A 248,414-nucleotide genomic window follows, 5' to 3' on the forward strand; every position below is an offset into this window, starting at 1 on the left:
AGCGGCGTGGACCTATGAAAGGGCACAGATGAGTGGTAGTATGCATATTTTGTCATGCGATGAATTTTAAGCTTAGTCCTACTTAACATAAATTTCGTTTAAAAGGAAGCATGCCCCAAAACGCTCTGTAATGTTTGGAAATATTTCCATTAGACTTCTGGTGGCCTGATGTGACATTACAATCGTTAAAGCAACAATACTGGTCAAGTGGCGCTAGCGGTACCAGGGTTCGAGTACAGGTTAGTATTTCTACCTTTAAAATGGTTTTTCATGCAGTATCCGTTAAAATTTATTTAATTCAAAAACTGCCTTAATTGAATAAGTTAAAGGTAAAGACAACTTAATACAAAACTGCATATTGTCTAGAAGAGTACAAAGTGTGAGTAACACTTTTTCCCAACCTTATTTAGCATTAAAGCTTATAGGCTGCTTCCTTCAAGATGCTTTGTAGCAGTATGCACACACGTTCGCTAAGTAAAATACACGAAAACGCGCCATAGTCGCTGAACCAAAAGCATATAACGAGTACTCCAAAGAAAGAAGTCCTTCAGCTCTAACAACTCTAACCTGGGACCTCAGAATGACTAATTGACTGTAAACGCAACAATTGCACGAATAACGCGTCATTATTTAAACCAAATGCAAAATTGTAGTCCGTAATGGGGACTGCATTTTCGCGCACATCCACGGATTGAGTGATATGGACAACGGTTTCTCGATCAAACTTCCCTCCCGCTTCTTTTTTAACAGAAATTGGAATGTTTGCTTCCTTGATGTACAAATCTTAAAAGTTAAACAATTTCATAACCAACAAACGTTAGTCACTTTTGCCTCTAGGTAACGCGTCAGGAGATCCAAGCTCAGAAGCATAGGCCATATTATCATTTCCCCGAAACACTTTACTCCCTTCGCATACTTCTGTTGCAGTGCAGAACCCGCTGCAGTTTTCATCAATATTTCGACCTTTCAGTGTGCAAAGGAAATGAAGCAACCATCCACAGCAATTATAAACTGAGCAGAATAAAATGGATTTTGCCTGCTTCCGTAGCATGAAGGTCGTTATTTCAAGCTTTCATCGCTGTTTTATAGTGCAGGCAATTTTTCTTTCACAGTTCGTGGACCTATAAAAAGCCACATTGCGCTCAGGTCTGGAAGTTATTGGAAATGGCGGCCACCTATAATTGAGCGATGAACGCTGTAACATGGTTCAGTGTGCCTTGCCTTTCCAGAACCATCGAAGTCGCTCCATTTAGCTACGGTCCATCGCTGCGAGTGGTCCCAGCTCACGAGGTGGCCAATGCTGGGCGTTCCCCGTGGCACTGGGAATGACACCGCAGGGTAGAGCGGTGTAAGATCCAGCTGTACTCCCAGCGTGTGCAGCTTGCCCAGTGAGTTCAGGAAGAAGGAGAGATTGTCCTCGTCACGCTTCATCAGACCAAGACAGCAGGCACCTGGACCTAGGCCACGCCGAAGTATAGGCTGCGAGCGGTCCCAGGAATACTGTTGTGTTAGAGCTGGCACAGTGGACACTGAGCCGGAAACGGCAATAGGTGACGGCATTATCGCGTCTTTACTACAATTACGTTTTTAAAAATAACTTTCGGATCACCGTACAGCAAAGCAGGCAAAGCCGTCCTGGATGATTCCCTTGCGCTGCATTTAGGTGAACCGTATTATTCAAACAGGGTCTTAAGCCCGATCCTAGAAACAGTATCACAGAAGTGAGATAAGCAGAAATGTTAAAAATATATTTGCCAAGGTCGTGGGGCATGTGGCTACTTGAAGTGGTCAAAGCTATAATGCCGAGCTCGTGCGAAGTTTTGCACATGAATGTGGCGTGGTCAAGCAGGCCAGAAGCAGCCAGAACATGCAGACTGTAAGCTCAATGTGCAATACATGCTAGATGCAGCTAACTTTATGATATCGAGAGTGGTGTAGTCTGGTAGAATATAAGCGTAAGAATGTCAGTATATTTTCTGGAATGCCAAAAATGGCGCGAAGATTTTTCAGGTACATCTGTCGGGCAATTTGTGGCCAAGCTGCTGTGTTGGTATGTTCAAATGGCTGCAACGCACCGCGGAGATTGCAAGGGAAGCCCAGTTATGCGACGACGTGGAAATACGAATGTTATTTCTACAAAACGATTAATCTCAAGGTATTTCTCAAAACATCAATAGAACTTGCTGTAATTTAAGCGTAGAGGAATTCTTTTCAAGCATTCGGACTAGAACGAAATATTTCTTCAGAAGCAGGTGGCAGAGATCAGAACAAAAAAGTTGGGCATGGATGTACACGTCGGCTTTCCTCCGGTGCTTACAACCCCCTCACCCTCATTGGTAACTTCTAGAGTCGGCGAATGCAGGCATCATGTTTTTCCGAAAAGGGTCCCGAGCATCGTACTATACGCAGCACCTCCAGATTCCACAAGAGCCGTGCCGCCTCAAGGAGCATAATTTTAATAAGCCCGTTTTTGAAGAATATAAAGTGCCTTTCTTGATTATTTCAGAAAAACATTTTACACCCATCTCCTATGTATAGCCGACCACTTCATTCATTGTACAAAGAACTGCCCATCTTCTCAGTTTTTCTTCTTTTGTAATGAACGATTCAGTGTAGGCGCCTCTGCCTCTCCCCCGGTAATGACGTTTTTCAAATATCAGCCATAGAGAACCTACCGTACATAAAGGCCGACTGTAACTCACCTGCAAGAGGCAATGAGGCCCGACTTCTACGATGATGGCATCCTTGGGCACATGTAAAAGGGCCTCATGAAAAAGAACAGGCGCCACGAGGTTGTTGATCAGATAGTCTGCAGAGCATTCTTGCGATGTGGATTCTTGCCAGCGGCTTTCGGGAAGCGATGAGCTGACCCAGCGCTTGCTGCGTGTCTTCGGAGCGGTTATTATCTGTTGAACAGAAGGACGTGCTGGTGAGATAACCAACTAACCGTGTCTCATCTTTGAAGGACACCTGTAACTTCTTCAGTATTTAGCAAGCATTTAAAGAGCTCCCAAGGGCGCTCTTAAGTCTGCTTAGGTGCAGTAATGCGCAAGCCAAGTTCTCTCACGTCCCGTGGTGGATTCGGCCGATGTTACGCTAGCTGGCCTCGGCCGCATTTGGTCAGAGGGCACATATGTACGGCATATTTATCTAGGTTAAATGAAGGAGAGGCGCAGATGGACTTCATGAATAAGACGAGGTTCATTGAACAGAGCGAGAGTGTGTTGTAGTTGGACCTTGATGATTACTACAGTGTTTACTGCAATCAAGAGTTCGACGAAACATCGTCTGGTCAGGTGGTGACAAAGAAAATTATAGGGTCGATTGTATCTAGAGTCTTTGATGATTCAGACCACTCATGGCACTCTCAATCGGACGAAAGGGAATCTACCATCTGATTATGCAAGATCATTACGATGCATTTTGAAGAAGCTATAAACGCATGCTTTATGTCTGGTTTCCCCATTGTGAACAAGGAAGCCGTAGGGCTTCCGAAACGTCATTTCGTTTTTATTAAACTTTGACTTGGTCATTGATCCTATAATTTTCTTTAGTGTTTACTGCACAGCATGAAAGTGTGTTGCAGTTTTACATGCTCTTCGGTTTGTGCAATGCACCTGCGACATTTGAAAGATTCATGAATTCTATACTGCACGCACTGAAATGGGTTTGTATGTGCTATCTGGACGACGTAGTCATCATTGGCCGGACATTCAAAGAGCACAACGACCGCCTAGTGCTCGTGCTGAACTGCTTGCGCCAAGCTGGCCTCGTGCTGAATTCAAAGAAGTGCCGTTTTGGCGAGCGACAGGCGTTGGTGCTTGGTCACCTCGTCGATGGTGATGGCGTCCGGCCTGATCCTCAGAAGAACGCAGCTGTTGCCGCGTTTCAGCAACCTCGTAATGTGAAGGAACTCCGCAGTTTATTGGGGCTTTGCTCCTATTTCCGACGTTTCATTCCTCGTTTTGCAGATATCGCCTACCCGCTCACGTGCCTACTACATAAAGAAGCTCCATTCCAGTGGACATCTGAGTGTGACTCGTCTTTCCGGCAACTGAAGTTCCTCTTAACATCGCATCCTATTTAACGGCACTTCAACCCTTCTGCTCCAACGGAAGTGCATACTGATGCAAGTGGTATAGGTATTGGGACTGTCCTCGTTCAGCGCTATGACGACCGCGAACATGTCATTGATTATGCCAGTCGGATTCTAAGTAAGACAGAGCGCAACTACACCATCACCGAGCAGGAGTGTCTCGCGATTGTTTTCGCCGTGCAGCGGCTTCACTGCTGCCTGTACGGACGGCCTTTCGTATAGTGGTAACAGATCATCATTCCCTATGTTGGTTACTCAATCTCCGTTTTCCGTCTGTTCGGCTGGCCCGCTGAGCTCTTCGATTAGAAAAATACGACTATACTATTTCATACAAGAGTGGCCGACGGCATGCAAATGCGGACTGCCTCTCGCAGTCGCCACTTGCCACAACCGAATATGACGCGGAAACCTTTTATCATTACATCGCTGTTTTATCTACGAACTTTCCCGATAGTCGCCCCTTTCAGTCAGAGCAACACAACGACCAGCACCTGAAGCCGTTCTTGAATGCTGCTCAGGATCGTCAGCATTAATTTCGGCCACCTAAGAGGTTGTTTCCGCTGGGCGCAGCCTGCTAAACTAGCGATGAATACAATGCTGCTTGCCACACACTGAAGCACCAAATGCTGCTATAACTGTGAAACGCATGTGCTGAAGCATGAGTGCAAACCCTCAATTTCAATGCCATTTATTAAAATGACTATATGCATGGGAACGGCCGATATCAAGTATTTTCATCCAAGCGAAGAATTTCAAATCTAGCCATAAACTAGGGTGAACAGATATGTGCGCTTATCATTCACTGGCATTCCTCTCATCTCTACAAGTGATAGAAACAAGATTATGTAGTCCACTGTTCTTCCTGGTCATAGTGTTCACCTTTTCCAAGGCCTTCCGGAACTCAGGTGCGACGGCCTGCATGTCCCGGCTGTGGAAGGCTACGTTCATGCTGTCAACCTCCCGAGCGAACACGCCTTCACTCGTGAGCTTTCGAACCAACTCGCCCACTGCGTGAGCGGACCCGGACACAGTCACAGAGTCCAAGGCGTTGTGACACGCGGGGACCAAACCATTGCTGCAGCGCTGTGCCGCCTCTTCCCACGTTAACCCTGCGAAAATACCGTCGTCAAAGAATGAAAACTAACTTCGCTGTCTCGACTACGTGTTGCTTGTATATGACTACACAGAAGGCCATTCGCAGGCATCCTTCAATTGAAGTGAGGTTTGCTACAATAGAGCTTTGCCTTCGCTGGAATATTCGGAGCACGCTTAAGCTTAGCATTCAGAATAGAAGCTAAAGCTTCGATAACACCACCTTTTCGTTCCGTGAATATTCGGTATCTAAAGATTTAACAGGAAGCCAAAGTAACTGCCTCACTCCTCTGTGGTCACCTACACACACAACGGCACACAATTGGCGCTACATGTGCCCGCGGTAGGTCGCACAATGGTTAGAGCTGTCAGGTTAGGCTATAAAGTTTATTGTTCCAATTCTAACGCAAATGCGCCTAATATTTTCTGCTCAACTTTTTTTGCCTGAAGGTATCAGTGTTATGTTTCAACTCTGAACTTATTTCAGCCTGGGTCCACACTTTTAGGGGAAACCAGAGTTCCCAACACATACAGGGAGATCCTGTATGACAGCTCCAAACGGTTTTATACAGGTCCATCTTGCGCAACTTATCGGTACTGATTCCTGTACAACCTTTATAACAGACTTTTCAATACAGGCTACCGCTGAGTTTCGTTTGGCTCGCTGGTCTGTCGTGAGACGTGCAGAACATTGCCTCATTACAAGCTGAAAGCAAAAAACCTCCGCCAAGCCACACTTACCCACTGCAGCCATGGCTCCCTTCGGCAAGTTCCCCTTGTCAAGGCATCGCCCTCGCCAGTATGCGCAGACTACAGTCTCTTCGTTTGTCAGACAGCCGTCGGCGTAGCCGCATCCAAGCTCCCCCACCGAGTGGCCCAACACACCATCTGGTTGAATACCCACAGTGCGAAGCGTGTCTACGAGCGCCACCTGTGGCCAGAGTAGAGAGATATATACCACGTCTCCTGTTTTATTTTGAAGCACAGCCCGCTGTACACAACCGCCGTATCAGGTATTATCCACTCCGAGAGAAGAGAGCAAACAATGGCGAAAAATGAAGCCACAAAATTTAGGCTACAATAATTCACGGCAGTGGGGGAGGATGCAGCGTCCATTTATTAATTGCGAAACAATACGCAAAAACACTGCATTTCGTCCTATTCTGGCTGCTGCGCTCTATTTCCTGCACATACATTATTGGAGGTTTCTTAAAAGGTAAACTTACTATCACTAGCGAAAACATGACCAGTACTTCAGACACATTGTAGACTTTAATGCACGCAAAGTGCAACGCTCATTTCGGTCCGTGTAAAGAAGCAACTTGCTGACTCTCACGTTCGACTGTGGCGTATTTGTTTGATTAGTAATTCCCTTTTATACAATGGCATACTTTGGCGTCTTTCATACGGTATGAAACGTCTACCTCATTCAGAGAAATGTTGAAGCTGATCTAGATTGCTGGCAAGCGTATTTTAATCTTTAATTTGATGCTCTAGCACTGTTGCGCGGTGTTATATAGAAACAATTTTTGCATTCCGCTAAACCAAGTAAGATGTATGCTCATTTTCCTGCCTATATTGTGCGCGCCTTGGGCAAATTTGTGGTGCTGATAATACGAGCTGTCTGAACGCCCATCGTATAATTAGCCGTGTGCCTGATTAGCAGCTCGATCGCTCTCGCAGATCTTGCCTGTTGTCAGCCCAGTGACTGGTAGAATTTGTGATACTACCTTCTAGCTATTTGTTTTCGATACAAACAACTTGCCAATGTGCTATTTTAAGAGAAGAAAAAGAAGATAATAAAGAGTATACAGACAGGAACAGAAACCACTTCAAAAAAACAAGTGTGAGCCCTGAAAGATTCCTACACGTCAAGTATGCAGTCCCGACAAATTTTTCTCCGATACGATCAGACAAACCACTAGTGTCCTCGACCTCAGTTGCACTGCTGTATGAACATAGTTGCAATAACTACCTGTCATCCTCTTTTAGTGCAATGGATTCCAGCGGCATCTGTTTTGGTTATCGATAATTATGAATGTGATATACGTGCTTTTTTGTCTTGTGCACAAATACGACTGGTATTTCAGGATTCAATATCCAACACGAATGAATACAAGCAAAGTGAAACGGCTTTCTTTAGGAGGACAGATAAATTCATCTTTACCATTACGATTCGATCGCTGAATAAAGGTATTCGGTGTGCTTTGCAGAGCTTAGTGAGTGCGATGTCGGCAATACTGACTCTTTTATGTGGTACTCGCAACGGCTGTCCTTTCCAGAGTTTTTTGTTTTCTTTTTTGCAACTCTATAAATCAACGAGCCTTTTTGAAGACACAGTGAAAGCCCAAAACTATTACCATGTATGATTTAAGCGGTTTTGTTTTTGTCTTTTTTATGACATACACATCTAGAGGTGACACAAGACCTAGCAGCTGATCAAGGTAACGGCCCTGAAAAACTACGAAACAAAAAAGTACCTGTGAGCTATAGGTATCATTCAACGGACTACGAAGCACGATGCTTCGTCATTCTTACTTTTTTTCTTTTAAGCAGTGCCCAAGATCCCTTTCCACGCGCTTTAACGGCCGCTAAAGTTTTCTTTTTTTTCAGTCGCCAACCGCGCACTGCAGCCAGATAGCAAATAACAAAGAATGATGTGAAGGAACATTTTATCAAGGTATTGACATCTGTATAATACGAATATTGGAGCAGCGATTCTTGGTTTTGAGGCCCGTACTTACGACTGGCAGTTGCCTGGGAAACAGCAGATATGTTATATGTGATCCCTGGCGTTTCGTTAGATTGCTAAAATAATAAAACTATAAAAGAAATGTTGTATACCTTACATAGAGAGTATTGTTGCGCTTATAAAACGTTTCTTTCATTATGCTGACACGCCCCTCAAATTATCGCTGCTAAGAGATTGAGCTAAACATACCTGAACAGCTGCTATTGATGCTTGAACCGATGCCATGCAGTGGTCGCGTCTTTCGCCATTGGTCACCACGTCAATGAGATCGATGTTGAACTGCTTCAGAACTTCGTGCGACTTGCGGATAGACCGGGCGAATACATAGAACTGCATCATCTGTCGGGCCATGCCTCTCCACTGGGAACCCATACCGGTGAAGACGAACCACACAGCACGCTTCTCCAAGGGGACGCACTCGCCGACCGTGAAAACACCCCTGCCGGAGCCGTCAACGGGTACCACAGCGAAGCCGCGGTAAGGGAATAGTTTCTTGTCCGGCTGCCCAACCAGATTGAGGAGCGCGTACGCCGGATCTGGGTAAGGACCTTCCTCTTGCATCCGCTCGAGAGTGTGCTGAAGTAAGCAGAAATACTGTCTTTTTCGAGCATCTCATATTGTACAATACAATCAAAAAGTCTACTTATTTCTTGTACCCGCAAATTTATGGATGCAAAGTTCATACTCGCTACATCATAAAATGATATCAAGGCTAAATAGGAGCCTCTTCTCAGTATTGTTCGTGAGCAGGTGGCTGGAAGTAAAAGTTACGAGGCATTTGTTTGTCCGCATGTCCTGTTTCTTAGAGTGCGCCAGAACTTATCCTTATAGGTACTCAAAATATGGCCACAGCTATCCCACTGTTTTGGAATTTATGCAAAACGGGACATCATCATTCGCAATTACGGTGTTAATCTTTACCGGCCCTCTGCCTGCAAGAAAATTTTTGTGCAATGTGTCCTAACTTCAACCAATATGATTAATGCTGAACTAAGAGGACCTGATTTATACACGTTTTAACTTGGCGTGAAATACTCCATTTGCTATCATGCATTTTTTGCATGCCTACATCCACTTCGAGAACACAATTTTCCACTAACTTAGTGGAGAGGAAACAAAAAATCTGCGAAAACAAAGATAGCCGTAACTTCGGTCTCGTTTGTAAATTCAGTTCTTGCTTTCTAAATTCTCTCGTACATTCTACGTTTAAAAGAAAAACTAGGCACTTGCCGCTTGTGGTATTGACCGCAGTTTACATGTTCAGAGCTGATTACTGTGTTTTTATGCAAACGAAAGTATTTGCCGGAAGGTTTGGCCCACAAACTTTTCGCCGAACACTTTCTGTTCGGTGATGAAATCCTGTGTTCTCGATAGAAAAACTCAGGACTGCATCCATTTCAGCAAATTTTAGGTAATCTATACGTAACTAGTTACAGCAAATGTTCGTCACATAGTAACGGATAACATATGCTGCAGTGAGGAGAAATGAACTCACCCTCAGTGCCTCCACACTCCTTCCTGCCGTTAGAACCAGCCTGGGCAGCTCAGCCAGTAGACATGGCATACTGTCCACGTGCTGTGCAGGGCCCGGCTCTAGGATTGCATGAACACTGCTGCCTCCCAATCCAAACGAATTCACTCCGACTGGACCTTCAGGAAACGGCATCACCTTATCTACAACCTCGATTCTGCCATCATGCAAGGATGGAATGTCGGGGTTGGCTTCCACGAAGTGCAGGTTTCCAGCGAGGAGGCCAGTCTCCATAGATAGTATCACCTTGGCAATGGAACAAATGCCTGCCAGCAGATGGCAAGCAGCACTCAGTGCTGATCGGGTTATACGTATGTACAGCAATAAATATGTACAGCATTACTGAGTGGGATGCTCGAGATTAACTCCCTGAAAGTGGTCATAGGAGAATCACTGATGTACTCCTTTAATGTCTGGAAAATCTTAGCGACACAGGCAGGGATGAATGGATAATGGATGAAGCGAGGGACACACCTCTATCTACGACATCTGCAAAGCCGCCTACGAACAAGCACTTTGTGAAATGCGCATTGATTACTAAAACATTCATTCTTTTATTTATCCATTCATAAACTTAGTGATAAATCGCTTAGTCTGTTCGGTGAAAGATTGACTTATTGAAGCATTCATTAGCTGATAACATACTAATTAACACTCAAAATAATCTTCAGCTACCCTAACACATTTTCGCATGCTGTTCTTAAATATAGATAGCATAACGGGGATTGTGTTTTCAAAAGAAATGAGAAATGTGTGCAAAAGCAACATACAATTAATGAATTTTATCTGTTTCTGCTTACCCGATGCCGATTCACTGTGCCCCACGTTGCTCTTCACGGACCCAACCTTGAGTCCATTTTCCCGTTCCGACCGGCAAAAGACGTTGCTTATGGCGCTCAACTCATGGATGTCACCCGCCTTAGTCGCTGAACCATGTGCCTCTACGTAGCCCACTTTGTGCGGATCCACATCAGCCTCGGCGTAGGCTGCCTTTAGAAGCCGCTCTTGCGCTTGGCTTGACGGAAAGGTGACTCCTGCGCCATCGAACGACAATATTTTCTCCCACAACCGCTGCTTTCCAAGGCAGAATAAGACGTCGAAGCTGAGCATATATATTAGGAAAAGAAGCTGTTGCACCGTATTTTCTGATGCCAAAAAAGGTACCAAATTAAGACAATTAAGAATATACCAAAAATGGGAGAAATAATGGCTCTAGAAAGAGCACAACAGCATCACAAATCAACATTTCAGCAGAAGCACGCTGGCTTCTCCTGCGCCTTCATGGGAGTTAGTGAGGTGCCAGCGAGCCAAACGTGGAGGTTGGTGTTCTGATAAACAAACGCGCGCACTTGGTTGAGGCTCCTCATTCCAACCGTCACAAAGCACTGTTATTCTAGTAACTATTACAGTGTGGTTAATACCTTATTCTTGTGACTGGGACGAAACGAGGCGTAGGGCTATCTTGTCAGGTCATTGGTGTCAGTGTACTTGGGGCATGCAATAACGATGACCCAACAGCGCTTGTTTTTATGCCGCAAAAACATTTTTAATTAATATGCATTATCCCAGAAAAGAACAACATATCGCACTTTGTGCTATTGTATTTCATAGAAAGTTTTATAACATTGCTGAGCAAGAAGCACGGTGAAGAGCAATGTTTAATTTATTAATTCGTCAAAACATCGGCATAGCAATACACTCACCGTCACACTTGTAACCATCAGAACCAGCCTTGGTATGGGTGACCTTTGCGTATATTCGACGAGCTTCCGATGCTCGCTGAAGAAAAAGCGCTCCCACAGTCTCGCTCCGCGCGTAGCCATTGGCTGCAACAAAAAGAAGCAATCATGGCTACCTGCTCCTTCTTCACAGCAACGGAACATAAAACTGTCCAGGTTGTGCGGCTATTTCTCTAAGCCTAAAATTTAGTACTTTCATGCTTCTTCGCCTCCGGTAGAACTTCACCGATGAGCTGGTGACGGTACAAATAGATAAGGAGTGACAAAAAATTTCTTAATAAAACAGTCCTATGTACATGCTATTTAGCTCCATATCAATAGCAAAACACATGTTATCAATGCGGAGAACTTCCCTGTCATTAGAAAGGCCTGCGGGTTCTTGCAGATAGATGCACATAATAAAATCTCCGCTCGGGACTGCATGCTCGTAATCTGCGGATGAAGTTTTTTGGGACATAAGCTCCATGTCGGAGAATCGATTGCTCTGCAATGACTGTATTAAAGCGTGTGTCGTAAATGCTCAAAGAAAACAATCTCACCCCGGGAATCGAAGGACATGCATTTTCCATCAGGAGACAGCATCCCCAGACGCAGGAAGCTGGACGAAATGTTCGGCTTGAGGCAAAGTGCACTTCCTCCCACGATGGCCGCCTCGCACTGACCGGACCGAAGGGACATCATGGCCAGATTTAGGGCCGTCATGGTAGACGAGCACGCTGTGTCAATAGACATACTTGGCCCTGAAATTCCCAAGAAAGTCCGAACATAATGCTATATTAATGGTGGTCAGCCCCTACTGTATTTCATGGTTAATGGCTGGTGTTTAATTTTAGGTGTGTCACCGTTGTTTTCGAGGTGCGACGAAGGTCATCATTAGGAAGCAAAGACTCTCTATGACCGTGAGGAGACCGATAAAGGGCTTAAAGACAAGGTACGAATTATAAACATTTCCGACGCTCTGGGCAGGACAACTGAGACAGAAATTATACACGGATAGCGCAGCGCTACACCTGTCTCATGTACAGTTGCTACAATGCTCTTCGAAGGAGTGGAAGTTGATAGAGAGGAGGAAGAGTAAAGACTACGAAAATGAGAAGTGGCTTTACTCTAACAGTCAACGTAGGTGTCGCGTGAACGCTTCCTAATCTAGACTGTTCATCCTCATTTATGAAATTTTCGACCTAATTTTGAGTGTGAGCCCACCATATTTAAGGGGTTGGGCTTAAGTCAATTTGGAGGTGGGTCAAGTCAATATTGACCGTGGGTCAACTCAATTTTTTAATTGCACGAAGTCAACTTTTGAGTAGCCCCTCGAACTTTTCGGGGTTGGCCGGGTTCGTTAGTCAAATCTTCCCTCACATTTAATGCGCCTGAAAAGGGCAATGCGATATTGATCTCTTCAGATCCATTGCGCACTGATGAAAGTTGATAAAGATGAGGTCACGTAAGGTGCATCGCGAGCGTAGCAGTAAACAAGAGGGATGATCGGCGGCAGAGAGAACTACGAGCACGAGACATTCCTTAGTTTATTTTGAATGGGCACCTATGCAATATACTTTCTTTTCCTCAGTTTGACAGATCACCGGCGCATATTATTTGGAACCGATTAGACATCACGAAGTAGTTCGTCTGCGCTAGAGTGCACGTTCAAACCAGGGTCCGTATTTCAAGTTTGCGTCGTTTTCAGAAATGAAATTTTTTTCTCTCCCTGTGCTCAAGTCATCCGATTGGTGGAAACACCGGAACCGCATGTCAGTTAGGTTGTCATCACTTGCAGTTGCTGCGTGTCTACCAATTAGATGAGGGTTTACCCAGAGAAAACAACACTTTTGAAAACGACGCAGACTCGGAATCCGGACCCAGGTCATTGCTGGTGCAAATAGAGACGTCATTCCTGCGGAAGGCGCGCTCGCAGGTTTTTACGGATGAGGATGAAAAGACGGTGTTATTACGCCACCTGAGCTTTCAGAAACATAATATGAGGTGCCTAAAACGCATAGATTGTGACCTTCACAGCGCAGCCAAATCGGCATGACGATGACGCACAGCTACACAATCAGCTGAAGGCTTGCGCCTAAGGACATAGCTGTAGTGGAAGGTATAACTGAAGTATGTGAGGCACGAAATCAGCGGACACGCCTTGTAATTCTGTCTCCTTGTCCCTTGCATTCACATCGTTTTTTTTTCTCACCAGACAGCGAAGGAATAATAGGAGTTTTACGTAATTAAACGTAGTTGGACGTTGGAAAGCTTTTCCGCACGCATTGCGCGCAGGTTTTGCGCTTGTATGATATTCACTGATGAGCATTGCGTCATAACAACAAATTCTCACAAAAAGTTGCTCATTTAACAATAACAAATGGTAGGCTTTATCTCCCTATCCAATGACGAATAGATGACCGCATTTGATGTATACAGAATTACATCTTGTCTTCATCAAGAGCGTCCATGCGCCATGCGCCTTTACCACGCGAATACTAAAAGCAAATTTTTTTTAGAACTCATCTCTAAGCTATGTGGCCGAACAAAACTTTACGTGAACAACATTTATTTGGCTAGCAACTGTAGCTATCAATTCATGGTTACGACATATTCAACCTACCATGGCGAGCTGGAAGGTCCAGAAACTGTTACATATACATGATAACGGTGACATAGAACACTACTGGTTATTAAGCCTTTCGTATTGTAGCGCAACTTCATAATCTTTCTCCAATGTTGGCTTCTAAGTACACCAAACTAGCATTGGCTTTGATTCATTGCCCGCAGCAGCATCTGTTGAAGTCTTGCAGAGATCGCACTTATTCATTGCTTTTCGTAAACATTGATGAGAGCATGTTTTTTGTGGAAACAAATGAAGCTTGGCGCTCAGAGACGGCCTACCGTGAAAATCGAATGAGTAAGCGATGCGACTGGCGAACATCGCCCGCGAGCTGCCAATCAAGCCGTATCCTTCTGTCTTGTCCGCGTTGAAATTGGGAGTCTCGTGCGAGTCCGTGTTGCCACAACCGATGAAAACGCCCACTCTCCTTCCCCGCAATGTCTGTGGGTCATAGCCGGCGTCCACAATGGCCTCGTACGCTGTCTCCAGCAGAAGGCGTATCTGAGGATCCATCAAGTGCGCCTGCTTGGGATGCACGTTGAAGAATTGTGCGTCGAACAAGGACAGGTCGCGGATCTTTCCCATCCATTCTGGCAAACCCAGGTGACCTGAAAATAAGCACGAGGGTAGGCAAACAAGGATTGAATTGTATAAAACGTTATAGATGAGGTATTGGTCTCTCTCTCTCTCTCTCTCTCTCTCTCTCTCTCTACCTATCTATCTATCTATCTATCTATCTATCTATCTATCTATCTATCTATCTATCTATCTATCTATCTATCTATCTATCTATCTATCTATCTATCTATCTATCTATCTATCTATCTATCTATCTATCTATCTATCTATCTATCTATCTATCTATCTATCTATCTATCTATCTATCTATCTATCTATCTATCTATCTATCTATCTATCTATCTATCTATCTATCTATCTATCTATCTATCTATCTATCTATCTATCTATCTATCTATCTATCTATCTATCTATCTATCTCTCTCTCTCTCACTCACTGTCGGCTCAATGTAACACTTTTTTATGGGTCACGTCAGGCGATAAGAGAAAGGGAATGATTTATTGCTCTTTTTCGTTAACGGCGCATCTCGACAACCGCTATTACGATATATAATGCGAGTATGGTTATCAAGCATTTAGCAAAATGTTGTATCCTGTCAAAAGAAACAAACACAATGTCTTAAGGCAAAAGAGCATATAGATGTTTTTTTCGTGCAATATTAGCTTGGAAGATTCATAAGAGCGAAGCAAAGAGCAAGGTTATAACACGGCGTAATTTAACTAGGTTCACAAAATCAAATATGAAGTGAAATATAGTCTGTGGGAAATCATTCGCGACTGGATAAAAAGTGAACCTAAACGCATTGACTTCGTAACGTGAAATCGGCATTTAGTGCCACTGTGCCTATATATCTAAACGTAGTCGGCTCTTTCAAGCAAGAAAAATCACAAGGATGTTGCCGCGCCGAATAATTGGCTTCCGCACGTTATTTCCGTTTCGCAGAACTCTTACCTTGTCTCACCTTCTCTCTTCAACGTCCAAGAAATCTATCAATGAATGAAATCTATATGAAATTATCAAATCATATGCCGGAAAAACCAGTGAGTGCTAGAATTCTAGATGGCCCAGTTGGAAACGACGGTGGCGGCAATAATGAATTCACAGCATTACGTTTATGGATTTTCATGAAGACTGGTGTAGGCGTCTATACACTCACAAAAAAGCGACATAAAGGGCGTACGCAGTACCCTCGCTAACTGACAATGTAACTCTGCATGAGTTGTTGGTAGTCCTGAGGTCTCAAAGCTTTTTGCTCTGCAAAACGGTAAGCTGACCGCAAGTTAAATTTGTGATTTGAAATAATTTCATGCATCTGGGTTTTCTAAAATGACAGATAATAAACAGTGGTTTTTGTTTTCTTTCGTGACTGCTTATTGCACAAACATAGCACCATGGGCTCGATGGATCATTGTTGCTTAACTGCCATAGTTTTCTGTTGAAGCGGCAAGATTGCCTTGGGCCAAAAATTATGGCGTATGTCGATTCGTGGCCGCCTAGTAAAAGCCTCTGGAGCCTGCAGAGAGCAGGACGCGAGAACTGAGCTGCGGCGAGAAGCAAGAAATAAAATCGGCATCAGCAGTGGCGCCCCGCCGGGGTGGCACAGTGGTAAGACGCTCAACTACTGTGCCGGAGTTCCCGGGTTCGAACCCGACCACGGTGGCTGCGTTTCGATGGAGGCGAAACGAAGTGACGTCCATGTGCTGTGCGATGTCAGCGCACGTTAAAGATCCCCAGGTGGTCGAAATTACTCCGTAGCCCTCCACTACGGCTCCTCTTTCCCTCTTTCCACTTTCACTTCCACCTTCCTCCCTTCTCTTACTGCACGGTTCAGGTGTCCACAGAGCAAGTGTGAGAGATACTGCGCCTTTCCCTTCCTGTGAACCAATTATTGTTATTGTTATTATCAGCAGTGGCACAGAGGAGGACGCTGTAGAACTTCGAGTGGCGAGTGCGGACCACGTCCGCTGTTACGCCTACCTTCGTTGATGCTACGTTCCTAGCCAAGTGATGGTTTGGTTTGTGGGGTTTAACGTCCCAAAGCGACTCAGGCTATGAGAGACGCCGTAGTGGAGGCCTCCGGAAATTTCGACCACCTGGGGTTCTATAACGTACACTGACATCGCACAGCACACGGGCGCCTTGCTTTTCGCCTCCATCAAAAAGCAGCCGCCGAGGCCGGGGTGCGATCCCGCGTCCTTAGGAACAGTAGTCGAGCGCCGTAACAACTGCACCACCCCGGCGGGGCCTAAGGGCCAAAAAGTCAACAGGAAGAGCATGAAATTGTAACACATTATCGTAAAGGTACACTCCACTTGTGCAGTTATTCTCATCATACCTTCCGCAGGAAATGTCCAGTTGTTAGGCTGTACCCTACAGCAATGCATTTATAAAGAAACTGGCATAACCTATCGTTGTTAACAGTATCACATTGGGTTCCAACAAATGTTTGTAATACTGTGTTTTGTGGCTCCGATTCCAAGAGAAGGTATGTCAGGAAACACTTGGTGAAAGCCAGGCTCACGGGTATGATTTCTTAATTTCTATATATGAAACAACCACAGGTGCCTCGTGACAGGGTTACCTGGACAGCTTTAGCAGAGGCTGTTCACCTCAGGCGTTGCAGCTAGGTGGATGAATTTACTAGAGAGGGCACACAAAAAGACGACAGCGCAGTTATTTAAGACTTTCTTATTATAGGCGCCGTAAAAAATTTACCACTTCCTAGTAATGGTGCAAGCGGATGTCAAGTGCTACGTTGCACTAGGCGAGAGAAACGAATGCATAAATTATCCGCAAACATTAAGATCAGCAAGGCAGGGTTTGCTGAACATTCTTGAATACTACTATAGCCTACGATCTTCTAGACTATGTATAAGCATTATGAATGTCCCAAATTGACTATGTACAGTGTCACCTCCTAATTCTGCTCCTTAGCGGGAAACGACGGCGGCAGCATAGTTTGTAGTGCCGGAATGGTCTCTCTTGTATAAAGAGAAGATGACGCAAACAACAGCGTGAATTTTTCTTCTATTGTACCGTTTGAGCAAAAAAAAAAAAAGTAAACACTTTAGGTTACCTACTTTATTCGCATAAATTTCAACATACTTTGTTGGATACCCCGCCGAGGTGGTGCAGTGGTAAGGCGCCCGACTACTGTGCCGGAGTTCCCGGGTTCGAACCCGACCACGGCGGCTGCGCTTCGATGGAGGCGAAACGAAGCGGCGTCCGTGTGCTGTGCGATGTCAGCGCACGTTAAAGATCCCCAGGTGGTCGAAATTACTCCGCAGCCCTCCACTATGGCTCCCCTTTCTCTCTTTCCACTTTCACTCCCACCTTCCTCCCTTCCCTTATGGCGCGGTTCAGGTGTCCACAGAGCAAGTGTGACAGATACTGCGCCTTTCCCTTACTCTGAACCAATTGTTATTATTACTTTGTTGGATCGTTTCATATATCAAATGTCAAGGTACTTGGTTCCCTGTTTGCAATTTTTTAATGTTCGCCCATTCTTATTTTAGTACATCCCTGAAGTGAATGTCACTAGAACTTGTTCCTTTATTTGGAACCGACTTGACCTAATGATTTTTTTTTTGAACCCTCTGAAATTAAACTCCACTCTATATAATAGATTAGGATCGTTTTTAAGGTCACGTGGAGGCAAGGCGTAGAGTAGGACCTGTCCCTACACTACTACTTCGTCAAAGGTGCGTCGGTGTGACTCCAAAATTGACTGACAGCGGAGCCAGAAAAACGTTCACTTTTTTGTTCAGCTTCCTAGAGCTCTCATTTAGAGGCACGCCCACTATTTTGAGAATGAAAATAAACTCTGTCGATTGCTTACACGATTGGGACGTTGGAACGTTTTTAGGTTTGGTACGCTTACAGCCTCCAGTATATAGGTGAGAAATTTGGCTTCCTAATGGCCAAAGAGTTTTCAAAATAAAAATTCGCAAGTCTTTCGCCATATTCGAAGAGCCAAAGGAGGAGGAAAACTTAAATCATTAGTATAACAATGATGGCCTTCATACACGATGGATTAGGGTAAAAATAATAAGAGCATACTGCACACTGCCGAGAAGGCTGTTCTAGCGGCGTCCCATAGAGGGCGATCCACGGCACGCGAGTCGGGCACAGCAGTGACGTCATCCACTCAGCTATAGAGATGCAATATCTTCAAACTGCTGGCTATGTGCCATGTGATTCCGAGTTTTCGTCGTTATTGAAGGGGTCGCTATCTCCCTGTTCTCGAGTCATCCGATTGGTAGAAACGTCCGGAATCGGACATAGCCATTACGGAACAGGAAGAGGTGGCAACATCATGTTCCGGCGTTTCCACCAATCAGATGACTCGAGTTTACTGAGATAGCGACACTTTCGATACCGACACAAACTCTGAATACGGACCCGGGACTATCTCACGGAAATGACTAAGTGGGTGATGGGCTTCCGCTGTCGCAGGTTCAGCTACGAAGTGGCTCTATAGACCCTATTCACTATCAGGTTTAGCAGGCGGCGGTTGTGGCAACCCTGTATTGCGGAGACGCCATAACGTTGGGCGGTTCGAAACTAAAAAGCGTCTACCAGCGTCCTCCCTGCTACGCGTCTCTCATTTGTCGGATACTTGAGACGCCGTTTGGAACGCCATCCAACCAGAGCTCTGATTTCACCGACGCCCTGTCATGATGACGCCGTGCCGTAGGCCCTCTCTACCTCTTTCTTTCTCCCTCTCTCATGATGCGTTATGCGTTCCATGGTTGCCAGGAAGGCTGCAATGACGTCACGTGAATAATCTCTATAGGTGACTTCTCATCTATTCGCGTTATAAACGCACCAGAAAGCAAGGGCGTGTTTTGTGAGCGTCCGGTATATGCGCGTGGCTCCATTAGGCCAGTCGTTCGGGTAACGGGCAAGAGTGTATAACGCCTGCCTTGCGTAACTCACAATGACGCCTGTCAATGATGAAGTCGGTGCTATTGTTCATACGGCAATAACGGCTCAAATAATCAAACCACGGCTAAATTGAACGATATCGGAGCTTATTCTATTCATCCCGAAGTTTCGGTAGAATTTAGATCCTGGTTCCAATACTAGCATTCTAAACTCTACTCCGACCTACTTGGGCGCGGCTGGCCCACACGCCTTTCCTCAGTCGATGAATGGCAAGCATTTCAAAGTGGCTTTCCTCCGCTGGCGATCATGTATTCACTGAGCCTAAAGCATATCGTTATCTATTGCTCTCATGAACGACAGGGACTTTTGCTACGCACTTCCCAGTGACTCTACCTCGGCCATGGCATTTCAGTTTCAGGATACAGCCATACATTCTACCACAAGGGAAGCCCCTCATGATAACTGACTTTGACACCATACTGTAATTTCTGTGCCCGCTCGATCACAGAACGATCAACATTGCTCGTGCTGTTCACGCTCTAATGGCGGAGCCATGAGTGAGTGAACTTTATTATCGGCTCTGGGATCTTTTTCTTCGCCTCTTCAACCGAGGCTGACGAGTGGTTGGCGCCCCCAGTCCAGGGCACCACTGGCTTTCGCCAGTTTGCGAGCTCTTGTGACCAGGTAGAGCTGAGCCTCCGGGTCAGAGCTGGCCAGCAAAGCCTCCCACTGTCTTTCATTTGGGTTTTCAATTTTTTGTAGTTGATGTGAGCTGCATTCCCATGTTATGTGGTACAGGGTAGGGGTCTTCCCGCACCACGGGCACTCGTCTCTGAATGTCGTGGGATGCATCATGTGTAATATGTGTAAATTAATGAAGGTGCCAGTCTGTAGCCGCCTCAAATCTGTGGCCTCCTCGTTGCTGAGCTTTTTATGCGGCTCCGGATATACTTTCCGCAAGCCTCTGTAGTGTTGTAGTATTGTGGTGTAGTCAGGGTCAAGCGGAATCAGGTCCTCTGTCGCGAGACTGTTGGGCGCACGGTAGGTTGCATGTCCTCGTGCTACCCTGTCTGCGTACGAATTCCCCGTGATCCCTGCATGCCCCGGAATCCACACTAGTGTTTGAGTGTATTGTTTTGTTGGCTCGCTTGTGGAAAAAAGGATTTGGTGCGCTACCTTAGATAATTTACCCCGCTGAAAATTTCTGCACGCGGATTGAGAGTCTGACAGTATCGTCAGACTCTCTCCCGTTTCTCTTCCTTGCCTAATGGCCAGTGCAATAGCCACTTCCTCTGCCTCCGTGACTGTACAGTTTTGGATCGAGGCGCTAACTACCTCCCGGCCTTCGCAGTCTGTGACCGTGGCTATCGCCCTCTTTGCGTTGGTTTCGTATAAGGCTGCGTCGGTGAACCTTGACGTGTCTTGTTGACCGAAATTTTTTTCATAATACTCTGCCCTTGCCTGCCTCCTTCCCGGGTGTAGGCGGGGGTCCATGTTTCTTGGTATGGGCCGAACTCGGTACCAATTTCTGACTTCCCGCGATACCTCTCTTGTCTTGTTATAAGCCTGCAGGTGTGTGCTATATCCCAGTCTTTCCAACACCCGTCTTCCCGTCCTCGTTTGTAGAAGTCTGTTTAGCTGTGAAGCGCCCGTCGCACACCGCTCACATATACGCCCATTGACGAAGAAAAAGTGAGCGCTGGCTCACGTGGCGCGAGAATAAAAAATGAACGCTGCTGTTTTACGGTCAATACTTCCGGGGCTAGTTCTATACTGGCTGCACGTCCAACAGGCTATTGGAACTGCTTCCCGCAGTCGACGCTTACACCTCTTCTTGAGCACGACGCTATTCTGTAAGAGTTCTTGCGCGCGCATGAAACCGTCTTCGGTGAAAGGGCGATCCATGAGCTTCAACTGAGGGTCTCGCTCTCCCAGGCTCAAGCCTCATTGCCGAGACCACCCCCATGACCAAGCTACAACATTACGTACAGGCGAAAAAAATATCGGCGAAATTTACTCACGTATTTGAAATTCTGCCGTCACCGGAGGTTGGTTTTAGCTGAATATGTCGTCCAGGTATTTTAATCTAGTGGCAACAACAGCAGAGATATATAGTGTTTTAGGTAGTATCCGTTAATGTGGCCGCTTCAGTCACATCCGAACGCTGAGCTCGAGCCCTGTGTTTAAGGCTCATAACCGTTCGCTTGGTGCGGTAACGGCATACACGCCTTCAATCTTTTGTTCTCCCGTAGCGCCATCTGGGAGGCATGAAATTGTTTTTCCTGTGCTGAACGGCAAAACGTTCAAGAAGCCGCCTTCATCATACAGCTTTGCTTCGCGCTCTCCTTGCTCTCGTTTACAGTGGTCTATATTGTCTGTAGCCCCGAGCTATACAGTAGAACTGACCGCTTATAAAAGCGATATAAACACATTTTGCTCCACTGTCTTTTCCCCCTTATAGAGAAGCTTCAGCATCATGCTTGGAACTCATCTGATAGCTGTCCAGTTAACAACTGAGGTTTCTTGAGTATTTCTAAGCGTTTTCTGTTCAGTCCGAGTTCTTGCGCGAAAACTGATTTTTCAGTTATTATTCTTTGTCAATAAACTTCATACTTTACTATCTTTTAATCCGATTTTATCTTTATATGTTATATCGTTTATCGCATACCTCGAGGCCATCTCGTCTCGTCGTCAGTGACGAAATCTACCCCCGCATAGAGCTTTTCCTTGAATTCGGCCAGGCTGTCGGCTTGTGGGAATCGGCCCGAGAGACCGGTAATCACGATGTCCTCTTGACCTCCAACGTGATCCATTGCTTCTAGAATGTACAAACCAAACAAGTCACAGAGTTTCAGGACTAATCGGTCGTCCCAAGACTTTCAGGGTGTCTGAAAGCAGTCTGCTGAATGAAGGTTTGAAATGGCACATTTTTCGTACGCAGTGCCAGCTAGCTCACTGTGGCAAGAGGTAGTAAACTGCAATTCTTAAAATTGCTTCCTGGTGTACTACAAATGCCATACTTGTAGCTTGTCTCACTATCACCGAGTGATATACGTCCCTGCTTACTTTCTTGCTCTCATTTTATTGTCTGTTTCCTTTAATTACTTTCCGCATAGCGATGGTCCTAGGCTAATATAGTTTATCATAAGTATCTTTGTAAATAGAAACTTAGGGGTTGTGATTTTATGTCCGCCAATTTTCAGCTGCCCAGATTTTCAATGAAACAACATACCCAAACTTCTAGGTGCTTGCTCTGCCGAAGCATGCGCCTGACAGCATGTACATGCTGTTCCAAAACACTTTTCTTTATCTTACTGGAGCCAGAGTAGATTTCCTTTGTTTGCATGTGTGCTGAAGTAAGGTGCTAACGCTTTTCAAAAATGTCGAACATTACTCGACCAATACCGCTAACCCTACCGTCAAAACTACAGCTCTCAGCCAAATGACTGGTCAAACATAACTGAAAAAAGGCCGATGAAAAGATACGTGCTTAACTCCGACTCTATTCAGTCGATTTCGACTCACGTGTTCATCTCTCCCAATCGGGTAAAAGTCATTTGATTCAAGTCCCGCAGGACACCCGGAGCCCTCAGGCACTGCAGATTAAAAGGGGATAATTTTTTGCCCAATCTACAGCAGTATGCCACTCCAAGCACATGGATGCTGCTCTAAAGTGTAGGCCTTCATGGCCCAAATTCAATGGCTCTCGCACAAGGCTACGATCTGGCCAGCGAGCAAAACGGGGATATTCCGACTGCGCACATAAGCGTTCGGTCGACATATGGAATACGCCATCCAGAGGGAAACCTGGTGGCACTGTGCCAATGCGAGGACACAAACGGTCACGTCACCATACCGACGCTCAGCAAGCAGCACCAACGGACGTGGTAGAAGTCTCAAGTACTACACAAATTTAGTCACCTCGGTGAAAACGAAAACCACTCAACCTGCCTACTTCAAGTGAGACACCACATTGGCGACACACTTTGTGGCGCGGCATTCATTCCAATCTCATTTCAGGCACTCGCTCTCTGTCCAGCTTCGAACCAAATCATCCTTTTAATAGAACCCATGTAGCTCACTTCATGAGGCATGTTTTCTCATCAATACCTCACACATCTCATGGCATGATCAGTAATTAGTTTCTTTCTAATGACGCACCTTAACATTACTGATAGTCATAAAGTAATGCATATATTTTGTCCACATTGGTTCTGAAAGCAATGTGGTTCTGTGGCGGAGTGGTTGCGTGCTCGTCTCGTATTGATAAGGAACCGTGTTCGACTCCGCGGGTTTCCGCAATACATTTATTGTTTCTTTACTTTCTTCTAATTGTCGCGTTACAACCACAACGCCGACACTGGCTTTTCGGCAGCACGGGGCACTTAATGCTTTCGCGTTAAAACATCAGCCCATACGAAGTAGACCACGCGTCATCAAGCAACACCAGCAGAAAGAAGAACGAAAGATCCAACACCTACATCACAAGCAAGGAACAGATTACTTGCACCCAACGGTACACCATCAGTTGCGAGGCAGGTAGCCCGAGAAGGCGGTCATCCGCAGTACCACAACTTCAACAAGGAACCCAAGTTGAAGGAAATGCGGTGTCTGGAATGGCATTGCAGCTTCGCCATGTCCCATGTTCGATGAAGACATTTCAGACAAGGAAATGCTAGGCCTAAAGCAGAAGTAAAGACATGCCTACAACGTAACATTAGGGTGCACAATAACTGCTGACAACCGAAAGACCTAGTACCATCACCACGAACTTGTGCGTCACGTCAGAACCCCACGTGCCAGTCAAAGCGCCAACCCTCGCTCAGGTTGAGCAGACAGGACTCCAGCGCCAGTTCACTAGTCCAGCACAGTGCCCAATACATCTCGTGTTACAGATAGCAGGGACCATACCGCAAAACCAGATCCGCGAGTCGAAAACTACAGCGAAAGTTCGCAGTCCAAAGCAGGACCTCTGAAATCAGACCTGTAAGGTGCGTTGAAGCGAATATTTACGAAACGCCCAGTAACTACTTGCAGCCCTTTGCGCGAAAAGCACCACAACTTCTGAACCCATTACCATCACACTTGGCACCATCGACGTGAACTCTTACTTGAACCAAAACCTAAAGCAACCGAGAAGAACTCAATCGCAAGTTTTCGGAATGCAATATCGAAGCCACAGCCGAACATAACCCAAAACCATACGCCGTGCAAAATCTAAAGCAACCGAGAAGAACTCAATCGCAAGTTTTCGGAATGCAATATCGAAGCCACAGCCGAACATAACCCAAAACCATACGCCGTGTAGCAAAAAATCTAAGCAGTATACAACTTCTTAGCCCGACGTCACCCACCTCTACCCAAAATGGCAGTCACACAGACCCTCCCCCTTACAATGAAATCGCACGGCTGCGAAAAAAAAAACCATCATTACAGCAATGAATTGATATATCCAACCAACACCACGACGTTTAAGCCCTCCAAGTCGTTGGCACTGAGGTGAAACTTCCTGTGGAATAAACCAAACTCTTTTACATTTATTTATTTCGCAGAGACTGCAAAGTTCATGAAAGGTTTTGAACCCATAACGCGATAGAATGCACCTGTATTCAGCTACTACCATGCACGTGCGCCTAAACAGGTATAGTCAACCGCAAAATATAACGACGACCTTTCAGCAGGGCTTTCAGAAAGCCGCACATTTGGTGAAAACAGCTGTGCTCCTCATAGTCGTGTATTTCAATTCACATTGAAATGCCTCCGGGGCTACGCTACAGCGATATCAAAAGTCTTAAATTATTCTTTTCCACTGCTTATATTTCCCGCGGCGGCACAGCAGCTGAGAGCACCACGCATGCGGAGTGAGGCGCATAGTAAGCGATGACGTCACCCGTGGCGCTCCGCGGATACAGGTGATATGTAGCGGTACGAAATAATTTTGAAAGGTGTATGAAGAAGAAGCAGGTGTGCGATCTAGAAGAAGCGAAGCATCAGCAGAAAAATTTAGCGCCGCCCGCTCCATGCACCACACGTGCGAAGAAGAGCGTTCGGCAAACATCGCGCCGCGAGAAAAGTGTGGCTGCTCGGCGCATGCGCAGAACCGGTTCCGACTCTGCACGGTGACCTCGGCTTTATATGGCGCAGCGAAGCTTTCCTTCCAAATGAAAGCTGCGGGATATGAATTGAAGCCCTGATAGAAAGCAGGGAAAAAAGTCGGAAATGCACCAGAAAACCTTGAAAAACACACCTGTTATTGATGATCGCCTCCTGTACCTCTGGGATGCCAGAAAAAGCATCATATGGCGGTGAAAAAGCCACTACAATGCCCCGAGCGTAGACGCAAAATGGCACAGTTCACGCAAGAAGCGCAAGACTTTACTTGGGCGCTATCAAAAAACAACTAGCTCACCAAACGCGATGGATTTACTGGGAACCTCGGCAGTAAATCAACATGTAACCTCGTCCACTGCCTGATACAAAACCTTTCAGATTGTGAATAGAACAGCAACATAATTTTCTAAAAGCCCTCCGCGGATATCAAGGGAGAGACGAACAGTTAACAGACAGCCTTGCCGATACCTGCCGATACCTGAGCTATACTTGTTCGACACTCAAATTGCAAATTGTGAGGTTACGCCCACGCCTTACAGATCATGCTGTGCAAGTATGCTAAGCCTGCCCCTATGGAAGAAGTGCTGGCTTGTTCTCTTCTTGTGCAGTCTTCTAATTGCTAGGTTTGGATGGCAAGGGCACTCAAACAGCAGGATTCGAGCCTAACAGAATGACAAATGTTTGGCGAGCGTTGAATGACGCCATTCAAAAGGACGGCCCCGAAAATACGGAAGGATGCACCCAAAAATATGGCACTTTATAATTTGCACCAATGCTATACGTAGTCCTGACGTCATTCAACGTCACTCCCAATTTTTAGAGGGTGCTGGAGTGCCCATGAGCCGCCATCTTTGGAACGTATGGGCGTCTATGGAGCCTTCGCTACCAGTGTACGTGTACCTTGGAGGAGAGAAATTCCAGTTAGTCACTGCAATAAAGGATTTCTTTTGAAATTTCCTAGAAGTAAATTTTCGTGGCTGTTGTTTCGCCAGCTCCAGTTCTGCCGTATTGATAAGTCAATAGTCATCAAAACAGTTTTAGACGTTCTCATGTCATGTCTTTACGTTTATGCCTCCACGCGGATCTTGGCAACCCGGTTTGTATTTTCTTTCGAGCAGGAGTCTACACAAAGAATTGGTAGAGTTGCTCTTTCCAACTCTGTAGTGTCATTTATTATGCTGCAGTCTTAAAGGACATGATATGCTAATACGCATGCGCAAAATGCCAAATTTTACTGGCATGAAAATCTTTTTTTTTTATTAAGTTACACACCGGTGTTCTACCTTTTAACACATGACTGTACAGAGAAAATGCAATGCTTTTGTATGTTCTGCCAACAGCTGTCTGTGCGATGCGCCTCGAGTACTTTAACAATTGCATTATCTGCAAAGACTAAATCTTTTGAGATGTTCGGCAAGAAACTCTAAAGAAAGTTTTTGTTCTAAAATATTGCCGTTTACGACACCTTGCAGTTACAAAATTTGATTACGAAGCCTATATCATGATTTCCCTCATTCGACTCCATATCCTGTGAAAGACACGCGTCCTGGACCGCAACTTTCAACTTCGTTAGAAAACATTTTTCATTCTAGCCGAATGATGCTTCAATAAAAAAAAAAATCAATTATGAGGAAAATGACACAACGGTTTTGCTTATATTTTCCGAACTTTAGTCGTATTTTCCGTCAAGGTAATGCAGCTCTGCAAAGCCCTTTATATAGCGTTTTATATAGCGTTTTATATAGCGCTTTATATAGCCCTATATAGACCTTTCACCCCGAGTAATAAATGCTATGTATGAAACCAAATGGCCGAGGTAGCGTAGTAGTCTAACATGATTATCAGTGAAGATAACCTCAGCTTTAGCCACAGTTGAAAACCCACTGGTGGCAATGTTTTAGGCAGTTGCTCAACGAAGGCTTCAGAGCCGTGCCGGCAAAATCGAAGCATGCGGGTAGTAATTCGTCTGCCTATAAATAACCTAAATACTGCGGCTAACAACGCATTGAAGAATATTGATCACTCCATTTTTGGCGCAAGAAATAATTTGTTCCACCTAAAGCTTCTCAGAGTAATAGTTAATGCATGCTTAGCACTTTAGGGCCTAACGGAAAACAGCACTAGCAGACGAAGAACAAGAAAAAGGAGGACACACAACTTATATTACACTTTAAGACCGTAGCTCATGAGTGGTTAGTTTAAGCGGGAACACTCATGGCGGCGTTTTCATTGACTATCTAGATTCTTTCTAAGGGTAGGTATTCAAGTCCGCAATACATGGCATTGCCTATTCAAGTCATATAAAGAATTACTAGCCTTAATGACAAATTTTTGCAAACATTCTGAACTTGGTATGGAGAAAATATTCGAGCTCAGAATATTATCAAGATAACAAACATAGGAAACGTCTGCTATATAGCTTTCTCCTCATATTTTCATAGCATAAACAACCCTAAAATCTTTGTTTAGAAAACGAAGTACAAACATTACGCCTTGTAGCAAATTTATGCAATTGCAGTTTCTCCTTGTATTTCTTGTGCCTCTTTGCTTCCTTAATTGCTTAACTGGCAGGATGAAGTAAACAAGAGAAATTATACCTTGATTCTCGGCTTTGCAATCTGTCCGCCACTGAATTCCAAAATCAGCTCAAAGGGGCCATGGGTGGAGACTAAAACGTACTGCCACTCCTTTCAAGCAAGAGATGCCCGTCAATGCTTGTCTGCCTCTCCGAAAGGAAACTTCATTCGTTTTAAATACAGCTAGTCTGTATCGTCTGAGGCCTTCAATTTTGTTCCCTTGACTAGGCGCATTTAAAAAGAAAAGCTTGGCATCCACTCAGCAGCTGCGCAGGATAGGCTGCGCAATGTACGCAGCTGTTTCCGAATCCGCTGCAGCAAAGTCACTCTTTTTGCTTTGCACTCAAACAGGGAGCTATATTGCGTCAATCGAAAGACAACGAAAAACAGAGAAAATAGAGTGGGTAACCATGAGGTCATCATCTCTGGTGTCGTTAGCGTCAGAAACAAGGGCCTCACAACTTATGGTTTTGCAAACGGCGCATATATTAATGGCAATTCTTCAGTTGCCAAATGGAAAGGCAATGGCACGATAAAAGCTTTTTATTGGTCATGTGACGAGGACATTGGGCTAGATGACTAATATCCTCCACTTTACGACAGGACAGATGGCTGGGAACGTACATTTTAAAGCGATAACGTTTCGCAGTGCGGTTCCAGCCCTATAAGTAGAATTCATCGGTACGCAATTAATTTATTCTGTTTTTTTTTTAAAGAAATGTTGCAGGTAATACGCTTACTCCTCGAATTTTCATCACGGGACTCGCTTTTGTGTTCCTGTGTGGGACCGCATCCGGGCGCTAGCTGTGTGCCCGTGTGTGTGTGTGTGTGTGTGTGTGTGTGTGTGTGTGTGTGTGTGTGTGTGTGTGTGTGTGTGTGTGTGTGTGTGTGTGTGTGTGTGTGTGTGTGTGTGTGTGTGTGTGTGTGTGTGTGTGTGTGTGTGTGTGTGTGTGTGTGTGTGTGTGTGTGTGTGTGTGTGTGTGTGTGTGTGTGTGTGTGTGTGTGTGTGTGTGTGTGTGTGTGTGTGTGTGTGTGTGTGTGTGTGTGTGTGTGTGTGTGTGTGTGTGTGTGTGTGTGTGTGTGTGTGTGTGTGTGTGTGTGTGTGTGTGTGTGTGTGTGTGTGTGTGTGTGTGTGTGTGTGTGTGTGTGTGTGTGTGTGTGTGTGTGTGTGTGTGTGTGTGTGTGTGTGTGTGTGTGTGTGTGTGTGTGTGTGTGTGTGTGTGTGTGTGTGTGTGTGTGTGTGTGTGTGTGTGTGTGTGTGTGTGTGTGTGTGTGTGTGTGTGTGTGTGTGTGTGTGTGTGTGTGTGTGTGTGTGTGTGTGTGTGTGTGTGTGTGTGTGTGTGTGTGTGTGTGTGTGTGTGTGTGTGTGTGTGTGTGTGTGTGTGTGTGTGTGTGTGTGTGTGTGTGTGTGTGTGTGTGTGTGTGTGTGTGTGTGTGTGTGTGTGTGTGTGTGTGTGTGTGTGTGTGTGTGTGTGTGTGTGTGTGTGTGTGTGTGTGTGTGTGTGTGTGTGTGTGTGTGTGTGTGTGTGTGTGTGTGTGTGTGTGTGTGTGTGTGTGTGTGTGTGTGTGTGTGTGTGTGTGTGTGTGTGTGTGTGTGTGTGTGTGTGTGTGTGTGTGTGTGTGTGTGTGTGTGTGTGTGTGTGTGTGTGTGTGTGTGTGTGTGTGTGTGTGTGTGTGTGTTTGCGCGCGCTTCAGGCAGTAGCAAACACCGACACTCCTGGGTCAAAGGTCATATAAAATATCAAATGTCAAAGCCGTGTCTACCCGGGTGAGCCTGGGTGGGCAATGAATCATGTGAGATACATGACGGGGTTATCGCTACAATGAATATAGTAAGTTTCGCCAAGGGCACTCTCCAGGAGAAGCTTCACCTGATGATTACCCATAGCCGGTATTTTCTCGTCCCCTGCGTAATCGTGGCTTCTAACCGACATTGGCGCACTGCATATCTGTGTGAAAAGTCACGAGCGCTTTTCCCATTCAAGGCGCCAGATCTTCCCATCATTCGGCTACATCTCCACTCCACGTGTGCGTGCTTTCGCAATGAGAGCAGTGGCCTAGACTGTAGCGTTTCTCTCTTTTAAGGTTAAAAACTCTTTTACAGTTCAATACTAGTATGACATTTTATTTCTATATCAATTAACTATGACGCTATTTTTATATTCGGTTTATTTTACCATACGAAGCATCGTTAGGTCTAAAGTGCCGCTTGTTATATCAGACGTAATCTTTTAACCGATACTTTTATAAGAGTGCTTGGCTCTATTTCTATTTTTGCGAGCTTGCTGTAGATTTCCTGCTACATTGGCCAATGGTGCTGTCGGTTTGTTCCGGCCGGCAAAGCAATTAAATAAAATATTTCTTTTAGACAGCACCTAACCTGACTGTCCCAGATCTAAACAGTTACAGTACAAAATACGAAAGGAAAAAGCTCACCATAATTAAGCTGTCACGTAATTCCTGCAATCGTCCGTCCATCTGTTTCCTGTGGCGACGTCCAATCCTAACAGCGCGGAAACATGCATCTGCACAGCACGATTGTGAACTTTCAACCCATTAACGTATTATGTGATACGAAGTGGACAGCTCCATATTATAAGATCATCACCCTATTCCAGATTGGCTGAAAATGTAATTTTTAAATTGCTTTAACTGAAAAAGCATTGTGGACAGGTTCACTTTTTTTTTTTTAAATCGAACTTTTTTTTTTTTTTTCACGAATGATTTCAGACCCCTGCCCCTCTAGAAATATTGCAGGAAAGCATTTAACGGCTTCATTTCTCCTATTGTCCCCTTCACAGTTCCATCCACTAAGGTAATTCGACATCCCTATGTCAACCTGTTACTATTAGACGATTTTTAGGAACTCTCGTGTGTTATAGCAAGTGTTACTTCAAAGTACCGTCAAGTAAATGGGCACTAACTGATAATAGTCTCGTTAATTTACTACCTACAAAAATGACATTACGGCGGTACAAGATGGTTAGTCTGGGAAAAATTCTAGCCCGATGCCAACAATGGATTTGGGGAGGCATATGGAGCAGTTAACGTGCACCGGAATTTGTTAGAATCGCGTTATTGGCGCCAGATGGCTTCACCTGTCCAAAAGATAGCCATTTGCTCATGTATAAATGATTATTTTGTCTTTTTCATTAGCTTAGGGTGCCTCGTTAGTTCTGCGTCTTCGTACAAGGTGGTGAGGCTCTTTAGTCGGCGCCGCCATTTTGTCACACCTGGTGCATAGGCTGGCAGTCGCGGTCAATTGTGCGTGACTGGACAAGTTAGCGACTCGTTTAAAAGGCACCGCTTTCGGTCGTGTTTAAACGTTCGCGGCGTATGGCCATTCAGGGCCATACGCATGTCCCATTCTTTAACTGCAACTGCGTTGCTAAGCGCTATGAGCTCCCATAATGGCTTCGTCATCGGCGGTACTTTCCAGGAGTGTTGCTGCCGATTGCCGAGAAAGCCTTCAACGAGAAAGCGACCGCTTTCGGAAGCGACAGGCGAGAACTCTAACCACGGAAGAAGACTGACACTGCCTTCTTCATCGGCGGAGACTTTAATGCCAACGCTAAGAAATTGCAGTGCTTGCAAATCTTCGTGCACAAACTACTCCGGTTCACAATTGTTATAACCCACCCTATAGGTGAAAAAACCTGAGTCACAATAACCTCATATAGATTTCTCATACTAAACTCATAGAAAACTCGTACAAATCTCATATCTCATACAAATATCATTCAACTTATGCAAAATATATGAGATTGTGTGAGAGCTGTACGAGTTTAGAACGAGTTTCATATGAGAAAACTGCGGAGGTTATTCTGACTCATACGGTTTTTTCGCTAGGGCAGTTAATCCACTACCGGAAGTGCATCTTGTATTGATTATATTTTGCATGACAAGTCGATATAACCAGCATGAAATATGTCCGTTACTTCATTAATACAGATTCTTGGGCTACTTGGTGCATACTTGAATCGGTGAAAAAATTGCGCCGAACCCTACACACCACAAGAAAGAAGACGAGACGGAATGTCTCGTCTTCTTTCTTGTGGTGCGTAGGGTTCAGCGCAATATTTTCACCAGTTCATGCGTTCGCTCAGTTACATGCGCTGCTCGCCATCCTGCGCGATAGCATAGCAGTGCACGTCAGTATGTGATTCTACGACGGGAAGTAACTTTGCTGTGTCTCCCATTGTCCTGGTATCGCCTTCAAAAATCGATTCACATTTTATCGACATGGCTGATAACCTTGTCTGAAGTATCCACGGTACTCAGAAAACTGTTCAAAATATTATTTATGCATGTGACATACAGAGGCTAGGAATACCACCTCCACATAGAACACAGGAGAATCTCAACACACGCCTCCTGGCTGAGATAGAAATTCTCATACAATAGCCGCGGCGATCATTTACAAAAACAGCCTGCCAGGCACTCCTCCGTTTCCTAATGGAATCAAGCCTGCACAACAACCTGCAACTTTGCGGTGCTATATATTTTCGATTAGAGACATCTTAGCTTCTTTTACTCCCACATTTATAGCCCTTCTTCCATGGCCCCCAGCACGAGGTGGCAAACCGATTTTATGCAGCAGTTATACTCCCGCCATTTTTCTTCTCCTCCTCTTCTCCTCCTCTTCCCCGAATTCTTTTTATTTCTCCCAAATTGAGTCCTATGCTGACGACGGCTCAGTCCCTACTCTACGTAACTAACTCAGCCTGCCCTTTTGATGCACTGTGGTCTATCCACGGCGTCAGATTTATGAGTGTGTTCATGATGCTGTCCGTGTTACGATCCCTGGTTAATCTGACAAAGTTAGCTTTATTTCTGTAAACGTAAAGTGAGTTTTATCAGTTTTTTTTCAATGAAGTTCATATTCCCATTCAGTATGCAAAGCGATGAAATCCCCATCTATTGGTTTCAGTGCCCAAGCCCTGAATAATGAATATATTTTTTCTGACAAAAATAATTTAGTCTGTTTACGGGCCGAGCCTGCCGGACATGGCATCAGCGGCAATTAATTTATGCACATGAGTACTGCAGCTGCTTCCTGTTGAGTTTTTTCACTACTTGGTCAAGTAAACTGACATGGTCAACTAAACTGGCAGCCTTTCTATTTTAGAGAGGGCCCTCTCAAGCTTAGTTTTTCCCTACGTCGTAAAGCGTATCGCTTTCGAAAGCCGTTTCCTCCCTTTCCTTTTACCAAGCTCTACTGCTGGGCTTAAGCAGACTGTGATGATATTAAAATGCAGAAGGGTGGAGATGAGTACGCGACCACAGAGAAGCGCTGGCCTTAGAGGAAGGCAGGGAAAGCAGAGAATTTATATGCTCCCCGAACGTGTATAGAACCATCTTTTAAAGACAGAAAAGCTACGAGCGGATTCCGCTACACAGCGACGGGCTTATTCCAAGTATCCGAACGTCTTTTGGAGAGCCGCACATTAACCGCCGGCGTCGAGTGGTGTTTTACGCGCAGGTTTGTAAAGAACCGAGCACGTTGCGTCACCGCCCGGGCGGCGGCGAAATATACAGGATCTATAAAGTGGGTGGCACTGCGGCATCATCTTTGAGTAGGGAGTGGAAACCGTGAAAAGCGGAGAACTCGTTTCGTTATATCTCAGTCGGTGTCCGGGTGTTCCCGTTTAGGTACCCAGATGAAGGAGAATCAATGTCCGGATGTTCGCACTCGGCGTTGGCTCGACGTCAACTCAAGGTCATCAACAACGGGAAGGATTTTATGCTTATTTATATTCGGTTGTAACAGTAGAGCTCGACTCAAAACAATCTCAAGTAAATAGTCAATATACTCATTGAGGTGAATGATACATACTTGGCAAAAATAGTGCAACTTACCTGATGACAGAAGACGTAGAGTCTCGCCGCGGCTGGTCACTGGTCAGTGGTAACGGCTCTCGACTCCAGAACCCAGAAAGCGGGCCACATCCCGGGACGATAAAGCCCATAAAACCCAACCAAAAAAGACGAACCACAAAGGCATTAACTACACCAAGCCACAGCTGGTATTCTCATCCCTTCCTTATTGCCTCCCTGCTCCAGTGCTCTGTCCGTCGTTCAATACTGCGCATGCGCCGTGGACACATAACACTGCGTATTAGCGTGAGTATTCAATCATTTTCAATGTCTCTTTCTGATGGAGGCTCTCTCCAGATTACCCCTAATATTCTCCTAGTTGGCAAATCTCAATTTTTTCAACAAACACATAGTGCAAAGTACAGATCTCGCATGATAAAAGTCTTTATTATGACACGCAGTACCGAGTGCCCATCATGGCATTTGAAAAATGCAACAGCAAGACGCTCTAACATGCTACAATGTACAGCCTTTGACAACAGTTTAAAATCATGGGGTCTGCTTCTGAACCATACTATGTGGCTCGTAATGCATTCCCTCTCCAATGGCTGGGACTTTCACGATTGTTAAAGAAGGCATAATATACGGCTTAAAAGCAAACCCTCTGGGATCTAAGCTTTTGAAAAAAGCTGTACATGCGATTTGATGAAGGAATGAACAAAGATAACGAAGATAATAGAAATACTCTGAGACAATGGTGAATGTGTGCATTTCAGGGCATCGCATAAGCGTGCATGATTTGTTATATTTTCAATTCATTATCTACCAGTCACTACTATGAGCGTACATTAGCTGCACGTGTCTAGCGCCTCATTTCATGTTATCAATTTCATGGGCAGTTACACAAGTTTACGGTTCCTTTAAGCGGAAAAGCCTACGTCCTCACACAAGTAAATCTCCTGTAGCTATCTAGTGCAGTAGTGTAAACTTGGCGCAGTTGGTTGCGTAGTTAGTGCTGGTTACACTTATGTCGACATGCACAGCGTGCAATTTCAGCTGGTACCTTCACACCATCGCCAGATGTACACGGGTTTACGCATGTCGCTTGAAAGTTAAAATAACAGACACGGTTACATTTCCTCCAACCTCTGAGCTGTTCCGCTTCGGATTCACTTTCTCTTTCCGTATGTCTGCAAACTCTAATAGTTCGTTCTGATTACCAAGCGACTGCCCCATTCAATGGACAGTCAAAACCACTTCATAAAAATACTGTTCTCAGTAAATATTGGTTACATGGTGTATTTCGATTATGTCGATGTTTTCGCTACAGCGAAAGACTGATTTCGCACCGAGTATAATAAGCTGTAAACATTTTCTCGCAATTTGATTCAAAGTCATGTTTTGCTTGCCTAAATGAAATGGTCCTCACCGTCTCAAAGTGATTTGTGGTGTAGCACGTCCTCTAAGAAGTCGATGTGAACGCACGCTTATTACATAAGAAATCAACTTTGTTATTGTTATCCTATTTGAAGTTGCAAATACGTCACCTTGCATGAGAAATGTCTCGGTTTAGAAATCGCGGTAACATATCACTACAGGTCAAATTATATATGTCCTTAATGTCTTCTTGAGATTAGCACTAATCCAACTAGTCGATGGGCATAATGGTACTAAGGAGGCAAGTTGAATTTTTTTTTGTGTGTGTCTGAGAGCCTTGTTCTCTTCTTTGCCATTTGCTCTCTATCAGATGGCAGCTCCGTTATTTTTGAACCTGTCTACTGATAATGTCAGCACACTGTTTAGCTCCCTCGCCAAGGATGAAGTTTTCGTGAAGACCCTCGACTTCATGGACTTCCACCTTGCCCTCACAGTGCTGAAAAGTCGGCAGAAAGACAAAAGAAAAATAGGTCATGTAGTATCAGATTAGCCAGCCATAACATGAACCCCGCCCCCCCCCCCTCCCTTGCCCTTTAAAACCCATAGAAACCTGTTTTCGTTCAACAAGCTATTCACATCCATGAAACACTTGTCTAGACATCAGCACCTTAAAAAACAGTTCTCATTGCATTCTTTTCTTTCTTCAAGCTAAAATTCAATCGAGTGGCATAAGTCATTTAATGATGCCTCTCCTCTAGTGTTACAGATGTGCTTTGTTGACGACAAACTGCTGCTCCAAAATATCCCATTCATTTCATTTTAGGCATGTTCAATTCAGGTAGACCATAGCACTCAAAAAACACAGCTAGCTAGGGGGACATAAAGAGGTGAAAAAGCAGAGCGCTTTTCTTTGTAAGCCTGTATATTTCAAGTTCCCTCCTTTCCTTTTTAAACTTTTATAAGTCAAGACAGAATCAGAAAGGTATAGGAATGCGGAGAAATAATATTTCCGCTCTTTCTACCAGCTTGCTTTCCAGTTCCCACATGCAGCTTGCTGTTCCCGGACTTTCCTGAGTTAATCCATTTACCTAGATCCTTCATTTTATCAAGAGTCGATAAGTTTCACAGTTTTCGTGAAAAACAGCTCTTAAGGAGCGTTCCCATTTACTACTCGCTGAGGCTTTGTGACCGTTTTGATCGAAAAGCGACTATCGCAAACGGTCGCATTGGTCGAAAAGCGGGCAGGCCATTCAAGCGCTGCTCGATTTTTTAGTGTTAAGACTGCTGGTCACAAAACGGTAGCAAATTGGTGCAGCTAAAGTGAACGCGTCAGTAGTTTTATGTCCGCCTTCTCAATACTGGCGAATGGTCAATATCGATAAGCCAGTTTTGGATGAGACCGTTTCGGGAAAGCGAACAAAGGGTCGCCTTCGCAAAATCGATCGAGCTGAGCAACATGCGACAGCCGGTCGCACACCTGCGCAACTCGTAAGTGTGAATAGGGCTTTAAACGTTGCGATGTGTCATGCAATCATCTAAATGTTGAACTGTGGTTATGCGAAGTTGCTTGCCAACTATTCTGAAATATTGTTCAAAACCCTTGCTGGGCAATGCAAACTAAACCAGCTCAAACTAAGCATATCCTGGACAGAAACAACAAAATATTCAATTATAAATAAACAATGGTAGCTAAAGCAGCGCACCTCCGAAAGACCGTAGTCCACTGGCAGCTGTTGCGCCATCTTTCGGGGCCTGGAAGGCTTGACAAGAACGACGTCACCGCGAAATTTTGAGCGCGGGTGGTAGTTAGCGCCAGCTCTTAAGAAATCATAGAAGATTCTCGTGGCCGTGGCCACGTCCTGGCGGCTTGGTCGTACGTTGGGGTAAGCCTTCAGGAGGATGTCGGTAGCCGCTTCCTGCTTGGCATCCCAATTGGGGTACTGATTCATCTGGTCCCGAACCTGCACGGAAAATACTAAGGCATCAATTGCGGTCGGTTTCAAACCCAGGTACTAAGGTTCAGTAGCCAAGCGTCTTAACCACTGAGACACCGCGGCAGGTTCATCCCTGCCTTCATAAACCGAATCGAGACGCTGTTATGACGCCGTCGACACGAGACACCAAGGCGCCGTATCCTGTTTGGTTCATTCGGTGCGAATTCATAAATGTTCGCGTGGCAGTCTCTCAAAACAAAGGTCGTCCTTCTCAGCACCACTATCTCGATTTCGAGAAAAAGACCAAAGGTAACGCTCTTCATTTTCAACCCCTTTGTTAATTCATATTTAAAAACATCACAAAATACGCCTTCTTTCTTCATTAAATAAAAATAGGACGAGATTCGATTAGCGGTCGTCGCGACAGCATCCTATGGAGTCAAAGTGGATAAAGCACCAAGGAAATGAATAAGCCTCATATATCGCTAGGACACAGGGACCTCGTCTGGACTCTATAAAATCAGCCAACCTTTTTCCATTCATTTAAACATCTATTCATCCTTCATCTCATATCCTACTGATGCCCTGAGGCAATAAATATCGTTACAAAAAAATGAATAAGCAAAAAGTAACAGTGCGGTGGGATAAGCCATAGCCTCCTATATTATGCTTGCTCGATCATATGCCTCCGAGATCAAAGGTTGCCGCCCGTCGCGTTCAAAGGAACACTGCAAGAAGAAACATTTACCATGGTTTAAATCTGCTTAAACCAATCAACGCTTTCTAAAGCACAGGTTTACTATATAACGTGGTTTATCTTTGACAGACTGCTACTGAGTAGGCGAAGTGCGCCTTCCTCGGAATGAAAATTGGTTGGTTTTGAGGAAAGGAAAGGCGAATTGTTTGTCACCTTCTCGATAGACACCTTTTCTACAACTAAAGGCATACATTGGAGGCGAATATGTTATGGGATGGAATCTTTATTGCAAACTAGCACCCAATAATATTACTCTTTAAGTTGCCTATCGAAATCTATTACCATGGGAGGTCCCACCTGCGGTATTGTACCATGGAACCTCTCGCTGTGTATTCCTGTATGTTGTTTTTATATTTGAAAGTAAACTTCCAACTTCAACTTCTTCAACTTCAACTTGACCAGCGCATGGATTCTAAGAGAGTAGAAAATGGCATGACATCATCATAAAGGCTGCACAAAGAATGGTTGCGTCACAATTCTGATACGAAACAACATGGTATCTATATGTTGTCAATTCCTGCGGACGCATTCTAAGGACGCTACTCATGAGCCAAGTAAGGTTTTCGCATTAACAATGCTCCATCGCCAAAACCGCGCTGCGGGGAGATAGTGGCAGTAGAGTACGCCACAGGTGACAGAACGTTTTTTGGAGGTTGTGCTACTGAAAAACTTGTCTGGTGACTCTAGTGCAGAGCTGTTCAAAAACTGGAGAAGGAGATGAAGAGTATCATAACGTTTGTCACGATAGTTGGGTCGGAAAGCAGGTGGGTTTATTACCTTTTCCCATAAAGATACTTGGTCGCCCCTTAACCTCCGTAAGAATAGCAGCCTTAGAAACATGTATATGGACCTTTTCTTTATGCATAGCTGTTCCTTATGTCTGCTCAAAACGCATAAACACGGTTGAATTTGTATTCGGCTTTGGCTGATGTTGCGGTTCTTGCCCTGATAGTGAGTCTGTCCGGAACCACCTTTTGCAGTGATGAATGCAAACCTTATCATCATCACCAGCTTGACTACATCCACTTCAAGGCAAAGGCCACTCCCATATCCCTCCAATTTGCCTGGTATTGTGCCAACTGCATCCATTTCATCTCCGCAAACTTCCTAATCCCGTCCACCTACCTTACTTTCTGCCGGCCCGTGCTAAGCTTTTTTTCCTTGAAATACGATCTGCCACTATTGGAGACCACCTGTCATCTTACCTTCACATAGAATTACCTACCCATGCGCACTTCTTTCTGTTAGAATATTGCTACATTAGGCGGTGCATGCACTGGTATCTGCATAAGGACGGAAGAAGAAGAAGAAGCTCGTGAGTTTTGGGGAAGACGACGCGCGAGCAGTGTCGGTTGGTGCCCGGTTAACGATGCAGTGTTTCTGTATACTGTGTGCGGAGTCATCATGGACTAATCTCTTGGCCTTACCTTGCCACGTATCATCTTGGTGGAGGTGACTCAAGATCACCGTGCGCTTAGAACAGAATATAAGAGCAAAATAGCACAGGAAAGCTGGATTTGCGCAGTGGCCGCCACCTATCTGGGCTCACAACGACGTCAGCAACGACCACTATGACCTCCGAGGCAGCCCCTATCATCGCAGCAACATCGGCTCAGCCAGTAGTACTCACGAAGATCCGCCACCCTCCCATCTTGAATGGCGAAGACAAGCCGGACGTTGACGGCTGGCTAGATCAATATCAATATCATTACCCTGCGCTTGTTTGCTTACCATTGCACGCTTCCTGTCTCTTAATGTTAGAACTACCATACTCTGTTTCATAGCTTTGCTAGAGGTCCTCAAACTTCAAAATGGACAAATGTACGCACCTCGAGGTAATCGATGTCAAGGTACTGCATGAGGAAGGCGCAGAAAAGCGACGACTCCTCCTCGTCTTTGCTATCAGTGAATCTCCTTTGGTGACCAACCATATGCACCACCAGGTACTCTGGGGCTCCATCCAAGAGGGTCAGGCTGGCCACGGAAGCCCCAAATGCTTGCAGCTGTGCCGCAATCTCGTAGGCAACTGCAGCGCCGAACGAATAGCCCACCAAGTGGTACGGGCCCTGGGCCTGCGTCTCAGTCAGTTTCTGTGACGTCAATAGGGAATAAAGGAAAGGAGCAGATATACTAGCAAGCTTACACATATCTACCTTACAGCATGCATTGCATACAACGTTAGTGATTCGAAAGCATTTCTGAGCAAAAAACGGCGTTGCGTACAGTGTAGTACTTCGAGAATGAAGACTACGTTTACTTGCTGGCTACTTCAGGCGCTACGGTGGAATCTGTAAAGAAAGTTCACAACTCTGACCTTGGCACGTCATGCGCGTACCTCGATGTATATGGTAGCCATCTCCTCGATGGAGCGCACTGGGATGTCTGGCGTCCTTTGAACTCCGACTGCTCGAAGGGGCAAGTATGACGCCAGCTCTGACAGAGCGTTCACGTGACCCTCGATCGGGTGCACGATGAACACGGGAGAATCTCCGTTGTGGCCATTCATCTCGACAAGTACGTGGTCTGGCACGAGCTTCTCGATCAGCGTCAGCCGCGGGACATCAGCTACATTATCGGACTCTGCAGAAGAAGCGATTTGGGATATTAACCCTGCACTGGTCACAACAGGGATATATTATTACGTGTTTTATTTACACAAGATGGCACGCTGGATGTTAGCACACCCAGAGCGGACAGGGGCCCAACTTCCTCTTCTTCTTCTGCCTCTTCCGCCACGCCTCACCATCCTCCAATACAGAACACGGCCAGTGCGTGACAATATTATATTTTGGTCTCTTCTGATATTTTTCATATATCCGCTAGCAATCCATAAAAAGCAACCAAATTTGAGATTGTACACAGCTTCTAAGTTATGCTGATTCGATTTCTGATCATAACTAAATTTGGCGCTTTAATTTGTAAGCTAAAATGGTTCAGAATACTGCAGCACGTTGATCCTTTCTTTCTCAGCACAAGTGCACTGCAAGTAATACCTTAATCAAGTTGTGCAAATCTATATATCCTGATCACTCGCAAAACACCTTCCGCCTATGCTTCATTTATAATTTTTTCCCACCTTCGTGCGCTAAAGAAAAAGTGCCGCTTGCAAAACAACTTCCGCCTGTGTTTCTTTATTTATTTTTTTTTTCATCTTCGTGCATTCGAACAAGAGCGTCTCGTCGCCAGCTTACCCCTCTCCACGACTACCATCACAAGCTGACTGTCCTGTCCTTGCACACTGCCTCATTTTCTATGGCGTTTCTTCTTAAGACATCATGATATAAGAACAACTACCTCCTAAGCGGCATTTTCTCCCGCCTTAATGACAATAATCTTTGGTAAGCTGTAAAATTGAACAAATTGATCTGGCTATAGAACTTGCCAGAAGTCCTCAGATTGATCTCGCTAAGATGAAATTACTGCATTACCTGCAACTTGCTACATTAGTAATATATTGTATTAACCCACTACTTGCAATATTCTTTCGACCTTGAGGGTTTATATCAATAACTACTCCCAGTTGTGAGTACATCTTTTCAGTGCATTAATAAGCTTGTCCCTCCGGAAACTATATTCAGCATACCTGTGTTTTCGGTCCTCTATTTCCGTTTTTCTCGACTGCATGCAGTATATATTCGATGTAGCTAATCATCACACCATAATTCTTAAGGTAAAATGAGTTCTATAGTTTAAAAAGCACAAAATATGCCAAACTAATTTAAAAAGAAAACAGGCTTCAGTGCCTTGTACTCCATATGCGCATGATTGGTCACTTGAGAGAAATGTAAAAAATACCGGCGCTTGAAGTGAAATGATTAACTAAAAATATTCTACAAATTCGCTAGGATAGCATGGCGAGCTTAAAATAGCGATACATTGATGCCAGTGTCCTTTTGTAAAGAGGCAAGCATTAGCGGCACCAAAGGCAGCATTGCTTGTGTCATCCACTCCACTATTCTAGAAGAATAAAATAAAAGCGAGGTAATGAAGGCAAATAAATTCACATGCACATAAAGACCACATGTCATCTAAATCATTCCCATGTAGCCTGTGCTGGCTCTTCCAGTCCACACATACCGAGACTTTGTACCTCTGTTTGCACTAGTGATAGCACCAGTTTATTCCTCCGTGCTTGAAATTCTGACTCCAGCTGCGATAAACCGACGCGTGAGACACGGGAGCTGCAAATTCACTCCACCCAAAAAAACCGCGAATCCTTCATTTATGGCCTACCTTCTTAATTTTAACGTGGGCATGAGGCAGAGAAGCGTAGGACCAAGGCGCACACTTAAGTAACAGTTTGCTTCTTCAAGGTGAACCCACATGTCGCTTTCAGCAATTTGCAGTGTCATGTGTCATAGGCAAAAATAAAAGAAAAAGACTGATACTGTAAATGGAAAAAAAAATGAGAATAATAATGAGTGGTTCTGCCAAACAGTGACACAAACAACAATCCAGCATTTGGCAGCATCAAGTCTCTCTCTAGATAGCTTCGCTCCCTGCGCTGCTTGAACCTAGGGCATAACAACCCCACCCTTCTGAAATTCTGCAAATCCACTATACAAACTATACTCAAATGACCTTTAAGGCAGTATTCTCTAATATAAATTACCTAAAGCACATCTTAAGGTGCACGAGCAGATCGACAGGCAGAATGTACCTCGTAATGACAAACCAACTATTCCAGATGAGTATTTAAGCTTGCCTTCAGCCTCCTGTAGCGTGCTGGAAGGGGTGACGCTGTTGTCACCCGTCGTCGTGTAGGTGTCTCCGGCACTGATATCCCGTAGCCGGTCGATTGTAAGCTGCCGGATCTCTTGCATGGAGAGTGTCACATCGTAATCACGTTCGAGGGTCTGCTTCACCTCGACGCCCATCAAAGAGTCCATGCCCAGCTCTCCAAGGCTGATGTTAGGTTTCAGGCTGGATGGATCTTTGACACCTACGAAAAAAGGGGATGGGAAACGACGAAGTAAACGCAGTAAGACAGGATATGGTAAAGAACGAACACAGCCGTACTACAGGGATGGAAGTTTAAAAATTAGGCGTAGCTCCACTGGCATTTTATTATTGAGGCGTCAAGGCAATGGCGAAAGACTGATAAGTATAGTCTAATAAGCTTATGAACAAACCCACTTTTCTCATAAAAAGTTTCTTATGACGTGTTTACTTTGTACAAGTATAACTGACTTAATTTATCACTAATTATTCATCATCATCATCATCATCATCATCATCATCATCAGCCTGACTATACCCACTGCAGGGCGAAGGCCTCTCCCATATTTCTCCACTTAACCCGGTTCTGTGCTAGCTGCATCCACTTGACCCCTGCAAACTTCACCTCATCCATCTACCTAACTTTCTGCCGCCCCCTGCTACGCTTTCCTTCCCTTGGAATCCAGTTTGTTACCCTAAGCGACCATCGGTTATCCTCTCTTCGCACATGTCCTGCCCATGCCCATTTCTTCTTCTTAATTTCCACTAGAATGTCGGTAACTTGAGTTATTTCTCTGACCCACTCTGCACGCTTTCTATCTCCTAATGTTACCCCTACCATTTTTCGTTTCATATGCCTCTGAGTTGTCCTCAAATTATTATTAATTTACACTATTATTACTTTTCTGTTTAAAATTTCATAGCACATGAAATTTCATGGCACCTCAAGAATTGTTAAAAATGCTGGAAAGCGAAAAACTTGAGAAAGTGGTAAACTTGGTTTGAAGCTGTGGTTTCGGTGTCTGCTCGGAACGAAGAAAGCCACAAGGAGCACAAGGAGAGAGTGGCGAGGTTAAAGAAGTTCGCTCGTTCGGGAGAAAGAACCCGCTCACCGAGGATGTGAGCGACGGATTGGACGAGGTCCTGCTTGCCCTTAACGTCCGACTGGGAGGAGAGGTCGGCCTTTATCAGGCTCGAGACAACCGGGTGGCTTTGGCTGAGGAACTGGTCCATCACAGCCATGCAGGAGGGGATCCGCTGTGGCAAGGTGCCGCCCACCACGACGTCGGCGCCCTTGCTCTCACGCAGCACTCCCACGTCACCTATGGCGCCCCACTGGATTGCCATGCCTAGAAAGGACAAATTCTGGTTCTCTCTTTGGCACGTCAGTTTATTTATTTATTTATTTATTTATTTATTTATTTATTTATTTATTTATTTATTTATTTATTTATTTATTTATTTATTTATTTATTTATTTATTTATTTATTTATTTATTTATTTATTTATTTATTTATTTATTTATTTATTTATTTATTTGGTTACTATCAGGGTCGTTGAGGCGTTACAGATAGGAGTGGTATTAACTACTTATACAAAGATTAGAACTAAGAAGAATTTTCTTACGCCAAGGTTAATTCGATTTCTTAATGTTAACTACGAGTCAGTCAACTGGTGCTGACAGCTGCAATGAGAGCACTTACTTTATTGAAAATGTATTGCAAGTTGCCCGTGCGAGACATTATATTGGACGCTGAAAAGGCTGCGGGAAAAAATCGTAATATGCACCGTCTTTGTCAAAAGTAGAACTAAGAAGAATTTTTTAACATAGGTGATGAAGAAGCGCAGATTTAAAAGCTTCGGGTTCGGAAATGGAGACGATGAAGGCGGGCAGGTGGTTCCAGTCTGAGCTGGCCTTCGGGAGGAAAGAGTAGAAATACTGGTTAGTCCTGCAGTTTGGAACATTAACTTTAAAAGGATGGTCAATGCCGGATGATATGTAACTCGGAGCAGTGAAAAGACTCTGTTTCAAGGATTCATTTCTAATATATTTTGTGGAATGTGGAAAGTCGAGAAAAATGACGCCGCACTGAAAGATCTGGGAGATCAAGAGATCTCTTCATGAGCGTGACACTAGATGAACGGGAGTAGTTACTCAAAATAAAACGAGCTGAACGATTCTGGACAAATTCTAAGATATTAATAAGAGTCTTCGTCCTAAGCTGGGCATAAATAAGAAACTTTAGAAGGAGACATTCTATAAAAGTACCATAAGTTGTCAAAACTAGGAGCTCTTCTCTTATCCATAGTGAGGAGTTGCAGGTTCTAGTAGTGACGGCCTAATGGTCTGAAATATCATTCCTGTAAATGTAAGCTTCTATTTGTAGAATATGAGTAATTAAATGAGGTGACGTAGGTGACAGAATAAAAACTTTTTAAATCAATATCTCTTAGGCAGGCAGGCAAAAATAATTCGGAATAGACCAATACATAATTTAATTGCTGACTATTCAATCAGGTAAAGTAATTTTTCATCCACGTCTGCTTGCGTAACCTTCTATTCTATCGAAGTCACACTTTTTTAAGTTTATCCGCTGGTTCAGTGAATGCTATGCATCTAAAGCATTTTGATTCACACACGACGATTCGTTTCCAAAAAACGTATAAGTTCAGCTGAGACCGAACTATTCCAAGTATAGTATTACTCCATATCAGAAATAACCACATTGATCGGGTCAAAATCAGTTCTTTGTTTTTCCTTAAAGGGTCTCTCTATCTATCTATCTCTCTCTTTCTCTCTCTCAGGTTCTAGCCATTTTGAAGTAGAAAGCGAGGCCAGCTCTTCAGGAATTTTAATGTGATAGATTTAAATGCTCATGCACCAGAAAGCCGGCTTTGACGTCTTTGTCGGCGTCGCCGTTGTGAGCGAAATATACCGAGCATGGCGCTGGCAGGCGGTAGGTGGCAGCTGACAAGGCCGAGCACTAACATCCAACATCCGAACACTAACTAACAACATGTCGTAGGGATTCCTGACGTCGCGTTCGGCATGAGCTGCTAAGTCGGGCCTCTCCTTTCATATGAGAAAGAGACATCAGAATCAGCTAAGCAGGACCCTTGCATTCACGTTACCCCTACGCCACGGAAGCATGTTCATATATCTTGATAAAAGCGCAGCTTTATACGTGGAGCGGAAGCCTACGATATCGCGTCATAGCCTTAAAGGCGGAGTTTAAGTGTACCCCGTGATTTTTGTCCCGGGTTGTTGAAAAGAGTAAAGATGGTGAAAATCGGCGTGAACAGGCAGAATCTATAAGCAGCCGCTAATATTTAAGTGACAGCGCTTAAAAATAAGTATACTATGCCGTATATTCGCCGCCAGGGGTCTTTATAGGTGCGTTAAACAACCCATATAGAGTCCACATGCAATCTATAGAGCATCAATATATTGGTACTGTATGAGCAGATGGTAGGATATCTACGCACCGGGTAGTCCATCGGCAACCCGTTGTTCGCAGATGCGCTCCATGACAGAGTTGGCATATCCGTAATTGGTCTGTCCGAGATTTCCCCGCCCGCACGACAACGAGGAGAAGACAACGAAGTGGTCGAGTTCGGGGCAGAGCTGGCGGCATACTTCGTCCAACCGCTGGGTGCCCTCCACTTTGGGTTTGCACACAGCTTCGAAGGCCTCTGGCGTCTGGTTCTCGAGCAGGGCGTCACGAAGCACCTGCATTGAAGAAAACCCCCAGTGTTAATCCCTAACGTTGCACAGAAAATATTCTCACCATCGCAGTTTTCTCAGCGCAACGGGATGAACGTGATCCTTTGTTTTTATGCCAATGTATGACACTTTCTCACCGTTGTCTCCTCCCCACCCTTATGTAATGTCCCTGATAGGGATCTTTAAGGGAATAATAAATGATGATGATGATGATGTTTGTGATTATGATGATGATGATGATGATGATGATGATGATGATGATGAAAGTTATGCGCGAAGAAGCAAGGACTAGCCTGCTACTTGAGCAGGTAGCAACCAGCTCACGGACGGTAGTCGACATACCATGGCCTTCCGCAACTTTGCCTCGTACCGTGGCTTATCTCTGCTTTATAATCAAGTGTATTGCAGCGAGATATTGCAGAATTATTGTAATCGACCTTAAGATAAATTCTTTTTTTCATTTATTTGAAACGAGTTAAGATGTTAGCTACATTTCCATTAAAAGTATTTGCTTTCTAAGTTGTCGCCTAGCAATCCCTTAACTAACTTCATAATCAGATCAGAGGCGATTTCAGCAGTGCAGCCGAGCCTCCGTTGCTCATGTACCAAGCGTTAACGGCCGACGTATTATACGTGCATCGGCCATTTAGGACTCCTACATTTGGCTTTGTCTTATATTCAAATGGCCTTTCAGCCAAAATATATGTTCATTGCATATTTCTGCTGATTACGTGCGTTTCTCCGTCTATCATTCGTTCTACCTGATCTCGCTCCAGTATAGTACTGCTGCCAATTTAAAAATTTCATTCATAGCTCTTTGCACCAACGTCCCATGCTACAGCCCGCTTGCACAAATACCTCATTATTACCTAGAGCTACCCGTGCCCAACAAGCAGAGCTCAAGTCATTTTACCAAGAATTTTGACCAGAACCAAGACTTTTTACCCCAAGCTGTGTACTAAGAATGCACTAGTTAACACCTGCTTACCATGGCCAGGTTAAAGATGCCGCCTACGGGTCCAATGGCCGCGGCCTCCTGGATGATCTGGCGGGCGCCTTTCTCAGTAGAGGCGTCGGCCTTGCTCACTAGCACGTTGACACCGGCGTGCTGCCAGCGGTGCAAGCAGAGCTTTTGGTACCCTTGCCTCACACCCGACCGGGCGGTGAGCAGAAGCTTGCGGCACCCGCGGGCCACCATCCAGTCGGCGAGCTCGAGGCCGAAGCCACCCAAACCGCCGGCGATCACGTACGACTTGTGCTCGTAGAAGCAGGTGCGTGCCACGGCCTCAACTCTGAGTGGAAGAGCAGGAGTGGTCTTGCGTGGAGTCTCTTCAGGCCGGATCTGCGCATAAAACAGTGCGTCGAAAAACGAAGAGGGACTGAAAGAGGAACAGGAATGACAGGGGAGTTGACCAAAAGCGTGTTCCGGTAGTCCACCCAGGCCTGGGAAAAGGGATTACAGAACGATAGAACAGAGAAGGAGCGCAGTCGAAATCTGCCGCACTGGCATAGCGCCCTCAGGTATTGAAATGTAAGTTTTAGGCCTTTAGGGCTGTTGATTGCTGTGGCCATAGTGGGGATCTTATTATCTCTGATAAATGATTGGGGCTGTCGTAAGTACAGTAAATCTTATATCTTTATTTGCTAAAAACAGCGCACTCACACTATAGATGTTTCATTGTCACGTCATAGCCAAATTTACCTCAAGTCTGACTCTCGGCTAGTCCGTACAGTGATTATTGCTTCGTGGAAGCAAATACAAGCCATGATAGCTCAACAACGTTCCATCGAATTGTAATTGATGCTAGGTGGAACGAAGGCGAAGAATCGCATTACGAGACCACACAAAAGTCTTGTTTATTTCAAAAAAAAAAACGAGTACGGCACAGCCCTGCTAAACATTATTTACGGAACATGGTCACTATTGCTATACCAGACATGCGAAGATCACCCAAGAGCTTTCCAACAAGAGGAATGTCATCCGTCAAGCTTTGACAAACATAAACGCGAGGAATAGACCACGCAAATTATCAAATACAATAAATTCGTCGGCCCTCTATGAGCAATGTGAAGATCCGTCTCTGCCTTCACTCGCAAAATTAAATGCATTTTACAACACTAAAAACCAAGTTTAGCGTACGAGCTAGAGGACTTCTCGCGGAAATAAGAACGAATAACCAATCAAGCAACAGCAAAACAGAGAAAATAGCATGCAGAGGCTGACAGGGAGGACACGTAAGCGGAGGATTCTCACACTCCGACGACCTCTGGCGCTGCATGGTTATACACAAACACAATAAACACACAAGAGAATTAAACCAAGACGTTCACACAGATGATGCGCTCTGTGAAGCACTACTGAGATTCTCACACACCTCAAGCACCACTTTGCCCATGTGCTTTCCGGATGCCATGAAGCGAAAGGCCTCTTCTACCTGGTCCCTGGTGAATCGGATAGCATCAAGAGGCCTCACGGCTCCAGAAGCAATGCCCTCGCGCACTAGCTCTGCGACGCGGCGCTTGTCAGCAGCCACGCACGGGTTGTCGCCGAACAGCGCATCCAGCAGGATGCCATGGAAGGTGATGTTCTTGAGGAATACGGACATGCCCAGCGGGGAGTTCTTGGACAGGTCGAACTTGCCGATCTCCAGAAAGCGGCCGTGTGTGGCCAGGCAGCGAACGCTGGCCTGCAGCTTCTCCTCGGCCAGAGAGTTGAGCACCAGGTCTACGCCTGTTTGTGAGCACGTGCGAAGGAAAGTCAATAGTTGAAGCATAAGGAAACACTCGTTTTGACTAATTATATTATAATATACGTAATGTATTATAATATTATCGCTTAGTGTTAAGGACATTTCAACTACTAGGGGCCTAACAAGTGACAAAGCTGTTACAAAATGTAAGCCCGCTGCAGCCATGTTAAGGCCCCTACAGCACTGCCAAGGCTGGAAGAAGGAGCTCAGAATACTCAGCACTGTTCTGCTGACAGAAAGTGGTTAGTTCTTCCTTAGAAATGAGCCTTTTTAATTAAAAGCCAAATATTTCGTAACTCTTAGTTGTTTTGTATCGCATGTCCCAGCATATTTCGGATGCAGTGACATTTCGCGACATTTGGTTCTACGGGTAGTATTGTACACGTCTAAGGTGTGCTACTACTAGAAGCCTTTTATAACCCTTAGACGATGTCCCTGTCAGGCCTTCGGACGAAGAAGAGCATGCAACCAAGTCTTACTCTGGTATCGGCACAGTCGCAGAATCGCGGAATTTGGCGCAAGGACAACAATCAATGAAACTGAAATACCGGCAGTTCTATTATTTATTTGCGCAATTTTTATTTTTTTCAGCACATTTGACTTTCCAGTTCCAAATATTGAAGAGGCAAGCTCACCTCTGCCCTTGGTCTCCGTAAGGATGTGCTCTTCAAACGAGAGGTCACGGGAGTTCGCGAAGTGGCGCTCTTCCAGCTGCGGGAAACGTCGCTTGAGAAACTCCCTCTTCTCCTTCGACCCTGATAAGGCAAAGTATGAGGCAGCAAATGTGACGAGAGAGCGACACAATTGCTACCACACAGCAGAAAAAATACTTCAAATTCCAGCAATATATTAGTTGACCGTCAGATACTTAAAAACAACTAATTTAAATCCGGCCTCTGGTGAAGCAGTTATTACGTCAGAAATCATAGGCAGTGCGACGCACGTAATTCAAAGATCAGCGGAGTCCTCTCTAAAGTTCATTCATTGTTACTTTAACCGAGAGGCGGGAACTTCAATGTAAAGGAATACATATTCTGCTAATAATTAAGGAATACGGATTCTACATTCTGGAAGCGTAAAAACTACGGCCATGAAGAGCTCCAACTTATGAAAATTACTTATTGAAGCAACGAAAGGCTCAGCAGCTGCATCCTTTCTGCTAGACACATAAATAAGGCCACGAGGAAAGGGATGAAAGTTGCAGTGAAAAAAAAAAAAAAGAAAGAGGTGCCGTAATCAACAGCCCAACAGCTTCGAAGGAATTTCGACCACTTGGAGATATTTAACACACGGTGTCTTTTAGCGCTTTGTCTTTATCGAAACGTGGCCGCCGCGCCGGATTCGATCGCGAGTAATCAGGTTTAGTAGCCGAGCAAATGCCCTCCTCCACTACGGCGTGCGCCATGCCTCACGCAAAACGCTGCAGAAGAGCTCCAAAGCAGCGCAAATGCTTGCATCGACAAGCCTCGTAAATGTGCCCTATTTTCCCTGTTGGGGTAAACTTTCTCAGTACTAGAGAAATATGCAGCTAAGGCCATACATGCGATATAGGAGTGAAAGTATGCACGTACGTGTCAAAGTACGCAGTATATGCAATCAAGGTGTCTTGTCTATAGCATCCAATTTATCTCAATCGCTTTCAACTTGAACTCTATCATAAGCTAGCTGTGCAACGACCTGTCCATGTCTCTTACCAACGGTTGTGAAGACGGTGCATCCCATGGAGAGAGCGATGGAGATGGCCGCCTGTCCGACCCCTCCGCTTCCGGAGTGGACCAGAAGCGATTCTCCTGGCTTCATGTTGCCTCGCACCAGCAGTGCGTAGTAGGCAGTCGAGTAGGCCACGGGGACTGTGGAGGCTTCCTCCAGGCTCCAGGACAAGGGGACCTCCCACAGGAAACCGGGATCAGCGGCGACTATTGTCGCCATGCCCTGAGCGCCGACCGATCCCATGACGCGACGGCCCTCCGGGTCGCGGCCAGAGAACTCCAGGCCCAGAACACAGTCGGAATTACCCAGGTTGCCTTTGTGAAGAAGTCGGGTGATTGATTTTCTCTCTACTAGACTGAGTCCATTGATGCATAGCATTTAAAAGCATGACTATTAAGACACCTCCTGCAGCCCTCATACAATAAAGGACTTCCTCAGGGGCACCACATCACGGGAGCCCTTGAACTACCTGCATAAGGAATGCTGCATATCCGCTATATATCATTAGTGCGATGCAGATGTTTCAGCTCCGTCAGACATTTGCAATCAAGGATGCGTCCTACTTTTTATTAAATGAACGATCACTAAGGATTCAGGCAGTGATGCTCCTGAGAGACAAAAATACACCAGCAACCCAGCCCATATCACTAACATGCTCTCGGTGAATTTTATGCCTAGAGTATACTGCTAAAAAATCAATTTATTTTTCAAACAAATCCAGAATTTCCTGACAATAGACGGGTCGACCCGGCAGTTATGCATGATCATGGCTTATTGTCACTTTGTACGTCGCCGCACACTCTTTTGAAATTATTTGACTTAGATTCTACAGAGCATTCTACAGACAGATCCTACCGTGCAAGACGATGCTGCGGTTGCAAGAAAAATGAAAGTTATTACCTTGTCGAATTAAATGTGTATAGACACTAAGTTTCGGCTGCATGTTTTTTCTTGCTGCTGTTGTGTAAGACATGACATGGATTGCCCCGTCGTATTCGCCCTACGATCGCTAAAAAGTTAGCTATATTATTTTGTCTCACTTGTTTCGGTTGCGGTATCAACAGGCAAGTGATCTCGATGACGTCAGTATAAGGTGAGGGGTAAAAAACTGCGATATATTCGCTCTTTTGCTACAAGGCTGAAGCTAGCTTGCCTCACGAACCTGAATAACAACGGGCGAAAAAGCAGTAGTTATTACGCAGTTTTTTAGTCCGTCATATGACGCAAAACTTTGACGTCATAGCTATCGCTCGGCTGTTGAAACGGAAACAGGTAAGACAAGATTAAAAACTTATCTAGCGGTCGTAGGTGAACTCACATCGTTATCCATATGTCGCGATTCATTACGCATGATTGCAGAGAATAACGCACACAACCGAAAATTATATGTGAGTATAGTAATTTTAACCTACAGCCATTATCCTCTCATGTCGGGCCTGAGAACTCCCACGGTCCTTTAAACGGGGTCACGATGGTTGTGGCGTAATTTTGGTGCAATGGTGCACGGTCTCCAGCTATCTTATGGGCAACGGAAGTTATCCGCTCTCTCAGTTCAGGACATTCTCTTTCAACTCCCCCTGGATCTCTTGTGGCCGAAACAAGGCAGTCTCAGGTAGAGTGAATAGTCTATATAGTTCGAAGCAGAAAGTCGTGGCATCACTGAATGTTCAGCAGCAATCGAGGCTCCCTTGAACGGCCATATAAAGAAACCTCCCTGCAGTCGCCTTATTCTCATTGTCTATTGGTCTAGCCTTTTTGACTCCGTTTTGAAACTCGCCTACCTGTAAGCAAGGCTACAAAAGTCTTTTCTTGAACTATTCGATCCCACATCATCCGAAACATCTAGCATTGTTCATAACTAAAAAACTATTTAGAGCTACGATTGCCGGCTCATCACCTTTTTCAGCGAATTTTCTTTAGCATATTCGAAATAGTGGCCGAGAGGCCTGAAGTGGCAGCCTTGATTTCGAATTTCACAGGCGACTGCTGAGTGTTGTGTCTCAATGGCCCGCTTAACTGCGAACATACCCAGCCTTCTTTTAAAGTCATCAGTTTCCTCGTAAATTATATTCCCCTCCAAGAATAGGCCAAATCTGCAAGCATTGTACGATACCATTTTCTTACCTTCGCAGCGGGGCTAACCCTCCTGGCAAGGAGAAAAGTGGCCTTGTCTGGTGCGACAACCTGTCTTGCGGTGGCGCTACAATCCCGACCATAGTAGTCACGCCTGAGCTTCCGCTCGTCTATCGCCGATTTCCGCTCATGGCGACGTTCCGAGACGTCAGCTATGACGTCAGCATAAATAAATACCATATAAGCAAAAAAACCTGCATTAGCGACATGGAGTTGTGGTTTAGCTCCGATCTAACACAGGCTACTAGCAACTGCGAGCGGCTGCACCTCCGTCGCCGCCGCCGCAATCGATCACGTATTTCTTCGTTTTACGCAACATTTAATCTCTGGGCATCAAAGAACGCCTACTATTACTCGCGGCTAACTGGCCTACATCGGCATCACCACGGCTAAAGTTAGACACAATCCAACGTACTGCGCCGCACGATGGCCACCTGCGTTCCGACAGCAGCCAGCTATTGAGCGCGTGTGTCCGTCAACCTTTCAGTTTTTTAACTCTACCCTTTCTTTTTTTCCTACGCATGCTGCCTCGCAGTGTATCCTCTATTCTGCGGTCCACGCCTTATAGTTGGCCCTAACTTTGATCATACGCAAGACGTGCACTGCTATATTGACAATAATTATAGACCTGTAAGTCCGACTATACTTTCAAAACATGTTGAGTTGAGAGCCACCGGGATACTCAATCGCTATAGAACTGAATCAGCACCGAGAGATTCCATACGCTCACATCAAGCTGTTTTGGCGCTATCATTTCCGTCAAGAATTTTCAAGGCATGCAAGCAATCAGCCTATATCTTCAGCCAAGAAACGTTAAAAACAAAATGATTGATCAGTCTTCTAACGTTGCCCGCTCTTAAAATTAAATACGTTGTTTTGCAGAAGTGTTACAGCATTCGAGTAATTCTCAGCAAGCTGTTTCATGAATTTGTTGCTTTCGTCCGTCAGGCAACAATAGTATTGCGCTTGCTGCAGCGTTTTGAAACCCGACCCGCCATTTTTTTTTTCTTCTGGTAAACAAGTCGTATAATCTTCATCTCCGTGACATTTAGGCAATTATACTCAATGTTTTTTCCCTCTCCTGCGTGCTGCTGCGAGCGCTCCATGATCGCTACTGTACGCTGCCGCCCTTCAAAGGCTTTTGATGATGCCCCGTTATAGATCAGCGCTGATCCGATGACTCGACAGACTATTCGCTTGATGGCCATTGACATCGCCCGTGCAAGAGCACTAAAGGATCATAAAGACGAATGACTATCGGTTCTAGGTCCTTCAAATTCCCGCGTACCAAGGACATTAAAGGCAACAACACGAAAGCTAAATTGATATACTGCGCTTAACCGCTCAAGTTGTCTGTAACTCTGTCTTCGTCAATGTGAGGAGCGCATGTCTTGCATATGATTAACGAAGCTAACGAAGTTTTCGGGTTAAAGTGTGCAGCTTTAATTGTCCGAAACGCTGAGATACGTTAGCCAGACTGTCACGTCACTTTCTACCTTGAAACTCCTCAGTGAGGTTAAAGTCCCAAAACAGTGAAATAATAAATAACAAGGCTCCGTCGGTATTTCACAGCCCAGTTTGCAAGCGAAGCCACAATTTGATAACCTCAAGTAGTTAAACGTGGTGTTGTCTCCAATAATGAGGATGTAGGCCTTCAGTTTACATGTATTCCTCATGTACACATGAGAGCATATGGGGCTCCTTGTTTAGAGGGCACTCACCAGGCAGGGCGTCAGGCGAAAGCTTTCCGGTGGCAAGCATGATGTCGCGAAAGTTTAATGGAGCGTAGTAGACGCTGCAGAGGACTCCTTTAACACCGCTAGACGGAGAGGCATAGCGGAGTGGAGACTCATACCACTGTAAACTGGACAGGTCACCGCGAGTCTGCACGTTCAGGAAGGCATACTCTGTCTTCGTCTTAGGAGCTCCACCTAACGAGAACCAGGACAAACAAGGACGACGTCATGCAAAATAAGCTTTGGAATAATCTTAATCTCTTAATGTTTCTAACAATAACATCGTACACCGCACAGCGATAATGCATTTTGAATTATCAGATATCCGACTGCAACAGTTTGAATGCATTTATGTGACCTCGACTCAAGGCGCCGAAAGGTATAGGCTACTCGAAAGAAGCAAACACAGTATAGTAACTGCATCACTGCTAACATCGGTAAAGATAACGAAACTCTACGTGCCTAAACTTTCAATTTACGTAAGGAGCGCCTGCGCTACTTTTCTTACCTATATTTCTTTTTCTCATTCATTGCGGCTGAGGAAGTAAAATACATCGTTTCGTGTGCATCCATCAAAACGGGTTAACTTTAGCCTCAGCACCTAGGTTAAAAAAAAAAAATCTAGGGCACGAGCCACGCAAATTGAAAGTCACATGACCAGTGAACCTTACAATCCCATCATGTCATTACAAACGGCTTTTCAGTGCGCTTGATGCATATCAGCTGCAGAGCCCGTAAGAAGTAAAAACAGTTTCTATTCCAACGCTTCACTGCATTGCAGGGCCTTCGGAACCAATTCTTTCGCCTTCGCATTTCGAAGACCTACTTTGGAGTTCATAGTTCTTCGTCAACAGTTCCGCGCATACTTTGCGGTAGCATGCGCGGCACAGTTCAGTTATATAATGTTCGAGCTCCGAACTCAAGTGCCTAATACAAATGTCACCCATACCTTCAGTGTGCAGGCTTAAATCCTGAACTCACGTGAAACACCCGCCGCTCGTATAAGTATGTCTATTTAAATAAATACGATACCTTATCGATGCTATCCAGCTGATGTTCACCGAAAGCAAAAAGGGAAAAGCCGAAATAATGGAATATATTTAAACTGATATCAACCGCACAGTATCATCATGCCATCGTGGACATCTCTCTACAACGAGCATTAAATAGTGTGGTGTACTTACTGTTCTGCGTAGCCAGATGTCTGTAGGATCCCCATTGTCCATCTTTGTAGACATTCATTACAAGGTCTCTTTCCAGAATTTTTTTGTAGACAGGGTTGCTTGGGTGGAAGTTGGCAATTCCGCTCGTTCCCTTGATGCTAGCATCGAACACGCACCTTTTTTTATAAAAAAAAGCGAAATTTGAAAGATGATTCGTCCCCTCACGTTCACGAATGAATCAACATATATAGTGCGTATTGCAGAAATCTCTATTATACCGACACAGTAGCTCAATACGGGATTTTTTACAATTTAGATACCGGCTGTCACAATGAAACGAGCGTCCTTATTGGCGTTTTTGCGACAGTTATCTTATGACAACAGAACGTCTTAATACTAAAAAAAAAAAACTGCTTTCTCCGACTTTTTTTTTTCTGCTCACATAGTTTTTTCTTCCCTGAATCAGTTTAAGTATTGCTCCTTTGAGAACAGTTCTCAAAGGAAACAAATAAATAAGACGGTTACAGCTCTGTAACGATTCAGTGATAGCAGAAGTATTTTCATTTTCTGACATATTTTTATACAGAATTTGAGAGCGTTATGCTTGTGAGCGCATTAAAATTGAAAACGTTTTCATGTACCTACGCATATTAAGCTGCCACTTGTGTGCACCAAAAGTGTCATTCGAAAGTGAAAGGAGCCCGAGGCAACTATATTGTTGACTCAAAGGAAAATAAAGTTCTGGTTTATCCTCCCCTAAGCCGATAAATCCGTGTGGCCCAACCGGCCGCATGCAGCAGTAGCAGCGGCCGGTTGTCAGCTTGTACAGAACGTTCAGAATCATGACGCAGATTGTGTAGGTTATGGTACTCTAATAATCCCCAAATCCTCGGAACACGTAAGAAAAAGTAAAACACACTGAAATAAAACAACAAAACAAATTACAACGTATTCAAAAGAATTAAAATTTTATAAAAATGCCGCGGCAGCGCTGATGCAGTTTCTGCAGTGACATTTAATTGGTTTGTGTGGTTTAATGTCCCAAAGCGACTCGGGCTATGAAAAACGCTGTAGTGGAGGACACCGGAAATTTCGACCACCTGGGGTTCTTTGACGTGCACTGACATTGCACAGCATACGGGTGCTTTACCTTTGCCTCCACCGAAAAGCGGCCACCGCGGCCGGGATTCGATCCCGCATCCTTGGAAACAGTAGTTGAGCGCCGTAACCACTGAGCCATCCGACTGTTTTTAACACGGTACTTACTAGACTGAAACAATGTCCTATGTACATGGACTATGTACTATGATTTAGAAAAGAGCACCAAATAAACACGATAGGCAATAGGACACAGCAACTCTAAACCAGAGTGGCACGTCACTAAGAGTGAGTGCCACTCCGGTTCAAAGTAAGCCTGTGCATACAATTCCCTTAAAGGGACAATCATCCTACAGAAGTGGTCTTTTGTAGGAAGAACATATTCAGAATTTCAATCCGTCATGCGCGTTTTCCAGAGGCTGTGTAGCCCAGTTAGAAAGAACATGTTTAAAGGCTAACCAACAAGTGGCAATGCAGTGAGATAAAGTAAAGAATGTGGTGTGAAATCAAGTGTTCTTTTCAATATCCATTGCAAAATATTCTAAAAATATATTGCATCATTACGATTGATGAAACAGTGCTCAATAGTTTTCGATGAATCAAAAAGGTGGCAATTTACTGTAGATGCAAAAATGCCCTTTTTCCCTAACCATGTTTTAACAGGCAGGGTATCAATGTGTACTTTATAAAAGAAAGTCTACTCAAAAGAGTACGGAAATGCCTCGCTTGCGCCACCCCAGCGGGGTAATGACATCTAATTATTATGTCAAGCAGTAAAGTCATTGCTAATATTTATGTAAAATTACTAGGCGATCATGTAATATTTTAGTTTACGTCTATTCAGGCTAGCTTTTATTATTCACCTTTTAATTGCGCCCATCCGATTCGCGCCCATCCGATTCGCGCCCATAGAGATATTATATTGTTGCGCGTCTGCAACGAGCCACATGCACCTGACAAGATTAAAAAGCACGATGCTTGATCAGCTAAAAGTGCGAAGAACCTCTTTGGCAGCCAGGATCCCTAATAAGACTACTACCAGTGAAACTCATCCCGGTTCGATCTACAATTTTCTCGCATTCGTTTAGACACTCTGCTCCTTGCGCTCTCTGCAAATACCGGGCTAACAAATGCCGACGCTCAAATTCAGTGATTTGTTCATAGTACACTAGTAATTGCTATCGACATGATAATTAAACTCCGCTAAGTGTCCTGACCTGATGCGGCTGCCGCCAGTCTCCTGTCGTAAGCAGTTGGTTAAGCCCACAATGCCACTGACTCCAGCATCTTCTGCGAGGAGCCAGAGGTTCTCTCCGAGGGGCTTTTTCTCGTACTCCAGCGCTTTAGCCTTCAGTGGCTCAACCCAATCGAATCCGGAGTTCTTGACCGTGAGTACTTCCTGCTGTTCCAGGTTGATGCCCGCCCCAGATGTCTTCCTCAACAGCAGTAGTGTTGAGACGTTGTTTGACTTGAGGCTTACCAGGCGGAAGCCACGGGCGCACAGCGCTGCTTCGACTGCTTCCTTATCACACACCACGCACGAGACTTTCCCGATGGTCGACAGGAACATCTCGGCCGAGGTCAAGGTGATACGAAACGCAAGAAGCACGAATCCCTGTTCTATGCACTGCACCCACAGTTCTTCGGCCAGAGTCTCAAGGCTTTTTGAGGCCTGCCCACCGACATTAAACAAAACCATAAGGTCGGCCTCGGGCAGATCATTGTTAGAGGCTTTGGCTGGGTCCCAAGCCACAATCTTTGTGCCCTCTGGAAGCTGTTCATGCGCCAGCTTTTCTGGCGATGGGTGGGCCACTGTGTACCGTGTCTTCAGCAGCATGTTTGACTGGCGAAGCAACTTAGCCACCCATGGCACCAGTAGCGTGTCGCTCAATTCGCTCACCATCTCCAGGACCCGGACCTTCTTCCCGATTGTGTTCTCAACGACCACATCCAGGAGCTGTCGTAGCGGGTCCTCTTCGAAAAGAGCTGTGTTGAGCAAGTCTTTCTCGAGGTCATTCTTGTGAGCGGCCAGCGTCGACTGAACGGTGGACACCAGACAGGATGCTGAATCTATAACCTGCATCTGGATTGTGGCAAGTACTTTCAGTAGGCCGTGGTTGTCGGCTAGGTTCTCTAGGTATCGATTCACCACCTGATCGGGCGCCTCACTGAAGCCGTTCATAGTATCCGAGATCTGCTCCTTGTTCTTACCGCACGACTCAAGGATGCGACGTGCGACGCCGGAGCACACATCCACGTACTCACGCACGCACGCTTCGCGTTCGTTGCACGCCGCCTCGTCGTCTGAATAAGGGACGAACCGGTATTCTTCCAGTAATGGGATCTGCTGCACGGCACGTCGCGGGGCGATGATAGCTTTGAGGCCCCGTATGGTTACACCACCGGCCCGGCACGTGTTCAAATGTGGGTCGTATACAACGTCGATGCCTGGAATGTGGAATTGTCGGAGAGACAAAGGGTAGGTTATTAGAATCCGCAGCCTAACACATGAGCCAACACGAGCCTCCTATTCAGGAAGTTTATTTTCAATTCTAAAAATATTCCTCCAAAAACATAAATGGTTTTATTATTTGTATTACTAGCCAGTTATAAGTTTCTAGAGTAGAATTTACTTCAGCCATTGTTTGTGAGTAATTGATTGCATTTTTATCATATCATTTCAGGGTGGGGGGGGGGGGGAGAGTGAAAAAGGATTATATAAGTTTTAATGATTCAATCGAAATCTCTTCTTGGTTTTATTGGCATATTGCATTTTGCTCAAACATTTTACTAAATATTTGGCAACCAGTGTTGCAATGGTTTTTACTCAAATATTTCAGGTCACTAATTCAGTAATTATTGTGATATCAATATGATCAGCTTTTGCAAAAGACGTGGTAGTAAGGCGTGCCTCCAGTACCTCTAGCTCTCGGGCAAGAACTCCAGTGGGAGAATGCGACAGGAATGCGCCGATCAATGAGGAGCGAACCGAATTGTTTCCTTTTTTAATCATCCCATCAACGTTGCGCGAAAGCTCAGCGCCTGGCGGATGGCGCTGAGCTATGTAAAGTTCAGGCCTGTGTATGCGATGGATTTCGTAAGCCTCAGCTAATCCCGCAGTGTCTGCGGGGAGAGCAACGCGTCAGGGCCCAGTGTTGAGAGGGGCTGAAGCGGAAAATAGGCGGCCTGCAGCAGTACAAGTAGCGGAACACACATAAAACGCAAGGCGATGTGTAGAGAACGCGAATTTAAGGACAAGGTGAGACAATTGACACCTTGCCGGTGCCATTAAGCGCCCGTTTGCTTTTTGTTGCCGCTACTAGGATTAACATGGCAACATTCGAATGATATCAAAAAATACCTCTGCAGTTACAATGCTCCAGTTACTCTTGAAGTCGTGAATGACCAGTCAGTATCTTGTAAGGAAATAAACTGTGTACTTCAACTTGCGGCGTGCTGCGTCTCGCGACTTAACCCTTTGAGTGCGCTAAATTTCACTGAAATCAGTGCAGATGTGAGTTACATGCAGCTCTGTTTTTCCTGCGTATTACCAACTATGGAAGGACAGGCAAAGCTACGTAGAAAGCGTAATAAATGGTCTAAGTGGTGAGGAAACGAAAGAAAGAGCCATTCACCAGCGTCTTTGAGCTTATCGGCCACCTGTGCCTGGATCTGGGGGTCGATGCAGCACGACTGTATCCTCACCGGCAGATTGAAGGTTCGCAGCGGATTGCTCAAGATGCTGAACTGCAGCATGGTGTCGATGAACGTCACCCAGTTGTCTTCCCATTGAAGCTTGCCGTACGGCTCTGTCAGTAAAAGGTCTATGTCAATAATGCGTCTATGAATCATAAGAAGATCGTATGCACGCGAAATAATTGCGAGGCTTAAGGGAAACATTTTCAAACGAAAACAGCATGTTGGAAGTGCCATAAATGGCCTCGTACTAGCAATAGTACGTAGAAGGTCCGGCACAGTCGCTAGTGCATACCTCATCTGGCGCCAGCTTTAGAAAGTCGGTGTCTCGGTTGACTCGCCGTTAGTACTATATCGTGCGTGGATCGCCAGTATCACTACAAGAGTGTGGGATGGCAATAGGCAAAAGACATGTTTTGTTTCGCAAACTAATCGTTTGCAGCTGCATGGTTAGCGGTTAATCAAGACACCGGCCTGACCGGAGAAATTGTGAAAGCATCACTGGTAACACAGTCAGGTGATGAGTCTGTTAGCAAACCAATTGTGGCGTTATCAAACGAAGAGCTAGATTTCTTAGCCTAGGCGGTACGTGGCAATTTCGTTTTATCGCTTTCCTTCATGCAAAGCAGAAGTTTACATACTCCGGAACCGCAGTAAACCATTCTTGATAGTACCGCTTCTCCTAGCCTGTCGTCGTTTCTGTATAGTCACTGCACCCTATTTTCTGTGTGCATGTATTAACATTAGACGATGCTTTCCTCAGAACTAGCCCTAAAACGCAAGTTAGTGGCTCGGAATTCGTAATTGGACTTAAGCCGTTTGGCGTTGGTAGTAGTAAGTTGGTTACTTGGAGCATATACCAGTATTTACGGGCCCAGTACTACCTACCAGGACCTGTCACGTGCACATAGTACCTTAAGTTGTTTTAGAGGAGGAGTCTTCCGGTCTGAGAGGATGCTCAGAATGTACCCCCATCTACTGAGCTACCTAATATTGCTGAATGCCTCGCATACACTCATTACGGGCACAGAACATGGCTTTTTCTCTGAAAGTGATATGAAATAGGTAGGACGACAACTGAGCCTGGGGACCTTCTCACTACGTCGTTTCAAGAAGGGCACTCATAGCCTTTGTTCTTCATTCATTCACCCACATATCAACTTAACTAATCAGAATGAATTCGTTTCAACAATAATAAAACTGTGGGACTGATTTTAAGGCACATTAGGAGTTATAGCTATCAGACAGACAACCACTGTCATACCTTCTGCAAGCATTTAACAACCCACAGGGAATTCAGACGTTAAGTGCATACTAACACCCATAACGCCTGACACACGACCAGCAGCAGCCTAACCGGATAATTGAGCAAAAATATCAAAAGAACACTCACTCTGCAGATCAGCCTTGAGGATGCCCTGGAAACCACTGCAGTACTCGTAACCTCGCAACCTGAGTTCCTTGTATATGTCTTCGGTGTCAAGCTCGCATGTCACCATCTCAGAGGGCGTGCCCGGCGGTTCCTTGTCGAGAAGCGTCTCTCCAGGTTCGGCCATGTAAATTCGACCGCTGGCGGCTAATGTGCCGGCCTCGCAAACCTCGAACTCGCCCGAGGCTCGCATAACGTTCACCAGGAACTTTACGGGACCTGGAGAAAAAGTCAGCGACCATTCCCCGTACTTTTCTCAATATCCGTTTCTAAGCAGATAAACCGGTAAATGCTGTACCGACACGCGTTTGTTTCCAGACACTCTGTCCGCCGCATGCTGTGTAATGTATCTCTTTCAGAAAAGCATTCAATTCTACTGTAATAAACAGATTAAATGTTTGTCCTGTGCATAACGAAACTCGTTATTTGGCAAAATACGCAGTAAAAGAACAAGTAAGCTCTGCCTTTAAAGGTATGATGCGGTAGCCTTAATCCTTCGTAAGTCCTCATTCGCGTACATGAACTTTTCTACTAACTTGCCAATCTCCTAATCTGTGTCTCTATTATCTCGCACAAATCTTGTTCAATTGCTATACATATATCTTCTTATGTATAATCTCGTGTCATATTTTTTATGCACTTCGATTAATTATCATTGTTATTTTTGTGCCTCTGTACTTTTGAATGCCCTCCCTGTTACGATCCCTGATGGGATTGACAGTATCGAATAAATAAATAAATAAAAAATAGCATTGTGACCTATCACAATATGTGCAAAAACACTTGACCTGAACGTAAAGCCATGATTTAACCAATTTGTACGAGCAAACTGCGTGGTCGCAGGTTAACAATTCTGATCCTGCATCGAAGGGCCCCAGCAGGCTTGATTTAATCTAGTTCTCCCATCTCGAAAGAGCTACCTAATCTGGCATTTCGTCCTAAACCAGCCATGATATCTGGTCTCATGGAGTCATATACATACCGACGAACAGTCAGGTAAATGTTGACAAAAGAAACGGAAGAGGACCTTAATCAGTTATTGATTTACGGTTGGTCGTAATTTCGCTCCTTACGTTGTGGCCCCGTTCAGCAGCGTAATGGAAACTATGAGATAATCCCGTGAATAAAAGAAGGATCTCACGCTCCTTATCTTATTTCTGCCTCAATTGTTGTGGCGCTTCTGCGCGCGGATTCGTGGTCTACTTGCCCGACACAGACTCCAAAAGGAATCATGAATGCCCTCTCAACCATCCCCCCCCCCCCCCTTCCTCCTACAGCAAAATTCAGAGCACACAGCTCACCACTCTTCGGGAGGATGGTGGCCCGGTGAAGGACGACGTCCTCGAACACCACAGGCACCTGGAAATAGGGCTTTCCGCTACGTTTCGCAAGGGACTTCCAGGCCAGCACTATGTAACCGGCCGCGGGGAAGACCACACGACCATCGAGCTGGTGACCGGCCAGGTAGGCGTCGCTTTCATTGGCCTCCAGGTCCACTTTCACGATCTCTTCAGACACCTGCACCACAAGAGGCATCCGTTTGGCTGATAAGTTCGTATTTCTCGCCATGGGGTGTTAGCACAAAGGCGCCTAATTAGGCTACCATATGCTATATTATTTAAGACATCCAACACATCTTATCATTTTATCTTAGATGTCAGCATTAATTTTCCCTTCCTCGCTGCTGAGGCTGCCCTGGAAGTACGTTTTAAATTCTTTTTTTTTTCTTTACCAGCGAAGTTTTCCACCCTCTGAGGCTTTCCATTCCGTAGCATGCTACTCTCTAATTCTCGTAGCCATGCATATCCTTCATCCTATTATATATGAACAAGGCTCCTTTATTGTATTTTTTTTTCTGAACCTATTTTCTGACGGCACTCTGTTCTACACATCTGCGAGTGTCAATAAAATACCTATGTATGATTGATATTTAGTTGCACTAACATAAAATAGTCTAACGAATGGCAACGGGGCCACCAAGAATGAACACGACGGACGAGAAGCTAGAAAACAGGATGAGCAGTGCGAGTGAGTGGTCCTCCAAATACCCGGAATGACACTTTTGCTCCCAGTAATCAAACTTCTGGCATATAGCTAATGTTATTTCTTGTATAATCTCCTTAAATCCAATTTACAAATCTTCAAACTAACTTTTTGGGCGCGCAGCCTTAACTTGATAGCCGGGCGCAAAATGTAGAATCCCGGGTTTCAGTCACGCAAACTGCTTAATGATTGGCAGTGAAATGTCTATCCATATTAACCCTCAAAACTTCTTTATGAGCGCTTATGTCCTAATGTATAAAGCACATCAGAGGGAAAGCACTTTGTGCCGCCATTTTCTGCATTTCGCCGTTGAAAAGCTCCAAGCTTTGCTGTCCAAGAGGAGATCAGGAGCGTGTGACGCATTTTTTAAGTCATAAGCACGTCTCCCTGTATTGAAAGTGAAAGTAACAAAAACAAGGAAACGCGTCATGAATATTGTTAAACTTAGGTAATAAAAGCTGGTTACTTCATGTAATTGTGATTGGCCAAGGTGATACATGTGATCAAAGAGATTTGTTTTTACGTGTCACTCGAAGGAAGTTAGTTTTTCTTTGCTTACGACCATGTCTCATTTCTTGCACCATGCGAGGATGCTAGAAAAATATCAAGATCAGACTAGTTATTAGAGCATGTAATATCACGGTCATCACGCAAAAATCTGCAAACAAACGAATATCTACGCCAAGAGCAACTTTGTCAACGATGTCATTATTGTAGAAAAGAAATATTAAGGACACGTCTAATAAATTATTTGTCGTGTCGCCCATTAATTGTACATGGCGCTATAAAACTTCACACGCACCACCGTAACTCTTTTGCGGCTAACGCTAAAGTTCGTGTCACAATACGTGATGGGTTTCCTTTTTTATAGCTTTAGTTTAGATGAATCATTCTTTTATTGCCTTCTAAAGTGTAAGGCAGAAGCGAAAATCGGCACCGTTTTCGGTGTAAGTTATGCAGCGTTCTCTCTCGTAGTGCTCAGCCCTGTATAAATACCACACGGAAGCTTGCGCAAGTATTAACCGCCGCTGCACACCTGAGCCGACGTGGAGAAGTCTTTCCATCCGACCACCGTCCACTGCTGTGAGTGGTCCCAGCTGACAAGATGGCCGATGTTTGGCGTACCGCGAGGCACAGGAAACGGCACCGGAGGGTAAAGCAGAGTTAGGTCCAGTTGAATGCCCATAGTGTGCAGCTTGCCCAGCGATGTTAGGAAGAAGGTGGGGTTGTCGGCGTCGCGTTTCATCAGGCCCAGACAGCAGGCAGTGGAGCCTAAGGCACGCCGCAGAATGGCCTATGGGACAAGACGCAGAGATATAGAGGTACTTCGCACTGGACACAGAATGCACGTGAAGAAGGCGCCAGAAAGTTGCAGTTCTTCTTGGTGTGGTGACAAGTATTCCTTCATCGGCTGCATAGATATGGTTTGCTGGCAGGATTCACTCTACTCTATTTGCCCTAATACTATCAGATCTGTTTATTTTCATGCCGTTTCTGCCTGAGCCAATCTGGCCTGCACTTATGTGCAATAAATAAACCTCATATATGCACCAAAATTTTTTCTCAATTTAATTTTCTTCAAGAACTTTTCTATTCTAATACAATAAGGGCATCCATGTAGTAGCCCAAATCACACTCTTAAGGGTGAATTAATCCAACCCCAGCAGATACAATGGAACTGTTTGTTAATGCGAGAGCATTTAGTTCCTAGTCTTGAGAAAAATATGTGCTTCCCCTGTAATCAAATTTTCTGTTTTCCGCTAAGGAAAGTCTCTGATTGGTCAAGAGTGTTATGGTGTCATCAAGGTCACGAGATCCCGAAAGAATCAGTCAGAGGGTGACGTTAATTTGAAAACGCCGAGGCCCCCAAGCCTTTGCATGTATAGTCTAACAGTGTTATTTTAATAATACGTCCCTATAATACACAACAATCCCTCCATTATACCGCAATGATATGATTCTATGTATCATTTGTACAAATTAAAGCTTATTATGTGTAGATTAGGGAGGATTAAAAAGGTATAATCATATGCGGAGAACACCGAAATGTTAAATAGGGTGGGCTGACTGTCGAACGTAGCAAATGCACCCATTTATCCGCCATAATTTACTTACTGTACCACTTTCCTTCGAATCAATATATTATCCATATGATTTGGCGTGGATTATTGAGTGGGTTGGGTTATTAGTGGGTTGGATTATAGGCTAAGTACCCTCGACATTCTGCAGGGATGAGCCAATCACCAGCTGATGTTATTCCAACCTACTAGTCCGCCTAATTCTGATACCCACTAATCGAATTTCATTTACCCAAATTGTCACAAATAAATCAAAGGCACAAGAAAACGACAAAGGACGAGGTGAGGACATGACAAGCGCTCTTGCGTGTAGCATTTGTCCTCTTCTCATCTCATCTTTTGTCGTTGTTGTTGGTTTTTTTGCGCTCTGCTTTTTGTGTAACAATGAACTAACACGGCTAGACATTTTCCCGACCTAAATTGGCAGCGTATATGCTGCAGCCTTTATGAATGTAGCTACAAAAACGCCGAAGTCTTGTTTCATCTCCATCCACTGAACAATAAAGCATAATTGAAACAAACACTATTTGAAAAGAACATTGTGTAGTCGTCTTATCTGAGAAGCATATGTCCAAATTTCTTAATCGGTTTGCTGCAACCGAAGTATAGGAAAACGCAGGGAATTAGTACACAACGTGCCAGCTTAATCGCAAAGAAAGCTAAGTGGGTACGAGCTCTTGAAGGTCGTTGACTGAGAAAGGAGACAGTACACCTGTTAAGAGGCTCTGGTGGAATAAATGTGTCATTACCCGAAACTTATGTGAAGGCGAGTATAACTTTCATATTAACCACAGTTTGCGAAGACGTAACACGTAGTTACTTCATACGTCAGTGCGAATGTTCAAATATACTCCTCTGCACCATTTGGTAGGAAGTGGCATTGCCATATCACTACGTCAGGAAAGTACGCACTCTAAATTTCCATTGGTTAATAATGACAGACTAAAACAGTGCACAGTACAAAAGGACTTTCCAGAAAACAAGAACAAGGCTACGTGTTGCCAGAGAAGTCAACTCAGAAAACCGGCAATATATATTTCCCCTATTGTCTTGTCCTTACCTCGCCCTCTTGGTATCTGTTTTCCTTAATATCTGCACTCTTACAAAAGGAGGCATTCTATTTTCTTGATGCCATACCCTGTTTGCTTGTTTTCATTTTTATTACATCAATAAAACAAAAACGTAAATCCAACGTGCAATTACTCGCAATGCCCCTCCGCTTATCAACGTATCAACGTGCCTTCAGTGCAGGAGTAAGCGAAGTAAACGTTTTCTATTTTCTATTCCACTATACCTGCAGGAGGCAGTGGGGGGCTATCTCGACCAGGATTGCGTCTTTGGGCACGTGCTCCAGGGCCTCTCTGAAGAGGACGGGCGACACCATGTTGTTCACATGGTACTCGGCCGAGCAAAGCTGGGCAATGGGCTCCTTCCAGTGGCTCTCAGGCACCGACGAGCTCACCCAGCGTTCTGTGCGGGGTTTCGGCTGGGGAACCACCTAAGCGGTAACATTGGAGAGAGGAAGGGGGTCATTAAGCGCAATAAAATGCATTCACCCCCGGGCTTACTCTATCTCTATCGGCGCTCGAAATCGTCGGCAGTGCCTTTGAAATCGGCACAGAAAGATAAGAGCTACGACACAAAGGGATATACAGTGGCTCTGTTCTTTCATCATCATCGTCATCATCAGCCTGACTATACCCACTGCAGGGCGAAGGCCTCACCAGTATTTCTCCAAATGCGGCTAGCACCCGGTTCGGTGCTAGCTGCATTTGACCCCTGCGAACTTCTTAACCTCATCCGCCCACCTAACATTCTGCCTCCCCCTGCAACGGTTTCCTTCCCTTGGAATCCAGTTTGTTACCGTCAGCGATAATCGGTTATCCTCTCTTCGCCCTACATGTCCTACCCATGCCCATTTCTTCTTCTTGATTTTCACTAGAATGTCAGTAACTCTAGTTTTCTCTGACCCACTCTGCACGCTTCCTATCTCTTAATGTTACCCCTACTATTTTCGTTCCATTGCCCTCTGCGTTGTCCTCAGCTTAAGTAAAACCCTCTTGGTTAGCCTCCACGTTTCAGCCCCATAGGTGAGTACAGGTAAGATGCAACTGTTGTATACTTTCCTCTTGAGCGATACCTGTAAACTGCCAGTCATAATCTGAGAGTGCTTGCCAAATTCGCTCTATCCCAATCTTATTCTTCTTGTTATTTCCTTTTCATGGTCCGGATCTGCGGTTACTATCTGTCCTAAGTAGACATATTCGCCTACTACTTCCAGTGCTTCGCTATCTAACGTAAACTGCTGTTCCTTCCCGAGGCTGTTGAACATTATCTTAGTCTTCTGCATATTGATTTTCAAGCCTACCTTTCTACTTTTCCGGTCTAGGTCATCAATCGTTATTTGCAGTTGCTCTGTTCTTTAAGGGCACAAATATCGCATGTGTACAGAACAGCTTGAGGCGGGACAGGTGAAAAGAGATTACAATGGCCATACAAGGAAGAAAACTGACGGCCATCGCAACTCGCAGTCTATGCATCATACTCGAGTTCCTCCTTGGTAGTAATGCTGCTAATGCAAAGAAAGAGGTGTTGGTGCTCAGACCAGCCAATACTATACAGTTTTCTGACCTTTGGCAGCTTCCCTCGGGACGTGCGTTCTTTTCTGGCTTTTTTTGTGTGTATTTGCTTGGCATAAGCACAAAGTTGCTCACCCCTCTACCCAGTAATAGTGAGTTGCCGAAAGCGGCAATTCTGAAAAAGAGCAGTTGACCCTTTGTGGCAGTTAAATGTTGCGCTCTCTCTATACATGCCCTTCCTTTACTGAAAAATAGAAGCCAGGGAAAAGCAAGTTTTTTTCTCTTAAAATTTTGAAGGACGCTTAAGCTTTTTCTGAAGACTACGTACGATACAGCCCTTCTTCTCCATTTTCTTTTTACATATTCATTCTCATTTTTGTTATCAGAAACGTTGCTGTGATTGGCATATACGATGCTACACATGCACTATACCATCGCATTTTCATTTCCTTTTTTTTCATTTTTGTCGTATTACTCAATTTTTTATTTGCTATTATAGTAGGATCAGCGCACGTCCCATACACACGTTACAGAGTCACACGCACTTCAACACGTTTAATGGTTTGCCTCTCTAACCCTCTAGAATAAACTTTTTATTCTGAGGGCAACACACTTTGCTGCGGGAAGTGTATGCTACCCTAGAAGAGCCGCCTATATACTTGGTGGGGAATTACTGAGTTACAACACGTTTGTAGAATACAGCCCGTTTATTTGAAGCATGAGCTGCTTTAATTTCTCTTCCTGGGAACTTTTCCCATGCAATAAAAAAAGGAAACAAATACCCTAATTTGGCATGCGTTCCGTATCCGCTTGATGTGCACGAATCCCGAGTTCGAACCCCAAAGCCAAATAATTTATTTTATTGATTTACTTATAGTGTTTAAATACTCCCATTAGATAATCCTTAGCATCAATGACCCTTTGTCAATTGTTAGCCTCATTTGAAACTTGTTCAAATGTTATTAGAGAGATTTAGCTTACCGTGATCCGCGATCCGCCACCGTGACTCTCTACCGCGCGTGGACGGGGGCGCATAAGCTGATTGGTCCCGACGCGGCAGGTCTGTGTGCCGACATCCAGTATGTGGCGCCATCTATCCGCGTCAAGGTGGGTCTGGCCATGCGGAGTGGAACGCTCGGTGGCGGATCACGGTAGCGGATCGCGGATCACGGTAAGCTAAAACTCTCTATTTTATGACTGACGGAAAACGACGGATGACGACGACGACGGGTTTTTAGCAGCACGGCCACATTTTGTTATCGCATAGAACAGGTTTCTACTCTCTGCGGACTTGTTGCGCATCTTGTTTACCTGCTCTTTATTCTGAACTGCGATTACTCACCTTTTCCAGTGCCTGCTGGAACGTGGGTCCGATGCTTCGCACATGCTCGCTATGGAAGGCTACGTTGAGGCTGTTAACTTCGCGGGCGAACACATTGTCGGCCTTGAGCTGTTCGACCAACTCGGCCACAGCGGCGGCGGGGCCCGAGATCGTCACAGAGTCCTCGGCATTGTGGCACGCTGGCACAACGCCATGACGACAGCGCCTTCGAGCCTCTTCCCAAGTCAATCCTGCGGAAGACAAGGGGGCGCTCGATCACCCGATAAACCTTTAAAACTTGATCGCCCATTTCCTGAGCTTGCAATGTCATCGCGGCACTCATAAAAGTGGGTATTTATAAAAAAAGATTGAATATATGGATTCCCTAAAGTGAATGAAGAGAATTCTGTTTCCTTCACATATTACCGCAGACCCAAATGCTCTGTCGTAAAATTGTTTCCATCTACTTAGAAACAAATTACACGATTGAGCTTATGTCTACTTCATAGCGGAAATAATAAACTCACTTTACGGGACAGTTACCATATCGTCATTGTCATCACTTAGTCATCACTATTGCTGCTATCATCATCAATACCACCTAAATGCACCGTCATTGTCATTTCTATTATCTCAATTACAATTATCACTAACTGCACCGTCATTGTCATCGCTACTACGCTTGACAAAGCAGAATTAGGATCAGCTTCCTACGAGTCCAGCATGGAGTATCCTTTTCCTCCTTTCCACTACACTCCCACGGCATCCGGTATTTCAGCATAGGGGATGAGAGGGGTTCCATATTTGATGTAATTATGCTTCTGGGCCTCCATTATATATGACTCTCTAGCATGGCAGGCTATCACTGTGAGAGGGATGCAAAACCTGCCTAAATTTATTTTCGAGAGAGTATGCATTGGTTTGTAGTCATACAAAAAACGGCTGCAGAACCTCCCGATTGGCCCTCAAGGATCTTTGTTTTCGTTGCGGGAGTTTTAATGTCACGAAGCCAGGCTAACACTGGATGATCATGATGCCCTATATGTATTACATAGTCATACGCTCGTCATATTGTGATTGGGGTTTCCTTTTGTGAAATAATGTGTGACAAAGCTAGGCTAAAAAGAAAGAAAAGTCCGGCGTGGAGTAGTAATTTGCGCACTCGGCAGTGATCGGAGGGACAATGGTTCGATTCCCGATGGAGATAGATTTTTTTCTTGTGCAACTACAGTGGACACTTTCTGCGCACACATTCAGCGCACAGAATCTGATGACGTCACTCATGAGCCATAAAAGGCGCTCGCCTTAAAACGATTAGCAGCGTAATAAAAGCTTTGTGTGACGTTTTAAGGGGTTTTGTATGTTATTTTGCAGAAAGTCAAGTCGGAGGCATTATCTGAGAATGCATTCTTACGAATATGATGGAAACCTGACTCACGTGCTTAGCAGACAAAATGTGATAGTTTATGTTGAAATATTTACTTTTTCAGGCACCTTTACAAATGATGTTGATAAAACTAGAAAATTACCTATCTGTAGTTTCTCCTCGGAAAACTAAAGAATTCGCTTTCAAAACCTTTAACTATACTATATAAATCTAAATGTAATGGTATGTAATCAAAGCAACGTGAGCTGCCTGAAAGTATTAACGGTAGGTAAACTCAGTTTTGCAACCATCCGACGTCCATGAAAACTGGTGATGCGCTGCTCGCTACTGCAAAGCACCGGTAAGGCCGAAGGTCATTAAAACGAAGATGATCGTTAACCATAACTTACGGATAACGAGCTAAGCTTTTGTTAACATTGCCAAAGCAGACTAACGAAGTACTGACCAAGGCAAACTTGAAAGGCAGTCTTCGGTATACAAAACTATTACAGATAAAGAGACAGTGACAGTCCGACCTATTACAATAAAGTTCCTAGTCTCCACGGTACTGACCGACAGCCGCCATGGCTCCCTTCGGAGGGTTTCCTTGCTCCACGCATCGGCCTCGCCAGTAAGCACACAGCACAGCCTGTTCGGCGGTGAAACCCTCATCGGCATAGGCGCACCCTAATTCGCCCGCTGAGTGGCCCAGGATGCCGTCCGGCTGGACTCCCACGGCGCGAAGCATGTCTACGAGCGCCACCTATGAAACAAACAAGAACACGTTCAATAAACAAACAAGCACGCGTTCGTAACATCGTTAAACGCTAAAAATAAATTATTCTTCCTGAAACGCGCAATGCATCATTCTACACCCGCCACAAAACAACTGGCATTTGCCACTCTCATTCGTCCTGTTCTCGAATACTCTAATACAGTGTGGTTCCCGTAGGAGAAAAACGATGTAGCTATCTTAGAACGTGTTCAGTGCAAGTCTGTTCGATTTATATTTAACAATTACCTTCGCAGTGACTTTCCTACCGAATTACTACGTTGCGCGTGCCTCCCTATGCTGTCTGAAAGGGCAAAGTTTCACCGCCTAACGTTCTTATTCTTATTACTCCACAATACATTCAAGATAGGCCTTTGAGCCTCACCAAGGCAACCGTTCAAGAGAAACTCATCATAAGCCTGCACTCACATTGTAGGAATTCTCATGTACCAACAACACCTTTTTATTCTTTCCTTCCCCTCAGAGTGCATGAGTGGAACGAGTTTAACCCTGATATAACGTAACAGACATCACCTGAGCAGTTAACGCGGCTTCTAGAAAAATCGTTATTCTCATCAAATGTAAATATTTGTTCCCATAAGTATCTTTTTTTGCCGCCCTTTATTTTGCAGAATGGCTGATTGTACTGGCGTGTGCCCATCTTCTTATGCACCTATGTGGAAGCTTGAAACCATGCATTTCTTTTTCTTTGTATCTACAACTGGGCTCAAATTGTAGAAATCTGATGCATCGATCCTGCCGCTTGGAGTCAGCTGGAATATTTTTTACTTATAATTGTGGCATCCCTTTTTGTACTACCCCTGTTAAAATGCCGCTAAGAATTGACAGTATCTCGAAAATAAAATAAATAAATCAAACTTAAGCACTTTTCAAGTCGAGAAGCACGCAATCAGAAGTAATACGAAGGCAATCGCTTCGGGCTGCCCTGCTCAACATTTGCGGAACTTCGGAACAAACTATTTCAAAGTATCTGGACTTCCTGCTTTCCTGTCTTTCAGCGATTCTATTTGGCAGATCAAGCTGCCGACAAACCAGGGTGTTCATTTCAATTTTGCGTCGTTTTCAAAAGTAACGTTTTCACTTTCACCCCGAGTCATCTGGTTAGTGGAAACACCAGGATAGGGTGTCAGTGGCTGCCCCGACTTCCGGTTCCGGCGTTTCAACCAATCAGATGAGGCCGAAATTAACAAATTGGGCTCGATGAACGTTAGATGGCCACCTCAATTAGGGAGCCCGGCTTAATTAACATACCACTTGCCACAGAGGACCACAAGATGTGGTCCTCTAAAAAACACGTAATACGTTTAAATTGGTAGTAAGGCCAAATTTTCCTCCTGACTTAGCCTGGTTCAACATATACAAAGCGTGCCTCTCATAGGCTTAATCACAAGATAGCGGCCAACCATACTTGACGGCCGTGTTTGGCCTAGTTAGGCAACCTTGGTCCGAGATGTCACCACTCTTACTCAAGCTGGGCGGCGGCGAAACATGTAGGTTCCCTAAACTTGATATTCACTCTGACTGTGCGTGGTCAGGCAAGTAGTCCAATTTGCTGGCCTGTCACACATGCACAGGCTATAATGCAGTCAATTATTTAACAATTCGTAACATTTGTTGCAAGACGTTTCCCACACAGTGAAAAAATTTAACGTGTACACCGCTCATTAAGCGTCATTGGGAGTATTGGTGTATTGTTTCAGATGCAACATAAATGTGACATAGTAGTGTTCGAGCAAGCCCACACTCGGGCAGCGCGTGCTTTTCACTCTAACTGCAATCGTACCTGTTCTGTCTAACATATATTTCTTACTCTCCAGGCAAATGGAAACATCAGGTTTAATAACTGGTATTTGAGTGACATTTGCGCTTCACTGCGATGACTTATAGCAGAGAATGCGTGCACTTCATAGCCAACAAGCGCACCACTTGCATCTTCTCTCTTTATATTCCACATTGCAAAGAGGAACCTGAACAAATTCTATTTTCCTTATTCTACTCGCTGAATGCCAATTCTACCGTTCCTACAGATAAGGTAGTACCCACCCGCGTGGCGTAGTTATTAGGGCTCTCGACTGCTATGCTCAGGAATGCGGGATTTAATACCAGCCGCGACAGCCGCTTTATGATGGAGGCGAAAAGCAAGGCGCCCGTGTACTGCATGTCAGTGCACGTTAAAGAGCCCCAGGTGATCGAAATTTCCGGAGTTCTGCACTACGGCATCTGTCATAGCCTGAGTCGCTTTGGGACCTTAAAACCCCATAAACTTAACTAAACAAAACAAATAAAGTGGTTTGCTGAATAGTTTTCGCCAGTATAGGCCAATTATCTTCTTTGATAGGAAGTCTGCATTTTTGTCGTGGCGGTTTCCTGGGTTGAGTGTCGACACTGAGTAGAATTCAGAAAATGGTAACCATAGCAAGCACTCTTCAGAGGTGCTGAAAGAGAAAGCAGCAGTGACTTCACTTGTGACGTCACCTGCACGCATCATATTGTAGCGCATCACACTCAGTGCTGTCGTACATAGGAGCTTAGTTCCTCTCGCCCGTAACTCCTCCCACTACAGGGGATACCTCCCAAAACATATTTTTCTCCTGATCTGAACGCACTTCAGGTATTGGTCCGACACCTGGAACATTTTCCCTGCAGCTGTTAACGCTATGAACGTTTCTTTCGTGACTGCAAAAAATGTGCTGCTTGAAGAGCAAGCATGTCCGGAAAATAAGTATGCTACATGGCGGCAAACATATACATGTTACTGTAAAATTATTTTGCTGCGGCTATAATAAATTCTAAACACCTCCGCAACCACCGCTGAACATTTAATTGCATTAAAGGGACAACTATTAATTATTGGCATCAATCCAAAAGAAGCCTTACGGCAACAAAGGAACTACTTTTTACACTCATTTGCTGTGTGTAAAATGAAACTAGTACAATGTTTTTGAGAACCTCGGCATGGTTGGCGTTTTGAGCTTAAAAATTATGAGGAGCACTTAAGTTTCGCCTTATGTACCCCTCATAGTGATAGCGTAAGCTACCGGCCCACAAGTAGAGGTCCGTTCCTCTAATCAAGGAGTATAAATGTGATTGCAAGGTTCCTGGCAGATTGATTTTGATATTACCCTCCCATGTGAAAGGAAGGGCCCGAGTTGGCAGCTGCTGCCATATTTAAAGGCAAGCAATTTTACGTCCAGTTAGTGTTTAGCCAGCTACCAACGTTCATAACCCTAACGTCGAAAGACGGCCGGCCTCCGACGCTGAATTTCGGGTAAGTCGCGTTGAAATTGTTTGGTACTCTTAAGCCCCGCCTTTAAGGATACGACGCGAGAGGGTTAACGGTTCTTGTCTCGACCGCACTTGCAATTTCTAGTTCACGCTCGGGGTAACCTTTTCTCACCAAATTACAAAGACCTTAATTTGTCTCTGATATCAAACACATTTTTATTAGCATGCGGTAGTAAGGTGCCACGTTATCCAACGTGCCCACCTGAGGCGAGTATAAAGCCCCGCTCTGTCGAAGCCGTACAAACGTGCCCGCATTGCCTAGGAGTAGCATGCATGAGTCAGCCTCCGAGAACCCTAGAAAATTGATTCCCTTCCCATTTTCCCACCCCATATAAGTGACCCGAGTTGCCTTTTCCTCCGTTCACCTTCGTGATAGCATATGATCTTGTTACGTCACAAAACACATCGCAAAATCAGAGCTCTATACTGTCATATGCCAGCTATACCACCTGCCAGAGCCATGCCAGAGATTCATTGTTCGCAACTCCGAACTTTGCGAAGAAGGGGACCTTTACCGTGTTAAAATCATGAGCACAGCGCTGGCAGGTTGCAGCTGGCAAGTTGCATGACGGAGCCCTGATTAGCCAATGTGTTGTGACGCAGCCAGACCGAATGATATCAGGAAGTTGCAAAAAACTGCGAACTCTTATTGATCATTTAAGATGATTTGAGGTGAGAAGGTGGTACAGGAAAACCTAGCCCACGCAGGGACGTTCATACTGCTTGGTTAATGAGCGGAAAGCAAAATCTACATCCGGTGTTCGCTAAGGACTGGTAGCACGGATAACATTGCAGCGTAGAAATGTACGCTAATAAGAACATCCGCGATAATAGAGGCCCAATTGCAGGGATTGGTAATTAAGCGAACAGAGACTACATGAACGTGAGCCAGGAACAGCAAGTGGAGCCGCAGACAGCAGCCTCTAGTGTCATTGCATTATGATATTTCTTTTTGCGTTCGCAGATTTATTATACTCGTATTGTATCAAGTGGTAGACGGATTTTCACACTCCTTATGGTCCTTTTTGTCATAAATATATACATTTATGAACGCCATCTTGCTTAGCCAGGTGTGCGCAGTGAAGTCTAAATAAAAAGAAATTAGTTGGAATTGCTTTCGCAACTCAATCCTAGTTGAATGGCGAAAGCAACGGTGGAAGCTTCTTTTGCTGCTACATTATTCCCCTATCATGCCCTATCAGTGTAAGGTGCTACCCTATTGGGGACACTTAAGCTCATCCTTTAAGGGTGTGACGCGAGAGCGTAAGCTACCAGTCCACATACAAAGTCACTCTTCAACCAATCCGTATGAACGAGCCCGCGTGTCGTAGGGGTAACGAGAATGCAAACGGTACTGACAGGCTTATTCTGATATCAACCCTCCCATATGAAAGGAGCGACCCGAGTTAGCAGCTCCTGCTCACGTGGCATAGGGGTAATATGAATTCAAATCTCATGGCAGGCTGATATTTTTTTTTTTTTTTTATGAGGAGACCACTTAACGGCGTAGCTGCCTCTTGCGGCCACCCGAGGTCTCGCTTTGGCTGTCGCAACATTGCTTTCGCAATAATAAAAATATACAAATAGCAGAAATTGTAATTCCAAGCTCATTACATGTAGATATAATTAGGTGGACCTCAGCCACCACCATGCACATGCGTATCTCTTCACTTCGCTTCTTACCAGTCTTGTGTCTCTTTTGCCTTCAAATTACCGAAATATTTAATGACTTACCTACTCAACACTTCTTTTCTACTTGCAAGTCCACTAAGCTTTCCCTCTTTGAAAATACTGCTCGCTTCTTTTGTAAATACCATTTATCTCAGTGCGAAACATATAGAGAAAGCGCACGGGCCGTCTCGTTAAAAAAATGCTCTCGGAAAATATTTGTGATGTAGACCCCTTGAATAATCTGCCGCTGACACCTTTGGTCGTAATCCGACAGTACTGACGCACTGTGAGACCTTGCTAAGCCTGCTCCCACATTGCACATTCACCAACTGATGGGGTCGCAGGCCTTTCATCGGACAGAAAGGAAAAGTTGGAAGTTCGTGCTCTACATCAGCTGACGTATCCAAGCTGTTCCTCAGTGGAATGTAAGTCCACATTTTGCCGCACGTCATAAATGCATGAATTTCTGCAAGTTTCCACTTTTGCGAATTAGTCGTTTCGCTAACATTTCCTCGTGGCGGACTCGCATAAGTTGAATGTATAGGGTTTGCATAGATGGTCGTTATATCCTCCTTAAGAAGGTAATTAAGATAAAATATTTCAATTAACGGCCAAGTGCCCTCGATAAATGTTTAACAGGGCTCCGGATAGCATCTCCAAATATGTCTGTATCAAGGTACTCACTGCGTATTGTAGCAATCCAAATCCTATGTCCGCCCGTGCATACACAATCGCCGACAGTCTTACCCCACCTAGTCCTCATCCCGTGTGCTGTGCGATGTCAGTGCACGTTAAAGAACCCCAGGTGGTCAAAATTTCCGGAGTCCTCCACTACGGCGTCTCTCATAGCCTGAGTCGCTTTGGGACGTTAAACCCCAAAACCAAACCAAACCAAATCTTTACCTTGCGCAGCACCTGTCTTTTCTGTGCCACTGGGTTTAAAGGCGTATATGGGTACAGAAAACGCAGGATACCATGCAGGATAACATCAATAGCGAGGGTGAGAAAACTACTTCCCGCAATAAAACAGTGATTCTTAATTCTGCAGTAAAATAAACTTCATATGTTAAAAAAAAATTTAAAATTTGTTTTGAACTACTGTTGGTTGGACATGCTGAGCCCAAATCAGAACCAGGTAGATGGTTTGCTGGTTCATCTAATAGCTGACCACCAGTAAATGGTTGTGCAAGATTTCTGATATATGGAAAGCCCATCGAGCAGGATAGTGAAATATGCATCATGATATAATTTTAAAAACAACGAGAAACTATATTGACAGGGACTGTATTTTCGTCACAGCCTGTGCATCTTTACAACGCAGCCTTACCTGAATGGCGGTAATCGAGACAAAGGCTGACACCATGGTCTGGTTGTCGGTAATCTCGCTGGTCACCAGGTCTATCAGGTCAATGCCAAACGGCTTGAGGAGCTCGTGTGACATGTGGATGGATTGAGCGAACGGATCGAACTCCATCATCTGTCGGGCCATGCCGTTCCACTGGCAGCCCATGCCCGTGAAGACGAACCAGAGGGGCCTCTTTTCGGACGGGGCCTGTTCTACGACCTTGACGGCTTCTTTGTCGGAACCATCGACGGGAACCACGGCGAATCCCCGGTACGGGAACTGCTGCAAGCTTGGTTGGCCGACTTTATTGAGAAGGGCATAAGCAGAATCTGGATATGGTCCTTCGGCTTCAACCCGGTCCAGGTTACGCTGCATAGGTACCGAGGGAAGTGTGAACTACCTTAGGAGTACAATGTGGTTATGCGGCGCGAAAAGCCCTTGTTTTCATAAAATAACTAGCGCAGTATTAATAGAAACTGCAAAGTAACAGCGAAGTAACAGGGACCGCTTACAATTTTTTATGAGTATACTGCTGATTATGTGAGAACAGAAAACATTGCTAACAACTGCCAACAGAATCTAATCACCTGACCCCATTTCATCCATCATCGCCTCTCACTTCTGATGCAAGTCACAATAATCGTATCACAGTGAGTTTCTCATACTTCTATGTAAAGTTGCCGTAATGCGGTGCTACCTGGATGGAGAAGTTGTAGCAGCATAGAGAGAGTTGCCTGAGCGGTTGGGAAATGTTTCCCTATAAATCGCTCTTGGCTAATATACATTCGTATATCGCTAGTTAGGAAGCATTCAGCATCCTGCAAAACAGGTTAGGCCACGAAGACTGACTAAGCTAGAATTGTAGAAAAATGATCGACGAAGGTTGGATACACCAGTGCCACTTGCTATGGAACAAGGTTTTGACACATAACAGCCGCTCGTACTCACAGCCAGCGAGTCATTGTTCCTTCCAGCCATGAGAACGAGTCTGGGCAGCCCGGGCTTCTCGCGTGGAATGCTGTCCACGTGCGGAGCGGGGTTAGCCTCCAGAATGGTGTGCACGTTGGCGCCGCCGAAGCCGAAGGAGTTGATGCCGACCAGGCCACCAGGAAAAGGTGTTGCCTTGTGCACCACCTCGATGGTGCCATCGTGCAGAGACGGGATGTCGGGGTTGGCCTCCGTGAAGTGCAGGTTGCCGGCGATGGTGCCGGTTTCCATGGCTAGGATCACTTTGGCCATCGAGCAGACGCCTGGAGGGTTGAGAGAGGACTTGTGTCAAATACGGTTGGTGAATGTACTAGTCAGTGACATTCGGGATGTAAACTGAAGCAGGTGAAAAGACTCAAAGCTTCTTTGACAACGATAGCTTCCTATTAATACAGGGACTCGAGAATACGGCTCAAAAAGACGAAGAGGATGATACGTCTAGTACATTAGCCATTACAGCCGTATTAAGCACCAGTAGGGCGAAATTTACATGGTATGATAAAATACAAAACCTGAAAAATAAGTGAATGAATCACTGAGGCGTGCAAGAGCTTTCAACAGATTCTGGGGGTCTAGTTCTCAAAAACAACAAAGACTCCAAAGCTCGTTAAGGCTAGCAACGTCGCCTCACTGGCAAACTTGGTTCGTATTGCACACAAGAGACGCAAAATACAGTGACAGAGAAAGCGCGCGAAGCGTGCGAGCTCCGGAACTTAAGGCTATTTTAAAAGTCAACTTACGGCTCAATAAATATAATAAGACAGTAGTTACTCGTTACCATCTTCCTAAGTGCACCCACACAGCTACAAAGGAGTGCTACACGCTGCCTCAGAAACATCGCAGTTAAAGAAAAATTCGTCCTGGTCTGAGGATTGAACCTGGGACCACCGCCTTTTCGGGGCAGTCGCTCTACTTCCTATTTCGAGTTATTGATCATTTCGCTTTCGTCCCAACACCTGTTCTGCTGACCGTCCTGGTTAGCTCAGTTTGAATATCGACTGCCCGCAAAGACAGTGGTCCCGGATTCGATCGCTGGATTAGGACGAGCTTTTCCTTAACTGCGAAGTTTCTGAGAAAGCTGTATAGCTTTCCTCTGCAGCCGTATGGCTGCGCTTAGGTAGATGTCAGTGAGTAACTACTTCCTTACTATAAATATACTCCACCTTGGGGGATTCTCCTAAATATTCCACCTGCTCAAAAAATAGCCGAGCAGCAGAATACCTCGAACAATACAAAGCCTATTTAGTCAGAAAAAGGGAAAAGTGCGAATAGTAAAATTCCCGCAAGTCTATTTACCTGAGGCGCCTTCGGAGTGTCCCATGTTGCTTTTGACGGATCCAATCTTGAGCGGCTTGTCGCGGCCGGGTGGGCAGAAGACGCTGCTGATGGCACTCAGCTCCTGTGGATCACCAACCTTAGTGCCAGTGCCGTGAGCCTCAATGTAGCCGACCATGCGAGGGTCAATCTTGGCCTCAGAGTACACCTCGCGAAGGAGCTGCTCATGAGATTTGCCTGATGGGAACGTGATGCCTGAAACACGTACCAAGAAAAGACGCGGTTGTATTCGTGTGAACTCTCGTTTTCAAAAATCACCTTCCATTCGAAAGAAAAAACAAAACTAAGTGTATCAAAAGAATAAGAAATGTGATTTCTTTCATAACGGTTTGGTGATAAACGACTAAGTTTGACGCAGTCATAAGGGAATCACACATAAGATAAGATATTCCTTTCAAAACATATAACTGCATGCATACCATTCATTCACACGTTTCCAATTCTTGCGCTATACTTTACTGTAAATAAAAAAAAAACTAGGTCTTTGCTTTTTCGTTATGTTATCCGACATCAAAGAGGCAACTTACCTTCCGGTTTATAGCCATCGGTGTTCGCTTTCACGTGGATCAATTTGGCGTAGATTCGGCGGGCTGCGGAAACTCGCTGAATGAAGAAGACACCCACAGTTTCACTTCGGACGTAGCCACTGCCTATGGTCAGGAAACAAGTCATTCGGGTGCGGAATCAGGCTATGAGTGAATTTCGTGTAGTAATGTGGCTTCATGGGGGTTGCCTTCATAACACCCAAAACAAGTCCATGAAAAGCTATTTACTAAAAATTGAAAGCGCACATGAGTGATAGGCATCCGATCAATCCTCTCCTCAAATTTGTTTAAGCTATCATCAGTAACATTGAATACATCGGCGATCAAAATTAACCCTCCTCCTCTCCCCCCTCAACTCAACGCACGCCAGCGCGGAAGATTGCAAGCCGCGAAGGCGTCCATACTCCACCCCCCTCTCAACACACACTTTCCGTTTACCTGGGGTCGCTTCGGGGCGTCAAATGACCTGGCGCCCCCAGCAAGTCCTGATGTGATAACGTCATATGGGAGGAGGTCTGCGCGTGGTAAGCGTGTTGCCCTAATCGGTGTTGCCCCCAGGAGTACTTATTAAAAATATTTGCAAATTATCGGCTCCGCGCCAATCTTTTAACTTTGCCTCGAATACTCATAAAGACCACGTCTATGGATTCCTTCCTCTGGTATATTGGAGAATGTACCACTTCAGGGGACCTCAAATGCTTTTGTATTACAACGTATAGAATTTTTACTAGCTCACCGTCCGCGTCGAAGCTCTTGCACTTTCCAGCAGGCGACAGCATGCCCAGGCGCAAGAAGTTCAGGGATGCATTGGGCTTGAGGACGAGGCTGCTTCCGCCCACTATAGCCGCCTCACACTGTCCGGAACGAAGTGCCAGCACGGCCTGGTTCAGGGCCGTCATTGTCGAAGAGCATGCCGAGTCGACCGAGAAACTTGGGCCTGGCGAGAAGTACGCATTGGATGAACACAGTAAAATAAGAAATACTGCGAACTGTCATAGGTGTTCATGCTCATTCCAAGTAAAATTATGTCTTCTCCGACAATGCGCTTCAATAAGACAATGCTACGACAATGGCACTATGTCATGGATAAGCAGTCATAAAAACGTTCCACTGCCTCTTTCAAGCTCAATTTCTTTCCTGAGTAAGGAGGGTAAGAATGTTAAAAAATGGGAATCGAGGTATTAATTCTCCTTTAAACCATTGATTCATGATAACAGCTATTTAGACGGTTTAATTTTCAATTGGACATCTCAAGTCGTTCATTGTAAGGTTTTTGGCAGTAGTAAAATTGGTTTTGTACTGAAAAAAGATAATTTAAAGTTAAGGAAAAGGATGGGTGCCTACAGCAGGAATTTCCACATTTTCCTTTAGCATTTGATCTGCAGGCGGTAGAAAAAAGGATAGGGCGCGCCTAAAAATTAAAAGCTGAACAGAGAAACGATAGCGAGAGGGTAGCGGATAGAGTTCTTTTTCCGCATGAGTACAATAGTCTCATGCGCATCTTACACACACAAAAAAAAAGTGGAAAAGAGAGATTGCTGTAACGGGCAGATTTTCAGTTGCTGTTTGAAGTTATCAGCTATAAAGGCTGCTGTCTTTCTTTTTTTTTTTTTTTCAGGGAACATCTAATTATAACTCCGACCAGTTCATTAGGCTTTCTTCCCAATATCATAGCGCGGTGTAATGTTTCGGGACAATTATTCCAGAATCTAGATGGCACGAGGTAAAGTCACAGTGCACGCCTTTCACAATTCAAACAGAGGGCACAAAATTGTCCAAAGTTGAGCGCAAAAAGCACCAAACAAGTAATATAGCTGAGGAGAATGTTGAAGCTTGAGTAATTGGACGGTTAGGATCCGTATCCTGAGGAAGCGTACAGCAAAGAACTGCAGTGTCAAAAAAGGCTTTTTGAAGAAGCTAAGAGTAATGAACATCGGAAGGAATCGCATTGCTTGAGGAATAGGATTTGCTAGGAACACCTTGGAGGCTGCATACTGAGAAGAACCTCACTGCGAAGATCTACGCCGTGAAGAGCCACTTCATGAGAAACCTCCATGAGAAACCTCCCGAGGAGGTTTCTCATGGAGGTTTCTCATGAAGTGGCTCTCCATGAAGTGGCTCTTCATGAAGTGGCATCTTCATGAGAAACCTCCCGAGGAGGTTTCTCATGAAGATGCGGTTTTCTGCTAGAGTTGTTTTAAGTAAACCAGTAAGTTTGGAACGAACCTCATCGTAAGGAAGCACTTTGTGAGGAATCGCATCATCTGTAACCGTTTCTAGAGGAACTGCATCGGAGGAATGTTTATCATGAGGAAAGGTAGCATGAGGAATTGCAATGTGAAGAAGCGCTTCCGAGAAACGTCACCGTAAGGAATCACGTCGTATGTTACCACACCATGACGAATTGGTTTGTGCGGAACTTGGAATGGAATAATACGACGATCCCATGCTATCAAAGAACGATTCTATGTCATTGCCTTCTCTGTCATTGGTCGGTAAAAATTTTAATATTAGCATAATTAATTTGCGTTGCGGGATGTGAACATCATGCGAGGTGAGAAAGTAAAGAAGTGGGGCTTAAAAATAATATTAACTTACTAATTATGATAATGAGATGCGGTTTTCTGCTGGAACTGTTTCAAGTAGTCCAGTATGTGTGGAATAAAAAAATGATAGCGCCGTTCTTTGCGGCAGTTCCTGCGAGGCGCAACGACCTCGAACTCAATAGTGCGGAGACGCGTTCGACATGCTGGAAGAACCGTTCAGACCACACTGTTGACTGAGAAAAGAAACCTTGCAGTGCCTGTGCGGATAATAAGCTGATCCGACTATGAAAACTAACTGATAATCTCTATTGCCGGCACGGGGCATCCCTTACGGTGAAGCGGAAGGTGTTGTGCGCGCTATGTTTTTTTTCCGACGCGAAGCACCCTATGGTCAGTTGGCATCCGGGGAGCAAATTGACTGAAGCAACTTTCCTTGAGTTCGTGCGGTGTCATGGAACGGATTTTGGCATCGTTATACTATTCCACTCCTGATTAGTAGAACCAGAATCATTCCACAAACCTTTGAAATCGAGAGAGTATGAAATGCGATTGGAGAACATTGACCGGCAGCAACCGACAACGGCATATCCGTCAATCTTCTCCGCGTCCATGTTTAAAACCTCCGCCGTATCGGACTCGGGGGAGCCAACGAAGACCCCGATTCTGCGACCTCGCAGTGTCGCCGGGTCGTAGCCGGAGTCCACGATGGCCTCGTACGACGTCTCTAGGAACAGCCTTAGTTGGGGATCCATCGCGTGCGCCTGCTTGGGGTGCACACCGAAGAACTGCGCGTCGAATTGGGACAAGTCTCGTATCTTGCCCATGCGGTGAGGCAAGCCCAGCAGACCTGAAAGCAAGAAGAGCGAAAAAGGGAACATGCCGAGCTTCTGGATTTTGCGGCACTCCGTGAATCAACTTTTTGTTTTATGAAATAAAACCAATTCTTTTGCAATCACCGGAAACGTTTTTATAGATTCATCATACAAGTTCTCGGTGTCATGCGCAGGTGTTGTTTAATTGAAATTTGTGAACTGTAATGCTATGTATCCAGAAAAAAAAAATCTATTTTGCACAACGTTAAACTACCGGGATCTTCTTCGGTTCTGTTGCTCCTCTGCGTAATCTGTGCTCTTCTACAGCCCCCGCGTTCGTCACTGCCATGAAAGTTAGTTAGTTAGTTAGTTAGTTAGTTAGTTAGTTAGTTAGTTAGTTAGTTAGTTAGTTAGTTAGTTAGTTAGTTAGTTAGTTAGTTAGTTAGTTAGTTAGTTAGTTAGTTAGTTAGTTAGTTAGTTAGTTAGTTAGTTAGTTAGTTAGTTGGTTAGTTGGTTAGTTAGTTAGTTAGTTGGTTAGTTGGTTAGTTAATTAGTTAGTTAGTTAGTTAGTTAGTTAGTTAGTTAGTTAGTTAGTTAGTTAGTTAGTTAGTTAGTTAGTTAGTTAGTTAGTTAGTTAGTTAGTTAGTTAGTTAGTTAGTTAGTTAGTTAGTTAGTTAGTTAGTTAGTTAGTTAGTTAGTTAGTTAGTTAGTTAGTTAGTTAGTTAGTTAGTTAGTTAGTTAGTTAGTTAGTTAGTTAGTTAGTTAGTTAGTTAGTTAGTTAGTTAGTTAGTTAGTTAGTTAGTTAGTTATATGAGGTTTTATGGCGCAAGAGCAACTATGGCTATATTGCGCCAAACACAAGGTTAGATGACTTGTCATGTGAAGTGTTTAAGAGTTATGGTTCTATATTCGATTTAAAACATTGGCCTCCTTAAGAAATGTGCAAACTAGATGTTGTTGTCATTGTGTTGGGTTTTTTGGCGCATAAGCAACTAAGGCTATCATGCGCCACGAGCAAGGCGAAAATTTTGTTTTGCGAAAAAAGGGGAAAACGAGTGTGTTAAAAACTAATTTGTTTAAATTTTTTTTTTTATTGGATAGCGGTAGTACTGCATAACTGAGTCTTGGTACCACTGCCATGAAAGGTCACAAGACTCAGTTATGTATTATTACCGCTATCCATTAACCCGCTTACATCAAAAAAAAAATTCGTACAGTTCTCTCATCTTATTTGTAAGAATGGCCGTATTGGAGGCTGAATTAAAAAAAAAGTCAAGCAAACCTATGGGCGTTTAGGCGCCACAATGATCTATAACATTTGTGCTACTGAGTCTGAGACATACTGAGACAATATTACAGTGTGGTGCCGGTTATTCTTATTAGTGGGCAGAACTACGCAAGGGGATGAAAGGAAGAAACATGGAGTAGGAACCACAGTGCATTTAAATAATAACAATAATAACACTCAGATGTTCCAAAATTGTCAGTTTTGCTGTGGGCGGTTGTTTACGAATGCATCTTTTTTTTTACATTTAATTCGATTTCCCGAAAGCAATCAATATTCCTGATTATCCTCCTTCGAGACTATACTTGTTTTTTAGCTTTGTCCAGCGCGCACTTTGCTTTTTATAGCAGTCTTAAATAAGTATGTCATAGACACTAAATTTAGCTTTTAGAGCTTTTCCTGTAGTCGCACCGAGTTGTTAATGATTGGGAAAAGCTGTAAAAGATAGTATTTGACGAATGGGAATATAAACAATTCCCATCGATATGTTCATAACCGTACCTTACAACACTAACAACCAATTCAAAATTAAAACTATGAGCTGGGAGCTTTATGTGTACAGGAACACTATGGACAATGACGAATTGTGCACTGGATGACTTTGGAATAATTATTTAACCTGACACAAAAAGTCAACGCATTAGGTTTCTGTACTTCATTCCTGTCGAAGTGCAGCAGCCACTATCACAAATCCAACCACTGACATTAGGCTGCACAGATGTGCCGCAAAGCCACTGAGGACCACTAATATCGAAAATGGGCAGCTCACGAAACTCCGCGTCGACTAATGGCTGCCCCATAAAGTCTTCACGTATTCGAGACGGACACTGATACCTCGAGGCCAGCGTGCCTCGTCGTCTGTGACCATGTCGACGCCCGCGTAGAGCTTTTCCTTGAATTCGACCAGGTGGTCGGCTTGCGGGAAGTAGGCTGAGAAGCCTGTAATTACAAGGTCCTCTTCTGCCATCATTACCTGTGAAAGAACGAGATGGCCCAACATGAAATTATGAAGCTAAGTCGACATCGACAAAAAGAAAGAACGAGTCGCGTAGCAATGTCCATTTGGGGAATGAAATATGCTCGCCTGCCATGTCGCCCGTTACCATGCATAGCAGACGGAGCGCAAAACCAAAGAAACAAACAATTCTGAAGCTGGAAAAAAACTTCCTTTGCCACATTTGTATCTCAGTAAAAATGCAGCATTCAATTCTAGTTAGCCATCAATATCAGGGGCTGAAACAGGTATTCCGAACTGCAACAAAACACCACACTAAGTTTTCGTAAACTTTTTTTCTTAACCCCAGGAATATATTTACTGTCGATATAGAATCAACGAATCTTCAACTGCAGTTTCGGACCTTATTCGCCCGGTACAGGCATCATTAAATGGCTCAAACATTTGCAATTTGATATTTTTACAACTGAAAATTCAGCTTGTATTTTCAGATAGTTCGCAATACATGTATTGCAGAAGCGAGATATATATTATCGCATAATATTTTAATTATATCTCAATGGCAATAGAATGCTGTGCTCAGAGCATCATATTGGCAGCAATTCATGCAGGTTTCAATATAGGTGCGCTTGTAAGTTATTCTTGCCATGGCTGTGATGAAGCTAGCACCTGCGTATAGTTTCTCTTTGCACTCGGCTAAACATTCCACTCGATGAACGTATACGTTGACAACCCATTTAGCAGAGTTCTACTCTGCCATTAGTCAAAGTAATTAACAGTGTTGCATACTTTAACACTACCTTGCTATAAAAATTGGGCTTTTTATAGCACATATATAAATTTTACCTTTACGTGAGCTAACCGAAAAATACGAAGGTTTCAAAAACTCCTCGCAGGTCGGTCTCGTGCTTCCACTGCATAATAGCTGTTTTGGTTGTTCGTACGTCCCGCAGACAGGATAGACAAGAGACAGTCATTCCTAATTACCAGTCTGTATCATTAACGACTTAAAGCTTCATAAGAGCATTCAGTCTTCTTAAAATTTTTACTGCATGACCTTAGTTTTAGTAGACATTGTGGTCGATCAATACGGTTGGTGTCGTGTGCTATGGACACATTGCAGCTGATATCGTGAAAAACTACAGCGGAATATTCAAATGTGAGCAAGAATTTGCAACCAGGATTATACCAACACTTACGTCTGAGCAGAACCCTGCAGTGGTGCGAAATGTGCAGCAAAACCTTGAAGTGTATGTCCAAAGAGCCAAACTGCTATTTGTCCAAAAACAGGAAATTGAAGTATATGCCAAGCTGTTACATCCGGCCACCTGCAGGCTAAGCGGCGCTCGGACTCGGGAGACAAGAACGCGCCCACGCCGTTACCAGCTGGCACGCATCAGTGGTCCGGGCCTGAACAGAACACATATCGAACTCTACCAACGATGTCATCCACAAATCACACCCAATATGAGGATGAAGTTCTCCCTCAGCTGCAGGTGCTCGAGACTTGGTCGCAATTACTGAGCTGTCAAACTTCAGCTTGTGGCGCACGTCATGCTACACGATGGACTTGTCGTTCAATGCGTTGTTTTTGTACAGCTACAAATGTTCGAGATATCACAGCAAAATGGACGTTTACTCCTCTCATGCCCTCTGCAGAATACTCTCACGTCGACTGCGTCTACTGCGCATATACTTTAATTATAATCTACACCTTTAACCACGCACTTCCAGTCGTTAGCACACTTAGTTCGCGTAAGCCAGGAACGCTAGTGTTTATTGGCCCGGCAGCTTAACTGCGTCACTAAAGGCTGCATTATGAGATGCTGAGAGGCACACAATACTCGTAATCCCTCGTTGGAACAAAACATGCAACCAAGCAGATTAGTTCTCCCTTTAAGTGCAAAGGACATATTGCCGAACCCTTCTTCGTTCTTGTTGCGTCGCCTTTTTTAAGCTCTGTTTTTATCCAATGTGCTCCTATTTAGCGTGGTGGAGAGGTAGGTGACCCTTCAGTGCAAAGAGCAGCGCAAATAAAGGGTTGCGCTGAATCTCTCTTGAATGGCTCACTCTTAAGGGCTTTAATATACCAAAACATTGATGCAAAAACAGATCTAGACAACTAGCTTCGTTCTGCGGATAAAGCGACGAAGATATTTAAAATAATATCATCCGTCATATGATGTCAATTATTAGTTCATTTACACCCCAAAACAGGGAAAAGCTTTTTATTTAAAGTACACCCACACATTTCATCTCAGAAATTGGGCCATTTTTGTTCAGAAGGCAAGTGTAGCGCGTTTCATATTTGATCGCAATGTGGACGATGACGAACTGAGCTCATATGTGAAGCATACTTGCCACCACTTCGGCATATGCCAAGTCTTGTGCCTGCATAGATGCAGGCACAAGTGCTCGACATGTGCTACTCATATAATTAAACCTTGCATAGAGGTAGACGCAGTAAAGCAGGAATCAAAGGCGTTTCAAACAAATACTTTCGCCTCATCGCCCTTCTGTCCATCATCTGTACATAGACCAAATAAATAGGGCATTGCTTCATTTTAATACATACCATTCTGAAAAAAAAAAATCCCGGGAGTGGTGTAATTGGTCAAAGTACTCGGCTTGGGATCCGAGGGATGATGTTTCAATTCCCCGATGAAGGCCGGATTTTTTTTCCCGATGACATTAGTTTCGATTTCGAGTGACGACATCATTTGATTGATAGCTACAGTGTGACTGTACGTGCGAACACTGACAGTATGATTGATTGATTGATTGATTGATCAAAACTTTAATTTCCACCGATTTAGGAGGCCCCCTACTCCCCTCTCCTGGCACGCAGGCCTGAGGAACGGAGGCTGGAACCTCCGCGACTAAGGACTGGCGAATATACATTGGTTATTCGCGGCCTCAGCCGCCAGGCGGACGGCTTTTTGCTGGTCAGCGGGGACGTCGCTTCGCAGCAGGGTTACCCAGGCTTCTCTACTTTTAATGTCCCTAGCACCCGGAGACTTAGGGCATTCCCAAAGTATATGGTCGAGGGTCCCCCTCGCTTCGCAGGCTTTACATTTATCATTTTTTCTCATTGGTCAGGGGTGGCAGTCGCTGCGGTAGTCGATGGTAGCGGCGCACCAGTCGTCCGACAGTATGAGCCATTAAGATGACATCATTTCATTGACAGCTGCAGTTTGACTGTACGAACGAACGCCGACAGTATGAGCCATTAAAGGATACTATAATTGAGGCAAAGAACTCGAGCAAGACGTATGTACAATAACAGACAACTTTTTTGCTTTCAAATATGTCCCTTCTTCAAGAAACACTCCACTAACAATTCTTGATCTAAACGCATATGTTGCCTGCGCTACAACAAGAAAGGCGGCGATGGCACTAGGCGGAGTAACTGCAGTGAGCACGCCGCTGCAGACGAAGGGCTTCCACCGGTTGCCTCGCTCAGTGCTGAGAAAGGACTGACAGAGAATAAACTATTTATATAGGCTGGTGGTTCGCATTGGCGAACGGCGGCGGTTATGCGTTTCGGCTCTGACGGTGCGGGCCAGCAAGCTTTGCATCGAATACAGCCAGCGTTCCGTTGAACGCATCAAGGTTCACCGGCGTTCTAGACAGAATCCACTTTTATGCTGGGAGCATGCGATGCCGGCAGACGCTTTCCTACTCCACTCGGTAAGCCATCCACGGCGGCGTGCGCAGTGCAGGACCTGGTTAAGGTTCAACGCCGACGGCGACGCCGCGAAACGGAGGAACGGGCGCCCATGAGCTGACGGTTTTTGCATCGTGGGCGCCGCTCGAGCAAAGAGAGAGAGACAGAGAAAACTTTATTTCAAAAAGAAAAAGAAAAGAGAAAGGAAAAACGAAAAAAAAGGGGGGGGGGGGGGGGGGCAGTGAGTGGAGTCTTCATTTCAAGACCCCAGTGGCCTGGGCTGCCGCTCTTGCCTGAGTTACCAGCCTACGCTGGGTCTCTAGATCATAGCATTGCAGAGTGGCCTCCCACTGCGCCTCCGAATGGTGTATGTTTATATGTGGAGGTTTGGGGCCTGTGCACCCCCCATGTGACGTGGTAGGCGGTGGGCTGGTCATTGCACCAAGGGCATATGTCTGTGTACTGTTCTGGGAACATTATGTTGTCTTGATGTAGGTTGGGGTAAGTGTTGGTTTGGAGCTGTCTCCATTCCCACATTTCTTGTGCATTTAGACCCTTGTGGGGAGGGGGATATATCCTACGTTGTTACCGTAGGTACTTAAGTCGCGCGCCGTAAGTCGCTGGGATAGGAATGTTGGTTGTGAGATTGGGATTGGTGGCCGCTCGGTTTGTGTGACCTCGAGCTAGCCTATCCGCGACCTCATTACCTTCCAATCCAGAGTGCCCCGGAACCCAAGTGATCTGATGCTTGAGCTGTGAGGTTGTAGCCAATGGGTTAGTTGTGAAGCGAGCTAATTTTTTAGGTATTCTGCCTGCAAGAAGGAGCCGACACGCCGCTTGTGAGTCGGTGGTTACGTGAAGCTCTCGATTGGTCGCGTCTCCGTAGGTAATGGCCAGCACGATCGCCGCCACTTCCGCTTCTGTGATAGTACAGTGCGGGATGGACATGCTGGAGTCTTCTGTGTATGAAGAGCCCACCACCACGGCTGCTGCTGCGTCCCGTGACCCCCTGTGAGCGGCGGCATCAAGGGTTTGTCGAAAAGTTTGAGGAAGTGCGAAGACCATGTTGGCGTGCAGGGTCGCTTCCGAACTGGCTGTGGCAGACAAGCGCAGGCACGGAAACGGTTCTTTTGTTTAACATTTGGCTTACAGCCAGCTTGCAAGGCTCAGGTGCCATCCTGTGTGTCGTAGGTGAAGGCAGCGGCTGTGTGCGTTTTAAGGCGAAAGCCTTAAAGCCGATGGTGTCGTGGACAAAATGTGTCCCGCTTTTGCGGCGGCTCTGATTGGCCGAGGCGGGATGACGTCTTAGAGATCTCGACCAATCACAGAGCACCGCCACAGTATGCGCGAATACGTGCCTTATATGGCCACATGCCACTCAAGGATCAATTACTATATAAATGACTAATTAATTGAAAGTAAATACTAATTAATGACTAAATAGGTAAATCGTAAATAACTGTTCAATGACTAATAAATTGATTATTTAATCAACGACTCTAATAATAAATAATTATTTATTTAGTAATTACTAATTAGTAATCAAGTAATCACTAATTAGTACTAGTTGCGTAGCAGAGTGCGGCACTCAGGCTTTCGCCTTTCACTACTTTATTCGCTAAAGCCCCTCGTAATTTTTGCTATTTGCTTTTCTTCGCTTTTGTTTTTGAATGTTTTAGTTTCATAGTTACGAAGTTTCCGGAAAGTACGTGCATGTGACGTTGTGATTATTAGGCACGCGATGCTTGCGTGGCAACCTCCTCGCAGGTGCCGACGTGTCATTAGCTAGTTAAATTCAAAGTAATGTTTCTTATTGGTTTCGTGAACTTCCTTTTCTGACTGGTTTCTAACTTGTTGGAAAGTAACTTAAACGGGTGTTTTGGCGCGAAAGGGGACTGGTTGCCTGACTGGCGAACTGGGGGCCTGGACGAGGAGAGCTCCGATGAGGAGAAATGTTGAGCGAGCCCAGGGTCAAAATCCGGGCACCCCCGGGAAATGAGACAAGAGGGGCATCAGTACTACTCTGGCCGAATGTGTCCACCAGTTTTACCAGTTCATCTGAGTAATAAAGTGTCCCTAGTGCTCGAAGAGTTGTGCAGTCCGCGTTTTGCAACGTGTCGCCGAATCAACGAACCATCGTGAATCACTGCAAAATTTAACTTTGAGCCTGCACGTAGAGCCTCCCGCTGTTTGGCGCGCGCCTGAAGGCCAGTGGCCCAGTGTGGATAGACATGCGTACAGTATTCGTACAGCGCTCTCTCTAGCTTCGGAGGCCCTCGACTCCTCACCCGTCGGTGCCGCAGTTAAGCATGTTTGGCGTCACTCAAATTGGTGCCTAACCTTTTGGGAAAGGAAAATAAATCAGTTTTACTTCATGCCAGGTGTGATCGACAGCCGTAAAGCCTCCCTGCCAGCCAGCAGGCAGACTTGCACAGCTTCGCCCGTTTTTAGTAAAGGTCTCCCCACGTTGCCCACCCTTCAATGTCCGATTATGTAACGCTTCTTTAAGGATAAAATCTTAAATCTATATGCTTCAAGGTCGCTCTTCGAGGTACGGAAAAAAATATGAGGAACACTTAAGATCTTCATTAAAGCGAAACTGCACCGGTTTTAGATCTCGATGAAATTCGAGGGGTTGAATTTTTATAACTTGCAGGTTAAGCTTGCGAAATATCTCAGCACTAGGGTTGGAATCAGTGGTGCAATTGGCGATTAAAACCGTGACTGTTATCATGCAGGCTTCTCTGCCCCGACAAGTGGGTGGTGCATGATGACGTCATTGACGGCACCAGTACATTTTCCGCATATAAACGCTCGGTTTGAAGAAGTAAAAACAGCGCTAACGAAAGAAAGCCGTAGAAACGTTATTTTGTGGCATGCGGAATGGCACTGCAAGAAGTGGGCGAAGGCAAGGAAAATAAGAATTAATACCGTCTGTGATGTCATCTCCGAGCTTCTCTGCAGACCTTCAGTGCAGTGAGGAGAAGTTGAAGTTTTAATCGTCGTTTACGTCATCATTTTGAATGCTACCGCAAAAACACTTTGCATGCATTACCTACAGCCTATATAGACTTCAATCCTTGAATATCACGGATTTCTTGGAAAGTGATGCAGCTGCCCTTTTTAAGGGTGCGATGCAATAGTATAGGTTCCCATCCAGTATATAAAGCCATAATTTAACCCTACCTGCACGCCCTAGAACTATAGTGCGCCTGATTGGCATCCAAGACCACTGGAAGGTTGATCCCTTATTCCAATTCCCACCTCAAAAGAGCAACCCGAGTTGCAACCCCTCTCAACTTTCAGATGTTATATGGTCTCGTTAAGTCGCACAATTAAACCACCTAGGAATGAGTGCTCGGTCATGTCAGCTGCCAGCTACCGCCTGAAAGTGATATGCCCGTAATATCCCACTCCCAACGCTGACACCGAAGCGGGATGTTTTGTGTAACGTCCATTTTATCGCTATTGCCTTAGTCATTGTTTGCATGCTCTTTCGTTACTGGTACAAACTCCAATTCCTATACTACTGGCGCGGCCTTTATCGTCTCGATTACTTCCACCGATGCACAGATATTTGTATAACTGACTTCATGCCTTCCTTATCACGTAGCGCACAGATCTCATTTTCGCCTCTATTTTTACTACTCTTCAGCCACGTCCATTCTTTTCAGCATGCGCAATTCTACCCAAATTATGCTTCCGTATACCGCTTGTCTCGCACTATTGATTAGATTTGATAGACTTGCCAATTCTCCTCTGCTGAGAGGCTTTCACAAATCGGCGTTAGGTTTCTTTGTCTCCCGAGGGAGCTACCTATATCTCCTCGAATTCTTCTGCCGCTTGCTTCCGCTGCACACTCCGCAATGAAAGCTGTGAGATCATTAAATGCATGGACGTTAAGGTTATCGCCCTTGGTTAAAGCCAAATACGCGTTCTGAATTGGTAATTTAAATTCCTCTGTTCTCCCTCCTACCTTAAGCTCATTGATGAGTTTCTTCCTTAAAAGTTTCTTCCATTCCCTCTTCAAGTCAAAGCTTCACCTTAGTATCTATATGCTTTCGTTACATTGCACATTTCCGAGGGCCTCGGCATCCTGCACGATCAGGCCAGTGGAAGTCCACAGTACAAAAAACAGCCGCCGCTGGATCCGTTCCACATCCGCTTCTGTTATCCCTTCTTCGGAGTAGATCGCCTTCTAGAGGCATGCTCATCATTTTTCGAGTCTTCTAGGCTTTAGTTAGGGTCGACAACGCCGCCGCCACCACTGAGCAATCATTTAAACACATACAGATCTTCTGAAATCGCTTTTTGCTCTGCAATTTTTATGTTGGCGTTCAAAAGTTTCTGGCGCATTGTTTCTTATGCAAAGCCAGCGGGGGGGAAAAAAAAAACACTTGTATTTCTTATTTTTTCATTGAACTGGCGCACCTGTCGGCGGCGTCTGACCCTACTGCTCTTCGAAAGTATGACGTCATTGTCTCCCTGCCTCCGCGCCGTGCCATCCAGCTCGCCCGTCCGTTATTGGGGCGCACCTGTTGCAGTTGCGTGCGCGGCATACGATACCTACGAGTCACGGTCACAGTGTAATTCTCACACACGGTCACAGTGGAGTTTCTGTTGCCGTACCCGGAGCACTTTGGACTCGAATCCGATGCACGCAGTTGCCTGATCGACGAAGAAAAGGAGAGGGCAAATATAGTTTTACACAAGGTTTAACATTAGCGTGTTGTGCAAGAAAGGTACATTTCTTGTTACGCATTTTCGAAAGATGCTCCCGGCCAGCGAAAAATAAAAGTCTTCCGGCTCCAATATTTTATCGGGGCTATTTCGTCGTCATCAACTACGAAGCAGAATGCTCTGCTGCTAATCCTCAGCATATGTGACTGATAGCGGCTCAAACCTGACGCTCGTTCGCGCTTATCCCCTGAAAGCGCAAGAAGCTGACCGCCCCATCAGTGTACGATAAGGGGGGAGGGGGTTATATTACGTAAAGAAGTATAAAACTGCGTGAAGGAGAGTACACAGGAGAGACGACGGTACAGAACTCGTTTTGTGTACTTTGGCACTGGATCGATCTACTTTGCGTAGTTTTATGGATCATTAATCACCTCATTGCACAGAGCTAGGGAACCTCAATGCAAAACTTTTGCATAAATGAGACAGGGTTAGTATAGGTTGAAAAAGAAATGGCACTCTAGCACTGTTACGCTTGCGCGCCTTCATCGTGTGACATTGCCGACACGGCGGCAGCGGATTCAAGTTCATCGGCCAGAGCGGCGGGACATTTCAAGCCATTTCAGCGTGGCGCAGACCATTGTCATGTGTGTGTGCGTGCGTGCCAAAGCTTGTGAAGCGCTGCGCTCGAGGGAGAGAGTTGTGGCCCTCGGTCTAGTTTGAGGTCGGTGACCTCTCAGCTATGCAAGTTTGGATAAGAACGCGCGGGCCAACGCGTATATGCTTATTCGGGCCCGTACCCCCCTTCCGTCTGGACTCCCGAGTGTAAAATGCAGAAATGCAGCGGTTGCTCCCGCTGAAGGGTCGCCTTTGGGACACCTGCTGTGTGAACGAGTCTCCTATATCTTTGTGGGGCCTGCTTCTCTGCCCGTTATTGCGAGACGCAAAACTAAAAGTTGGTCGTGTTAGACGACGCCTCGTCTTGGCCGGAACTTGCTGATGTTTTCCGCGGTAACTCGAGCTGCCAGGCCAACGCTACCCTTGGGACTTGCGAGCCAATGCAGTCCAGCAGTTGTTGGCGCCACTTCGATATCAAAGCCCTTGCAGCAGCACGTATATATTTTGATTGCGTGTGATTTCAGAGAACATATATAAAAAATAAGGACGCGGAAACGCTTGTATTACCTGCACTTTTCTTGTGAAGTGATACTCCGGGAGTATATTTTCGTATATTTTGAGTATTTTAAAATTCAAATAACCTCTGACGGAAAGTCATCCGGGCTGCGCAGTGGAACGGAAGTTAATTGAAATAAACGCGCATGCAGCGTACAATCGCCAGCAAAAGTGGTATACAACACTAAGTCGGTGATGGAGCTCGGGAAAACTGAACTGAAACGCCATCTAGCAACAGCGACAAGGACAGCCACAGTGACACATGCATTAAGATATAATGGAGCACTGCCACAATTGTCTCGATCCCAGATAGCTGTCTCGAACTGAAGTTGGAATGCAGTTTACCCGGGCTCCGTCACCGGCTGTCTGTTGTGTACCCCTTTTGCTCACGACTCTACATTAACGAAACTGCCCGCGGACAGCAAACGTATATGCCTGCTTGAATTACGTGCATAGTTAAACTAGTAGAAAAATACGACACTTCACGGAGTTTTCATGCCTTATTGCGCCTACATAACGAAAACTGAGCGAACTTCTCTCAGGGCCTATATGATCAAAATGTGACACTGGCGCAGCTAGTCAACGATGGCAATTTGTCTCAGGGAAAGTGTTCACAAATCCCGTTCGTGGGAGTAACGCACATAAGTGACACGGTACGTATAGCAGAATGCTCCAGAAACAAAAACTGCTGCATATTTTCGGCTAATGCTATTGAGCTTCTTGCTTTTAGATTTCAAGCGTCATGTAAAGATTTTTATTTCAATTCTTTTCGAGGCAGCGGCAGCTTTTCGGTGGATGAAGCGATGATCAGGGTAGCGCTCTGAGAAAGAACGTTTTAATGCTTGATCAGAAAAACTTGCTCTGAACACACCAGCTTATATTGCGTACTATATGCAACCATTACATTTTTCTGGGCGCACGCCTGGCCACAATGTCTGCCGGCTTATTTTACTCCACAAAAATATAAAGCGAATCCCTTATAATATTGGTAGTAATAGGGTAGCACTGTTTCAGTGGACAGCCAAACGCTAAGGGAAGCTATCACAAATCTACATTTGAATTGTAAAATGTGCCAAGAAAGAATTAATCACCTTTCACGAGATAACCTTCCAATTCCTTCTCATCAGCTCATTAGCCTTTGCACAGAGGCGTCATTGTCAGTCAATGATCGCGCACGCAGTATTGCCATTAAAGTATTCTAGTTCACTATAATTGCCAGGAATGGGAAGCAAAAGCAGAAACAAGGTGGCGAGCTACTGTAGAGAATGGCGGTTGTAACCAGAAATAGCCAGAAAGTTAAGACAGTGGCGCTATCTTTATCTTCGCTATATCTTTACAATTCCGTAATCGGCCGATGTGCAGCTTGAAAGGCCCGCCGGTCGGTGATCTCTCGCTCCTGGGCTGCAAAGCCGATCGAATCCGACTGACTTGAACCACGGCCGGTCTCGAGGTGCTCGAGGGTCGAGGGAAAGCGCCCGCCTTTTTTTCTTCCTCCATGGCGCGCGCTCTAGCGCGCTCTCTCTCTCGAGACCGGCCGTGCTTGAACACATGCTTGCACATGTCGACAACCATCGACCAATATGCGACGCCAGCGCCTCTACCCGGTCATTTCTGACAAAGCTCCATTGTGAAGCTTGCCAACTACTAATTTTGCAGTCTATCCCGTAACGGCTGGAGTAAGAGGTGTTTACGGCAGTGCCGACCCCAAAAGTGGGGAATTTTATCGAACATGCCACGCCGGCGCGCTTTAACAACATCAAGAACCCTTGCCCAGAGAAAGTGCTGAGGACGACGCGGAAACGGAGTCTACTGTGTGAACAAGCGGCGTGTGTGTGTCTCGGTGAAATGTGCGGGCGCGGAGCGTCGTCATCCGTGCGGCCGTGCGAACGGCGAGTGCTGTTGTCAACTGCGACGTTGCTGTGGGTGTTGTCAGCTACCTCGCTGGCACTCGGTGAGCAGTGTTCGTCTTGTTTAATAACTTTTGTTCGTTACTGACTTCTACAAGTGTTGTGTTTCGTGTGTCCGAGTCTGTGCGACTCGTATAAAAGTGGCAGGAGCAGTTCGCTGCCTTCCGTCAGCTCCGTTGTAGTACGTGTTGTCTCCTTTTGTTGACTTCGTTCTTGAGCTGCCTCGGTGTAGCGGCGCTCGGACAACCACGTGGTTCTCACTCCGTTGCTTTATGACGCTCGTGCCTTTGCGTAACGAACCACAAGCAGAGGAGGTGTTTCGCCAGGTGTTCCGCCGCACGATTGTGTTCCGGGGACGCTTACACAAGTGACGACCCTCTCGCGCGACGCTCTTCCCCATTTGTCTCTGCGCTCCACCTTGGTTATCGTATTCCATAATCAGGTGTTTTTTCGGGCATAGCCCTTGCGTCCAGACTGACCTACATAACAATGACCGTATTGTAGCGTTCCGCGTAGGCCGCACGGGTTGAGTGCTCACCTAGTCTTGAACGTCGAGAAATGGAGGTTTCATTCTAGTTAGCCCGGTGCATTGATCTGCCTTGTCGCGTGCTTCCGTAGAAGTCATCGACTCTGCGCAGTCATAGTAGTCGTGGCATTGGATGGGCCTATCGTCTGATACGGTTATGTGGCTTTTGTGCTACGAGGTGTGCCTGTAACAATCTAACTGCCCGAGGTAGCGTTTGACGACGGCTTCCGACGTGTGAACGTGGGTGACGCAAACTGTCAATTGACGCGAGTATGCGAAACTCGTTGGCTGATAATCTACTACGCGGCTTTTGTAAACCTCGAGGAAATCTAGCTTACAATCTAAATTGATATGTGTGATAAAAATGTAAAGGGAATTGCTGTTAGGGCATGTCATCATTGCAGAGGCTCACTTACACAGATTCCTATGTCAGGGAACTAGAAAGTAGTAATTCTCTCTTATAATTTGTGTTCATGCAGTAGTGCAGGCTTGAAGCAGATACTGAATTGGTTAGTCTATTCTTTCATTTTATCTTACCGTTTCTTTGGATTACTATGATAACTGAAGTACTCAGGAGCTTATCTGATACTGATAGGTATAATAAATCTAGTTGATGAGCAAGGTAAACTGTGTTTTGTTTATGTTGCCAAGTCATTTCTTGGTCTTCGGAGGCAGTATGCACTGAGCCGCCTCAGTTCTGAAGTTTGTCTGTTTCAAATGTCAGTGTTGTGCTGCCTTATGCATCTTCAATGAGAGAACTTGGCTAAGGATCATGTCCTTGGCCTTGGAAGGGCAGTAATGGATTTGTCAAATCTGGAATGGGTTTTCAGCCAAAAGTGAAGGTGACCTGTTTGTTCTTGAAGATGAACATTGGCCTTACAAACTCTGGTGACTACTGTTTCGAAGTCAAGGCCTTACAAAGCTCTGCACAAATACTTGCAAGAAATCTGTGGCACTGTATGGTTGCCACTATCACCATTGTTCTCAGCCTTGTGGGCAGCTCTTATCTACCACTTGGTTGCTGATAATGTAGTGTGTGTGCACGCTTGCCTATTGGATGGTGCAATTTTCTGCCTCATCCGTAAGCACACAAATAAAACCTTCATACAATGTGGCTCTTCATCTCAACTTCTGATTGGACGTAGTATAGGATATCTGAACTTTGAGAGAATTGCAGCGTAAAGGGCAGCGAATCAGTGAATGTCAACTTGGTAAAGGTGGGCATCATATAAATATGGCAGTTATCTGAGTTAACTGATCTCTGATCCTCGAATGTGTTAACGCAATTTGGTTCGACATGTGGCAATTCATGCAAAAGGCCTTTGATTTCATTTAAACCCCTGAACTCTTGCATGTTTGCTGGCTGCACCTGAAACTGGAGAGAGGCGAGAGCGCCTTTAACTTGGCATTTTCATTCACTATTTTAAAAAATATTTTTATTGAAGTTGGGTTTGGGGTAAGCTCAGTGCCTGTCTCTCTCACTTCATTTGTAAATTGGTCTGTAGGTAAGAAAAGGTGCAGTATCACACTTTTTTGTGGATACCTGTATGCAGGCCAGGTTCCCAAAACTTTGACAAAACTAGCTCAAAATTGAGGTATGGTGGGTACCAACCTTTAATTTGTACAATTGTTTTGTTGGAAAGGAAAGCTGCAGTATCTTTCACAGTTCTTGACAAACAACTCAACCTTGCCCTAAGGAAGCGACACTGCCTCAGCTGTGGGCCTCTTATTTTCAATAGAAAAGAATTGCTTGGCTCATGAGTGGTGTGAAAATGATTTATGCACAAGGTTTAGAAAAGGATCTGTGCACAGAGAGTGTATGCAGGAACGTTCAGTAAAGAAAACATTGTCACCACTGTTTTTTTTTTTGACAGCTCAGGCTCGAGAGCGCTATACTATCACCGCAGTCAATCACATCTCATGTTAAGCTGCAACATACTCTCGCTTCGTGCAGTAGACACATCATCTTCAGCAAGTCTCATCGGTGCCACTCCTTTATTCAACCTAGGTAAATACGCCATACACATAAGCCGTCGCGCCAAGTGCAGCCAAGATTCGCTAGCGTAATGTTGGATGAATCCCCCAAGCCGCATGACAAAGCTCGCATGTTTACGCATTTTCCCACCATGTTCTGAACATATCTGACAAAATTCAAGTTAAAACAAGGGTACAATGATGACTTTTTGACTGAACGAGCTTTATGCTTTCGCATAAAATATCTTGAAATTGTTGCATCCTGAAGCTTCTTTGTGTATCCACGGCTTTAGTTGGATACAGAAGAAATATAGCTCTTGCTTGTCAGAAAAGACACCCCAGTAATCACTGAAAGTAGTTGTATCTGGTTTCTCCGTTCAGCCCTGCATTTTGTCATGGAGTTCACATCTCACAGGTGGCTACCGTGTCCCCATGGCAGCCACCTTCCAGCTTCCTCTCCCTTTTCCTTCTCTCCTTTTTTCACACCTGCTAATAATGGCAGGTGGTTTTTATCTAATTGCAGCTTTAATTGATGTTAATTGATCATAATTAAACTGCTAATTAATTTATAATTACCATCTTGTAGCTGACATGACCTGGAATACAGTGCAAGGTTACATGGCTACAGCAATTCTTTAATGCCTTTGCATATAAGAAGGCGCACCTTTGCACTTGGTCACCACACGTGTGTTTCGAGGCCTTCATGCTGTTGACAGCCACAAGGCACTTCTGCATACTTTCTATTGAAATTCTTTTGTACTTTAATGCAACCTACACAGCTGTGCATGCATTTCCAACGCAGGGACCGATAGAGTGTGTGTGCTTAGTGAAATAAGGCAGGCAGTGGTTAGGGCTGAGTAGTTTGCCTTTGCTTCGGCAGTCTGGACCTTCTGTTCGCTTTTGTGCGAGACGCGTGCACTCCTGTCTGGCGGCTGTAGTGAGCGCAGGGCTGAAAAATAGAAAAACCTGGCTTAAAAAAAATACAAAGATAGGCAAAAGCAACTGCGACACAAGTGCCAAGGGTTGAAGCTGCGAGCAAGAAAGAAGAACGAGGCATATTTTCTCCCATTGTCTCGAAACAAACAGCTCCTGACGGAATGGAGTGCTTTAAGAGCATGGTGACTAAGCCTTTGCATGGCACTCGTGTGTGTATCTCTTCTTTAATAACATGCTAATGACATCTGTGAGATGAGGTGGAATATATGGGAGAAAGGAAGCAAGCATATTTAGCTGTTGCATATTCGGTTGTTTAGTGCTTCTTCTTGTCCACTGAAAGTAGCGAGTGCACTTCATGAAGTCAGACATGTCAACTGCTTCGCAGGAGCGCTGAAGTGCCGTCAGAAGCAGCTGCGGTAATTTCTTGTGCCTCTTAGAGGCAACACTAAATGGATATCCCCGACGAATAGTGGCAGTGAGGAAAGGGGTGAGAGGAGTTTGAAAATACACTACAAGAATCGACAGACAGGTTGAAGAAATATACTGCAGTTCACTGTGTTTCTGTGTGCATCCAGTCGGACGGTAACCTTTGATATTTGAAGTAAGCCACTTCCACAGCTGTCGTTCTTTCTTGAATGAGGTAGGGTGCAGCTGGGAAGAAGCTACGCTCAGTGGCCATGAAGATATGTTTTCCGCTAAGGAAAAAAAATATCATTTGCACAAGTATTTTATAATAAATATGATGATTCTTTAGGGCATACTCTGCACTTCAGGATGGGGTGCACTTAAAAGGCGCCTGAAGCGGTACTTGCTCCAATATTCCAGCGGAAGAAGTTCGTATATCAGGTCTTTGTGAGTATTCGAGCGGAATTTGTAAACGTTGTGTGAAACTGATAATGTAGAAATAGTATTTAAAAAGTGTTCCTGGCAACTGCTTGCAACCAGTCAGGGCAACACGCTCCCCCTGCGCAAACCCTCCATGTAACATCATGAGGGCTTACTGGAGGCCCACTTATTGGACTCTCTCAAGTGACCTTGGCGGAATGGAGCCTGGTTTGGGTGTTGTCTTCTCCGGAACAGAGACCAAGAGTCTAAAATTGTCAACATTGTGTCATTTGGGGACATGACATGATGGGGACATGATTTGGCTACTGGAAGCAATTGAGATTGGCTTCATCATGATGGGCATCTGACCCTACATCCCCAATTCCCATCGGTGTTTTATTTGCCAGAAATTTGGCCATGGTTCTCAGAGCTGCCGTGGCCGGCAAACCTGTGCCAAATGTGCAGCCAATGATCATCCGTCTGAAGAATGCAGAACTGCGCCACGTTGTGCAAACTGTCATGGAAACCGTACCGCATACTCAAGGTCATGTCCAAACTGGAAAAAAGAAAAATAATAACAGCCAAGATGAAAGGGACAAAACCTACCAAAAAGCGCGAAAACGAGTCACACAAGCCACATTTTCTTTCACGCCAAAAATGGACTTTGTGCAGGCCTGCAACACAAATGCCAGCCATGCGCGAGGCGATGGACACATCTCCCAGCCCATGGCAACGGAGGCAGGCCTCTATGGGGGGGGGGGGGGTAAAATTCCAGGGACAGGCCCTCAAAAGGCAGGGCAGGGACCCAGCAGTTTTAATTCAATCCCCGAAAGTGTCATTAATGATGTTCCTCCTGCATTGGAACTATAGGGAACTACTCAAAAACTACAGTGATGTGAAAAAAATCATCCCTTCTGCCACACAGGCTATATTTCCCCTTAAATACTGCCGTTTAATGATACAAACATTTTAGCTGAAGGCAGTCCTCCCCCGGCACGATAAAGGAACAGCGCGCAGGAGCACAAGATCAAAATGCCTCGTCTCGTCCGCGCTCAGATAGAGCGTCGTCAGCGCCGCCTTCTGCGGCAGTGGGCCGTTCTCTTTCGCTCCCATCCAGCCCATGGCAACGGAGGCAGGCCTCTATGGGGGGGGGGGGGGGGGGGTAAAATTCCAGGGACAGGCCCTCAAAAGGCAGGGCAGGGACCCAGCAGTTTTAATTCAATCCCCGAAAGTGTCATTAATGATGTTCCTCCTGCATTGGAACTATAGGGAACTACTCAAAAACTACAGTGATGTGAAAAAAATCATCCCTGTACGCTCTCTTTATTCCAGCAAAGCCTAAAGCTATTTTTGACTTGGAAGAACTTAGAATGGTAGTTGGTGATTTTAATACTCTCTCCTCATTTTGGGAAAACAAACTAATTGCTACGAGAGGTCGCGTTTTAGATTTTATTTTAGGCAATAATATATGTCTGCTCAACACAGGCAAGCAGACATACTGCTGTCCAAGCTCTGGAAATTTGAGTTGCTTAGATTTGTCCTTCTGTTCACCATCAATTTTTAGTGATTTTAAATTGGACTATTTGGATAACCTACATACCGTCTGCGTGTTATCAGTTCTATTTTCTCCATCAATCATCCACAGTAAGCCACATGATTGGAAGCTCCACTTAGCAGACTGACCTCTGTTTTGTTTGGAAGCCGGTCTGGACGAAATATATTTTGAGGATCTCAGGTGGACCAACTGAAGAAAGAGTTTACGTGTATCTTTTCTGCCACATGTCTTGCCATCCCTCGCACCTCAGGAGTGGTGCGCAAAAATAATCATGGTATACGCACAATTCTGGGATGGCGAAAAAGCTAAAATCAAGCCTCCAGTCCAGTTCTGGCGTTCAGTCGTGTCCGACTCTTCGTGACCCTATGGACCATGTCACGCCACGCTTTCCGGTCTCTCACTATCTTCTTAACATCACATAGCTTCATCTGCAATGCCTCGAGAATGCCATCTAACCATCGCGTTCGCTGCCTGCCCCTTCTCCCGCGACCCTCAACCTTTCCCAACATCAAATCTTTCTCCAGCGACTCCTATCTTCTCATCAGATGACCAAAGTAGCTGAGCTTTAACTTTAGAATTTGACCCTCCAATGAGCAGTCAGGGTTTATGGTCGACAATATCGACTGATTTGATCTTCTGGCAGTCCAAGGAACTCTTAAGAGTCTTCGCCAGCACCACAATTCAAACGCGTCAATTCTTCGGCGGTCAGCCTTTTTCACAGTCCAACTCTCGCATCCATACATCACAACTGGAAAGACCATAGCACGGGTTATACGGATCTTGGTTGGCAGACTAATGTCTCTGCTCTTTACTAGGCGGTCAAGGCTAACCATTGCTCTCTTTCCCAGAAGCAGGCGTCTCCTAATTTCATGGCTGCAGTCTCCTTCCGAGGTAATCTTGGCGCCCAAGAACAGAAAATCTGTCACAGCTTCCACTTCTTGCCCATTGATGCTCCAGGACTTGGCAAGCCTGGGGTATCTTAATTTTGCAGATACCCAACATATAAGAACTTGTTAGTTTTTAAAAAAGTAAGAGCTGAAGCAAGATATGTCCGCAGGAACCAGAAAAAACTTCATGGAAAAGTTACGTTTCACCAATAGCGAGCTCTATCACATCCAAAAGATGTGGGAGTAGGCTCATTAAATAAATGGCGCATTTTCTCCCTTCACTATTCCCCTTCTGACAGCCCTATTCCCCTTCTGATGGATGAGGTAAGGAGGTTTGCTGGTATAGTATGGCCACAACTGAAACTGGAATGGGTTAGCTGGAGGTCCTATGCCCTGTACTTGGTGTTTGTTTTCAGAATGTGGATGATGATGATAAATATGCCATGTCATCTTTATCATGGAACACAGGTCACTGGTGACCTAAGGCATCATAATCACAATTTTATTTCAGCATCGCATGCACAATGCTGCGGGTGCAGGAAAAAAGCCTTCTGGAGGCTTCATAAGACCTACACCTTGCAGAGACAATTTGCTGAAGCAGAGCAGCGATGATCACTGTATTGCAGCCAAGAATATGAAGCATTCACAAAATTTGCAAGGAAGACAGAACAGGAAAAATTACGAGACACTTTGGCGACTGAAGTGGTAAAAGGCGAAAGCCTGAGTGCCGCATTCTGCTACGCATTTGTTGCGAATGTGGCGGTGAATGATGCTTTGAGTAAAGAGGATGACTACTGTTTCACATTCCTCTCTTCCTTTATGGCATGGTACATGAGTATGCATAGAATTGTGACAGACACTGCTCCTTTTCTATTCTGTAAATCAATTTCTGAAGCTGATGCCTGCTGTACTAACACCTCCTAGACATCTGGGTCTGCTTCTGTTTGCTGTGTGGTGCGGCGTTCGAGAAAGCAGCAAATGAATGTGTGCACGGACGTCTGGATAGGACGCCCGGTGGGGTCAGCTTTGTATATGCATGAATCTCCTTGTGACGTCATATGTCTTGACAGTACATCGTGCGCCCCCTTGTCGAACACAACCAGCATTTCATTGAACGCATTAAAGTTCACCGGCATTCTATAATTTGTCTACAGGAAAGGAAAGGCACGTTATCTGTCACTCGTGGAATCTCGCTATCATTCTCACTGTAGACAATAGGAATTATGAAGAGCATTTCATGTTCCGGGGCGTGGCGCAGTGGTAAAGCACTGGGCTGGGGATCCAAGGTATGGAGGTTCGATTCCCCGGTGGGAGACAAGGTTTATTAATCTATTTTTTAAGTATCAGAGCCGCCGCAACACAATAAGGAGGTACATTCTGAGTTAATGGGAAACAGTATTTTAACATTTGTCATTTTTAATTTGTTCGGGTGCGAGGTATTACCCAGTGATCAGAACTATGTGTGCTGTGTACTTTGGTTCGTAGTGTGAATGAGGCTAGGTCTATGAGATATCTATAGCTTTTCGATTTGCCGCTGCTGTAATGTGAAGTAAGGATGGAGTTGTGCGATGGTGGTAACAAATGGAATTTTTAGGTGATCAAAGATTGGTTTTGTGTGGGCACCAAATTTAGCATTGGGGAGGATTCATATTGCTTTTTCCTGTAACCTAAAAAGGTTAATGTCAGGTTATTGTCAGGTTATTGTCATCATGTCCTAAATCTGTGTGTTTTATTATAGTTATATAGACAGCAAGGTCAATTTTAATAAATAACTCGTTACTTCGTAATGCAGCGATTATGTTGGTGGGTGGAGATGCCCTGACATTCAGAATGCCTTCCAGACTACCTATGCATTGTAAGATTTATTTTCCTTCCTAGACAATTTTTTATTGCTAGAAGTAGCAGTGGGCCTCAGAATGATATCTGATAATCTAGTTGTAGTTTGGATAGAGAGGACTTCGTAACCAGCCTTAAATATTAACCGCTGTTCTTTAGGGAATGTTGTCATGCCTGCTACTAGTTTCTGTTTTGTGCTGCCTAAGATGTAATAGGTATATTTACTATATAGTGGCCATTATTTGCCATATGTTAACATTAAGTGGCCAAGATTTGGGCCCATCATCTTTAAAGACAACCATTTTTCCTGAACAACATTATCAGTGAAGCCTTACAAGTGACAAGAAGTGCTACTGAGGCGATAGCACTTAAATTGTCTTCACAAATTAGTTTGTCTGGGTTCTCACCCTGAGTCATTAACCCAGTGTCATATATATAGGGCATGAACATTTTGCTAGGATCCAAAAAACATCAATGAAAGTATATCCAGAAAAACACCAGTGAAGGTATATTGAATGTATTTTTTGCAATTTGCTTTTGACCAAAAAAGGACAGTATTTCTGGCATGAACATCACACTTAAGTGACTGTTTTGTAGCTAGTTACAAAAGTCAAAGGAACCAAAAAAAATGCTGGAGCGAGGAACATAGTGAGCCAGTGGTATTTTCGAAACTCAGTACTCTGCACTGGCCGCGCTCATTGGGCTCGAGGGCATGCGCGACAAGCAGCCATGACTGCTTACGCCCATACGCTAGCGTATCTTTGTTTTCAGCAGGCATTCCAGCTTTGATATTAGTTCATACATTGCTTATAAGATGAAAGCTTTGTGAGGTGATGAGCTTAGACACAAATTTGCACCGTGTGAGCTTCTCCTGCCTAGCAAAGCATTGTCAGCTAGCACATAGCTCCTGCTGTTGGGCATCGCTTTATGTATGAACATCCTTTTGCTCTACATAAGGACATGGGAAACGTTTTGGAATGTAATGGACAACTGCTGATACAAAATAATGCATAAATATTATGAAAGAGTTATGTTCTGGCTTTTGCAACGGTTAAGTGGCAGTTCTATTGCTGCTGTCAGCGCACAAATAACCGCTGTTGAACTATTGACTTATAACGATTGCTTCCTGATGTTTCGATTTGTCCCGATTTGTGCTCTTCTTTTTGCCTTTGTTGGGTTCACAGGTGTACTGCATTGTAAAAGGTGATAGTGATTGTTCGCATGGGGAAATTTTGTTATAAACAAGAGAAGAAACCCAAAACTAAGAGCCACAATATGTGCATAGTGTCTCGCACGTAGTTACACCTACACATATCGAGCCAGACAGCTGTCGTATCTCATCTCTGGCAGATGAGGGAGGACACTGCTGCCAAACACTGGAGCTGACTTCAGTGCTGATTATGCCAGATAATTTGTATACGGTGAGGCACAACTGTCCTTTAAACACGACAGCGTTAAGGCTCCCTTTCGGAGCAAAACCTGGCTTCTGTTTTGTTGTTGGTAATGTGTGACATCACGAGACCATACGACATGAGCGAATTGGCACGAGCTCTTTACTTGGGGTAAAATGATTCAGGGTCTTTGCATCCCATGCAGGCATGTTCGGATGACTTGGATGAAGCAGAGCTTTATATTTGTGCTGGTTGGTCCTTCACATGATGTGGGAGTTGAGTGCTGGATGCTAATGAGCATGTGTGACATAGAAAACTCGTAAATGTAAAGGTTAGTAGTTGAGCCCAAGTGCTTGTTTATAGATGAGGATCCAAGATGGGAGCATTAATGCTTTCGCGTTATACCCTTGAAGGCAAAACATAAAGGGGCGATGACAGGGTCGTTCGATGTATTGCCTTTTGATATTTCTGTGAATAATATACAAGTCTGTGATTGTACTCGCAAAGCTTCAGGGCTTAGCATGAGGCGGATATTACAAAAAAGGCGATAGAAATCAATCAGGAAACTCCTCCCAACAAGATAATCTCTAAATGCTCGTGTGATGTCACCAGAGGCGGTAGTGCGTTGTCTGCAATGTAGGCAGCAATATCAGAGCACATGTTTCTTGTTCTTTTTTAGACGATTGACACAGTGGTCGTCCATCATGCAAAAGTGCTTGATTAAGATCTTACCATACAAAAGCAATATAGAGCAATGCATGTTTTCTTCAGCATAAGGCATGGTCACAGTAAGTGGACTGTGCGATTAGGTTCCAATGCACTGATCTGTCGCATTACACCGGCGATGAAGCCAGCTCAACCAATGGTCGCCCTTCGCTATAGTGTAAGATTTTCGGCCCTGCGACGCCGACGGAACTGATCGGCGAATGGTCACCTGATCTGTTTTGGTCAGATCAGAGGCCAAGCGAGAATTTGATACCTGGTGAGTTAACGGCCCGAACAGCTGCGGCTGTCTGTAGCTTAACCGTATTAAAGAAAGCCAAACAAGCAGCTACACATTATATGTTCCCCCTTCTCGTCAGCAATGACCTTGGTCAGAAATGTCAGTCGGTACCGAGCTGCCGACCCATTCAACGACAAGTAGGCGTAGCGTCCCAAATTTTTTGTTCTCGTTTCAGGCTCTGGAACAACCTTCATAGGTTATTTATTGCTTTATTCTTCTTGAGACTTAGCTTGCCATTTTATCATACCTGAGACTCTTGTGAATGCCCCTTGCTTTCTTTTCTCCCAGAAGTGAATGTCACCAACGATGGACCTGCCATCTTGGACTCAACCATCACCTTCCAGGCAAAGCTACTCGGAGCCGACTATCCGACGCTCTACTATGTCTTCCAGCACAATGTGCCAACAGCAGTCCAGCCCGGGATGATCACCAACAGTACGGTGGCGGTGCTGCCAATGACTTTCCTCAGTAACCGGGACCAGCCCGGGGAGTATGTCATGAGAGTGTCGGTGCTGAAGGAGTACTTCTTCTCAAAGCGCAAGATTGCTGAGGGGTTTGGCAAGTTTCTGCTCACTCGTGAGTACTGCTTGGAAGCTACTCTCCGGTTCTTGGCTGTGTGAAGGGCTGTTGGTGACCTCTTTTGCGCTTGCCAGTCTATGTATTTATTCATTTACTCGTCTGAGGCTGTGCCGCTGCAGTGCCACTAAGTGTTTTGTAATTCTTGTGCAATATCTTTCAGAAAAGAAGTGCAGGTTGGTCCAATAGTAACGGAAAAAAATTAACAGTGATTACAGGCGTGTAGTAGTACGGATGACGAGCACCAACTATGGAGAGGCAGTCAAGTTTCAGGTGCATTTTGTCCGTAGTCTGTACCACTTATCAGTGGTGCCACTAGGGAGTTACAGCCACAGGCCATGGGGGAGGGAGAGAGTGAGGTGACTAGGGTTGTGGCAGTTCACTTCTCTTTCTCGAGAAACCATGTTTGAACGTTAGAGACAGTAAAGCAATTGCACTTGGCTTTCATTATTGTCCAATTTGTAACTCGTATCGCCAGACACACTTTAATGGGCTCAGACTTTTCTTTCTTGCGAAGGTATAGACAAATGCCATGTTTTTCAAACATAGACAGTTGTGTGGTCAGCAGTTGCGCAAAGTGTAAGTAGAGCGGCATGCCTATACTGCACTAACTTAACTGCATCGATAACCAACTCGCAGGCTCAAACATTTTAGGGTTAATGCATTGTGTGTGCTATGCCTGGAGAGTAGCCGTACAATTTTTCAATATGTGCCTGGCGGAAATAGTAGAATTTACCAAGCGGAGCAGGCGTTGCATCTGTTTTTTTGTGTGCACCAAATTGGCTGCCAGTAACTACATGACTTTGGCTGCTAGGGATGGCGATTGATTAAACGGAACGGAGAAAGTGAGGTGTGCAGAGTGGTTGTAGTATCTACAGTTCTCAACTTCCTGGCTATTCAGCATGCTTTATTGCTACTGCTTTAAGGAGGACGATGCAAAACCATCTTTGCCTGCACATCTACATGATGGATCCTGAGCCCTGTGATGTGCTTGGTGTTTTCTTGGAGCCACTTCACTAGGTAGAGAATGGAAAGTGGCTGGATGTTTGAGTCGTGAAGTTTTCAGGGGCTTTATTATGCTTCCCATATTCACGGGTGTTGTCTCTTGGGGCATGCATTCTTGTTGTGTGTAGCAGTATCGTGAATATCAAATATATTGGTACACTTTCATCAGCTTTGCAAACATTCTTTTGCACTTTTTAAGCTCTTCACATTCTGTGTGGAGGGAGAGGATGGCGAGAAGTTTGGGCTGTGAGGATGACAGGGGCTGGGAGATGCTTTTGGTATCTTTACTGGATTCAAGGGCGAGTTTTTGACAATGAAGGTGCTTACGGCACTTGCTCATCCTCTGCAACTGGATGGTGGGCGACAGGGGCTCGTAGTGTCTGAGATGCATATTTTGACTGTGGCACTGCTCTCGTTCGTGCTAAGCAGGCATTCATTGTAACTGTTTAGCTGCGGCCATTATAAATAGACGCACCGTCGAAGTCCATGCTTGAATGTGTGTGGTTGCCCTCTGCTTGGAGACTGGTGTACAAGCCCTCTTGGCGGTGATAGTGTCCATATTGTTGGCTTTGAAATAGTGTACCATTTTTGGTTGCTGTTAACGTATGGTGCCTGTGTCTTCCATTGTTGCTGTGCTGATTTTGTGCAGGGGACATTGTTGGAAAAATTGTTGTTTCCCAAGGCGGCCACGTCCTGGCGGATGACCACACCATCGTGTCCACAAACAAGACTACTAATTTCACGTTTGAACTTCACGACCCCAGTGGCTACTTTAACAACTCTGCCAACAGCTTGTCGTGGAAGGTAAGGGAATTTCTTCGATGCTGAGTAGGTTGTTTTGCAATTTGAGTTGTATGCTCTGGCTTCTCTAGCTGCTCGCTGGTTTGTGCCTGAATTTTATCCAAATAAGGGACTTTTTAGGGCATATTTAATGTTGCTAGATGTAGTCAGGATGGAAAGTTAGGCTAATTGGTTTGCTTGCATCATAGAAAAAGGCACAGTGTCTGTAGCACTTAATTTCTGTGATACTACATTTATTGCATTAATTTCTCCACACCTGTTTTGTTAAAACTGATATAAAATGTCATGTCACTCTTTCATGTGCTGTGGTATACACCTCTCCAATAAATGTTAGCTGGGCGCTGCCATAATCTCCGCTCCTCCTCTCTGGTGTGCTGCAAAACGGTTCGGCTGTGGCTTCCACCGTGCTAGCGCCAAGTGTGAAAAGCAGTCCAGCGAACAGTATGGTGACGCCCGATGACCACTTATCGTAAAGTTGTTTAGAGTACTGAATTTGGTAGGGTAGCAAGTAAGCATCATCTGTGGCCGCCACTGAGACAAATGGTTGGTGTCATGATTTTTTTGTTTTTTTTGGACCCACATTATACCACTTTAACAATTCACCCGGCATTTACGCTTTGCATATGCTCTTTCTAGTGTGATATGCTGCCCCATAATAATAGTAGTACATTAATGCCCAAAGCACGCTCTTCTTTCTTAACAAAAATAGATGTGCTTTACATGCATACATATCATGGTAACCGAAAAATATTAAAATGTATGAATAGAAAAAAATTAATGAAAACAAAATAAAACACTATGTAGCAACAAAATAAATAAAAGTAAAACAAAATGTTCAATTCGCGTGCTTGACTCTGCTTAGATGCCGGATGGGCACCAGTTGAAGATAGCTCGTAGAGGGCTACTAAAAGGTTACAACGCTTAACGAATACAACATGCACTCATCCTGAAAAGAAAATAGGAAGACCTGGAGCTGAGAGGGCAGGCTGTCTGGTGTCTTGCTCTTCACGGCAACTGAGGTCCGTCAGAAGTTAAACACGTACCATCAGAAGACAATGCCTTTTAGTTGATTTTAGTTGTAATGCAAGTGTGATGGTTGAAATTGTTTTTGCCCCTGCGAGCCACATTTGGGGCACCTGGAATAGGAAACCAATTTACGTCTAAGAGGCAGAACAGACCAGTAAAGACCACGTCGCTTGAAATCAATGTAGTGCTCACAGATTTTATTCTGTTCTTCCTGGCTGATTCAGCTGGACTACGGCCTGTCCCACTACGCACCCTACTTCACCGTGAATTTCACCGACACGCACGAGCACTCGGTGTACCTCATCGTGGTGGCACTGGTCAACAGGCCAAACACCAGCTCTCCGCAGATCAAAGTTGGCTCCTTCGCACGCAGCATAGCTCCAAAGGGTGAGGGGTCACATCATCATCATCATCAGCCTGACTATACCCACAGCAGGGCGAAGGCCTCTCCTATATTTCTCAAATTAACCCAGTTTTGTGCTAGCTGCATCCGCTTGGCCCCTGCAAACGTCTTAACCTCATCCGCCCACCTAACTTTCTGCCACCCCCTGCTACGTTTTTCTTCCCTTGGAATCCAGTTTGTTGCCCTAAGCGACCATAGGTTATCCTCTCTTCCCACTACATGTCCTGCTCATGCCCGTTTCTTCTTTTTGATTTCCACTATGATAGCGTAGCGAAAATAGTTCATGACTTCAACACTTGTGTTATTGGGGCTTGCTTCCAACAAGTACTGGCAAGCCGTGGGACCTGCAGTCTAGGATATTCGGTCGCCCGCCTTACAGTTTAGTCATTATCCACTTGTCACTCGCTTGCCAACTTGAGTTCTAAAATCCATGGAAAAATCGGGTTTTCCCTGATTTCTCTGGAACAAGTTCGGGATGCGAAAATCGATTGGAATCCAGTTTTGCCCCAAAACGAAGAATCTTGTATAAAAAAAAAAATTACGAGGGACTGTAGCAACTAAAGTAGTGAAAGGCAAAAAGCCTGAAGGCTGCATTCTGCTACGCAACTTACACTTATTAGCAATTAATTAATTAGTCATTAATAGATTATTTAGGCACGAGGTAAGTGATTATTTACTTAATTAGTTATCTAATCATTATATAACCGATTAATTACTTGATAATATATTAATTATAAAAATTAATTAGGCATTGATTAGTAATTAGTAATTGATCATTGATTTACATATGGCCATATAAGGCCCACATTCGCATATACTGTGGTTGTGCTCTGTGATTGGTCGAGACCTCTATGACGGCATCCCGCCTCGGCTAATCAGAGCCGCCGCAAAAGCTGGACACATTTTGTCCACAACAGCATGAGCCATTAAAGGCTTGCGCCTTAATATATGCCGTAAGTGAAACGAAGAAGGTAGGAGCTGAGATTACTGTCTTAAGTTAACTATAACATGAAGCCTGCCAAATTTGAGGCTTTCATTCGGTTAATAAGCAAGCAAATGTAAGGAAAGTGGTCTCATTTTTCTAACATTTGTTTGTTGTTTAGTGACACACAGAGCAGCATCTGAAACATGAAAAATGACTGATGCGCATGCCTTATCTCAGCTCGTGGGATGGCATAAAGTTAGGGAAAGCAAAACTGAAACCACGCGACTGAGCTGGGCACCAGTGTGCGTGAGCACCAGTGTTTATGGAATTCAGGTTTAGTAAAGTCTATTCCTGTGATTGTTGGCTGTGTGGGTTGTACCTCGATGTAAGCCCTACCCCATCTGAATTAACCAATCCAAACTTGCCCATCTCCAAACTAACGTGCTTCTGATGCAATACATTTGCATTACCAGCTGGGACTGCTGGCCTCGAATTATCCAAATTTCTAAATTAACGGGAGTCATGGTCTACCGGCACTTTGCGTGCCAAACCTAAAATGTGCAGTCTGGTTAGAAGATGTGTATTTTTCCAAATAAAGGGACTAGTCAGTGTTTTATAGGCCAATGGAGTATTTGCCATTTACAAGAGATGTTGTGGAAGGATTGATTGACTGCGAATACAACTGTGTTAACAAATGAAACAGCAGGAACTGATTCCCTGGGACGTGTGAAGCATTTGCTGCACTGTTACCTGATTTACTGCCTTGCCTGTTTCTTTTTCCTGGCAGATCCAATCACAGGGGTCAGTGTCCAAGGCAACGTTTGGCTTCGCCGTGGTGATGTCGTCGCACTCGACGTGACATGCAATGGCAGGTATGCAAGGTCGCAGGTTTCTTTGCTGAACACTTTGCAAGCAGGAGCACCAGCTCCGAGCATGGGTGGTCTTTTCAGGGACCCTGCATGGAACTCTAGTTCACCAGAGCAGAAAAGTGATGCAGTTAAACTTAGTTATAACTAATTTGAAAAAGACGATCTCATCCAGATTTTCGTTGTGTGCGATTTTGAAATTTCGTAATATTGAGAAACTTCGTAATATTGAGGGATTTTCATTATAATGCTTTGTTACATAAAGGTTTACCTTTACAGGTACAATGTTGCTACAGTAAAAGCTCGTTAATTCGAACTTCATGGGACCGGGTAAAAAGTTCGAATAATCCGATGTTCACATTATCGAATGGCCTCGAAAAAACTGACAAGAACCATCTGCATTACGGTAAATCTACTGTATTTACTCGCGTAAATAACCCACTCGCACAATGAAACCACCCACCCGCAATTTTCACCTTAGAATTCAGAAAAACAAAGAAGGCATCAGCCGTTTACGGGTCCCTCCGTTTCGCGCTGTCACGCTCCACAACACATTTCTTGACAGTGCGCCAAGATGCTGCGTAGCGATAACGCGAACTTGGTAGAGTGACAGCGCTTGTCTGGATGTACAAGCCTCATTTTCAGTATGTTCGCTTTATCATGCCAAAGGCGATTGGGGCGGGCGCTGTCTACTGCCACGCGCGATAGCAGCAAATGCCTTTTGAAGCGGACGATGCTAAAAGCCGGCGTCATGACCGCGGCCGACCGCCTGCTCTCGTTGACGGCCGATGGATAAAAGGGTGGACGACTCTCGCAAAAAAAAAAAAAAATCATCCGAAGTCTTAGCTTCTCGTGGGCGTTTGCTAGGACCGTGCCGACAGTGCATATGCGCATTTCCGAATTAACAGGGCTCGAATTAACGAGTATTTAATTGCGTTTTTCGAAGGTTGCGCGGAAGTGAGCAGGCAGTCGTGGCCGCCAACCCCTACCCTCTGGCGCCTCCGCTCCGATCATGGCGTCATTTAGGCTTTACCCACTCTTCCATGGTTCTACTGGTTTCATCTTCTGCAGCCGTTTTGGAAGCGCGCAGCCTCTAACTACGCCGCTCTTTCTATGAAGGATCTTTTTATTATTTTTTATGCCACTTGCTGTGCGTCAAACCGCCCATAGTGGCGGCGCATAGTTCGAATTATTCGTTGTGGAACCGACTTGCGTTTGAATTAGTGGGCTTTTTTGTCACAGATCTCTATGGAGCTTGGCCGAACCAAGTAGCATAGTTCGAATTATCTGAAAATTCTAATTATCGAGGTTCGAATTAATGAGCTTTCACTGTATCACATTTTTAATGTGTGGAAATTGGCAAAAGGGAGCTGTTATAACAGGATTGAATAATTTCAGAATCAAGTACAGTTGATTTCTGATATATTGGGTTGCAATATATCAAACTATCGTTGATATCAAACTTTCAGAATGTCTCTTTGAATATCCCACGCACAAATATAGGATTGGTGTTTGCATTTGTCAAGCTTCTGTTTGGTGGAACATTTGGTATATCGAACTTCGTGCCGTACTCCAGAAAGAGCCACTTCTCCTGATGTCAGCTCCACAATTGCTTATCGCACGCGGAGCTGGATTAGCTGCAGAGCCGTTTGAACCTGTTGGCCGAGTGATTGCCGTAGAACTGCTTAGTGAGGTGAATGGCAAACCTGATTGAGAATTCCCTTCGGTCTGGCACGCTTGTTTTCAACACGCCACCGCTGTCGTGCACGGTTGCTGGAGTTCCGTGCGCCGATTGTCGAGCGGCGATGCCAGCCTCGCCGACTGAAGGGTTGGAGTGGTTCCCTTGCTGCTTCCGGGCTCGTTCTTACTTGGTGTTGGCACGGGGGCACGTGTTCTCGGTGTTTCCAGCGCCCCCTACAACTACTGCTGGAAGTACCTGCCGGGCAACACGACGAGCAACTCGACGTCCAACCTGACGTGCGACGAGCCCATCTCCACCAACCAGTGTCAGTTCCCGGTGGTGCATTACTTCCCCCAGGATGGCTCGCACTTCATTGCCATCCTCGTGAGCAACATCGTGCAGACCAGGCCATACATCAAGAACATCGAGGTGCACATCTACGATGGTGAGTGCATAGAGGGGGGTAATTCCATTGGACGGGTTGGACAGAGGAAGGTAATGAGATGAGCGGCTCGTTAGGACAGAGATGCCGGCCAGCAGCCGTTAAAACCAGGGAGTACTGAGAAGGACGCACAATTTTTTTGTGTGTGTGTGAATGTTGTGGTATTATTATTTGAGGCAGAAAATTGGTTGCTTAGTGCTAGTGTGGACACCGATTGTCACAGGAACCGAAAAAAAGTCAAGCACTGGCCTCCGGTCAAATGCAAGCCCACGATTGTTGCGTTGCAGGGCTCGTGCCTGGTTGGAGGGGTTCTAGGATACGACTGTGCACTCCTGTCATAATTTGACTGGTGGGTCATAATTTGACCTGTGATGCAAGCCGGGTTAGAATTAGACTTCAGAACAGTGCTGTACCATTCCAAAGCAAACTGCAGCGACTTTCTGAATAGCAGCCATTTCGGGACTGTTTTGCCAGGATTGTTTTTAATTCGGCACTTTGATCTCTGTTGCTGGCTGCTTTTCTTTATCGAGTTTTGTGGCTTGCATAAAAGGTAAGTGTTAGGTATTGAAACGCCCACAAATATAAAAAGAGTGCTTGAAGAGTGGTTTTTGTTTCGGAACTGGAGCCACGGCGGTTACGAGTTCCACGCGTGATATAACGAGTGTGCTAGTATGAGTGCTTCCCCTCCCTCCTCTCCTTATGTATATAGGTGTGTTCACGTGTGGTGTGCAGGATTTGTTTCGGAGCTGCTTGGGATATGAGTGACACTGTAGTAGGGGGCACTGGATTAGTTTAGACAACCTGGGTATCTTTTGGGCCCTGACATCATACAGCACATGGGCACCTTTTGTTCCGGTAAAACGATTCTTTCATCACTGCTTGCTCTGCTGGTACATTAAGAGGTCATTAATTATGACTTCAAGGGCTAGGAAAAAATGACCAGGTCATTTGGAGGCTGAATTGCCATCCGAACCCAGTAAAACTACCAATAACTTTTTGCAGCATAGCAAATTTCTGCTGTAGAGAAAAACGGGTTATGACTGTTTGTTCCTGAGGCAAAACTCGCACGGCAACAGCAGCCTTTCGGAGCTCTGTCAAAGACTTCAGCGCGTGCCGAGTGTCGGGGATGTCAAAATCACTCTGAACAACTCAAAGCCCTCGTGACAGCAACACCGTTTTGTTAGAAAGCAGAATTTTTGCTGCTGCTACGCTTTCTGTGAGCGCCAGTGTGACGTCGACATTTCCTGTCGGATGCGCCTGTTTCTCATGTGGCGTGTGACAGAGGGAGCCTTGTCTCTCTGTCCCGTGTTGCTGTTGTTGCTTGCCATGTGTGTTCTTAAAGTATTAGACATCTTCACCAACAGAGTGCGCCACGGTTGATGCCGCAATGGGTAACTGCAATCTTTTCATTTCACATATGCTCTTTGTGTGCTACTCTGAGAATTCGTTTTAATCTCATTTATGATAATTACCGGATACAAATGCCAACAAGACATTGGAGTCGTGCGTGTGTCCTGATCTTGTCAGGGAAACACGTTTCTTTAACTTCTCTTGTGGTTAAGCTTAGTTTTTGTTAGTAAGCATTGAAAGAGACGCCTTTGGGATTGTACATTCTCAAACTATGACTACCTGAAGGCACATTTTCGTATAGATTTTAGATACAACCAGATATTCAGGGAGCTTGTTTGGAAGGCAAACGTTGGAATGCTGAAACAGGGCCATGGGTATTATATACTAAGTTGTTCTCCTTTAACACTTTCAGAAATACCTAAATATAGGAGGTCAAGACGGAAACAAAACGTTTCAGCTGTGACGGCTGTCAGTTAGTTATTCCCAGTCATGCAAATCATTGAACTGATTGACTTGCAGCCACAAAATTTTAGCCAGCACAGTCTTGTTTGGGGCCAGTGGTGAGTTTGAAGCAGTGGACAAGATGATGCGATGTCAGTATTTCTTTTTTTTTTTTTTTTTTAAACGAGTAGTCATCCTCTAAAGGCTTGCAGCATTGGGAAATTCACCTTTTTTTTTTCTCTCGCATACAATCTAAACTGATCCATGAGGCGTACAGAAAGTTTACTGTAAGTTCAGTGTCGGCTGGTGATTTATTGCAGTGTCTACGAAGGCCCGTGTCAACTCTCCTTGCTAATAGCAAAGCATAAGCTTTCTTACTTTGTCACTTGGTGCACAGAAAAAAGCAGCGACATTGCCAACTAGATGGCTGGTGGTGGATTTTAGAATAGCAAAGCAGAAGGAAGTAGAGCAGGCAGCTCAGATTTGCTGCTGTAGTCATGGCAACACATCATGAACAGTCGTTATGTTTGCACAGAGCTTCCTGCGCACTTCATGACTTCGGTTTCAGCTTTGCATAGATAAAAACATAGTATCAGATCCACAAAAAATTAATTTATTAGTAATGTTAATTATCCACTTAGAACGTTTTTGATAAAGTGTGTCGGCCTTAGCTCAGAGCACGGCCATGAAATGGTTACCTTTTAATTTTGGGTGTTGTATATTCAGGGTACTTATGGAAGGGCTCACTGAAAATTACGCTTACATGCTTTTACTGAAGCATTAAATGTTACACGTCCGAAGCCGATGTCAGTGCCAGGCCCGCACCCCTGCCTGTGGTATTGATGCCTTAGCTTCTTTGATTTACTGACTGCTCTGACACAAAAATACTGGTATGGTATGCTGAACTTGACTGTCCTGCTGTTGCAAGATATACTGCATCGTCCTGTTTGCAGTTGCGATCGTGTACGAATCTGTGCCACTTTTGTCTGCCCGACCACTGCTGAATGAGTGCGCTTCGATGTGAACAACCTGCAGAAGGTAGAAGTGATTTGTGCATCACCTACTGCACGCTCCTATGCACAGCACTGTCTGTCCTCACGTCTGCCCCTGTAACTGCTTGGTTCCTCGTTTTCTCTTTCGCTGCATCTCTTGTGAAGCTTCTGGAATCTGTGGGCTGCTTAATTAACTCTGCAATTGATCCATAATCTGTGTTAGCGCATTGAGCTGTACTAGCCAAAGGCTCCCTGGAAACTAGGCATGTTTGCTTGATGGTGGTTATTGCTCGTTCAGGGTTGCTTTCCCTGGCTTGGAAGGGGCGAGTCCTGCTTTCTTGGTCCGTTTACGAGTTTTATGCCTTTTCGGCGTAGCGGGTTTTACTTCAGTCCAACGTAGGTGAGCTTAGTGACCCTTGCTTCCAGCTCTGCATGGCCTTGATGTGTATTTCAGTTCTGATGAGTTGGGGAGGTAACCTTGGGCTTTCATGTAGCATGGCTAGGTGTTGCATCCTGATGGTGATAGCTAAGTGCTTTTGACATTTCGTTCCCTCCCCCCCCCCCCCCAACAGGGGCATGCGCTTGCCAGTTCGCATATCTCTGTGTTGCAATTTGGTTTGTTGCCTATATCGGTGAATAGGAGCTTTTTTCTGTTTGGAGCTTTGTTTCATGCAAACTTGGCTACCACGTTCTGAATGCAGTGTCTTTCTGACCTTGTTTCAATCTTGTGCTCCTAGATAGATTCATCATCAGTGGTTGCCGGCGGTCATGTGCAGAATCTAGTGCATATCTTACGCCTTGTGCCCTTTTTTCTTGCTTCCTACTGGCCTACCAGCATTTCGATGTTTGCTTCATCGCAAGTTGTGGCTTGGTCGTGTCTAGAGCAGCCGGTTCACTCGAATCCTCCTCCACAACGTCCTCCTCTCTCTCTTTCGCAGTGCCTCGCAGTGGCCTGCTGTCCACCATTATCCTGCCGATCGTGTGCTCGCTCCTGGCGTTTGTCATCCTGGTCACGGGCATAGCGTACCACATCCACACGCGAAACAGGCTGCAGGTCGAGGTGGCCGACTTTGACTTTCAGCGGCCCGACCTGGAGCTCACCGAGAAGACCTTCTGGGAGCATCTTCTCGGTGCCTGGAGGGATGCCTTCCCGTCGTGCACAAAGCCGCAGCCGCTGGCACCGAGTGACACTTATGCCGCCGACGGCGCCAGCAGCAGCAGAAGCAGCAGCTCAGCAGGGGAGGAAGATAATCTGACAAGGAGACGCGGCGACCGCGGCGGATATGGCAATGGCGCTGACACATGGTTGCCGCGGGGTTCCGGAGACGGGTCAGATGTACTCTCATCTGCGCCACCTGGAGAGAAGACGACGGACAGTGTTGGTGGTCAGATAGGCAAGGCGGAGAGATAATGAGTGCAGTGGAGTTTAGGTGCTGGAAATGACTTGTGGGAATCGTGGTCTCGGTTAGTTCAGTCTGTGAAAGTGCGGGTTTTCCATCCCAGATGGACAGACACCTTGTTGGATGGAGGATTTTGCCTATTCTGAAGTACTGGCTCGAGGAGAGAAGGTCAGCCCTGTCGTGCGGTGCACAGTTTGTGAGGGTGTAGCAGTGGTTTTTAGAGGTTTTTGGTGTTTGCGTGTGTGTGTGTGTGCCTCAAGGAATAGCACCTGAGGATGTGCATTGTTCACCGAGAGGAAGAGGGTTTTTCTGAATTCATCTCTTGCTCTGTTGCTGGGTTACTGAGCTTCAGCAAACATGACATTCATCCATGGTGGATGTCGTGTGGCGGTATATGAAGTGCTACAATAACATAGCTAGGGCGGACTGCCCGGGGTGTTTGCCAAGCACTCGGGATTCACCTGAGGAACACATCTATTCTCGTCACTGCTTTGGAATCGATGAAATTATACCAAAGTGACAGGCTTACATAGAGTGATCTCTGCAGTGGTAATGCTAGGTAAAAGGGCTAGAAAAATTAATGCTGTTACGTGTTATGCAATGGCATGTATTAAAGTAGACGTAAAGGCATTTTTAGGTGTGACCAGTGCAGACTTTAGACTGTTGAGTGAGGTCTCCAAAGTATGCCGCTGGTCTTCATTTCCTCATTGCCTGGACCAGTTTCTCTTGCATAAGTTTGCAGAGCTCTTCCGAGATTTTTCCTAGGGCCTGTGGCACTGTTGGTATTCAACAAAATGTCCTTAATCATGCCTAATGTTGGAACCCAGTTTCAAATAATCTATGTGAAGTGTTTAACTAGCAAAACAGCTGCTTACCCTTGAATGTTTTTCTGCACTGTTACTCGTTTCATCCGCCTTTCTTGGTTGCCACAATACTCATACCTTTTGCTACTGGGTCCTCTGTTGCCTTCACAAACTTGTAAGGATTCGCCAGCACATACTGAATGAAAACAAGTGATTTATGTTCCATGTTTGTGTGTAACCGACTGCACTGTACATATGGGAATCTGCTTCAGTCACGCCTCAAATGCCCTGCGTTATATTTATTTTGTTCTTTTAATAAGAGTTTGAACTGTTATTTATGCAGCATCTTACAGCCGTAGGCTTCAGTTTGAAAAATATGGTTGTCATTAATATGTGATTTAATTTGAAAGCATTGTTTGCAGTGAGTGCAAAGGTTTCTGTGCATGTTCTTGTGGCAAGCACAATTACTGTGCACCGACATGTTTTCTCATGAAGTCATTGCGTATATAGATGGCTATGGTCGCTGTTTTTTAGCGCGTTTAATTTGCCAAACTTGGAAATACATGAATTATGGCCTGCTCTGAGCAAGGCAGAAAGTCCTTGTCTTAGGGGTGCTTTCTTACTTTAGAATTGAGAGCCTCGCGGGAGCAGTTTTGTAACTTATCTGCGGACCTTGTAAGTTAACCTGCCAGTTTCGCATCATTTTTTTTTTTTTTTGGCTGACAAAATGCACACGGTGTGAGGATGACAGAACAGGGCAAAATATGCTTGAGTGTGCTTTTGAAAATAACCTTTAACAGCACTCTTTTTCACCTGGGGTTTCAGTCTTTCTATTTCTGTGTGCTGTTATGTACACAAGTCAAAGCGACTCGCAGAAATGTGCTACTATTAGCTCTCCGTCACCTGTCATGAATGTACTGAACTTATGGCAGTTCTTTAATGTACTTGTTTCTTTAATGCAGTACTTCTTGGAACACTTTCTGATAACTTACACATTTTAACGCTATCCATCTAAGGCTACCTCTGAACTGGATTGACATAATACTTGTTTCCTCACAGGGCGTTTCATAGCCCATTGGCTGATCAGTTAGGATAGCTAGCTCCTATACCAGCTTATTGAGGCAGGATTGCTGGAAGGCCAGGTGTGGGGCTAATTGTGGAGGGCCCACAAAAAAGTGCACGGGCAGGGGAGTTGAATTGTTAGCTTTAAATTGCTGCTTGGTGCAAAAGAACCGCGTTACAATCATTACTACTATTGTGAATGCCGATCATTGTAACAACTGTGAACAAGCAGCTGTAGTTCGATGTTTCACAAAGGCCTGCCTTTGTCACAACGCTTGAAATGCTGGGCAGGAATCAACCTCATGTGAAACAAGGCTGCACCTTAAAGGCATGATCGATCTGAGCAGCTCATTCTTGTATGACCGGTGTACATGCTTTTTGAGATTTCTGCGCAACAAATACTTCTTTGCTGTGTTGTGCGATGCATCACAATGGTGGACTAAGACGTTTGGTTTGAGCGGCTTTGGAACTAGTATGATTTGGTATTGCAAGGCACGTGATGCGTACACACCCTCTGTCGAAAGATCATGAAATGTATCCCAATATTTATATGAAATGCTGAAGTTGCGTGTACTTCTGATGGCAGGCATATAGCATGCTTATTTTGCAGAGGGAATTGCAAAAAATGTGGCGGTCTTCAGAGTGTGATTTTTATAGTGATTGTTGAGTCATTGGGATCTGAAATGTGGATAATTGTTTATCCAAACGATATTGGTACTTTCGTTTTTTGACACTTTTGGTTCCTATATGTGCTTTCATGCTGGGTATCGTATAGTGTGCTTCACAAATAACATGCGAAGCGTGGGATATGCATAATTGCCCAATTACCCAGTTATTTTTAGCCAAGAAATAGCTTTGCTTTTTATATGTATATGTATATATACACTATTTAGGTTGCAGTTATTTATCTCTGGGGTTTTATTCTTGACTAGGTTATGAACATTGTGAAGCTGGGCAGATCACCATAATCAAGATTGTCTCCCGGCGGCTTTTTTGGGAGGATTTTCCTCGACTCTTTACTAAGGGGTGTGCAGATTCAAGTGGACGGCTCACATCTCTTACAGAGGCCCTCTACTTCCTAGTTACACTGCATTGCTAGACTACAGGCTAGTCTCAACCTGTTCAAAGACGTACAGACATGATGGCATTAAGTGGTCATGGCAGTCAACTTACACTTCTGAAATGACTTGTAAAAACAGGACTATAACTTAGTGGGCTCTCTTCAAATCCAAGATGCTTAATGCAAACACTAAACTACAAAAAATTTTTAGTGTAAACTTTCATAGTTCTAACTAGTTTTTGTTCTCTTCATGTTGAGACTGTATAAGTCTGTTTTCAAGGTAATTGAAAACTAATGCTATAGAAATAGTTTTTTATTGCATAAATTAAATAATTGCTGCTTTTTTGAGTATAGACTGTCTTCAAATTGCTTAATGCTACTTCTAAGGTAGCTGAAAAGTAATGCTGCAGCAGTTGTTACTTTTTTTTATCGTGTAGATTTGGGAAAAACAAAATTGCTGCTTTTACTAGCATGGACTATCTTTAGTTTGTAGTGAAAAATTGTGACTCTGGAGAGGGCACTTGGCATCTGTAACATCTTAAAAGAGTGAATGTATACCTTGGAAGTGAATGAAGTGAGGAGCTAGCCTCTAGCGAGACTAGCCTGGTACTGAGTGAGTGTGAATAAGTGTTCTGTGTCGCATTATATGCCCACAAGAGGAGTTGCATTTGTGATACTGTATAGATAATGTCAAACTGTATATGCATGTCTTCATTTTGCAGTTGGTATTTTTCCCTCTTTGCTCTTCTTTTAGTTGTTTATGTTTAGTGTGCTTGTTGGCATCGAGGTACCTTCTCACACTGCTGCTCATGAGGCTTTGTATACTTCTTTGTTATTTAAGAGGCCTAGTCTTAAGGGAGAGTGGTTTCACGTTCTCTATCAATAAATGCATCAAGATGAAATGGAATGTTAAGCATTGTCTTGTCCTATATTTACATTTCACAAGACTCCTTCAGAATAGCACTGTCATAGCACATGGTGGTAGCGAGAGTAGGAAAAGAGGAGAAGGAAGAAGTGTGGAGTGAGAAGAGTGAGAAAAGAAAGTAAAGGAGCGTTGGAGCGTGTGTTTGCTAATCTGCATCGTTTTGGCTCGGGGGTTTTGGTTATCTGTGGCCATCCCCGGGACCCAAGCATCTGGAGCGGACCTCCACGCCACACCCACAGCCACGTCTTTGCTGACTCCACAATACTGGGTCCGGCGTCACCGCGGACTGACAGGCAAATGGAACCCTCGCATGCCTCTGAGCACGAGTAGGCCGATCCTGGGCCCTCAATACCATCACAATCTGGTGAACACATCGGGCTTAGAACTTTGCACCTGGATCGAGAATGAACAAACAGCGCTGCGAGCTGAATGCGCCATCGAACGAGGAGCAATTCGCAAAGCCACAGAAATGGAGAAGCAAGTCACTGAAGGGCTTAGAGAGAGAAAGAGGTATTGGAATTAAAATTCGGGCTACAGGACGGTGCCTGCACTAATGTGAATATTGATGCCGAGATCACGGGTGCACCTAGCTCTTCCAGTTCTCTCGATCCTCAAAAATTACTTCCTTTGTTCGACGAACGACGTGACGATCTTCATAAGCTTATCTGCAATGATTCGAGCGTGTGGTTACCGGACAGCAATGACCTCCAGGAAAATGGGCTGTAGCCGTTAGTATGTGCTTAACTGGGGAAGCACTTACAATCATCGGCCGTCACTGCACAAGGATATCAAGAGAGATTTCGACAAGCATGGGCAGAAGGTGGTGAAACAGGAAAGCAGCTGATTGCTCGTATTTCTAGTTACTTTGACCACTGGATAGATATGGCTGAGGTCAACCGGACGTCTGAAGGAATAAGAGAAATAATGATTGCTGAGCAATTTCACCGATGTTGCCACCCAAAGCTTGTAGTCTTCCTCAAAGAATGGGGCAGACTCTGACTGATCTAGCTGACCACTTCATTGAAGCCCATAACTTTGCCAACATCGGTAGAGTTTGGGATGAACTGAAGGACAGTGAGAGAAAGAAGCAACTACCATTGTGTATTCTGTGCCGCGAGTTGGGGCACATTGCCGCAGACTGTCGACTTGCTTCCAGTGATGTGCCCAAGTGCAATGCGTTTGGCCGATTTGGACATGATGACGGCTGCCGAATGCAGCAAAAGGAGAAATCTACTTCGTGTGCCTTGCGAAATATGCCAAAGCGAGCTTCAGGAGAGCTCCTCAGCGCGTCTAAGTCGAGTACTCAAACTGATCATGCAAGAGAAACCACAAGTGCCTCCTTTTTGCCAGTCAGAATGCCGGTTGTTAAAGGCCGTGTGTTCTCTCACGAAGTTGACGTCCTCAGAGATACAGGGAGCAATACCATGATTGTTCAACAAGATCTGCCGTCACAAAGTTCTTTCGAACCTTGTGACGGCAGCACATTAAATCCAAATGTCCGCAGAAAAATTTACTGCAACGCTCTCAGCTTTCGCTGTATCGCTAGGTTCAGGCCATGCTTAAACTCCCATAAATTTTTGCCTTTTTACCAGTGTGCTCCTGTCTCTGCAGGAGTGGCAGTTATATGTGTATCAGGCAAATTTAGTGTCTCTTCCAAAGATTGCATTTCACCTCTTAAAATATCTCTAATGACACAGAACTGTACCAAGCAGAAAATATACTTATCATTAAAATTCCAAGGAAGCACACGGCCCTTCCACATGAAAGTCAAATTTACCGGCGAAAGAGGGGAGCCATCTTTGAATGGTTCCAAAATTCGAGATGGCGATAACAAAAGAACACTCCACTGTCGCCGTCGCTTTCTCTCGGCTCTCCTCGTAAATATGTTAGCGATTGTCAGCACCAGCTCTTGCCTGGACACAGGCCATCTTGAGTTTGGAGTATGTATTGCTCATGATAGTCATCTGACACCTTCTGTCAGCCTTTGAGCATCTGTGCATTTGGCCAAGTAGATATCATTGGGGTGCCGTTTTCGTTTGTAATGTTTTTGAGAGTTTGATGCCACCATTGGTCAAGCCGGCCCAGCGCACACCTCTAACGAGGCTGCAAAGCAGGAGTTGAATAAATTCTTGTAGTGAATGGGGCGGGTCAGTGTTGCTTGGGCGAAATGCATAATAAGAGAGAGAAAGTGAGATTTGGGGTCTCTTTTCCAGAAAGACGTGAATATGTAAAAATAGTAATGAAGTTAAGGGGTGGAGCTCTTGCAGGGGTGGGGCGCTTGCTAGGAATTTCACAGTATTTGAGAGCAGTGTACTAAGCACGCACTTTCCCTTGTACTCCTGTTTTTGTAAAACGAAGCCACTGCACTTGCCTTCCATGACAGGTGCTCTACAGAGCATGACAAATTGCGAGTTAGTATACTGGATGCACATGTACCTGCATCTTAGGTTACGCAGATTCCCACCTCTCACCTTGTCAAGAAAGGAGGCACGGTCTGATCCAGGATCGTCTTTGAGTTGAGGATTAGGCAGATTAAATAGAGCTAATAGGGTGCTACTCCGGGTTCGTCATACGGTTTTTATCTACGCTGGATAGACTATGCCAATTGGGCTCCAAACTATTCCTCCAAAGTGTGACGATGGTGGCACAGTACAGTAGTTTTTGCCTCGCAGATAAAGGAAACTGTTTGTGTGTAGCAAGTCCTGTGGAATGAGTTTGTTTTGAGGCTAGTGTTTTTGCAGCCAGTGTCAGTGAAGTTAATTGTGTGAAGCTGCACCAGTGATCCTAAGGAAGTGTGAAGAAGGTCAACGATCTCTAAAGCCAACAAAAGCATAGAGGAGCTGTCTTTTTCTGTTTGCGATGTTGGTAAATTGAAAACATTAATTCAGTGATTTTTGAAAATGCCACTAAATAGGTTTTTGACAAGAGTATTGCATATCAAAATCTGGAAGCTTCTAAATTTAATTTATTAGTGCATTTATGTGCAAGCTACAAAATCAATCATTGCTGCGAAGGCGGTGCACAAAACTGTGCATGAGTGTGGTCATGCTTGGGCAGGCAGCTCTGAGGGAATAAGTTTCTTTATCCCTGCAATTATGGAGCAGGAACTTCAATCTGATGCAAAGCATATTTCTTGGATTATTAGCAAAATGGGTACTGTAAATAAGACCTTCCAAATTATTATACCAAATAGCAACGTTACTATGCTGACACCGATGCTCATTTATCTAGTTTGACCATGGCTGTGACATTTAAGTGCTGTACTAAGTGGGAATCTTCAAAAGTTTTCTAACTTCTGTATCCCTTACATCACGGTTCAGGTGTCCATAGAAGAAGTGACAGATACTGTGCCCTTCCTTTTCTGTGAACCAATTATTATTATTATTATTATTATTATTATTATTATTATTATTATTATTATTATTATTATTATTATTATTATTATTATTTAAAGCAAGATTTATTCACTGTCCCTGTGAAGGACAAACTGCCTTTCAAGTTTTAAGAGCAATTTTCAGTGGCCTATGGCAACATCAGGCATGAAGGGCGCAGTCTTAGAGGGCTCCGGTAATTTTTACCACCTCTAGGGTTCTTTACCTGTACTGACATCATACATCACACATGAGCCTCCATCGAAACATGGCTACGTGGCGTCAAACCCACGCAACTCGAACTCGGCAGTCAGATGCCCTAATCATTGTGCCGCCATGGAGGGGGTTTAACGGCAAGAAAAGAATATATAAACGTCCTGTATATACCTTATAAAAATGAATAACACAGTAGAAAATACTCAGGAACGACTTGATTCACCCATATAGAGGGCCCAAAATGGAGCATTAAACCTGCTTGCTGCTTGGGAGCAGTGTTGAATCAGACTTGTGCATCAGTACCTTAGATTCCATTGAATTCTGGCAGTAGCGGCTCCTTTTTGACGGAGGTGAAAAGCAAGGCATCCATGTGCTGTGCGATGTCAGTGCACATTAAAGAACCCCAGATGCTCAAAATTTCTGGAGCCCTCTATTGTGGTGTCTGTTTAGGCTCAGTAGCTTAGCGACATTAAGCCCCACAAACCAAACCAAACCGATCATGCAATTGTTTGGACAGTAGCAACCTGTTCTTTTTGCTTTGACAGGGCACGTAACAATATCATTGTTGTGTTTAAGACCCCACATGCCAAACAATCTCAAGTGCCGAGAACCAGGGGAGGATGTCATTATCCAGCGCGATGGCCAGTATGGACAATTATTGCCTTCTTTGTGACGTGAGATGATAGGAAGTTCACATTTCTTCATTAAGAGGCAGGCAGTAAAAGTTCACTGAAACACTGAAATGAATAACACTCGCCAGGCATATGCACTGTATGGGCTCGTACAGACACTACTGACTAGCGGGTGATGTGAGCACGTTTCTCCACTAAAGAGAGTTCAGGATAAACTTGACAAAGCTCGGGCACGCACTGAGAACAACTAGCCTTCGACGCAGCATTGTTTTGAGTAAAGACCCTCGGTGTACAAACTGGCTGATTAGCCTCAGTACAATGCATATAAAAATTTTGTTGTGCTGTGTAGACACCCCGTGAGTGCCACTGCGCTGGGTTACAGGGAATTCTGATTGACGTGAAAGATTGTCTTAACAAAAGGACACTCAAAAACTTGTCTTAAAGGGAAGCTGAAATGCTTTTCTGACAATTTCCCCAGATGCTCGCATTAGAATACTATATGAAAGTTGTAGATTAAGCTGATGAAATGGTTTCGCGCTACCGTATAAAGTTATGGTGTAATATGCTATTTGCGACAAATCTCAGGCCCCTCCACAGCATTGCAGCAGTGCAGTGAAACTAGACAATGAATGAGATTTAGAGTTTCAACATCTTTCGCCCAACTCTTTCTTCGATTCACCCAATGCCGCCAAATGATGCCTCGCGACCTTTACCTTCATTGCCATTGATCTTCCTCAAAGCAAACATTTCTGCGTTTGAAATGCATCGCCTCTAGAGAGGACGTCATCACTGGTGTCCCCACTTATCACCGTCTACTGCAGCGAAGCCTGAATGCCAAAATAGTTTTATTTAGCTATTACGTCGGCAATTTAAATGCTAGCGCGAAACGGCTCATTATGAATTAACCTTAGCCTTCACACATTCGACTCTTTTCATTTAGTTGAATTCCAAAATCTTTTCAGATTCCCTTTAAGCTTATTTTGTTTTTACACTCAGTCGTATGAGAAAACCAGTCAAGTGTTCTGAATCGTTCGTCTTATCTGAGAGTTTGTCATATCGAGCTTATCTTGATGGAAGTGTACTGTACACCTACTTAAGATGTTATTGTTAATGCAGATTGTCGGAAAATATCGTATTACAGCGCAAGTTGTTGCACATGTGTCGTCTTTACTGTGGCATTTGATAAGGCCATCTTGCAAAGCTTTACTTCGCGCCTGATGCAGTAAATGGCACCATATGTATGCAAGGTTTTCAATGTTTGCTTATATGCAGCGTACCATTTCGTGTTAGGGTAACATTTTCGAGAGAAAGTAGAAAGTGTGATGGTTTTTCTTGTGCGGTGCTTCTTGTTGCAAAACCTGTCCTAACCAGTACCGGTGCGTACAACATGCAGTGTCTCAGCAGCGGCAGCTCTCTACTATTGTGGTGCCGATCGTGTGCTCTGTGTTTGCCCTGGTCATCGTGGCGCTAGGAATTGCCTACCACATGCACACTCGGAACCAGCTACGCATAGAGGTGAGTGCGAAAAGTTTATTTTTTTTTGTCCTTTGTGAGGTGTTAGCACTGTACTTGGACTAACTTTCTCAACTTCCTTCCTCCAGGCCTCCATTACAGCGCACCAGGTAGCTGATGTTACTTTGGGACGTTAATCTATCTCAACCAAATTAAACTAAACAAGCAACCTCGAAATTCAGAATTCTTCAAGGTCTAGCTGATGTAAGCACCCGTAGCAAGATGATAATCTTCCTGAATGACTTGCTCTCGGGCCATTCATGTCACATACACCTAGGTTTAACCCTCTCAAAGAACTTTGTTCAGAAGAATAGGGCGCCTTGGCGGTGCATTTCAAGCATTACATTCTGGTTGAAAAAATGAGATATATGGCCAAAATAACCCCCCAAGTACTAAAGTACTATATATGTATTCAGTCTACATTGATGACGCTCAGACAGCATGCACATCCTCTAACGTACCAGTGTGTGACAGAAAGATGCAGTTGACAATAACCAAACTAGTAAAATGGCCAGACAGAAACGAGTTCCGATTCTCCCCACATAAATGAGTGGTGACTCTTCTGTTCTTTCCCAAATGAGGCTTAGCAACCATCCTCAACCTGCACCGGAGTGAAACTAGACCCTCCTTTATTTTGAGAATGTCAGCCGAATTGCCTGCTAGTGCATCGCGACTGGCATACTTGAGGCATTGTTTGAGGTGTTTTCGTCGCTTATTGCTGTACCTTATGAGATGAATAGAGTGCTGTAAGTTATGTTGTTTTGTTTTGTCCACAAAAGCATTTCGTTCGTGCAGTTCTTTGCATTCTGCGAGATGCTGTTACGCATTTGTCTGCATCTATATCATGGCGAAAAAATTGAGCCTTCGGCCCAAAATTGGTCTCTACAGTATCGCTGGTGCCACTTATAGTAAAAAAAGAATCTTTGGAATCCAGAGTCCAAAATATCAGTTGTGAAAATGTACGCATCCCTGCGAGGCGTGTGAAGCCTGAATGAAGTCTGGACTATCGCGCAAGTCCGAATTATTGGAGTCCAAAATATCAGTCTACTGCTGTAAGAGCATAAAAATTTGCATAATCTATACTGATTCACTGAGCTTACTCATAGCTTTTGTAGCCAGGAAATGCATTTGAACCATCAGTAGGGAGCATCGTACACAACACTGATCGCAACTCAAGGAAGTACTATAAGATTCTGTTAGGTCCAGAGCCATGCTTGGGTAGGTGTTAACGAGAGCTGAAGCGTGCTAGATGTGATTGGAGTTGTGAAAGATGCCACACAATGACTGCGTGAAGTTAGTAGTACACAGTAAACTTAAATATAAATGGCAGAAGAAGACATGGTATAATGAAATAAGCGACAGTCTTCACTTCGTAAAGGCCATCTTGGGAGAATAGAAGACATTTAAGCACATGGAGAGCTTTATGAAAGTATGGTAGCAGTTTTATAACGCATCCACCTTACGCATTACTTCTGGCCAACTGAGACAAATCTCTCCGTAAAAATTGGGAGGCAACCTTACAGTAAACCACATCTTAGTTTCATCTAGAAAACTTGAGAAACTAAGATTATGTTACCTTATTCTACAATGACCGCATAACGTTTCACCGAAATGTTGCTACTAGGAGCAAATGCACTTGTTGATTTCTTGCGTTGCATTTACAGAAAACAGATTTTTTAAGCAAATTGCATGTTTAATAAACTATGCTAATTTATGCCGAAAATATAAGTTTTCTTTACGTCAGCTTCAGCTTTGGTTCATGATACCGTTTAGCAGCTCATGTGCCATAACGCACAACTTAGCACATATTGGCACTCAAATCACGACAAAAGCTTGAAAAGAACTTCAAGCTGCACTGGTTGCAATAATTGAAAAGGTGTGTAGTAATAAGGTCTGAGACACAGAGGACTAATCGCAGCACCCACTAAGAAATGGTACAATGTTTCAGTCGACCCCTTTAATGACTCTTCTTTTGGAACTTGAAAATGCACATAATAAGGCGTGGTTTCTAAATGCTGTTTGATGCAGAGACAAAACCTTCGCCTTTTGACATTTATGACGGTATATACATTAAAGCTGGGACATTTTATTTTATTGGCTGTGCCCACATCGGGGTAAAGGAGGTGCATTTTGCACACCTCTTGAACGTCTCCAACCAATTTTTAGGTGCTTTAGATGTGAAGTCATTGTTATGGGAGTATGACACTGTTCACACTGCAGAAAAAAAAAAAAAAAACTTATCGGAGCCATCTGGAAGTACAGTTGGCTCCGAAACGAAAGAGAGCAGTCAGTATGCACAAAATGACCATTTCTATTATTTCTGCACAAAATTTGGCAAATGTTTTTGAGTAATTTCGTATCCAAAGGTAAAGTGCGAATAAAACAGGAAAAAGTATATTTGTAGCTCAGTAAGTATTTGTTGAATATTGGTAATGTGTTCCTTTTCTTAGTGAAGCTGCTTGTACTTGATGAATGAAGAGAGGAATTTCCAAGTTCTTTGTTTCATCTAACTAACAAAGGTGACCATCACCTCTTAATTTTGTTTAATCACACCTTGTTTCCTTTGAGCATTCCCATCGACTTTGATTTACCAACCTTTTTTTTGTTAACTGACACATAGATATGCGAGATATTTTAAGATGTCAAAGTACTAAGAAAGCAGGCACTCATATAGCACACATTCACACAGCGAGCATGATCTGTAAGGCGTTGAATGGAAGACAAACGATGGTGAAGTGTCTACATGGGCTAACAAACAGTGTAAGAAAAACGTCTTACAATATCAGCATTGTATATAGTGGCGCCATAACAAGTATCTTAGTTCTAAAGCAGTTGGGAAGGAAAAACCATTTCATGTGTTGCATTCACTGCTTGTTGTTTTTTTCTGTTTTGTTTCACGTCGCAAGGTGGCTGACTTTGATTTCAACGAACCTTCGGACGATCTGGTGGAGAAGACGTTCGCTGACCGCCTCCGCAGCGCCCTCTTGCAGGCACTCCTGGGCGTTAGCGCTGAGGATGCAGAAAACGGATCAAACCAGTCTGCAAGTCCAGCCTCCAGCATTCGCCATCCAGTCGCCAGTAGCCGGGAGGAGCTGCACCTGGTCAGGAGGTCTTACGGGACTATCGCATGACTCAGGTGTGGGCACGTGGGGTAGGCAGGTTCTTGGAGGAACAGGAGTGTTGCTCTCTTAAAGCATGAATATATTTTTCATGGTAGACGAGCATGGTGAAGATGAGGATGGCAGAGAAGACGACTGCACGACACAAGGGCTGTTGATTAAAATAGATAGTACCAACTAGTACAACTTCTCACGGTAATGCATTTCTCGTTGAGCTATGGGATGGTTTGCTTGCTTCTTTAGTTTGGCTGTATTAGGTACAAGCGGTAATGGTGGCCCGCAGCTTCAGGGCGGAAGTGTTTAACTGTACAATCAGGGTAAACTCCAGCAGTTTACCATTGCCGCTTGTACCTAATACAGCCAAACTAAAGAAGCATGTTCTCATGTTTTTTTTATTATGAGTGTGGGTGGTTAATGTAGAAATGTTGTAGAAAGGGTACCTTGTGAGTAGGTAGCATCTCAGATACCATTGTTGCATTCTTACAGCTGTTATTACAACCTGCTCACACCTTTGGGATTCACTTTATTGTATAAGGCACTTACGCTGCCGTTAAAATTGCAGTCTAGCTCAAAGATAAAAAAATCAGTTTTTTTTTTTTTTCATGTTTCCAATTACTATTTTTGTTATGCTAACACTTGTGGTACAAGTTCTGTAGACAGGTGAAAGGGCAGTCATGGCCTGTTTAAAAAAATAATATAAGTAATGTCGTGTTTCATTAAACTTTTGGTATGCTGCAACTGCTAGAAACTTATGCTCGAATTTCCACGTTGTTTATGCTGTCAATCTCTGTAGCTTTTTTTCGAGCATAGAAAGAAAATAGTGAATTGAAAATGGTAGCTTTATTGTATTATTTTTGTATATAGTAATAGCAGTAGGAATAATTTTCTTTGTTGGAGGACAGTATGCCACGCCTTCGTACAAAATGCGTTCTTTATTCCTTTTTATGAAATGCTAAAATGGCTGCTTTTAGAATGTTTCATGAAATTTACATGCTCTAGTACATATTCAATGATTGGCAACAACATCGAGGTGAAATGTAATAAAAAGAATACCATTATTTTAAACTTTACATAGTTTGAAAAAGTTCTTGGTACACTTTGAGTTCAGCTTATCAAATATTGACTGTTAACTTTCCTTCATAGTCCAAGCTACCTTAATTTCCATGGATACTTCGATAAATTTCTTGTGTGAGTTCTAGATCAGGTCACTGAATCTGCATCAGTCATGTTTAGTTGAGTGATTGAGAGAGGTGGTATTGCTAGCGAAATTCTTGTTGTTTTGCAGGTCTACCCAAATAAGCAAAGGCCACTTCCGAAGATCCTCTAGCCCTGGCCGGCCTTAGTGACATCAGGCAAGGGCGCTCACTGCATTGCCTGTTCCTTCATCAACGCTTCTTTCTGGTGACGTGCTGCTTCTCGCATTCTTCAAGACATACTCTTCTGTAGCTTGTTCTGTTCTATTCGGACAGCTAGCTCAACTTGATACTAGTCTGAATTTTTGCTTACGATCTGCTTCCATTTTCTGTAGTGCTTGTACTGTGACATGCTTCCAAAGTGCACTTTTTTGTATATATTGTGCATGGTACTGGCATTGTGCATCAATAGGCAATGGACTGAACTCATATTGAGTCAGTTAGTTTACTTGCAATTTTTGCCAACTCGGCGCGCGATTTTGGGAAAACTGACGGGACACAGGGCTAGAATCTGGTGATTTTTCATGGGCACGACGGTTATCATTTCCCTCCTGATAATTTGTCTTTTCTATTTTGTGAAATTTATCGCTTCGTACCGGTCAGAACACATGAAGGCTAGTAAAACTTTGAAGATCTCTTTGGCAGCTGTTTGGGAGGCTTTTTGAGAAACCGTCATTACTATGTGACATAGACACCATGATGGTTTTGTTTGGTTATGGAGCCTTTTGCGAGATAGATTTTGTAGACTTTACGTGCTGAAATACTGTAGAGCAAACTCATCTCACTGAACTTAGTTGAGACTGCTGAGGATATTTTAAAATAAGCTATTTAACTATTGCAGTTTTCAGCAAAGTGCTTCTTGAAAGATTGAGGAAAAGGAGCGTGAATTTAAAAAAAAAGTGATTGTGGCATTTTCACTGCTTGTTGGATTGAAGTTTGAAGCACTGTGTTGTCTTTTTTTTTATGAAGAGTAATAGCTCTTTATCAGCTAAAGATTTCATTGTGCCTTTTTAAAGGTAGTGAAAAATTTTGTTAAAAGCTCCTTTGTTAAAAATAATTTGCTGGTTTGTGATAATTGGCGATCCTGACAGGATGGCAAAGGAGTGCCTACCATAGGGACTGGACAGGCTTGGAAACAGGGATACCTAGGTCTGGTTGCCTGTTTGACAAAAAATATGTGTGCTTTGATTTTCTGCAGAAAAATGCTTATAGTATTATGCGTGGCACAAGCTTTGCTAAGCTAGCTCTCAACTTGTGGCCTGGTCATGTTTTAACAACTGCACTGTATCTAGATGTATCGTTTCTGATCTTGCACGGCCATGCTAAGTTCTAGGCACCGAGATATCTCATGCACTGTGTCGTCACAAAATCCATTCAGGGCAACTGATTTAGAGCTTAAAAGAACTGATAAATGCGTGGAAGATTTTAGCAGTGTCATATAATACATGGTCATTTGTCTACACTTGCCCCTTTTATATCATTGTACTGTAGATCTTTGCTGTCTTTGTGAAATTGTCTGTACAGCCCTGAATGCTGAAAAAGTTCTCATTTTGTGTACATGCTATATGATAATACGAAGTGCCTTCCTATGAAAAGCGATGTTTTTTTTTTAAAGTTAGTTCATGCAGAGAAAAACAACTTGAGATGGAACAAAACCTAGCAGCTTGAAGTAGGACGCTTGGTCATACGCTTGCTCATTTTTTGATATAGGAAATATTAGCCGAAATTGCGGTTCCGCTCCTTGAGTCCTATTCTTTCCTTTATAATTATGCCAAATACAAGGCACGTTCTCGTAGCCTTGCTTTATGAGACGGTGCCAGCAACGGTGAATACTTTTATTTACCTGAAACATCTGCAAAAGTGAAAATTTTGTGTGCCTCCATTTTTTTTCTCTTTCATTTTAGCTCCTGAGCATGTGGCGTCACTCATAAATTTATTTGGCACTTAACTATTACGCACTCATCCTAGCTTAGCATTTTTAACTGGCATATTGGTTTTTAAAACAAGCTTGTCAATTTGTGAGACCCCCCCGAGGCTCACCTACTATAGCATGGATGTATAGTCTATTTTATTCAGGCCTTGATCACTTCTTGCTCAAGTGCAATTTACAACACAAAAGTTTGTATTTACAATTACTGAAAATTTATAATCATGCATTTATTTACCACAACTGTTTCTGCATGTGTGAAACTGGTTTTAGTGAGTATGAGTATTTTAACGTGGTGTGAGATTTGTTGCCCTATCTCAGGTTTCACATTCTTGCTCTTATCAAATGGAGCATGTGAAACAGCTGGGCTATGCAAATGACTGCACAAAACGCGTATGTAATCGTGATAAAGGTGTATTGTTTGCTGTGTTTGTCTTACACTCATTTTGCAATGGAAATATCGGGTGCCGACAGTGGTGTCGCTCTACCTTTACCTTTAGCTTTACCTTTTAGTATTTGTGCTGTTTTATTGGGAGCACCATGTTATTCCAAGCTGTGTGCTTTCGCACACCTAGCACAACATACGTTGTGATGTACTGATACTGATGCCAAATTGTAAATCACATGTTCCTTCTTTAATCAAGTGTTGTTTAACCTATTTTGGGATTTTGTTTTCAGGTTAAATTGTGTTTGTGCTCATAAACTGTTTGACCCTGTCACTAGTTTTTGTGTAGTTTACTATCCTTCATTGATAGTCCAGTTATAGTTCCTGATTGTTGGCTGTGCTTGGTATCTTTTATTGCTACATAGGCTTTGTTATTTAAGAGCATTTTATTGTTAGTTTTGTAGTCTCATTTTATCTTCTTGGAATAAACCCTCATGTTTTACATTTCAAGTCATTGTATTTCAAGGCATTTACCTCACCACCTCAACCCACAAAATAGAGTGTGATTCTTGGCATTGGTCTGAGAGTATGGTGGCAGTATGCCATTTCCTCTTTTTTCTGCTAACATGATGGCCACTTGGAACATCTGAAATGAATAAAGGCACAATAGGAAGGCTAGTTTTTTGTAGCGAAAGCTACACTAAGCTAGTCAGCAGCGCATTTTGGGTTAGTGTCGCAAATCACTACTCCGCATTCACCGTAACCATGGCAAATAGTTGCTCCGATCCAAAGAAGAAGGGAAGAGAAGCGGGAGAAGAGGCCGGTCAAATGAAGCAAGAAGGTTCTGAAGACGCCAAGAAGAAGGGAAGAGAAGAGGGAGAAGGAGGAGCCGGTCAAATCGAGCAAGAAGGTTCGGAAGACGCCGAGAGAACACGCCAAATCATCCATCACACCATACGGTTTACAGCCAATGCATCGCTGGCAAGAGCTTTCAAGTCAGACTTTGTGAACAATCTGTTTGATAGCTTTCGCTACACATATCTAGGCTTAACCGAGTTGATCCGCAATCAATTTTTTTTAGACGATTTCTCCGACAAGTCAGTTACGAAGCCACTTGTGGTTGGCGCTAACGAAACGAGTTATAAGAATAGTTTCAACATAGAGAACCAAAAAAATCTCGCTGGGGAAATAATTTGGTGCATGTGGTAACCCACATGCACCAAATTATTTAATTAGAGCTAATTAGGTCAGTCAGATGTCGTAACAGCCAGGAAGGATAATGGCGACGTTCAAATGGGGTCACATGGTACTCTCCTTCCTGTGACGTAGGTGGAAAAATTAAAATGTTCGAACTTAAACAAACAGGAAAGGGTGTGATCTGCGTGCACAAATGATGGGAGAGGATAGAAAGTGTATAAAGGGAGGTAATCAACCAACTGCAGTGTGAAAAATTCCTAGAGCGCTGCAGAATCTGCTGTGAAGAAATGCGAATGCTTGAGCGTTGCTGCTGTTCACGGTACATCGCGTGCTGCACGTCGAACACAATCAACATTCCGTTGAACACATCAAAATTCACCGGCGTTCTATAATTGGTTTACAGGAAAAGAAAGCCGCTGTATCTCACTCGCGGTATCCTGCTGACACGTCTTGCGGACAACACAGCAACGGTGAGGCTTACGCATTTCTCCAGTGCAAATTCTGCACTGTTCTCCGAAAATTTTTCCTTATGAGTGTAGTGAGCAGTAAGTGTTTACAGGAAGGGACAATAAATTATTACGTAATTTCGTGTCAGATTGTGATGCAGCCGTTTTTGTGCAGCGTCCGGTTGGTATTATACCATTTCACTTTCTGTTTAAGCTTCCGTTTGATAGTTTGGATATCAGTTTGCGTTAGGGATTCGAACTAAGGTCATATCGACCTCCATTTATATGCCGTTACTGAATTGTATGTGTGGTGTCCACCAAGAAGTGACAGAGATATACAAAGTCTTTCCTATCCCAAACCTATACTAAAGATGTTTAACACTATCAGACACTATGGCAGTCTTCTAATGTTAAACCGCCAAGCAAAAGCCTGTCAAACCATGCCAAAAAGTCATTGTTTTAGGATTATCAAAAAATCACCATCATTCCTATCCACACAAAGAATGCGCTCGTATTTTAGAGTACCTGAAGAGTTGGCGACCTTTGCTAAACATTTAGCACGTAACTCTTAAGATAACACAATGTGCAAACAAGGCTCACCTGCACGTATCCCTTAAACTCTACAATTGTCGAATGACAAAAATAATAAAAGAATATGCATTCAGTCCACTTATCTCCGAAAAGGAGTGTCACTATGTATATAGTCTATTGAATGGGCTTGTGCACTGCACAAACAGTTCCACAAGGTGTGAATCAACACATCTACAATGCCATGAGCACTGGTTACTCCCTCCTTGAGTTCTTCTGATCCACTGGTAGAATTACGAGCGGCGTAAAGGTCACCTAAAGGGGTTGTATTGTGCAGGCGCTTCAAAAAGGATGGCCAACGATAACAATGCTCGGTAACGCGAAATACGAGCGCAACTCACCAGTTTTATTGGTTTTGCAATATCCTGAGACATGTGATGAGAAAGAGAGAGATGTGTACATAAAGTACCTAGGGTATTTAAGGCTACTTGCCGCGATGGCGAAAGTATTATCTTTCATCGTGAGTACTGTTTCAGTGATCATTTACATGGTGGCAAGCGGAAGGACAGGGCATGATGACTGAATGAGGAATTGTTTAATTGCCAGTGGACAATTAGCCCGATCGTTGCGCCTCGCGCCACTGCACGTTTTGCTTTCTTGTGTTTCGAAGCGATATAAGCCTCCACTTGTTCTCAAAACGCACAAGCGTGCTTTATGTTCCATAGTAGGTGGCGCTTCTGACATTCCCGCGTAACGCGGCCTGTGACGCCGCCGTCCGATTCCATCCGTCCGTCCATCCATCCATCCATCTATCCATCCATCCATCCCTCCGTCCCTCCGTCCCTCCGTCCCTCCGTCCGTCCGTCCGTCCATCGCGGTTTGTGGGTTCCAATTCCACTTCCAACAGAAAATTTTTATACGAAATCAATGATTTCATAAAACTAAATCATGTGAGCTTGTAGCAGCCATTCTTCCTCACTGAAAGCTGTTTATCGGCTTTTATTGCACGCGCGTGACGTCAGGTTTAAAGTGACCGTTGTGGTGTGTTCGAAATTCCCGCGCGAGATCATGTGACTGTGACATCACAACCCTTCTGGCCAGTCAGGACCATCATCTCGTAGAGTAGCAATGGTGACGCTAGCTTTTCTGCGTCACCATGATGACGCAGAAAAGCTAGCTTCAGAAAGCTGACGCAGAAGCTAGAAAAGCTTCTGCGTCACCTATGATGGGATTTCAACGTGGTTCGACCGAGTAGGACGTGCGAAAACTCTTGTGCACAAATGGAAGTTGATGGAGACAACATACAGCGCACAGCGCTAGCAGAAAGACTTCGTTTGCCGGAGGCGTACTATTGTTGACGTATACTAGTTTAGCGGACCACTCCTACGCAGACGCATTGGCCACAATTGCATCAACCCCTTTAAATGCGCGTGCGCAGGTGTGGTCTTGCATAGCGGCATACATCGATGCTAGTACGTACAGTCTTGATAAAAAGTCGTGAAGCCAAATTATTTGCCTCTCAGCCGCAAAATGTTGCTGTCATTAAAAGCCAAAAGACATATTTAAAATGCTAGAAAATGACTTTTTATCAAAACAGGTTACTACTGTCTCAGCATTTCTCCGCTTTTAGTCTTTAATAGTACCGTGACGGCTTTATTTTGCGGCTGAGACGAAAATTCTTAGGCTTCACAACTTTTGACCTAGACTGTTCGTATAAGGCAAGCTAAATCTCTCTAGTGATAGCGTTATAGTTAAACACGCTGGGCCATCTGCTGCAGTGATGACTGCGAGTTTCGAATTTTCTTGGTTCGAATCTTCTCCGACGTATTTGTAGCGTTAGCTACACTGGCCGAGGATGAGCAGTTTCGCGAGGCAGCGAGGCTCCTGGAGAGCTGTGTTGCGCAGGCGCAAGGAGCAGTGACGTCACACGGCATGCAGCTGGCGCTCCGGAGCCGCGCGCTTCGCAATAGCCGCGAGCGCGCATCGCCGGTCTGCGCTAGCACCTGTATGCGTTACTCTGCGCTAGAGTTTATTAACCCTCTCGGGGACACCTTTTCTTGGCAATGGGCGCAAAGGTAGGGAGGCGGGGCCTTTAAACGTGTCGCTCCGCCATGTAGTTCGACCGCGCGGCTTTCAGCCTGCATAGACGTTGCAGATCATTTCTTTCGTTTGCTTCGACTGCCAGCGTCTCTTGAACTTGACTCGAATCCTGTCTAGTGAAAACGCTTCAAGTCGTTGCGAAGTGAACGAACCAGAACCGGAACGACCCGAACAGGTGGCAGTCGCCATCTTGTCTGCAAAGTCGAGGCGGCTCTAAAACCTGCGACAGACATCGCAGAAGAAAACCTGGTGGAACTAAGACAAGTGTTTTAGGCATAACAGCTTCATTTCGAAAAATTAGTTCTGTTATAAAAAATACACCGTAAATAACTAGCGCTATGATTTCAATTTGTTTTTGCAGAAACTACTCATGTAACTATGGACTATATTCAGCTGCGTAGGAAGATGGTGCGTTTTGGCTCTGTAGCTTTGGCTTCATTGCCAAGAAAAGGTGTCCCCGAGTGTCTGCGCATTCCAGAGGAGTTGGAGAGGAGCTGGCGCCGGCGCGTGCCTAGCTGTGTGCCTCCGTTGCGTAGTAGCCAATTCTGACGCTGCGCTGGAGCCGCTTGATAGCGCCGCGCATGCGCAGAGGTATTTGCCAGAGTGGTATAGCCATGGAAAAGCTCAGCGGCGCACAAAAGCGCTTAACTCATCGGATCGCGAAGCAGTTGCCTGGCACTGGCAATTTGCAGTTGAGCGTACTAAGAACGAACATAAGAAAGCTAAACGTTCTGGGAAAGCTAAGAATAACCAGCTGAACACTAGTTAACGCTACGTATATCCTGGCATAGCCGAGCTAAGCCACTGCCAGCTTTTTTTTTTTTTCCGGACCTCGGCAAAGGCTTCACCAAGATTTGTGGTGGTTTGCCCGTGTTCCGTAGTACTTCACCACTATATGGAATGATACACCTGGCTGCTTTGGCGCTAGAGAAGTTCCGATGTTGTGTCAAGCTTACGCCTGATGTCTCGCTCTCAGCAAGGTACGTGTTGAATGTCTTTCAGGCACGCGCATGTGCCCTTCGCACAACAGCACTGAAAAGTGATGACCCATAGTCGGCTACTGGGAGCTGGAGAGCTGATGATTCCAAGAATACGGGAAGCGTCAACGGTTCAGACTTAGTTCAGCGATCATGCGGGATTGTAGACGTAATGTAGCATTCCGATATGAATAACGTATCCAGTGCGGACAAAAGTAAACGGAGCGCGCGATTTCTTTCTTACATTTTCACTCTTTAAAACTGGTAGCCTTGGTAATATACGTGCCGGCCAATAGTAGACGTCAGTGCGCTTTCACTTGGAAAAATAACGTTTTCTATGTCCAGTACAGAAGACGTGATTGATTGCCGAAAGCTGTGCTAGAACCCTCTTACGCTACCTATGGATTCAAGACTGCCAGAACCGAGACCCCCGTAAGCTACAAGCAGATCAATCAAGGGGAAATGAGGGTGCTCGTTATAACACATGAAGGAAAGAAGCCAACAGTCGGCGAAGCCAAGTAAGCCGTTGGGGATGGTACTTTATGTCTTTTTTTTTTAATTTTTTTAATGTTTACTTGGATAATCCCAGAGATAAGTAATTTAATCTGTTCGGGGGAAAGATAATTAAACACGAAGTAGAAGGAAAAACAACGTGCCGATGGTGGGAACCGAACCCACGACCTCCGAATAACGCGTCCGGTGCTCTACCAACTGAGCTACATCGGCCGCTGTCCCCTCTGCTACTTTCTTGGGCATTTATGTTGTTTGTATACGAACCTTGATAGTGTTCACCAGCGCCACCCTCAGCCAAGGCGGCGGACGTGGAACGTCCTTTTGTTACCGCCAGCGTCACGTAGAACGTGATCAAGAGCGAGGGCGAAAGCTGTGCTAGAACCCTCTTACGCTACCTATGGCTTCAAGACTGCCATAACCGAGACCCCCGTAAGCTACAAGCAGATCAATTAAGGGGAAATGAGGGTGCTCGTTATAATACATGAAGGAAAGAAGCCGACAGTCGGCGAGGCCGAGGAAAGCGTTGGGGATGGTACTTTTATGTCTTTTTTTTTTAATGTTCACTTGGATAATCACAGAAATTATTACTGTAATCTGATTAGGGGAAAGATAATTAAACACAAAGTAGAAGAAAAAACAACCTGCCGATGGTGGGATCCGAACCCACGACCTCCGAATAACGCGTCCGGTGCTCTTCCAACTGAGCTACATCGGCCGCTGTCCCCCCTGCTACTTTCTTGGGTATTTATGTTGTCTGTATACGAACCTTGAGAGTGTTTACCAGCGCCACCCTCAACCATAGCGGCGGACGTAAAACGTCCTTTGTTACTACCAGCGTCACGTAGAACGTGATCAAGAGCGAGGGTGAAAGTTGTGTATATATCATTTCTAACGGTGGGGAGCTGCGGTCTCAGATATAGTCAGACGCCCGCTTACCATGCTTAGTGTACTGCAGGGAAATTGAACAGAAAAGGGAAGTGGGCTTGCATCGATAGAATGCTAGTTCCTGATCACAAAGACACCACTCTAACTGAAAACAAAGTTCTAGCAAAGTAGAACCACGGCCGCTCAATGGAGGCGCACTTGGTGCGGCCCGTCGCGTCGCGCCTCAATGGCTGGGGAAGCGCGTATTGGGAGAAGTTACAGTTTCCGCCGTCATTCTCCGCGAGGGCGCCACCACTCCAGGACAAAGCGCCGCCGGCACGCCGGGCTCGGACGAGCAGACGACGCGGAAGGAGCGCGCTGGTTGGGTTGGCGCGTGTTATCGGTTCGACTACTCAGCATAACCGCGTGGTTCTGATAGTTCTGCATGCGTGTCATCGGTGCCTCAGCGTCCTAAGCGTATGCAGCACCATGCCAGGCAAACTGCTGTGTGCCGCTGTGCACCACGAAAGCAAGAAAAGATCGGTTACCATGAGTTCCTGTGCGATTCACAACGTCGAGCAGCATGGCTGAAAAACATATCTCGGGAGGGCTAGGATGGAAAAGGAAGCCGGTGGGAGCCGAGTGACAAGTCAGTGGTATACTCACTGCACTTCACAGATGACGATTACAGGAAGAACATAAAACTGAAGATCCTGCTTCCTTCAGCTATCCCCTCCGTGTTCCCGAACTGCCTACATTACAAGTTAAGTTACTCACGCGGGCTCATGTTGAGCCAAACAACCTTGAAAAAATTAATGTGCGCAGATCAATAGCTTTATTTTCCCCACTTGTTATAGCTACACTTCATTTCCTCCTGGACAACCCCCCGTGTCATCCTGAAGCATGTGTGTTTCAAGATAGCTCCGCCACGATCACTTTTATGACGATGATATCAAAATGGTATGCCTTGCCCAACATCGCATAGGTGAAGCCATGGAGACACCAAGAGGAGCCGCTCTATTTGTCAGATGACGAGCGACTCTCTTGGTTTAAGTTGGACTTTGCCATATCGAAGACATTCAGGTCCAAGGAGGCACGTCGAAGCAAAGGCTAACCAAACAAACGTACGAAGTGACAATCATGACAACCACATCCACAGTGGCGCAAATTAAGTACCTTCTTGATCACATCAAGTATCTTACAACAATGTCTTCTGTGTGCCTTACTAGTGCATTGCATTTACCCGAATCTTATTTTCAGCTTCCGATACGCCCTAAAGCAGGCTCCGAAAGCGGGTCTATATTATCACTTTTTAGCAGCCTAAGGCAATTCGAAGGCGGGAACGACAAAGTTGACGCAAGGGCTGCAGTTTTCACCTCGGAGAAAATACTGAAGGTACCACTAGCAAAAAAAAATATATCGACTGAGATTATACACATTTTGCCATGCTTTGTGCAGGTTGGCATCTTGCAAGCATCAGTCTGCAAATGCACCTATCAACAATAGGCAGCTATAAAACTTGGCATCCGTGATTATGAAAGTACCTTGCCAACTGCCATATCTCGTCTGCTGCGAGAGAGTTTTCGAGTCAGCTTGGATTCATTCATGTGTGGTGTGAACCAGCAGATGACATAGAGTTAGCACCGATTTTATTCTTGGCTGGTTACCTTGCACGTCCATTTGAAGAGAAAGTATACGAATAGTTTTACAGAATCTCATGAAACATTTTTATTTATTCTGTTTTCAGTGCCTGCCCGTGTTTTCATTATTTATATATTACCAAAGTTTAAATAACTTCTAGTGCTTACTTTAGAGTGTCAATAATTTTATTTTATTAGCCCCCATCCATTTATTAACTTTTTGCCTTGTGATTCCTGCAAAACCCTGGACGTATCAAAATTCTTGATGATGGACGCCTAAGGTATCTGAAAATCACCATGCACCTTTGTTAGCAAGGTGATGAAGTGCCCGCAGGTCATAAGAAGCAGCAAGCTATGCCACATGTTAGTTTCATCCCTTCTTCCCCATTTTGTGCAATTTCCGGAGTTGATTTGCGAAAGAGAAGACCGCAGTCACACTAAGGACCTAACCAAACTAATGCGACCACTGCTGGCCAACTGGGCAGACAACATCAATTAGACAGTGGAAAAAATCCCGCTTGCACGTAAACCTTTTTCGAGAAAAGTTCTTCGCTTGTAAAATAAGCTTGCGTGTCTTCTGTGCACCACGCGGCTTCATAATCAAACGAGAAAAAAATTGCCTGAGCCTGCGGGCGTGTCGTTGAACTGGCTGTCTTGTGTTGTTTCTTTTGCAACAGTTTGTGTTAGCTAGTATGTTTTGGTGATGGTACCCACTTGAATATTATTTCCAGTGAAAAGGGAGGGACAGGCTGAACACTAATAATGTTGAACGCTACGTCCTGAATTGTAAGTTTCCAGAAAAGTGCGCGCTGAATAAATGGCCCCAGACCATGTCCCGATTTCAAGATTGCAATATCTAATACGTTGTTACAGTGGTTGAAACGCAACTAAATGGGTGCGCACTCAGCGAAGCACACGACTGCCTCGTTCTCGTTGTAAACGGAAGACCACGAATGACTTGGAAAAGCCTATTGATGATGACTTGCCTCTATCACCTTATCAATAGCAAACTTGCACATAGCATCACATAATGTGTGAAACGCCGCTCATAATCCTAAATTGAGCAAGCGTCGACCTCGCGGACGCCGAAACGAAAGCACGGCCGCTGCGCGCAGCTCTCCGCCCGGACTCGTCCCGGAGCGGTGGCGCCGCAGCGGTGGCGACGAGAACTAGGTGCAATACGGCTCTTCTGGGCGACGCGACGGGCCGCACCCAAGCGCGCCTCCATTGAGCGGCCGTGGTAGAACAGAGGAAGAATAGAGATACAGGTATCGCTACCACAACCGAAATGGCCGAAACTCGCAACTGCGAGTCACGTGACGAGGAATGGATTTCGGAGGCTGACAAATTTTAATTACGCTGCATGTTTGAATCGTCCAGTAGGCTTTGTCTCCAACATAATAGCATGCTTTTATTATGTAGAGACGACGGCGAAAAGGCAGTTTAAATTTCACAAGGCAAGGAGAAACATATCTGGTGGCGCCACAGGCGGCCTTGTTTTTAGTTTCGGCATAGTTTCGGTGATATCCCGGTGCAGGCGTGCTCTCATAGTTATGTTTTCGACGTGCAGCTGAAACGGCTAAGAGCTCTTCGGAAAATCACGTTTCGCCGCGCACCTGCGAAGCATTTTCGTTCACTTTTACCGCATTCTACCTTACGCTAGGCCACTGTGCGCTGCTTTGTGCCTCAGTGCGCGCCGCTCACAGTATTGACGACAGCACGACGCAAAGGCCAGCGATAGCTTTCATGCTTTCATTTTGGCTACTGATAGACACCGCTCGACGCATGCCAGCAATCACAGAGTCTGTATTTCGTCATGGACGGCGTCATTTCACCCAACTACGCAGTTGGATTGAACTTTGAATTCAACCAGCGGGAAAAAGAATTAACTGCTCAACTTCTATCGCAATATTTAATCAATAAATGCATCTTTTGCTGCCGTGACAGTAATGTAACGAAATATCGTCCTATCGGGTTCTGCTAACATGAAAATCGTTGTCAGTGCTCTTTTAAGAAGCTTCTTCCTCGACAGCGTCCTGAAATGAGGACAACCCAGTTGTTCATCATGCTTAAATAACTCCTTCATTCGCTACGCTACTTGACCTGCGGAGTTCCGCAGGGTACATTCCGAATGGCTAATTGCAAATAAGCTGCCACCAATGCTTTAGCTTTTGTGCGCCATTGCACTAGTTGCAAATGGCCGATATGATTATAAGAATCAGTCCGCCGTCCTCAAGGCGAATGAACTGAAATATCTCCGTAATCTTCCGGTTATGCTGAGATTATAATAAATCGACCAGTACAATGTTTTCTTAAGGTCGTGTGGCAACCGGCCTTGGAACCTCTCGTTATACTGCTGAAGAGGCCACCAACACCCGAGTTAACACTAAAAAAATTTGACTTACAGTCTACTACTCGCACGAAGCCAGGGTAATCCTTTCCTGAGCCCCAAGGAGGATCTGTATAAACGTGGCTCCTAGGTAGATACCGGCCACCATTATCGAGAAAGAACATCCACGCCGTCTTACTTGATTCCTCGTTCGATTGCTTTGAGGCTCATTACAGATTATACCCTGCAGAAATCTCAGCGCGTCCCCCTCTTTTTTTATGTGCGTGAGATCAAATATTAGGCTAAAACGGTTTGAGCGCGCAACTCTTGCTATTTGTATTTATTAGCACTGCTTTCCTCCAGACTGGTTTCAGTCACGGACGTTTATTATCGACTCTCTGTTAAACATCTGTATACCATGTTCTACCTTAAATCTGTAAATATTGTAGTGAACTCTGCGAAGATATTATGAAGACGAGGATGAACTAGGCGAGGATATCACAAAGACGAGGAGAACGACGAAGTGCCGCTGCGCTGCTCGAGATCGCTTGTGGAAGGCCTAGACTGGATGTGCTCTTGTGTGGTTCTCTGTGCAACTTGGAGAGGGCTATTATCCCTGTTAAAGGACAGTAAACACCCACTTTCACTTAGTGGAGGTCAGGATTTCCTGCCGTCCTGGAGCTTCGAAGCCGCACACTCCCGACAACAGTCATGACCGACGCCAGCACCCCTAGTCCAACCGGGCCCTCGTCCGCCGTCTTCTGCGCTGGAGCTTTGCGCCAGAAGCATCTGGAACGCGTCATCATAAATCCCTTGCATAATGTGACCAATCTTTGCATGGTCTGGCATTGAAGCGTCCACGCGCTTGCAAAGGTCTACAACAATATGTTCATTTTTTTTCATAAAAACTTTATTTGGTAATCTTCAAGGCCTTCCGGATGATAGTTGCGACGAAAACGAAAACAACAAATACTCCAAAAGCGTTTATTTTTTGAAAACTGACACTCCTCATTACTTTATTACGAGGGAGCAAAAATTGAAAGATTCGTGTGCAACCTTCAAAGAGGCATAGTCACTTCAAATGCATATATATGATCCAAAACTGGTGTCGTACCCATTGCCATCCGCAACAAGCCGTGAGTAAGTTTTAGGCAACATCATGGTCACACAAACCGCACACTAGTTGAACCTATTCTGGGTTTCCGCACGGTCGATAAAAAAAAGTGTGTTTCGCGCTTCATGTTCAAAAGCCTCACGGTCCCAAACTATAAGCTTCTCGTTGGGCCTGGTCGATGATTCTTTGTCGAGGCTGGCGTCTTTGGGTGATAGGTGGACCGCTGACTCGTCTTACCTCTGCCGGAACAAAATAATAAATTGCGATTAGGTGCATCAAGCACCTCTGCACACACACTCGTATTGCCTCATCCATTAGACAAATGATGTAGGTGCAGAAGAAAAGCAAAGGAAAAGAACGAAGCGGTATAATTCACTAAGTGCTGCATGCATTCGCATCGAGTTTGTTTTTATGGAGTTGAATGCCCCAGAGTGGCTCAGGCTATGAGGGACAGCTTAATGGCGAACTTCGAATAACTGCGGCCACCTGGGGTTCCCTACACTTTTATTCTGGTTCCGCATAGGTTCCAGTTAAAAGTGGAACCTTTAAAATAAGTTCCGCTTATAAGTGAAACTGCTTTAAAAGTTCAGCTTTAGATCGGAACGTATGTGGAACCAGATTAAGAATGTGCCGTCCACTGACAGGGGCGCCGTGTGTTTCGCTTCATAGAAGCGCTGTAGTTCTCTTGGTATGAAACTGTTTACTTTTGTAGGCCAGTGCTTCATTGAAGAGAAAAACGGCATCGCTTAGCGATGCTCAACCGCCTCGATGTCATAACCTTCACTGTTGGGCTGTGAGGTAGAACACATTATGGAGGCTTGGTGGTTGTGGCACGGATCGAATGATTGCTCACCCACGGGAGTGACGATTCGTATATAGGACCCAAGTTTGACGAGTGGTGCTGTGGAGTTGGGCATGTCGACAAGTTCCACAACAGTAAGGTGAACAGAGTGGACTTCCGTGTCGGTGAAATTCAAGGTGTAGAAGGGTCCGTAATGAGCCAGGCCCTGATCGAGCTGAAATCAGAAGGCAAGGAGAAAAACTGACAGGCGTCGGGGCAGACATGCGAAGCAGTAGTTGTGGAGGGGCCAATGAAATGAATATGCTTTAATTGGACCAAACTTTTTACGGTACTTTTCTTTCATCAAAGTTTGTCAACAGCAGCACGCAAAGTACAAATACGAAGTGACATCTCTTTTCAGAATGTTCGCTAGGCTGCCACATAACTTTTTAGGCGCTGTCACCTGTAGCTTTCGTACCTTTCTGTCCGGTGTCGAAAAGATGAAAAATGAGTAGCTAAAGGGTGAAAGTTTTAGCACTGCTGCTGTTTCATCGCTTTTGAGCACATTCGCCATAATGATGAAAATGGTGAATATCGGTAATATGGAAGTGTGGTCGAGATCGACAGCAGTTAGAGAAAGAAATTGTTTAGCAGAGGTATTTAGTCATAATGGGTATACTTCATGTATTCGCGTAAACAATCGCTCAAACATTTTACCTTCCAAGACAAGGCCCTGAAGGAACCATTGAAGAAATGACTGGGGTCGTGCATGTCAAATGTAAAGTTTGTCGTTCTATTGGTCGACACGATGGTCTGGTCGTCGGGCAGTATGTGACCCTCCTGGGAGACCACTATTTTGCCGACAATATCTCCTGTAAAAGAACAGTAAACCAAAGGGTGAATATATCAGATCATTGATATATGCGTGGAAATTGCTGCAGTAGACCGAGCCATTAAAGCCGCAATAATTCTGGAGAAAGCTAACATTTTTAGTACATTCGACGTGTCAGTTTTTTCAGGGAACATCAAGGGTGGGGGGAACTGGAAGGTGAAGCTTTTTGTGACGGTGGTGTCGCTACTCTTTTAACAGTGATTTGGCTTGGGTTTCATGAGGTATATTTTATGTTAAGGTTTGAATGAATGCGGGCAGGTGACATATGAGCCATGTTCTGCATGACTAGCCATTTCAGAGAAGGCTTACTGAGCATTTACGAGCTAAACCGCTTCCAAGATATGTGTATGAGAGCCATATTCCCAGGAATCATGGGAAATACTGGCGAAAATAGCCCGCACTACCTTTGTCTTAAAATAAAATGCTCGGAGGGGGTTAAAAAATTTGCAGCTTCGCCGATTGTCGTCCTAACTGCGGTGTGCATACGAACATACGGAGGCAAACAAAAGGACCGATCAGTGCCGATTTCGTAGTAGTGTGCATAATATTCAACAGAAAGCTTAACTATCAGTGTAAGGGTATGGCCGATCCCCTGAAAAGTAGCTCGCTAACATAACTCATGCCATGCGAGCAAAGGACAAAAAGGAGGAATCATTATACTAAGTTGCAAACATTGCGACCTGTGGCGTGAAAACTCTTCTCAGAAGAAGACCAATGGGGAGCGTCCTGTACGCTCAGGATGAAAGGACATTACGACTGAACCGTCCAAAGCTTGGAGTGGGCCATGGCATCCGATCTGACGAGCGTCACTGCGCACCTTAGCGGCGCACCTGAAATGCGATTCAGGAGGAGCTCTCGTCTGACTCATCGGCGGCAACTCCAAAAAGCATCGATCTCAATATTCAACCTCACTGCAGCACAACCTCGCTCAAGCTCAAACTCATGCATGAGGTTGACATCCGATATGCTGACCTCGCTCACAAAATTTCGAGCAGTCGCCGGCCTCACCTCAAACTCAGCTCACTCCGTGAGGCTGAGGTCTACCTCAGGAGGTTGCCCAACACTAGTGCTAATTATTATTATTTAGTTCTTTGAGACGTACAGTTGTGGCAAAGGCAATATTTTGCCTGACAAGAGCCACAATACCGAAAGCATTTATACACTCTGAAGAAAACAACAGCCCAACAAGTATTACTTTCATTCTAAGAGTAAATACAGATTTACAGCTTCTGAGCATGAGTGAACAAACAAGAATTTAGAAACAAATAAAACGCAAGCCTTTGTCGAGCCTTTAAATCAAGTATAACATGAGTGTTGTTGTGTGGTGCTGGGCTTAATGGCGCATAAGCAGCTCAGGCTATCAACGACGAAGTACAAGGTTTTGACACATATCAGAATGTTATGTAGAAAGTTTTTGGAAAAAATAATTTTTCGGCTATGAATCTTGGTAGGGAATGCCTTGAGTACACTCTTCCATCTCTTCTAAATAGGTATATCCACATTAACCTCGATTTGTTTTCTTTTCCACGTCGTGAACTACATAATTTGTTTTTGAATAACATGGTTTAAGTTTCATTATGTATACATATTGTTGTTTCGTGTATTTTCTGGTGTTTCTTGATGAGCTTGTTTTTAAAACTGTGTAAACTCTTGTGTTGCCTCCCTGCCAATAATTAGGATTGTAGACTCGTCAAGCTGCCCAAGGGCAGCTTTGTTCTACGATTCCTCCATCTGTAGTTTTAGATGGGAAATAAACTTTGACTTTGACTTTGACCAAAAGCGAATACTGGAGACGTGAGTGTATTAAATAGTAATACAATTGCTTTTTACAGCACTCATGAGCCGTGAATCCACCGTTGTCTTCTCAGAAACTAAGCCTTTAGAGCAGTCGTCTTCAAAGTCGCATGGCGAAAACACGTAAAATACATGTTTCAACACAAAGTTTTAGCTACTTATCGTCAAGAACGTTCTTGTCCCTACAGCAAATTGGGTCGCCTAACTGATGATGAAGAATGATTTATCCAAGACCAAACCATGCTAGAAAGCAGGACCTTCAGCGCGGAATAGCAAAACGATCGAGGGACATTTAGAATCAGCTTTAAATATTTGGCGCTAGATTGTTAATAACCTCTTTCCGCGTCTTGCGGATCCCTGTTCGCGTACGTTCACTTTGCAGCTCGGTTAATTACTAATACTTAACTAATACTTAATATTAATACTTAACTTAATCTTACACATACTCATTAAATACAGTCGTAAGTTGCCAAATTAAGTGCAATACCACCCGCCTCTTTTTAACTAAACTATAAAGAGTGCGCGGCCTACGGGTAGAGTGTTTGGCTAGAGACACCAGGGTCCGGGGTTCGATTCCCATCTCTCTTTCTCATCTCAAAAAAGCAACCCGAGTTGACATCTCCTGCCAACTCCACGATTTCATGTGGTATCGTGATGTCCCTCAACCCGCCCATCAATCAGTGTCCTCTGATCTCACTTGCGAAGCGCCACTTGTCAGAGGCATGTCCTTGATTTTTCACTCACAGAGTCGACGCCAGATTCTTTACAAAACGGACCTTTTACGCTGTCTCGCTGAAGTCAGTTCAGTTAAGTCGTTCAGTCGTGTGCGACTCTTCGTGACCCAATGGACCATATCACGCCACGCTTTCCGGTCTCTCACTATCTTCCTAACATCACATAACTTCATCTGCAATGCCTCGAGGATGCCATCTAACCATCGCGTTCGCTGCCTACCCCTTCTCCGGTGACCCTCAACCTTTCCCAACATCAAATCTTTCTCCAGCGACTCCTCTCTACTCATCAGATGACCGAAGTAGCTTAGCTATAACTTTAGAATTTGACCCTCCAATGAGCAGTCAGGGTTCATGGTCGACAATATCGACTGATTTGATATCTCGTTAAAACTCCCCCACAAAAGAAACTTCCTGCAATGCTAGTACTCTGGACGTTATACTACAGCGAAGTGCACGACGTTGCAGACCGGATCAGTCGTAGACAGCGCGAAGATGGAGGCAAAACATACTCTGCGGCCAAGAAGGGCAACGTAAGGTCTCGGAGATACTCACGGGTAAGCGAAAATTTGGAGGACCCTTCGGCGATCCTACGATTTGTGTGATCATCCGCCAGTGCGGACACGACCATGAGATATTCGCCTGGTTGGTCCCTATTGCTGAGGAAGGTCACAGGCAGCACGGCCTGCGTTCCATTGGTGATAATCTCTGGCTGAGATGCTGATGGCACGTTGTGTCGGAATAGGTAACGGACAGTCCCAAATTTCTCTGAGTCTAGCAGCTTAGCTCGAAAGATGATAGTCGAATCCAAGATAGCCGGCCCATCGTTCGTGACGAGCAAGCCTATGAAAAAAAAAAGGCCGAAGATTTACAAAAACAATAAACATGGGCTACATGCTTAGGAAAGCAGCAAGAGGATCTAGGATAATCATTACGACATGAAACAGTATGTTGGGTATAATGTTCGAAATCGACACTTGTGCTTTCATGGGCGCCGTAATGGAGGTCAAAGTATCTGGTGAATGAATTAAACAACTTTATTGCCTAGGATATGGTTGGTTAGGGCAGGTGGGCTTGGTGTGGCCCCCAGACGGGAGCGACTTCCTGAGCCCACGTGGCTTTCTCTTTGCCATATAGGGCTGCTTGCAGTGTATGCCCAAGTTTTATTAACATTGACAGTGTATGCACATGTGAAATAAAACAGTAGCAGTTTTAAAAAAGAGTACGCCACCAAACGCGTTATTTATTACGAGACTTGAGCGCCGATTCACGAGCGGGTTTCGAAAGTGCCGTCAGCACGAGAAAAGAGGAACGGTCACGACTCACATGTGCCATCTGTGTCGTCTTGTAGCGCTACAAAAATTCTATTAAAAAAGAGAATGGGGAGTTACTTCCTGCTTTGGTTCTACTTGGGCCATGTATTTAGATTAAGTACCGTTATTTAAAGATGCGGAACCATCAGTAAGGTAAGTCATAATGGACCTTTTTGTATTTCATGGAGCATGTTTAGGAGGCACAGCGATCGTGAAGTGCTGGATGTACGTATAATTGAAATTAATCTTTCAAGGCTAATATTCTGTGGCCTGAGTCTCGTACGTCACCCATGCTCTACTTCGTGACCATGGCGAGCAGAGGTGGTAACTCACCTTTAGGGGTGACGTTGCGTGTAAAAGATCCGACTTTGATTTGGGGTGAGCTGGAGCTGGGCCTGTTTACCAACGCCACAACAATGAGGTACACTTGGTGGTCTTCGGTGTCAGTGAAGTTCACAGTGAAGTAGGGTGCGTATTGGCTCAGGCCATAGTCCAGCTGAAAAGAGGTAGAAAAAAAAGAAACTCCTGCATTGGGTTAAGATAGTTGCAGGGAAAATTGCTCCGTAACTAGGTTTTCAATTCTTGAAATATGTAAGCAAGAAACGCGGTACATTGCGCTTTTCTTAGTTCTCCGTTAGCACAGAGAGTTCCTGAGAGACAAGTTTTTAAATTTCGGTGGTACTATGGAGGCAGTAACCATCGGAGTAGCGGTTTAGTGCGCTGAGGTAAGAAGGTTCTCCTTCGAATTTGGATTTGTGGCTCCCCCTCTATAACGGGTGGTCCTTAAAAAACCAAACTCCTTCAAGATTTTGATAACAATAGCAATGGGCAAAGGGCAAAATTAAAAAAGAAAAAAAAAACTCCTAGGAGCACCTTTATTAATCCGCTATTGGAATGCTGTGCGCAAATTCGTTTTCTCGCTTTGGCCGCTAGACAAACATTTTTCACTAACTTCATAAAGTCAGAATACATTATATCCTGAATAAATATATCCTCTCAAAATACCTGGCGGAACGGAATGTGCATTGAAGCATTGCAAAAACGTAACGGGGCTGTTTTGTGAAGAGGGAATTGACTTTTGTGAAGACAGCCTTCCCAAGAGTGTGCTCAAAGCAAAACACTTGACGAAACCGAAGAAAAAAACAAAAACAAAGTTGTTCTCACTTCGTATTGCTCTCAAATGCAGACAATCATCGTGAAGGTGTCCATCACATAATATTACATTGGCGCAAATGGCTTGTGAATGTTTTTTCAGGTTCATTTGATAATTCGAGCTTTAGGTTAAATCGGTCATTTCTTTCCGGTCCCTTCAAGGTCGAATTGTCTGGAGTTTATTGCATTCAGCAGCGATATGACAGCTCCACCTGCAGTTTCATGCAGGTCCTTTCCAGTACAAAAATGGTATATACAATCCTATATAAAATTTATACCGGATTTATCAATCGGGTAGGCGCTTCTGTGCAATTCTAGTTCATTTATTTGCCAATACAATGTGAATTCTGAAATAAACAAGGCGAGCAATGTTTGCTATTTTTTTAAGTTTATATTTTTTCACGAATTACATATTCGATACAATATTTTAAAGCATTTTTTCTATATTCATATTCGATTCGTATTCGAAGATTTCAGTACTCTCACACCTCTACTTTTACATTAATCAGAGCAGTCGAAACGCCCCAATTGGAAATACGCAACAAAATCATCGAATTTTCTGAATTGATGCGGATACCAGATGCAGAGTTTAGAAGCAACAGCATCGTACCATTTTTGCTAGCGGCGCGAGATTTTACCCGAATAAACAATCTAGCGTGCCTTAAATAATATATGGTCAGTACTAGTCTTACCTTCCAAGATAAGCTGGTGGAAGAGTTACTGAAATAGCCGCTAGGGTCGCGAAACTCGAACGTGAAGTTTGTTGGTCGGTTGGTAGATACAGTTGTCTGGTTGACGGGCAGTATATGTCCGTCTTGAGAGACCACAATTCTTCCCACAATGTCGCCTGTAAAGAACTACAGCATTAATTAAGAACAAGAGAGTTACTCTCAAACTGACTGTGCGCGCCACTTTAAAGACAAAATACAACAGAAAAAGGACTTGCATGCCTGCTTTTTAAAGTACTCCTGGGAAAGACAGGATATAAGTGGTGAAAACTTTGCACGACACTTTAGGATACGTCATCCGACAACCAAGTTCTCGATAAGTTCAGGCTTGACAAGTCCCAGCTAAGGTAAGCACATAGCGTACGAAACAAATACATATAAACCGAATCTCAGAAAGAAGAAGCACCATTGCACAGAACTTATAATTTTACCGATGGTCTGCATTTACCTTAAAGTTACTTTATTAGGTCACTTCGTATAAACAATATCTGAAGGTACGTGGAAAAAACGATCGGTCGATTGAATGGCCTGACTTCAAGCGACCATACTATTTGTAAGTGGACACAAAATTGTAGCACTGAGTTACAGCAGGCAGTGAAAAACACACTGCAGAAATAAAATTTCTGCGCATATCTATGTTAATGGGTAATTAATATTGGCGCCAATACAGAGAAGTTGTTGCAAAAGTGATCAGAAGCTTTTGTTTAAAAACAGCAACCATAGCTGCACCCCTGTTCGGAGAATATGTACCACTTTTCTCAAGAACGAGTTTTGCTCGATTGATCAGTCGACTGGCTACAATTGCGAGTGAACGTAAGGTTCCCGTAATAATCTCTTATGATATATGGTTTCCATAGCGTTCACTAGTGCCACTTGATGCACACAACTTGCTGTGCCATAAATATTGCCCCCCATGCTGAATTTCCAGAAGCGTCAGAATGTACGATAAAAAATTCAGAAAACAAAGCCGGGGGTTTTGGTAAGGACTAGTACTACTGCGCCTATGTTGTAAATTCTGTAATGTTTTTACAGCTGGCCTTCGTTTTATTGCTACTTCACTATTTAACACAACAAAAACGAACTACGAATCATGCGTGAGGCCTGTACGAAGGGAGAAAGCCCAGTTAGAGCGGAACAGATTCGAACCCAGGAATTTTTTGTAGGTGGATCGACGTGGGGGAGGGGTCTTCGATGCACCACGTTATCAACTTCCATCTTTTTTCAAAAGGTTTCGCATGTCTTACTCTGTTTCACTTCGTTAAAAGTCTGCCATTTTTACATTGCAAAATGTGAATAAAAAGCGCTGCAGTTTTATTTATATTTTTATTATACGCAGAGATATAATGAATGCCCAGTTATTGTGTGCAATTTTCTTTTTCTACCTTCTTCGTGAATGAAACAAAGAATGTGAACAAACACGCAAAATAATGCAAAAGAAGGTTATGACTAGTATTAGGGGTCTGAAAATGAAGGAAAAGGGCAAGAATGCAGAGCCAAAAAGAGGGGCGAGACTATATATACAGGCTGCACTTACGAGTGATCAGAAATTTACAGGACCCCTCGGCTATCTTGCGCTTTGAGAACAAGTACGCCCTGAGTACGGTCACTCTCATGATAAACTCGCCGGGAACGTCTCTGTTGCTATAGAAAGTCATCGGAAGCACGGCCTGTGTTCCGTTGGTGATCATCCCGGGCTGGGCTGTTGTCGGCACATTGTGCTGGAAGATGTAGTAGAGCGTGGGATACTCGGCTCCGAGTAGCTTTGCCCGGAAGGTGATGGTCGAGTCCAAGATGGCAGGACCATCATTAGTGACGTTAACCTCTGCGAAGTATGAAAACAGCGTGAAATTCTCACGAAACCACAAGTATGTGAAAGTGATGAGGGAAGCTCGAAGAACAGCAATAATCTTCCTCCAGAAGTGATCACAAAAAGATATAAGTCTTGCGGCAAAAAATGAAAAACTATTTTGTGGACATTGCGTAAATTTAAAGACGTTTATCAAAAACAGGGGACGTTAATCACAGTAACAGCGAGTCATGATCAGAACACTGACAGCAGTCATATACTGGAGAGGTCTAGTAGGTATTTGCAGTTTACTTTCCGCAATCATAAATTTATTCCTGAAGCTCGGAGAATTTTGGCATCGTAAAAATAATTGTGAGCATACTCATTGAGGTCTGAAGAGGAAAATCAGTAAAAAAAAAACAAACAAGAGACTCACACGACGACGACCAGACTAGCAACTGTGTTTATTAAAAACAGCAAACACCCAGCAAGGCTGACAAGGCATGCGCCACACAAACAGGGCCACAATCCGGAAATATTATGGGAAAAAAAACCCTTGGATATATCGTCGGCGATCTAAGAAAGCGATTTGTTTTTGCAATAAGCGCACCGATATCGTACTGATACAGTTATCGTCATTCATACTGATGAAGTAGGCCTCGAGAATTTCGCGCTCTTCTTTACCCCTACCCCTGCCAAGAATAGTAAGATTGCCTAGCAGAGAGTAGCACCCACACTTCCTGCAATGGCGAAGCAAATTGCATCCATAGTCAGTAGAACCCAGTGCTTGTGGTGTTCACGCAGCCGATCATTAATACATTGGCCAGTTTGGCCTATATAAACCTTTTAGCAGATAAGCGGAAACTTGTAGACCTCGCACGTGGCACACTGCGCGAACAGGTTCTCATGCTTAGACAAAGAGGACTTCTTGACCCGCCCCTTAGGATGCGCAAGCACAGCCAAATAGCTTAGTAGGGGCAGAAAACACAACGTCTATGTCCTGCTGTATAGCTCCCTTCTTAATGTTGTGGGCTACCTTCTGAACTTAAGACATAACTTCAAATTTCTTTCGCTGAGTTGCAACATTATGATCAAGCTTCACATGCTCCCTCTTTAGCTTCTGAAGCAGCGATTCAAAAACAGCTTTTAAAAGTGCTCTAGGGAATTCTCTAGCGGCATTTGTTGCGTCTACCTAACCTAAGATGCTGCTCCGTTATTCAAAGAACCCATTGTTTATCCTCCCTTCTCAAAGAAGGACTTTCCCATGTCCGCAATCAAAAAAAGGACGAGAATGATTTAATTTAGATTTCCAGGACCTCGTTTTTTCTCCCCTGCCAAGCCTTTTCTCCTCCAGATGCTCAACTTTAATTCTGCAATATTTTTTAATAGCCCGCTTTGTTCTGACTCATCTTAAGGGTTTTCCTTAATCTACAGGATTCTTTCGATATACAAGTACTGCCAAGGTGCAACTACGGTACGTTTAGTTGTGTATGACTTTCTAAGGCGTTACTGGTCTAAGTCCAGTCTTAGTCACATGAATACTAGGCATTTAATGATTTTAGCTGCTATTTATGGCAATATGAAGCAAACATTGGCCAGAAACCATTTCGCCCCTGAATCCTAACCAAAGGGCTATATGTTATTTGATAAATTGTGAATGTTCTCATCAGAATAGCATCAAACGGAAAAAGATCTCTTTAATATTTGGCACGAGTAAAATTCTGGCTTTTGGCGGCATTAACAGAGATTCTTCGTTTCGCGATATATTAGATCCAGCGGCCATCGATGTAGCCTATCATGCCGTAAGTGTAACTGTATCTGTCAGCCTTTCGCGCAATCTGGAGGTTGTCGTATTTTGTTCACGGTTTATCCGCCTACTCTGCCTCGAGGAAGTTCGCTGTGGCCGGCGAAGAGCCCGTTCGAGCTTCAAAGGGTGAAAGTGGGAAAAGACGTCATCTGCGCATCTCAGTTCCTAAAAATACGCAACAGAATTCGGGAGCTCTTTACATAATAAAAGTAGTCCTAGAGTGCTGTCCAGGTGAGAAAAATAGTTTATGCCGGTGAGGGCCCGCAAGACGCGAAAGCTCCTAGCCTTGAGCGCTGCTGAGCTAGGAGAGTGCAAGAGGGCGAAGGAAGGGGTATGCTCAGGTACCGAAAGATCTAACCAGCTCCCAAGTGAGAATGCTGCAACGTATAGGGTGTTCTACCAAATGGCACACCTCTACTGCAGGGCGCTTGATGCGCACTTCTGCTTAACACCCCGATAATTGAACTGCCCCACAACCACCGAGAATCAGTTGTGTTGGCGCAGTGCTTGTCTGATATATGTCTAATTTATTATTTCCAAATTGCAGCGGCCTATAGTAACGTGCAGCCCTTTTAACAATGTTCTGATCATCATTTTGTTATGTTCATATTGATGAGCTACGCAGGTCGGTGATGTTATAAAAATTGAAAGTCATTAGAGTGTTGTCAATTAGTTTTAATCCCGAGCCATTCTCTATTCAACCTTCCGCTCATTTGAAAGATCAAGAATCGCTCTATTTTACAAGTTCTTCTGAATGATTGAGCTACCACTTTAATAGGACATGCTAGTTGTGAAGCCCTTGGTACTTCTAGAGGAGCTTCTTCCACACACTGGATATGCAATGCCTGCAAGGCTAAATTATACTTGGACTTAATTTAGCTATTTTCAATATGAGATGAGTGATGCGTGAACATCTCCGTCTAGTCTTTAATATCAGCTTTCTGGAGACACTCCTCTGCCGCACTATAGATGCTATATATGCAAATTTAGCGGCACAATAAACAGACTTAGTAATATCAAGATAAGACGAATCGGTTGACAACTGATAACTGAGAGCGTACATGCAAGGCTCGACTGAAGCAATTTGGCGATTTTGACCACAATTTCACCAGTTTTTTTTTTCCGAGTAAGAAGTAAATAAAAATGCTAATTTTAGCTAGGTTGGTGATTTTTGCAAGCCAAAAAGGAATTCGTTACTGTTCAGATGAGATTATTTAAAGGATTGTCTATCGCTATACTAAACTGAAAGGTGCGACGTAAAGATCGGAAATGAGTCCTTGATCGGTTACTGGAAATGGGTGGTGTGGCCTAGTCTGAGGAATTAGCGAGCTTTGGTGCTAGAACGGCTTGTGCCACGGTACTAACATTTTATTTTGGTATATTCCAACTCATAAGCATGCACTGTGGTTTGAGAAGGAAGCGGGGATGGTCTCGGGACATACTAACCTCATTCTGCGCCACTGTCAATATACACGGTGCAGTGAAAAATATAGAGACGTTGTAAGGTTATACCTTTATGTACCTAACTTCGCAAGAACCGCATCTTGGAGGACTTCATGGAGTAACAGATGGCTACCATTGCTCTCTGGGAAAGAGAGCAATGGTTAGCCTTGACCGCCTAGTAAAGAGCAGAGACATTAGTCTGCCAACCAAGATCCGTATAACTCGTGCTATGGTCTTCCCAGTTGTGATGTATGGATGCGAGAGTTGGACTGTGAAAAAGGCTGACCGCCGAAGAATTGACGCGTTTGAATTGTGGTGCTGGCGAAGACTCTTGAGAGTTCCTTGGACTGCCAGAAGATCAAATCAGTCGATATCGTCGACCATAAACCCTGACTGCTCGTTGGAGGGTCAAATTCTAAAGTTAAAGCTCAGCTACTTTGGTCATCTGATGAGATGAGAGGAGTCGCTGGAGAAAGATTTGATGTTGGGAAAGGTTGAGGGTCGCCGGAGAAGGGGTAGGCAGCGAACGCGATGGTTAGATGGCATCCTCGAGGCAATGCAGATGAAGTTATGTGATGTTAGGAAGATAGTGAGAGACCGGAAAGCGTGGCGTGACATGGTCCATAGGGTCACGAAGAGTCGGACACGACTGAACGACTGAACTGAACACCACCAAATAGAAAATTGTTGGAGGAAGCTCTCAGCATATGCGCGAAGAAAAATAAAATGAAATTGATGTCGAGAAACAATTGCATTACGGAAGACAGATTTGCAGAGAATGTCTGGCAGAAACGCGCGTTTGAAATGGGAACAGGTAGAGAACGAAGAATACCTTGGGCTGATTGACTATGTGGACTGCTAGACAAGTGTGCTTGCAATCATCCATCCAAATTAGCATCGTGTACTGTTTGTGTTGTAGAGAATTCTGTAACAAAGATAACCGAATAACGACTGAAGGGAAGTCCGAGTCCGCAACCCAACATTTCGGAAAGCGCTGCAACCAGCATGGATAAACATATCAAAACTAAAAACGAGAATCACTGAATTACGTTCTTTCTGCTCCATAATCAATCTAGAAGACAATCACATAGAGCCTGAATTGTAAACGTTTTCTGCAGTACTTTCTTCTTCTATAGCGTGACTTTCATGAGTTCATCCGGAGGTTTTTCTCTTCTACTCCTTTTTCCCGCTCCTCAACAATGCTCGTTTTTTCTTTTCTTCGTTTTCGTTTGATAACTTTCATGTTGGCATGTGCGGCGTACACTATACATTTATATAAGAATGATTTTCCATCCCTTTTTTCTTTTCTCTCCCCCCCCCCCCCCTGGTTTTTTACTGCCGCCCCTAAAGATATGACAGCAAAACAGCAAAACAGAGCTAAACAGGAAACTAAAACAGCAAAACAAAGCAGCAGAAAAAGGAGAAGGGTTAGTTCACAGCTGACGAATTCTGGAAGGTCATATACAGCCGGCTGCTTTTACGTGTGTTGTGGACAAAAACTTTCAAACTTTCGCGGCAGAACATAATCCGTAGTTTTGCTCCATAAGACATTGAATAGAAGTTTGCTTACCAAGTGCCAGCGAAGAATCGGATAACGTACAAAGTAGAGCCGCAGTTGCCAGTAGTAGTGACCATTCGCCAGCAGATAACGAGAATGAAGCTCTCTGGCTGAACATGTCGCGAAGAAGCACGCAACGTCTCGTGTTTCCCAATAACACTTTCGCCCCAAAAGATGTGCTCTTTGCTGGACTGTGCTGTGTACTGGACTTTTCTATTGAAGGAACGGCGCAAGTGTCAGTGCGAGGCACCGTTACTAAGTCTCTTTTCAAACACGACCTTTGTTGTCCGCCGAGAGGGTACTTATCGCAGTGTCGATAAAAGCACCCTCGTCGGACGCCGTGTTCAACAGAAACCTCACAGATATGGCGCTCAGGCCCAATGAAAGAGAAGGCGCGAGAGCAGCTGAAAAATATACGAATGTGACTTATGTCATCTATGCGCAAATAAAAAAAAATGAATATTCCATAGCCAGTGTCATTACACAATTTTTTTCTTTATTGCTGAGTTCAAAACTGACACCAGTTGGTTACAAAAAATACGACATGCTATCTACACTTTAGTCGAAACGGCTCTAAACTTTTTTAAGCAACAGCAATTCATCCAAATGAGCTGATACCTCCATAGTGGTTGATCAGGCAGAACTTCATAGTATCTGATTTGGCGCTGTAACCTACAAAAATGTTGCCATCATTTTGCTGCGGTGAATTACGCAGGGCTGAGCATCTCGGGAGCTGTAAGCTCAAATAAACCAGAGCGCGAGAAAGCAAGCATAATTTGTCCGGATATCTAAAAATATTTGTGTTCCTTTCCGGTTTCAGAAAACGCCACATTGTGTTATCGATCACCGTCCTTAATTTGTTCATGTTGTCATAGCGAAATGGCGAAGCGAAAGTCTTGACAGGCATCAAGCATGCGAAAAGAGGTCCAGACAAATTTTTGCAGCGCCATAAGAGTTCATAAATAGGAGGGCTTCGACAGTAGATTATGACCATCATTGCAGCTTGACCGGCAGTCATGTGCTCGAAGATATGACTGCCGCTGCTCCCGGCCTCGCAAGCCGGCCCAAGAGATCGGCAAAACAGCTTTGGAAGGCTGACCACGTTGTGCTATAGGCTTCGTGGTTCCGGAGCCGAAGGTATGGAGCGTCTGCCATAAAAGGAAGTTCTTTAGTTTGAGTCTATCGTTCCATTTGTTATGGACACTGCCCCGCTTGCTTGACGCCAGCCAGTCTTCGACGTCATAGTCTCCGGTTCCGGCGCAGAAGACGGGCTGTCGATGGGTGGGGGGGGTGGGGGGGGGGGAGGACTGGAAGCGTCGGCCATGGTTGCGATCGGGAGCGTACGGCTCCGATGTTCTAAGGCGTCAGTAATTCATACTTCTACCAAGTGGGCGAACTTTTTTCACTAATAAAAGGTGGTAAATTCTCTGTAAACTAAATGACGGGCAACGTACAGCACAGCGAGTCTAGCAAACATAGCGATCTAGAGCAGCAAGGTGGCGCTTTGTCAGTCTATCTCTCATCGTCAGGAGGTGGGAAGATCCTACATGCCCCATAAAACTTCTTGAAGATGTGATTTTTTGTTGTCGCAATTTTTCTTGAGGGCTAAGTCCAGAAAATGTCCGCAAATCGTTCTTGTTTACTGGAAGCTTTCAACATTGTCGCAACTGTTGCCCAGGAAAATATCCGACAGCTGCATATGTAGCAATTTATGGCATTACATCAAACCGGTTTTCGAATTACTACCGATGTCGATATCAGGGGCGACTAGATAGGCAAATTCCAAAACCATAAGAAAACAGCCCGTTTAGTCAAAAGCCGCAATAAAAAGAGAGCTCACATTCTTTTTGTGTATTTTTTCCGGCAAGGCTGCTGATCATGGGGAATTGCACTCAGGCCGCAGTTGCTGATGTGCCTATGCGTTTTACTGTCCCATCATGAAGCAAGCACTGTAAGTTAGACTCGAGTGACGTGTTTCAGTCCAGAGCAGGTCGGCTTTTTGTCGCTTATAGGATCACATGCTGGTTTTACTTCATTACTTTCACTATTGAAAAGAGGTATAGCCAAGAACAAATCAATTGCAACAATTACTACGGAAGCTGTCTTTGGTGGTTAGATGAACATGGCTTTTTGCCTCAAAGCAAATGTGGCTATGTGGGACACTATGGTGGAGTATTCGGGATACTTTCAGCCACATGGACTTTCTTAACGCGCACTGACAGCACATAGTGCACGCACGGCTTGCGTTTTTCACAGCTGATACGCAGCCGCCTTGTTCGAGGTTGAACTCAGATCACCCATAGTAGTGGTCGAAAGCCCTAATCACAAAGCCATCACAGGGGGTGGGGGAGGACCTGGTCTTCATATGTAGGGGAAATTACACAGATCTGAGCCGCGCTTTTATCCGCGAAGAGCCATAGTTTGGCCACTCCTGACCTTTAGAATGGACATATTGAGCGCTGAACCTAGTATCTGTTACCAAGCTTCAAGTGCTAGGACGGCTGGAACATAGCCGAGTGTTTGACGCGTTCCTGTTCAGACTGAACGCCACTGTACGAATGGGAGGTAGAGGTGTCCACAAAAAACAACTGAGACAGTTACCGTGCCTTTCCTTTTCTATAAATCAATCAATCAGTTTTTTTTTAATGTTGTTGTTGTGGTTGTATAGGAAGAAGGAAAAGAAAATGGTTGGTTGGTTGGTTGGTTGGTTGGTGGGGTTTAACGTCCCAAAGCAACTCAGGCTATGAGAGACGCTGTAGTGGAGGACTCCGGAAATTTTGACCACCTGGGGTTCTTTAACGTGCACTGACATCGCACAGCACACGGGCACCTTGCTTTTCGCCTCCATCGAAAAGCTGCCGCCGAGGCCGGGATTCGATCCCGCGTCCTTGGGAACAGTAGTCGAGCGCCCTAACCACTGCGCCACCCCGGCGGGGTGAAAAGAAAATGCACGGGCCTGCTACTGACTGGCTCTGTAGCTGAGCCACCTCCGCTGCCTCGTGCAGACAGAAGAGATTTTTTTAACTGATTTATTTATAGGAAGGGAAAGGCGCGGTAACTGCCTCACTTGTTTTCTGTGGACACCGCAACCGCGCCGTAAGGGAAGGGAGTAAGGTAGGAGTGAAAGTGGAAAGAGAAAAAGAGGAGCCGTAGTGGAGGGCTACAGAGTAATTTCGACCACCTGGGGATCTTTAGCGTGCGCTGACATCGCACAGCACACGGACGCCTCTTCGTTTCGCCTCCATCGAAACGCAGCCGCCGAGGTCGGGTTCGAACCCGGGTACTCCGGCACAGTAGTCGGGCGTCTTACCACTGCACCACCCCGGCGGGGCAGACAGAAGAGAAAATAAAGAAAGAAAAGGAAGAGGAAGAGAAAGACGCGCGCCGCAGCAACAGCCGTCGTCCACAACCGAAGAGGTGGCGGGTGCAATGACGGCCTACAACATGTAAAAATTCGAACAGGCTAGCCCCCGCCGCAAGCGGCAGTGACCTACCTGTCCCAGCCCCATCAGGGGAGTTGGGAGTGAAAGTGGAAAGAGAGAAAGAGGAGCCGTAGTGGAGGGCTACGGAGTAATTTCGACCACCTGGGGATCTTTAACGTGCGCTGACATCGCACAGCACACTGACGCCTCTTCGTTTTGCCTCCATCGAAACGCAGCCGCCGAGGTCGGGTTCGAACCCGGGTACTCCGGCACAGTAGTCGGGCGTCTTACCACTGCACCACCCCGGCGGGGCGTGCCGTAAGGGAAGAAAGGAAGGTTGGGAGTAAAAGCGGAAAGAGAGAATTAGGTGCCGTAGTGGAAGGCTGAGGAGTAATTTCGACCACCATTTTTAACGTGCACTGACATCGCACATCACATGGATGCCTCTCCATTTCGCCTCCATCGAAACACAGCCTCCGGCGGCCAAGTTCGGGCCCAGATTCTACGGTACAGCAGTCGGGCGTTTTAATAGCAGCGTCGCCACTTCAAAGCACTTACATGAAACAGCAGTTACACGTCGAGAGAAGGACGCTACAGTGGTGCGCTGTGCCGCATGGTCAGGCGGACTGCGGTGGAGTCGGCAAGATCACGCTGTCATAGAAGTAGAAGCCAAGCGGTGAAACTAGACCGCCGTGTCTAAAATCTTCTCGCTTAGTGATTTCGGCCATAGGATCACGATACACATGGTTAAAACACATTAAAGCTTTATTATTTGCTGTGTCAGAAAAGCATATTGAATATTAATAGCTACGCTATATTATTTGCAGGGCGCTACGAGAAGCACACAATTTATCTTCGTTGTACACATGTTTAGTGAAAACTGAAAGCAATTTTTGAAAGCAAGTTTGGCTAAAGATTTTACGCAGCATATATATTGTAATGAATTTTCTGGTGCTTGCCTACGATCTCCAAATAATGGGAGTAGGGATTATGACCGGACTGGGGTACGTGAATCAATGAACAGTTGCGGGTTATACCAAACCACATCATGGTACCTAAAGATTGTGTACGATTAGACTTTCGGTCAAAGCGTACTTTACTAAAGGGAGTAGAGCGTGTGCTGTCACGGGTTGACGTCATTCAGCTTTTCTTGCACAGTGTCATGAAACACTACGCGTTCCCTAAAACGCTGTATAGTCACCAGCGCCCACTCAATATTGTGGTTGTCGGGGCGATATGTGGTATCACACGAAAACGAAATATAGAGACGAGTGTGGTACATCTCAGGTCGAGAGTGGGCAGTTTTGTGACATAATACAACTGTAATTGCATGGTAATACGTTATTTTCCTTGCCAAGTAAGTCAGAATAACTTTCAAGAAGCACGAAGCTCGACAGGAAAAACAGAACAAAGGATCTAAAAATGAAGTGAAGAGTTTGAAGAAAACTCGTCTGGTCGCGAAGGAAGATGAGGAAGAATAAGGAACCCTGCCAAAAGAATGTTAAAAGGGCGTTTCGGCTCTCGCATGGAAGTCTTGTTCACAAAAAAGACGAAACGAAAAAAAACCGTGCCTTAACATGGCTGATGATCGATCCCAGGCACCTTGAGCATACTGTGTGTAATAAAGAAACAAAATACAAAGGTAGTGCTGCAGTTCGCGCGTTCGTGCGTGCGTGTATGTGCTCTTTCACACTGCAAGGACTGAGATCCGGCGCTTCTTGAGAAGTGATCTCGCGGTAAATACCACGAAGTTTGCGGTCATATAATAGAGAGATTTAGCTTACCGTGATCCGCGATCCGCTACCGGGATCCGCCACCGCGCGTTCCACTGCGCATGCCCAGATCCCCTTGACGCCGATAGATGGCGCCACATACTTGGTGTCGGCACATAGACCTGCCGCGTCGGAACCAATCAGCTTGTGCGCCCCGCCCACACGCGGTAGAGGTTCGCGGTGGCGGATCGCGGATCGCGGTAAGCTAAATCTCTCTATTTTCGTCATATGTTGCGGGTGTTTCTAACCAGCAGTGTCTCCCGCTTTATTTTCCCAGGGGAAAAACCTTTTTATTTCTCTGAGGCCATGGTAGCTGGTCCTCAGAACAGCCATGATATATCAGGTGATATGGATGACCCGTAACTCCCCTGATCGGGCTGGGACAGGTAGGTCACCGCCGCTTGCGGCGGGGGCTAGCCTGCCACATAAGTTTTATCTGTTGTAGACTGTCATTGCACCCGCCACCGTTTAGGTGGTGGACGACGGCTGTTTTTGTGGCGCGCGTCTTTCTCTCCCTCTTCCTTTTCTTTCTTCTATATTTCCTCTTCTGTCTGCACGAGGCAGTGGAGGCCCGTGCATTTCTTTTCCTTCTTCCTACAGCCACAGTCACTGCCAGCGGAGGTGGCTCAGCTACAGAGCCATTAGCAGACCCGTGTATTTTCTTTTCCTTCTTCCTACAGCCACAACAACAACAACAACAACAACAACGACAACAGTTGCGCCCCTCGATAAAACTCGGCAACGTGGTTTTTATGGTACCACACTATTCAATAAAATGACCGCTACTAGCACCTATTTTTTTATTACTTACCTAAATTTCCTGTTACAGGTTTCAGGCTGTGACACCAGGTGCTTGGTATGCTTTCGCCATATTTAGAATTGGACTCGCTCCTCTTGGTAGAAAGATGCTTTCCTAGTGAACTATGTTGGTGGTATAGGCGCGTCATTTTCGGAGATCTGCACACGATGTTTCATTTTCCCCGAGCGTAGAAAAAATACAATACTTTGGTGTTCAGTTGCGAATTGGCCCAAATATAAGTTGCCAGCACGTCAGCTTCAATAACCTGGTATTTAATTCAACATTGCTTTGTGGAAACGACGCTGCCTTGCTGAGGCTCGCCGCACACCGGCTCGGGCCGTATACCCAGCGCAGCCTGCGCCTCCTCACGTGGAAGTATATTTCTGATCAACTAGCTGCAGATGGGCAGGCGTAGTTTCTCTGGCGCTGGCGCATGCGTTATTTTGTTCTAAGGAACGGCAGGCTGGTGATACCAGTTTTGAAGTATTGGCTGACCCTCTGTATTTTGTGCACTGTTTTTCGGAATGAGAAAAATTGTTTAGTTTTCTTTCTCCGTGATGCCCTCCTGTAAGAGGGATAAGGTGATGAAGTGTTTGTTTTATATGAGAGGGCTCTGGACAGAGCTTCTAAGGTACGGCATGACCTAATTTGGGTTCTGATGTGCTTCGAAGAGCTTTGAAGTATATGGCTTTGTCGTAAATCTCGGACTGAAGGCTCCTTTTGAATGTACGTTCACCGATGTTTGGTATGGTTTGATTTGTAGGGCTTAACGTCCCAAAGCAACTAAGGCTATGAGAGACGGGCCCCGCCGGGGTGGCGCAGTGGTTACGGCGCTCGACTACTGTTCCCAAGGATGCGGGATCGAATCCCGGCCCCGGCGGCAGCTTTTCGATGGAGGCGAAAAGCAAGGCGCCCGTGTGCTGTGCGATGTCAGTGCACGTTAAAGAACCCCAGGTGGTCGAAATTTCCGGAGTCCTCCACTACGGCGTCTCTCATAGCCTGAGTCGCTTTGGGACGTTGAACCCCACAAACAAACCAACCAACCAACTGAGAGACGCCGTAGTGGAGGACTCCGGAAATTTTGACTACCAGGGGTTCTTTAACGTGCACTCACATCGCACAACACACGGGCGCCTTGCTTTTCGCCTCCATCGAAAAGCGGCCGCCGAGGTCGGGTTTCGATCCCGCATGCTTGGGAACAGTAACCACTGCGCCACCCCGGCGGGGCCGTTCACCGATATGTTGTTTCTAAGAGCGTTATTAAACTTTCTCTTTGTGTCTTGTTTTTTCTTTGGGTTCCACTTCGTGTAGGAGGAAAAAAAAGGTTGCGGGGCTTGTTTACTTCTCACAAAAATCTGAACGAAGCGAATCCATATCGTTTGCTTCATAGGAGTACATTATCTCGAAACACGAGAACAACGCCGAAAGCGCACAAAATGATGCGTAAAATCTTCCAGATGAAATTTATTTCGTTGTAAAAAAGGAGAGCAATTCAAATCGACGTTTACGCAGCTATTGCCAGGCACTTCTGAATGGCTTTTTGGGCTTCATCCTGTAAGGGAAGACAAAGCGCACTGTTGCATGAGCACGACTCCCTACTTCGTATAAGTCTTTATCGAGATTTATTGATTTATTGATTTATTTATAGGAAGGGAAAGACGCGGTAACTGTCTCACTTGTTTTTCTGGGGACACCGCAACCGCGCCGTAAGGGAAGGGAGGAAGATGGGAGTGAAAGTGGAAAGAGAGAAAGTTGAGCCGTAGTGGAGGGCTACGGAGTAATTTCGACCACCTGGGGATCTTTAACGTGCGCTGACATCGCACAGCACACGACGCCTCTTCGTTTCGCCTCCATCGAAACGCAGCCGCCGAGGTCGGGTTCGAGCCCGGGTACTCCGGCACAGTAGTCGGGCGTCTTACCACTGCACCACCCCGGCGGGGCGAGATTTTTCGGGCGGTCAATAATACGGTCAATAATACTAATTGATTCACGGGAAAGGAGATAGATTTATATGAAGGGAAAGGCGCGCTGTCTCACTTGTTTTCTGTGGACACCTCAACTGCACCGTAAGGGAAGGGAGGAAGGGGGAGTGAAAGTGGAAAGAGAGAAAGAGGAGCCACAGTGGAGGGCTACGGAGTAATTTCGACCACCTGGGGATCTTTAACGTGCGCTGACATCGCACAGCCCTCGGACGCCTCTTCGTTCCGCCTCCATAGAAACGTAGCCGCCTGCGGTAGGGATCGAACCGGGGTACTCGGGGAATAAGGTTTTCGTAAAAAGATGTAAAATGAGTGGAGGACGCTAGCGAAGAATAAAGTGCATGACCCTCGGGGTGTGGAAATAGCCTCTAAGAGAAATAACATTGCTTTACCGAAGTGAATACAATTAGCGTATTCAAGAACTGAATTGAATACGAACTAAATAGGGAATGGATAGTGAAAGAACTTAATATGGGAATTAAATATTTTTGTAGATATTCTAAATAAAGTAGATGCGAAACAGCGAATAAGTAACGGTTGTACTCGAAGCAAAAAGAACTGAAGCTGCAGCCGCCGAGTAACGCGGTTGTAATTTTAAATAGGAAGAACGTGACTAGAATTCAGAGCTTTAACTCTGCCACCATAGTGCAGTACAGATGGGAAAATAACATTCTGCTACTGAAGCCGGCAGCGAGCAAACGAGTTCTACATCTACCTTGCTGCGGTTGACGATAATGTTGACGCCGTACGGTGAGCTGGAGTCCAGTAATACGAGTTGAGTTGCACAATATTAAATGCCCTCTCTATGACTAATAAAATGCATCCCTAAGCAAGATCCGCGCCGCTGCTTCAGGCCTTTACGAACAGTCTGACCACAGTACCTTGCTGTGCGAGTTAGAAAAAAACAGTTTTTGAACTCCTCTATGAAAAAGAAGGAATAAAATCTGTGTCTGTACAGTTCAGAGCCCGCACCAGTTAATACAAATTATAAATAATTGCAGAAAGGTATTGGGATGGTGTCGAAATATTTTTAAAATATATACTATTTGACTCTTCCAGTAAATCGAATAGAAACATTTTAAATTCGCTGTGTGCAAATATTCGCAGTTTTATATAATATACAAAACTGCGAATATTCACACACCTACCTGCTGACATATGGCATGACTGTACGGTGCCTTCGTGTCTTAATACACGTTTGTTTTTGTATCTTGCGAATTTCCCTGAAGCGCTTTTTTCTCAAAGGGAGTCAACGTAAAGCCTAAGAGACAATTGCAGGGCTATGCTGAAAAGAGTATGCACTGAAACCAAAGTCAATATTAAAGACATAATCTTTCATAGACGAGAAAGAATATTCTTATTGGCAACATTATTTGAAGATGAGAATAGAGCTGAAGCATGTACGGTAATATTATCGTGAATACTTTGTCTATAACCTGATCATGAAATAATGGCGTCATTTATTCAGGCATAATGCAAACTAAGCAATTATAGGTGAGTAAGAAATAGTTTCTCTCTTATGAGGTCTGGTGAGCCATCAGTAGCCAGCACAGCAGGTGGGAACTATAATGAAAGACGTGGCACATGCGGCTATAAGTGGTATGTGCAACAGGTCGTTATACTGTGCACAAAAAAGCCAGGCGATTTAAAAAAAAAAGAGCGGGAGGTGGCTTGAAATTATTGATGCCTAGCGCTGAGATTAATGCCTTTTTTAAAATTCTGATTGTAGACTTGGCTCTAACAACTCGTTGGTAATATCTAGGATCCATCATATGCTTAGCCTTATAACGTAAAAAAGTTTAATATATTGGTTTATAATCTTGACAGCTGAATACGTTCTCGCGTTTGTAAGGCTAACAAACACTAGAGTACCATAGTCATTTTACCGAAAGAGGCAGCACTGACCACACGCAGGCTTCCTTGAAGCGGTGTGTGGTCAGTGCTGCTGAAGTAATTACAAAGAAGTAGCATCGTGTTTACTTGTTTATGCTGTTAGTGTCAATAATTGCAATATAATATACACATAACTATTTTACCGCCAGAAATAACGGAAATAAATATACCTCTTCCAACAATTCCTTAATGTATTCGGGAAGCTCCGGATTCTGGAAAAAAAAAAAAAAAGCAGGATACAAGTTAGAAGGTGTAACTCACTAGTTTGCGCATTTGGTTCGTCGCCTCACAGTATATGGGGAGAAGTAGGCATAGCGACAATAATGTAGGCATTACCACAGTGACATGTGCCCCGGGCGTTGACAGGTTAATAATGCAATAGAGTTCGTAACCTAGTTACGAAACCATCTTTTTGACTCTTCAAAATATGTGCGTAAATGGAAGTTAGCGAATAAAGACATTTGCTGGAATATGCTACCGTGCTGCATATATATATCGTGCCATGTTCACGCTATCTACGGCCTTGCCGGAATTTGTGGTTTGGGCTATAGAATAATCGTAAAAAATAATTGTAATTATTAAAGGACCCATAAAAAGCTATTTACGAAAACAACAATACGAGCAGGAGCATTAGGTATCGGACCATTCGTCCCCGTGACGCACACATATTTACGCTGAGTTTATAAGCACTGAAGGTAAGGGCGGCCGAAAATGATGCTCCTCCTCTTCCCCCTCAACTCAGCCCACGCCGGCATGCAAGGAAACCAGAAGTAAACAGCTCGTGATGGAGCCCGATCACTCCTCGTCCCGCCCGCGCAGCTTGGGAGCGACCAATCAGCGGGTGCGCTCAGCAAGCCCCAATGACGTCATAGGGGAGGTTTTCACACAGTGCGCGCGGGGATACGTCACCCCAATCGGCTGCGAGCTGTCGCCAGGAGCACTCTTTAAAAATTATTTGTAAATTGTACACTCCACGCAAAATTTTCAAATTTGACTCCAATACTCATAAGGATCACATCTATGGATTTCTTGTGTTACAATATTATCAAAAGTAGCCTTTCAGGGACCTTTTAATTGTTCCACTACTAACCCTATTGGAATGACTATAGAGCAGAGGCCGCGGTCAACTTTAACCTTAGACAGCGGCGCTGGATGAACATTTCCAAGGCCTTCTTTGATAGCCTGTGGTGGTCACCTATAGCTGTAACTTTAATCTATCATAGAAAGGGGCAGCACAAAATAATCGGGGATACAAGTGAATACACACAGACGACAGGACAATGTGTCTATGTGTCTTCTCTTGTGTCTCCGTTTCTTTAGTGCTACCCTTTTGTGTTATGAATAACCGACAAGCCCGCAACAGCTTATAATCTTTTATCTACTTATCTTTATAAAGCAGATGAGAAGCCATTATAAGGAGTTATAAGTGCAGTAGCGTAATTATTACGAGTACAGCTGGAACCGCGTAAGGTTTTAGTGCATAATACATTAGGAACGCTGTTATGTGATAGATTAAAATGGGGCTCAAATTTGAGATTTAATACCACCTGCAGAAAGCCTTTCCGCTAAATGTATGTGTTGATAGCCAGCACATCGGGACATAAATGTGCGCACTGATCTCGGGGTCTTAAGCTGAATTTTGCATTCTTTCACCCTTAACATGGGAAGGCGAAATAAGACGCAAGACAGATATTAAATGGACGTACGACAGATATTAAATGGAAAATGAGATTAATTCGTCTAAAATTTCTGTTATCAGGAAAAAAGCTGGACAGTTCACTAATACTCGTTGCGAATTCCAGCATTATTTGTGCCGAAATCAGTACGTCTCGAATGTTTGCGAAAATTGTCTTGTCTCGAAGACAAATTTATTGATTTTCGTAGCTCCTTACTTTTGCATTAAACAACTGTGGCCTTCATAGAGGTCGTTAACGTTTCACGTTCTGATGTCCCAGTCTTCTCTTTACATTGCTGTGCTTTCAATACCTTAATTATGTTAGCATGAGAAAGGTTTTCAGCAGATACAAAGCATTCAGTTAAAACCGTTCTATTAAAATCAGTATCGGCCATCGCATTTCCCGGCGTTTGACTTTGTTTCCGCTCAGATTAGGCCATGAAAAACGATAATTGCCTGCTTGAGTATACTCACCCCTTCCTTGCAGATTTGGGCCGCGACTGAGCTCACAGTTGTATTGAGCTTTTCAAATGTCTGTAAAAAGCATCGAATCAAAGATTTATTAGCGTCTCTTGCCTCAAGATGAAACACGGATGTGAATGATATAAAGGGTTGCAGAGCGAAGAAAAAAAGCTCGCGCCTTAAAAAGTACTTTCAGAAGCATGAACTTTTGCTTACATTAGGAGCTTCTGTCTTGAGGCATTCAAGGCGCGCCAGCATTTGGTCGTGAGGTAACGCTGTTTGAAAGAGAGAAAAAAATTAACTTCATTGCGTTAGCAGTGCCAGCATACGTAATCGATGCTAATAGGTGCTCTATATTTAAGAGGGGGCCTTAAGTCGATCTTTAAGGTGCACGGCTACGCTGCAGAGTGTGATAACATCACCTTAGTGAGATGCACTGCTGTAAGAAGTTATCCAAAGAAGCCTCTTCAATAAATCGTTTACTCCTTGTGTCATGACCTATTGCCTCCCTGACAAGATTCAGCAAGATACACCAGCTAATAATGACAGAAACCGTGGTTAGCGTTACATAAATTGCAGGTTGCAGCATTGCACCACAGGACAAGATAAAGCGGCCTGCATTGCGTTTGAAATTGATGAGGTCATCATCATCACCAGCCTGACTATACCCACTGCAGGGCGAAGGCCTCTCCCATATTTCTCCACTTAACCCGGTTCTGTGCTAGCTGCATCCACTTGACCCCTGCGAACTTCTTAATCTCATCCGCCCACCTAACTTTCTGCCGCCCCCTGCTACGCTTTCCTTCCCTTGGAATCCAGTTTGTTACCCCCAGCGACCATCGGTTATCCTCTCTTCGCACTACATGTCCTGCCCATGTCCATTTCTTCTTCTTAATTTCTACTAGAATGTCGGTAACTTGAGTTATTTCTCTGACCCACTCTGCACACTTCCTATCTCTTAATGTTACCCCTACCATTTTTCGTTCCATAGCCCTCTGGGTTGCCCTCAACCTAAGTAAAACTCTCTTGGTTAGCCTCCACGTTTCAGCGCCATAGGTGAGTACAGGTAAGATGCAATTGTTATATACTTTCCTCTTTAGCGATACCGGTAAGATGCTAGTCATAATCTGCGAGTGCTTGCCAAATGCGCTCCATCCCAATCTTATTCTTCTTGTTATTTCCTTTTCATGGTCTGGATCTGCGGTTACTACCTGTCCTAAGTAGACATATAGTAACAAATCAAACCAAATTGATGAGGTGAGCAGTGCCTAATGCACATTAGTGGCACCAATATAAAGGATAATCTTTGGTTATGAATGAAAGCAATAACAAGATGGCATTCTTTCACAAGCCTTTCTTTCTTGCGCAGCTTCGTGCTGTAACGTGGTAACGTGACTAAATATAATGCGAAAGATGCATTCATGCTATAACTTACCGCATAACTGCTCGTGATCAAGAGTTGGAGGTTGCGTGGCTTTTTCGGCGTGGGCGCCGTATGGTGCCCCGACGAAGAGCGAAAGGAGGCAGAAAACGAAGGAGTCCATTTATAGTTCTATTGCGTTCTGAAAATAGTGCGAGCTGCTACTAGTTCACCCCCGAGAGAAATGCGCTGGTTCTTATAACCTGCCGGGGTAAACGCGTTAATCACCATTTCTGGCTATATAACAAAAAAAAAAACAAAAAAAAAAAACGAGTCATTACTTACCTGTCGTCGTGAGGTTGTTCGTGAAGCGTTCGTGGATAAAATGATCGGAGAGTGCGCTTGGTCACTAGCTATTAGTAATAAAGATGTGTAGCATAGCAGAGACAGTTGTTGAAAAGGTCTTTCAACCCTTGTGACGCCGGTATGTTTGCTCTTCTCGGCGTGACGATAGATGACGATTATGCGTATTTTCTTTGCACAATTTTGCATTTCAGCCCATGGCTCATAGAGCTGTCTAAAAAATGAAAAAAGGATGAAGTAGTTATCCATTCTCAGCCCGCATGGTTTGGTTTGTTACTAGGCCCACATGGGCTGTTGAGCCTTATTATTATTATTAGTTTTTGGCGTAGGGGGAGAAAACTTGTCTGAAATTCATTATGATGCAGGGATAAAAGAGAAAATGACTAGGTTATTCACCTTACTGAAAAGTATGTTCTTTCATTTGTATTTTTATAACTATATTTGCGATTCTGATTTGAATGAAAAATATGCTTTTACAATAGCTTCATTCCTATAGTGCGGCACCATCGGGCTATTTTTAACTAAGTTTTAAACTAATATGTTTGAAACTTATTTTAAAAAAATATCTGGAACTTGTTCTTGATATACGTTTTAAAATTATACGATGTTAAATCTTTTTGACAAAGTTTCAGAAGTGTTAGTTTTGCTAATATTGGGGTCCATGAAGAAAAGCTAAAGGCAGAGATAGCAACTAAATCTATTATATTTAAATTGCTAATCATAATCTCCCCTTGCCTTTGAATATTGCTTATGGTTCATGGGGTTTAACGTTGCGAATGAGTAAGGCTATGGGGAACGCCGTAGTGGATAGTTGGTTAAATTTAAGCACTCGGGGGTCGTTTACGTGCACTTATATCGAACAGTAAGTTTTGTACTTGCATTCTGCCTCCACCAAAATTCGGCTGCTGCGGACGGTATTCTCTCTAGGTTCATAGGATCAGTTGTCGAGAGCATTAACTGTGAACTACTGGATACAAACATTCGATATTTGGATGCGTGTAATTGCCTCTTCGCTGCTCAGAGGCACTCATTACGGTTTGGCATTATCTGAATAACCTGCTCTGTAGTTTTGAATCTCGTTGCAACAAACCCGAAGAACACTGTGATGTTTTCGTCACAGGCATTGCTTCGTTACATTCATAGGTGACCTCTGCGGAAAATATCGCATGCAAGGAGACTTGCGTGGCACCGTGTCCACGAATGACGCCACAGTTAGGGTTTGTCATGCCACCTACATTATTTTAGGATGCCTTGAAATGCGCACCGAGCTCTTTCGACGCGATATGCATGTTCACTTCACCAAAGCGAGCAGGCTTTTTTTCTTTTCGGCCCGCATTGTCTTCAGCGCCGAGAAGACGGGTGCTGTAGGAATAATATTGCAGGTGACAGGGAGAAAGAGAGGTCTCATAGATTTTACTTGTCTGCAGGCGCTGGAGCCGATGCGACCGGGTTTCGAGGAAAGAGTTCACTAGCACTATTTGTCAAGGGTTTACGTATTTTTTTGCTTCCCGCCATGTGGATGTGCACGCTATAGCCACAAGGCTGCACGACAACTATATTATGAAGGTAATGACTATGTCTTACCAAAGTTTAAAGACAATATATTTTATAACGGCTTCTAAATGCTTGGAAGAAAAGAGGATATCGGTTTGTTGCAAGCTTTTGCGTGTGACTGGAATTTATGGCTAGTGATCGGATATTTTCTTCCTAGAGCTCTGGACAGTTCTGAATGCTATGTAGAAATCTTTCGGTACTTAGTTTCTAGCATATTCGTTGCATCTGTTTATCCCGGTCGATGTGTCGTGCTTTCTCTGAAAATAAAATTAAAGTAAATGTCACGAAGCACACGAAATGCATTACCATATCGCCAAACGATGCAGCACATACGCATAGAAATGAAAGCTACGCGCATGAGAAGTTTACCGTTGTCAGGTTGCTCTCGTGAGGAAGAGAAATTGGAGAACGGTAAGTATTTAATGAGTTCAGCAACTACTGATGCTAAGTGTAGCAAATCGATCCTGTATACAGCTTTCGAGAGCACGAAAACTGACAAAAGCTGTTCTGCGGAAGAGAAATACTTTCCAAGCCAAAGGTAATATAACACTAACACGATTATGCAGTCACGACGTACTGTGAGTGATTTGGTACGAAATTAATTTAATGCTAGGGATCAAAATGATCATGAGTACAATGCGAAGTAGCAGCCAGTCTTGTCATCGGAAGTTCATTGGCTAATTCGTCTTTTCGTAGAAAGAGTCGCTATTTTCATGTATGCCACCACTATCTTTATTTTAACGTCTTCTACTTGCTTCTAATAGTGGAATATGACTTTATGTTTATTTTATTTTGCTTAAAAATAATTGAGGTATTTAATTTTTCTTCGCTTATGATTGGGTTCAGGACGTCACCTCATTCAGGATGTCGCCTCTGGGTTTGAGGCTTTGCTTTAGGTAGAGTTTTTACAAAATGAAATATTCTGTTTAGACAGACAAACGCCGTGAAATTGGCTTGGATTTATTTTTACGACCAGTGACGGCGGCTTCCAGGTGGAAGGGCGATTCGCTGATTGATTTATTTGAAAATTGCGCGGATGAAAAAAGTGAGGAATAAGCGAATAATACGCAAGACGTCTGGAATGAGCTGCGTGCCATCGTGGATTCCTCAAAATACAAAACGGCTCTGAAGTGAAATTATAATGAGTTCATTCAAGGACTGCCCCACTAACAATGTCAATGAAAACGTTGCAAATGTCAAGAGACGCGATCGTCCCACCTACTCGCTCTGCCCCTAGGAAAATAGAGGCGAGAGAAAAAAACTTATTTTGTTTTATTTCTGGTCCACTGTATTGGAAGAAAGGCAATTCCTCACTGTACATTTTTTTCTTACCTATATCTAAAATTTAAAATTTTCAGCACTAAGTTTAGACTTCTGTGCTGGCCCAGATCTCCTGATCTGGGCCCGACGCTACCGTGTCATTTGAATATGTTGAAGGTATATGTTTGGTACTTAACGATATATGTCATTAACATCTTTTAATGTCTAAACAAAAAGATAAGAACTGGTTGATTATATTGAAAACGAAACGATCGATAAAAGAGCTTTAGAATTGTGATATTCTTTAGTAGTGTTTTAACATTTAGTAGCATCGGTACTAAAGAGCAATAAAAACATTCCTATGTCAACATGTGGGCAAAGACATAAGACATATAAATGTTTGTCTTTACGTATTCCCAGTACATGCAACAAAATGTCGGCGCCATTGCACGTAATCTTCAATTGTGCTATAATGAGACAAAGAGAGACTGGAAGTATTTTGAGTCAAAATCATTTATTTACCGAACTGGTCATTCGGCCTCTAACGAGCTGCTTTAGAACATTTAACGAGGGCTTCTTGAACTTTAGGCTGCAAGGAAAAAGAAAACAGCAGTTTTATAAATATAACGTTTTAGCTTTTTTCGAGTGGGCAATCAGTTATTATATTGAATCGAACGGGGTCCAGGACGTTCCGGAATACTAAAACGCCCGAATGCACATCGTTTTAAGGTGCAGTGTATGCGTCTCACACGTTTACGTGTGGCTTCAGATATTGCCAATATGTTTGATAAAAAACTCACACTGGAAAACCAAGCGTACCCTGTAATTAATTTGCGATACTGGAAAAAAGATTATATTGTTACGAAGCGGTAAGCGGATGAAGACAGGAGACAGAACATGACCGATGGCGATGGTAGATGACGTTTAATGAATTTTGCGGACCTAGCGCGAGCGCTCCTGCCCGCGCTACTGCCCACGTCTTCTTCCTTGTCGTCCGTAACATGACCCGGGGCCACCGAGCGATCGTCCCGATCGTGGACGAGGAAGTTTAGCCATGTTAATGATTTGATGGCATGATGATGGGCGTGTCTGGATGCTTGAAGAAGAAGAGGAAGAAGGAAGAATAGAACGGCTTGCCGGTACGATGTCTGATGCGTGGGTGATCCGTCTCCCTTGGAGCTGTCAACCATTCGTCACCAGAGTCCATGGACCGATGGCTCGAGGTCACGTCGGGCAGCTTGGGCGAGGGTTGCGTGTTCGTGTCCATCGGTTCCTTCGCGTCATTCGGGTCTTTCGGGTCCTTCGTCTCGGTTATGATTCTTATGTTTGTTCTCCTTGTCTTCAGGTCCGGGCTGGGGGCTGGGCGGTGGTAGTTGTTCAGGTCTGGGCTTGAAGGGCTGGGGCGAAGCTGCTCGGCGATGTCCCTGGGCCCTCGGTGATGGTCCCGGCTTGAAGATGGCCTCGATGCTCCAAGGCGAGGATGGGGATGTCCACCCCGCACCTCCACCAAATGTTACGAAGCGGTAAGCCGATGAAGACAGGAGACAGAACATGACCGATGGCGATGGTAGATGACGTTTAATGAGTTTTGCGGACCTAGCGCGAGCGCTCCTGCCCGCGCTACTGCCCACGTCTTCTTCCTTGTCGTCCGTAACAATATTGTGGAAGAAGGTTAGGTCGAGACGGCAAGGTCGAGACGGCAAGGCAGGGGATGCCGTGTCTATAGCGTTTATTCCGATGGACAAAACCCAAGCGCGTGCCGGAGCCGGCGCCGCGGGACGATGATGATGGTATGTACAAGAGGAAGAAGAAGATCATGGTATGTACAAATGAAAGAAGATCCGTGGAGGGCTCACAATATTTATTGGCCTTATGTGAGAAATAACATCGTAAAAAAGGGCTTATTCTGAAAAGCAGATACCTCTAAAGCTGTTAGAAATTTAGCCAGAACGGGGTCACAAAGTTTACTATTGCATTACCACAAACAATTACCAACTTTAATTAGAAAAATGGGTGTATCGGTTTCCTGGAAGATGAGCCTTTCGGTATATTTGATTCTCATGTAATGCAGCAGTGACGTAGAGGTAGACAATCCGCCTAGCATGCAAGAAGATCGCGGTTCGAATCCCGGTGCCGCGTAATTCTCCACCGGATTAAAAAAAAATCCATGTGTCGATGGAATTGTATAAACAGGTTTCGGGTGCGACCTGATGCCGGTGAACACCTCCGCAAACGCACTCCCTCACCATAACAGGAGTTGGTCACCCTGGTGCAGTAATTAGCCACAACTTCCTATGAATACTATAATAGACCCCCGGCCCTCAGTCCCCAGCGGCTTCGGAGCAACTGACCATGGCGGCGGTCAGACCTGCGATGCAGCGGCAGCGGTGGGTGCTAGAATTTATGGCTCCGGACAGGTCGCCATTGGAAACTGACCCTGGCCACGTTTAATGATTGCACCTCAACTAGTGAGGCTAGTCTAGCAATGCTGTTAGAGGAACTAGAGGGTATTAAATGGGATATCGTAGGGGCTTAGCGAATGAGGCATATACTGTGCTGAAGGGCGAGCATGTACTGTGTTATCGAGGTTTGCCGCAGATACGAAAACTAGGAGTAGGTTTCTTTGTAAATCAGGATATATCTTGTGGTATAGATGATTTCTATAGCACTAATGAGTGTGGATGGCATCGTAATTAAGCTTAATAAGCGGTATAAACTGAAGGTTCTTCAAGCATACGCGCTACATGTAGTCAGGACGACCAGGCAGCCAAAGCTTCTACAAAGATGTAGAATCTTTAATGGGGAAAGTAAAAACACAGTATACTATATTGGTGGGCGAATTCAATGCTAAGGTAGACAGAGAGCAAGCTGGACATCAGGCAGATGGTAATCATGGCACAAGGGTAAGGAATAGCAGGGGGGAGGTATTATTTGGAATTGCTAAAGCAATAATTTACGAACCATGAATGCCTTTTTAAATAAACGGAAGTACCGGATATGGACATGGAAAAGTCCTAATGGGGAGACTAAGAATGAAATTGACTTCATACTGTGTTCTAGCCCTTGAATTGTGCAGGATGTAGAGGTAAGCGGGAAGGTTCTATGCAGTGACCACATGATGGTAAAATCTCGATTTAATCTGGATTTGAAGATGGAACGGAAGAGATTAGGGAGGAGAAGTCCTTCAGCGAATTGGTGTTAAGGGGAAAAGTAGAATAATTCAGGCTCTCGCTACAGAGTAAATTTCAGTGCTAACCTAGGAAGCCAACCTTGGCCTAGAAGCAATGAACGATAATTTCAGAGATATCATTACTAATTGTTCGGTAGAAGTAGGTGGTGATAAGGTTAGAGAGGATACCGATAAACTGTCTAAGGAGAAAGATTTAATTAAGAAAGGCTGAAGTATGAAAGCCTTTAACCCGACAGAAAGGATAGAACTGGCAGAGATATCAAAGCTAATTAATAAGCTCGAGGGGACCGACATAAGAAAATATAACATGAGAAAATTTGAGCATGCTCTGAACAAGGGCTGTAGACTTCAAGCTGTGAAGAGGAAATTAGGCACAGAAAAAAATCAAATGTAAGCACTGAGGGACAAGGCGGGCAATGTCATTACTTATATGGACAGGATAACCAAGGTAGCTGAGGAGGTCTATACGGACCTCTGCAGCAGCCATAGTAGTCAGGACAAAAATGAGATTGGCTGTAGTGAAAAGCAATCGTATGTTCCACAAGCTATGAAGGACGAGGTTAAGAAAGCCTGAGAAGCTATGAAAAGAGGGAAGATTCCGCGAAAATTTGGCGCAGCACACCTATATGTTCGCTTCACACATGAAAATATTCTTTTCGACCGTTGCTACCGCTGGCCGATTTTCAAAAATTATGCATATGGAATACATATCTTACACGAAAGCGCTTAAAGCACGGTCAGATTCGCTTCTTGTCAGAATTCACATATTTTTAGAACCGCTAATAACTATACCACATAAGCATATGTGACATGGCGTCTCGTGACTGCGGCATTATAGCGAAATGCGTTGTGCACTCTTATATGATCAAATTCAAACCCAAGGGAAACTCTCCTATATTCGCCTGCGGATAGGCGGACGCTTTCTGCTGTCCTAGCGTGTCGGAAAGTGCAAAGTAAAAAAAAAAAAAAAAAGAAAATAGCACCATTGTGAGGAGGGCAGAATAGAAAAGCTCTGGGATTGCAAGGAAGTGAATGACATTGAGGATAAACACCTATTGAGGGGACAGGCCGAAAGCGGCCAAGTGAAAACATCAATATAGTTGTTCGTTCGCGCCGCGCCTCCCGTTGTTCAGTGCCAGGTGCGTGCTAACGCGAGGTTTTGTATTTTTCTTCATCGTTATCCTAGGTACTGTTCCGTAACAATGAAGTGACACGCTAGAAAAAATATACCGCTTGACAAATCCACCCCTTGAGGTACACGTCATGTTTTCTGCTTGCATACTATACATGTACCCGACCCAAATATTTCAAGAAGCGAAGTAAAAAGCGGGCGCGGAAGTCGATGCAGTTGTCGGCACGGTCAATATACCGCTGTGCGGACAACCGAAGGGGAGAAAACTGCCGATGACGTGGAGACAGCTATGCCAAGCACACTTAACTGAAACTTTTAACGGAAAAACAAGTTTCAGTTAAACCAAATAAATACAAGAAAGGACAACGCCTAGACAAAATAGATAGATGGTTTTAAACAGCCGAATTATATAAAAGGTTTCATCCAATCAAGACCTCTTCACAGTCCAAACAGACCTCCAGACTTCGGAGATAGATTATGTATATACGTCATCAACACGAGTGGTGCCGTAGATACGAAGCCGAATGTGAGCGCTGATACTCGCGTTATTGATAGCATAGGGACCATTTATCACTGCTACTACGTGTAATATTTTCGACTAGTAACCACGCAAGATGACTCGTTTGCTAGCCGACAAGCCGATTGCTAGGCTGTCAAAATTTAGCTAACAAAAAGTGAATTATTTATCGCTTGATATGAACAGTGAATGACAAACTCTTGTGCTATATCTCCTGAATCTTTCTTGTCTCTCCGTGCTGAAGAGACTATGTGCCGTCATTTCTTGGGCGTCCAGCACATGACATGTTCTTCACATTTCGCAGGTCACACTGTGATATGATCGGCTAAACAATTCTCACTAGTTTTCTAGCACCCGCCAGAAAGTGCTCATAAAAGTGAATTATATAAATATTTTATTTATGTCCGACCATGAACAGTGAAATATATTTGTTTATGGTTAGAGAGTACATTTAGCATTTGGATGAAGCGAAAAGGTGACCGAGCACTACATATCAGGTCATCGAATATTAAGGTCTTGCTACAATTTGCTTACTTGCTTAGAGCGCTCGTAACGATTATGAAGTAGGATTGGAAAAAAATATCCCCAAAAATTTCTGGCACGTTTGTTCGGCAAAAAAAAAGACAAAAAGAAGAATACCTCGTCCAAGAGTGCCATCAATTTTTCGGGAATCTTTGGCTTCTGCAAAATAATAGAAAAACAGCGGTTTAACGTGGTTACACCGTTATTTGTGCCAAAGCACGAGTCACTTAGTGCATTTCTGTAAGCTTATTTTAAGCTGACCCGGGGAAAATTTTGGTTTAAACTCTGAAATGAGCGTGGTACATTATACTTGGATATAAATTTTTGTCTAGTTTAGCCAAGATGACTTTTCCGGTTACCTGTGCCAAATTCATTGCACACGAAGACCCGGAAAGAGGCCAGGTGGTGACATCACCACTCCGGTGAGCAACGGAGGACTGTTTGTTTACCGGAGAACGCCCTTAAGAGCATTACGTTTTAATTAATATGATGCTTTCTGGCGGCCTGCAAATGTTCCGCAGGCATTCCTGCATTGTAGTCTTCATCTTCATCTTAATTGCCGACGATTACGTTACTGCCTAATGCGAAATTTGAGCGCAGCTCATCAGCTGTTTCACCTTTTCGATAGATTGAGGCGAAGATTTTGAGCAGGACACGTATGTACAATTACAGACAACTTTATTTTATTATTTTTTTTCACAGGTATTCCTTCAAGAAACACTCTACTAACAGTTCTTGGCTGTCATAAAAGAAGCTTTGTGGTCGGAGAAATGAAGAGAGCAATTAAGTTATCGGGAGGTCGCGGGAGGCAGCGCGTGAGCCCATAGGAACGTTGCGCGACGATCAGATAGCAGCGTCTGACTGATGCCGCTGACGCTGCTAGCGAGTGAAGATAACGTGACTCTGCTTTTTGGCTTGGGATGCCCGCACCGTGATCCGCTGATAGGGAGCCGTCGTTCCGGCAATCGGAGAGCACCCTCGCCGCCACGTAGGAAGAGGGGGGGGGGGGGGGGGGAAGGGGGTATAAGCAGCGGCGAACGGGGGAACGCGCGCAGCAATCAGATAACACGCGCGGCTGGCGCCACGCAGGAAGAGGGGGGCTGAAAGGGGGGCGGAGCTGGTTACGAGGCCGACGCCGACGCGAAACCCAGGAACGGGCGCCAAAGAGCTGCGCTCTAAAAGGCAGATACATCAGCGCTATGAAATTTAAGGATTCAATAGCTCGCACTAGGCCATATTAGTTACATTCGCTCGTAACGTTATGGTCAGCTATTCCGTACCGGTCATTTGATTCTCAGTCTGCCATGTGCTTTGCAAAATACTGTTTTCATGGGTAGGTACTCACTGCTTGCTTGCAGAGCTCTTCGGCGTAAGAAAGCAGAGGTTTTCCGAGCTTAGCAGCAATCTGTAAGAAATGTTGAAAAAGCTTCGATGATGTTCCTGTGAGTTTTCTAGGGGCTGGCTTATGCGTGCTTTCGTAGACAGCATGTCGCTTGTTTTCTCTGGTGATAGAGGAACTAGTATTAGAGTGGCGCATATGTTGGACATACCTCGGGAGTAATTTAACAATATGGGTGTAGGTAATGCGTGATTTACATAGCGGTGCTTCCGTTAGTGTTTTGGCTATTCGTGGGCTAGCTGATTTTAATAAGCCACGTATGCATGAATCTGACAAATTTTACTCAATTACATTAAGAACTCTAAAAAAATAGTTTATTGGAGTTTCATGGCGCATAAGAAACTGTGGCTATCATGCGCCAAGCACAAAGACCTCTAAACGATCAGGTGCTATCATTGGAAATTGTGCTGGCCATTAAGATGAGGAAGCACTAAACGTACCACAAAGATGAATTGTGATGTTTGCTTTGGTATTTTCTGTGTTCGGTGCTGCTGCCACAAGAATGATTGATTGATTGATTGATTGATTTGTGGGGTTTAACGGCTATATCTTCCACACAAGGCGTAACCGAATTTGCTTAAAGTGATTTTAAATACACGCCATTACTTACACGCTCTTTGAGATTATTGTGAGGTAGGCTCGAATTCTCGGAAGTTTATCGAAGCCTTTAGATAGAGTGCCGCTTGGAGATATAACCATTCTATCTTAGAAGACAGCAGACCACACTTGACGTATTCACACTAACCGAGTTCGTAACGTTTGAGAACGCAATAACTGTATTCACATGTTTGAGTTTTACGCCAATATTTTGTCAAATTCATTTTTCTGTTCGGGCTGTCATTTAGAACCTGACAATAACATTTTGTGAAGGGCGATGTTTAGAGAGATGAGAATGAAAGAATTAATTGGTAAGCACCTAACATTTACTGCATGGAGTCAACCGATAGTTATGTTCAATGCGCATAGAATACAAACTGACAGACCTGTTTTTCACGACTATGTAAACATTTCGTTATATACAAGGTCCTAGTTTAAGTCAGTAATTTAAGTAGTTTAAGTCAGTTTAAGTAGTTTAAGTCAGTAAATTAAAGAAAATTAAATTTACTAGTTACTATAGCCACGGTAATATCCATGATTACAGATATGCACTAAACAATATATAAATCTGCTCGAAAAAGTTAACGGGAAGGCGACAGAGAAGTTAACTTCATTAACAGCGTCGTGTAGGCAATAAAATTTTGCCGACTTGTTGTGGATAAGCCTGCAGGTAATCTAATTGAAAAAGAAGTTCTTTCGAAAAAAAAAATCGAGATCTTATTAGCCAAAAATAGACACTCTCGAAGGGCGGCAGCTGGACACGCGATGTGCACTTTCCAATTTGGCATAGTTGTGAAAAGCACCGTTTAAAAGAGACATGCAGACGTAAAATACTTGCTTACGCCAGGAACTTCCTTTTCAAAGCACGCCAGATGAACCTTTTTCTTGGCTTCATTTAAGGCTGTTTGAAAAAGAGGTGAGAGCCGTTTGTTGTCAACGAATACCATTCATAATTTGTAGGAACGAGGGTAGGTAGGCAGGGAAGATAAGAAAACAGGAAGCAACTGACAAAAAATGCCTTCTTTGAGGACAGACAGCGTACTGAAGACACTTCAAGTACTTAACGAGTTTTTAACTGGAAAACACTGATATCCAATTTTATCTCGAAAGTCATTTATCATTATCATTATTAGTATTATTCATTGTCTCAAATGTTACAGATATCAAAGATTAGAGGTGAGTGGAATTTTATTATCTCCCTTTTGTCACCTGCCAGTCATTGCACGATGTAGGTGGCTTGCATTTTAATCAATTTCAGTGCACCTAAAAATATTTGATTGAATGGATTGTGGCCAGCGGCTGTTGAATGGCAGTATGTGACGCTGCTTTTTGATGAACGCCGAGTTCTTTTCTAAACGAATTGGTTTTCTCGTGCACTTTGTCACATGCCAGCCATAGCAGCTAGAAACCGGTTCATATCGTATTGGGAAAGCACGGCTTCACACGTTCAAGCTCAATAACGAATCTTTGTGTGAAGCTTCTACCGAGCCTAGGAAAAAAAAAAAAAGTAGTCAGAGGGGAGCGGGTTCGAGCTCCGGAATTTCACGTGGGAAGCGCGAGTACAGAATCTCGTAGCGGTCATCGCATTTTTGTTAATTATTGCTCACAGAATGTACAATATTTACACACGAACTCTCTGCCGTACTTGACTGAGGAAACAAGACTGAAATTCGTTAATTGATGTTTCAATGTACAGGAGCCAGTCAGCTGCTGGATCCCGAAGTTTGACAGCTGCGATTGGAGGTCTGCCCATCAGCCTGTAATTATAGCCATCTTCGCATCCGATCCCTCTGTGTGTTTTATTTCCACTCTCTCGCGCTGTGCATGTCATTTCGACGTCATTCATCAGTTTCCAACGAAACACACTCGTAAGGTGCGATAAATTGAGAGAGAGACGGTTTGACCCACGAACTTGGCGGACCCCCCAAAATTTGGGGAGCCCGCGCGGGAAAATAATATTACGCTATTCGAAAACTGATTCTAAATTTCAGTTCCATGCTCGAAACTGACTCCGCCCATCTACCAAAATTGTGTGGCCCACACGAAAATTTTAAATCCAAAGTTTTAGAGCGCAGCTATTACGCGCCCGTTCGGCGGTGGTGGTAGTAAAAACTTTAATTTACAGGATAGACGCCAACCTATCCGCTTACACGACGGCCTGGAGCTCTTGGACCCGGGCGGCGTGTTCGGCCACTCGGATCACACCTAACTGATTCTCAGGGTGTGAGCTCAACAGTAGAGTCTCCCAATTCCTACGTTTTTGACTGTTCATTTATATTTTTTATTTCTGGACACGTCCATATCATATGTACCAGATCCGCCTTATTCTGACATAGTTTGCGCCTATCTGAGAATTGCTCCTGGTACAACTGACTTAAAGTAGCTGGGTTAGGAAAAGTTCTTGTTTGTAAGCACCTCCAGATGCTTTCTTGGATCTTATTTAGTGTCCTATCTGCCGGTGGGTATTCTAGCCTGTTTAGTCGATAGTGCTCTGTAATCTCTTTGTAGCTGACTAGCTTGTCCATGCTAAGAGTGTACTGAGGATCAGAGCCTACCCGGAAGGTGAGACCTCGGGCAAGCTTATTAGCTCTCTCATTTGCCTGAAGCTGGGAGTGGGCTGGTGCCCGTATTAGCCGGGTTATTCTGTCATCCTGACATGTTCTCAGTATCCTTTTTGCCTGGGGAGAGACCCTTTCCCATAATAAAATTGCATATTGCTGTTTTCGAATCACGTATAATTGTAGTAGCCATCGTCCCTGCTACTGCAAGGGCGATCGCCACCTCTTCGGCCGTGTGGGCTAAACTCGTCCTAACCGAGCCGCTTATTCTTAGATTTTGTTCATCTGACACTACTGCCACCATAACATGCTTTTCCTCATACTCGGCGGCGTCGACATAGACCACGTCCTGTCTTCCTTGATACATCTTCTGCAGCGTTTCCGCCCTTTTCTTTCTTTTTTCCTGGTGATGCTCTGGATGCATATTTCGGTGGTTGGGCTGTGTCGCCGTTGGTGCCATTTTTGGTGTAACAGAGAAAAAGAGAGTCACGAGCCAATCTGAACTTCTCGGGAAAAAGAGAAGGATGAGCCACGAGCTCTGCCTCGCTCGCTCGTGGTTATCCTTTCTCTTCTTATGGAAAATTTTGTTTAGCTCGTGGGAAAAATAAAGATGACTTTATAACTACGTATGCGTACAAGCATTTCTCAAATTCGTTGCCTAAATAAATCACAGAAACGCTTAAATAGCTGAGCTCAGATTTCGCATTAGGGAGCCTCGTAATCGTACTTAGAACTTTCAAAAATTTTGAATGGACAGTTGAGATTTTAGTGCTTTCGATCGACACTAGCTTCATTGGTGGAATCGAACTGTCTATTATTGCTTGCAAGTTTAATTCATTTCACATAAGTGCTTCGATTCCTTCTGTCAGGTGGTTCTATGAAGCCGTGTGGAAATATATTGCCTCCATTTGGAGTAAATAAATAAATAAATAAATAAATAAATAAATAAATAAATAAATAAATAAATAAATAATAAATAAATAAATAAATAAATAAATAAATATCTCTTGATAAGAATGTTTTACAGTGTTTTGCTGAAGCACCTGTTATACGCGTATAAGTTCCACCCTTTCACAGCGCCCTAAGCGCAATTAGTGTCTCTGTAGATGAATGCATGCAAAGTCGTAACCTTAGATGGGCTCATTTTGAGATGATCTCGAGAAGACATTTAAGAGGAAAGATCACACATGCAGGATATGTTAGCTTGTGTCAAGCAGGGTGATTGGCGTTATCAGTTCTTCAAGAGAACGTATTGAAAGAATGCGCGTAATATGCACATGCTTTAATTAATTGCCTGGGGTTCTACCTGCTTCGACTTCAGTTGCTTGCTACAGGAATGTGCCACAGATATGGCATAAATGATCTGTGTTGTATCCTATATGTGCAGCTTTCAAAACCGAGGTTGTCGCAGGTCTTTTGGCCAGAAGCATCGGGTGATCCGGCAGTTTGCTGTGGTACTATTTAGAAGTACAGTGCTTTCAAACGACGGATTGCAATCATGTTACCTGCTCGGAGAGTGAACGTATCATACGGTAATGGAGCCGTAGTCTATCTGTAGAGCCCTGATTCACTCGCCCTCCTCATCAAGCCCAGATCCAATGTACTACAACTACAAACTGCCGTACTTTGGCTTGATGTTGGCGGCGCGTAATGAATAATCAAAATTACGCGAATACATTAGAATAGATTCCAAGTCATATAGTTGGGCCCATTACCACACATTAAAATCCTAATTTCCGAAAACGACTCTAATTACACCGATATAGATTAGTGGTGACTGAAAACCAGGCAGGCAGCATGTGATGAAGAAAACTTCTCACGTTTATTTTTGGGTAAGTGTGCGCATATATTTGAATTTTGGCAGCCTACATTTCCTTGTCTCGGAGCAATTCTGCTTCTAGAGTTGTGAGCGAATCCATTCGTTAAAGCACTTGCCAGAACTTTACAGATTTGAGACTTCATCTATAGATATATCGATCGGTCTTCAGCTATTTCTTGGGATCTGTGAACTTCCGTGCTTATCGTTTCATATTTCATAGCAGAGCGTAAATTATTTTCATACCTTCTGGCATTTCTACTTCAGTACACTTTTGTTGTGTCTCTGCTTGTCACCTCAACTTGCAGTGAACGCGATGCAGGTGCTGTCTAACGACGCTTGACAGAAAAAAAAGGAATTTTTGTGTCTTTCATTTCCTCAAAAACATGTCTTTTTCAAAATGCGGCAGTCTCGACGAGTTTTAAGCATGGGGATTTAACCCGGACACGGCGGTCATGTGCCGATTAAAAGCTAGCGAAGTAGGCTGGGCTGTAGGTTTTTAGTGGATCTGAATGATACGAGTGTTCAATTTTTACATCAACTGGGCTAAGGTTGGGGTTGGTGCAATCAATTCCTACAGCTGATTAAAAGTATTTGGTGTGCTTGTGGAGCATAGCTAGCATAACTGTCGTGAATCGACATTTCGAGACCTTTCCTGCAGTTTTGGTTCCTACTTCAGTCTTTGGTTTCACTTGTTTTTGCAGAGCCAACGGCAGATTCGTGAAGCTACTTTGAAGTGTAGTTGACTGGCCCCTGGAAGGCTGCACACGAAACGTCCACGGAATAAAAAAAGCTGTAAGAATAGACTGGTCTTTATCGCTTATATTAGGATAGATGGATCTCTACGTATGTGCAGAACCCAAACCCCTTTTCAGCCATTCAGCTTGAGGAGACAGCATCTTCCCCTGACGCATGTATAGGGTAGGGCAGCATGGAGGCCTGCTGTGTCAATTCGTGAGGGGAAACTCTTGAGTTGTGCTTATTACTCCGACAGTTTTGCAGGTGGAACACTTCGCAACTATGATTTGCAAGTCCAAATAGGGGGATTATGTCGGAGAAGGTGGTCATTAGAACAGATTGGACTTGCAAACTTAGATGTTACTCATAAATTAATAAGATATTGGTAATGCATATGCCTTATTATTTATGGCCATTTGCATTGCATCTGAATGAGTATAGATAATATAATGCACATTATCTAAAGCAGCTAGGTAACTTAGTTTCACTTTTCATTGCAACATGACCGTAGAGTAATTAGCGCCACCAAGTGGTGCAAAGACTACATCCTAAAGCTTCCTTGTTTATATGCCGCAAGGCATATAAACAGTTTATGGTGGTAAAAACAGTTTATGGGTGGTAAATTTTGGGGTATAATCGTAGTCTCCGTACTGAGAGAATTGTTTTGTACTCCGTGCAGTGGACTCTAGGCGCCGTCAGTGCAATATGAATACTGTTGAAGGCTTACAGGTACAGGTACACATTGGGAACGCTGGCGATGCGAATAAGTTGATGCGACACTTGTACTTAGCGATAGTTGGTGTGAGCAAAACAAAGGAAATGAAGGAAAAGAAATTAGTCACCATGAATACCTGATGTACACTTTCTCACATGAAAATTGCTATTTGATATAGGAATAGAGAAGATGTGATCATTGTAGCACTTACCGCACAACGGTTTAAGGTCAGCTGCATCAGGCACGAGTTTAGTGTGTACAATGTAGACCGTCCCTAAAAGCACGAACAGGCAGAAAGCAGCGGCGGCCATTGGCAGGGCTTGCTGGTACGACAGTGTTGGGTATGCTACTCGTTCAGCGTTTCAAATAGAAACAGGTGTTTTTCGGAGACTTCGGTACTTTAAAGCCATACGAGGACTTTTCACTCCACCCTAGAAAAAAGGCCTTACGTCATCTGTCATCAAGAAGTGTCAATAACATTCCGAGAGAAAATCGAACGTCCCCAGCAGTGCAACGCTATAGCGTAGAAAGTTTTTTTCGTATGGATGCATGCATTTGTTGTGTGCCTCAAAGATAAGGACCAAGCAGGAATTCTTTTATTTTTGTTTTCATCTTCTTATTTGATTGCTGACAGATGATTTGTACGAATGAAGAGAAATATTGGAGTCGCATTTACTTCCTCCTCATTTTTTTTTTTTCGCGGAAAAGTGACTGACATAGACAGCTGCGCTTTTTATTTCAGAGGCGCACCTGTTTTTTTTTAGTCGATTGCTCTGGTGAATCAGCATCAGTAAAAAACAAGAATTTGAAGTCATCTCTTTAAAAGCGCTGAATTTTAAAGTAAAATTATTCAGTTTAGAGCACGAAAAATTGAATTTTAATTTCTGCGGATGTCTTACTAGTTACTCTTTAATGAAATTAATTTTTAAAAATCTTCACTTGCGCACAAAACCACTTTTTGGTGATTTAAAAATTTAGGTCGTTAGAGGATAAATAAATTTTGTAATTCAAGATGAGAGCGAAAACCGATCAAATTTGTAAATGCCGGGTTTCGAGAAGTAAATTTTAGTCGAAGGAAATAGCTCCCTATACAGCAGGGGAGCATAAGTCCTAGATTCGAAGTACCTGTGCTCTATGAGTGAGAAATATTTGTGCTTCGTCTCAGAAGTTGAGTTATCTGAATGCCCCAGCTCGGAGCCTTAGATTACAGTGCGGCCAGGAGTTCGGACCAACTTTATCGTAAAAAGAATAATGCCATTTAATATATATATATATATATATATATATATATATATATATATATATATATGTGTGTGTGTGTGTGTGTGTGTGTGTGTGTGTGTGTGTGTGTGTGTGTGTGTGTGTGTGTGTGTGTGTGTGTGTGTGTGTGTGTGTGTGTGTGTGTGTGTGTGTGTGTGTGTGTGTGTGTGTGTGTGTGTGTGTGTGTGTGTGTGTGTGTGTGTGTGTGTGTGTGTGTGTGTGTGTGTGTGTGTGTGTGTGTGTGTGTGTGTGTGTGTGTGTGTGTGTGTGTGTGTGTGTGTGTGTGTGTGTGTGTGTGTGTGTGTGTGTGTGTGTGTGTGTGTGTGTGTGTGTGTGTGTGTGTGTGTGTGTGTGTGTGTGTGTGTGTGTGTGTGTGTGTGTGTGTGTGTGTGTGTGTGCGTGTTTAGTATGTTCAGAGAGTCACATTAAAGACCTAAAACATATTAATTTCTACGTTTCGGTCGCAGCACGACCTTTCTTGAAGGGCGTTCTACGATCGAAATGTCGAAATAAATATGTTTTAAGTTTTTCAATGTGACTCTCTGAACATACAGTATATATATATATATATATATATATATATATATATATATATATATATATATATATATATATATATATATATATATATATATATATATAGATATATTCAATTCTACCTTGAAGAAGGATGGTCCACCGTCCGAAACTGTTGGAATAAAATAGATAATCGGGAAAGTTGTGTGACATCCTGTTTGAATTTAACTCTGGTCCATTAGCAACAAGCAAACCATGCCTATATATATATATATATATATATATATATATATATATATATATATATATATATATATATATATATATATATATATATATATATATATATTAAGGGGAAATGAGGGTGCTCGTTATAATACATGAAGGAAAGAAGCCAACAGTCGACGAGGCCAAGGAAAGCGTTGGGGATGGTACTTTGTCTTTTTTTTTATGTTTACTTGGATAATCACAGAAATTGGTAATGTAATCTGTTTAGGGGAAAGATAGTTAAACACAAAGTAGAAGAAAAAACAACCTGCCGATGGTGGGAACCGAACCCACGACCTCCGAATATCGCGTCCGGTGCTGACGCGATATTCGGAGGTCGTGGGTTCGGTTCCCACCATAGGCACGTTGTTTTTTCTTCTACTTTTTCTTCTACTTTGTGTTGAACTATCTTTCCCCTAAACAGATTACATTACCAATTTCTGTGATTATCCAAGTAAACATAAAAAAAAAAACAAAGTACCATCCCCAACGCTTTCCTTGGCCTCGCCGACTGTTGGCTTCTTTTCTTCATATATATATATATATATATATATATATATATATATAGAACAGTTTCGCTCAAAAGAACTATCTTCTAGTTAATGTGCCAGACCGTGCAGTCCCATCTTTGCATGAAGAATAAGACATATATATATATATATATATATATATATATATATATATATACAGAACAGTTTCGCTCAAAAGAACTATCTTCTAGTTAATGTGCCAGACCGTGCAGTCCTATCTTTGCGTGAAGAATAAGACGCCACATGCAAACATTGCCACATCCATCGTATTACCGCTGTTTCCTAGGAAAGACGATGCGCTACGGTCGAGTGCATGAAAAGACTCCTTATATACGTCTGCCAATTTTCTGAAATATTAATACAAATCGAAAAATAAATTGCTCACGTCTTCTTTCGCCCTGGCATTGGAAATGTAAGCCGCTCTAGGGCACCGGAACTGCTTGTCATGCCTCTCAGCCACTCATACACGTGAAATACTATTTCGGAAAAACAGCCGATATGAACTGCATTTGAAACAGCGATTGGCTTCCGCGTTAGCTGTTACGGTCACCATCTCTCGTGATCATCACCCATGTACGCCACCAGCCTCCAGCCGATCGAAGTGTACTACATAAGGACAAAGTGTGTATTCTTATATTCCAAACGGCAGGCACTAGATGCTTCTGCGATCGCATTTTGAATCTGTCCGCTGCCTTTGACAAACCAACAAGCCTAGCACCATAACTCACTTTATGTGAGGGGACACAAAATATAAACTAAATCACAGGGGCTCATACTTATATTATGCCTTGGCAATGCAGCCAGATCTATTGGCCTCATCTAGCTGGTGCTTAAATAGGAGATGGTTATACGGCCGCACATTTTATACAGTTTAATAACTGATTGTGTTTCGGCACGCTGACACGGGCTGCGTTTTTCGGTTGCTGCTTGCAACGATGGAATGTGAAATCGACAAATGTTACTATTATATCGCATCTCTGACACGTAAATTCCGAACGGTCGTACGTTTCACGCTCAGCCATTGATTCGCTAGTGCCTCAAGCCACTCTTTATCGGTACTTACATCTGCCTATGCAGTCGTCAGCACATTTTGTATATCAGATTGTCTTTTCATATGAAGCTCTATTCTGCCACTGGTCGCGACTTCCTCTTGATGATGCCTGCCAGGCCTACGATATTCTGTGTTGGACAATATGTATAGTGATCCTTGATATGATGATGAGAGCATTTGCACTGGTCGTATCTGCATGGAACCAGTAGCGGGTATGTGGCTAGCTCCAACCGTTATTCTAATGACCAGTGGTTACTGGCAGTGGTCCTGGCACTGCCAGTGAACCCTCCTGTGACACCTGCGAGATCTCTTTCTGAGACGTTTGGCATAACGCTCTTGAGCCCTTTTCTCAAGTTTAGTTCCTGCATTCGCAGGATCTTCGTCTACATTGTTCACCATGTTCATCAGTTTTCCCTTCGGCTGCTACACATCACGTCTTAAGTTTCCTGCACTTTGTGGCCACCTACGTGAGATCCCACGAACGTTTATCCGTGATAACTGTCGGAAGTTAACCGCCGATGCAATGGAAGAAATGCTTCGTTTGTGCATTGTTCATTTAAGACATTCTATACTCCCTCTAATCGAACCAGAACTTACTAAAATGCTTTTCATATACATCGCTTCGATTACACACGTGGGATATTGTTCTCTTGGCCGACAGGAAATTTTATTGCTGTAAACATGGTGTATCCTTACCCAAATTCCGACAATCACGAGGAGTGTCCTAGTGTGTTCGTCTCCCTCCAGTGGTTTTCAGTCATTTGCTAAGTTCTATTACAACCTCTCCAGATGTGTGCACATACGTATAGGCTGTTCATATAACTTTCTTTTCAGCTGGGGGTAACTTGCACTACTTTTACAAAGTGTTTCAGTTATATTCAGATGCCCTTGACCGGTGGTTAGCGGATATCCAATTATGCCTTAATGTACAGAAGTGTGCATTGTAAGTTTTTTTCATTTTCTTATCAGGTTCAGAAAGTTAGCTTCTCACTTACTTGCCGGCATAACATGATAGCACAGTTGTGTCTTTAAAGTATGTCGGAGTTACATATGACGTCTCTCTTATTTGGCAGAATCTTATACGAGTACACCAAGTTGCTGCGAAAGGGTATGACGCGACAGCCTAGGCTACCAGCCCACATATAAAGCCCCGCTTTAACCAAGCCGCATGAACGTGTCTTAGTGGCCTATAGGGGTAATGTGAATGCCAGGGTCCTGGCAGGCTGAGTCTGACATAACCGCCCAATGTGAAACGAGAAACCCAAGTTGGCAGCTCCTGCCACGGTGCCACGCCGACGGCTCGAAAACCTACAGCAGTGCTTCTTTTGCTACAAAAGTGTTTCACTGAGTGTAAGTGGCAAAGGAAGTGGAGAACTACACAAGAAAATGCCATGATGCAACACTTCAAGAACGTCGGATTGTTGGAAGAGGCGCGAAAACAAAAGAGGCTATTGCAGGTTGAAATAGTTAGTAGCTGCCTAAACTTGATAAGATTAGATTCCGTAACAACGTCTTCTGGAAGACTGTTCGATTCTTCTATGGCGATGTGCGCATAGTAAGTTTTCGTCCTGGGCTGGAAAGTCCAAATATAATATACAAATTCAAATATAACGTCCCTTGTGTGTTAAAGAAGCGCTAGCAAATATAATTTCAAATGCTTTCCAACTCGCCCAAGTTTCCGCCTTTTTTGGTCCCTTGCTCTTCTCACCAGCACAGACGTAGATCATTCTGAAAAGTCGTTAGTTCCGGCGCGTAGGCACGACGGTTGAAGCGGACGCGTGCACGCGCTAAAATATATGCCTTGTGCATAGAAATGGCTGCGTAGTTTCCATTTTGACTGACGGACAGCGCCAGAAAGTAGATGTTTACTCCACGAGATACCTGGCTGTGCACGTAGCTAAGTTTCTTTGTGCAGTGGCCATAGAAGCTGACCTAAACATTTTCCTGTGTGTTCAAACTATTTTCTCGCTCGCATGCTCTCTGCGTCTTTTGTTTATTTCGCGCTCACCTCGTGGTGGAGGACGTCGCACTATGATGAAAAAAGAGTGTTTTCAGAGCGCCTCAGAGTTTGATGCGAGACATTCGGCAGTGCACGTCCTTTCGCTCTGCGCATGTGCAAAAATGTGCTAACGCATAACATCTGACGAAAACCTTAATTTTCTTTGTTTCGTTTCAGCTTTCATCAAATGATATTTTTAAACTATAATTGCAGACAAGATAGGAGGCGAGGTGCTTGGTTTAATGGTCTTATACTGTCGCAAATGCGCTGAACAGAAAACAGCGAGGAGGCACAGGGCTTCACAGCATGTGCGCGTGACTTGTTCTTCTGGAGAGTCCTTTTAAAATATAACAGATGACGTCCACTCTGCATAAATGAACACAGGTTCAGCAGACATCATGGGGCTCTAAGTGCGCATCCGAAATGGCTTTTTAGTGCTGCGTGCAGTCACATTTTTTCCCTTCCCCCAAACACGGACAGCTCATGCATGTCATCAACTGGCTCTTTCTTTTCAATCACCGGATCATAAGGCAAGACAGCCACATGAGTATGACGCAGGTTGTGGACACCTGGATTGTGGCCACCGAAGGCTCGTGACATAAGAACTTGCTTACTGAACCGCTGTCTCTGGCTCAAAGAGATATGTTCTGCAACTCTCCCATTTTGCTATGAGACCGTTCCACTGGATGATACAGAAGTCAGACCCGAAGAACTTTCTCCGTCCTTTCTCCGTCCTTTCGACATCTTATCCTTCATTCGGATGTTTCATCGCTCCTATATCCAATGCATGTTGTGCTCTGGTACTTTTTGGCACGCACCAAGTGCGATAAGGTGAACACGTATTCGGAGCAGGAGACTAAAGCTTTGCTAAGCCCGTGTCACGATGTAAGAGAAAACTGACTACTAGTACACCTGAGGTTAGTTGGGTATTTGCTTGGTTTTGGGGGTTTAACGTCCAAAGCGGCTCAGGCTATGAGAGACGCCGTAGTGGAGGACTCCGGAAATTTCGACCACCTGGGGTTGTTTAACGTGCACTGACATCGCACAGCACACGGGCCCCTCTCCGTTTCGCCTCCTTCGAAACGTACCTGCCACGGAAGAGATTCGATCCCGCACCCTTCAGCAGAGAAGTCGAGTGCCGTAACCACTGTACCACAACGGGGTTTTTATTGCACTAAAGATATACAATATTTACACAGGAACCGTTAGCCTTATTTGACTGACGTACGAAGGTTAAAATTAATTTAAAGGTTTAAAAATTCCCATGTGTGGGAGCCATTTAGGTGCTGGATCTACAAACTTTACTGTACCACCATGGCAGGGCTACTACTGAAGTATATAGGTAAACAAATCATCCATCGAATAATATAGGCTTCATACTTTGCAAATACTGCAAGCTGGCGCATTTCAGTTAAGTTTGATAGCATTTGAACATTGTTTGTGAATTTTTTTGTGCCCGCTTTAGTGACCGTCACGTGATCAATACCACTTCATTAGAATAAAGGACTGCTGTAGTGGTCTAGTATAGTAGTATGCATGCAGTAGTATAGTATGCATATATATATATATATATATATATATATATATATATATATATATATATATATATATATATATATATATATATATATATATATATATATATATATATATACGCTCAAACAAATGCCGGCAAATGCTCTTTGTTACCTTCTTCATTTCTTCCATATAATTATCACTATTTTGTGAAGCAGGTGCTGAAAAAACAGGAAATGCACATGATTAGTCCAACTCTGTCGAGCTTGAAGCTGTATAGAATCTTATAATATAAGGAGTGAGTTTTCGTTTGTAAGCAGTGATATTAATATTGCTTACACAAAAACACGGACGTAAATATTCTTGTTCTGGAAAACAATTTTTATAGATTATGGTTTTGACTTGAAAACAGGAACCCGTTCTTTACAGAGTAATCGAAAACGATTATATGATATTGGTGTTAATATATCACTACATTACAGTGAGAATATATAAAAATGCATTGTTACTGCTTCTGAAAAACAACTCAGAAAATTACAGGGTATTCAGTGTAACGCAGACACCCACAAGAAAGAGGACACCGCGGACACTTACTCCAACTGCTTAGTTAGGTGAAAGAAGCTTACATATATAGCTTTCTCGGATAATACCCACGATTACAAGGTATCAAGTGGAAGGCATCAATCTTATCAAAGCAGGTATGACAGAAATGTGTGCTCAGCCTCATAAAGAAAAACCGATATGTCACTGATGCAATTCGAACCAGCGTTTTTGATATAGAATGCTTCTAGAGTTTCACTAGCCGTCTGGCGTATGCCTCTACCCAGAATTCTCAAGTCGCGGAACCGTGGTACAAAACTAGTGAAAGCCCTACTGTGCAAAGCAAGTTGCTCACCCCCATTGTTTTCAATGTCTTTTGCATGTTCCCTTACTCGGTCATTCACGCAACGTCCAGTCTGTCCAATATAGGATTTTTAACAGACAATGGTAGTTCCATTGGAAAATTTACACATTTCGCAAAGCGCTGCCACCGACAACTGGCGAGAATGGACAGAACTGTATGAATGCTGCAGAAGAGCTGTCAGCGGGGGTCAGTGCGCAGTCGCCTTGTGCAATTGTTTGTCACCGGCTCTTGCGGGAGAGCTTTTCCAAGCGGTACAGCCACGGGGTTTCATGTTCCCTTTAATAGTGGACCGTACTGCGCATCACAAGCGTCAATTCTCTCGTACCGCTATACTCAAAGCTCGCCGGGACACCTCACAGGTGTCGTGTACATGAGCAGGAAGCTATCTCGCAACGGGACAGGTTAAAACCAAATAGCTTCTTAATAGTACCTTGAGAGAAAGCTGGTGACTCTACACTTCATAAATCGCGGAGAGGCGCGGGCATTCGAGCAAGGGAACGTTTAGCACTTCGCGAGGCTACTGGAGGGCATATAGTCAAGACAGCACATCTCTTCTCGGGCCAACCTTAAAGAAAGCCTTAGTTTTCATAAGAACATAACGTTACACTTTAATATTATTATAAAAGAGAAAAAAAAAACAGTTCTAAAAACAATTGTGGAGGTTGATTCCAGTTAAACCCAGTTATCACAACGTAAGCTCCGTTTAGCATGGTACACATCAGCCTGACGGCTGCGCAGATGCAATGGCACACTCTGACCGGCACGAATCTCTCCACTTTGCCTTGTGCACAACCCTATGCTTCCGATGCTTTCTTTCAGGACACTGCTGCATTACGGAGCAGCACCTGGGCTTGCAAAAGGGGTGTTAGCCGATGAAGCTTGACTTTGGCTTAGCTGGAATCCGGGTGGCTTGCCCGGGCACAACAAAGCACAGGGAAATCTCAGGTGAATAAAATATAGAGTAAGAACCTTGATGAAGTGAATATTTGCCCAGCTCAACAAAACCAACTTCATAAGGTGTGAAGGAATCGAGTAGTTATCTGAATGAAATATGAAATATGATAGAAGTTGGCATAAACGGTTGAGTTTGTATAAAACTGCATGAAGCTTGCTTGTCCGCATGTCATTTTAAGTTCGTAAACCAAGATTAAGACTATCGGATACAATGTCTAGTGTGCATGAAGTTTCCGAAAATGCTTCACTGAAAAATATTCAGTATCCTACAAATTCAAATATGATTTGGAGCAGGGCTTTAGAGTACACAATGATGGAGTATATTACAAACGCGGATAAGCGTCACGCTGAGCTCCAGGGAGGCCAGTTCGGCAGTTTCGCAGTTTGTAACTGCCAAACAGAAACCAAGTGTCAGAATAAATTCTCTTTCCTCCTCCCGCAATTTTAATTTATATACTGCGTTGTATATTCTAACAAAGCGTAAGCATTTGTACATTTCATTTTTTGTTTTATATTTAGAGACGTAACTGGCACTTTAGTTGCTGGAGCTTTCGGGAAGCTGAAACACGCTGCCGCTACAGCTGACATAAAGGTTGGTGTGTTCCTGCAGCTGCTCACAATCCTATCCGTCGACATAGTTGTGGGCATCTACACACACGGCCCCGAAGTCGTCGATGGTCACAATTTCGAAGGTCATAATGGCATCGCCCACAGAAAAGTAATCGCTTTTGTGGTTCCGCAAACGGGATCGCGTGTCGTGCTCGCGCGCTAAGCGTGATCCCATTCTAGCTAGCCCTCAAAGGGGTGCGACAAAGCATTAACTGCGAACGACCAAGACACAGGTAGCACGAAAGAAAACAAAAACAAACGAAGGGTAAAAAATGTGCAGCCGCTGTCGCAGACGATGACGGCGCAACCTTAACGGCCTGCCGGAACGTACTCGACCTAACCTAACGTGCAGCGCCCCGCCGCAGCGTGCGGGTAAACCTGCGAATACTCCAGGCTAAGCCAAGAAAATCCGTTTGAATAAACTAGGCCTTCGCCACTTGTCACCCAGGCTGGCTTGGGTGCCCGTTCAAGAAGTGTCATGCAAGAATGTCCCTAATTTACGACATAACAGCGGGCTTTGGAATGCATGGAAATAGAGTGGATACATGCCAGGAGTTGCCCACAACAACGTAGCAGCAGTAAAAACAGAGCATTCGGGAAAGTAACAATGTGGATGCATTGTACATCAAGGAATAATATTCATCCGCTGACCTCAAACGTAATTCTTATTTCAATCTTCCACTGAGCCGGCTATCCGACTCAGGTTGAAAAAAAATGAAAAAGTTCACCTCAATATATTTTAAATTCTTAGTCGAGCACCTCTTGTATTTAAAGTATGCTAGTTCTTATATGTACCAATTTGGCGGTTATCATCACTTCTTTATAGCTATTTTAGGCTTCTTAACTTCGGCTGCGATTATAACGGTGATGCGTTCATGTTGTGCTTCAGTAGAGGTCTGTTAAATTTACCACACACTCCTAAAATTGAACACCTTAGTTTAGAAATGATCCTTCTTTGTTATAAAGCACTACTTCGAAGGCTGTAGAACTCTGCTATAATCTCTAATAGATCGAAGAGATGGACAGGTTTTGAACTTAAGTTAAAATCAACCTTTAATTTAGCCTTCAACCGCGTTAGACGTTTGATGGCCACTAGGCACGAGACTATCCTGGATTCCTTTTGTTTATGCCTTCAGGTCCTTTCTAGATTTCACGAAATATTTTGGGGATACCATTTTAAACCAGGATACTAAAGCTACCTCTTATCTCTTTCACTACAAACCACGCTTGCCCATTGAGCCGCTGTACCAGGGGTAAATTCAAAACGCACCAGCAGTTCTTTTATGGAAGAAGAACGTAAATGTGGCAGCGCTCTTTGAGTTTTATGCAGGCCGTTAAAACTCCTAGGTAATCCAAATATTTTGACAGCCAATTTACAATTGCTCAATAGCCATGTCGCTTCAGGAAGTAAAAATTCCTAATTCAGAGCTTTAAATTCTGTGCTATGTCATTGCTCTACCCATAGAAACCACTGCATCGGGTAAACGTAAATCAGGATAGATTTGTCTTCCCTATATACAGAGTTAAGTTGTGTAATGACCATTTTTCATAGGAAGGGTCTGATAATAAAAATCAGAATTGGCATTTTAAACTCGCGTTTATAAGGTTTTAGCGCTTCTGAAGGAAATCAACCATTTACTGTAACGCAACTTCTTTTGAACTACTATCTTCCTCAAGACGAGAGTTATCAAAGCATTACAAACGATCCGTGTGTGAGGTCTCCAATTGATAGTTAATTTTCCCCATACTCATTTGAAGGAGAAGAAAGTTATATGCTCAATTCAAAGCGGATGCAACACTAAGAATAACAACATGGTGATGATTAGCACTAAAACCACACTTGAAAGATATCAACGAAAAAGACAGTGATGATGCATAATATTGTCACGCTAATGACGACGATGAAGGATGGTGATGGAGAACGACGCGCACGGAAGGCGGGTGGTGGAGTAACACTTCTATCAGACGCAGGGGAGTGGTCGCGGATATTCCGGTTATGGATGTTGCGGTAATACCCACGCTGAGTATTTGATTGTTGAAAAACGGGATTGTATTGCCGATTGTTGGGTACTGTTGGAAGCGCCGGACGGTTATAGCGAGGTGGGAGCCTACTGCGGCAGTATCTGGCGATGTGACCTTCGACGCCGCAGCGGTAGCATATCGGCGGGGAAGGTAGAAAATGCTGTTGCGAATAAGAGCAGGGAACAGCTGGGTGCGTCGTAGGTCTCGCTGAATGCTCATACTGCTCAGGAATCCTGGTAGATCGAATGGAAGATCTATGGGTACTTGAGGCGACGTCATACCTTGGGGCGTCAGGCACCGACGCATTCCGGTTGGCGAAATGCATAGGAGGATAGTCAATGGAAGCTGCAACTTCAGGAGCTTGTGGGAAAGGCTGAACGGTAATCGCTTGTGGTGGTGAAGCCGGCCGTCTAGATACCCTCTGGACAGAGGCCTCAGCAGATTCGTGCAGGGGAAGTGGGTTGAGCCGCAGGAGTTCTTCCCGCACGATTTGCCGGATCGTCGACGGAAGATCTAGTTGGGCGTGGTCATCAAGGCTGGCCACGGTAGGCACGTTGGCCAGCCGCCCAAATTTTGGCACAATACGACGCGTTTTCAGAGCTTGAAAAGCGCGGATGGGTTTAATGACATCGGAGACGGTTTCAAGGCTGTCTTTGGCGATTAAAAAGTTGTACACGTCAGCCGCGATACCCTTCAAAATGTGGCCGACTCTGTCTTCTTCGGGCATGTTGGAATTGACACATCTGCACAATCTGAGGATCTCTTCTGTATAGGATAGGATAGGATAGGAAATACGTTAGTTTCTCTACGAGGGTCTTGTGCTAGTAGCGGAAGAGTTCCATCTTCCGTCTTCTCACAGGGTCGGTGCCCCTATTCCAGGGCTCCGCTGAGCTTCGCTGCTCGCTGGGCGTGCTGGATTAAACCTAGTTGGCAATCCAAATCGCCGCTGGAGAGCCGGCTCTCCCACTGTTCCGCACTCGGGTCTTTACGGAAGCTGTCGTTATTTTTACATTGCCACGTGATGTGGTATAACGAAGGTTTGCTACCACACCATGGGCAGGTGTCTCGATATTGCGACGGGTAAATTTTGCTCAGGGTATGCAGGTTAGGGAATGTTCCTGTCTGCAGTCTTCGCCAGTACACGGCCTCTTGTTGTTTTAGATCCCGATGAGGCGGCGGATAGCGGATCCGTACCCCCTTATAGTAGTTAAGAATGTCGGAGTACGTAGGGCCGACTCGCTCGGGTAGATCGTCCGATTGGGAGGAAGCTCGGCTCGTGTACCCTCGAGCTACCTGATCGGCGCGTTCGTTCCCCGCTATGCCGGTGTGTCCTGGCACCCAGTAGATGTTGTGTTTGACTTTTGATGGGGTCGTGCTATGGAGGAGCCTGAGGGCGGCGCGACCTATGCGGCCGTTCATGTAGTTACGGCACGCTTCTCTAGAATCTGTAAGAATGGTAAGGGACGTGTTGCATCGATACCCGGCTACCACCGCAAGAGCAACGGCCAGCTCCTCCCCTTCGGTTACCGTGCATTCCCTGACTGAGGCGCTAGCTAGTTCCTTTAGGTTGGAATCAATAGCTACCGCCACGGCGCTATTATGTGAGCTTCCTGTATACGAAGCCGCGTCCGTGTATACCGTGGTGGATCTTGTAGCTAAATTTAGTTGTACATACTTCGCCCGGGCTGCTCTACGGGCCACATTCAAGTTGGGGTCCATGTTCCGGGGAAGGGAGCTAACCTTTAGCGTCTGGCGAATTGCGTCCGGTATGCTCGCAGTACGGTTCTCGATTTCCGCAGTTGCACCTAGCCCCAGTCGCCTAAGAAGCGAGCGCCCCGTAGGAGTCTGCTGGAGCCTGGCTATCTGCGTGACCAGTTGGGCTTCTTTGATCTCTTCGAAGGTGTTGTGAACGCCAAGAGCTAGCAGTTTTGCGTTAGAGGTGTTCATTGGTAGGTGCAGGGCTGTCTTGTAAGCTTTGCGGATGATGACATCTGCACTTTCCACTTCTCCTTTGTTGAGGTTGAAATACGGGAGGGCGTAGCCTACGCGACTGAGTACCAGGCTCTGAACCAGGCGCAGGGTATCCCCCTCTCGCATACCGCTCCGCTTCTGCGACACACGCGTGATCATCCTGGCGACCTGAGTGGTCGATTGCTTGAGAAGGCCGAGCGTATGGCTGCATCGCTGATTGTTCTGAAGCCACATTCCTAAGACTCGTATCTTGTCTCGTTCGGGAAGTAGCTGTCCTTCGAGGGAGACATTGAGGGTCCCTTCTTTGTGTTTCCCTTTGTGAACTCGCAAGAGTTCGGATTTTTCTGTGGAGCAGGCGAGACCTCGTGCATGGACATATTCTTCTACGCAGGTAGCCGCTGCTTGCAGCCGTTCTTCTTTCTGGCCGAGCGATCCGGAGGTAACCCAAACCGTGAAGTCGTCAGCGTACATGGCGTGCTGTATGCCTTCGATCTTCTCAAGTTGTCTAGCGAGTCCGATCATAGCCACATTAAAAAGTAGTGGCGAGATGACGGACCCTTGAGGTGTGCCTTTGTTGGGGGTCGAGAATTTATCGCTGCGAAGGTCTCCGAGCCCAACCGTTGCAGTTCGGTTGGAAAGAAAGGCCTTCACGTAGCTGTGAATCTTCTCGCCACAGTGGAGGTTGTCGAGTCCTTCCATTACAGCCGCATGGCTAACGTTGTCAAAGGCCCCTTTAATATCAAGGGCCATGACCGCGTTCTCGCCAGCGCTGGGGACATTGGTGAGGACTTCCTCTTTGAGTTGTATGAGGACGTCCTGCGTGGAGAGGTGAGCTCGGAAGCCGAACATGCTGTGGGGGTACAGGTCTTCATCCTCCATGTAATTTTGGAGCCTCCGAGTAACGACACGCTCGTAGAGCTTGCCTAGGCAGGAGGTGAGTGAGATAGGTCGGAGGTTTTCGATCTGGAGTTTCTTACCCGGTTTTGGGATCATTACGACCTCTGCATGCTTCCACTCTTCAGGAACCGTTCCTGCGGCCCAGTGCCCGTTGAGGAAGGTTGTCAATTGGTCGACTGCCCCGTCGCTGAGGTTGCGTATGAGTGCATTATGGATCTTGTCTGCACCCGCCGCCGTGTTGCGCGTGCATACCTTTATGGCAGCGAACACTTCTTCCCTGGTGATCGGTCTGTCCAGGTGGGTGTTCGGTCTTCCCAAGTATGGTTTCGGGTATGCTGCAGGCAAGGTCGTGCCGTAGCATTTCTCTTTTACTTTATCTAACAGTTCCTTCTCCGTACCCTCGAAGGTGTGGATGAGTCTGCGGATAGCTTTCCCGCTTTCGGCCCTGGTTTTGATAGGGTCGAGAAGGGTCTTGAGTATACGCCACGTTTTGGCCGTGCTGAGGGTGCCGTCCAGCGAGCTACTGAACTGCTGCCAGCTCTGCCTGGCCAGTTGAGCTGCGTACTCCTCCGCTATCTTGGTGACTTCTGCAATCTTCAGCTTGAGTTTCCTGTTAAAGCGCTGCTTCTTCCAGCGCTTGGTGAGCCCTCGGCGTGCCTCCCATAGCCTGAGGAGCCGAGGGTCCACCTCTGGTGTTTGCTCGGTGCGATCCACTTCTTGAGTGTACTGCTTCTGGATGTCTTTGAGTTGTTGACACCAATCATCTATGGAAGTAATCCTCCCTTCCAGGTCCGCGCATGCCTTGCGGAAGGCCGGCCAGTTGGTGATCTTGGCCGTGCCGAGCTTGCGCTTGATGTTGGTGGCTGTTATTGTGATCTTCAAGATATAATGGTCACTGCCTAGATTCTCCAGCAGATTCTCCCACGTTGCATGTTTCGCCCCCCTGGCAAAAGTTAAGTCCGGACACGTATCCTGGCAGACAGAATTGCCAAGGCGCGTGGGTTGAGTTTCGTCCGTTAAGAGGGTACATTGGATCGCTTCCGCCGCATCCTCGACCTCTATACCTTTCTGATTATTTGTGGGGTATCCCCACTGCTGTCCGCGAGCGTTAAAGTCACCTACAATTAGCAGCGTGTTGCTTTTAGCAAGTTTGCTGGCCCCTAGAAAGAGTTTATGAAAATTCGCGTCCCGCTGGCGAGGCGGGCTATAGAGGTTTACAAGAAAGACACTCTTTTCCTTGTGCTTCTTTTTGGGAATAATTTCCGTCACTAAGTGCTCAATTTTCGTGTTGGGAATCGGGTCATGGGCTATGGTTACCAACTTTTTGCTCACCAGGGTTGCCGTGCGTCCGGTATCGTAGCACGTATATCCCCTGAGTGTCGGTGTCGTGTTAGTTTCCTGTAAAGCTATTATATCGGGTGTGGAGTCTTGCGTGAGTAGAAACTGCATTAGGAGTCCCTGTTTTTGGCGGTACCCCCTGCAGTTCCATTGCCAGATTTCTAGTGGTGTTTGTTTAGCCATGGCTTTGGGCGTTGTTCGGATTGGAGCCTTCAGTGACGAAACGGCGCTCTTGTATGAGCCTGTCCCGGGCCTCGTTTGTTATTCGTCGCGTATTTTGGCTTTTGACGTGGTCCTGCCACGCAACGTTTTGCTCTATTAACGTGACTTTCTGTTCTAATAGGTTGGTTTTGACATACATAGCATGTAATCTTGCATGAGTTTGGCGAAACTCTTCTTTGATGCGAACCGTGAAATTCTCCACGTGCTGCATGAAAGCTCTTAATTCCTCGGGGCTCACGTCTAAGGCGGACGGGGGTCGTTGCACTTCTGCCGGCGGGATCGGGGTCCACGGTACCTGCCCTGTTCTTTGAGCCTGCATCTCTTTAATGAGGTCATTGACTTTTTTACGGAGATATGCATTCTCCTCTCTTAGAGCTTTAACCTCTTCCGAGTTACGCGTAATATTCTTTTGATCCGAGTGCGTAAACAGTGAGTTTGGAGGGCCCGCTCCCCAGCTCACCTTAACGCCGCCCTTCTGTTGTTGCTTCTGCGACTGCTGCTGTCGCTGCTCCAGCTTGGCCGTTGACCGGTTTAACGGCGGGAAAGAGTCCTCCCTGGATCGGCTCTGGCTGCGATCTTGCACTATGCTACGGCCTTGGCTCGAGGAGCGGCCATGGTCCCGCTCCGAGCTCAGCCACCTGGTTCGGCGCTCTTGACTCAGGTTCCGGTTCCGCTGCTGCTGCTGCTGCAGCTGCAATTGTTGCAATTGCTGCTGGGGCTCCCACTGCAGCTGCTGCAGTTGTTGTTGCTGCTGCTGCTGCCACTGCCAGTGTTGTTGCCTGGACTGCCGGACGCCGCTCGTGCTGCCCCGGAGCTCGTCAGTAGTTTTGAGGCGTCGACGGCACTCTCTGGTGACGTGGTCGCCTTGGCACACCATGCATTTCGCCTTGCACTGGTGCCCTTCTGGTGGGTCGTGTGTGCCGCACGTCCTACAGAGCTTGGTGTTCGGCGTTGGACAGACGTCCGAACGGTGGCCTTGCTTTCCGCATACGTAGCAGATCTGCCTCGTAGGACGATATGGGTAGGTCTTGAATTCTCCAGAACGGTAAATGACCCACTGCGGGATATACGGGCCGTCGAAAGTGATGAGCGCCGTTTCCGACCTGCCCAGCATTCTCGCTTCGCGAATCTCCACTCCTTGGGATCGAAGCCGGAGCCTAGATTTCAGTAGGGCCGGTGATTGCCCCGGCATAACACCGTGGATGACGGCACGCTTGAGGTCATCCGGTAGGGCTGGATAGGTGTTGGTTTCATAGATTTGGTCATTTATAGTGAGCTTTTCGATCTTCCTGAGCACGTCGGCGATGTCCAGGTCGGGCGTGCTCGCAATCATGATGTTCGAACCGGGCCGGAGTCTCATGATGAAGTCTTGTTCCTTGATCTTTCCTCCGCTGGCCGTGACGAGGGCTTGCGTTGCCTGGTCGACACGGATTTCGCTGATTTTTATACCTCCCTTGGGACGGTAGATGATCTTGATATCATCCTTCGGCAGCGGCGGCGGACGTGGCCGTATTTGCCGCTGCGCTCCCGCCAGATGTTTTGATATAGAGCGCGTCACACCATTCGCGTACGCCACTGCTCTGCCAGCTGCGGCTTTCGGCGCTATCTTGTTTCTTGTTTTCCAGGGCTCACCTGGCTGCAAAATGACGTCGCCATGCGGCACAGCGAACTTCGAGCCTTTCTTTTTTGGGCGCCGTTTGGAAGAAACAAGCGTCCAACGCTCCGCATTTTCGTCTTGCAGTGGGTAGATATCGGCCTCGCAGTCCCGCTGCGGTGGTGAGGTCTCCATGGCTTCGTTCACTGCCTCCCCTAGTCCGGGGCTCATATTGACCGGCGACGCGGCAGGGAATTCGTTCGTCTCTTGAATATTCGCCAGACCTTGAGCCGATGTCTGATTAGGTCCACTCCTGGGTCTAACCGATCCTTCGGAGTCCGAGGACGTCGATGGACAGTCGTCTAAGTCCTCTGTCTGGTTGGTATTTGCCTCTTCGGCGTCTTCTGTATAAGTGGTACAAGTTTCATCCGGCAATTGAGCTCTTTGGGCAAGGGTCTGCTCAGCCCGCTTTTTGCTCGGTACAGAGTCACCAAAACGCTGTTTGATCTCGGTGGCAAACCGTTCCCAAGTTGTCAAATTGTCCTCGTTATTCTCGAACCATGTCATCGCCGTGTGAGTTAGAAAGAAGACGACATTTGTGAGCATGGTGATAGGGTCCCACCGGTTGTACCGACTAACTCGTTCATAATGAAGTAGCCACTTTTCAACGTCCTCACCTTCCTCTCCTGCAAACGGTCGTGGTTCCCGGTAAGGCTGGCAGGGAATAGAGCTGGAGGGGGCAGGCCTGTCACCAGCCTGGCTTGCAGCGTCGCGGCCGGCACGCTTAGGATCGGTGTGGTCCATGATGTTTGGAAGCGGTGGCAGTCCAGCAAGGCGGCGACTACGTCGAAACTCCAGTTGTTCTTGCTGCGCCGTACTTGGGGATCGAACAGAGCACCTTCCACCAAGTTGTTACGATGAAATAGCAAATGGGTGTTTATTTACAGTGATATGGCAGTGGGATAAGGTGAAGCCTACTAGCCCCAGGCACCAACGCTTCGTCTACCTCTTCTGTCTCACCATCACCATCCTTCATCGTCGTCATTAGCGTGACACCAACATCCCTCCAACTATAATGCTCAAAAACAAAATTCGTGTGTTCATTGATGGTGTGTATACATTAGCTTTGGTGGATACGGGTGCGACTGTGTCTGTGATGAGTAATCAGTTTAGGCGCTTGTTGGGACGCAAAGTGATGTTTGAATATGACCGTGCTTCAACGTTTTGTGGTGTGAGTGGAGAGGCGTTGCGGCCACTGGGTGTGTGTAGTGCGCAAGTGTCTGTGGGTGGTGCAATGTTTCAAGCCGAATTCGTAGTCTTACCCACTCTACGCATGACATCATTTTAGGAATGGACTTCTTGAAGTTTTGTGGCGCTACCGTGGACTGCCGAAGTCAAGAGGTTCATTTTGATGGCTCGCATCTGCCGACACTTTTTTGAAAGTGGCCGTGATGAAGAAACAGTTTTTAGTATTACCGAAGACACAGTAGTTCCACCCTTGTCTGCCATGTTCGTCCCCGTGTCCGTTCCACTTCTTGAGAAGGTTTCATTCCAGGCCATGGTACACCCAGTTCACTCAGCATGCCTGAAGAAAAATGTAATTATCCCTCACTGTATGATATCCGTGCAACATGGTAGTGCCTCGTTATGGACCATCAACCCATCGTCCGAGCCCGCAGTTTTACCAACGGGATTGAAACTTGCCTCCTGTGGACCCGATGCGCTCCACGTCGTTGCTTTGGTCACAGATGCTACGAGTGCCACCGTACCTTTGCCTGCTGATGAAACTTCGATCTTCCGCATGATCAGCGCCGATCTCAGCTCACCTCAACGCCGTACTCTTGTGGACATTCTTCTACCTTTTTCGCCCATGTTTGACTTTTCTGAAACAGATGGACCAACCTCTCGCCCTGCACATCGGACCCATCATAGCATCGACACTGGTTCGGCTCGTCCCATTCGTCAAAAGCCATATCGCGTGTCCCCATCTGAGCGCAAAGTCATTCATGAGCAAGTGGAGGACATGCTACAGAAAAAGGTGATACAGGAGTCATCTAGCCCCTGGGCTGCCCCTGTTATTCTTGTACGCAAGAAAGACGGTTCGTGGCGATTCTGCGTCGATTATCGGCGTTTAAATTCTGTTTCGAAAAAGGATGTCTATCCTCTTCCTCGCATAGACGATGCCCTCGACTGCCTCTCTGGTGCGTCCTATTTTTCTTGTCTTGATCTCAGATCTGGCTACTGGCAAATTCCAATGGACCCTGCGGATAAGAAAAAAACAGCCTTCGTAACGCCAGATGGCCTTTATGAGTTTGATGTTATGCCATTCGGGCTGTGTAATGCGCCAGCTACATTCGAACGCTTTATGGACACAGTTTTGCGCGGCTTAAAATGGGACATTTGTCTTTGCTATCTGGACGATGTCGTCATATTTGGGAAATCCTTCCAAGAACACAATGACCGTCTAGTACGTGTCTTGAATTGCCTGCACAACGCCGCCCTAATTCTGAACTCCAAAAAGTGCCGCTTTGGAGAGCGCCAAGCGCTGGTGCTAGGACACCTTGTCAATGGTGATGGTGTAATGCCGGATCCCCAGAAAACTGCCGCTGTTGAGTCCTTTAAACCCCCGCAGACAGTGAAGGAGTTGCGCAGTTTTCTAGGGTTGTGCTCGTATTTTAGACGCTTTATACATCGCTTTGCTGACGTTGCTTACCCATTGACGTGCCTTCTCCACAAAAACTCTACTTTTAACTGGACACCAGACTGCGACGCGTCATTCCGTCAACTGAAGTTTCTTTTAATATCGAAACCCATCTTACGTCACTTCGATCCTACTGCAATGACAGAAGTACACACGGACGCTAGTGGAATCGGTCTTGGTGCAGTCCTTGTCCAACGGCACAATGAACGAGAGCATGTTATCGCGTACGCAAGTCGTACCCTGAGCAAGCCGGAGCGAAACTACACACAGTCACCGAACAGGAATGCCTAGCTGTAGTTTTCGCTGTGCAGCGTTTCCGTTCATATTTGTACGGACGTTCGTTTACTATCGTAACTGACCATCATTCACTCTGTTGGTTGCGGAACCTTCGAGACCCATGTGGTCGCCTCGCACGCTGGGCCCTCCGGTTACAGGAATATGACTTTGCCGTGGTTTACAAAAGCGGGAGGCGTCATGCAGACGCAGATTGTCTTTCTAGGATGCCAATGGCCACGACTGGACCTGAAAGCGACGATTTCGACAGTTATATATCGACCCTCGAGCCAGCGTTCCCCGTCACGAATGTTTTCAAAACAGAACAGCAAAATGATACCAGTCTGCAGCCTCTCTTTGCCCAAGCCAACGTACCTACAAGCCGTTTTTGTGTGCATGATGGCCTCCTATGGAAAAAGAGTTATTCGCCTGTCGGCCAGCGATACCTACTCGTAGTTCCCAAGACGTTATGCACGGACGTATTGCGTGTTATGCATGATGATCCAACTTCTGGGCATTTGGGATCGGTTCGAACACTCCACCGTGCTCAAGATTTTACTGGCCCAGAATGCGCTCGACGGTTGAACAATACGTTGCCAGTTGCAAGCAATGTCAACGCCACAAACGTCCAACTGCAACTCCGTCTGGCTTGCTTCACCCTGTGAAGACCCCGACAGCACCGTTTGTTCAAGTAGGCATTGACCTCGTAGGTCCGTTTCCGAAGTCCGTGGATGGAAATCGCTGGATTGTAATCTGCGTGGACTATCTCACACGTTACTGTGAAACCGCCGCTCTTCCATCTGCTACGGCGCATCAGGCGTCACTTTTCTTGCTGCAGTCAGTCATCTTACGACACGGGCCGCCACGAGTTGTCATCACTGACCGGGGCCGACAATTCACTGCTGATGTTGTTTAAGAGCTCATGCGTTTATGCGCCGTAACTTTCCGACACTCGACGCCATACCATCCCCAGACAAATGGCTTGACTGAGCGCGTCAACAGAACGCTTATCAACATGCTAGCCATGTATGTGGACGCAGGGCATAAGAACTGGGACACCATACTGCCCTTCATCACGTATGCGTTTAATACCGCCACGCATGAGACGACTGGGTACAGTCCATTTTTTCTGCTTTATGCCAGACCGCCACGCTACTCTCTGGATACTATCCTGCCCTTCACAAGCCGTGAAGACCCCTGCCTGGCTGAGACCCTCTGTCTCGCCGAAGAAGCTCGGAGAATCGCTCGATTACGGTCTGGTGCTTCACAAGAACGTTCTAAAGTGCGATACGATGCCAGTCACCGGCGGGTCACGTACTCTGTAGGTGATTTAGTCTGGCTATGGCGTCCAATTCGGCGCCGTGGCCTACATCAAAAACTCTTGGCCCATTATGACGGCCCATATGTGGTTATCAAACGCCTTAGTGATTTAACTTATGGAATAGCCCGCCTGACAGCATCGGGTCGCCGGTCTGCCAAAACCGAACTGTGTCATGTTGCCCGCTTGAAGCCGTGTCAGCCTCGCACGACTCACGAACACGCCCAGAGGGCTTCGTCTGAGTAGGGGGGAAATGTCACGCTAATGACGACGATGAAGGATGGTGATGGTGAGACAGAAGAGGTAGACGAAGCGTTGGTGCCTGGGGCTAGTAGGCTTCACCTTATCCCACTGTCATATCACTGTAAATAAACACCCCTTTGCTATTTCATCGTAACAATATCATAAAAAGCAAGAGCAAGTGCACCAATCACGCAAGCAATGAGAAACACAAAATCCGTATCGATATATAGAAGCAGAAAGAGAAACGTCGCTTACGTTCTCCATTGCAAACAGCCCAGGAGAAGAAAGTAAAAATAATGCACTCTAAGTACTTGGCTGCCATTTTTACCTGGGTGGCAAAACACCTGGAATAGAAAGCATAGGCAGTGTATAGAACCCATGAGCTATACGCAGAGGCTGAACTGCTCACTATAGCAGGCCACACTGAGGAAGATACGCATTTTTACAATGAAATTTAGTGTATATATATTACCCTATAGTAGCGTGCATGTTTTAATAGCCATAACTAAACGACGCGCGCGCGCACGCACGCACACACACACACATACACGCGCGCGCGCACACGCACACACACACACACGCACGCACACGCACACGCACACGCACACACGCACGCACACACACACACACACACACACACACACACACACACACACACACACACACACACACACACACACACACACACACACGTACACGTAAAATGCACTCAGTATGAATATTCCAGTCGGCGGTCTACATAACTAAAACGAGAATTTTGAAACAAAAACATCCCAAAAACATCCCATCTCTTTTAATTTATTGATAAATTTGGCCTAGATGATGAAAATGTGAAGGTAACTTGAACAAGACAGGCACAGGGTAGTATTTTGGAAAAGTTTTTGGAAGTATTCCAACTTTATGCCAGCGAGTTCCACTTAACAATTTATTGTTGCACTTCGCTCGTGCTGCAACTATAAATATAAATTTTTCTTCATGCTGAAACTGGTGTCGTGACATACAGCTTGGTTGCCAGTTAAATTAGGAAAAGTGGGTATGATTTACATGGAGTAACGGTTCGAATAAGGCCCTGGCGTCAAAAGAGTGCGATACGAATCTGGAGGCGCTCTATGTACTAGTCTGACAGTCTCCAGTATTTCTTTCTCAAAACGTGTGCCTTAAGCCAGTATTCCTCCTAAAGTATTTTCCGACATTCCTTCAGAGGGTAAGCAAATGAAGCTTCACTTCAGCAAGCCATGGCTAAATCACATCACACGAAACGATATATGGCGTGGGTTTTTTAGGTACGTCGCCCGTAAAAGGAAACAGAAATTAGCTGTAGCAGAGCGGGCATGAATTCCTAGCAATCGCAGGAAAAAGATTCCGGCTTCTTCCAACAAAATTGCACTAAACACTGAAAACATTGCCATACACCGTGGTAACAACTGTGCGCGTTATTGAGTGCAGTGAAATTTTATTGCGTGGTTGTCGTTCATCCGATATGAGCTTCGATATCCTAGTCATTCTGAAAAAAAAATATACGAATTGATGGCGCCAGTCTAACGCCTTACAAATTTCATAATGCATTTCGTACTGTCTGTGCGTGAAGAAATGAGGCAATGGGATAAGTTTTATAGTGTTCTAGAAAAGCGTTTATCAGCACCTCATAAGACCTAAGGTAAGCGAAGGACTTGTTACTTTTGGAGAATGTTTCGACATTTTAGATGGAATTTAAGGTCTGCTACATATTGCTTAAAACCACATCGGCTTGTGTAATTAGCATGGGCAAAAAGGGCCGCATGTAGGAAAAGTACTCCACTGCGTTTTATCACAGCAGTTCACATCACAAGACTCACAATGTAAACTCAGTATGCTCACCCTAAAAAGGATTCACATTAAACGACTCAAAACTTCGGCTATGTTGATTTCGCCTAACGTACGACGGATGTATCGGCCTAACGGTAATAATTTTAAGACTAGCCTGAAAGCACCTGCGTCCATGTTCTCAGTTACAATTCGGGAGTGTCTGAAAGGATGTTTCTACATTGAAAGGAAAGTGCTTAGGCAGATAAAGCGAGATATACTGCCGCGGAGTGATCGTTTTTGTATATTTGCCTCAATACTTGAAAAACGTCGATGTGCCGCCTTCTCTGCCTATGCACAGTCGTGAGCAAAAGTGGTATACAACACTCAGCCAGTGGCGGAGCTCGAGAAAACTGCATCCTAACTTTATCTAGCAACAGCTATCAAAGGTTGAGACAATAGTGACGATGCCCCATTTTATGCACATGCATGTGTCGATGTCGTTGTCCCTTACGCTGTTGCTAGATGGCATTTCGACGCAGCTTTCCCGAGCTCTGTCACTGCCTGAGTGTTGTGTATACCACTTTTGCTCACGACTGTACATTTTGCCTGACGAGGCGTTGGTTTTGTGGATATTTTCTGAGATTATCGTTCTTGTTTAAACATCGCAACTTTATCCCACAAACAAGATTTCCTTACGCGGAGAGCTTTAATGATATCATTTTGTAGATATACTGAGCTGATTAAATAACATCACATCATCTTGTGCGTTTATATAACTCTTATTCATTGTCTATATAAAAGAAACCCGTAGAGCCTTTTTTCTTGACTACACGCGTAAATAATATAACGGCAGTTGCGTAGCGTGCCCCTTTTTCTTCACGTGAGCTATTTCAGCTTAGAGACGATGTCCAGAAGCTATAGATAATGTGTTTATTTTTGTGTATTATGGATTGCAAGAACATGGTATTCAAGCAGTTCCAACAGGGGCATATGCAATTTTACTTTCCAGCATGTAATTTGGTGACAGGTGACATACACATCTTTTTTTCTAGGTTCAGAAGTAACATTGGATGAAAGTCATTAAGTAGAATATGGCCAATTTCAATTGTCATGAGCGTTATGGCACCTTTTTGCGTTCTCATTAAATTTACATGTTTGCAACGACTCTGCAAGCCTGGCCGGCAGGAAAAAAGTACCATAAAATACAATTTTAGTGATTTTCGTGAAAGTGAAATCCGCTGTAGATTGTTTTTCCCAGTAATATAAGAGAGCTCATAATGTGTTATAGAGTATGGGGCTCTTGCTTACAAAAAACCATGCCTATAGAAGTCAGCTCTAATTAAAGTAAAATAACTCTTTCAAGTACACTACGCAAAATCAATAATCAAGAAGAAACTGAATATATATAAATAATGAATAATTCGAAACAGCAAAAAGCGCGAAAACAAATAAGCGCTTTTTGGGGGCTGAAATGGATGTATTCATATTACAAACGCGGAAATAGAAATCCTAATTTTCTTTGCCTGGCCAAGGAGCCGGAGATCTTTCTAGGCCCTGCTGCATTTATGACGAATTCAGATTTGCCGTCCTAAATCGCGGCTTTTTTTTTACTGAACTGGAGCATATATTGGTTGCGATATACAGGTCACAGAATCGACAAATTCCACGGGTGTATTTAAGTCTGCTGAGATGCAGTATGTCAAAGGATTGCTAGCTCTATAACGCTACCTGGTAGACGTGTCCAGCACAACATTGGCGGACCTCGACCGCACTCTGCAAGATGGCATACGTGTATGGCGCATTTAGGCACAGTTGTGAGCAAAATTGAAATTCGACTCGCAGTTTTTTGGAGTTACATCTTGATGAATACGACGTTGTCTACTGCACAGAGCGAGAGTGTTGCAGCTTTACACGATGCGTGATTGACTGTGGCGACAGGGAAGTCGTTATCTTTATTGTTGTAGGCAATCAAATATCTTACTGGCTTTTTCAACTGGGACAAATGTTTGGAGCTCTGGCATGGCCAACGCACCTTCCTCTCTGTATAATATTTGAGCGTCTGTTACACCTGCGAGGTACCTCGGAGTAACGTTTGAACACTGATACGAAGTATTACTAGAGCGGTGAATGTTAACATGTGCAGTTGAAAACAAGAGTTTACCGATGTTTATGCGTTCAACTGTTTGCAATTTGTTTATCGTAGCTAACGTCTTGTATGTATTTCGAGCGCAACCTTTGCAAAGGATTATTTCGCAGAAAAGTCACAAATAGTCTGAATTGTTTTTTTTTTAAAAACAAGTACTATTTCGTTTCGCTCAGTTAACATTAGAAGAATCAACTTTGGCTAATTTATTTTTGGGATAAATAGTGTCCAGATTTAAGTTTTTACACAATCAAAGAAATTCATTTCTACGCAGATTTTCCAAGCTAGCCTGTGTCATCTTTTATCAGAATTTTCATTGTCATCTAGTAAAGTTAAACGCAGAACGCTGTGTATCTTTTTTTACTTTTTTTTAAAGGTGTGGGTGGCGTTTTTTAACATTTTAAAAGTCAGATTCATACTGAAATACATAAGTGCAGTAGCACAAAAGCACCTTCAAAAAGACTTTCTTGACATAACATTGCCAGTACCGGTGTATCGCTGTTTACACGGTGGAGGGGACGGTAAAGGCGTTTTAAAAAGCTGTAAAGATTGCCAGTATGGTCGTCAGCAAAAACCTTTTATCTTATTTTACACAGAAGTGCCCGATCAGGTAAACCATGGTTGGAAGAAAATGTCTTCTTTGTCTCACGGTCTATGAACTGCGCTTGATCGGCCGAAACCAGAAACCATAGACCATATTTTCTTTGACTGTGGGGATGCAGCATTTCTCTGGGACATCTTGCGAAGCCAATCGGTAATCAAGGGTGTGCGCTCTACAACTTAGTCATGTTGCTTTACCTTCAGAGTTATAATGAGTTATAATGCACAAATTACAAATTTAGAAATCTCTATAGATACCAGTTTTGATCAAGCTGGCTAAAATAAAATGTTGCTGAAACGAGGTGCAGCCTTAGTTATACCATACTGTATTCCTTTATAAGAACACAAAAAAAGTGGCGATTGTACAGTGTTCTTGTGCTTGAGGCAAGGAACTGACCTGTTCTTGTGGTGACTCGATTGCTGGCGATGACACAATTTTTTTTTCTTAAGTGTCAGTTCGTGCTGACACACTCTGACGGCAGGCTGAGAAGATAGGCTGACAAAATAGGTTGTGAGGACAGGCTCCAATGACAGCCTCTGTCCACGCCTGTCATAAGCCAGAATGTGCTTTCGCAGTAAAAGTACCAGTATATATACCTTTCGCAACGGTACCACTACAACGCTTTGCGTCAGTTTCGTAATGCTCTCTAAACGATTGTACGAAAGAGCAGCCACGAGAAAATGTGAATTGCATCTCTGACAGTCAGTCTGATGGAGAGCTTTGCTGTTTCCACGTGTACGCCTCCTATGAAGGCAGAATAGTGGCGGAAACCTATATTTATATGAGAAAATTGTGTTTTCTATTAGAGTTGTGTATTTTGAGTAAATATTTCTCTTTTTTTTCAATGATGTAGTACTGCCCATGGATCGCTTTAAGTTACTCAACGGGAAACGGGATTGCAGTGCCGCTTTTTAAGGTTACTAAGTATGAAATTGTCTTTTCCTTCTTTCGTAATAAGGGCATGGAAACGCGGAGTAGCGCAGACCCGTTGATAACATTCATGTTTCGAAAAGGGGTAACAACCTGCGCAATAAATTATACTTCATTGAGCGTCGTAGAAAATGCATTTTAAGAATGGAATGAATGTACCCCTGTAATTAATTAGCTAAGAATGCCGATAAATCTTCGTATATTGTATGTAGAAATAGAGTTTCAAGTTTGCATTTTCGAACACATTTTAATTCAGCGGTAATTGTAGGATATTATTAAAATCCTGTTATGCACATATCCTAGGAGTGGTCAAAGCTTCCGGATCGCTGCAAGACTGCTTTTAGAGTTCTTTTTGGTGGCTGCCATAGAGGCATTGAAAATGCCAATAATCTTAGAGGGTTGCCTTTATGAAAAATGTGATTTGCATTAGTGCAATCTTGTATGGAGATTTTAATAATAGTAAATTTTTAGCTTGGGATGCTTGGCAACTTGTAAATAGTTCGGCGTTCACAGCGAATATTAAGGCTGCCTTAAACAATTAGGTGAAATACTGAAAATCTGCGGTTATATAGATATTAATAGTGCACTTAGAGGATACGTGATGGTCACCATCATCAGCCAGCCTATATCCACTACAGGGCGAAGACCTCTCCCATATTCTTCCATTAACCCGATTCTGTCCTAGTTGCATCCACCTGACCCCTGCGAGCGTTTTAAAAGCTCCGTTCACCTTAGTTTTTGCCACCCCCTGCTATTGTTTCCTTCCCTTGAAAAGCGTAGCAGGGGATATCTGAAAAAGTAACATTGAAAGATTCTGTGCAGGTATGTACAAGATTTCGAGACAATCCGCTTGGAATCGATCAGAAGAGACATGCATTGCCACAGTTTGTAAACTGAAGACACTCTGACCGATGGTTGCTAAGGGTAACTTGTGAATTGTTTGAGAACGAAAACGTTGAATGCAAGGAACGTGTTACGGGGCGGGTCAGTGTTGCGAAATCAAAAATGAAAAATCCGCTGCGGGAAGTCTTCAAACGCGCTAAAAGTCGCTAAATTTATTATTTTCATCAAGCTGGTTTTTACGCTATGTAGTTTGTTATGGTCAGCAAAAAATGTGACCAATATTGCAAGTGTATAAAAAATACTGGCTTCCCTCTTGGGGAAACTTCGGATACTTTCTACAAGTTGAAAGTCGCAGAAACGCTTCTTTCTTTCCTGACAACAAACCGCTGGCTGCAGGCACTCTCACTGGAAAGATGACATCGTCTGTTTCAATTCGGCTTGCCGAGAACTCTGCAGGAAATTGTCCGCTCGTATCGCCTGTTCTAAGCAGGATTCCAGCACTAATTCCAAAGTAAACCTTCATATCGTGTCTATCTCTTCGATTACTTTTGCGTGCAGTTCCTGTACTTACTTGCCTTAGAACTTCTTCCCGAGTAATTAAGATGGAATGTGTAAGCTCCATTCACATTAGCTTCCCTGTTTACATTGGGTCATGTTCAGGTCATTCAATATGCGTCCAATCTCTGCGTTCAGCTAGACAAGCACTAGCGCGAGGACAGGAAGCTGGCCAGCTCGAAGGAATTTCTACCGTCGCAATCTCTGATTCTTCAGTTCATCACAGAATGCAGCTTTGCCCCTACGGTTGTTCCAGCTGACCAGTGTACTTTTTACATCGCACTTAAATGACAACGATCATTTTTTGTAGTAATTATGAATTCCACAACGATCATCTACGACTTTGTAACTACGCAAAGAGCGTTCATTTGCATTTGGGAATTTTGATACCCAGTCTCGAAAAATATGGCCCATCCGGCGGATTGCGTGCTCGGCAACAACAGATGCCATGATTATATTTAGAAATGTGGCGTAAATCAAATAAAGGCGTGTGGGGAGTGCCACCTTGTCACCTCATTAACTTCATGCGCTTACAGCAGATTTCTTTTGCAGAAGAGAAAATAATGTTAAAATATTTATAGTATTCCTAAAACAATTTCTAGAAAAAAAGCTCATAAAACTTCAAGGAAAAACCCAACTAAACCTACTACCACTAAAAATCCTGTCTCTCGTGATATAAAATTTGTGCGCTCTAAATAGAGTAAAACCCACTACATTTCAGGAAAGACAGCTAACTTGGCAATACTGAGGTGGTTGCTGAGTTTAGGAAGCTTGTGGGGACTAGTGGGGTGCAGGCTGGGCAGGGACGGGTTAGGCTGCAGTTGTGACAGTTACTCTCATGATGATGACGGTGGCATGGTGCGCTTTGTATTGTACGCTGTCAGAGGTGAAGTCGGCCATTTAACTCTTGCATTTGGCTTCGAATTTTAGCAAAAAAGTTCTTTGGTATCTTTCTTTAAAGCAACTACTGAAAGAATGCCCAAACATTAAATCTGCTGGAAATGTGCTACCCTTCGGTTCACGATTAGAAAACGAAATATAGTTGTTTTGACACTACACAGGAATAGCATATCATTAAAATGATAGGAATGATGGTTAAATTCGTTAACTCCAAAAATATTTTACAATATGATTGAAATTTTAGTAGAGTACTTAAATACTTAGCTATTTAACTGGCAAGGACACAGAGATCGTACTGACTGTTGTCTGAGCTCTAATATTACCATTTATATGCTTCTCAAAAAAAATTTTTCCGGAAAAAGTTATTCAAGACTGATAAGTCGCTTTACTCATTTCGTAATATACTAACAAGAAGAGCGCTCCAAGTAATACGGACAGCAAGTTTTGAACAAAGAATTATAAAAAATACAAAAGTTGTTCCGCGAAACACATTGCCATCTATATATAGATTGGAATCAGGAATGCGCTTAGAGATAAATTTTACTATTCAGGGCATGGCTAGGCTCAGCATGTAAATATATATCGTCAGATGGCGAAACGATACAGGCTGTTTCCTGAAAGTTTTGTGTTCATATTTGTCATTTATTTCTGAGATCCTGTTCACTCAGACGAGAAATCTCTGCAGAAAGGAAGGACAGCAGATGGGTTAGCCTAATTATACAGCAGAACGTATCAAGTCCTTTTGAATCACTTGCAGGCGAAACCTAATAAGTGATGTTGACACGAAAGGACGCAGCTTGTCCTAAATGGAAGTAAAACAATACTAATTTTTATCTGGACAAATTTCTCCTTGAGAGTCTTCCGTGTCTGACACTACATACTTGTAAACATTTATCATGTTGTATATCAGAGCGCCCGTCACTAGATATTAACGGGAAATATATTGTCGCTTATAAATGTTTAAGCAGGATATCATATTTAGGATCGCACAAGTTGTAGAATAAACCTTATCAGCCTGTACTGGCACCTCACTCATATTTCATGTTATCTGATCAAACTCGATATATTAAGGCGAAAGCCCTGTGCACCCTAACTGTAATGAAAGCCAGCGGCTGTTGTGATCACGAGTGAAATCGGTCGCAAATGGCGGTGTAACGACACCGGGACAGTCTGTGTTAGCAATGGTTCTACAGGCCATATTTACTACGAGATTTAGCGGCCGCGCGACTGCAGTGTACGCCCCAGTTGCCATAATGTATAGAGGTTCGAATCTTAAATCTCCTACTAGATGCTGTCACGCGTTCAAAAAACACTGTACAAATGAAGTTGAAGACCGGGGAAGAGAACGGCGTTTCTCTAATAGGCGAGCCACAAAGATTTGAGAAAATATTCCTCCGCCAAGCCTTAGATGGGGTAATTATCGGATCTGCCGAACCATAAAATTAACTCACTCATATGGCTGAGATAAGAAGCGATCGCCTTCTTATTGTTCTTCATGGTTGCCCGCTTAACCGCGTGGTGTCACTGACGTCACATGAATACAGTCTATAGAGTTGATGCAGTGGATACAAGTACAACCACTGATCCACTTAAATGCACACTTTAACCCAACTCATTGCTTACTTAATATTAATACACCTCCTTGTCAGTATTTTGGTTTTAGTATTCACAGCATGCCAGCAATGTAACGTGGCCAGCGTAGCTTTTCTTGAAAGCTACACCAGCTCCTGTTAAGCACGTGCGAGCTCAAGAAACGACCCCTAAAAAGGTTATGAGGAGTGCAGTAAAATAACTGATTTCTCTACAGTCCTGGAGGCGTTGTAGAGAGAATAATTGCCGATAGAATCCGTATCCTTCTTCTCTGATACGCTCCGTATGTCGACAAAATGTAGCGAAACTTGGGAAAGTTTCAGCGTCATCGTGTTAAAACAACATTGCGCTGCACTTGTCTGAAATATTTTAAGCAATCCACCCCTGCCGTATACAGTGAAGAAACACTTGACCTGCGAGAATGATTTGAAATGCCGGTAAAGAGAGCATACTCTTTTTTCTTAACGACACTCAGGAGACTAGGCCACTGTAGTATTTTTTTTTCTTGACGGTTTCGACAAGTTAGAACAAGATGTCTATCTTGTGAACACGACCTACAGCAAAGTAAAGGTTACATCAGCGCTGAAAAAAAAACAAAAACAAAAAAACCGGCACTTATTCTTAACACTTAATACAACTAATGATACCGTTTACAGCAGAATTTTAAATTCCATTCAGTTTCTTCAAGGAACAAATGGTCTCTATTGAATAAGCATGCCATATAACAATTGTTTTGGAAACTTGATGCAAACTAAACGAAGTTTCTTTAAAGGAATTTGTGCGAGCTGACCACAGTCTTCAGAAAAGATTCTTAAACTCGTACGGCTTCTCCAAATACTTGACTAGCCAAGAAGGAACAAAGGATACGATGCATAAACATGTTTATTGACCGCTTAGAAACTTACAGCGTACGACATCGCCGGGCACGTGCAAAGAAAGCCCACATTCAGGTTGTCAATAACTGCTGCCTGATATTTCTATCTGCCATCACTTGATATGAAGCTCCTCTAAAACTGGCTGTCCACAGAATAACAAGAAACCTTAAGCGATGGGTTTCTTTCTCTTCCTGCAGCCCCGAATTCATCGCCAATAGTGGCTCCACTTTGCTCGACTGTCTAGCACCGGTTAGGAGATTTAGACCCTGCAGCAAGCCAGTAACCCATTAACGATTTTCACTCAAAATACTTGCTGTAATGGTAACTTTTAGAGTGCACATCGTCGACATCTCTTGCAACGCGCTGCCGGAGCTTTACGATGTTCGCCATTAAGCCGTCTGTTTGTCGTGATCCACCCTTCGTTACACATGCTGCCGCATATGCGGATACGTGTTTTATTAGACACCCAGGAAACGGAACGACGCCCGCTGCTCTCCACATTTGACTGATTCTAAAACCTAGACGAGCGGGCCTGTGTTCAGTCCTAGAAGCCTGCAACCAGTTAAATTGTCCCCATTGTTTTCGTCATTCATACGTTGAAACGAGCGTACATACAGGTGTACAATAAATGCAAGCTAATCGTCAGCCATACCTTCCTTTCAAGATCGCACCTGTTCTGTCGACATCTGTCATGGTCTGCACGATGTTTTTTGAGAATTCCTCTGCTATCGTCACTGTGTCATGACTAACAACAATTCATTAAAAATGGTCTCAAATGAACTTGTTCGTTATTTTCCCGCGGTGCCCTCAGTGGGGCTTCAAAAATCGGCTTTTTCGGCCACTGGTGAGCGATCAGGCGAATATATAAAAGTGTAACAGGAACTCCTGCGGCCGGTAGATTAGAGATTTTTTCATGACTATGAGTACTGAGTTTAATGCCCTTCGTATAATGAGAACATAGCTCCTCTCAGCATCGGTGCATCCTTTCTGTCTTGATCTTTCGTCTCCCTGCTGTCGCGCCATTGTGCTAGCCTATAACTATGTCTTTTCATTATCGTCATCTCCATTCAGTCCTACCTGTTATGCGGACCCTCCACTATGTCTCAATGTGCCTGCCCGATGTCCCCCTTCCCGTATAAACTACTGCACTTTGTCTTCAGAGCAGTGGCGACTTTGGCACCCTGATGTTGCAATGGAATGCGTTTATGATTAGTGCAATTCACTTTGCTTGTTGAAAGAGTTTGCGCTCTATATTGTAAATACAGGCTTATACGCAATACATGTAATAACTGAGAACTTGACTTCGTGAACCGAAAGAAAAGTGACTTCAACACCACTGCCACTATCGCTGCCTCACTCGTTTCGATGCGTTTCTTCAATTACCTTCTTTACAAACGAACCGATATATGCCGAATGTGCACTCAACAAACTGAAAAAGTGAAGCGAACATTCAGAAATCTAAGGCCCAATTTTATCTTTCTTCTGAATTTTTCTAGCGGTGTGTAACAGCGTTTACATAAATGCGTGAGGATTCGACGCATCAAACCTATTCTTTTCTAATGGATCACATATTTATTGCGAGGCGTAAATTTGTACATGAAGCTCATTAATTTGAGGTAAAATGGCAGTGGCACGCCAATACGCAAGTCAAAATAAACCATTTTCAATGAAACCTGATATCAGCGCACTTGTTCCCCCAGAAGCAAATAACACATGCGTCTTCTCCACAAAAGTTATTTGCAAAAAAATTTCCTTTTGTTGCCAGGTTAGTCGACAGTTGTGACATCGTGCACCAGTTGCGGAAAATATGTTTATGTACACATTTAAAATATCTGGTGGCAGACTCTTAACAAATATCGTTTGTGCTGTCTCTGTGCAAAAAGGAAGGACAGCAGATGTGTTAGCCTAATAATAAAGAAAAACATGTCGAGTCATTTCGAATCAGTTGCAGACGAAACCTAATACGTGATGATGACACGAAAGTGCGCAGCTGGTGCTAAACAGAAGCAAAGCAACACTTACTTTTATCCAACGCAAATTTCTCCTTGCGAGTTTTTCTTGTCTGACACTACATACTTGTAAACGTTTATCATATCAGAAAGCCCGTCACTAGATATTCACGGGAACTTTATTGTCGCTTATAAATGTTTAGGCAGGATATCACATTTAGGATCGCATAAGTTGGAGAATAAACCTTATTAGGCTATACTGGCACCTCACTCATATTTGATGTTATTTGATCAAACTCGAATATTAAGGCGAAAGCCCTGTACACCCTACCTGTAACGGAAGCCAGCGGCTGCTGTGATCACGAGAGAAATCGGTCGCAAATGGCAGTGTGACGACGACACCGGGACAGTCTGTGCTCACAGTAATTCTGCAGGCCATATTTACTGTGAGATTTAGCAGCCGCGCGGCTACAGTGTACGCCCCCGTTGCCATAATGTATAGAGGTTCAAATCCTAAACCTCCTACTAGATGCTGTCACGCGTTCAAAAAACACTGTACAAATGAAGTTGAAGACCGGGGAAGAGAACTGCGTTTCTCTAATAGGCGAGTCGCAGGGATTTGAGAAAAGATTCCTCCACAAGCCTTAGATGGAGTCATTATTGAATCTGCCGAACCATAAAATTGACTCACTCACATCGCTGAGATAAGAAAGGATCGCCTTCTTATTGCTCGTCCTGGTTGCCCGCTTAGCCGGGTGGTGCCACTGATGTCATATGAATACATTCAATAGAGAATTGATGCAGTTTATAGAAGGGAAAAATGGTTATCCATTTATTTGCACGCTTTATTTCAACTCATTCTTTACTTAATATTAATACACTTCCTTGTCGCTTTTTGGTTTTGGCATTCACAGCATGTCAACAATCTTACGCGGCCAGCGTTGCTGCTCTTCAAAGCTGCACCAGAGTGCGAGCTAAAGAAACGGCATCTGAAAAAGGGAATGAGGAGTGCAGTAAAATATCTGATTTCCACAGTACCGGAGACGTTGTAGAGGCCGAATAAATGTCGACAGAACTCGTATCTTTCATCTGTGATACGCTGTCGTATGTCGACACATTATGACGAAAATTGGCAACACTTCAGCGTCAGCATGTGGAGCAACATTGGACTGCACTTGTCTGAAATATTTTAAGCAGTCCACCCGTGCGCTAAACAGTGGAGAAACATTTCAGCTGCGAGAGGGCATTCTAAATGCCATTAAAAAGAACAGACTCTCTTCTCTTAACGACACTCCGGAGACTAGGCCAATGTAGCATGATTTTTTTTTTTCTTGACGGTTTCGACAAATTGAAACAAGATGTTTATCTTATGACCACAAGCTACAGCAAAGTAAAGCTTACAACAGCGTTGAAAAACAAAGCTGGCACTTATTGTTAAAATTCAATACAACTAATAGTATCGTTTTCCGCAGAATTCTAAATTCAATTATGTTTTTTCAAGGAACTAATTGTTTTCATTGAATAAGCACACCAGCATGAGAACACACGTATTGGATACTTGATGCAAACTATGCGCAGTTTTGTTAAAGGAATTTGTGCGAGCTGACCACAGTGTTCAGAGCAGATTATTAAACTCGTACGGCTTCTCCAAATACTTGGATGGCCAAGAAAGGACAAAACATACGATTCATAAACATGTTGATTTGACCTCTTAGAAACGTACTGCGTACGATATCGCCGGGCACGTGGAAAAAAAAGCCCACATTGGGGTTATCAATAACTGCTCCCTTATATTTCTGTCTGCTCTCACTTGGTATGAAGCTCCTCTCAAACTCGCTGTCCACACAATAACAAGAAACTTTACCCGACGGGTAGCTTTCTCCTCCTCCAGCCCCGAATGCATCTCCAATAGTGGCTCCACGTCGCTCGACTGTCCAGCACAGGCCAGGAGCAGTAAGCCAGTATTCCACTAACGATTGCCACTCAAAATATTTGGTGTAGCAGTAACCTTCAGAATGCGCATCGCGGACACCTCTCGCAACGCGCTGCCAGAGCTTTACGACGTTTGCCGCTAAGCGCTGTCTATTTGTAGTGATTCACCGTTCGGTATACTCATGCTTTATATCTGTTTTCTTAGATACTGAGGAAACGAAACCACGCCGCTGCCCTCCACATTTGACTGATTCTGTAACCTAGACGAGAGGGCATTTCGTCAATCCTAGAAATTCACCCCAATGAAATTATACCCATTGTTTACGTCATTCGTGCGTTGAAACGACCGTATATAGAGGTGTACAATAAATGCAGGCTAATAAACCGAAGCGGTGGCCTAGTGGTAGAGCATCCGCCTCGCATTCGGGAGGTACCGGGTTCGATCCCTGGTGCCGCCGGGTACCCACCGGTTATAAAATGGGTACAAGCTATCCCCCGGCCTGGTGCTCGGCTCTTCTGGGGTGAAATGCTTGGGAAAAGGGGTCACGGCCCAAATAGTTGCGCCGATGTGGCAGTGATTCGTTCCGCCATCGGACAACAATAAGTCCGCCTTGCGCGGCAACAGCCCATTATGTGGCCCTTTCTTTTTTCAGCACGGCCTTTGCAGGCCATGGTTGTTCGAAACTAAGCCCCCGAGGGGGCACAGCAGGGTTAGCAGAGCCTCTTCCAAACGCACACCCCTAAAAGAGCCGGGCGCCGGGCCGGGGGACGCTCGTACCCAATTTTACCGGTGGGTGTCCGGCGGCGGGTTTCCGATTGAGAAAGGGGTGAGGCAAGGCTGCATACTGTCGCCCTGCCTATTTAACCTATATGCAGAGTGCATCATGAGGAAGGCCGGTCTGGACAAGTCTTCAGCTGGGGTGAAGATTGCTGGAAAACGTATCAACAACCTTAGATATGCGGATGATACCACTTTAATGGCAGAAAGTGAAGCGGAACTCAAGAGACTTCTGACGCGCGTACAAGAAGAGAGTAAGAAGTTTGGGCTTAAACTGAACATTAAAAAGACGAAGATCATGGCATCTTGCCCTATCAAGTCCTGGAGCATCAATGGACAAGAAGTGGAAGCTGTGACAGATTTTCTGTTCTTGGGCGCCAAGATTACCTCGGAAGGAGACTGCAGCCATGAAATTAGGAGACGCCTGCTTCTGGGAAAGAGAGCAATGGTTAGCCTTGACCGAGTAGTAAAGAGCAGAGACATTAGTCTGCCAACCAAAATCCGTATAACCCGTGCTATGGTCTTTCCAGTTGTGATGTATGGATGCGAGAGTTGGACTGTGAAAAAGGCTGACCGCCGAAGAATTGACGCGTTTGAATTGTGGTGCTGGCGAAGACTCTTAAGAGTTCCTTGGACTGCCAGAAGATCAAATCAGTCGATATTGTCGACCATAAACCCTGACTGCTCATTGGAGGGTCAAATTCTAAAGTTAAAGCTCAGCTACTTTGGTCATCTGATGAGAAGAGAGGAGTCGCTGGAGAAAGATTTGATGTTGGGAAAGGTTGAGGGTCGCCGGAGAAGGGGTAGGCAGCGAACGCGATGGTTAGATGGCATTCTCGAGGCATTGCAGATGAAGCTATGTGATGTTAAGAAGATAGTGAGAGACCGGAAAGCGTGGCGTGACATGGTCCATAGGGTCACGAAGAGTCGGACACGACTGAACGCCTGAACTGACTGAATCGTCAACCGTACCTTCCTTTCCAGATCGCGCCTGTCCTGTCGACATCTGTCATGATCTGCACGATTTTTTTTAAAGATGCCTCTGCTATCGGCACTGTGCAATGAACAACAATAATTCTTTAAATATTGTCCTAAATGAATTTGTTCGTCATTTGCCCGCAGCGCTCTCAGTAGGGCTTCAGACATCTGCTTGGTCGGCCACTGGTGAGTGATCAGGCGAATATATGAAAGGGTAACGGGAACTCCTGTTACTGGTAGATCCGAGATTTTTTCATGCCTATGAGTACTGAGTTTGTTGTCGTTTGTATAATGAGAGCATAGCTCCTCTGTGCATCGGTATACCATTTCTGACTTGATCTCTCTTTTCCCAGCTGTCGCGCCATTTTGCTAACCTGTAACTATGTTTTTTCATTACCATCATCTCGATTCCGTCCACCCCGTTCTGGAGTGGAGACCCTCCACTATGTCTCAATCTGGTTGACCGGTGTCCCCCTCCCCGTAACAACTACTGGCCTTTGTCTGAAGGGCAATGACCACTTTGGCGACCTGAGTTTGCAGTGAAATATGTTTATGATTAGTATAATTCACTTTGGTTGTTGAAATATAGTTTGCGCTTTGTATTGGAAATGCGGCCCCTATACAAAATGTATGTAATATCTGAGAACTTCACTTCGTGAGCCCAAAGAAAAGTGACCTCCACTCAGCTGCCACTATCGCTGCCTTGCTTGTTTCGAAGCGTTTCCTCATTCATCTGCTTTACAAACGAACCGATAAAATGCTTCGATAATGTGCACTCAACAAATGGAAAAAGTGAAGCGAGCATTCATAAACCTAAAGCCCGATTTTATCTTTTTTTTCTGAATTCGTTTAGCTCGGTGTAACCGCGTTTAAAAAATGCGCGAGGATTCGACGCAGCAAACACGTTTTTTTTTTTTTTTTTTTTTTTTTAACGGATCATTATACTTATTGATAGGCGTAAATGTGCACACAAAGCTCATTGCTTTGAGAGGAAATGGCAGCGGCATGCCAATCCGTATGTTAAAATAAACCATTTTCAATGAAACCTGTTATCAGCATGCTTGTTCTCCCAGAAGCAAATAACACGTGCGTCTTATCCACTAAAGTTATTCGCTAAATAAATTTCCTTTTGTTGCCAGGCTAGTCGACAGTTGCGACGTCGTACACCAGTTGCGGAAAATGGGTTTATGTATACTGTTCAAATGTCAGGTGCCAGACTGTGAACAAATATATTTTTACGCTTCCTGAAACTACAGAACTAGTACACTTGCAGTGCTAATATAGACTTTACGCAGTCCCTCATCGTTCGTACATTATTTCGGTGTGCTTTTGTGGCCCATTGCTTTGTTAAAAAACGCGGCATGGTAAAAAGTTAATGCGATGCAATTCGATGTTCCATTTGTCGCATTCTTGTAAATGCTGCTATTGGAGAACTATCTGCCGTGAAAATAGCATCACTATATTCTCTTGTACTCGTGCGTAAATGGCGGCGTCTGTTGGTTTAGTTTGGCTTTGGCGTCTTCATTATTATTTCTTCGTGCTGCGACACCATTGTTTGCCGAAAGGCATTATGGTAAGGTACAGCCATTAATACGCTTAGCACGAAAGCGTGACATAGATTGACTCCGACGCCCCGATACGTTGGCCAAGGGTGCCGAGACAATTGCTTCTGTTAGGAATCCTAGGAAATGAGGAATCCTAATTTTTTGTTTAATTATATTTTCCCGAGATATACTATCAGCTCACTGAAATACAGGTCTCTGGCGTTTTACACATATAAAAAGAACTCGCAGATTAGTTGAAGGAACATGATTTACATACGCCCATCGTAGAAAGCTTACAGTGCTCTGCAGCGATGGCATAGCGGCAAGGCCTTTGTCTTCGCGTGCAACATGGGTGGTTGTTCAATTTCCAGCGTGAGCAAATAACGATGATTAAGAATGTGGTGCACAGGTTTCATCGCTCTAGCTCTCGGAATTTCAAAAGAAGAAATGTTTGCAGAAGTCTCTGACCCCATCGGCAAAACAAAAGGCACGTAAAGATTATGCACGCTCGCACAGAAACCTTTCATTGAGATAGATAATGATTACCAAAGTCTGTCTACCTTGGCTGCCGAAGGGTTTTCACTTATCCACAGCCAATGACCAGCCAAGGACCAGCCGATATTTTTCCTTTTTCTCTAAAGGCCTCTCTATTCGTGCTTCGTATTAAGCACAAATACACGTCATTTGGCATTAGCGACATATCATAACGTCCACATGTAGTCTTAAGAATATGACCCGACGCCCCTCAAACTGAATGTTAAGCGGCGTTGAGCATTATTAGAAGTTTCATCTACCACGCGAATACCCTCATAACCCCTGCACGGCTATATCTGTACAAATTCCGTCGTGATCCATCATGCCCCAACTGCATGCCAACCTTTCCCACTGCCTATTTGCATGCCCGATTGCATTGCAATTGGGTTTCTTTCGCACCCCCTCCCATTCTATATGGACTTGGGTGAGCTGGCTTGGTGCTGAGGGTGAGGAAGAACAGCGCATGCTGGTCCAGCAGGCCATCAAGTATTAGGCGTCTATGTCTTGCGCTTTAATAACGTCTTCTGCTACTACTACTACTACCACGCGTATTCACAGCCATTTTGAAAGATCGCCATAATTTTGCCATTTCATCGCCCCTGTGCCACGATTCGAGCCCACTTGAAGCGCTTATGCATAATGCTCTGAGTGCTAGAGCTTAGTTTCACTTTTTGAAGCCATTTTTCTCATGCAGAAGTCAGCAATATTTTATGCCTTCCGTGAAAATGTCAAGGATTCTGATGCCAATTACGCTCGTAAACCGCACTTTATTTTGCTGCTTTAATGCCCCTTCTAAATTAATAGTTGTCAGCCAACTGAAGATCGTTACAATGGTTTTCAACTGACGTCAACATTCTTTGCGCAGATGGCATGTACTATGCTTCTGCTAGGAAAGCTGTTGCACTTTTTTGTCCATCTAAGATATGCCACGCCGCATTAAAGTAATTGATATGAAGCACACGGCGTGGGTGTTTGGCTACTAACAACGCATTACAACACGAAAAGCGAGTAGTGAAATTGTACTCATTTCTTCTCCACTTAGAAGAGGTGTAGCACCATAAGCTATGCAAACGTTCTTATAAGAGCATTGAGATTAGTATAATCGTTATAATATTTATTACATTTGAATACTAAAAATATTTCATCGTGGCCTTCATACCGATTAGCACTGGCGGCGAGGGCGAGGTCTGTGTAAACTTAGGATTTTCGTTTCCATTGAGGCAAGGTTTCTAAACCCTTCCAGCCATCTAGTTCGGAGTGGAAGAAGACGTCTTAGGGCAAACGTTGTGCTGAACACCATTTGTCTGCTTGCGGGCCTCAAGGTCGCCCGTACCGGTCTCCTAACTTCCGCGTCACACTAACCAGATTTTAAAACTCGATACAAATATTGCTTTGGCCAATATCTAGTGAGCCACATTTGGTCTCTATCTGCGACAACAGCTTGTCAGATCAGAAGCTTGTTGAAAAAGCAGAGTTCCTTGCAAATGGTCTAAATTGCGTAGTGATCGACCCGGAAAAGAAAAACATAAATGTTAAGCTGCTTTAACTACCTCGACATATCGAGCACATAAGAATATCATATAGGCTTTAGAGCGTTTTCGAACTCTTCAGACCAAGGAGCGGGAAAAACGGCGATGTCCTGGGACGGAGAATATGAAAACAGCAAAAAATAATTCTTGCTGACGCTCGAAGACGAAGTCTACAAAAGTACCATCCCTCATACCCTTAACGTCTTTGGAGTACACCTCCACTACGTCTTCGCTGCAGCCAGGTTGGCCCAGTTAGGCATCAGTTCCGATAGCCTTGATGCACCCAGTGCTGAAGCTTCAAGCATGCAGCGGAGAACTGCGTTCTGAGCTACGCGGACAAGTTGCGTGAGGATCAAGGGACGCTTGAGGATGACATGGCGTCCGAACATATTATGTACGTCCCGTTTTTGTGGATGCTAATGTTGACCTGAGTCATCAGAATCCAACGGACAAAAGGACGATGTCCTCTCCGCTGAACAGCAGTGATGGGCAGCCTGCAGCGACTGTGACATTAGATTCAGCCATTCTAGAACAGAAGCCACGGGACCGCGATCCACTACGCTAGCGCTCACAGCTCAGTGGCTGCAGCACCAGAACACGCAGCCGAGGAACAGCTGGACACTCCTTCCCGAAAACCAGTAGATAAAGCCAGCGGCTCCTTCGGTGACATCCACTCATCGCTGGACTGTAGCAGTGTGCGGAGTGAAGCGTCAGCATCTGACGTGTTCGGTTCTTTGTCGGCTGTCGGCGTAGTCACCAGCGACGTTGCCCCTTCGGCTTCATTGGTCGAGGATTTGGATTTATCTGAAAATGCAGAGGCCAGCACCGCTTCTTTGAATCGTCCTGTAGATGTGTGTGTGTGTGTGTGTGTGTGTGTGTGTGTGTGTGTGTGTGTGTGTGTGTGTGTGTGTGTGTGTGTGTGTGTGTGTGTGTGTGTGTGTGTGTGTGTGTGTGTGTGTGTGTGTGTGTGTGTGTGTGTGTGTGTGTGTGTGTGTGTGTGTGTGTGTGTGTGTGTGTGTGTGTGTGTGTGTGTGTGCGTGTGTGCGTGTGTGCGTGTGTGTGTGTGTGTGTGTGTGTGTGTGTGTGTGTGTGTGTGTGTGTGTGTGTGTGTGTGTGTGTGTGTGTGTGTGTGTGTGTGTGTGTGTGTGTGTGTGTGTGTGTGTGTGTGTGTGTGCGTGCGTGCGTGCGTGCGTGCGTGCGTGCGTGCGTGCGTGCTGTTGGTAGTGTAAAAACACCATCCTGTGTGGTGGCCGCGGGAAGGGCAAATTCAAAAAGAATTCTTTTCCAGGGCATAATGTTCAATAAGCTTAGCACTACAAATGGGCCGGCGTCACAGTATTTCAAGGCCTTAATGTCAGAAGTTTGCGCAGTTGTCTAACGCAATATCAGTTACGATAGCTTCAAATATATAGAGTATGACCGTGGCAGCCATACATGTAACAAAACGGTCCTCTGATGGGGATACGGAAGCAGAATTTGAGCTATTTTCCCAAAATTCAATGTCATTGCTGGCCACTCGAGATGGCTATTTGTTGGGTGCATTCTATTCCTGGCCTACACACTGGATGTTTCCGCCTTGACATACTGTTACGTGGTAGTGGCTAGACTATAGGCAACATATATTATGGTGAGGCTACCCCCCCCCCAAAAAAAAAAAAAAAAAAAAATAATGTGCCTCTGCCCGTGCCACTAGGCATAACGGGCTAAACTAGACTATAGGCAACAGTCAAACTAACTTGAATTTTAGTGAAACAAACCCGTTATTGGACTTAATCCCGCCAAAGAAATAAACTCGGTGCCTGCGATAGCAGCAATCGAGCTAAGTGTTCGTGGAATTACTAATGTTCGTCGCACCCGTCAATGCTTAATTTAAAGGCGGCGAAGAGATATCTAGGTCAAGCTGCAAACTGTGACACGCATAACCTGGATCATTGTATAAGCACAAGAAGGTGGCTGGAATTCTTTCAGATACATATTGGGGACTCTTGCGACAAAAACAAACTCATAAGGCTGGAAAGAGTACACATTGGATGCGTGCTTTACAGCCCAATAATAACGCTGCATGCCAGCGGTTGTCCGAAAAGAAATAATAATGATTTGAATGGTGCGCCGCCTTACTTTCCCCTTAAAAAGGCATCGCTTAGATGCTTATGGAATAGAGAAAGGCAAAAAAAAAACAATAAAAACAATTAGAACCTTTAGCGCGCGTAAGAAGGCTTCATGCGCACAACGTGCACGATTTTTGGGCGCTTCTGGTGGCGTTTGCACGTAGTCGTGCTGTCGAGGATGACTTCGTAGTCAAGAACGGCTGATTGGGCGAGTTGGTGAACCACGATGGACTGTAATTTAAGTGCGCAACAAAAATGTTACAAAGGAGAAGTGGATAACGACGGCGCAGAACCAGGCACTTAGTCTGAAGCAAGTCCTTGAACAGCCTCGCCTGCCGCCATCATTCACTCTTGAGAATTTTGCATATTCTCCTGTTGTTCCCCGTAGAAGGCCGAAGCCAGCCACAAAATGCCTGTACGTCCGGAGGGCAGGTACCGTACCGGCAATGTCACGACGCAGTGCGGGCTCGGCAGATACACACGGCGATGATGGGAGACAGTATTGCTGGGTCATAGCGCCATAGCGCCATAGCGAACTAAAGAAAGATGTCCACAATGGCGATGCGCACACTATCAACTGGCGGTTTATTTGCTACTATAAAGAAGGACGTAGAATACGTACATACATACATACATACATACATACATACATACATACATACATACATACATACATACATACATACATACATACATACATACATACATACATACATACATACATACATACATACATACATACATACATACATACATACATACATACATACATACATACATACATACATACATACATACATACATACATACATACATACATACATACATACATACATACATACATACATACATACATACTGCCGCATAGAAGACGACGCCAAAGATGATGACTGGGCCCCACAAGCGCGAGCCTGGAAGAGAAGGAAGTTGGAGCGCAAGACTCGTCCAGGTTGATTTATTAAACCCGTCCTATCTTTGGGTCCTCCTTGGCGTTCAATCGAGACGTGACACTGGTGGAGGTGCTGGGTATGCATAAGACTCCTTCCGGCAGTCCACAGCGAATCCCAGACATCGACACGCCTGTACATCGCGCTAGCCGCCGCCTTCTAGGCCTAGCCCCGGAGTACAACCATCTGCCAAGCTACTCTTCAAACGACCAAGTCCATCAGGTCTCCAAAGCCATGGCACATCCCAACCCTACGCCGGTGACTCTTCAGAACACCAAGGTGCCAGAGTGCTTTCGCGGGGAAGCGTTTGAAGATGTCGAGGACTGGCTTGACCAGTTTGAGCGAGTGGCCAAGATTAATCAGTGGAGCGAAGATCACAAGCTTTGCAATGTTTATTTTGCCCTTCGGGATAATGCTAGAACGTGGTTTGAAAACCACGAGGCCAGCTTATCCACATGGAACGACTTCCGCCGCCAGCTTGTAGACACCTTTGCGAGAACTGATCGACGCGACAATGCGCTGCGCCTGCTTGAAGTGCGTGTCCAGAAGCCGAATGAGAGCGTGGCTATGTTTGCGGAAGACATGGCTCGCCTTTTTCGCCGTGCCGACCCTGATATGAGTGAGCCAAAGAAGTTACGGCATCTCATGCACGGTGTCAAAGAACAGGTGTTTGCCGGCTTAGTACGCAGCCCACCTAAAACCGTGAGTGAGTTCATTAAGGACGCTACGGCTATAGAGCGAGCCCTCCAAGATCGGTGCCGCCAGTACAACCGACCAGCCAGCTGTGCCCCGACGACTGCGGCGGCGCTGACTGCAACAGATCAGACCACTCTTCGAGACATGATTAGAGAAATTGTCCTTGAGGAGTTGCAGCGAATTTCGGTTACGAAAGCTCAGTCGTCAGAGGCCCTCGTGCAGGCTGTAAGGAATGAAATTCGGTGCTCCCTAACACCGTCTGCCCAGTGCAACGAGTTTCATCCAGTCGACAACGCGGCAGTCATTTCCGAACCACCATACCGCGTTCCACAACCGGTCAACTACCCGGCCAACATTCCTGCACCTTATCACGAGCCGCAATCTGAGAGCTACGCCGCGGTCCTACGTCGCCCGCCTCCAGACCACGCCTCACCGAGCGCACTAAGCCGTCAGGAGACGCGATTCTTCCAGGGGCCTCAGTGGGCGCCTTCCAGGTGCTCTCAACTACGCCGAACGGACAGGTGGCGCAGTTATGACAGCCGGCCGCTCTGTTTCTACTGCGGACAACCTGGCCACGTATATCGGTACTGCCGTTACCGCGAAGAGGGGCAGGCCTTTCCGTCTGCTTCTGCTCGCCGCCGCTTCGACGCTGACACTGCCCAAACCGACGACGGCCTTCCGGTCAGCAGGGAAACCGAATCCCCGGGCTTCCGCCGCCGCTCCTCCCCATCGCCACAGCGTTATTCTCCGCCGATGCGTCGTGGCAATGCTGACGTTGGCGGACGGCGGTCCCCTAGCCCTCACCGGGGAAACTAACAGCCGCAACCTCACGAGGGGAGGTTGCACACAGTCTAAAAGTGTCAAAACCCTCACCACCGCCGCAACAGCCGACAGCCCGTGCTTCTGACGCTGCCGTTAGTATTGACATTGCCGCACTACCGCCGAAAATGCCGCCTACATTACCACCGAAAATGCCGCATCAGATGAGCAGCCCCGACGACGAAGCTGATACCGCTGACCTTGCCGCACTTCCGCCGAAAATGCCGAAAGAGACGAGCAACCCAGATAACGTTGTTAGCGCTGACCTCGCCGTTTCCATTGATGGGCTGGAGGTACATGCTCTGGTGGATACCGGGGCGGATTTTTCAATTATTAGCCAGAAACTGGCTGACACGCTGCGCAAAGTAAAAACCGAATGGACTGGGCCAGTAATAAGAAGTGCTGGGGGCCAGCTACTGGCACCGACAGGGAAGTGCACTGCCCGGATAGGAATAGGAAACGCGGTGTTTGTTGGCAGCTTCGTTATTCTCCCTGACTGTTGCAAAGATCTCATCTTGGGCATGGACTTTCTGCGTCTTCATGGGGCTGTAATCAGCATTCGTGACAGCGTCGTTGCCTTCGCCAACAATCATGAAGACCTTGGTTGTGCGGAAGTACCACTGATGCCCTTACGCGTCGCCAATGAGACAGTGACATTACCTCCGCGATCATGCTCTCTTGTTGAAGTGAAGTGCGACATGGCGCATACCGGCGATGGTATCGCCGAAAGGGCAGTCGCCCTGGTACTAAGCCGAGGTGTTTCTATAGCTCGAGGGCTAGTCAACTTGACCAATGGACAGACCGAAGTGCTGCTGACAAACTTCGGCGACGAGCGTCAGCAAATTCCGAAAGGCACAACTGTGGCCTTTTTCGACAGCATCCCAAAGGCGCAGCACTGCTTCTCACTGCAACAGGAAGGATCAATGTGCAAGACGCCCGTAACCATCGTCGATGTGAGTAAAAATTTGTCTTCTTCAGAACGGGACCGTCTTTTGGATCTCATAGATCAATTTCGAGACTGCTTTGCTTCCGAATCGCGGATCGGCCAAACGCCTTTGACAAAACATCGAATCATCACGGATGACTCGATTCGCCCGATTCGACAAAATCCTTACCGTGTAGCTCCGAAAGAACGTGCAGCCATTCAGCGCCAGGTGGCCGAAATGCTTAGAGACGACGTTATCCAGCCGTCACAGAGCCCCTGGGCTTCCCCCGTGGTACTTGTTAAAAAGAAGGACGGCAGCTTACGATTTTGCATAGATTACCGCAAGCTCAACCAAGTAACTAAAAAAGACGTGTACCCTCTTCCTCGCATCGACGATTCCCTTGATCGCCTACGAAATGCACGTTACTTCTCATCAATGGACTTGAAAAGTGGATATTGGCAGATAGAAGTAGACGAGAGAGATCGGGAGAAGACAGCATTCGTCACTCCCGATGGATTGTACGAGTTTAAGGTCCTTCCGTTCGGTTTATGCTCAGCACCAGCAACATTTCAGAGGTTGATGGATACTGTGCTCTCGGGACTTAAGTGGCAAACATGCCTGGTGTATCTTGACGACGTGATTGTGTTTTCGGCCACATTTGAAGAGCATCTACGCCGTCTGCTAGCTGTATTTCAGGCCATACGATCTGCGGGCCTCACACTAAAACCCGAGAAGTGCCACTTCGGGTACGAGGAGCTGCAATTCTTAGGTCACGTCGTTAGCCAAGAAGGTGTCCGGCCTGATCCTGAAAAGCTCTCCGCAGTCGCCAAGTTCCCGACACCTACGGACAAAAAGACATTGCGGCGTTTCCTGGGTCTTTGCGCCTATTACCGCCGGTTTATTGCTGGTTTCTCACGAATTGCCTGGCCATTAACTTCGCTGACGCGTGACAATGCTGTCTTTCATTGGGGTGAAGAACAGGAACAAGCGTTTAATGAGCTGCGGAGACGTTTACAGACACCACCTGTCCTGGCGCACTTTGATGACGACGCCCCTACACTGCTTCATACGGATGCCAGGATGCGTTCAATCGAGACGTGACAATACATACATACATACATACATACATACATACATACATACATACATACATACATACATACATACATACATACATACATACATACATACATACATACATACATACATACATACATACATACATACATACATACATACATACATACATCATACATACATACATACATACATACATACATACATACATACATACATACATACATACATACATACATACATACATACATACATACATACATACATACATACATACATACATACATACATACATACATACATACATACATACATACATACATACATACATACATACATACATACATACATACATTAATTTTATTCCTATTCATAAATACAGATAAGATTCTCGTGCCCGCAGAAGCGCAGGAGCGCTTGTGGATGGGCCACGGCAATAGACGGGCGCGTGCTCCACGCCAAAATAAACAATAATAAACTAATGGTACATCATACAATATAGTACATGGCAAAAACACTTTCACGTAGCATGCTGTGCAGAATTAGTAAACAACCATTTTTGTGCTTCTCGCTTAACTTGAGCAAGAGACGTCAACTGTACAATTTCTTTTGGCAATCTATTAAAGTGATAGGGAACGGAATAGGCACGACACCTTTTTCCGTAATTAGTGTACACCTTTGGTAGTTTAAAACGTTCATTCCTGCGAAACACTCTAGGTCTATCCTGAGGGACTTTGAATTTATTCGAAAAAAAAAATTCTTGTGATAAGTACTAAAGAAAAAAAATCTGATAGAGGACAGATTTCTGCATAGATTTAGCATTCTCATCTAAGATTTCTGGGACAGTCCCATACATAATATTCTTTGCAATTCGGTACAGCAGTTTATTCACCTGAAAAATTCGTTCTATGATTACAGAAAAAGAAGGCTAGAAGAACAAAATTTGACGAAAACTAGACTTCACTGTGAAAAGAAAAACGAAAACAAACTCCCGAAGAAAAAACCAAGATAACAGCTTTACAAGCGAGCTCTTAAATAGCGTCAATACATAGATTTCAAGCCCTTGAAAAATGCGAAAGATGCAGATAAAGATTACGTCATAGATAATGTTCGGCCAATTGCATTATATTCAAATTCACTCCAATAATTTGAACGAATAGTACATAGTCGCCCCAGAAAACGGCCTGCAGAAAAGTGTCTGTCTCTAGCTACACAGGAGGAAAGTTTTCATCTAGTTGACACGTGTTCTCAGAAAAGCTTATGACAGCATAAAACATCCTACTTAACCAACGTTTCCACGGGCGACGTGTGTGTTCGAATCGAACTCTGTATTTGCGCATAATTCCTTTCTAGTGCTGTAGAACTGCCTGTCAATTGTTCCAAGTTATCTAACTCAAAACTGGATCGCCATGCTGCTTTTTAAGGGTATAGAGCATGATTTCGCCTCTTCCTTCTGAAGTAAGGAGCTTATGGTACGCGGAGTGGAGTAGAACTGCAAGAGGCATCTAGGTTTCGAAAATTGGCTACAAAATTTGGAGTAAATTGTGTTGCATTCAGCGCTGTAGGAATACATTTTATAGGAAGCAATATACTGCTGGAATTAGAAAACTAAGATTGCCTTTAGATCTTCGCATAGAGTGTACAAAGGCCGTTTCAAATCGACCTTTTAAGGCACTATTTAACTCCGAGGTAGCTTTAGAATATTATAAAATAAAAACGATCATGGACATGTTGCTGGGAATGGTCTAACCTTCCGTTGCATTGCAAGACTTTGGTCTCAGAGTTTTTTTTTTTTTTTTTTTTTTTTGGGGGGGGGGGGGAGGGGGCTGCGACCAAGGCATTCAAATTTCCGATATTATTAGCCTGTTCTCTTTTTGATAATAATTGTGAGGCATCTGTATAATATAGTAAAGTGCTTTTATTATGCACCAGACTTAATATCCGATGCTTGTGAACTTGAAGAGTACTTCGCTAAAAACGAATATTTTGGACTGCCTTGCAAAACGAATTTGTGATCTATTGGAAATAAAAAAGTACTAACCTAGAGAGGGCCAATCTGGGGATATACGGATATTAATGGTTTAGTGGAAGGACATGTAAAACAGTAACGTTGAAATTTTTTTTTGCCAGGATTTATTTGTGTGAGGGATTCACGCGTGTTATGCGTGAGGTCGCATACATTCTAGTTGGAATGTATAATAAAAAAATGGCTGCTGCTTAGCTCGGCTAAGCCCGGTTATCGAAGTGAAGGCTTTTTTATGCTTGGTTATGTTGTACTGCTAAGCCAGGCTAGAATATGTAGATAACATAGTTTACTGATAACATAGATAACATAGTATCTGACCATGATTAAACATGGTCAGATACGGTTTAAACGGATTAAACATGGTCAGGATTAAACATGGCCAGACACGGATTAAACATGGTCAGACAAGAAAATGGATCGAAGCACTGATTTCAGCGCACGACTACTCCATGGCTGTTTGCGAACCTCAAGGACACCACAGTTGGGTGCAGACGACAGGAAAGTGTCGAAGGCATTTTTGAAGGGCAAGTTCCAGGACGCGAGCCAGAGAGCGAACGTTGAAGGTAGGCGGAGAGGGTAGGCAGGAGACTGGAAGGCTGTCTAGTATTGTGTACGGTAAGGTGCCATAGAGATTTATACCGCTACGAATAAAGTCCGCCAGGTGTCCGAGGAAGGGTAAGAAGCAGCAGGTGTGCAGTGAAGCGAAACAGCAACAGAAACAGCGCATGCCGCCAGCTCTGAGCGCTGGCCCACCGATTACCTTGGCTCCTGCTAAGCCAGTAAAGCCTTGACTTTAAAAACATGCATTTGCAGGGTTAACTTGAATGTAGCATGATCGATCATTGCTAAGGGCTGAAGGCAAGGAATGTGATACGTGGGCGGGTGAGTTAGCAATATAGTCTAGTAGGGTGCAAGTGCATAGGAACGGGTTAGTTGGAGGCTGCAGTGTTTACCGCTAAGCTCATGATGATAATGGAGGCGAGGTGCGTTTTGTGGTGTACGCTGTCAGAGCTAAAGGCTGTCACTTATCTCTATTACATTCGGTTTGCCATTTCAGCAAAAAAAATCTGGTGTGAAACTCGATCTGGTGTGAAACTCGAGAGGGATCCCCTAACAATAATGCTGAGAAAAGGGGTCAGATTAGTAGAGCAAACTAGAACCCTTACCATGGACATCTTAAATATGGCTTCGCGAACACATCTCTGTAAACTTTAAGGCAGATCATCTTGATTGTTTCAAATAAGCGAGCAGTCTTTAAAACAACTGGAAACCTACATGAGCATTTATCTGCCCCGATTTCTGAAAGAACCACTAGGCTCAAGTGACCTTTTCTGTCCCGAAATACTGTCGTGGCGTAGAACCTTCCTTGAGGTTTATGTAATTACAGAACCCCAGGTGACCGAAATTTCCGGAGTCCTGCCCTACGGCGTCTCTCACAGCCTGTGTCGCTTTGGGACGTTAAACCCACCAAACCAAACCAAGTTTCTAAAAAAGGAGAATCGCCTTCCTTGGGGTTTACATACGTAAATTGAAGCGTCTTAAGAGGGGTTTGGAAAAACCGGCTCATCCTTAAGACACTTAAAGAGAAACATGAAAACACAGCGCTGCGTTTTTCATGTACTTTGGGGTGGTGAAATAAAGTTATTATATTAATATATTATATATTTTCCGTCCATGTCATGAGGGTGCTCTGTTCGTTGCAACTAGGAATTTTCAAGTATTCCATTATATCACCCTTGCAAATTTTGAGTAGGGGGGGACAGATGAGCAACTCCTTTTCCGGTTAGACATCCCAGTTGTCAGGACGTCTAACGCACTGTCCACACTGCCTTGCAGAGGAAAACAGGTGTACACGCCGGTTACAATCTCGGCACTTTCAGACCGTTTTACACACACGCACAGCTTTTTGTTTTGCCCCGCCGGGGTGGTGCAGTGGTAAGACGCCCGACTACAGTGCCGGAGTACCCTGATTCGAACCCGACCTCGGCGGCTGCGTTTCGATGGAGGCGAAACGAAGAGGCGTCCGTGTGCTGTGCGATGTCAGCGCCTGTTAGATCCCCAGGTGGTCGAAATTACTCCGCAGCCCTCCACTACGGCTCCTCTTTCTGTCTTTCCACTTTCACTCCCACCTTCCTCCCTTCCCTTACGGCGCGGTTCAGGTGTCCACAGAAAACAAGTGAGACAGTTACAGCGCCTTACCCTTCCTATACAAATCAATCAGTTTATGTTTAGAAAGCACCGTTTCACTACTCGGTTAGGCGTGACCGTTTTACTGCGCCTTTCCTTTCTTATAAACTAATATACAATTACAGCTGAATGTTCACTACGCTAGTTGTTGTTGCGACTGAAGGATGAAGGAAAAGAAAATGCACAGGCCTGCTGCTGGCTCTACCGCTGAGCCACCTCCGCTGCCTCGTGTGGACAAAACAAGCTAGTCACCGCCGCTTGCAGCGGGGGCTAGCCTGCCACCGAATTATCTGTTGTAGGCCGTCATTGCACCCGCCACCGCTTCGGTGGTGGACGACGGCTGTTGCGGCGTGCGTCTTTCTTTCCGTCTTTTTCTTTCTTCTCTATTTTCTCTTCTGTCCGCATGATGCAGCGGAGGTGGCCCAGCTACAGAGCCAGTAGCAGGCTCATGGATTTTCTTTTCCTTCTTCCTACAGCCACAACAAAAGAGATTGCTCGATAAGCTGGGTGCGAGTGGACACATCTCACCATCTCACTTGAGCTCCATGATTTGCCAGCAAAATTCCATATTTTTGGCCGCTTTCGTTCACCACTTTTACCCTGGAAATTCATCTCCCACTCCTGACCCGGTGCGGTGATATACAGAAAGGGGTAAGCATGATAATAATGATATTTTGCAAGAACAGAAAGGAGCTGTCTCTGTCACACTACACCTGAACCGCGCTATGATGGAAAGGAGGAAGGAGGGAGGGAAATTGTAAAGAAAGGGGAGCCACAGTGGAGGGCTGCGGAGTAATTTAATGGGTATCACCCATGAAACATGAAGATGAGACTGGCCTATTTCCCTTTCTTTTTTATCGAGGCTGACGTTCGAAACCACTGTGATTCACCCTATTTGGGTATTGGCTTGGTTTGTTTTGGTGTGTGGGGTTTAACGTCCCAAAGCAACTCGGGCTATGAAAGACGCCATAGTGGAGGACTCCGGAAATTTCGACCACCTGGGGTTCTTTAATGTGCACTGACATCGCACAGCGGTCCTGGTGGCAGTTCCTGGCCCTACGGGGTTGGGACGGTGGGCCAACGCCGCTCGCGGCGGGGGCTATCCAGCCACCGAATTTTTATTTGTTGTAGGCCGTCATTGCACCTGCCACCGCTTCGGTGATGGTGGACGACGGTTAATGTTGCGGCGCGCGTCTTTCTCTCCCTCTTCCTTTTTTCTGAGGACGCCCCGAGATCGAACCCTACCGCCTGAACTACCGTTCCCTTCTAGAAACTGATGCAAACACACAGATGATATTTGCCAAGTATGGCTCGCTTAGTGGCCTGGTTAGAACAATGTGATTCGAGTGACGACCTAAACAATGAAGATTATGTCTACTCCCCTTTATCCCCATCCATGGCCATGAGCCTTCCCATTCAATAAAGGACATTCAATCAATCAATCCTTTTTTTCTTTTTTATTTTCTCTTCTGTCCACACGAGGCAGCGGAGGTGGCTCAGCTACAGAGCCAGTGGTAGGCCCGTGCATTTTCTTTTCCTTCTTCCTACAGCCACAACAACACACGGGCGCCTTGCTCTTCGCCTCTATCGAAAAGCGGCCGCCGAGGCCGGGATTCGATCCCGCGTCCTCGGGAACAGTAGTCGAGCGCCGTAACCACTGCGCCACCCCGGCGGGGTGCTATTTGGTTATTGTAATTTCTAAAGAAGCAGTGACACTTGCGGTAACGTCCCATTGAAGAGTTTTCATTCCGAATAACAAACTGCACAGCATCAGCCCGAAAATAAATGGGCGTGGTATGTCATGCATACTATGCACCTCTCTCTGTAAAGCGTCCTTCGGTTTATATCAATTCGAAACATAGCCTGCGATTTAGGGTTTAGTTGCTCAAGCGAGCAGTGAAGCTGTGTGAGAGTTGTCAAAGGAGATCGGAAACTCCGGAGTGTGCAATTTGGATTATATATAGTTATCTCAGCCTGCGATTTAGGGCTTAGTTGCTCAAGCGAGCAGTGAAGCTGTGTGAGAGTTGTCAAAGGAGATCGGAAGCTCCGGAGTGTGCAATTTGGATTATATATGGGACGAAGTGTGACCAGCATGCTGCTTACGGTTTAAATGCCTGCCAATCTTTACGTGAGAATAAGCATGCTTTCAGAACTAACATTCAGAAAAATGATTACAACTAATGGCACTAGAAGTTCTGAAATTTATTAAAGTAGAAACAGATATCTCGTCAGTTGCTTGAAGAAGTATGGAAACTACTCTAAATCATAAGTGTGTTTCATGCATTCCTCCACGTGTCGCCGTCTGCAGCAAATTTGCTAGCCGCGTATAAAGATCTGCTTAGAAATGTTCGTAAATAGATCCTTGTCTATTGTGATCAGTGGACAGTACAAAGTAATAAATACTATTTGGCATGAAGTGATGCGGTTTGTCACATCCTAACATTTATTTAAGTATGTGCACACGTAGACGCAGTGAGGCTTCCATCAAGTCGTTCTTCTGGTTTTTAGAACTGATACAATTTTAGTGAAGGCATTTATCTTGAAGCCCCATTCCTCTAAAATGATCATTCGAAATAAAAATAGCTTTGTCGACCATTATATACCGCTCATTATATCGCTGCTTATGACATTCAGCATACTGCGAAACCAAGTAACAATGAATTTATGAAGCTAGACGTTATGACTCGAAGTACACCACCATGTTTTCAATGCTTCCGACGCGTTTCCAAGAGTTCAACACGCTAAACATTACAATACCATACGTAACGCAAGTATACATTCACACACGAAATAAAATAGGGCTTACACTGGTGCATTTTAAACCATATTTACTATATTCCCATATTACGCTCGTACTGCATCCCACAGAGTCCGCACGTCGCATTGGCTCTCAGTGATGCTTTGGCGGAGTCACAAGAATCTAGAAAGATAGAGTATAGGTCTCAACATGGCGTTCAAGCGTTTGTACTGACTTATTTGCTCGACAGCATACTGGCCGCGGCCTATCTGTAGCAAGCAAGTAGCAAAAAATTCTACCGCTAGCGTAAATAATACACACGATTCAGCGTAAACAGCCGAAAAGTCAACGTCGATATAATAAAGGTTGCCGACGCTTCGTAGAGGTTTAATTGGCACT

At 44.7% G+C, this 248,414-nt stretch overlaps 4 protein-coding genes across 6 annotated transcripts in view; 1 reads left to right on the forward strand and 3 right to left on the reverse strand.

The window, feature by feature from the left end:
- The window catches only part of LOC146189716 (fatty acid synthase-like), a 68,658-nt gene extending 44,496 nt beyond the window's left edge, over positions 1-24,162 (reverse strand). The window contains exons 1-12 of the mRNA XM_084605330.1: positions 24,096-24,162; positions 21,948-22,097; positions 14,094-14,420; positions 11,750-11,950; positions 11,175-11,297; positions 10,272-10,505; positions 9,436-9,737; positions 8,130-8,516; positions 5,930-6,119; positions 4,976-5,205; positions 2,703-2,906; positions 1,222-1,479 (exon numbers count right to left, since the gene is read on the reverse strand). Of these exons, the coding sequence (XP_084461456.1) occupies positions 1,222-1,479; positions 2,703-2,906; positions 4,976-5,205; positions 5,930-6,119; positions 8,130-8,516; positions 9,436-9,737; positions 10,272-10,505; positions 11,175-11,297; positions 11,750-11,950; positions 14,094-14,420; positions 21,948-22,097; positions 24,096-24,162 (2,673 nt within the window). The remainder of the gene's footprint in view (positions 1-1,221; positions 1,480-2,702; positions 2,907-4,975; positions 5,206-5,929; positions 6,120-8,129; positions 8,517-9,435; positions 9,738-10,271; positions 10,506-11,174; positions 11,298-11,749; positions 11,951-14,093; positions 14,421-21,947; positions 22,098-24,095) is intronic.
- An 11,380-nt stretch (positions 24,163-35,542) lies between these two features.
- LOC146189717 (fatty acid synthase-like) lies at positions 35,543-86,968 on the reverse strand. The gene is made up of 28 exons (XM_084603315.1): positions 86,836-86,968; positions 84,425-84,751; positions 82,095-82,295; positions 81,341-81,463; positions 80,775-81,008; positions 79,440-79,741; positions 78,474-78,860; positions 71,971-72,160; positions 70,053-70,282; positions 67,426-67,629; positions 65,090-65,347; positions 63,312-63,528; positions 61,975-62,229; positions 60,521-60,694; positions 58,103-59,333; positions 55,809-55,963; positions 54,610-54,819; positions 50,740-51,069; positions 49,681-49,800; positions 48,671-49,026; positions 47,284-47,637; positions 46,058-46,301; positions 43,683-43,919; positions 42,527-42,793; positions 40,187-40,416; positions 39,681-39,941; positions 36,864-37,121; positions 35,543-35,656 (listed from the first exon to the last, which is right to left on the reverse strand). Exons 1-28 carry the CDS (start codon positions 86,966-86,968, stop codon positions 35,543-35,545), a joined length of 7,602 nt encoding a protein of 2,533 aa, XP_084459441.1.
- An 11,072-nt stretch (positions 86,969-98,040) lies between these two features.
- LOC146189718 (transmembrane protein 130) lies at positions 98,041-137,919 on the forward strand. 3 transcript variants are annotated; one of them, XM_084604487.1, is made up of 9 exons: positions 98,041-98,424; positions 109,602-109,889; positions 111,544-111,698; positions 112,946-113,108; positions 114,837-114,921; positions 116,824-117,041; positions 130,684-130,805; positions 133,709-133,903; positions 135,207-137,919. In XM_084604487.1, exons 1-9 carry the CDS (start codon positions 98,319-98,321, stop codon positions 135,246-135,248), a joined length of 1,374 nt encoding a protein of 457 aa, XP_084460613.1. In that variant the 5' UTR covers positions 98,041-98,318; the 3' UTR covers positions 135,249-137,919. The 3 variants fall into 3 exon arrangements, with proteins under 3 accessions (XP_084460613.1, XP_084460614.1, XP_084460612.1); XM_084604488.1 differs by having other exon boundaries at positions 98,042-98,424; positions 133,709-133,938; XM_084604486.1 differs by lacking the exons at positions 130,684-130,805; positions 133,709-133,903; positions 135,207-137,919 and adding an exon at positions 120,760-125,059 and having other exon boundaries at positions 98,050-98,424.
- An 11,021-nt stretch (positions 137,920-148,940) lies between these two features.
- On the reverse strand, positions 148,941-210,838 carry LOC146189719 (uncharacterized). The gene is made up of 9 exons (XM_084605331.1): positions 209,623-210,838; positions 158,957-159,051; positions 158,060-158,347; positions 156,490-156,644; positions 154,979-155,141; positions 153,888-154,175; positions 150,633-150,787; positions 149,988-150,150; positions 148,941-149,373 (listed from the first exon to the last, which is right to left on the reverse strand). The coding sequence occupies exons 1-9, from the start codon at positions 210,720-210,722 to the stop codon at positions 149,273-149,275; spliced, it is 2,508 nt and encodes an 835-aa protein (XP_084461457.1). The 5' UTR covers positions 210,723-210,838; the 3' UTR covers positions 148,941-149,272.
- Between the last annotated feature and the right edge of the window lie 37,576 nt (positions 210,839-248,414).

Source organism: Amblyomma maculatum, chromosome 5, assembly GCF_055883805.1.
Source record: "Amblyomma maculatum isolate TAMU_Amacu chromosome 5, ASM5588380v1, whole genome shotgun sequence".
In the NCBI taxonomy this organism is placed as follows: domain Eukaryota; kingdom Metazoa; phylum Arthropoda; class Arachnida; order Ixodida; family Ixodidae; genus Amblyomma; species Amblyomma maculatum.

Excerpts from the sequence above, each read along its gene's own strand:
- LOC146189719 (XM_084605331.1), bottom strand. The coding sequence starts at position 210,722 with ATGAGCCCCGGACTAGGGGAGGCAGTGAACGAAGCCATGGAGACCTCA. Across the intron at positions 156,645-158,059 it reads CTGTAAATTTCTGATCACTC|GCGACATTGTGGGAAGAATT; the intron begins GTAAGTGCAGCC and ends AGTTCTTTACAG. Across the intron at positions 155,142-156,489 it reads CCACCAGCTTATCTTGGAAG|CTGGACTATGGCCTGAGCCA; the intron begins GTAAGACTAGTA and ends ACCTCTTTTCAG.
- LOC146189717 (XM_084603315.1), bottom strand. The coding sequence starts at position 86,968 with ATGGCAGAAGAGGACCTTGTAATTACAGGCTTCTCAGCCTACTTCCCG. Across the intron at positions 43,920-46,057 it reads GGTTGCCGATGGACTACCCG|GCATGGCAATCCAGTGGGGC; the intron begins GTGCGTAGATAT and ends TGTCCTTTCTAG. Across the intron at positions 35,657-36,863 it reads TGGACTACGGTCTTTCGGAG|CACTGTGAGGGCAAGGTGGA; the intron begins GTGCGCTGCTTT and ends CCGACTTTTCAG.
- LOC146189718 (XM_084604486.1), top strand. The coding sequence starts at position 98,319 with ATGTGCGGGCGCGGAGCGTCGTCATCCGTGCGGCCGTGCGAACGGCGA. Across the intron at positions 109,890-111,543 it reads TGGCAAGTTTCTGCTCACTC|GGGACATTGTTGGAAAAATT; the intron begins GTGAGTACTGCT and ends GATTTTGTGCAG. Across the intron at positions 111,699-112,945 it reads CCAACAGCTTGTCGTGGAAG|CTGGACTACGGCCTGTCCCA; the intron begins GTAAGGGAATTT and ends TGGCTGATTCAG.